This window comes from Corvus cornix, chromosome 28 (assembly GCF_000738735.6).
Source record: "Corvus cornix cornix isolate S_Up_H32 chromosome 28, ASM73873v5, whole genome shotgun sequence".
Lineage (NCBI taxonomy): Eukaryota > Metazoa > Chordata > Aves > Passeriformes > Corvidae > Corvus > Corvus cornix.
The window spans coordinates 308,397-583,806 of NC_046356.1; the positions used below are offsets into that span (position 1 = coordinate 308,397).

The window sequence follows — 275,410 nt, forward strand, 5'->3', positions numbered from 1 at the left end:
CCGCGATCCCAAGCCCACCTTCCCTGCCCCGCTGGGAGCTGGGCCGTGGCCGCCCTGCCCCTGCCGTTGTTTTGAGCCTTCGCTGCGTTGTAGCCCTGCTCACCCTGCCTGCCCAGACCTCCGGGGGGTTCCCACCGCAGTTTGGATACATCTCGTCTGCCACCCGGGATTTGTGCTCGTCCCTGCCGCTCCAGCCTGCTGTTCCCGAGGGTCCGGCCGGACACCGGGATCAGCTGCCCAGGGTTTGTGGAGCCTTTGTTCCATCCCTTCCCGGGATCCCGGGGCACCGGTGCCGCGTGCTCCCCGAGCTCGCTCCGGAGCGCCCCCTGCAGCCGCGGGGGAACCATCGCACCTGCCCTGCTCACCGGGAGCCGCCAGCGCCCCTGCCGGCTGCGAGCGGAACTGCACCCGAGGGGAAAGGGCCCGGCAGCCGAGAAGGCTGGGACTGGGTTTGTGATTGTTCGCTGTTACTGCCACAGTTATTGCTGTTTGTTCGACTGGTTATACACATAGAGATATATAATAGTAAAGAACTGTTATTCCTATTTCCCACATCTTTGCCTAAAGGCCCTTGATTTCAAAATCATAATAACTCGGAGGCAAAGGGGTTACATCTGCCACTTCAAGGGAGGCTTCTGCCTTCCTTAGCAGACACCTGTCTTTCAAACCAAGACAGGAGGCTGTGGCAGAGTGAATTGTTCTGCTGGCAGCAGCAGTTTTGTTCCTGAAGGTTGGCAAGAACATGTGGCAAGTACAGGTTGTATTGGTTATTTTGGCAACAGCACTGTTCTCCCGTGCATAACCTTTCATAGGTCAGCTCTGAAAGGGGTGAAGCTTAGAGTAAATTTCAGTTCAGTGAATCTGGCTTTTCCAGGAGGCTCTGAAACTAGGGACCAGGTGTCTTGTGTGATGTATTGCCTGTGTGAACTTGGATGCTTCTGGATTTTAATCTGGGGGCTCACAGAGCTGTCTATAAAGTAGTGCTCCTCACGATTTAGTTTTTTTCTAATGCTACAAAACTTGTTCATGCAACTGCACAATTCAAAAGAGAGTCCTTATTTAGAGTGTGAGGAGTAGAATTTGCTTGCCGTCAGCCTGAGCAGAGTCTTGAACTGTTCTTTAGGTGGGATAAAGATTGCTGGTGTTGATGCCAGTAACATGCTGCATTATCTTTGCACTCTGTAGCATCAGAAACAGCTCTCTGGGGTGGATTCTGGGCTCTCAGTGCAGGGAGATCTGCCTGAAGCCATGGGTCAAGTGTGTAAGCTCGAGAGAGGGGCGTGATCCCAGCATTTCCTGCTCAGCTGATTGGTTGCTTGGTCTTTACTGTGAGCTGCATGGCTCTCCTTTTCTGCAGTGCAGACTTCCGGGTTAGACTTGGGAGTCAAGTACCTGAAAAGAAGAATATGAAAACTATAGGGGGCAGACATTTTAGCAGGATGGGAACAAGGGGTTGTGATAGGACAAGGGATAATGGTTTAAGCTAAAAGAGCGGTGATCCAGACTAGGAATAAGGAAGAAAGTTTTTATGATGGGGGTGGTGAGGCACTGGCACAGTTTCTGTTTGCTGAGCTCTGCCAAGAACTGGGAGTGAGTCTTGCTGGTATGGGCTCTTTGGGTAAGGGGCTCTACTTCAAGGTCACTATGCAAATCTCTTCACTTAATAGGTCTGGAAAAATTCACTGTGGCATCAGTGAGCTGTTGCTTGTCCTACATCTGTATTTATTTAGTGCATTCAGATTGAGGGTGACTGAACACATAAAGCCATCTGGGTTTGAATGGGGGCTTACTCCTTCCTCTTCTCTCTTACTAAAGTATAAAGTTAGATACATAATAAAAACTGTAATCACTTTGGTATTTGATTAAATTTGAACTAATGAAAGATGAGGTAATGGTTGCTTTCTTCCAAATGGGTTCAATGTTTTCTACAACTTTTTGGTATTTACCCAGTGCTTAGGAAGCTTTGGTTGTTTCTCCTGTTTTTTCTTTCTACCCTAGGCTCTTTGCTTGGGCAACAGCTCCCCTAATTTGCTGTGGTCTTACCTAGTAAAAGTAGATACCAGTCAAATCTACATTTTTTTGGTTATACAGCAGTTCTGCTATTGCTGTTCAGAAAGCAACAGGAAAGACAGAAGAGCAAAGCAGGAGAGTAGAAAACATTCTATTTTTAGGACAAGATTGGCTTATCTCATATTTATCCTAGCTAGGGGGATAATGTTTCCAGAGATCTCACATGGGTAAGGGAAGCATAAGACTGAGTTAAAATTAACTGCCTGGCAGTCTACAAGCATGGAGCCTGCACAAGAGCCACAGGAGCTGGGACCTCACACAGAAATGATTGCAGACACAGTTCTTGAGGTTGGAGAGAGACTCTTCCAGGTCAGCCGTAGGGTGCTTTCAGTACACAGTCGATATTTTGAAGCCATGTTTTTTGGAGGAGCAAGAGAGAGCTCTGAACAGCACATAGTGATCAAAGGGATTGATGCAGTGCCTTTTCAGGCGCTACTTGAGTTCACTCGCACAGCCCAAGTGCTCATAGGTCAAGAAAATGTAACCAGCTTACTGGAAACAGCTGATTTTTTTCAGTTTGACAGGGTGAAACTGTTGTGTGAGAAGTTTCTGGAGAGAGAACTGCATATTTCCAACTGCCTGGGCCTGATGACCTACTCACAGCAATTTGCCTTTACAGAGTTGTATGTGTCTGCTATGAATGTGGCTCTCACTCACTGGGGAGATGTGATATGCCAGGAGGAATTTAAGGCACTACCCAAGGAAATGCTGATGCAGCTCCTGAAAAGTGATGACCTCTTCGTTTCAAGAGAGGATGTGGTTTTTGACAGTATTATGATTTGGATAATGGAGGACCCGGCAACAAGAGAGGAAGAATTTCTGGATTTGGTGGGCGAAGTCAGGGTCACTTTTCTGAGTTTGTCCTTCCTCGATATCTTGGTGAAACGCAGCAGGCGTGCTGGAGAGACAGATATCTTTTCCAGACTAATAAAGAAGTTAGACAGCTGTCCTCCACCCAGCTGGCAAAATCCGAAACTGTGTCCTTATGCTGGTCGGAGCTATGATACCTTATATGTCCTGGGAGGAAAGCATGACAAGGAACAGCAAGAATTATTTCTCTTTCAACCTAAAACAGGGACCTGGCAGGCTTGCTCTCCACTGCAGCGCAGGAACCTCACCCAGTACGCAGTGGCAGCAGTAGGTAACTTACAGATAAGGGAGACTGAGCAAATGCAAACAGAAGTTGAGAGTCCCAAATGCAGGGAGTCCAGCTGTTGCTGTAAAATTGTGCACAGCATTGCTAAAACTTCATTCATATTGGTGTTCATATCTGTTCAAAGAATGGTTTTGTTTTCCTTAGTCCTGGGAGAATGCTAGACAACACTATTTCTTCTCATGTAGCAGAAACTATGCAGTCTGTTGAGCTCCTTACAGTGGCTTTATCTGGAATTAGTCAAAGGGCTTGGCTTTAAGCAGTATATTTTTTTGGCCTTCTCTTTTGTAGTGGTTTAGACAGATGACAGGTGACTTCTGATTTATAGTTGCCATTACATTAAGCTTATCCATAGATGTTGGGAAATCTTCATGCTCGGAGACTTTCAAGCCAGCACAATACTATGGCTTCTTGTATTAGTGTTGGTAATAATCCCATTTCTGGTAGGAGTTTGGAAGTGAGATCCCTGAGGTTCTTTCCAACCAGTGTTTCCATGATTCTGTTCAAAAATGGGAGCAGGTTTGGAAAGACTGGCTGCATACTGTAGGCGCAGTGTATCTGTGTGGATGAGGAATTAAATACTGCAAACAATTGACAGAGCAGTGATTTTCTCTCCTCATCTTGCACCTTACCAGTACAGCCCAGGGAAAAAGGAGAATCCCAGCTATCAGTAGCAATTTTTAGCCTTCATGTGACTAATATTTCTTTGCTGTCTTTCCAGGGAGCTTCCTTTTTGTGACAGGAGGATATTTCCGGGATGAGTTTGTGTGGTACAGTGTGGATTGGGTGCTTATCTACAATTGCTTGGACAATTGCTGGCTGGAAGGGCCAGCCATGAAGAAGTCCCGCAATAGCCACTGTGCAGTAGGAGTAGGGCTCTACCTGTATGTTCTTGGAGGGAGCACAGATGAAGGGATAATCCCAGCAGTGGAGCGCATGGCTTTGATGGAGTCGGAGTGGGAAAGCATGAGTCCTATGGCTCAGCCTGTGGAGAGAGGTGACGCAGTCAGTGTGGGAGCCAGGATCTATGTGGTCTGTGGCCTGGATGAGAATGGACATGTGTATGATGGAGTGCAAAGGCTGAACACGGAGACAGACAGCTGGGATGTCATCTCATTCTCCCCTCTTCCAAGGTATGAAATAATATCCTGGGACCTGGCAGAAGATGAAAGGTTTTAGTGTTGGTCCTGCTCCAAGAAGATTTCTGTAGAAATGCAGAAGTCCTGTCCCTGCAACACTTCTGTGATTCTCTATTTAAACAGGACTTCTGATTTGAGGGCCAAGGTCACCCTGAATATTTCAGGGGCCAAATCTTCCTGTTGATTCTGATCAAGGGTTTCTTCCCTCTCAGGTATGACCTCTGCATCACGTCCTTGAATGGGGCTCTGTACACTGTAGGAGGGGGAGCTTTTCGATTTGATGTGGAGACAGATGAATGGACCCAGGTGAATGAGGAATGCTTGACCCAGAAGTTCTTCATGGGATGCAGCACTGTGAATGGACAAATTTATCTCCTTGGACAGAGGAAGGGAAACAGTGCCCTCCCCACTGTAGTCCTCTTTGATCCCTACCTTGACATGTGCCAGGTCATAGATAACAAACTCCCTTGCCCCCTTCCTATTCATGGCTGTGTCTCTGTGCGAAGATTCGATACATGGGCATGAGAGTGGAAGATCACGTGCTTTACAGCTGAAGGGAGTTAGATTGCATCAACTTTGGCCTGTGACATTTTAAAATTTTTGTTCCTTTGTAATTTTACTTTTTTTTTCTACTTGACAAATGAACTCGAAGCAAAAGCCAGTGAAAACTTTGTTTACACAAAGGCTGCAAGTAATTATTGAAAATGGTGATGGTATTGTTATGGTACATAAACTCCTTAGGGTTCATGCTCAATAAAGGGCTGTTCTGACCTTTAACCTCTGTGGCTCTCTGTCCTTTGAACAGCTGGAGCGAACAGGAAAATCACTGCACCAGTGTTAGAAAGTATTGTAGGATCTAAATAAATCAAATGTGTGTCAAGGGAATCTTCATCAGGATTATAAGCCCACAGTGCTGTAGGACAGAGCAAAAAAAAAAAAACAAAACCAAACACCCAAACAGCAACTGCTGTCAAGCTATACCCAATATCAGTATCATTTTAGCCTGAAATAAGTAATTTTCACAGGTTATGTAATTATAGCTAAAATTACTTTTATTCCAGGCTGGAGAGCACCACAGAAGGAGGAACACTATTCTGGATTTATGCATTCAGGTATATGATGACAAACATTTGCACACTGAGTCTTAAAAATCTGGCTTCAGTTTCCTTAGTCCTCTTTGGGTTCACAGCTGCAGAGACTCAGAATAAAAATACCCATCCCAAAGCACTGAAATGAGAGTGCAAGGAGCAGGGTCCTGCACACAGCTGTAATTAAAGACTGTGTATGAGGAAGAGCATTTCCCAGGCAGGTGTGCTGGTTTAACACAGCCTGGTTTTAGTGGGCGGGAGGAGGTGCTCGAAGCTTCTACTCTGTCTGGCACAGAGGTAATTGCTGAGGGCTCTGACGATGGGCAGGTTACCAGCCCAGTTAGAGAAGCTGGTAACACCTCTGTGATGACATATTTGAGAAAGGCAAAAAGCACGGGCAGTTCTCTTTCTTCTCCCGAGGGGTGGTGAGGCGGCCCCCGAGGGCCATCCTGGTGCAGCCGGGGCCCTCCCGAGGCCGGGGCCGCCCGTGCGGTGCCGCAGAGACGGCGTGGCCAGCAATGAAAGCATGGCCAACGTTCCCCGGTGCGGAGCCCGGGCAGGATCAACCTTTCAAGTGCAGCAAAGCTCTCTAAGAACTTTTCAACTGCTGGAACTTGAGAACAAACAAACCTACAGACACCAACCTTCTTCCAAGTCAGAGAAAAAGGAAAAGTGAGGACACGTGAGGAGAACCAACACGGTGACACCGAGGTCAGTGAAAACAAGGAGAGGGAAGAAGTGCTCCAAGTGCCGGAGCTGAAATTCTTCTGCAAGCTGTGGTGAGGACTGTAACACAACAAACTGTTTCCCTGTAATTCAGGAGGTGCTGGGGGGTGCAGATACCCACATGCAGCCCGTGAAGGAACAGTGCTCACGCTGGAACGTGTGGATACTGAAAAGCTGTAATCTAGTGAGGAACTCGAACAGAGAGAGAGGACCCTTGCTTCCACAGATAGAGAACCCTTGCTTCCAGACTAGAACAGCTCATCCTTAAAAGACTTAAACCCCATGAACTAAAATGACCCACGCTAGGCAGTTGTGGGAAGACTGCTTGGCCGTGGGAGGGACTCACATTACAGCACATCGGCCGGGCTGCTGCTTGTGAAAGTTAAAACCACACTAGAGAAATTCTTAGAGAACTGTCCCCTGGGCGAAGGACCCCACAGCACAGCAGAAGAAAGAACTCCTTTCTCTGAACGAACTGAAGAAAGATTCTTAGAAAGTAAAATACTTACCAAAACCCCATGTTTTTTGTCCTTGAGCTGTCAGTGGGAAAGAGAGAGGGGGCTGGGAAGAAAATAAGTGTTCTAAAGGTTTATTTTAGTTCTTATTACCCTTTTTACTTTTAAATCTGTTAATAATTTTCTTTACACTGTTTAAGTTTTGAACCTGTTTCATCTTAAAGTGTTTTTCCCCTAATCCTTATCTCAGTTCATGAAGTCTTTGTTTTAATTTCCCCTTCTCTGCTCAGCTGTAGCAGAGGAAAATACATGAGTAGGTTTTTGGGGGTACCTAGCACTTAGCCAGCGTCAAACCCCGACAGCAGGACTATGGACGCAGGGTGGTAGGGGATTGATCTCCAAGGGCACTCAGGCCTCCCAAGGGTGGAGAGAGAGTGAGTGACTACCCTGCTGCTGCAGCAGAAGCAAGCTGGGAAGCTGCACTGCAACTGCTGCTGTCATCTGTGTTGTCAGAGTCTGTACTCTGATGTGACACAGCAAGAGAGTTCCTGAGCTGAATGATTAACATCTCCAGAGAAGGGGAGAGGCTTTAAAAACTGAGAGGTGTTGGTTAAAATCAACCCTGCCACTCTGACAGCTCTGTCAGGATAGCAGGCCTGCAGACACGGAGCCCTCTAGGTCCAGTTTGGCTTCCCCTCCTTGCCAGCTCCCCCGCCAGAGCCGGGGTCCCATGATGGGGCTGCAGCAGCGAAGGCTGGGCCTGTTCTCTGGGCCCAGGGGCCAGTTGTGCCCTGCAGGCTGTATAAATCTTTTAAATGCTGAGATTCTCATGTATCATTTGGGGCTTTAAAAAAAAGCATCGTACTTGAAGGGACAAGGGACAATAATTCATGGGCAAACCCTTACACCAAGGATCCCAATGAAGGGTCTTGTACCCCCACCACAGTGCAGCTAGTGGGAGTGAGGTGACATCCTGCTCCAGGTTGGTGTTCCACAGAGAGAGGGTGGCTGCCTGCCTTCCCGCACTGCAGCCTGCAAACCCAGATTCCAGAGTCCTTCAAGGGAAAGCTGGTTCAGCCTTTGCGTTACATGATGTCAGGCTGCCAGCAAGTTTCAAAGATTTTCCCACTGACATATGATCTGATGTTCTAAAAAGATTTAATGCAAAATATACATAAAACAGACTTTTTTTGTTTGCATGTAATTAATTTTTTACATTTACTTTACTTTTTTTGTTACACTATAAATTCAGAAAATTAGATCTTATGCAAGAAATTATGAGGTGAAGCATCATCCAACCCCTAAACCATCCCATTAAGATGATAGTGTTGTAACACTCCTATTTTCCAATTTTAAAAATGAAATCTCAACAAAATTAATACATCCATATGGAAAGCTTCCATTTATTATGTATCATTTCTGGTGGAAAATTGTGCATTTGGAAGAATTCAGTTCCTTTCAGTTTTAGGAGACTTCTCCCGGAGTAGACATTCAGTAAGTGAAATCTTTTAGACATTAGAGCTATTTTGTAGAATTCATACAGCAAATACAGCTTGTATCATTTGGCCAGGCCTTAGCTGCAGAAGTGGTTTATCTCAGAGCCTGACCATTTTATACTACCAAAGTGAAAACTTATTTGCCATTTAAGCCAGTGCCTTTCACATGCAAGTCCTTTCATCAGGTGGCTGGCGATGACTGCTCCTGCCTTCTGAAACTGCAAATTGGTTAAATCTTCCACAGTTTAATTTATTGTCTCATGAACCTTTTGGGAAGGCTTTGAGATAATCACAGATGGGAGTCATAACTTTAGCAGCTTGTTCAACCCCTCTTCTCCTTATACAGTGGGACTTTGGCTGGTAGACCCTTTATTTCTGGATGAGTGATTATAGAGTAGTAGTAAAAGAATCCTAACAGAAGAATTATAGAAAAAACTCCTGAAGAGACTTAACTGCCTATAGATGTGATGAAATTCACCTCCACCTAGGCACTGGATGCTGATTCAGGCAGACTGCAGTGAAGCCCTGTCCAGCTTCTCCCCCAGCTCTTGTTCAGCCTTCCCACATTCAAAGACTGCCTGGATCTTGGTGTTTTGCAGCAAGCCCTGTGTTATTCTTTGTTCTTTGCCAGATCCTCTCCTTCGCTCCTGTCACTCTCTTCAGTGTCACTTCTGGCATCTTGTCTTTTCTGAAGAAAAGAAAATTTAAATGAGCTGCAAAACATATGTAATGGTATATATTAGAGAGGACTAGTCCTGTTTTCATTCATAGCCCTGGAGACTTAACCTGGCAGCTAAAATAGAAATAAGAGGTGTGATCATATCCTTAAAGCCAGTGCTGCAATTGTCCCAGCATAGGGAGATTGACTTAAGCTGACAGATGTTAACTCTGTTATGGTTTCACCTAACTTTTGAATGGGTTTTTTTTGTCACCCTAGTAACGCTCTTGTAATGTGACTTCCTGAAAATAAGTTAATATTTATTCTATGTATAGTCGTTCAGCACATTTTCCTATGTAATTTATTACTGTTGAAGCTGTGAAAGCCAACACAGATTCGTCCAGCAAGCATATGGACTGGGCTCCTTATTTTGCAATTGTCTACAGCCTCCATGAGCATATCCTCCATAATTTCCTCAGAAAAATGGCTTTTTCTTGTAATTTAGCTTTGATGAAGGGGTAACTCAAGAAAGTTGAAGGCATAGCACCAAAATTGTGGAGAGGTTTTTTTTTGGCCACAGGTCCTCAAAGCTTTCACAAATCTTCTCAGATGCTCCCACGATGCCATCTGCCTACATTAGCAAGGCAGGCTAGGGAGCTCCCCTCTCTGATGACAATGTTTCTCCCAGTGATCCCTATACAAACTCTGGCATGCATCAAGAGCCTGTGGAAGGTACCCAAAACTCAGAGATGCAAGTACACAGTGTGCTATCAACCAGGTTTACCTGGTTGCTCCTTCTTTACTCCCCTTCAGACATACCAACAGGTTCCAGTTCTCCAAAACTACATACTGAGAAGCGATTAGGCAGTGAGGAGACAGGTCTGTGGATGGCTCCCATGTCACTAGAACACAGCTGCAAGCTAGAAGTGAGCTCCTGCTCTGATCTTCGTTATCCATACAACTCCCAGCGTATGCCTTAAGAAGCTCCTGGGCTTTGTGGTGCAGTCCTGCTTCTCTCCTGCTTTCCTGCAGGCAGGTGGGAGTCACCCTGAACCTCATGCTCTCTCATGAGCAGTGGTGGCACAAAGGAGACAAAGACTTTTCATACCTCACCACGGAGGATGACATTGAAGATCATCTGGATGATCACATAGGACCAGAAAATGTGTAACAACTGCAGGATCATCAGGAAAGCACTTATGAGACAGCTTATGGGGAACAACGAAACTTTTGTCACAAAGTAATAATAAACGCTGTGGGAAAGAGGGAGAGGTAAATCAGAAGACACAAGACTAAAGCAGGTTAAGTATCTTCAGACTTACAAGGATCAGGTTTCTTTCTGGGCAATGGCTTGGCTGATGTGTTCCCAGGGCAGAGCTGGGCTGAGCCAGGATGGCACCACCAGGCTTCACGCTGTACCCAGCTCTCACAAAGCAAGTCCCAGAGGACCTGCAGATGCTCTGTATTAAAATCACCAACAATGCAATAGGCTTTGCAGACAGGTCAGTTATCAGAAATCTGCAATGCTCCCTAGAAGAGGCAGGAACTGGCAACATTTCTCCTAAAATAAGTCTTGAGAGGAACTATGGACAGAAGTGAGACCATAAGGGGACCTCTCCACTGCCACTTATATAAAAAGATAACACATGGGTTTTAAACTGAAGTTAGGGAAGAGTTAAGGGTGCAGATGATCAGCTGGGCATGGAATTACTTTTAGCAAAAGTCACAGAAAGTCTGTATCCTCCGTGACGAGAACAGAAAGGAGGAGACCACAGGTTTGGAAGTGGAAAGCAGACAGGACAGAGAGCAGTTCAGCACAGGAGAGAAATGACGAGTGCTAGTATGTGTCCTCCTCTACAAGTTACCTACGACATGAACATAGCATATATTGTATGCTGGGAAACCTTGTTGGACACAGTGTGTATTTGCTCTGCACTTGTTTTCCTACACCTCTGCTGCTTGCTGTTGGTGCTGAGAGGTGCTGATCTCAATGGACCTATCTGATCCAGGACACCTGTTACCTTTGTCCTTATATATGGGACAGCAGGTTGGGATACTGGGGCTTCGCACTTCGTAGCAGAGACAACTGAAGTTGCGCTTGTTCTCAGGGAAAGTTGCCTAAAGCTTCTATTGCTTTTCTCTCTAAGGCAGCAATTTGACCACCTGAATACGGGACTTGTCATGCAAAGTCAGCCTCATAGGCATCCAGACTAAATGGCAGCATCACCAAAGCTCAAAACTCAATATCTTCAGTGGTGGTATGCAGCAAGGGCAGGGACATAGGACAGCAACAGGGACTTCTCCCTATGTGTGTATAGCATGTCCTATTTTTAAAATTCTCCTTGGTGTAACAAATGAAATGTTTGGTTTGAAAGAAAACAGAAATCTTAGACTATAATGCAAGTGTTGTGGAATGAGTTTATGGGAAGTTAGCCACTATCAGCTTTTCTGGCAGTGGTAAGGAAAGAAGAACAACTTCAGCCCAGTTAAAGGCTGGAAGGGTCACCAGATGTGTGTACATAAAAGCCATTCTCCAAGGCTGGTACCTGTGTGTGACTTCTGAAGGAATCACTGCGAATGCCCTCCCAGGATGTTGAATATCCCATCTCCTGAATCCCTCATGATTTTCTTGTTTTATTTCAGATACGTGGTGGGTCACCTTAAATTTACTGTGCTGTTTTTTCTGTACTAATTTTATCTTAATAGACCTTTAAGCTTTAAGGTCTTTTTTAGTCTGCTAAGAATTTCTTGGGAAATTCTAACCAGTATGGTTTGCACCTTCTTTCTCTCATAGGAACCAGTGCTTATAACACAAGGAGTGGGAATATAGGGACAGAGGCTGTGGCTCTAGATTAATTAGTAGAATTAATTCATTAATATAGTAAAAACCCTGGTGGTGTTTTTTTGCTGTGGGTTCTTCTGTTCCAGTTGAATTGAACTTGTAGTGTTCTGTTCTCTGCCTTTCCTCCCCTCAGCATGGAGGGTCACCTCTCCAGAAGCTCAAACAGCCCATAATACCCACATTCAGAGGACAGCAAAATGTTACTCACGTTAATGGGAAAATGACAAGCCGGGAGATGATGAAAACCACAGCAAAAACATTGAATACTGTTTCACAGACCCGCTTCCATTTCAGGTAATGGAGTATCTTGGCAAGCTGTAGAGAAACAAATTTCCATATACCCCTTGTGCCTGTGTTCTCCTTCTAGGGGCTGAGGGATTTCCCGTGTCCTGCAAGGATGACCAGGCTTGTAGGGATGTATCCCAGTTCCTTTGCATCCAATTACTTTTCCACAAGAGCAGTAGAACCAGGACTTCCTATATTCACTGTCACTGACGTACATGTGTCCCACTCACGTGTCATGTGTAGCAATGTGCACAGGTGCCAGTGCTGCCCACAGGCATGAGCACAGGCCTGCAACTGGGAGAGTGACTTTTTTACACAGGCAACAGTTTTAAACTAGGAGAGACTTAGATTAGGTGTTAGGAAGAAATTATTTACTCAAATGGTGGTGAGGCCCTGGCACAGGCTGGCCAGAGAAGCTGTGGTTGCCCCATCCTTGGGATAGGTTGAATGGGTCTTGGAAAAATCCGATCTAGTGGAAAGTGTCCCTGCCCATGGCAGGGGGTTGGAATGAGACGGGCTTTAATGTCCTTTCCTGCCCAAACCATTCCATGATTTCCAGGTGGGGGTAACGCACCTCTAAAATATAATCAGAGGCATCATGGACCAGCATGACTATCATCCCAAACCGAATCATATTGGCACAGTAGGAGACAAAGATCAGAGTGATGGTGGCGATGTGGTGGATAATCTGTTCCTTAAAGTCCTGGCATGAGAAGAGAGATTGTCAGGCTTACCTTGCCCTGGCAGCATCTGTTCCTGAATGCTCCTGCCTCACTAGGATGTGTCAAACACGTCCGCAAAGCATCAGTGCTCCCCACCACACTACAGCTCTCTGAGGTCCTGCACAATCTCAAGAAGAAAATCTCCTCCTTTATGCCCAGTTAATGGAAACCCAGACAAATACCTGTGAGATATATGTAGGTGCAAACATGCTGAAAGACAGATTTTTATAAGTTTCCATGCATCAATCTGCCCTTCCAAAACTGCTCTCTTAATACCCCATATTTACTTCCAGATCCCTCCTCTGTGTATTGAAGAACCTTTTGTAAGGACAGTAGATTGCCCTTGGCCTGGGGCAGGTCCCATCCATGGGCTATAATGGAGGAGCTCTTCAACTGCCCATGCCTCTTCAATTGCCCATGCTGCAAAAGTCACACATACAGGACCCTCATCAGGGCAGGCCAGGTCCTTTCCATCAGGAGGACACAGCCCTCCAGTGCAGGCAACATCTGAGAGCTGGAAAGGCCATGATGCCATGTTCACCCAGTGCCTGTCCCTTGACCAGCCATGGGAACCCCTGTGTCAGCTCCCAGCAATTGCCCAGCCTAGCAGGCAGGAAGGCCATGCCACACACGAGCAGGGCCCAGTGCAAAGGGCAGTGGTGGGATACGAGAGCTGAAGGGGCCCATGTGCACAAGGGTCTTCACAGCAGCACTTGTGCCTTCTCCTTTGCACCCCCGGGGAGCTGACAGCGGGACGGGAGGCACAGCCTCACGGTGGGGGCTGACTGAGCCATCTGGCTGTGGTTGTGCTGCTGACACTTACCTTCCTCTTCACATCAAAGGGCAGGGTGGCCACCAGTGAGCAGTAGAAGGAGAGCTCCAGGAGGTAGAACGAGCCCAATACGGGTGATAGAGGCTGTAAGACAAGTGACAGGCAGTTTGACAGCCCTGCCTAGCCCTGGGTTCAGGAGAGGGGAGGAGTCTTCCTGGGCAAAGCCCCTTTATTCAACCCATGTTTGAGACAGCAGGTGTTGGTCATGCCTAAATTTTCCTGTTCCCACTGACTGAACCGTTTGCTGATGCACTGACAAGGTCAGTCCAAAGCCAGGACTAGCCCTGGCCTGTCTGCAAAGGGGCTGGGAGCAGCTGGGGTCTCCCCTCTCCAGGGGTTCAGATACTTCATCTCTGTCCCTTCTTTGAGAGGTCAGATGTCCTGACCACCTTTTGTGGCCACAGAGAGTCACTTCCAAACAGACTTGGGTGACAGAGAAACTCAGTGAGAAGAGGTGCCTGCTCTGAGCAGAGCTCTCCTTAGGCTGTCACATGGAGCACGTGTGAGGAGCTCATCAAGCAGATGTCAAACTGTTTGCCAAGATGCATAATGTGAGGTTGAGACCAGAGGGGTGTTTAAATAAGACAGGTGGATATACTGAGTTGTAAGTATAAAGCTTTTTGTCATAAGGTTGTGCTGTCTCCATGGTTGAAGGTTTTCAAAACTAAACTGGAAAAACCTTAGGTAACTTGGTCTGATCTCACAGCTAAGTGCTGCAAGCAGGAGGTTGGACAAGAATCTTCCTGATCTCTCTTCCAATATGAATTATCTTGTGATTCCATGTATTTGCTGCTCACCTGTTGTGGAAATTTCAACCAGCACACGGTGTGGTCCCAAAACCAGGGCTTCTGTGTATAGAGAAGGCAGCAGTAAGAATCCAGAGCCTTTTAATGACACATAAAGTCCATGGGAGGAGGTACTCCAAGAACTCAGTGTGCCCATGCTAGATCCAATCTGGCTTTGAGCTTCAGAGAAAGTGGTTGGCAAAATGCATTTATCATTAGTGAATGTACAGGATGTCATATGGAGAGACTTTGGAGCAGTGGGCAGCAGCCACAGTGAGGACAGGTCCTGCTCTTGTCTGAGATGCAAGAGCTGTGTGTGGGTACCTGTGGGGAAGCACTTACACAAGGATCTAAGACAAGAACAGCAGGGTAACATCACTGACACCTAGCCAGGTCCACCCAGGGAAAAAGGAACTGCTGAGTCAGGATTGAGGATGATTCTGCTCCATACCCCTGAATTTGTCCTTCTTTGGCTTTGCACCCATAGTCATGACCACACGTGGTCTTCCAATGGGTTCTTTAGAGTGGCCTGGGACTATCAGCCTCATTTGCAATGAATAAGAACCCTTGAAAGGTGTCACTTCACAGCATGACCCTGCTCACATACTTACGTCATACAGAAGAGCCAGTCCAGAGAAGAATGAGGTGAAATAGAAAGTAAATCTCCAACTAAAACAGAAAACAAGGAATTAAGACCACCTCCAGAGCTGAAACAGCTCCCCAGGCTGTGCCCAGGATGCCCACAGGAGAACCTACGCTTGTTTGGACAGAGATTTGCAGAATCTCAGCTCTGTTGGCACATGGAAGCATGTGCTGTAAGGCAACAGGGTACCCACTGCCCAGCCAGGCTCTGCTGAGGTCCACGCTTTGCCCAAATTCCTTGGGCATTCCATCAGTGTCAAAGAGGATGCAGTAAGATGCCTCTCCCCGTCTCCTTTTGTTGTGTGGATGTTTGTAGATCACCTATCAAATGCTTATACACCCCAGACAGTGGAAGGCACCCAATTTTTCTCAGTGATGGCACAGGAATACTGGGGGATTTATTACTTTCTTCAGAAATGCTGCAGTAGGAAGCACTGAACAAGATTTCAGGTGGAGAATATATTTTAAACATAATAACACGATTCAAGCACTGAATAATTTCTTTTTCAGAGGGGGAAGAAGAGTGGATCTCTTAACTGATGGGGGTCTTTATGTATATACAGCATTAAACCTCAAGGTGAGAACCAGAGATAGCTTAATTCTCTTGATCAAGACACTTGGTGACTCCTCTCTCCACCCTGACTCCACGTATTACTGAGATATGCAGGAAGATTTAATATAAGAGAGCAAACAACTTGGGGAAAGGGAAAGCTATGAAGATTTTGGTGCTTTCTTGTGTTTTTCAGTTTTAACCTCCCTCCTTCATGGCTTGCACTGCCTCCTAACTGCACTTCATGGATTCATTTTCTGCCCAATCATCCATGCTGACAATATCTTAAAATTTTAATTTTGTATCATGTTTGAAAAGAAGTTTAATACATTTTACAAGTGGCTTTGGTGTTCATAATCCCTCTGAGCTTTCGAGATCTAAACCTGTTCTCCAGTAAGGCCAGTAGACTCTGTTGAGGCAAATTTAACTTTTCAAAGGTAAAAAGGGGAAGGAAGGAGGGAGGGAGGGAGCTGGCAGTGCTGTGGGGGGCTCTGTTGTCAGTGTGTGCAGTAATGGCACCCAGCCTCATGGCACAGAGGCTCTGCTCGCAGCCACAGCAGCTCCCCTGGGAGCGTGTTTGGGGAAAGGACAGGGCAGAGCACAGTGATGATGTGCAGACCTGTTGGAGGTCTCCATCACCAAAAGCTGACCCAACTACCTGGCCTCACAGAACTTCTTCATCAGCCTGGGGTGGTCCTGGGCCCGCCGGTGTCTGAACCAGGTCTCCACATTTCTGACCGGCAGGTCACTTTTCTTGGCCAGTGAAACCAGCTCCTCCTGCAAAACAGAGCAGGGAGGAAGGACTGAGCCTTTTGGAGGCAGTCATTCCCTGTGAGGGAGGAAGAGCTCTGCTCCCAGGAGCTGCTCCTGCCTGTCCACCTTTCCTCAAAGAACACCTTTCTTTGGAAAAAATTGTATCAACTCTATTTGCATTTGTGAACCCCCAGATTGTTTTGGCCATTTAAAAACTCCAATTCAGACATATATAAATGCAAGTTCATAAGTAAACACAACTTCTCCCTGATTACATTTTGCCAGCTGTACACAATGGGATACAATATCTGGCTATAGAAGTCTAAATACATTTTTTTCCACCTCTAATACAATTTTGGCTTATAATTATCAGCTACAGATGGAAAACCTGAAGATAAAAGAAGTTTCATCTTGTAAAGAAACAGACACATGGTTCACTCCATAATGTCAATAAACCATTCAGCTGTTGAAGTGGCACAGTCACAGGCTCAAAGGCATCAATTCCATTATCCTCATTTTCTGCATGAACTCCAAATAACATGACAAGAGTTAAGGTTTATAAACTGTGATTAAAATTAATGTAAAGATGAGCTCATGAGCATTTTATAATTAATCTGACAAAGCTTCATACAGATTAAAGTAAATTATTTTTTTAATCCATGCATCAGTGTGTCATGATCCAGACCCAGAGATCATGATCTTGGTGGTGAATGGAGCTAAATCCAGCTGGAGACTGGTGACCAGTGGTTTTCCCCAGGGCTCAGTTTTGGAGCCAGTCGTATTTAGTATCTTCATCGATGATCTGGAAGAGGAGATCGAGGGAACCCTCAGTCATTTCACAGATGACACCAAGCTGGCTGCGATGTTGATCTGCTGGAGGGCAGGAATGCTCTGCAGAGGCAATTTGACCGGCCGGATCAATGGGCCAAGGCCAGTGGTGTGAGGTTCAACAAGGCCAAGTGCCAGGCCCTGCCCTTGGGTCACAAGAGCCCCATGGAACACTCCAGGTTTGGGGCAGAGTGGTTGGAAAGCTGCCAGCAGAGAAGGGCCTGGGGGTGCTGGTGAATAGTGGCTGAACATGAGCCCAGAAGTGTCCAGGTGGCCAAAAAGGCCAATGGCACCTGGCCTGTACCAGCCATAGTGTGGCCAGCAGGACCAGGGCAGTGACTGTCCCCCTGTGCTGGGCACTGGTGAGGCATTTCACATCCTGGGTTCAATTTTAGGCCCCTCATGACAAGTAAGTCATTGAAGGGCTGTAGCATGTCCAGTCAAGGGAACAGGCCTGGGGAAGGGTCTGGAGCACAAATCTGATGAGGAGCAGCTGAGGGAGCTGGCGGGGCTCAGCCTAGGGTGAAGAAGGCTCAGGGAAGACCTTCTTGCTCTCTGCAACTCCCTGACAGAATAAGATGAAATGGCCTCAAGTTGTGCCAGGGGAGGTTTAGATTGGAAAAACTTGAAGCCCTGGCACAGGCTGCCCAGGAGAGTGGTGGAGTCCCCATTCTTGAAGAGATTTAAAACATTTGTAGATGTGGTACGTGGGGACGTACTGATGGCCTTGGCAGTGCTGGGAGAATGGTTTGACTTGGTGATCTCAGAGAGCTTTTCCAACCTAAATGATTCTGTGATTCTGAAGGACTTGCAGTTCTGCCAAAAATAAGCAGCTGTAATAGACTCTACCCAAAGGGGTGGTGGCTGCCTTCTTGCCAGAGCCAGCAGCTCTCACAGCAGCTGCTGTGTTTGACATGCAGCAGGTCAGGAGGTGCTGCGATTGCAGCTGTTGAACATGTTGGAAGCTGCTCCAATATCTGCTTATACATCTTTCCCAGGAAAAGTGCTTAACAGTAACTGCCTTGCTTGTGAGGCCAGTTTGCCGGGCCTGGGGTAGAGACAGAAAGAGGTGTTGCTCGCCTGGGCTCTTGGGACAATGAGACACAGGGGACACTCACCTTCTTTGGGGTTTTGCCCAGCAGAATGTAGAAGCCTTCCAGCGTGACATTGGTCTGAACTTTGGGCCTCTGCTTGTCACTCACCCCCAATGCCCTTCCCAAGGGCAGAGCCACGGTCCTGTAAGAGGAAAGAGTTCTGGCAGGAGAGGACCTGTGTGCCCACACTGGCAGCCAGGGTCAGCCACCAGGAAGATGCTGCCAGTGCCGTGTTTTGTGCTGGATGTACTGCCCCAGCACTCCAGCACTGCCAGAGTGCACACCCAGCCCAAGGCACAGCCCAAGGCTCCCAGTACTGCTCCAGCACACGCTCAAGGCTTGGTGGCTCTGTCAGGCCAATGCCCTTTCTTCAGAAACACAACGGCACCAAGGCAAAGCTGAGGATGTACAGTGGAGACAACAGTAAGAATGGCTAAATAAGCAATAATTTTGCTGAGGCAACAGGACACAGAGCATGCCTCTGTGTTGGAGTGCATGCTGGTCCTCTTTCCAGTGCTCCTGAGCACTCCAGAGGATGCCACAAAACCAGTCTGTAAGCGTCTGAGTGTTCCATGGGCTCTGTGCCCAGGGTACCTGACCACTTGCTGCAGCAGGAGCCAAGGACAGAACATGTGGGGATATGCTGGCTCCTGCAGGAAACCCCAGCTAAGTTCTAGTGGGAGGCATTGTGTTCCAAATCATGTTGTTTCTAGGAAGCCAGGCAAGTGTTAAGTTGCCTTCCCGTCTTTGAGGGAAGACTGGATGACCCTGGAATTAACTCTGGCTCTTCCTACAGCCGTCATCTGCCACATCTTCTCACATGGCTGTGCACTGCAGGCAGGAGCCAGCACTCAGGGCAGATGGGCCAGTGCTCCCCCAGCTCCTCCAGGAGAGACCCCCTGTCCCAGCTTAGGGCAGGTTTGCTGACCACAGCTTTGCCACTTCACGTCCTTCCCTCTTCCCCCGCTGAAGTCCTGCTCTGCCTGGTGGGAAGCATGCTAGCAGCTCTGCCCACACCAGCACACGGCCTTGCTTTAACTGACCGGCTTCCGATTTCCCGTGCTGAGGGCTGGTCTGTACCTCCCCACGCGTCCTTGTTCCTGGAAAAGGGGCTCAAAGCCCTTTCTGAATCTCATGGGATAGGCAATGTGGATCTGCCTTGTGGTGATGCGAGGTTTTTACTGTATTTTCATATGTTTTCTGTACCCCAGTGGTTCATCCCTACCTTCCCCACTCCTATTCCCAGTTGATTTGCCCCAGACCCAAGCCTCTCCCCTGGTGCTCCCTACATGGTTGTTTTCCTCCCCTTGTTCTAGCTCTTTCCCTATCAATCACCCAAACCCCTCCTGTTGTTCCCGAAGGTTCGGTGTCCATCACCTGAGCCCTCCCTAATTACCCTTATATGGCCCCTGTCAGTCCCCCGAGGTCCTGCCCCCTCGGATACCTCCCCTCTTGGAAATCCCCTAAACCTCGACGCCCCATTGGGGCATGTGACCCCTCTCCCTCCATCCACCAAGACCCTTGGACCAGATGTGAGTCCATCCCTTCAGCGTCCCTCCCTCCTAATCCACTTATTGGTCCCCAGTTGGTGTACTCCCCCTGTTCACCCCCCCCATTGTAAGGCATGGGCGCGTTGCAGGCGGGGCTCGTCCTCGGTAGATTCCCTTCCATAAACTTGGATTATCCCCCGGGGCAACCCTCCTCGCTACTTTTTATCTCTCCCCTCATCGGGGGCTGCTGGCTGCTACAGTGCCTGGAGCCGGTGCCCCGCAGGGTAGAGCTGAGGCTTCAGAGGAGCAGCTTTAAAGCTCTAAAGCTCCGTGCCTGCGGCTGCTCCCCGCTGCTGCCGCACACCGCTGGAGCCAGCCCGGGCTGTAGAGAGCAGCGGTCCCTGTGACACTGCCTCACTTCCACACACAAGTTCTGGGGAGATGCCAGCCAGTCCTCAGGCTCCCCTGGGAGTGCATCATCACGCCTGACAGAACTGGGGTCCTCTGGTGTCAGGAGGAGAAAGCAGGGCAGAGCTGGGCAGAGAGTGGTGTGAGCAAAGTGGTCCCACAGCAGCCCTAAGAGCTCCAGGGTGGGGAGCTCACATGGCACCTTCAGGAGCATCCTCTAGGATCAGGCTGAACCCTGGCTCAGCTACGGGCTCCCAGCACTGACATACCCAGTAAATCCCTTATCTGTGTTGCAAGCTCCCTAATCTGTCTTGGCCTGTCTCCAGAGGGACCCTCCATGCACAGCTGAGATGTGACTGAGAGACGGACTTTTCACACCTACAGGTACAAGAGAGAGGGAGGGCAGAGGAAAGAGCTGCCACACAAATCCCATATGCTATGAAAAGCAGAAAGATTCATTATTCTTGGGGACAATCCCATGTACACTTTGTGGTGGTCAGGACGCAGGTAAGGATTATTCTGGAGCAGCCCTGGTGGCAACCAGCACAGGAGAAACCAGAGGTGCTGCACTCACCTTTCAAAGATGAATCGGACAAAGATCAATAGCAGGGCACCAGGGATGCAGAGCAGGAGGTGCTGAGGCTGTGGGTAGTGTACGTCTGCAGACTCCTTCAAATCTTCCCAGATAGCTCCAGGTGGCAGCCAGTATTCATGGTGCCAGAACCCCTCTGACACTCCCATTCTGGTCAAGATGGTGGGCACAGAAAGCAGAGGCTGCCTGCAGCAAGCAGGTATTACTAAGGCATAAAGCTCACTGCTAAATCAGGATTCCCAACTCAACAGCTCATCACTCACGGTCCCCACCTCTTGCTCAATCCCATGAGTATGTCAGACTAGTTGAAATAGCATCACTTGTTTTGACCTGCCTGTGAGCTTGGGGGTGGGGTAAAATGTCCTAGTACAAGAGAGTAATTTAGTGGGTGTTGAGGAGTTGGCTGATTTCAATTTCACTCTGCTTCACAGATGACTAAAGTTCCTACCTGGTGACACTATCAGCAGGGGCATCTCTCTTGCCCCCTCTTTCTATCAGGCTTTTCCTTCTCAGGCTGCAAAACCCTCATCTCTTAATCAACCCTGACACCTGGCTGAAGGTGGGGATGGAGGTCCCAGGGGAGACTGTCTACATCCATTAAAATCTTCTGGCATCTTCAGGGCCCCAGCAGTCTCAGTTTTGGTTCCTTCATCTTGGCCAGAAACATCCCATATCCTGTTTGCATTTTGAACCATCATGTACTGAGCACAAAGCTGAGGCACTGCTCCCCAGAGCGCTTCTGGAGTGCTCACACACAGCCCAGCACTTCAAGACACCTTTTCCCGTGCACCACCTTCCTCTGCTCCATTCAGCTTCAGCTGTGTTGTCAGTCTCTCAGTGCTGTGAACTGCAGCAGCCAATCTGCAACACCATCTTGAAGAACCTTCATTATCAGCTGATTTTGCCATCTGCCTTTCCCTCCCCCTTTTTGGGGGCACTTGCAACAACACACAGCTGAAAACAATCCATGTTGGTCTCTCACAGTCACCTCTGGTGGATTTCCTCAGGCTGGTGAGGGACATTTCTGAATGCCTCTGCAAAGCTGAGCAGGGTGCAGGTTCTCTCCGCTACATGTTGCTCACCAATTCTTTGGGGTAACTCCGGCAGAGACATAACTTCCCCACAGACCACCCCATGGGCACTCTCTCCTATTATGTTCATGTCTGTTTCCAAAAATTCTATCACATATAGTGCTTTCTACTGCTCTGACCAGTCTGCATGTCAGACTACAGAAGGCTGTAGCTTCTCACATTGGCTTGAAGTAGATCCTCTTGGAATGTGGCCTCAGTGAGATGTCAGGTATTGGACCCTCTCTCCCTCAGCTGGGGAGCCATACAGGGCAGCTCACTGCATTTCTTGTCTCTAGCCTGACCTGTCTCAGTGTTCCTGCTGTCTGCCACCATCATCTCTGAATCCAGCCGTCTTGCCAATGTTTCAGAGACTGGTATTGCCTTTCAAGTTGTTTCTCAGGATGTTTTTTGACCTGCTTTATCACATGCTTACATTCATCTGACAAAGTTGTAGGTCCTTCCCCTTGTTTAGACACGACTTCAGCTTTTTGAACAAGGCCTTGTCCTTATCTGCAGGCACTGTGTCTGCTGTACCTGTGAGAATGAGAAAAGCAATGTCGTTCCAAGTGCACCCATCCAAGAAAAGGTTCCCTTGGGCACACATTTCTGAATGAAATAATGTGATGTATGGAGATCTTTGAAATTCATTGTGTGCAGGAGGAAGGAAACAACTGTGCCAAACTATTTTTAGAACAAGCCAAAATGGTACCAGATGTCCACGTCTACTGGAGTCAGCAGATGCATGTCAGCCCTAATTTTGGGCTAGGACAGCCTGGGGGCCACACTGTGCCAGCCTTGACTCACCCACCTCACAGCAGCCTGGAAGCATTAGTATATGCTCTTTTACTCATGGCTCACCTGGAGCTCGATGCCTCATCTCCCACAGGTGCTCACTAACATTGTGTGATGCGCATCTCGTCTGTGCACATGGGGGATCAAGTACGAGGGAAAAGAGAGTCAGGCCCTGCTGTGATGCCCAGTGCTCCATCTGGACATGGAACTCTCCATTAGAGAGATGCTGAGGGAGATCAGGGTGGTCAGCCTGGAGAAAAGGAGGCTCAGGGCGATCTTCTCACTCTCCACAACTCCCTGACAGGAGGGTGCAGCCAGGTGGGGGTTGGGCTCTGCTCCCAGGGAACAGGGACAGGAACAGAGGAAAAGGACTCAAGCAATGCCAGGGGAGGTATGGGTTGGACACAAAGAAGATTTTTTTCATGGAAAGGGTTGGAATGGGCTGCCCAGGGAGGTGGTGGAGTCAACCATTCCTGAAGGTAATTAAGAAGTGACTGGACTCAGTGCTCTGCTCTGGTTGACAAAGTGGTGACTGGTCACAGATTGTACTTGATGATCTCAAAAGCCTTCCCCAACCTAATGGGTTTGGTGGTTCCATGATCTGCTCTGCTGGGTTTCTCAGCAGACAAGTGACAGACTTGCTGCAGGTTTTCTACAACAGCTGCTCTGTGGGGGGAGCTGTGATGCCCCATGTGTGAAGAGAGGAGGGGATGGATACATTAACTTCTTAAACACTATCACACTACTAAGAAGCTTCCCAGCCCTGGAGCAAACATAAAGAGAGAAGGTGGAGCAAGGAGGGAGCAGGGAGGAAGCTGAATGCTTCTTTGAGCTTTAGCAAGTTGATGGCAAGAAAACAAATTCAGCAGCTGATCGGCCTCGATGACTCATCACTGTCATGCTCAGTTCCTCAGCTAAAGGCAGCACTCAGTAGTTCTTGCTCAAATCCAACAGCTCTCCTGTATCCTTGATGTGTCCTTTAACAAGAACCAGATTTGCCTCCTAAGGAGCTTATCTCAGTCTTCAGGGACACAACAAAGTCCTGAGGATCAAATCCAGCAGGCATTAACATACACTGGCTCCACTGGCCATTGTGCAGACTCTGGGAAGCATTCTGCTCCTTGGAGGAGAGGTGGTGTGATTTTACAACAGGGATCTTCCCTAGCCTCCTAAAACCTCACAAAAAAAGAAGAATAGATAATATTTCTTCTCCTCCTACCCTCACAAGGCTGAAGCACCTCCCCAGTGTTGCCATCTTGGACTTGCCACTGTCCTGGCAGTACCAAATAACCTGGCCTGCCCCCAGGTCTAGTGTAGGGATGTCCCAAATTGTCCCTTGTTCCAGGGCCAAACACAGTATTACTAAGCAGAAGACAAACCTGGCAGCTGCAGTTCTTTACTGGCATGGCTCAGTGTGGCTGTGTGTCCTGTGTATGCAACGTCTTCCCCTTGGCAGTGGCACCCACATGGGTCTCCCTCATCACATGTAAGGTGCAGCCAGCCAGGTTTACCTCCTGGTGCTTAAAGAAGTAGAAAAGAGACCAGACAATCAAACCTTTAAAAGTAATTTATAAAGAACATTTACATTCAGTAGTACAAAATGATACATAACCATCTCTCCTGAGCACACTACCTGCAGAGAGGTGAAACCATACGCTCAGATCACAGCGTACAGAACATGTGCTTCCAACTTCCAATGAGCACAGAATGACAGAATATTCTGCATTGGAAGGGACCCAGAAGGAACATCGAGTCCAACTCTTAAATGAATGGCCCATACAGGGATCAAACCCATAACCCTAACACCATGCTCTCACCAGCTGAGCTAAGGCTCCAGAGGCAGACTATCTTCAGCAAATCAAGATTTAAATGACAATGCAGGAGCAGATGCTCTCCTCCCACAGCATGCTATTGCCCTGGAATCACACATGCTGGAACCATTTTTTCCTTTCTGAAATTATCCAATTCCTTTAGAAATCCAATTATCCAAATGTATTTTGACTGAAACTGAAGATGAGCATACACAAGCTCAGATCAAAGCTTCTCAGTCACAGGTGACCTGAGTGGATTGATGAAAATCCTCTTGTCTTCCTGTGCTGTCACTTGCTTTATAACTTAAACATGTGCACCACCTCCTCAAATAAGGCATTTGCTTGGTCCACGTCCCATCCCCGCCCAGTTAGCACTAGGTACATAAAGAGAGGTGTCTGCATGGCCTCGGCAGTCTAAGTCCCTGCACTCATTACAGTCAATCTGGTAATACTTCAGTTTCATAGATTAAGTGACCAATAAAACAGAAATTCACATAACGCTAATTTAAATGTTTTAAGAGATTGCACAATCCAAAAATCTAAGACTACTCATGATGCAAGATAAGGCAACTAAACAAACTGAATCAGCACTACATCATGACTTCATGGACCACTGCTTTATACTTGCTGTTCTTGATACACGTAGGCAAAGGCCCTAAAGTTAGAAGGCCATGCTAAAGCATTATTCCATAAGGTTCAGCAGATTTTCTCTGGACCCTTTTTCCTCTGAGGACAGGGGAAATGTATCGCCTTCTTGCCACAAGCTGACTCTGTAAACATTTCCCACTGTGCCAGTCACACTAAGTGAAAACATGAACACTTTAGTCAGTGCTGTCTTCTAGACTATATAATTCCTTGTCACCTCCCTTCTCCTGACTACTTCCTTCCAAGACAGGTTTAGAGGATTACCTGACAGTTGAGAAACAGCTGTCCGGAATTTCTAGCTCTGCCAATGTGATTTGTGTGGGTACTCCTCCAGCCTGGGCTTTGGAGTTCTCTCCTTAGGAGCAAGAAGTAGGCACTGAGATAACAGCATTACAAAAACTGGTCACTGGCACAAAGAGTACCTCCTTTGAGAAGAACATGTTTTATCTTATGCCTTTCCAAAGCTTTCATTTCACAATGCTCAGTTTTAATTTTGTAAGTGTGTACAGGGCACCTGTTTTCTCAGAAGAGGTATCCCAGTGATAAGATTTGTCACTTGTCAGCCATAATAATTACTGGCAATAGGCCAGGGCCTCCAGAGGCTGATCCAGGCTAAGCAGATTCCTATCAAACATTAGGTGGGTAAAACTTGACACTGCCAGAGTTTATCCACCTTTTTATTTCTGAAGTATTTTTCAAGATTAACACATTTGACAACAATTATGGTACAGTCTTAATACAAGTCAAACCACTTTGATCCCTTGCTATTTGTTTTGAGACTACAACCTATAGTAAGCTTTTACTGAAGGAAGACAAAAAACTTCCTTCAAATATCACTGACTAGAAACACTTCTGTTTATGGGAAGCAGGAATTCAGCTACAATACTGCAATTGCACTCCATTTTATCTACACAGTGAGCAAAACTGTATCTACAGATGGTGGCCTGGGTTCTCTGGAGGCCAGACCAGCAGCACATGGACAGCAGCTATCTTTCCTTGGTGTGGCCGTTGGCAAGGTGGGCTCTGTTGTTCAGGGGCTCAGACCCATTCCTCTGGATGTAACCATTGCTTGTGACGTTGCTGAAATACGTGATCCCATTTTTCTCCTTTTCCCTAATTTTATCTCTTTCTTCATCCTTGTCACTTTCTTCTGTATCACTTCTCATGTCCTTTTCCATCTACGAAAACAGGTAAGTGAGAAGCCAGACAAACACAGCAGTTGCACAAGCAGCAGTGCTGGCTGAGCCACAGGCTGACCATGCACCTGCTGCCTCAGCCACTCACCCTCAGCACAGTCCTGCTCTGTCCCCTCAGCTTTTACATTACCCTTGGGAACAGGTTCTCCCTGCCTCTTTGACTGAAGTCTCACTGGAATCTCACCTGTGACCCTGATACACATTAGCAATTAACAGGCTGAGAAGCAAAACAAAACCACACATGCCCAGGACTGAGGACAACTGTGTAAGCCTGAGTAAATCCACATTGCTGCCCTTGGTCATCAGCCTGTGGGAGAAGGATGGAGCCATTAATCAAGCTCTTTTACACCTTCCAAAAGGGACAAGGAGCTAACTTCTGTCTACACATGGCCTGGGTGGCTGCGGGCTGACAACACTGCTTGGGACAGGCTGGAAACGCACACTTCCAAACAAACCAAAGGCTCAACACAAAGCCACTCCACTCTGACTACATTCAGTTTTATGGTCAGGCTTTTCCTCTTGCTGTTTATTGACTGAGAGACCTATAATCCACTTCTGTAAATATTTAATTCATTGCCTTAAAAGGAAGGCAAAAAAGAAATAATGGGATAAAAATGACAGTTTAGAAAAAGCAGCTCAGCACTCCCTGGCTTCTCAGGCTGTCTCTACTCTGCCATATAAGATGTCAGAATTGGGGACAAATTCACAGTGTCACACTCCTTGTTTGAAAGAGGGAAAACTGCAAACACCTTCTGTGACCTGAGCTTTAGAAACTGCTCAGGGGCAAATCAGGTACTGCCCAGAAACTTAGTCTCCATTTATGGTCCATTGTTCTTGAGATCTCTCAGATCATATTGAGAACTCTATTTGGGTTTATGCTCTTTCCAGATATCATTACAACCAGATGCAGACAGGATTTGTAAAAATCTAAACTTGCACTGAATTCAATCTGCCTCCAAGGACGGTACGGGTGGGAGATGCTATCTGCTGTGAACAACCTGCACCTCACCCTGGAAGTGACAGTTCAGGAAATATGCAGGAGTCTGGATCTGCATCTTAAGGACAAATTATAGTCAATATTTCTACATTTATCCATTTATAGCCAGAGAATGTGGCTGAGGCCTTAAATCTGGCAAGATTCCCAAAGGAACAATAAAGCTGCTCCCTCTATGAGGGAGTAAAAGTCGTACTTCAGGATCTAGGCTGAGTTCTAATTACTGGGGATTAGGGAACATCATGTGAGAAGGTGGTAAGGATTATCCTGTAGCCAGAGAGGAAAACCATGGAGACCAGAAAGGCCTGCAAGAAGAACATGAACTGATTGTAGAATGAGTTTCATGGCTCTCAAAGAGAGAATGTCCTGTATTCCTGATGCTGCTCTGGGCTACTGAATATTGTCACTGAAACAGTTCTGTTTAGGACAAATTTTTTTGCTTTTTTTTTTTTTTGAGTATCTTGGACCAAACCACTACAACTGCTCAACACAGTGAAATATTTCAAATATATTTTTACATCAAATCTGGCAGATCGATTTAGATAAAATAGGAAAAATTCTGGACATACTCCAGGATCTTCCTCCCTGATGGTTCTTTTCTTTCTAATAAGACTATTTATTACCTCATCGTTTTACATTACAGTAACTGCAGTGGTAATTCAGCCCACACAAAAACTAGGAAAACAATAAAAGGCTGTCTTCAGTTGCATCTTCATTTCCAGCCCCATTTCCTGATTTGCAAGTAATTTGCTCTGTGCTACCTTAAGGGAAGGCAGATAAAGAAAATGGGGACAATACGGATAAAGAGGAGCCTTCCGTGCTTGCTCTCAGTTCCTGTAAGACAGAATTCCTCAGTTGGATACTAATAAAACAAATCATCCTGGGCTCTGAGGTCAGCTCCCACGAGGCACTGACTGTTCACCTCTGGACCGCGTCCTTGGCATGTGGCCAGTCATGGCTTTGATTTTGGGAAGAATGTCATGCTGAGCAGCAGTTTGGTCTCACAGCAAATACTACAGGCCAGAAAGAGTGGGATGTGGGATGCATTTCACTTCAGTTTACACAGCTGGAGCTCAGATACTCATCTCTGGTTGCTCTGTGCCTGTTGAGCAGCACTGCCAGGTACAGTATGGAATGGATCATGATTTGGGCATGCCTGTTGCCCTCCACTGTTGCAAGAAGAGCCCAGGCAGCTGATTTAGATAGAAATACCTACTGTGTAGAAATCTACAGTACCATAACACAACTGTAATTGAAAATCCTGTACAATAAGGGAAGCACTTTTGCACTGGCCTCACCAATCATGACAATTTTATCTGCCTTGATTTCTTATTCTTGTTACAAATGCAAATCACACTGCACAAAGTGTTGGGATTTTTACTCAGATGTCACTGGCTTTGTTCACAGACACCTCTCCTGGAGTCCAATCTGCATTTTTGTTGAATATAAGCATCAAAAGTGGACCCAATATTGTAGTGACTCATAAAAATTTTTTGAGTCAACTTTCCCTAATATTAATGAGCTTCCTTCCACCTCACTGTTGGTAATGTACATGTACAATTTCACTAGAACAATAAGGAATCCATGCCAGATGGACCCTTGTGTTCTCAAGCAGTCTAGGTGGACCCTCCCCCCACCGTGTGATGTAAAGGATACTACAAACTGATGCATACCGTGCCCTGGAGGATGAACTTGTAGACCATGTGAATAATTAGGCAGGACCAGAAGACATGGAGCAACTGCAGAATTATCAGGAGAACATTCACAAAGTAATATCCAAAGAAGGGTTGGAATATCTCCATGGAGTAATAGTAGGTGTTATAAAGCACTCTGCAAAACAGAGGGAATTGCAGTGGAGGGAAAGCATGTTGTTAGTAGGGCCACAATTAAGCCCCAGAAATTTGTAGTCACAGAGGAAGTTTCAGATCAGCCACTTCCATCTTTACATGTGAGCCAACTATCAGTTCCCCACCCCACAGGATAAAGCCACTAGCCCAGGGCTCCTCCTCTGCAACACCCTTCAGGGCTTCAAGACTGCTCTATAAACTCCAAGGCAGAGCACCCTTGTTTACCCCAAGGCAGCAGCCATGTGGCACTTCAGCCTGTGCAAAGGGCAGGAACACATGCCCCAGGACTGAAAAGCAAAGGCTGCAGCACCCAGCTAATCATCCTGTCCCTCAGAAGGCAGCTTTTCCATGTCCCCTCACTGCAGCAGACTCACGTGTAGGGGTAAATGACCAGGCGGCTGATCAGGAAAACAGCTGAGAAGATCATGAAGAGGCTGTCACAAGTTTTTTTCCACTTCATGTAATTGAATATCTTAGTTGGCTGCAAGGAGAAAGAACAATAGAACAGCAGCCAAGACAGCATCTGCACACACTCCAGGGGCTAATGAGACAGGTACAACACAACCTGCATTGCAGGTAACCCCAGCTCTGCCCAGCACCCTCAGCTGGGTCAGCAGAGCAGCACGAGGGATCTGTGGAACACCCCAGTGCCTGGCCTATGTTGTGTTAGAAGGGCACTCTGTGTCTGAAGAGCACCATTGCTAATTAGGCTGTGGCTGGCTCACCTCTAGGAAGCAATCAGAGGCATCATGAATCACCATCACCAGCGTCCCAATGCGGATGTAGTTGGCACAGTACGAAAAACTGATCAGGAAGATGGTTGCAGCATGATGGACTATCTGCTCCTTGAAATCCTGATGAGAAAGGGAACAGCAGAGAATAAAATACACAATGCACCTCCTGCCCCAGTCCAAGAGTGGTTCCTGCAGGTAGCAATGATATCTCTCTACCCAGTGACTAAGAAACCTCCCACTGCAATGTCTTACCCACGTAATTCTTTTACCAAACACATTCTAGAAATGTAGGCAACCAAGAGACCCAGGAAGGAAGAGCTTGTGGTATAAACTTAGGATCTCACAACAAAGAACATTCTCTCCCTCCACCAGCCATGATCTGATGCTGCACTCTGTCTATTGGGACACTGGCACCAGGAACACAAGCAGCTTTACTGGCAGAGAACCACCTCTTTTCCTGTCTCTGTGATCAGTGCACCCTAGAAGAGTTGCAGAAGAGCAATTTTTATGTTTGGCTTTTAAGTATGGATTGAGAACTCTGCAGTACTTTGCATCTTTCTATGTCAGGGTTGGTGTTCTCCACTTCCCAGAGAAGAGAAAGCCAGTGACCGAGTGGAAATTCCTGTGAATGGGCAAGGAGAGAGTCCCACAAAACCTTGACTAGCACTATACACATGCTCTAACAGACCACTCTCCTGAGTGTTCAGCTTGTGTCCTATTTGTACTTGATTCTTCCCTGAGACTGCCACTCACCTTCCTCTTCACATCGAAGGGCAAGGTGAAGACCAGTGACCAGTAGAAGGAGAGCTCCAGCATGTAGTACCAGAACAGGGAGGGTTGGAGAGGCTGTGAGAGGGAGAGATAGGGAAATACCCATCAGATACATTAGTACAAGGGCTGCAAGTCAAAACTCCTTTCAAGGCAAAATACAACTGTAGTGGGTTGATGCTGACTGGATGCCAGGCAGCCACCAAAGCCGCTCTCTCTGTGCAGCTGGACAGAGAAGAGAAAATATAACAAAGGGTTCATGAGTTGAGATAGGGACCATGAGAGATAGCTCATCAAATACAGTCATGGGAAAAAGAGACTCTAATTAGAGATATGAATTAAGTTCATTGCTAACAAAATCAGAGCACGATCATGAGAAGTGAAATAAACCCTTAAAAACACCTTTCCCCCTGCCCGTCCCTCCTTCCCAGCTCCACCTCCTACCCCAGTGGTGCAAGGAGATGGGAATGGGGGTTATGGTCAGTTCATCACCTGTGGCTTCTCCTGCTGCTCAGGGAGAGGAATTGTTCCCCTGCTGCACTGCGGGGTCCCTCCCACAGGACACAGTTCTTCATGAACTTCTCTGACATGAGCCCATCCCACAGGCAACAGCTCTCTGTGAGCTGCGACAGTGTGAGTCCACCCCACGGAAAACAGCCCTGCCCAAACTGCCGTGGCTTGGGTCGTTCTTCCACAGGGTGCAGTCCTTCAAGGACAGGCTGCTCCAACCTGGGAGCAGGGCTCCTCTCTCCACAGGTCTCCCACGGGGTCACAGCCTCTTCTCAGGCATCCACCCACTCCGGCGTGGGCACCTCCATGGGTTGTGGGTGGATCTCTGCATCCCCAGGGATCCCCAGGGCTGCGGGTGGATCTCTGCATCCCCAGGGGCTGCAGGGGCACAGCTGCTCCCCCACGGTCTCACCACGGCCTGCAGAGGAATCTCGGCTCTGGTGCCTGGAGCACCTCCTCCCCCTCCTCCTTCACTGATCTTGAAGAGTTGTTCCTCTCACATGTTCTCCCCCACTCTTCTCTGGCTGCAAATACAACTGTGCAATAACTTTCTTTTCTTTCTTTTTGAATCTGTTATCACAGAAGTGTTACCACTATTTCTAACTGGCCCAGCCTTGGCCAGCAGCATGTCCATCCTCGGAGCTGTCAGGGATTGGCTGTGCTGGACATGGAGGAAGATTCTGGCAGCTTCTTACAGAAGCCACCCCTGTAGCCTCCTGCTACCAAAACCAGGCCATGAAAACCCAAAACAGCAACCAAATCAACAAAGCTAGTTCCTGTAGCTACAGAGGGAAAGACTTCAACTGAACAACATGCTCACTTACTAAATGTTCTCTGTGCCACAACGAAATCAACCAGCAGGGGAAATTCCACTTTACCACACCATGTCAAACATTTAGGGAACCACCATGAAGATCATGAATATTTTTAGGATTTCTTCAGCACTGTTCAGATTCCTGAGCAGACAGTACAGAGCTTTAAAAACGACATAAACCAATTCATTATGGTGGAAAAGGAGTAGCTGAATAAATCATTCAGTTTTTAGACTTGAGGATGCTTCAGATACCCTGCACTCTGTCACAGATTTTCCAGTTTAATCAAAGTAATGGGGAGAAAACTCAATCCCAGCAGGAAATATAATTCACATTCTTCAGGGTAAATTATCTGGGCTTTTACAGCTGAGAACCTGAAAGCTTAGACCCACTCTGCAAGATCTTGTTATTTAACAGCAATTTTGCTGTTGTGGCACTATATGACCTCCTTAAACCTGAATCTATTTGATAAATAATTACTATTACTAAAGGGGCTTTGCAACCATTTCCAAAGGAACGTGGAGTACTGTGCTCCCAAATACCAACTGGTTATTTATGGCCTTGATAAATCTTAGTTTGTTTTCCTTTGTAGCACCAGCGATTGGCCACAAGAGGAAGCACAGCTGGATCCCCCTCCAGGGAGGATGTGAACATTTCCCTAGCTGGTATGTGCTGGTCACACTCCAGGTTATCCAAACAGGAGCTCTGGATCACCTCTAGGATCAGAAGCTACTTTTTTCCCCCCGAAGATCAGACTATTTGGGAGAATAGGTGTTTCTTTTGTCCTTGTCTGTAGCACAGGGCATGGTCTGTTTAGTAGAAATTGTCATTAATACATTTGTGTTGTATTTGTATTGTTCCTGCTAATACACAGGTTTGTCCTTGGCTTGCTCTTTGCCACTGGGACATGACCAGCCCTGGTTTCGGTCTTTTCTGTTTGTTACAAATGTTGGAAAATGGGTGTGTGTTGGATTTATGTGGAAAGGTTTTGGTAGCAGGGTTGGGGGCAGGGGTGGCTTCTCTGAGATGCCAGAAGCTGCCCCCTGTCCAACAGAGCCAGTTCCAGACACCTCCAAGACAGATCTGCCACTGGCTCCATGAACAACAGCGGCAGTGCCTTGAGGACAATGTATTTAAGAATGGAAAAAACTGCTGGGCAAGAGTGATGTGAAGAGAGGAGTGAGAATATGAGATACAACTCTGCAGACCCTCAGGTCAGCGCAGGAGGAAGAGGAGCAGAGATTCCCCAGCAGCCCATGGTGATACAGGCTGTGCCCCTGCAGCCCATGGAGGCCCACAGGGGCAGAAGTCCAGTTCCTGCAGTCCCTGGAGGACCCCTGACCAGAGCAGGGGGATGTGCCCTAAGGAAGCTCTGACCCTGTGGAGACCCTGTGCTGGGGCAGGCTCCTGGCAGCATTTGTGGACCTGTGGTGAACCATGATAGAGCCATCAGTTCCTAAGGGACTGCACCCTGTGGGAAGGACCCACAGTGGAGAGGTACATGGAGAGCTGTCTCCCACTGGAGGACCCTGCTGCTGGAGCAGGAGGAAGGAGCAGCAGAGACAAGGTGTGATGAACTGACCACAACCCCCATTCCACATCCCCGCTGCACCACTGCAGTGGGGGAGGTGGAGAATGTGGGAGTGAAGTTAAGCCCAGGAAGAAGGGAGGGGTGCAGGAAGGTGTTTTTAAGATTTGGGTTTATTTCTTATTAATCTACTCTTATTTGATTAATAGTAAATTAAAATAATTTTTCCCCAAGTCAGGCCTGTTTTGTCCGTGATGGTAACTGGGGACTGCTCTCTCCCTGCACTTATCTCAACCGATGAGCCTTTTGCTGTATTTTCTCCCCCTGTTCCATTTGAGAAGGGAGGAGAAAAATGGGCTTGGTGGGCACACTGGCCAGCCAGGGTCAGTCCATCACAGTGTGCCATTATGGAGGCTCTGAGTGTTTTTGACAAGACACATACTGCAAGTGTACAGAGCAAGAGACAGGGGGACCCGAGTGATCCTTTCAGTCTTACATTCCTATTCAAGCCCCACTTGTTTGCATGGTTTCATTTTTACACAGAACTACAGATCTGCCCGTAAAATTTCGGCCTTAGAGCAATACTGGATTTTTCAGAACTCGTCTTGAAAGGCTTTGCCTCACTCTTCAGTCATTTGTCCCATTACATTTCCTGCGGCTCACACTGTTAGAATTGGGCATTACTTTTCCCTTTATGGGTTTGCAACCTCCACACACAGTCAAGGGGTCTTGCTCTGGCTTTGACTGTCAGACAAAAAACCCTGGAATGTAAATCTTCACTTTCTCTTCGTAGTGACAAAGTCCTCTGCCAATTCATCTTTTCTTGTGTTTAGATGACACCAGGCACGAAGATGTTCTCCCTAGATGAGGGTCTGGCTTTGAATTCTTAGGTCTTCTGTGTCTGAATTTAATTCAGTGTCCTCTTTTTGTCACTAATATAATCCAATTTTCAAAAAATACAGAAACACAATAGAAGATTTGTAACAGCAATTTCCCCTCGTGTGACTCACCTGTTGTGGATATCCTGTCCAGCACTCTCTATGGTCCCAAAGCCAAGGCTTCTGCAACAAAAATGCAAGATGTATGTGAGAATATCAGAGCAGTTCTTTTCTTGTCAATTGTCTAATTCGTTTAGTTTGTTACTGCTATAGATTTTGTTGTGTTTTATTACAGGCAGAGCTGGTCGCGCTTTCTGGAATCCAGATGGCAAGAGATTTCCACTAGAACGACGTGCATCTGCTTGTGACATTTCCAAATTGTGGCTATTTGCCTGAAATCTCACACACTATTTAGCCTTCCAAATAAAATAGCTCAGAGAAGACTCCTCCCAGCTTTCTGCAGTCTCCTACAAGTTTGAGGTGGTGGTGGTGTTTTCAGCATTTAAAAATAATCTTACAAGTATTTCATTAGGAATATCTGTGATTTAGACATAACACTTAAATGTGGATAGAAAGCTGAAAACTGGTCTGTCAGGTTATGTGGTTTTTCCTCTAACAGTGAAGGTTCTGCTGAGGTTTGTTAAGTAATGAACTTCTGAAAAGATCCTGCTCTATTTAATAGAAAATTGGTAGTTTAGAACTTGGCAGTTCTGAAACTTTCATAGAAATGTTGCAACTAAAGGCCCCAAGAGTCCTCCCTGCATGGAGCATGCTCTGCCTGGTGCTGTGCCCAGACTGGATCTGAGCTCACAGAACAAAGCAATGCCTCACACCTATGAGGGTAATTTTCTCTAAGTTCTATAGGGCTCCAGGTATCAGAGCTGAGGCAAGAAGGCAGCATTTCTTCTTCTCACTGAGCACTGCTGGTGCGTGGGCAAGGCAGAGGGGGAACAGGAGGCAGTAGTTTTAGGTGCAGTGATAATTTGGAACAGACACAGTCCCCGCTGTCCAGGAGTGGGGTTGGGAGTAGAATTTACACCAAATACATGTACAGAACCAGGAGAGATGTGTGATATAGAACCAGAAAGGACAAAGCAAAAACTGTGAAACAACTACAGCATACTGCTTACCTAAGCTAAAAAGGAACTCCAGATCCCTGAATTTCATCATTCCTCTACTCTCAGCAAATACAGCTGATTTCTGGTGGCCTACTGGAAGATAACTTTCCTTTGTTACAGGCTGTTTCACTGACTCATGGGCAGAGGTTTTTGCTATCAGTCTAAAACTACTAATACAGAATTTAAAATTTGCTTTTCTCCTAAAGAAAGAAGGGTGCTTCACAAAAACATATGCACGTTAAAAAGCTACTCAGGTTACAAAGTAAACACGTGAAATTCAGGAAATCTCACATGCAGATATGCCCTGTCATGTTAGTTCTTTGTCCTTCTTTTTAATGTAGTCATTTTAGTACAATTTAGGTAACAGAATAACATATTTGCTACAGCATGTAGAGGTGCTGTCTGTAGGATGGATGTCTCCCTTTTTTGTGAAAATTGTAAGATGTGTGTTTAATAAAGACAGGAGCCACAAAAAGTGCGAATTATATTTCATCCATATAATGGACAGATAATGTACAGAAGAATATGATTTTGCCCCTTGTTGCCACAGGGCAACATTGTACAATGCTAAGCAGACCATCCAGACCAAATTTCAATAGCTGGTCTCAAAGAACAGCCTTCTGTTTCGACGTGCAGATCCACAAAACACTGCAGCTGGGATTCAGATACCTTACTCCTCAGCTAGCTCATCTTATAACCCTCATACTCTTGAGTACCTTAAAATCTGACTTGAAAGTCTGTGTAAGTTCAGAAGTCCTTCACTTGTTACAATAATGAGGAGTTACAAGGAGAGTTTGTGCCTGCTGCCTTGGGATGTGACCATTTTCCATCACTTAACCCATCAGACTGTACCAGAAGACTTTTGCAAAGCTCACCTAGGGAACCAGATGCAACAAAAGAGTCAGGGGAACCTTTAAAACACAGGCAGAGGATGGCCAGTGCCCCCAGTCCCAGCTCAGTGACCACAGCTCAGGGACTAGAGCATACCCATGGCTCTTGTTACCATTTCTGCCTGGTGAGGCAGCTCGATTTGTATCCAGAGGACTCACTTATTTATCAAATTGGAGAAAAGGCAGAGGCATGAGCCTGAACCAATCATATCCTGGGTAAGGAACAGAAAATTAACAGATAAAATTATGAAATTACAGTCTATGCTCCAAAGGAAGGCTGATCTCTTTACTTTAAAGAGGTATTGGATACAACACACAAACAGGCCCTGCAGCTTCCAGCTTAGGTAAGTGTTCTATCTCCTACCCTGCAGAAATGCACTTTTACACAATCCCAGCTGTCTTCTGCTTTGCCAGAAGAAGAGGGAACATCTTGGTCCTGGAGTCCTTCAAATAAGCATGATCCAGTATGTCTGTGGTCTCCTAAGTGTGCTATGCAGGGGACACACACCAACCTGTATGGAAAACCTCTAGAAGAGGGTCTGAAAAGACATGTTTGACAACAAATTCTGCCATTCTTGCAGGCACTGGCTGGGTAGAACAGCAGGTGACTGCTTGTGTACTCACATCGTACAGGACAGCGAGTCCGGTGAAGAAAGAAATGATGTAAAATGTAAATCTCCAGCTACAAACAAACAAAACAAAGGACATTAGAATCCCATTCGTTAATGCCTGAGCTGAAAGTCTGTGTATCCTCACACTAATTCAAAGAACAATACTATTAAGGCAAAGACACATGTTTGTATTTTCAAGGTTTGACCAAAACAGGAGCAGCTCTTTGCATGTTACCAGCACATTTCCCAGACTTCACAAAGAGCAATTCCTCTGCTATAGAGATGGCAGAAGACACAAGAATCTCACTGACTAAAATCACTCAGAGAATAATCCCAAAGCTACCCAGCAGTAGCAGCTGAATTTGTAAAAGTGAACCAATGCCAATCTCTCCCCATGGCCTTTGGAGATCCAGTGTGCTAAATTTGTTATCATGTACAGTAACTAATTACTGTCATGTTTGGCCCAGTCAGGAGCCAATAACGATTTACCAACATTAAACCCACACAGAAGTACATACAAACTGCCCAGTTCAGTGGACAGAGGCAGGTCACCTGAATATTCACACTCGTAGTAAGGAATGAGGGGAATTTTATCCCAACAGAATAAGCAAGTTATTAATGAATGAACCACAGGAAATATTCAAAGGAATAAAACTGTCTAAACCAGTCCTTTAATTTCCAAAAATCCCCGTAACAATTCAGACTTAACTGCATTTTGAGAGACTCCACCTGTCAATGAAATCCCCAGGAATTCCAAGACAAAAATAAACTCTACAAAGCTGCTACGTCACATCAGAGAGACATTCTGTCTACAGACTGCACATGGTGACAGAGAGCAGGTGGAAGGACACTATCCTCAGTGGGTTCAGAGGCAGGAAAGGATTTACTGTTTCCTATTTACTGTTCCTATTTACTACAAATCATCAGAGTGCAGGGAGAGCTGACATTTCATCTGGATGGAGGCAGAATAAACACTGTTGCTTTACAACTCCTTAGTCACTATTTCTGTAAATATTTGTAACTATCTGGAATATTATAAATAAGTAATACATATCCTTTTCTTCTTATTGAATTAGGGTTTTTAGGCAGGGGTTTTGAATTAGAGGCGAAGTGTTAAATGGAGCACAAGCTGATGAGCTCAAAGTTGATGCCTACCCTATGGATACACACTTTTAGATAGATGAATAGTACTCCAGGTATTTAATGATTTCTTTTAGTTTTGTGGCTTTCCTGGGAGAACTCAATTCCTTACACAAATAGCAGAGCAGCCTCTTGTAAATAAGGCATTCCAACCAAGTTGTGGAGAATCCTCCTTTTCTGTGAAAAGCTGAGCCAGGACTGACATTCAGATCTGGCTGACCTGATTATTTATTTTGTGCTTCCACATAACAAGGAGGATTTCCACACAGCTGTTTCCAAGGCAGTTTTTGTTCTTTGTTCACAAGTTTCCACCCCTGTGGAAGGGTGCCAGTTTGTGACTTTCAGGATGCTGAAGTCAAATGACAGCAGAACCCTGTGGCTGTTTGAAAGCAACAGTGTGCAAAATAGTTGCAGAAAAGGTGCAGCAGAAGGAATCTTGTTGCAGGAAGGCAAAGGGAAACTATAGGAAAGGCAACAGAAAGGATGCCTTTTTAGTAGGTACCAAAGCAGCAGCAAAGCAGTAAGATGTAAACAGCAGAGAGTTTTTCAGGTACAAATGTGTGTCAGAGCAGAATGCCAGTCTGACAAAGTCAGGAAAAGTCAGAAACAAGGGCCCAGTAAGGAATAAAGGTACAGCAGTAAAAGGAGACTTGGAATTGCAAATAAGGGGGGAAAAGCAAGAAATGTTTCTGTAACAGAGCAGCAGCAGAGAATTACAGCAGAGCCAAGTGGGTCAGGGAAGACCCAAAATGCTCTCTGCACAGGGATGGAGGGCACACAGGGAGCTGGGATCTCTCTGTGTAGGGATAGAGGGCAGGGGGAGGCAGTGAGCTGTCTGTGGAGCTCAGCTTCTTTGAAAACCTGACGTTCATGGCTTGTGCTCCTGCTCACCAGGCCTCGCTGAACTTCTTGGACAGGCTGGGCCGCTCCATGTTCCGCCGGCGCCGGAACCACTTCTCCACCTTCCTCACTGGCAGGTGACATTGCTTGGCTAAACTGAGCAGCTCACGCTGGAAAACAGGTGAGGCAGCACGTTCAGATCCAGGGCAATATCTCACATGACCCACCACAGAGCCCAGCTGGAGCCCCTGGCAAGCCCAAGTCTGTTCAGGCTAAGGCATCTTTCTGAAAGCTGTCCATTCCTAGTCAAGATCTTGGATAGCAGAAAATCTTTCAATTCCCCTCTAATCAGTTGGTTGTTAATGCTACTATTGAAACTTCTCATTTTTTATGTGAACTTCCTCAGTTTCAAACTGGTCTTGTCTCCTCTTGTGACTTGTCAAATCACTTTCTCACCCTGTCTTCAGGGACCAAATCCCTTAAATCTGTCACTCCAAGAAAGATCACTGCAGCTTAAATAGTATTTTATAGTTCTGCACTGAATCTTGTCATGCCTCTCAGCATTCTGATGCAGTATCATGATGAACGTCATGAGCAGAGGCAACATCATTTTCCTGCCAGATATTCTCCTGTTCTGGTAAACCTGTTAGGGGTAATTCTTCAATAGATTACTCACAGAAATCCTGCAATTACCTTCCTTCTTGTCCTTAGGCTGTTAAGAGTTTGGCATGTGACAAGAAAGAAGTCTGTCATGTTTTATATTCCTACTTGGAAGTGTCATCATGGATAGCCTTATTTTTTAAGTAAAGCAATAGTTTTTCATGGAGTGCATTTACCTTAATTGGTATCATGTGAGAGTGACTTACCTAGTTGGAGCATGCTGTACAAAAATAAGCTCATTACCAATTTTCAGATATGCTGCTTTCAGATATGCTGTTTTTTGAGTTCTGTTCTTGTGGTGGAGACAAACGGAGACACTAATTTATATTCTCCAATTGCTCCATCATGTGGAATTCCTCCCAAGAAAAGGCTGCCAAGAACTACAAACTCTCATACTGTATTGGACAAGTAAAAGCTGCCTCCAAGCAGCGGTTTGAGAGCTCATGGGAGAGGAAGGAAGCCAGAAGACTGGCTGAGGTGTAGCCGGGCAGTGGAGAGAGCCAGGTAGCAGCTCCTGCTCCACCTCATGCTGCTGTCTCATGGTGAGGATCTGTTCTGGAATCCCAGATCTGCTGGGATAAAATGTACCACTTCAGTGCAACGGGGGTGCAGGGAGAGCTGTGGGAAAAAACTGGTGTCAAAGCCAGGTCTTGAGTTAGATCTCTGCCACAGAAGCAATTATACTGAGAAATCTTTGGATTTTGGGGACAGAAAGGCAAGTGGAAGGTTAGGGACCACCACACTGGCAAGTGTCCCTGAGAACACTCCTTCCCACTGCTGCAGAGATGGGACCAATGCCTACACTTCAATTTTAGCCTCTTTTCGTTTATTTCTAACCTAGTACTGCATGTCCTGGAGCTCCTCATGCCCCACTGCAGCACAAACCATGCTGCAACACCTTTGTCGAAGCAATGTGTTTGCAGTAGAATTGTTCCTTGGGACCGGAACCCATGGTGAGCCCCCTGCTCACCCATCCTTGGTAAGAGTTCACAGCTAGTGCTTCGAGGCCAAGAGAAAGCCTACAAAAACAAGCTGAATGAAAATCAGACTCCTTTCCCTACCACAGAGTTCACACCCAGTGACTTCACTGACCAGATTAAATTCTAAAATCGCCTGACAATTCACAGTCCTGCCAGTGGTTTTTCCCATCAGCAGCAGCCATTATAACTCTGGGTCATCTTGCCAATTTCTTGAAAATCACTCTTCTTATCCCTCAGGGGAAAACTACCCACCAGCTGTGCTTGCAGGTTTCTGATGCCCCTCACAATCTCTGTGATGATGACCAAGAAAGACTCTGGCTTCTTGCAAGGCCAATCTCAAACTCATGGATTGCATGGCAACAGAATAACCCAGTCAAGGACTAGGAGATCAAGCAAGACACATTGGCTGAGCTGCAGGGACTAGCCACGTGCAGTCAACTCAAGGCAGCTGATGTGACTAATTTTTTACAGGATTTGCTAGTATGTGAAAAGAAGCCATCACAAAATGGCTGGGGTTGGAAGGGACCATGGAGGTCACCTCGTCCAATGGGCCCTGCTCAAATAGAGCCAGGTGTCAAGGACTATGTCCAGAGAGCTTTGAGTTTTCCCATGGATATAAACTCCACCACCTCTCTGGGCACCCTGGGCACCCTGACAGTAAGAAAGTGTCACTGACGTTCAGGCAGAGCCCCCTGTGCTGCATTTTGTGCTGTGTATAAGGTAAGCACTGCAGGGAACAGGAGTTGTCACTATTTCCTTCGAGAGCACTGTCTCCTCCCAGGAGTTCGGAAGCAGAACTGAGAGCTGATGGCATTGCAGGAGGACCCGTGCTGCAGTGTTTCCTTTGCTGAGCTTCCAAATATGAATGGCATTGCTAAACTTCAGGATCCCAGATGGGATTTTCTTTGGCTAAAGACACAAAATCTAAAGGAAAGCAAAGGAAGAAGGGACTCACCTCTCCAGGGTTCTTGCGGCGTGTACTATAGAATGTTTCTAGCACGGGGTTGGGCTGAGCTTTTGGTCTCTGCTTGTCTCTCACACCCAGTTTGGTACTGAGGGGCAGGGCTACGGCTCTGCAAAAGAAAACACAAAGGGTCAGCCGAAACCAGAGCAATGATTTCTGATTTTGCAGCACTGTTAAAACATGATGCAGTACCTAACAGCTGCCTCCCACATGTGAATCTAAACATGAGTATCTTGTTAACCAGGTAAAATCACAAACTTACAGTATGAACTGTTGGACTTGTACCCTACTGCTCTGAGTTCTGTGCTGTGATATTCAAATTTACACGAGGTTGGCAAATGCTGTATCCTGCTTTGTCAACTTCTGCATCACCAGTCACAGGTCTCTGGCTTGCTTGCAGCTGATGGGGAGTACCACACTGGTGATAAAGCCTAAATGCTGTTTCCTGCTTGATCTAGAACATGGAACATACATGGCATTCACCTGAACTAAGGCCTTGGCTCAGGATCAAGAGGGAGGCTCTGCCAGAGGTCTAGTATTAATGTAGAAGAAATGTCCTGCTGAAACAGAAAGCCACTTGGTCTTTCCTGGAGTAACTTACCTCCATGTTTCCAAATATAAATCAAACACAGTTGCAAAATAAGGACATGACAACTAGAAACCTTGTCACAAGGAATGGATGTTTGCACCAGCTGTGCATCTTCAGTCTTTCACAGTGAAATAAAGCAAAAGAAATCTGCATAAATAGAAGAAAGTTATCCAAGGAAAACTGTTCAGAGAATTCCCGTGCTCAACAATTCAACTCCTCCACTACTGACACTCCTCTCTACCTCAGCAGCAGGAAACATCCTCATCGAAGGCGTGAAGTGAGAGCCTGCATAAATATGGCACAAACAGGAAACTTGTCAAACAATATTAAAAAAAAAAGAGAGACCCAAATCAACTGAATTTTACTTGAATTTCTCTAGAATTAGCTGTTTTTATTAATTGCTCCCTTTTACACACTGCCACTGGATAAGTGTCTCTGTGTTACTGACTGCAAACTGGTGCTGAAGATGGTTTGAGCTGACAGAGGCAGCGAGTGCTGAACCCCACACCTGCTCTGCCTGGTCACTGCTGCTGTCCAGGCAGGTCCTCTGATCACTTCTCCCTAATGATTTGGATACAGAACAATTATTTTTTTTTTCCACTTCGCTTAAAAAAGCTGCAAAAGCTATTTCACAACATAGGTGTTTAAAGCTGTTCTACTTCAAAATAGGGATATAAATGGGATATATTTATGGCTGTGATTATCTGGTGTGGTTACCTGTGGTCTCTGCTAGTCATAGAGCTTATACTCCATATGCATGTCTTTAGGGACGATTTCAGGTCCATCATCCTTCAGAAGGGTCTTTTAGAAGTTTTCAAGAACTCATTTCTTAATTTAATTAACAAGTCTTAAAAGCAATTTTATAAAAAGACCCCCTACCTAAGGAATGCTGTAACTTCTGTTAAACCACAGAACGGGTACACATTTTGCTCACTCGTATAACAGCTCATTTCCACTTTTCTTTTGCACAGCCAACCCACGTGCCTGTGTATCAATTGTTCTTTGTCACCATCTCTAGGAAATTCCTTTGGCATCATTGGCTATAGGAACATTCAAAGATGTACCAAGACCAACAAAAATGATATGTTTCTACCATAAGAGAAGGGCCAGGGCTAAGTATGCTTGCTGGCAACAAGACACATAGTTGTCACAAAAACACAGGTAAGCATTGACTAGTCACAGGGAAATTTAGCAGCACCCTGGCACTGCTGTTAGATGGCAAAGGAATACAGCCATCACTGGGAATTCCAGGTTTTGGCTATGACTGCTCTCAAGAAATGTTTTAATTGCATTTAATGAATTTTTTAAGATGAAGTGATTGGTTTAGTAAGAGTGCTAATGGACCAGCAAGTCCTGTGCTAAGAACAATAACACAGTATCTCAATAATATCCATAACTCCACTGAAGTTGGGAAAACATCTACCTTAAGCTCTGCACCAGGTCTTGGTTCTTATATTAAACAGTTCCTTGAAGTAGGCCTGATCTTCCTCTTTCAAAGACCAGGCATCAATACAAGAACCTCTGAAGAGGGAGATGTAATAAATTCTATTGCTGAAAACAACCTCATTGCAACTTCTTATCAGGCCATATTCTGAAATTTTCCAGACACATTAAAGAAAAGAGTGTCAACACAGCTTGCCAACAGATTTATTTTACTGAAAAACTACTTAAAGTATCCTGATAAATTTCTTAATTTTGTTTAGTCCCTGATTTCTCTATATTTCCTGCGATTTCTTATGGTCATGGCATAAAATCTCGCTGTAACAAACAAGCCAGTCGCAGTGGATGAAGACAGGGTGTAACCAGTTACAGTTACTTAGTTGTTGAGATTTTGCATTTACCCATGATTTATGGAACCCATCCTACTTTTATGAACATCATTGGGAAATCAAGGCCTGAAATTCTTCCTAAGGGATGTTTGCACGCGTTGGCTGTATGCTCTGACTCAGTTCTCAGTTAAGTCCTGTTCCAAGCATAACCCTAAGAGGATGATGCTCATACTGATTTCAACATCACAGATATGTCATCTCAGTAGCAGGGACAGTCTCATCATGGCACTTTATCAGCTCTCTGAAAGACAAAAGGATAAATCTGAGGACTAAGCAATACCCCCCTCCAAGTCAGACACAGTCAGGGAGATGATTCTCATCACCAGTCTACTTCTCCATCAGTGAGCACCTCTCGCTCCATGGTTTACATGGCAGAGGTCTCACCAAGGCATTTTTTTCAGTAATCACAGAACAATCTGTCTTGTGCAAAACCTGCTGAAGTTGAAACTAAATGGATTTCTCATGAAGGGGCTTAAGCTGCTATTCCCCCACCTTTCAAAAGTGGGCTACACTCCTTCTGCAGAGGCTTTCAGAGTTAGTGCGAGATACAAGAAATAACTTTGTGGGGGGATTTTTTTATTATTTAGAAGGGTGCCACTTTGCAAATACCTTCAAGTACTAAGAAATGCAGAACCAGTGACAGCAGCAAGCAGAACTGCTATTTTTGAACTGCACAGTCTCTTTTAGCCTCCTGCTTTCCTTTGGCAGAGGGCTATTGCTGTGCTCCTGCAGTAGTCTCTGCCTTCTCCTGCTTGCAGAAGAATGTTCCTCACCACTGAAAGTGACTGTTCTGTTTGCTACAAGGTCTCGAGTCACTACAGTGCTGCTGTCCAAACTGAGTCATGTCCATTTTCAATCAAATGCTGCAACATGTCCCTCATCTTTGCACCAAGCCCTGCCTGTAAGACCTTAACAGGAAACCATTTCCAGATCCTTCCTGATTATGGATCAACAACAAAAGTCTCTGTGCAAAATAAACTTTAGAAATGTACATTTCTAAATAAAATACTCAGAATTGGTATCCTTTCTTTCTTCTGGTTTTGAGTTCAAGTATCTGTTCCTGGCAGATCAAGAGCATCCATTTCTTTCAATGTACAATATACAGCTCACATACTGTCACCACCCTCCCACAAAGAGACCTAGTATTTCTGACTAAAATCCTCTTCTAGTGAAATCTGGGAGCTATGTGGATTCAAATTCACTGACTTTTCCTTTCAATTGCCCTACATCCAAAAATCCCTGGACCAAAATCAGACAAATCAAAAATTGTATGTAAATTCTGTTTTTCAGTGGCTTCACTATCCCTCAAAGCACTTTAGTTGCCACATTTTCCTAACCATGCAGGCAAGAAACACTTCGCAATATTCCTTCAGAATCATAGCACTCCATGAATTTGATTTTCACAGAAACGGTCTTAAACATTACATAGCTAGAAGACAAGCCAACATCCTTGCAGGAGTAGGTCCAGGGAAAAGTTCTGCTAAGGTACGCAGGTGCTTAAGATCCAAGTTAGAGGTGCAGGACGTATCTCCTACTCTCAAGTGCACTCTGGAAACATTAAAGGAACATGGGAGGTTCCCAAGTTCCAGGTCCTCTCTTTTCTCAGGACATCATTAACTGCTTCCCCCAGTTCCTGCCTCAGTACTGTGGCATAGCCCAGCACTGCAGCAGTAATGGGCTTTCTACTCTCCACCACTGAATCCACTTTTCCCCACTTTCCTCAGCACAAACCAGCTCACAGGGGAGTTGCTTCACGACATATGAGCTGTTTCTTCTCCCCCGGGGCTGTACCCACAACCTCCTCAGTTCTCCCAGGCCACACCCAGACACCGCAGGTCCTCTTCCAACAGCCACCACCTAATCCCCAGCACAGAAGGATGTTGCTGTCTCAGTTTTCTCCAGTTCAGCCAGCCAGTGCAAAGGAGAGGAAAATCAACCCTTGAGGAAGCAGGTTCTTTCACAAGTTTAATGCCCAAAAAAAGCACAGTTGGCTGATGCAGACATTGCAGAAAAGCCTCTGGACTTCCCCTGCCTCTTATTATTTACGTGAAGTCCTGACAGTTAAATCACATGGACACATTATAACATTTCTGAAATCCCAAAGCAGGCACCACCAGGAACTAACTAGAGAGAGGAACACTTGGCACCCAAGGCACAGTTGCAAGTAATAAATAGCTGGTGGTGGTTGAGGGTAGAATAAATTGCCAGAGGCCAAGCTACAGCCACCAAACCCAAACTTGTCTACTAGTTACAGCCACTCATTTTGATCTGCAGAGCAGGTGTACAAAGATATACAGTCAGGGTTATCTACACAGAAAATGAGGAATAACACACACATCATTTCCTTCTGCAATTCTCAAATTTGGTGTAAATTCTTTTAAACAGGACCAGTGCCACTTTAGATAAGGCAATGGAGAAACTGAGGGCTGGATTCACATCTCACCTTTCCAGGGGAAGCTTTCTTCTCCAGTATGAACTGGATGTGAAACGGTAATGATTCAGAAGGAGAAAAAGTCATGCTGAAATAAATGACTGCAGAGTTAGGACAAACAAGAATACAGCTCAGAACACTGGCTTGTAATTTGCATAGGTAAAATAGTGCTATGATTATAGGTTTCCTGGACCTGTAAAATGGGCTTGTGATGTTATCTTTTTCAAGGGTGTGACATGCAGCTTTTATTTAATGAAGTTTGTGAATCAAAACAGCTTTAAAATTAATGAGTAGGACCAGGCCTGCAGAAACACTCCCAGCTGAGGCAGCACTTGCATGGGAAAGAAAAAATCTTTTTATTTGGCCATTGGCATCTAAGAGCAGATGAAAAAGATACTGAGATTGACTGGGAGTAGTGTGGCAGGAGGAAGGCAAATAAAGGGAGAGAGTCACAGAAGCACAGAATCAATGCTGAAAGGGCCTCTGGAGATCACCCAGCCCAACTCGGCTGCTCAAGCAGGGCCAGCTCCAGCAAGCTGAGTGGGCTACGTCCAGCTGGGTGTCGTGTATCTCTGCAGACACAGATTCCTTCCCCCTCTGGGGAAACTGTTCCAGTGTTCGACCGCCCTCCCAGTAAAGAAGAGAGTTTTTGTATGTGCAGATGGAGCATCATGTGTTTCTGTTTGTGCCCACTGCCTCGTGTCCTGTCATGGGAGGTGTTTGCCTCCTCCTTCTTCCTGGCCATGTCTTGCACTGGGGAGCCATAAACTGGCCAAGTGCCAGTCAATGTGGGACATGGGCCCGATTTCCAGCTCCACACCAGAAGTGCACCCGTGTCACTGACCAGCAGTGCCTACCTGAAGGAGTACGGAATCCAGCCAGGTCTTGCACATCAGCAGGGAAGAAATGTGAGTCGTGTTTTAATGGCTACCTAGAGTACCTTGGTTTCCACATGAGTAGAGGTAACCAAGATGCCTGTGTCCCCAGGAAAGAGCAGGATAAAAACTATGGAATTTATGGAATGCACACTAAACATGTTGTTTACAAAGAACAGATTTGAATTCCAACTTCGTATCATCCTAAAATGATTATTTCAGTAATTATTCACAGATTTAGTTTTAATAAAATACCACAAATTACAGTCAGTATTTTTACATAAAAACATTTTTACAGGAGAGCTCTGAATCATTTCAACTTCTATAAGCTTTTCCAAGCTACCCTTATGTCACAGAGAATCTGCAGAAGAAACATCTTTCTAGTCTACAGGAAAGTCCATTTCCATTTTGTTGTGCAGCCACTTTTCAAAAAAGAATGATAAAACATTTTTTAAATTGTCATCTTTTCCCTCTTTCTAAACTTAAAACCATTGTAGATTTCGAAAGATTACCTCTTCAGAGAGCTACTAAGAATACTGGTTTTGAATATACTGAAATTTAAAGTGTATTCAAAATCATGAAAGGGGACTTACTCTGCAGTCTTGACAATGGTTAATGCTGTAGTAAATCTCAGTTTTCCACCAGCAAATCATGTTGTGTCACCGACCACATTAACTACTAACCAAACTGCATAAAGCAATGGCACCAAGTTCAGGACTTTAATGAAACTCAGAGTCAATGATCCCTGCAGGATTTCTTGCTATACCTTTGTCATAATCCCCAAATTTTCTGCCCTGAAGTGTAATGTGTAAAACACTCAAATGGTTCTGGCCAGAAAGATCCTGGAGTCAGAGAAACTTCTTGTGCCAGCACTGGAGGATAGTATAATGGAGTTTGCAAAAACAGCAGAATGCAAAAGCAGGTCTGGTAGCAGAATGAGAGGAGCAGAAATCCTGGCAGCCCAGCACTGAAGGATGTGTAGCAACTTCAAGTCAGAGGAAGCAGCTACAAATGTCTCTCCACGGCAGTGGAGGGCAGTGGCACTGCCCAGCCTGAGTGGTGGTCAGTACCACACACACCCCTGTGCTAGGCAGGGCTGATGCTGAGGGCACAGGGCTCAGCCCAATCTGATGCATCTTATTCAGGCTTATCTGTCAGATGGAATACTCCAGACCCCCATCACCCAAGATAAAGGAGACTTAACTGTATGATGGAGCCTAAACATGATTTCTGCCACACTTGACCCAGAAACAGCAAGTAATACGCAACACACACGGACCAGCAGATCTGCCTTCAAAAACACACACATAAACCTCGTCTAGACTGACCTGTTTTATGTGTAGGAAATCACAATGCTTGCAATTAGACCATAGGGGTAGGGTTTGTGCTCTACGTTCAACACACTTCTTTAGCCAGTACACAGGGCTGAAAAGGAGCTGAAAAATGTATCTATCTCAGCAGACTTTGTGACATGGAGTCTCTGTGGACCTCTTCAGTCATGCACTGGCACGGACAATAAAGGCAGCTTTTGGACCCAAACTACTCCCACTGTACCTAAGAAACCCCAAACAGTATTAAATAACTTACCTTTCAAAGGCATATCGAATGACTACCAAGATTAAAGCAAAAGGGATACTGAGCAGGAGATCACGAGGCTGAGGGTAATGAGTGTCTTCAGATTCTTGCATGTCCTCCCAAGTGATTCCTGGGGGCAGCCAGAACTCATGCTGCCACAGCCACTCATACAGAGAGCGAGCCATCCTGGAAGGAGGAGAGACCAGAATAAAGTGAGCCCTGCACACAAGAAAACCTGTCAGCACAAGCCGGTGAAGCCAAGGAAGGATTACACCCTTGCTGAGGTTGCATCTGGCTGTTGAAGCAGAACAGCTGTGGGATGCAGCACTGCCCAAGGAACTGATAACCTGCTCACAGATTCTTATCGTGTGCTTGGTGAATGCTGACTCCTGGCACCGAACCAAAACAGGGGTAAAATGGAGAAAAGTGCCTCAGACTTCAACAGAACATTAGTGCCAAACTTCCCAGGTTCACAGATTCCTCTCTACAGCTTGGTATTATGGGGATGTGGCAAGTCTGCTCTACGTTTTTATGTATATATCCTTATTTTTCAGTTTTTGATCTTTTGTATTTATTTGTTTCTATTTACAGATTTTAGTTCCATCATCTCTGCGTGTGTGTATATATGCATTATATTTATTATTCTGAGACTTCACCTTCTAAAAGAAAAAAAAAAAAAATCAGCCCTTTGCTTTGAATTATTAAGGAAGATACTTCCAGGTAAGAATTTTTGTTCTACGTAGATTTTGTGCTGGATTCTTACTGTAATTTTAGAGACTGTGCTTGAATGTGGAATCTACATACACGATCAGCGAATTTAGAAACAAAAAGGACAGCAGAATGTTGTTATGAAGCATTCAACACACAAATACTGTTTCTAGATAACTCTACCTCATACACAAATATGAACTGCACCACCCTCCAATATAGGTTGCTTATTCTTAGCTGGTAACAACCAACTTCCCAAACACAAGCTCTGAAGTCAAACAGACTTTGTGCAGGCACAGAAGAAGGAAATGGGAAAGAAATGCCCATTGAGATAATCAGAACAGTACACAGGAAATGCCACCTTAGGAAACCAAGGGAAAAAGCATACAATTTAAGTGTCTGGCCCAAGTATTATAAAGCTTCTCTTCAAGCAAAGTCCCAAGACCTGGCCCATTTTCTGCAAGAGCTGCCTATCAAGTCAAAAATGAATCAGTCATTTTATTTTGAAGGTATCTTTAATTCAGATGCAAGTTCTCTGTTAAACTCATTCTAGAATTTTGGAGTCTGAGGGATATTTTCTAAATCACAGCTATGGAGCCATAGAATGGGTTGAGTTAGACAGGACCTTGAATCTTGTTCCACCTCCTGCCATGGGCAGGGACACCTTCACTATCCCAGGTTGCTCCAAGCCCTGTCCAACCTGGCCTTGGACAGTTCCAGGGATGCGGCAGCTACAGCTGCTCTGGGAAACCTGTGCCAGGGCCTCCCCACCCTCATGGGGAAGAATTTCTTCCTAACATCTAATCTAAATCTACTGTCTTTCAGTTTGAAGCCATTCCTCCATGTCCTGTCACACTAAGCCCTTGTAAAAATTCTCTCTCCATCTTTCTTGTAGGCTCACTTCAGGCACTGGAAGGAACTGTAAACATCTTTTCTTGATTTGGACTTTACTATTCACCTCAATGTGTCCTTTGATCTACAACGGGGAGTGGATGCTAGTCTTCAAATTTGACTCATTTCGCCTGGCACATGGACAGCCAATTCGGTTTGAGGACAAAACTGATTAAAAATATATGTGTAATTGATAGCAATAGATAGAAATTATATATCATATCTAGAAAGCAGGAAAACATTTCCCTTTTTCCCCAAGGAAAAAGGAAAACCATGTTATGAAAAATGCATTCTTCTCCTCCACTGTGCACTGCCTGATTTTCAGCTTTTTGTACTAAAACCCACAACATAAAAATACCTCCTAAAAATTAAGAGCTGGATATACTGAAGGCCTGCAACCAAAAGAAGTGGAAGTATGGCTTCACTAGCACTGAAAAGAACACCCAGGTCTTTTACCAGAGTTCAGTTTGACAGTATCAATAGTATTTTCTTTCTGGTGTAGCTTCTGGGCCTCTAGAAACTGCGGTTTTGATCCCACTTCCAGGCTGCTCTCCATGCCTTCTTCTAGCTCTCCTTCCAGACAATGCCTGGACAAAAAATATCACTGGCACACAAAATGGAGATAAACAGGGTTTAGAGACTCTTCAAATCCTGTTTTAAAAGCCTGACAAGCAGGATACAACAGTTTTTTAATTGCCTGCCAAATCTCGAGTCTCTACAGTTCTCTGGGGCCTGGAATATAACCTACCTGTCCCCACCAAGGCTGTTTGGAGGTGGGAACATCTGCTACCAACCACCTGTCCCCTGTTCCTCTGGCAGGGCTGTAGGATTCTTTAGCACCAGTTCCCTTCCTTCGCCTTTGGTGCTCCAGCAAAAACACAGGAAGCCAAGACCACAGAGGTTAGTGACGGCTCACTGGTGACAGAGCTAGCTGAAGCACACGTACATACCTGCCAGAAAAAGCTTTTCAGACTACTCAGTAAACATGCTGCTCACCAGCTCCATTTGGGTGACACAGCCCATGGGACAGGGTGGCTCTGCCAAACCCCCAAGCCTTGGTGAACCATTTTTTCAGGATGTCCCCAAACTTCCTATGGACTGTGTGAACCCAGGTTTCTCCATAAAAGTCTACACTCTTAGAGCAGAATGTGTCTGTGTAGAAGCAAACTGTATATGCGTTTAGCCTACGATGAATTCAACATCCTGTCACCATGAAGCATGGTGACACCACACCAAAACAGCTTGTGCACTTCAGACAGTACTGGACACCAGCTTAGAAGGGCCAGATAACCTAAGGAGGTGCCTGAATTACAAAGAACTCCACAGGCATTGAACCTACCAACCTCAAAATTGTTGGTAAACTTTCTTAGCTGTTAAAAATCTCAGCTCTAGTCGGGAAAAGCATTAGGAATACCTAGGAGAACTCCAGGGAGACATTACACTTCCTCCCTGCCTCAGCTCTTCCAAAAACATCTCTTCAGTGGGTTTTCCCACTGTGCAGACAGAAGGCATGCTGGGGAAAGCTGCCACCACAGCCAGCTTTGCAGCTACACAATCCCACATTCTCCCTCCAGAACTGTATATACCTGGCAACAATACAAAACCACACTTGGTAGAGAACAGCAGCTGAACTCCGCTGGGGAGTCTGTGGGAGAATACAAAACAGATTGTCCGATTTGCCTAGGGGGAATATATAGATTCCAAGTGCTAAGGAAGCAAACAGCCATTATCTAATCTAATCTCATGGGCAAAATATAGATAGTCAGGTTACCCTCATGGAATATTTCTTCATCTTTGCAGCTGTCTTTACACATTGCAAAAATATGGAACAGGGTACGACATGAAGCAACACATATATCTTTCGCAATTTATACAGGTCAAGTTCTCAAGTCGAGGCTGCTGGAAAGCTGAAGACAACGGTGTATCTAAAAGGCCCTTTGAGCACCCACAGAAAAGTGTAAGTGGGCCCATTTCTTTCTCAGAAGTTCTTTACACTTCACACAGCATCTATCCTGCACTGTAGCTTTGTAATGTGCAGAACCAAGCCCTTCAGCTCTGAATACAGGTCGAACAGAGAAGCCATCCCCAACACAGAGTTCTGCAAGAACAGAGATAAAAAACAACAGTGGGAAACACTGGACAGGTCAACATAAGGACTTCACAACAGCCAACAAAATAGTAAACACTGAAAGAACAGCTTTAAGTTGTTGTAGAAGGTACATGTAAGGATGAAATCAAAACCAGAGAAGTATCACAGCTATGCCATGGGGATAGGGAGGGCAAGGCTTCAGCGCTTCTCAAGCCCATAGTGCACCAAGAGGAGACAAGCAAAGTGCAATCCACAGAACTCCTTTGAGGTGACAACGCCAGAAGGTCTTGAAGCAAGTGGACTCTGCAGCCCAGTAGCCCCATCCACTGTATTTACTTTGTTGAATCTTGTCTTTCCTGGTGTTGCTTGTTTTTTGGTTTTTATGAGCATGGTGGTTTTATCTGAATCCTCAGCATTACAAAAGTCTCTGCTGTTGTGCTTGCTGAGCTGCTCCAAGGAGAGCAGGAATTGCTGCAACTGCAGCGCCTGCAGCAGAGCAGCACTGCAGGGCTCCCCACCCCGAGCCACAGAACACCACTGTACGTAACCCCTCGGGGCCAGGTTTATACTTGGTTTCTGCTTTCGAAGCAGAACTGTTTGAGAAGAAGCAGGGCATCCAGCTAAAGAGGTTACTCCTTGTCTCACAGGTAAAATGGCTAAGCAGGTTTACCCAGAAAATGTTAACTGTGCATACATCTTCAAAGAGTTACTCTGCTGCTTCACTTACAGACTCCATTCCCAAGTTAAACATTAATATATAGGTACACAAATATTCATGTAAATTTACATGTGTGAATATAGCAGATAAGGGTGGAGACAAACAGAGAGGAACAGCTTACACATCTTGGAAACAACTGGCTACAAAGGCCTTAGAGTGCTCAATTACAGCAGACATGGTCCATTGTCTGCAGGTGGATTATATAGATTTGTGGGTGAACCACGCCACAGGTACAAACATCCCTGCAGTGGCTCTGGGCCAAGCCATTTAGGTCAGCCAAGACTTATTAGCTTAAGTGTAGCATCATGTTAATGACCTGGCTGCCAGACCAGCGCAGGCATTCCTGCAGCAGCCTTCCTGGTACAGCCAGTTTTCCCAGGATGCAATCAGCCACCAGCAGCACAGCACTGCCACAGGGGAAATTACTAGTTAATGGGGAAGCACACACCACAAGGATGCAGTTACGCTGCTTCTCGAGTCAAATTACTTTATTTTTCCATGGGGTTATGCCTAAATAAAACCAAAAAAAGCCTCTTCAGTCTTGATATGCTGAAGACCAAAATGGAGAGGCTTGTCCTATCTTCCTGAGAAACTGCGGTCAAGAAACAAAGTCCTCCATATAGTTATAAAGGTTCCTGTTATTTCAAGCTGGAAGAGCCATTGTGTTCCTATCCTACTCTGGTCCATACTGCCTAAATTAAAATTTCCATTGCCTGTTATGCATTTGAACCTTTAGCTCATTTTGCTAAGAAATCAATTAGTCAAGTACTCCTGGGTAAATTCTCTCCTGGTAGCTTTTCTAGGCAGTTTCTTGTTTGATACTTCCCATAATCCTGATGTCTTCAAGTAAAACTACTTGTTAGAGCTACCCAAGAGAAGTTACTAGTTCAGACATGAAAATTACTGCATCTTTTAGGCAGAAATAAATAGTTTTAACAAATAAAGCTCTGACTAACACGGCACAGGCTATCTTTTGAACACCCATACTATATTTAATCTCTTAATCTCCAAGGTGTTTTTCTTTTTTTAAACCTTCACAGTAATGATCACAATACTGGTACCATAGGATTATAGTTGCTAGGATAATTTTTGCCTTTTTTTTTTTGGTAAAGTCTTTTGTATGTTTCTTCTAATATATATATATCAAGACTTGGTAAAATTTATAGATAAAAGTTCTTGCTCCAAAATTCTTAATTACATGTAGCATTATTTTCAGCATACCAAGACGGATATTAGTTAGTTAAGAGTCTCCTGCCTGAAGGGAATACATTAAGCTTTTCCAATTTCACTGCAGCTTTGATACATTAATTTCCATTTCCTCATCTCTGTTAGCCATCCTGGAGTCATAGCTGCTTTCACATATTGCCTTATTCATAACAACATTTCCCTTGCCTGAGATCCCTTTTTTAAACTGTGTTTCTCTCGGTTCTTCACCATTTTAAGGCTTTTCTTATAATGCAGATTTAACCATGGATGAACAGTGTCCAAGGGACTCAGCTGAAATTTATCAATTAAGAAAAATGCCTAAGAAGGTCCTCCCATGGTAATGAAAAAATACTTAAACCTTTCCATATAGTTCCAGTCCATGAACTACTTATTGACCTTAGTTCTCCTAGCATGCCTCCTCACCCTGTCAAAGTAACACTCCTACAAAACCCATCACCCTCTCCACCTCCATTTCTTTGAACTTCTTTTGCAGATTTTTACAAGCCTGCTTGCTCTGGACATAACTGATGCAGAATCTCCAATCACATGTACAGGTTTTGGTATTAATCTCTTTTTACCTGCAGCTAATTCTGCTTTATGTCTCCAGTTCCCCACCCTTCTCATCTCTTGTGACTCTACACATCCTTTTCCCTAAAACTACAGCTTCTGGCAGAACCTCCATTTGTTTTTGCATGAAATAAGATCTTTCAACTCTAACTAGTAGCAAGAGAAATGAAATCACAGTCTCCTTACCTTCGTATTCACCAACACTACGTTCTCCAGGGGCTCACCCTCCTCACCCAGACTCTGTTCTTCATATCCTCTTCTTTGGAAACTAATTGAAATTTTGAAATTATTTGTGCAGCCTTGTTTCTCCACCAACGTCCAGTTACCCTCAGCTTCCTAGCTTTCAGATGTTCTCCTCATTTAGATCTACCAGCTGACATTTCCTACCAAATTATTTCATGGCTGCTCTTCACACAAGAATAAATTCATTTTGCATGTCATGTGCTGCTCTGTTCAAAGGCTAAAATTTTCATGTACGCCATCTTTTGGGAGAGCTCTGTTCCAAAAAAACTACGAAATGCCCAAGCAAACATTTCAAACTGCACATAAAAGTTCCACAATAGACAAACTTGCTTACCTAGATCTGCAGAGAACATCTTCCTCACCCAGCATAAATTACATACTAACTCCCATACCTTGTGCTCCACTTGCCAGCTCCTTCCTTGCTGGGCTGCTCTGCCTGCAAGTGCCTGGCTCCTGAGCAGACTGCCAGGTATGACCAACAGCACAGGTTTCAGCTGATGCCAGTCACCATGTCAGAATGCAAATCAGACAGCTCTTCTCATTCAATCATTCCTCACTGAGGGGGATGAGTACAACTTCCTGGTTTTGCCCAGGGAAAAACAAGCATTAGTTTATTCAGCTAAAAACAAGGCCAGAACAGGCCTTGTTGTCTTGACACTTGGGAACAATGTTCTGCTATCGAATACTAACCATACAAACAAAAAAAAATTTAATGAAAAACCACTGGAGACTGCATGCTGATTGTTTGGGTAAGGCCACATCACTGTGCAGAAAGCTACAGACTGTACTACAGCTTAGTAAGAACATCAGACACCACTGGTGTCCAAGCAAAGCAACTGAAGCACTCACAGCACCAGCTACATCTCCACAAAACACAAAGACATGTAGTCCCAGACCTGTGTGTGTTTCTCAAGAGTGCAAGTGTAAAATATAAGAAGAAGGTACCTATAAACCCCAAATGAGCTACTCATCAATTTCTTTGCATTTTTTCCTTCATTCTTTCTCCTGACACCTACTATTTCCTCCAGTCTCACTGCAGAAACAGCAGTCACTGTCTGACATCACTTGATAGAACTGAGGAAGAAAATCAAGTTACTGGCCTCAGGCCACAGTGAGCTAAGAAGTCAGGTTGGAAGATCACTCAAAGAATCAAGAGGGAGATTACTTCTCCTGGAACTGCTCACCTGTTCTTTCTCTAAATTCATCAGTACCAAACGAAGAGTCAGTCTTAATGACACTGTGTCCTTCAATCTGAGTTAAGAGACAGTAAAAACTGGCAAAAAGCCTCTAAAGAGAAATGCTATTTATCCGCAAAGATTGTACCAACAAGCAGTTCATACACCAATAGAAGCCTTTTCACAGATTTTTGGAAGGAGAAAGGCACGAAAAGGAATCACATACTGTGAGAAAACACACTAAATAAGGCTCAAAACTTTGAGCCTGGGCAGCAGTAACTTTGAGAAACTCTTCCAAAGGCAAGTTCTGGCCTTACAACCGTGTTTATGTGCATGGATGTTCAGATGCTGGAGGAGAAAAAATACCTGCCCAGATCATTCATGACAATACGTACCCCTGACATTTTTTCTACTGCCAACTGAAATCACTCAACTGATTATCACTAACCCTGTTACTCAACAAACATGTATCAGGCCTCAAAAAGTTTCATTCTAACTTAAAAACTGGGAATAATAAAAAGCAGGTAGTAGGTTCAAGCTTCCAAGCCATAATCGAGTCATATTAAAATACCAACACAGCTCTCAAGAAAGCCTCTTACAAGCTCATGAGACAGCGCAATGCTTCTCCAATGCATTACCTGACTCTCCAGCCCTTTTGAAGCATAAACATTCCTAAACAGTCGTACTGTTGTGGTCTGATAGCTCTCTCCTAACCCTGCCTCTAAGAGGCAAGCCCTTCTGGTCCCTTCCAGGACAGCTCCTCCTCTTCTGTCCTTCTGCCTTCAGCCATACACTCGGTTCTGCAGTTTGTAGCAGCCTGTCTTGGTTTGAAAGACAGGTGTCTGCTAAGGAAGGCAGAAGTCTCCCTTGGAATGGCAGATGCGACCCCCCTTCCCTCTGAGTTATTATAATTTTTAAATCAAGGGGCTTTTAGGCAAAGATGTGGGAAATAGGAATAACAGTTCTTTACTATCATATATCTCTATGTATATAACCAGTCGAACAAACAGCAATAACTGTGGCAGTAACAGCGAACAATCACAAACCCAGTCCCAGCCTTCTCGGCTGCCGGGCCCTTTCCCCTCGGGTGCAGTTCCGCTCGCAGCCGGCAGGGGCGCTGGCGGCTCCCGGTGAGCAGGGCAGGTGCGATGGTTCCCCCGCGGCTGCAGGGGGCGCTCCGGAGCGAGCTCGGGGAGCACGCGGCACCGGTGCCCCGGGATCCCGGGGAGGGATGGAACAAAGGCTCCACAAACCCTGGGCAGCCGATCCCGGTGTCCGGCCGGACCCTCGGGAACAGCAGGCTGGAACGGCAGGGACGAGCACAAATCCCGGGTGGCAGACGAGATGTATCCAAACTGCGGTGGGAACCCCCCGGAGGTCTGGGCAGGCAGGGTGAGCAGGGCTACAACGCAGCGAAGGCTCAAAACAACGGCAGGGGCAGGGCGGCCACGGCCCAGCTCCCAGCGGGGCAGGGAAGGTGGGCTTGGGATCCCAGGGTTTCTCCAGTAGAGAGGAAAAGCAGACTCTCTCTCTCTCTCTCTCTCTCTCTCTCCCGCTGAGACCGAATGCCTACACACCCAGGTGAAACACAAAGAGCAGCCAGGTCTTTTGTTCTTCTTAAGCACCTGGCCATTTGTTCCCCTAGCAACATGTATGGGGGAAAATTTCTTTAACAGAAAAAAAAAACCAAAAAAACCCCCAGGGGAGCTCCTAAAACCCCAACACAGCCCTCGGAAGCTCTTCATCCTTAGTTTCACGAACAATTCCTACCTCCCTGCAGTCCAAAGCATCACCATTGCTCCTAATTCGTACAGTGAATCAAGCACTCTTATCCTTCTTTCTCCCACAGCCAGGCCATTTCCCCAAAGAAAAATTTTCTAATTCATCACACCAGCACCTCTGAGCATCCACCTCAGTGAAGTGCTGACCTCCTGGACAGCTGATCTTGGGTCAAAACGGAGAATCTGCTGTGTTAAATAAGGAGGCCTCAGGGACAGGTGCGTGCAACCTCTGCCACAGACCTCACAAAGATGAAACAGCAAAGTGGAATTGGGTCATCTTGAATGCCAACATAGATTAGAGAAGTGCTTACCTATCAGTTGGGATTAATCTGTTGCATGAAGTCGAGGGAGGCATCCTGTATTACAAGGCAGTACACCTACACATGCAGTGAATGACTTCACACAACTCTCACTCTCCTCCCTTATGCAGGAAACACAGGCTTTAATTACTTTCTATGAGTTGGCTTTAAATTTCAGTATCAACAGTTCCATCAGTTTCCCAGGCATTTGTTCCTGCAAACTCCCCAGCCTGCTCCAAAGCTTAGGAAAAAAAAATGAATTAATTAGTCTAAAATTAACATTCTTTTAAATTATACTCCTACCTGTAAAACTAGTACATGTTTTCATGATTTTTCATTTCAAAACACAAAACTTAAAACCTTATCTGAGAACATCTACATTCCCAACGTTACTGCAAAAGCAAAATGTGTTGAAAACATTGAGAGCAACTGATAGAAAGATTTCCTTTTCTCCAAGATTAAAAGCATTGAGACTCACTTTTCACAAGCATTACTGCTTAATGAGTAATGCAATCTATCACATGATGATGTTAATTTAAAAACAAATGTGAATACGAATTATTCTTCATTAGCACAGGTAAGTTAAAAGCTCTGTGATAGGGGCAGCTTATAAAGCAGAATGTGAAACTCTGGTTGTTTCCATAGGCACTGCCCTCTCTTCTTTGCTGGAGTAGTGCCTAAAAGGAGGAGAACCTGCCTCCAATGGAGCTTTACCTATTACATAAACAAATCACTATAGGATGGTGTATTCCTTGTCAAGATTTGAAGGCTGCAACCACACTGTGCTATTTATCCAGCAAGTCTGGCATTATGGGATGGCTTAACTACATATGCAATGGGACCCTTTTAATGAGCGATCCTGCCAGACACAGACAGGGCTTATTCGGATTGCTTAGCCCTGGTGGTCCTCTTGGGTCTTCTGACGAACACGGTCACTCCTTAAGCTGAACTCCTGCTCCTGCTCTGCTGCTGAGGAACCCTGCGTTTGCTGCAGGCACGAGTGGATCTGACAGACAACTCTGACACCACACTTATTCCTCCCTGGGCCAATTCCTCTGCAGAAGAGACACTAATTTACCTCACTGCAGCCAGCTGCTCTGCCCTGCCTGAGCCAACACCATCCTGCCTGCAGCAGCTGCAGAGGGGGAAGATCCCAGCCCCAAGCACAAGCCAGTGCCAGCCGCAGCCAGTTGGATCCCCCAGCACACCATCAGCACCTCTGGCTCCCACAGCACAGCCCTGATTCATGCTGGCTGAGCTCAGGGTTTATTTTTAAAATTCAGATACTGAGGGTCACTTTCTCCTTGCTTCAATTCACCACAAGTAACTTGACAAGAAAAGTCACACAGAAATGATTATTTGGGGATTTCTGCTTTCATGCTTTTAATTCAGTATCCTCTCTCAACAGAAAAATTCTTCTGATCTTTTCTTTGAAAACATTAAACACAAACTCTGATAATTCATCCTTCAAATCCTGCAGAAGGATCTTTCACATATGTATGAAGACAGACAGATGAACAATAGGGAAGCCATTGTCCCAAAAGCTCTTGTACTACCTCAGGGATAAAAATAACCCTGCTTATTACAAAGAAAATGATCTGAACACAGCCTGTAGTTTACCTCTTTCACAATTTATTTTTCCTTATCTGTTTTGATTCAAAGCCTTGGCACTTGTTGGGTTGGAAGGCATATGCCATACCTGTGGCTACCAGTGCAGCAACCTCACAAAGAAAAGTATTTGAAGAATTTATTTTTGGAACTGAGTTTTAAAACAAAGACACTAGTTGTTATCAAAACCAGTTTCGGTAAAAGGTGAATCAGTCTTGAAGTTTATGGAATTACTGCAGTCCTTTTTGAACATATTTCCTATTTTTCCAAATAAAACTCCAGAATTAATTAAAACTAAAGCATATTGGAAAAGGAGTGCGGAACATGCACTGGGTTCTTGACATTGCTATTTAATTCTGGACAAACATGCTGAGGTGTTCATCTTTTGTAGTGTAGTAAAGATGAAAACACTACAAAAATGACCCCCAACAGAACGGCCTTAAGTGGACTTTCAAAACTGGGAAAATGATGCCATGTTTCCTTTTTACTTAAGAAGAACCTGCCATAGAGTGCCAGTAGAATTAAATATGAAACCTTCAATACAGATATACTAAAGGTGAATACATGCATATAGCAAAGACCCACAATAAAATGCAAACCTTTATTTGAATGAGGAGGGTGGCTAAGGGCATGGAACATAGACTTGCAGGCACCTAGGTAAGGTGGAAAACACCCTACATCAGGTCAGTGTGTGAGGCCAGGAGCACTGAGTCACACCATGAGTGCACAGCAGGCCCAAGGAGAGGAGCTCTGCCTACACCTGTGGTGGCCAGGATGCATCCAGTGGAGAACAATGCTTTGCATGCCCAGCCCTTCATGGCAGCTTCACAGCAGACCCCAGTCTGGGCTGGGTAACAGCTCCAGGAACTGAGCCAGAACCAGAGCCTGCACTGGGCATGCCAAGGCCCTGCTGCTGGGCCGGGGGCAGTGCCCCAGCTCCTGGCAGAGTTTCCTGTACACCTCCTATCAGGTGTTCTCCAGGTCTAGGGACTCTGTAAGCTGCAACTTGTACAACAGAACCTGCAGTGTGTGGCACTGCAATGAAACGGTGCTGTAAATGTGTAAATTCTACACCTGTAACATATTCCACTGAAGTGTTCAAATAATTAATATTAACTAGAACGAGGATAATTAATTATACTAGTAAGAAATAATGACAAGATTTTGGCTTTCTGAAGAGCAATCTATTTTTAAGTAAGACTTTTGACTTCTCCTTTTACGTGAAAGCATGGCTTTTCTCCTACAGGGAAGAAATCTGGAACAGACATTAGAAATACAAGCGGGATATAAAACACAGAGCACAATAAACAATTTGGACTTCAGAAATCTCATGACACTTTTTTTCTTATCAACAGGCTCTAAATTCACAGCTGAAGTGGAGTCAGTTCAAAACTGCATGCCCTTCAGTTCATCTGCACCCCCACTAGATTTTAGTGTGTACTTGTTATGTCATAGTAATGGCTGGATACATCCAATAAGTCTAAATTTATTAAACAAATGTGGTTTTTCAGATAATGCTGTGAGATAATGACACAATTTTCAGCATTTCATAAAACAAGTACATGTTAATTACACCCTACAGTACAGAAAATCAAGATGGACTATTTGTTCTGATTTGTGCATGTTAGTTCTTTGACATTCTATAATCTCCTTTCTTCTAAGTTTGCTTTCACCTGAACAAAGCCTAAGACTGGAGGACCACAGTGAGAAAAGAAACAGATGTGTTTCCTTTAAGATTGTATCAGTGGGTGGAGAGATCCACTACAGTCCTTAAAATGAAACTGCTGCTCTTTCCAGTGTGAAGATTCCCCTGCTGAGACAGGTTCCTTACAACTGAGAGCCAGTGTAAACCAACAGTCATCAAAGACTGGACCCTGGCCTCCACCCGTTCCTGGCCAGCTCTCCCACTTCACTGCCACTGCCCCGCCATGCTCAATACAGGAATTTGTGAGGCTTCACAGAGAACCAGCTTGAGAAAAAGATTTGGGTTTAAACCAAGCTTTTTTTGTTTCTACTTGGGGGTGATTTTACCCCATGCCAGTTCCTCAGTGCAATTTACTTCCTGGCTTCAAAATCATTTGTGCAGGTTCAGTGCAAGGTGTATGAGGAAATGACAAGTGGCCTGAACCTGGCAAAGGTGGCACTTCTCTCTACAGAAATGCAGCTCAAGCTAATGAAACTGTACCTCCACTGAGCTCCAAATGCCCACCTGCTACATCATACCTGGAAATATCTGGATTCATGTCGTCAAGTCCTTACTGGCCTCTGCAAAAGGAACCTGAAAAAAAAACCAAAACAAAACAACCAGAAAATTAAGCAGGCCCAAGCAATTTCTGGGTGCACATACACAACTAATTTGCAGGGACCCTCTGCAAGGGTCATCGTATCACACCAAACACCATGCCTGTAATTCTCTCAGGAGTGGGTAGCAACCTCACAGAACTATCCCCTGCTCATCTTAGACCTGAAAAATTAGTGTACAATAACATTCTAGCTGCATTTTACCCTCTTGCAGAGAACTGGCTATGAATTAGGGTCTGAAGATTCCCTGAGGGATCTTTCATTTACAACTGCTTCCGAAGTCTGGACAAATCATGATGACCTTGGTAGGTGGCAACCCAGCCACTACAGCTCAGCTGTGAGGTCCTTCAATCTGCTGCAAGCACTGGTCACAAACCCAACTCGTGCACTAGTTCTGTGCACAGTGCTCTCCAAAAAGAGAAGTCCCATGGGCTTCTACCTTGGAAGAAAATGAAACAAGCTCAGGCGTGTGCCCAGATGGCTGGAGCCTTGTCACCTGTAGCTGTATTGACTAAACACTCCTTTACCATAATCACTTTTCACAAGCAGAATTAGCAGGTTTGCAGTTTGATTTTTGTATATTGAGCCCATATAAGCTGCTTCCTAGAATAATGCTAAAATAAGTGATCTACAGAGGCTTTCACTTCCTTCCCCACCCTGTATTGTTCTCTACCATAAACATGTCAGAAAACAAAAATTTGGACAGATCTCTGAACCTGAAAGCAATTTTCTCCCAAAAGCTCTGCAGGGAAGAGTCTAGGGTATTATAAAAGCTAGTTATAATACAGAATAAAAATTTAGAAAAACAGTATCAATTTTCTTGTTATATATCTCAAAGAACAGAATGCAGTTGGACTTTCCTGACACCTTTTTGCTTCTTGAGCCTTCTTGGGCTCATGAATATCATCAAAGATTCTCATTTCAGAAAAAATCTGAATTGCAGGAATGCCTGATTTCGTTATTTTTGTGTTTACTAGACACTGCCAGGTTTATAAAAGATGAGCTGTTGTCAAGATATTGATTTTCCAGAGCTCATGCTCTCCTTCAGATCAGACATAATTTAAGTTCTGCACTCAAAAGGACATCAGAAACTGTAAGTGGTGTTCAAAAACCCAATAAAAATGTGCTCCATCAATCTGGACCTCATGAAGTGAAGAAAAGGATTCCGTCATGAGGAGAAGTTTTAAAAAGAAACCTTCTTTAGCTCTATTTCACCAAAAAAGCATATACCAGGAAACTGAACTTTTAAGCCTGTGATGATGCCTGCATGAGTACACAACCTCGGGGCTTTGGAGTTCAGACAGGTCGGTGTCCCCAAACAGACTCGGGAGGCAAGAGCAGATAGTTTAGACATCCTCAAGCACCACCGGTCTCTCTTTTGGCAATGCAGGGTCTCTCCAGACACTGTCCAACAACATGGGAAAAAGACATCAACTCAGAAGAGTTTTTATTTTGATTGGAGCTGAAATACAGAATTAGTTCCTTAAGCACAACATGTAAGGTTGGCAGCAGGAATCCAATCTTTGCCACATGTGAACAGAGAAGCCAAGTCTCTCGTAGTTACTGGTGTGACAGACACCAAAAATAAAACCATTTCTGTGGATTTTGGTAGACTATAACAAAAGGACAGGGCAATAATAATTTTTCATTGCAGGTATTTACTCTCCTTCCTGCCTGGAAGCAGCTGTCAAGCTGCAAAGTCTCTACTCTCTGCTTTATCTCCTTAACATAACTCTGACATGAGATGGGAATTAGATTAAGAAAATTAATATTATACACGAATTTCAACTGATTTTAACAGCTAATAACCCTCAGCAGCTTTGATTCTCAGTCAAAAGCTCTTTTGGCTTAACATAAGATGCACTTTTCAATTTTGGCAGCTTCTTTGCTGCTCTGAACACAAGCATCTCACAAAGTCTGTTATCTTCCAGTGTACAACCCCAGGGTTAAAAAAAGCTTTGTCCTTTTTTTTTTTTTTTTTAAACAGAAATACAGAAAGAATTCCCCTGCATTTTCAAGCCTCATGGCTATCTTGATAAACCTGAGCTTGTAGATTCATCAATCACCAGCTGAGTCTCACGCTTCACCCCAGTTCCCATTGCTGGCTGACGGAGAGGTTGGTTCCTTCTGAGGACAAACTTCACCACGTGTGTTCTCTCACACACACCTTCCATCTGGCTTTGACAAAACCTATCTCACTAAACTCCGTATTACACTTTCAAAAAAGGAATTACCTTTAGATGATGATGAACTGATGTAGATAAAGATGCATTTTCCAATCTGGCGAGCTAAAATTCAGCTGTCGGACTGCAAATTAACACCGGTCTGTTCCAGAAACACTCACCTCAAGCCCTGACACCTGACTTTACTCTTATCCCACCGCCTTTACCTCCTAAAACCTACCAGCTGGTCTGGCTCTAAACGATTCCAGAAGTGGAATTTGCTGTCAAGTATCTGATTTGAGGTTTTCGGCAACTCCAGTCTAAAATTAGGGTTGGTTGGTTTGGTTGGTTGGTTTTTTGTCGTTATCCTACCTGAATTTTGATCGTTACACAAATCTTTCTAAAAACAATTCAAATCACAAACGAAATACCTCAGCCTCCTGCCCAGCTTTGCCGTCCTTTTCTGTGGGAACAGTTTTCATTGCCAGCAGGAAAATCTTCCCTCAATTCCATCGTTTTTCATGCCAAGCGGTAAAAGCGACACCTCCGTCCTCGGCCCGGGCGGAGCGGAGCCCGCCGCCCCCGGCCCGGCCCCGCCGCCCCGGCCCGGCCCCGCTGCCCCCGGCCCGGCCCCGCCGCCCCGGCCCGCTGCCCCCGGCCCCGCGCTGCCCCCGGCCCCGCGCTGCTCCCGGCCCGGCCCCGCCGCCCCCGGCCCGCTGCCCCCGGCCCGGCCCCGCGCCGCCGCCCGCTCACCTCCGGCCTCCCGGGCCCCGCCGAGCCCCCGAGCGGCCCCTGCGCCCCGGGCGGAGCGAGGCGGCGGCGACGGCCCCGAGCACTGCCCTGCCCCGAGCACTGCCCCGCTCCGCTCCGCTCCCCGCCGGCCGCGGCCCTGCTCCGCCCTGCCCTGCCCTGCCGCCCGGGCCCCGGCTCAGGGGAGATCTCGGCGTGCGGGACCCAGCGCTCCTTCAGCAAAATTGCAGCTGCTCTTTACACGGAAAAACAGTGGTTAAAGTACTACATAGTATTTCAGCCAAAACAAGGAGAAAGTGCTCCTTCCGTGGACCACGGCTTTGGAATTAGCACGGTACAGCTGTGTAGATTTTAAGGCCGGAAAAAAACACCCTTAAGATGATCTATTCTGTCCTGTGTTACGCAGGCCAAAAAAAATTCCACTCCGTCATTCTTGCTCTCAAGCCTTGGAAGCACAGATCCTGTTTGCTGTTCCTGTGCTGTAATGCGTTATTGGAGCACTTAAGGCTGTTCCCTTGTCTCACTGAAATGCTGTCCATCAGCTCTTTCTTGCCAGACTTTTCTAAAGCTGTAGTCAGCACGGTTATGATGAGCATGGTTATAAATACCGTTGCAGACAGAAATGTGAACAATTTTAAAACAAACACAGTGACTTGTTAATAGTTCTCTCGCTTACACATTTGAGTCCACCTGCTCCATTCCCACCAGGCAGTGCACAATCCAGCTCCTGCAAAGGGATGGCTTGTAAACTGTCTGTTACAGTAGCCAGGTTGCCACAGGGTATCAGAGAATATAGTTGCACGAAGTACTGGGGCCCTGGAGTTGCAATCTTGTCAGGAAACTCTGCCCATGTCAGCCTCACGGGACCCTGGTGCTCCTACAAGCAGGTGGTTGTCTAGTGTCTCCTTGTGTGGCATCACTGAAACCAACTTAAAACAGTGGTTGATCTGCAATGCCTGTACTTACAAAGCCAGTTTTTCTGGGGCTGATCCAAAGCCCACTGACATGAATGAAAACTCCCACTGACTTCCAAAGGATTGGGATTGGGCTTTCCATGAGCAAAAGTCTGCTTATTTCAGTGTGTGCAATAGGTGAAACAGAAACATCTAAGACCCCTAGAACAAAGGAAGGTGCTCAGGTGTTTTTTGCCTTTTATTTCCCTTGGGTTCACTGTGACTCTCTCAGTTACAGAGGTGTGACCCAAGACCTTCCACTCAGGAGGACCCATCTCTGTGTCCTCACCAGAGGGTCCCCAGCACACAGACCTGCAGCAGCACCACAACCCAGCACAAACCTGCCAGGCTCTCCACAGCAAAGCAGCTCAGAACACAGCCTTGGGGAGAAGTCCTAACCCTGCATGCCTCAGCAGTCCATAATCATAAATCATGGTGAGTTTAGAATTACAAGTGCTGAATACTGCTACTCAATCCCTCTGCAGAGTGCTGCCTTCAAGCCATAAAAGATACAAGTCTTTTTGGGAACTGTACCTTGAGACATCCAAAGGGGTCTGAGGGACAACTATCAGGTTTCTTCAATAACTTCATGAAACAATTAGGATATGAGGTACTTAAAAATCACATATCATTTTAGAATATGGACTGCTGAACCCCTGATGGGTTAGTATTTATATGACAATATATTTATGAGTATACACAGGTTTATAAAAATGTAATCATTTATCCAGCAGATGCCCACTGTGAACAGGATACTATTGTGTTCAGAGGTCAAACAAGTCCTCTAGTTATAGTCCATGAGAGCATTACCCTCTGAAATCCTGTTCAATGAGTCCAAATGAAGCTCTGAGCAAGCCTGATGGCCATTTTGTCTGTGAGCTCTGGGATGCGATGCTGGGCACTGGAAAAGCTGAAGGGTGGCCTTTGCCATTGAGAACAGCACCCTCGAGTGGGAAAACGTTGCTAACAGGACTATCCTTTTGAATATGCCTTTCTGATTATCACTTCATGGCTTTTTGTCAGAGCAGAGTAAGTTGGGAGTTTGGAAGGAGTCATCAGTAGCAGACAAACTCAGAAATTGACTTTCCTGTAGATCATGGTGAGGCATATATTTATGGTCAAGCAATGAGGGTGTCGGGGGTAGATACTATGGCTGACACATCACTGATGTTTCTCAAGAGGAGCCCAACCATGATTAAGTGCACCAAACCTCCTTTCTAGAAATGCTCATGTTCTGAATCAGTGACATTACTCATGCCAACACTCCTAACACCAACAGTCTGAGGAGTCTTAAAGTCTTCATGTCATCAGCTAAGCCAGGTCATTAAAATAAATCCTCACTGTCTTCACAGAAAGCAGGTGTCTCTGTTCCAAGTCTGCTGTCAATTCCTTCTGTAGAGGCTATGAATTCCAGCTCCACCTGGATGCCTCCACGTCTGCTTGCTCATGGCACCAGACGTGGCATCGTTTTGGCACTGGCTGTGGCCAATGGGGTATTGGACATTACATGACTAAGGCAGAAGAGTCCAGCAGTTCAAAAAACTGTACTGCAGTAATGTAATGGACTGTATGTGCCAGTGGTGCAGAGCCTGGGTTTGTGAGTTCCATCGAAGCCTGCACATTACAGCACCAAGAGCTTAGTTTTACTTACAGGACCTTTATAAATGACATGCTCTCCTAGAGAGTGTGCTCAGAGTGCTTTGAACAGGTCTCTGCCATCTTAGTTACCCTGAAATGCAGAGTAGCTGGTGGGATTTAAAGAACGTCTTTATTAGGAAAATTTGAAAATCTTCTAGGTCTCTTTCCATCCACCAATGGCTATTCCTGTAAAAGCAATGTCTTCCATGAATTTGCTGGAATAACAGCTCCTCTTTGAGGGTCAACACCATCTCAAGACATTCCTTTACTGCTGATCACACTATTCCCTAGGGAGATAATGTGAAGCTTCCTGTTAACACCATTGTATGGATGTTTTGGTTTATGTACTTTCCTTTTTCCCACTTAGATCCTCCTCAACTCTGTGCCATTCAGTTTCTTCATTTGTTTCAAACCTGATGTGGAATTTTTTGTCTGGGGACATTGGGTCCCCCTTATCTGTCTCTCAGTAGCTGTTTGCTACCTGGACTCTGCCCTAAATCCTGCAGTGTGGATGTGGGGGTGTCAGTCTTTCCCACTGACACCCCCACCCCCACCCCAATATTCTGACACTGGTGTCTGCTCTTAGTGTGGCATTTGGTTTCTGAACTCTAATGTTTAGGATCACAGAGGGACCTCAGGGTCTCTGTGCAGAGACAGCACATCCCACATCCCATACCCATCACTGCTTATTACAGTTCACTTACCTGCTCCCGCTGCTGGCATCTGCTGCACTGCCCTACTCGCACATTTTTCCTGCCATGTATCAGCCTGAATTGGTTGTCCTTGGGTATCCGTACAACCTTGGGTAAGCGGAGAAGGTGGCTTATTGCCTGGTGCCAAAGTTCAGTATCTTGAGTGAAAGGTACAGCTTAGTGAGTGTAGTAGAAAGAAGAGGGGTGCAGCCACCATGAACACTCTCAGATGCCATGTAAGCCCCTCCCCCTGGCTCTGTGGGGAGGCACATGGGAGCAGCTTTGTTCCTATTTTAAGTACAGACTGAAGTATCCAAGAGCCATTTGTCCTCTCTGTGCAGCCTGGCAGGATTTAGGTTACAAGCCTCAAAGACCTGCTATTGAGTGTGCTGCTCCAGGGGATTACAGGCAGGAAAGCTGTCCCAGGATCTCTGTCCTTCTTGAAAGGACTTCTAAAGTATATGACCTGTGGCTAATATTAGACACTGCAACTTCAGCAAGCAATGCAGTGCCCTTTCTGTACCGCTTGGCTCTGCCCATTCCTGCTGTGATTTCATCCCACAGCACCATTTTCAGGGTGAATGTCAGGACCTCAGGACTCACATCACTGGACACTTAAGGGTCCCTTGCTGATATTCTTGTTGAAGAGAGTGAAGTGTCCCAAGCAAGCCTGCTAGAGTGTCAGAACATCCTCCCCTTCCCTTGCACAGCCAGTGCAGCAAACCTCAGGATGATATACTGAATAGCTGATTTTATTAGAAACAAAACTGACTTAATTCCCATTCATTTGCTTTTGAATTTCATTCACAGGTTCTCTGACACTCATACAGAAGTACTGAGATGGATGTGTGCAAGTGGTTCAGTCAGGGTCACTTGAGGTGACACCAAGAACAGGCAACACTGGCTGCCGAGTCCTCATCACGTCTCTGAGCGCCTTATGAGTTGGTGGCCATGTGCTGTATTCTGTACACGCCTTTCACACCCATCCCGAGGCTCTTGCTCCAGAGAGTACCAGGGCTTCACCAAGCCTTGCCATGGCACAGGTGGGACCCTGCAGCCCTGCAGCCAGTCCTAGGAACTGAACAGACTAGAATATTTCAGTTGGATGGGACCTACAACAACCATCTCATCCAACTGCCTGACCCCTTCAGGGCTGACCAAAAGTTAAAGCTTGTTCTTAAGGCCATTGTCCAAATGCCTCTTTAACACTGACAGGCCTGGGGCATTGACTGCTTCTCAAGGAAGCCCATTCCAGGGTTTGACCACCCTGTTCATAAGGAAATGCTCCCTCACGTCCAATCTGAACCTTCCCTGGAATAGCTTTGAACCATTTCCAGGAGTGCTGTCCCTGGATCCCAGGGAGAAGAGCTCAGCACGTCCCTCTCCACATCCCTTCCTGAGGAAGCTGCAGAGAACAACGGTGTCATCCCTCACCCCCAAAGGAGACAAGACCAGAGCCCTCAACTGCTCCTCAAGGGCGTGCCATCCAGCCCTTCACCAGCTTGCTTCCCCTCCTCTGGGCGCATTTGAGGACCTTCATATCCTTTTTAAATTGTGGAGCCCAATTTATGGGATTGCATTCCCATTCTGTGGGGGGACACAGAACAGAAATGCAATTATTACAGCTATAGTCAATTGTTTCAGGATGTGCTATGCCAACATTCATTTGCAGCACTCAGCCCTTTGCAGAGAGGAAAGGCTGGTCTCAAAATGCACTGGTTGCCAGCTTATTTTCAAATGTAATTCAAAGCATAGGCTTTAGCTCATAAATCTCTTGTCATTTGCAATCCTTGCTGTTAAAGACTGGGGGCATTAAAGGAAAGGGAATTTGTCTCTAGCCTCTCTCTGCCTGCTGATGCCTGCTGATCTATCAGACCCATGTTTGGACATATGGGAGGGTCTGTGTTGTGACACTGAGCCTGTGTCATGGCTAAATCCCAGCTAGCAACCAAGTATCATGCAGATGCTCCTCACTCACGTCCATCCTGCCTCTGGTGGGAAGAATCAGAAAGAAAAGGCTCATGGGCTGAGAGAAGAACAGTTTAACAATCCAAAAACCCCACGAAAGAATCCCACCAATAATAATAAACCCGATACTAATAATTGTCATGAAAAGGATTCAGAGGGATAAAACACAAGAGGAACAAGTGATGCCCAATACGGTTGCTCACCACCCACTGACCAATGCCCAGCCCATTCTTGAGCAGCAGTCAGCCCCTCCCAGGCAGCTCCCCCAGTTTACACACTGGGCAGGATGTTCTGTGGCATGGAATATCCCTCTGGCCACTTTGGGTCAGCTGTTCCCCCAACTTCTTGTGCAGCTCCTCACTGGCAGAGCATGAGACACTGAAAAGTCCTTGACTTGGGGTGAGCACAACTGAGAAACAACAAAATCGTTATGTGATCAGCATTATTCTCTTCATGAATCAAAAAACCACAACAATGTACCAGCCACTGGGAAGAAAATTAACCCTGGGAGCCATTGTGCAGCTGCTATCACAGAGACATGGTGGGATAACTCGCGTGATGAGTGCTGCAATCAGTGGCTGTAGACTCAGAAGGGACAGGCAAGGAAGTAACCAAGTTGGGGTAACCCTGTGTGTGAGTGAGTGTTTTGACTGCCTCGAGCTTAATGATTGCAATGATAAGGTTCAATGCATAGGTTTATGGTTAAGGATCAGGGGAAGATCACTGACCGTCATAGACTGACCAACCAGGAAGAAGAGGCAGATAAAACATTCTATAAGCAGCTGGAAAAATCCCCACAATCACTGGTCCTTGTTCTTGTGTGGGACTTCAACTTACCAGATGTTTGCTGGAGATACAACACAGCAGAGAGAAAACAGTCTAGGAGGTTCCTGGAGTGCGCGGAAGAGAACTGCCTGACACAGCTGGAAAGTGAGACAGCCAGGGAAGCTGCCCTGCCGGACTTGCTGTTTGTGAGCAGAGAAGGACTGGTGGGGGATGTGACAGCTGAGGCTGTCTGGACACGGAGATAATGAGTTTTTGGTACTGGAGAAATAAGGAAAGGAGACAGCAGAACTGCCACCTTGGCCTTCCAGAGAGCAGACTTTGGTCTGTTTAGGAGACTGATTGAGAGTCCCTTGAGAAGCAGCCCTGAAGGGCCAAGGGGTCCAGGAAGGCTGGACATTCTTCAAGAAGGAAACCTTCAAGGCACAAGAACAGGCTGTCCCCATGTGCCAAAAGACGAGCCGGTGGGGAAGAGACTGGCCTGGCTGAACAGAGAAATTTGGCTGGAACTCAGGGAGGAAAAGAGCATTTATCACCTCTGGAAAAAGGGGCAGGGAACTCAGGAGGACTATGAGGATGTTGGGAGGTTATGCAGGGAGAAAGTTAGAGGGGCCAAAGCCCAGCTAGAAATTAACCTGGCCACTGCTGTAAGAAATAACAAAAAGTGTTTCTATAGACACATCACAACAGGAAGGCCAAGGAGAATCTCCATCCCTTATTGGATGCGGTGAGAAACATTGCCACAAAGGATGAGGAAGAGGCTAAAGTACTTAATGCTTTCTTTGGACCTGAGGGTGCTGATCGACAGCAACTGAGCATGAACTGGTGTGTGCCCAGATGGCCAAGAAGGTCAGTGGCACCTGGCCTGTATCAAAGATAGCACAGATTAAGTTATTTGCTACCCCCTTAATGGTATAGTTATGAGCTGAGTTTACACAGTTTTGTTGCAAATTTGATGCTTTCATCCACTTGGGTCTGGTTTCTTCCAGCAGCAAACTCACTTGTACAGAAGAGGTCAGTTGGTAGAGTTGTCTTAAGCATGTCTTGGAAACCATCTGTCTTTGACGTTATCTTATGTCAAATGCTGTACCCCTCCTTGGTGTGCAGAGGGATCACAACAAACCTTCTAAGGTCCTTCCATGAGGAGATAAACCCCAGAACATTCCATCTCAGGCCATACTGCCCCACCTGTCCATTAAGAGCTTGTGGCCAGAACATGCCTAGAAGGGCACATTCTCCCACCACAGCCCACAGTTCACACTGGTGAAAGGTGGCAATGTCTGCAGCAGGGTCAGGGGTCTGCACCCCTCACAGAGCTGGGGAACACAACTGTTGGTGGCCTTGGCACCAGCTTTGGTGGCTGACACCATGACATGGTGTGTTGGGGGCTGGGGGCCTCTTGCACGCAGTCACCCTTTGTCCTGCTGGGGCCTGGAGCAAGCCCTGAGCAGTCTTGTGCAGGAGGTGAGGAGGCGGGAGCTGGAAGCACTATGGCTTGAGTTGGAGGAGGAGCTGTCCTGGACCCAAAAGCAGCACCACTGTTCCACTGCCAAAACCCAGGAACTGAAGGCATCCTTGGAGAGGGAGCAACAGCTGCCAGCAGAGCAGCTCCAATCCCAGTGGGGACAGCAACAGGCTCAGGAGGTGCGGCAGCCGGGGCAGCGGCAGCGGGTGGCAGAGACCTGCCAGCTGCTGCGCAGGGAGCTGGCTGAGCTCCGTGTGGGGCAGGAGCTGCTGCAGCAGGATTGTCCTGTGGCCGTACACCAGATGTAGGACATGCAGAGGCAGCTGTTTGAGGAGATGAGGCCCAGCAGAAGAGGAAGGGAGGCCTGAAGCAAGCTGCACTGGGAGATGGCAGCTACGAGCTGTGTCCACCACCTCCAAACCAGCTAGCACCGGAGAGGAGGCTCTCCACAGCCAACCTGCAGCAGTTCAGGGGCGAGCTGCCTGCATCCCCAGACTTAGCCCAGCTCAAAGGGCTTCCTGGGCACCACAGCCGTTAGGAGATGTAGAGCTCTTGCTACTCTGGCAGAAATAGGCCCCAGGCACTGGGGGCACAACAGGAAAGATGGACAGAAAGCCACAGTGCTGGACAGCAAGCAACATGCCAGGCTGTGGCAGAAGCTCAGCTCCAGGTGCCAGAGGGGGAAGGCTTGGTGCTTCTTGGAAGAACATGCAGCTGGCTCCTGGAGCAGCACACCTGCCTACAGACTGCTTTAGAAGACCTGGACTAGAAAGAGAGTGCTCTTGAGATGGAGAGTCACCTTCTGAAAAAGCAGGACTCTCCAAAAGTGCGCAAGGAGGCAGAAAAGCCGCAGAAGATAAATGCTGCCCTCGCCTTGCAGCTGGAAGGGAAATCCACACAACTGCAGGTGAGCCTCCATCACCTGAGCAGTATTCAAGTGCCACTGCCCATCCAAAGCTCCCCTGAAGAACTGTTCATGGCAGCGTTCCCTCAGCAGAGGGATGGAGAAATGGGAGAGCCCACTAGAGCCAAGCTGGCACAGGACAAGCAGCGTGGTTTCTCACAGAAGGCAGCTGAGGAGCCTCAGGCCCATGTGGCTGCAGGTGAAGGGGGCTCCTGTTACACAAGAACCTGCAGTCCAAGTTGTGGGGAGTTCCAGGTGCTGCTCACAGCAACAACGAATGAAAACACCTGCCTGGCTGGAGACAACGCTCACCTCTGCAGGCAGCTGGGTTTGACAGAAGAGGTTCAAGCTGAAAATGCTGACCTGAAATGGCAAGTTGCAGAGGAGCAAGATTCTGCTATCCACAGGAATGTCTGTCTGCAAACCCAGCTGGAAGAGGCAGAGCATGCACTGAAAGCCATGAGAGAAATGGCAGAAAGGAATCAAGGGTTGGAGAAGCAACATAAGGAGCTGGAGTCAGAGGTCCATATGAAAGTCAAAGAAGGCAAGCGTTCATGGAGGACTCAGGCAGGAGTACAAAAGACAACCCTGCAACTAATTCAAGCCTGGCTGATTGAATTGAATGGTCAGTAGGAGAAGCTAAATGAAAGCAGTCAGCAGCTGTTTCAGAAACTGGAACGGCTGGAAAGAGAAAGATCCAACTCTGTAATTTCCAGGCTGCACCAGGCTAACCTGGAAGCAGACAAGGAATCTATCCTCCTGGAAGCTATGAGAAAGTGACCAGCAGAGCTTCGAGCATTCATAGCTCAATACAGCTATGATCCTTTTGATGGTCCCAGTGAGTGGCCTGAACTCTCATTTCTGGACAATATGTTTACATCTTTGGAGACATGGATGAAGATCATTGGTGTGAGACAGAACTGCATGATGTCCCGTCCAATCTTGTTGAAGAAGTTGCAGTGATGTGTTACAGCGGGGATACTGTAGCACAATGCACCAAACAAGGAGGCCATGGAAAAGAAATATATATATATGGACAGATTCTTGATAGATGTTTCAGAGATGTTTAATTTCCCAGCCGCATGGCCGGGATCTGCCGAGGAACTGCGGCAATCACGGGACCCGAGGGTCCCTGCCCATGCAGGGAAACACAAACCAACCAACGGGGAACGAGGCTGAGCAGGGCCAGGGAAACCTCGTGTCTGTCCCCTCAGGGCCCCTCTCCCAGGGCTACATAGCAGGGGGGGGGGAGACCCCAACAGTGATGGACATCCTGATGGCATCACATCTGATGGAGACCACCTGATGGTCCCTCCAGAGGCTAATGGTTACAGAATGCAGAGGATGTCCAGTCTTCTTATATCTTCCAGTTAAATGTTTTCTTAATGATCTGTGTCACCTCCCTGTCCTGTGTATATGTGAACGGAAAGGACAATGTGCCGGCTCCTGGGGGCTGGTGTGGGTGGGCTGGGTGCTGGCTACCGGAGTTAACCAGGGAGTGTAGGCACCCCTGGCTTGTGGTGCCAGCTACTGACATGGGTCCCAGTGCAGCCAGTGGAGGGGTGGGGGGTTTGGCTGTTTGACACTGGGGGGAGTATGGTGTGGGTCCTGAAAGCCACCTACTGGGGGGCCGGGCATGAGTGAGGTGTGTGAGAAGTTCTGTGGGTGTCTCTGTCTTCCCCAAACCTGATGTGCATTGATTGGCATGTGCATTCACCAGCAAACTTCAACCTGGACCAGCTGGTGACTTGGGGGCCCTCAGATCTGGGGGCAGAGGGGCTGTGCTGGGACCTGGGGAGATGTGCAAGTGTGGGGTGCCTGTGGGAGTGCTGCATGTTTGCAGGAAGCACCAAGATGGAGCAGTCAGTGAGCGGGGGAGCCATGGGGTGTGTCAGAGAGACAGGATCTGGGCAGGGGTACCAGGGCCAGAGAGCAGATTGTGTCAGTACTCGGGGAATCCATACACGTGTGTGCTTGTGACTGTAGAGTGTCAGATGTGTGCCTTTGCTAGTGACCTCCTCTCTCTGCCAGCCCGGGACAAGGCACCAGGCTGGCTTCTAGCAGCCAGGCAGAACTGTACTGCACTGAACTACAGCAGCACGGCAGGAGAGGTCCTGGGCTGGAGTGGCTGGAAGTTGTGGCTGGCCTTGACATCCCTCAGCACTGTGGGTCTCTGGGTTGCATGGGGGAAACTGAATCCTGCTTCATCCCCAGGGCTTCCAGCTGGGGATGAGATGCCTGCACTGCTTCAGCTGAGTCCCTGCCCTGCACAGGATTCAACCAACACCTCCCTGTCACTGCCTGTGTGTCTTTGTTTTGCTATGGGTCAAGAATACCAGAGACCAGAGGGAAATATTTACACCTTTTGCAGACATCCATCTCTGGTAGGACAAAGCTTCTTTTGGAATCAGTCTCTCTCCTCTCTTTAGAGAGGGATGGTTGGTGATTATTTCGGTCAGCTAAAAGGTGATTTCCTGAGTGATTCTGCTGCCCTTCAGGATCTGTCAAACCTGGAGTCCCGGGACATCTCCAGGGAGGCCAAAAGGGGCAGAGAATGTGGCACCTTGGGCTGGCAGGGTGTGAGGCTAGGTGGGTACCCAGGGCTGTCCTGAGCAGGGTCTGTGTGCCAGGGCAGGGACTCTGTTGCCTGCCAGGGTCAGCACTCAGCCAGCCTGGGGAGCTCCCCAGACTGCTTTGGGGAGAAGCTGGGGGTGGAAGGAGCAGCACCGGCAAGGGCAGGGTCCTGTTTCAGTTGAGAGGGTGCTACATGGGCCAGGGCTGTTCACAGCTCCACATCATCCTCAGGACATTTCTGATGGCAGTTTTGAAGAAGAATGTCAAAGCAGGGGTTGAATGAAAGGGAAGGAGTCTGTGTGTTGTGTTTTCTCCTCTTGGTTCCCTGAGCTGGCAGACTGCATTTTGGAGAAGGCACCAAGACCTCAGCTCTCATTAGGACTTGGTTGAGCTGCTCCTCCCTGCCATCCCCTGCAGAGCAGATGCCTTAGCCAGAGCAAGGTTACCTGACAGGAGAGATACCATGATCAGACGGGGGGTATTCTCAGGGCAAGCCTCATCTCCTGCACTAATCTTTCTTCACCAAAAGAGTTGAAAAGCACTGAGCACTGGCACAGGCTGCCCAGGACAGTGGTGAAGTGACCTAGGTTACAGTGTAAGATGTGCCCACAAGCATGTATTCTATCACCATCTTCAGGAGCTGTTAAAAGCAGGTGGGGCAGTGCTCCCTGCCTCCTCCCTCAAGACTGTGTCCTGTTAATGGCCCATCAGTGCCTTATCTCGTGACTCATCATTCCATTGTGAGATGCTCCACCCAGAGGGAGAAACCAAGCATCCCATCCTGGATAGAAACTGCGATTTTTGAAGACACAGGCAGTCTTTTCCCACTGGATTTTCTAGAGGACAAGAGCTACATACCTACCCCTGGACCTTCTGAGGAAGACCAGATCTTTCTACACAGGATCACTGCTTCAACAGAACCACATCCATTCACTTCAGGAGGACTGCAGCCACCACCTTATCGGACTGCTGCCGCTACCCTGACTAACAGGGTCAGGTCGTATCTGACTCTGTCAGTTTACATCAGATTTGTTCTTTTTTTTCCCCTACCTTGTTCATATATATATATATGTAAGTTCATATGTTCATATATATATATATAAGTAAAGAACTGTTATTCCTATTTCCCATATCTTTGCCTGAAAGCCCCTTGATTTCAAAATTATGATAATTCGGAGGGAAGGGGGGTTGCATCTTCCATTCCAAGGGAGGCTCCTGCCTTCCTTAGGCAGACACCTGTCTTTCAAACCAAGACATGAAGTCACCATCCCTGGAGGGATTTAAAAGACAAGTAGATGTGCCACTTGGGAACATGGTTTAGTGGTGGACTGGACAGTGGGGGGTTAACAGTTGGACTTGTGGACTTGGTCATCTTAAAGGTGTTTCCTAATTTAAAAAATTCTTTGCTTCTAAGCCCCTGGTCTGTTCCCCCACCCACCAAAGCCACTGCTGTTAAGGCCATGGGTACAAGGGTGAGGTACCTCCTCAGCAGTCCAGCCTCTGATGAGGAGATACTCCCTTGTGCTCATATGTCTTCCCAGTCCTGCCTCCATTGGCAGGAGCATTGGGGCATTTCTCCATGTTTCCCTTCTTTGTCACCATCTCATCTGGGGTCTCCTGGTGCTGCAGAAAGTGAGGCTGTAATGAGGTGAACCACCCTTCATGGAACCCAGAAGGTCCCCTGTAAGCCTCCTTTTCCCAGGCTGAGCCCCTCAAGATTCCTCAGCTGCTTCTCATCAGACTTGTGCTCTAGACCCTGCCCCAGCTCCATTCCCTTCTCTGGACTCGCTGCAGCCCCTCAATGTTTTTCCCATTGTGAGGGGCCCAAAACTGACCTCAGGATACAAGGTGAGGCCTCAGCAGTGCCCAGCACAGGGGGATGGTCACTGCCTGAGTCCTGTTGGCTGTGATAGCCAGTCCCTAAATGCTTACCCACAAGCTCTTGTCTCAGTCTTCATCCATCCCTGGGCACAGCTTGATCCATTGTAGTTGCTCTCTCATGTAAAGAGCAGCTCCACCACCTCGCCTGGCTGACCCATCTTTCTTGGTATGCAGTCATCCACACCAGCATTCCAGTCATGCAAAGTACCCCACCACATCTCTGTGACTGCAATGGGACCATGGCCCTGTGACCACACACAGTTCTCTAATCCTTCCTGTTTGTTGCCCATGCTGTGTGCATTGGTCTGCAGGCATTTGGAGGTAATGGGGCAGGCTGGGGCAGGCTTCCCAGGAGGGGTCCAAGAGGATGCACCACAGCCATACACACCCCTGAGGTGGTTGGCCTTCTGCTGTCATCTTGGGAGGCCACAAAGGTGATTTACCACTGCTCTGGGTTTCCTGGCTTATTCCTGGACATGATGTGGAAGCAGTGCGTTGCGCCCCCAAGCCCTTCAGTTTAAAGCTCAGCTGTCCAAGGTGTCCAGCCTGCTGCCAAAGGTTTCCTGACCTCTTCTAGACATGTGGATCCCATCCCTCCCTAACAGGTTGTAGTCATCAAAGAATGTCCTGTTACCATAAAGTCCAAACCCCCATGACAGCACCAGCCACAAAGCCAGAAATTGATTTGCATTATACATCTATTCCTGGCTATCCCCTTGCCTCTTATGGTAAACTGGAGGAAAAGATTACTTGGGCACCAATATTTTTCACTCGGACCCCAAGGGCTTTGTAATCTTTCTTGATTCTGCCTGGGTTCTGGCTTGTGTGTCATTTGTGCCACATGGAAGAGCAGCAGTGGAGAGCAGTCTGTGCTCTTGAGAGGTTGTGGCACCCTCTCAACAGTATCTCAGACTCAGCTGCCAGAAAGTGGGCTACCTCACATGACTCCCTGCCTCATAGTCCCTTAACAGAGCCGCCCACTGTGAGCACTCATCATTTCTTTTACAGTGTCCCCTGTGTGCTGCTGGTACAGTTTCTCCTTCCAGACCTTACTCATGGCTGTCTAGAGCTGTTAAAGTGCCGATTCTGGGTCTGGTGTGATGCTGGAGGGTGGAGACTGAGGCAGAGCCCTGCTTTTGTGGATCACCAGCTCTGTAGTGTCTCGTTCTCAGTGGTGCCGCCACTGGAACATGGTTCTGAAACCACCTGCCCGCATCCCTCTCATCTCCTCTAATACTGCACAGCCTTTTCACTGTTATCTGTTCCTGACATAACAGATCATCAACCTGTGCACACCTTATGAAGGTATTTACCTTTTCTCCAGGAGAAAGGTCTGGGCACTTGTTGCAACCCACCCCCTGTACTGAAGTCTCCTTCCTTACCAGTTCTGTCTGGGTGAAGCCTTCCCTTGGGAAGGTCCATGCCTGCTGGACACCAGTTTACTGGGGGATTTGGTGTGAAAGCATGTCTGAGAAAGAACACACTGCTCTCCTCCCCTTGCAGGGGGCAGCTTCCCCTACAGCAAAATAATCTGGAGTTGCCCATCTCACAGTGCTGGATATCGCCAGGTCACAGGTGAGCTCGTCCCCAGGGTTTGTGCTGTTGGCAGGTGTGGGGACAAGCACAGCCATGGACCTGTGTGACATATGAGGGCAAGAGACACAAGCTAGGTCCAAATGAATTTACTTTATTTGCAAAGCTCACCAAATTTATATCCTCAGCCCAAAAGCTATTTTTAACTGCAAGCTTAAAACTAATCACAGTTCTACAATGAATCTATCTTCTTGACATCTTCTATTATTCTTTCCAGAGTCACGAGCCAATAGAGCAGGAAAACCGTTCTGTTTCAGATTTCTTCATGTTCTGGTTGAAGTGGTTTCTTGTTCAAACACAGGATGTTGTGCTCAAGTGGTGCTTTCCAGGGTGATGTGACAAAGCAGAGTGGAACCCCCGTGTTCCCTGTGAGTGAGGATAAGGCCATTGTCCCTGGACACATGAACAGCCTGGAGAACAGAGAGGTGGGATGCAAAGCCCTGCACGTGTTGTCCCCCATTTACCAGTTGAGCAATGGAGGTGGCACATGCCCTGCAAACATTTCCACCATGAACCCATGGGCAGCAGGACAAAACTGGGCAAACAGCCAGGGCAGGAGCCAGACCTCCCCTTTTCACAGGATGCAGCTGGACACCCAGAGCATGGCCACTGCCCTGTGGTTGGTGTCCCCAGGCACCCTCCCTGGGGCTGGAGATGCCCGTGGTGCTGTGGCCCAGTAGGGCTCTGAGCATCCTGCACCAGGAGATACAGACTCCTCCAGCACGCAGGGGCTCTTATCACCCACCTGCAGCTGGGCCGAGGGAGGGGAGATGCAGCAGACCCTGTGATGTAAACAGGACTGGGCACTGCAGGAACAGGAGGAATTGCCAAATTCAAGTGTTGGATGAGGTCCCACGTGGGCTGGCAGCTTCAGGGCATGGGAGGTCATTGCCCAGAGGAGGGGAGAGGGAAGCTCTGTGGGGTGGTCCCCAGACAGACTCTCAGCTCTGCTCTCCAGGCCATCCAGCCCCTCTGGACTGTGCCCTGCTTGCTCAAACAAGCTGGAAGTGCTGGGCAAGCCCAGTCCAGCCATGAGCTGATGAGGAGATCAGAGGAGTAGGGAGCAGACTGAAGACCTTCCAAACCATCCCAAACCTACTTTTCTGGAGCCAACCTGCAGGCTGAGCAGGTGAGCACTGGCTGTCTAAAGAGTGCCTGAATGCTGTGACCTTTCCATCATTCCTTCTCTGCTTTACCATCTTCAGGCAGTCTTTGAGTCTTGCAATTCCCACTTTCAGCAGTGAATCCTGTCTCCCCTCCAGTTGATTGACTGTGGATATGTTGGCATCCAGGATGGAGAGAGTAGAGAGTGAGACCGTGGTGGAGGAGGTGGAGGAGATGAGTGGAATAGGTGAGTTTTCAGAAGAGAAGAGGAGGGGGAACTGTCCTCTGTTGAGGAGAAAATGCATCCTGCTTCTCTGTGGGAGAACTATTGGAGGTCAAAGCACTGGGGCTTGTCCCAGCCTGGGCTTTTCTTGGGTTGGGACCTGGTGGCTGCAGTACTCCCAGCTGAACTCTTGGTGCTTATCTGTAGACCCAGCTCTAGCACCAAAGGCTCCTGAGCTGACATTCTTGGCCCCCCACATTGCTCAGAGATGTGAATTTGGGGCTATGGGTCTTGAGGTAATGTCTACCACGGTCGGCACTGGTTTGTGCCCTGACCTGCCTGTTCTGCTCTCCCAGAGACACCCAAGCTCAGGTCCAGGTGTCTGCACTGCAGGTGTGCATCCACCCACTCAGGTACCTCCTCCTCCAGGAAACTGAGGTCCCCTTGGCCTGGACGTGTGCAAGCCCCTGGGGCAGGAACAGGACTGGGGCAGCATGGAGCCAGGGACAGTCCAGCTAGGGGGGTTTTCCCAGTGCAGGGAAAAGGAACTCACCCTGTCCCTTCTCTTGCTGGGGTGGATGCTGCCCTGGGGCTGCCTGTTCTGAGCAGCTTCTCTTCCTCTGTCCCCAGCCGACGTGACCCTGGACCCAGACACTGCCAACCCCTTCCTCATCCTGGCCAGTGACCAGCGAGGGGTGGGACGGGGGGACGAGTGGACCTTGCTGCCCGACAACCCCGAGCGGTTCGACACGGAGCCATGTGTGCTGGGCAGCCACGGCTTTGCTGCGGGGAGACACTGCTGGGAGGTGGAGGTGGCCGAGGCAGGGGAGTGGTGGGCTGTGGGAGTGGCCCAGGAGTCTGTCAGGAGGAAGGGGGTGCTCAACTTCACGCCCCAGGAGGGCATCTGGGCTGTGGGGCAGTGGTTTGGACAGTACCATGCTTTCACTGATCCTGACTGGACCCCCCTGCACCTTACCTGCCTCCCCAGGGCCATCCAGGTCTGCCTGGACTTCAGAGACCAGCAGGTAACTTTTGCTGATGCTGAGAATGAAGCCCCGATCTTTGCTTTCTGCCTGGCCTCGTGTCCTGGGGAGAGGCTGCACCTGTGGCTCTGGGTGGGGATGGGCTCGTGGCTCAAGCTGTGCCCCTGACAGGGAGGGAAATCGGGGGGCAGGGGAGAGACTGGAAAGGCAAACATCGTGGTTCTTGGTGCTGGGAACTGGGAGGGTCCCGCTTCCTGCTGGCTTCTCTGGCCACCAAGGGGTGGACTGGCAGGTCATGGAGGTGGATGCCACCACAGAGCCTCCTTCATCCCCCCACCCCTCAGCTGGGACTGCAGGGACAATGGGGAGCACAGAGACTCAGTGCAGGGAGGAGCTTGGTGCCTGGTGGTCCCATGGCAGGGACCACCACTGAGTGCCAAGGCACTGCAGAACTGCTCTGTACAAGGCCATGGAAAATATAGCAGGGCCCTGCTCCTCCAAGGGTGCTGGAGTAGTGCCTCTGGCTTTTTTCAATTAAGTTAAAAAACCCCAAACATACCTGGATACTCATGATAACACTTATCTTGCCCACACATCCAGAGCCTCTCCTTGCCTGACACGTTTCTTGCAGCAGAGCACTGCTAGCAGCTCTAGGGGCAGCCCAGGAAGGAAAGCATGAAACTGAGCATGAAATCCACAGGAGAGGCAATTCCCACATATCTGCCATTCTCTAATCTCACCCCATCGAAGTCCCACCTCACAGGATCCTGCTAAATCCTGTGCTTACGAGAGGAGAAGGGGGATGTAGGTGAAGGGGAACATTGCCTGGGTCCAGTCTAGATTTCTTCTCCAAACAGTTTTCTGGTTGGACCCTCTTCAGTGCCACCTCAGTTGTCATCGTTGTGGTGGCACCTGGACTCACGCCAACAGTATTGGTCTCCCTGCTCTACTCCAGGAGCTGCAAAGAGATGCAGCGCGGGGTCAGGCCCAGGTATCTGCCCCCAGAGCCCTGCCCTAAGCCTCTTCCACTGTGGTGGCACTAAGACTGGGGATACCCAGGGATCTCTGCTCCCAGTGAGGCACTTCCTAATCTCCATGGGCAGGAGCCTCTGAGACTGTCCTGGTTTTGGCTGGGATAGAGTTAGCTTTACTCTCAGTAGCCGGCACAGTGCTGGGTTTGGGATTTAGGGTGAGAATAATATTGATAGCAACAACCAAACCATCAGTCATGTGGTGTTCCCCAAGTCAAGGACTTTCCAGTCTCATGCTCTGCCAGCGAGGATCTGCACAAGAAGCCCGGGGGGAGCACAGCCAGGACAGCTGACCCAAAGTGGCCAGAGGGATATTCCATGCCACAGAACATCCTGCCCGGTGTGTAAGCTGGGGGAGCTGCCCGGGAGGGGCTGACTGCTGCTGGGAGACAGGCTGGGCACAGATCAGTGGGTGCTGAGCACCTGGGTATTGGGCATCACTTGTTCCACTTGGATTTTATATTTTTTTTTCATTAAAATTATTACTATCATTGGTATTATTACATATTACTTTGTTTCAATTATTAAACTGTTTTTATCTCAAATAAAAAGGTTTTTTTTTCTTTTTTTCCCCTATCCCCCTTGGAGGGGGGTATGTGACTGAGTGGCTGTGCAGTGTTAATTTGTCAGCTGGGGTTACACCATGACAGAGGTTCACAGCAGAATGTTGGTGGATGGAGATGGCAGAAGATTTGTTAGTTCTGTATTTTTGTCCTTTGTCATGCAAAACACCCCAAAAGAGTTGTGCTGTGCATTTAGGGACACCTACCTCAATCAAGAAGAAGGAATTCCCTTCTGAAAGCCAGCTCAGTTCCTTAGACTGGAGGAAAGTTGGGTTTTTCAACAGATTGGAGTCCAGGAACCTCTTCACTGCAATTTCGTGGTTTGGAGGGGGTAAATTTTGTGCTTTGGTTTCCTTTTTGATGTGCCCCCCAAAAATTAAATTAAAAAAAACCCAGCTCTTTGGGAGCTGAGTTGCATAATTGCAGCATTTGTGTGAGAAATACACAATTTCATGTAGAATTGCACTACAAAGACTCAGGGGAGTTTAAATTCAGCTATCATGTGCTAGAGGTCTCTGAATGCCGGTGCTACAATGTGTAGAAGGCTTAAGGAACGCTGTGGTCCTTGAGCAAGGCTGGACCCTCATGGGCTCTGAGTGGTTTTGGGGAGACAACTGCGGCCGGGAGGTTTGTCCCATGCCAAGCATGGGCACAGACAGCACATCATGGCAGTGGCCTGCTGCCTCCTCAGCTGGTGCCTGGACACAGAGGCCACAGGGCAACTCCCAAGCTCCCAAAGCCCTCAGTCCAGAGCAGGGTGTGATCAGGCCCCTGGGACCCTCCTGTTCCCAAGGAAAAAGGCTGCAGTGATGGGCAGTGGAGGCACCTCAACGAACATGCTCTCCTGAGCCCTGGTCTGTCAGACGTGCTCCAAACCAAAGCCTGCCTGGATTTGGCACGTCAGCCAAGCAGCTGTGACTGAACGCCCTTCCCATTAAACTGTGTTTCTTTTTCCCCCGTGAGCCCTTTCTCTGGGACTTCTGTTCCTTTTATGCTGCTCTTGCTGTTGCAGATGCCACTTTTTCTCTCCCCCCACCCTGTCAGATTGCTGTGTGGCATCACAGTTTTGTTTTAAAGGACTGGCTGAGCCAACCATGGCACTCTATTTTTCTAAACGTTTTTTTTTCTTTTAATATGAACAAGCCCAGAAAACCCTTGATTTGACAGCTTGGCCAGGAAACTCATCCAAGGTCTTGCTTGCTAAAGCCTTGTCCAGCACCTCAGAAATGCATCCAACATTGGTGTTGCAGTGCTTTGAGGGGCACTTTAAACGGGCAGTTTCACAATTTCCAACCCTCCGCTCCAAGAGTGGCCAGATTTGCAACACAGGGATTTGCCCCAGGGCCAGGGGCCAAGGCTGCAGGGGATGTTGGGGCTCCTCACTGCCCCACAGAACGGGGACTGATGGCTGTCCAAGTCCTTGCCCAAGAGGTTCCAGGCCCAGCTCTGGGCAGGCATCCTGCCCACACTGCCCTGCAGCCCCTGCCATGGTGCTGGCCCTGGATGGCTCTCGGAGCCAGCTGGTAGCGAGCACTCGGAGCAAGGCTCCTGCCCTGCAGCTGCCAGCAGCTCTTGCACACTTGGGCACAGCTCAGGCACAGCTCTGACACAGCCTGGACAGCACAAACACAGACACAACTTGGACCCAGCTGTGAAACAGCTCAGACACAGTCAGACACAACTTGGACACAGCTCAGACACAGTTGGACACACCTTGGACACTGTTGGACACATCTGGGACACAGTCGGGCACAGCCTGGACACAGCTTGGACACAGTTGGACACAGCTTGGACACACCCCACCATGACCCCACCAGGGCCACCAGGCGAGAGCATGGGCTCGCAGACGTGTCCAGTGTCTCCCACGGCCCCGGAGCGAGGGGCTGGGCTGGAGGGCTGTGGGCAGGCCCGGGTCAGGCAACTCACAGGGGCAGCACCAGGAGCCTCTGCAGGGCAGCATCATGGGCAGCACCAGGGTCGCTCTGTGCAGCCCTATACACACCCCTGGCCCAACCAGGGGCCAAAGGACTCAACTTGGCCCAAACATCACTGCCCTGCTTGGCCCACGCCAGGCAGGCTTCTATGCACTGACAAAGAAACTGCCCAGAAATGACAAAAGCCCTGAGTTTTGTCCAACTTTGAAACCTTCTGCTAGGGCTCTGGGGTCTGGTCAGGGCAGCTGCCCTGGGCAGGCAGTACCGGGGGTGCTCTCAGGTAGGCAGCCTGGGTTCTGCAGCCCTGGCCCCCTCCAGTAACAACACAACAGCCCAAAGTTTGTCTCACTTTTATTTACATCATTGCACAGCCCATTTCCCCAGAACACACTGGAACGTGGTGGGTCAGACACCGACTGCCCGCATCCACGAGCTGAACATCTCCTCTGGGAAGGAGGACAAGACTCAAAGAGTCACTCTTGGGTCTTGCAGGGGCACATGCAACAACTCCAATTATTGGCAATGACAATAAAGCCAAGGATGCTGAGTGTTGCTGTGGCCACACAGCAGCACAGAGCCGGGCCCCCACTGCCCCAGCCAGGGGCTTCTGGCTTTCACAGTTGCATATTTGGATTGACAGTGGGTTTCCTAACTGGAACACTGGCTCCATTGAGTCCTTACCCTGGGAACGTGCAGTGGGAGAGAGCATCCCTCATCACCTGCCAGAACTTGGTGCATTGTGGAGCCAAGCTCCTGGGAGGCAGCCAGGACTGGGAAGGTTAAACCACCCCCCCCCCCCCCCCATTTTTCTTCACTGGTGATGTCCTGGTGACAAGGGGGTTGTTGGGAAGGGGCTGAAGGAAGGGGCACCCAGGACAAGGCACAGAGCAGTGGTGCAGAGCCTGCTGCCACGGAAGGGGTGTGCAAAGCGGGGAGCACCTGCATGGGACTGAAGCAGGGACTGTGACTGGAGCTGGGCTGCAGCAGACTCTCCACCAAGAGTACCAGGGGCAGAGTAATCCCTGCATGACTGGGAAAAGGGCAGATACCCAGGGGTATGTGGCAGAAGGGACAGTCGGGGGGCTGGCTGAGAGGGGGAGCAGAGATGTGCAGCCTGGCTGTAGCAGAGGACATTCACCCCGTGGTCACACCAGCCCCTCATGCTTGGAAGAGAGAACAGTTCAGAGCAGCCCTCAGGGCACAGAGAGGCTGCTACAAGATGTGCCGGGGTATCCCCACGCTGCACCGGAACTCTGGGAGAGGAGGTGGAGGAGAGCAGACAGAGACCAGCAGACAGAGACCAGGGCCCAGGGCTGGAGCAATCCTGTTGGGCAAGATGGCACACTGGTCCCTGCTGCTCATGCCACCGGCAACTTCCAGCCCAGGGTGAGGGAACACATAAGGAAACACATCCTGCTTTGCAGCTGGAGATGAGGAGAAGGAAGAAGTGCACATGGTGCTTTGAATTCAGGAAATTACAGATCTCCATCTCGCAGGGCATTGCACTGATCCACTTGCTTTCAGCGAAGGGGCAGAGGGACATAGCGTATGACCACCACCACCACCACCCTTTGCAAGGACACAGGCCCCTCAGAGCCTGCCTCCTGCCTGCTCTCTACACTCACCACCATGAAGCCAGAGCCCAGGCTCCAGCTGAGCAGCTGCACACACCTCTGGAGCACCCAGCAGGGCACAGCCCGCGCCACTTGGGAGGCTCAGGAAAGCTCGGCACCAGGCACACACACCGTCTGGCAGGGTGAGGAGGTGGCAGAGGCAAGGACCAAAGCCAAACCAGGGAGACTCTTGGCAAAGGGGGCACGCCGAAACAGAGGGTTTTTTAGAGCTGCATGTGCTGGAAATGCAGGTGAAAGGAGGAGGAACACCAGCCCCACAGGACAAGGGACCCAGAGCCTGTTCTCTGGGAACCAGCAAACTGGGGGCTGGGTTCACTGGAGAATACAACAGGCAGGCAGCGCTACCAGGGATGAACCCAACCCCAGCAGCTCCTCTGGAATGTGCAAATAAAGCGCAGAGACAGCCAAGAGCACCTGTGTCCTGCCAGCGCCGCAGGGCATGGCCTGTCCCCTAAGGTACGTGTGGAACTGATGCTACAGGAGGTCCAGCCTCAAGGTGGTGAAAGGACATCAGCAAACAGAGACTCCAACTCCCACCTTCTGGGGTCAGGAAAGCTCCTTTCTCAATCTTTTCAAAGCAAAAGGCAATGGTGGGTTTAGCAAATATGGAGCCATCATTCCCCACCCTCGGATCCACCATCTACCTTTGCCAGACAGACCAAGGGCTGAGTGCATCCAAGTCCTGGGGATGAGCCAGGATCTCAGGAAAACATTTTGTGAGATCATGTGTGCACCGGAAAAGATTCTCTCATTCTGAAACTGATTTTGAAATTCTCAAAATTACAGTACTTTACAATACAAAATGTCTCCATTCCGTATTACGTCATTTTACTCCTTCTGGGATTATAATTATTAAAAACACTCAACTTTCTAGAAAGGACAGAACACCACAAAAGAGACCAAAGAGTAACGGGAAGGCTGTTGCAGTATATCAAAACCAATTTAGTGCAAAGGAGAAGGGGACTTTCAAGAATGGTTGATGAAAAGTGTTCTTCATATGGTCATTTGGAGAAAAGGCATTGATTTAACCTCTGAATGAGATCAGGCTGCCAGCTTCTATCCTGAAGCTTAGAACATCAACACAAAAGGACTGAAACACAATATGCATGGCCATTAAAAAATAATATTATATATAGATATATATATATAGAGAGAGAGGGAGATGTTTTCCACGTATGGTATTTAGTTATAGGAAAGTGTCCCTGCAGACAGGCATTTTCTGCCATCAGGCTCTTTTGGGCCATTTCACACACAGATATTGATTATGTGTCTCTTTGCCAAGGTCTAAAGCACGTGCTGAGCGCAGAGTCCCTTTGGGTGGGATGATTGTTTTCCAGTGCCCCCACAGCTGCCGTGTTTCCTGGGCCTGCGGGGACACTCGACCCTCCACCTCGGCCGGCCGCGGGACGGCTCAGACGGTGGTCTCATCTGCGGTCTTCTTCATGAGCTTGGCGGAGAGGAGGGAGTGGGGCACAGGGTGAGGGCTCCGCGAGGCTGGGATCATCAAGCGGACTTTCTGGTTGGTCCTTCGCCACTCCGAGTACAGCTGGCAGTGGTAGCGGAACGAGACCTGGCGGGCGAGAACGCAGCGCTCTGTCAGCGACCCCCGCCACTCGTGCCACAGGGACAGCCAGATGCCAGCACCCCTGCGCCTCGGGGGATCCCTTATCCTGAGGCAAGGGAGACAGCACTGACCCCGACACATGTCCCCAGCCTCTGACCAGCAATCAATCCCTTCCTGGTGACACCAGGATGAGCAGGGCACAGCCAAAGGGGCCTTCTGGGCAGCACCAGCAGAGTGGGACGGGGATTGCTAAGCTGGGTTTAGGTCGGGGCTGGTGAAGTGTGGTGAGGATGAGCTGCAACTCACCCTGTCATCCAGCCCCAGGCTGCAGCCAGCACTCTGGGGGGGCAAAACAAGGGTCTGAATCCAACCAGCCTCCTCCCATCTCACAGATCCCAGGGGAACTTCTTTGCCCTGTGCAAAAACCTTCCCTCCTTGGTCTGCAACAACAGGACAGCAGCTGGACTCATTTTTTTCTGACAACAACGTGGCCTGGGAGACTTGTTCACGCAGAGCGAGACAGGAGGATGCAAAGGCTGCAGGGACCTGGAGCAGCCCAGCAGAGGCAGGAGCTGGCCCCTGCAGTTTCAGAGCAGCCCTGCAAGGGGAGCTTCGAGCTCGGCTTAAACACCGAATCCAGTCAGCCACTGATCTAAACCAGGCTTTCTCACAGGAAGCATTTAGCTCACAACTAAGACATACCAGGAAGTGTATCTGACACGGAAAACTCAGTAAAACTATTACTTCTGGATGGGTCTATGACACATCTTATGAGAAATGAAGCTGTGCCACTGTGGCACTGAGGTAATTGAGCTTATTGATCTGTGCACACCCCTCCTTCCTGTTGCAGAGGGACTGTGGCAATAAGGTTGTTTGCTGACAAACACATCTCCCAGTCTTCAGAGAATGGGGAGCTAATGGTGGAACCCTCAAGGAAGGCTCCTGCTCCTCACGAAGCCTCCCTCACAACCCTCACACTTATTACCGCCATGAACCCCCTCCCACATATCAGCCCCTTGTACTGCACAGCCCAGGGTTGAATGAGCAGAATATGAATAAAGGGGCTTCACCTAATGTCCCCCTCTGCTCAAGGAAAAGTGAAGCACGGCAGAATTCGGGCCATTTTAGTCAGGGTTTGTTACTGCACAAACATTTTTCCATTTCCTCCAGTCCTGAGGTGGAGAAGATGGAAACACTTCCTCTTAAGGTTTCCAATTTTAGCTTGGCTTCCTACAGAAACAAGCTTCGTGCAGGAACATGCAGCATGGAGACTTTCCTCCATGGCTCTCATGCAAGGAGCGGCTCCAGTTTTGCCCCCAGGCACTCTTGCCCCCAGAGCAGGGGCTGCTGCAGCACCAGCTCATCCTGCCCTGGCTCCTGAGTCTGTGGGGGAGAGTTGTAAGGAGTTCCAGCCCCAGAGGAAGCGGTTACTCTGAGAAATTGGAACATGACACAGCAGGGAAATGGACTGGGGAATTTCTATTGCCCACAGAACTGCCAGCTTTTTGGGGTCCCACTATTTCTCCTGCATCAACTGCACTTCTTCTCTTCCCAAAATGGTGTTTCCCAGCAAGCAGTTGGAAAAGGGCATTGACAGGGCACGAGCACACACAGGGCTTGGAATAGGAGAGCCAAAATCAAGATCCAAACCTAGAAGTCCACCCAGCACACAAGGCAAAAAAAGTGAATGGAAAACAGAGGGGAGCCCCTGGAGAGAGCAGCCCCGGGGTCCCGGGGAGGGGCTGGGCAGCCCCACTGAGCCTCCGCCTGTGCCACACCCAAACCCGCATTCGCTCTCCTGCTCTTCTCAGCTCCCTGCAAGCTACAAGTTCTTCACCCCCTAATTCAGTACATCCAGATATGCCAAACAAGACATCTGCAGGAAGCTCCTTCCCAGCACAGATCAGGTTAATACCCAGATTGGCTCAAGTGCAGGTTCCTGGCAATCCCCAGTGCCCCCCATGCAGCAGTGGGCCAGGGCAGCCTGGCTACCAAGCCTTGACTCAGGGCCGATCACACAACCCAGCATCAGAGAAGCCACGGATTTCCCCACGGCCAGAGAGCTCCTTGCACACACCTGTGTTACCCACACCTTAAAAATACTGTGTAGGAATTTGCTTAGTTGTGGCCAGAGATCCCCAAGGCCAGTCTGCCCTGGCTGGGCAAGGCCAGTCTGTGCTGAGCAGCAAAAGCACAGGGGGACACAATGGTAAATTATTTAGGAGTCAAACGTGTTCCAGATTTTATTTTTCCCCTGCACTGCCCAGGTACCAAGTTTGTATTTCTTCTTGTACCACAGATGGGCCACTGCCTGACCCAGCCCCAAGCCCTTCCCACACAGCCCCAGCCCCATCCCAGCTCCAGCACCTAACACTTGGGGAACACTGTGACAGTCTGGAAAGCAGATGACCAGGAAGTGGTTTTCCATTCTCAGCAACAACTTTAGCAGCTCGCACATGAAGGTAACTAAATGGACATTCAAGTGGAAGAGCCCAAGGTGTTCTCACACAGAGAGGCAGAAATAGCAGGTGGCACCGACGAGGTGTGAGCCAGTGCTTCCAGCTCCTGTTTGAGCAGGAGCAGGGCCCCAGCAGCTGGCACTTACCAGCGTCCAAAGGACGTAGATGGTGAAAAGTGCTATAGTGAGTGCTATGAGTCCGATGGCCTCCAGCCGGCTGTTGAACTGCAAGTGGTCCTGGGCCCCGCGCAGACACAGCCAGCCCGAGATCGCCGCCAGAGGAGTGATGAACAGGAAACACACCATGTCACAGAACAGCGTCCTCTTCTCATTGCGGGGCCCGGGGTCCTTCAGCCACTGCGGGAAGGATGGGAGAAGGGGATCAGCCCGGGACAGGCAGCGTGCAGGGCGGGCAGGAGGAGCTGGGGAGCTCTCGCCTGCACTCTCACAGTCTGGGTGAACCTGCCTGACTCACATAAACCTTCTCCACAATGGAACCAGAGAGTGTCAAGTCTAGGTTTAACAACTAACAAGGGAAATGGAAGAAACAGCTAAAGAATGTGTAAAGGGGAAGGCTGTCATGAATACAGAAGCTCCTGGGCTCTCCTCTGGAGTAGTGAGGAGCAGGCACTGCAGGATGTCAGCTCAGTAAAGCCTGGCTTAATATTCATCTGACAGGTCTTGGACTGAGCTTCAACAGAAACAGACCCAGGACTCTGTAACTGGTGCCAGGGGCTGTAGGAAACAGGGACACTGGGGTCTGCAGCAAGGCCAAGCCATAAGAGCATCTGTCCCAAATCCAGCCCTCAGGTTCCTTTGGGAGAATCACAGCATTTTAGAGTTTCACAGGCAACCTCCAAATGTTTCCTTCTTTTGGGAGTCCTGACTTGCTTCCACTGTGGGTTAATTTTAGATACTTAACTTCAGCAACAGCAATTGTTCTATTTTCCTGGGATTATGCTATTTTCAGCCTTTCCTTTCCTTTTTTAGAATAGCAAGAAGCTGTGGTTCCTACAGATACCAAATTGTTACCACACATCTTTAGTGGGATCTTTGTGTGCTGGCCTGCAGATTCTTCCCTGCACAAAGATGACCGCCTCATTCAGGGTTTTTAAATTTTATTTTAAAATAAAACTTGGAGAATATTACTGAAAAGGCACAGGCAGAGCAGGGAAGAGACTATCAGGGTCTGGGCTGTCAGGCCAATCCCACTGCCAGACTTGGAGTATGGTACCTGCTTTGGAACAGACAGCTTGGGAAGGGACCCATCTGAGAACTCTGCACACAAAGCTCCGTTCCTACTCAGAAGCCACCATTTAAGCAGCAATACAGAAGTGGTGGTGGCAAGTATGCCAGAAATTAGTGAGACCTCAGGACATGGATGGCCAGAGGCACACAGAGAGAGCAGGCCCAGAGGGAAGCAGGGCAGGGGCCACACAGGTGAGTGCAGATTTAACTGCAGCAGGGATTTTCAGTGAGACAGAGCAGAAAGGTAAGAATGGGACTAGGAGCACAGCCAACTTTTGTGGGAAAGGGAAAGACAAGGGGGAGCTGGCAACCCTGGGCATGGAATAGGGGAGTAGCTGGGCTGGTTAGAGCCGCAGGAGCAGCAGGTTCTGCTGGGACAGGAAACTGAGTTAGCCACGAGTGAAGGAGAGGATGCTGCAGTGACAGCTATGAGCCTGGCCAGGAATTTCAGCTGGGAGGACTCATAACCACGATATTTTAGGGATGTGACCTGAATCATCTGAACACTTCTGTGTAACAGTCAAGGAACTTTCATTGATTCTGAAGCCCTTTGGAGCATGACTTGATGGGCAGACAGCCAGAAGAAAACCTCAAAGAATCACAGAATCACTAAGATTGGAACAGACTTCCAAGATCATCAAGTCCAACCATCAACCCCGCACCACCTCCAAACCATGTCCTTAAGTCATCCATACATTGTTTGAACACTTCAAGGGATGGTGCCTCCACCAGTGTCTTGGCAGCCTGTTCCAATGCCTGACAACATTTTCCATGAAGAAATTTTCCCAATATCCAGCCTAAACCTCTCCTGGCACACCTTGAGGCCATTTCATCTCGTCCTGTCCCTTGTTCCCTGGGAGCAGAGCCCAACCCCCACCTGGCTGCATCTTCCTGTCAGGGAGTTGTGGAGATCCAGAAGGTCCCCCCTGAACCTCTTTTTCTCCAGGCTGAGCCCCCCCAGCTGCTCCTGGTGCTCCAGACCTTTCCCCAGCTCTCCTGCCCCCTTCTCTGGACACAGTGCAGCACCTCACTGTCTTTTCTTGGAGTAAGGGGTCACTCCAGGATTTGAGGTGGGGCCTCAGCAGTGCCCAGCACACAGGGATGGTCACTGCCCTGGTCCTGCTAGCCACACTGTGGCTGGTACAGGCCAGGTGCCATTTGCCTTCTTGCCCACCTGACTCATATTCAGCCACTGCTGACCAGCATCACCAGGTCCTCCTTCACCAGGCAGCTTTCAGAGCAGGCAGAACTGTCTTTTGGACAGGAGCTGGGAGAAGGGAGGCAGACCTTGCGTGGTTCTGCGGAGGAGATCAGTGTGATGAGCTGCATGGGGATGATAAAGACCACACATGCAGTCTGAGCAGCCCTGGGAGGAAGTGAGGGTGGACAGCAACTCATTGGCATAGGAAAGCTGCTGCCACACAGAACACCTCCTGGGCAGCCCCAGCACTCAAACCCAGCCACATGCCAGGCTCTCCCCAGTCCAACCAGGACAGGGCTGCCTGGTGACACAGCACTCAGGTGAGTGCCAAATCACCCTGTCTGGACCAAGTTCCCTCTAGCAGCAAGCCCAGAGCACCCCATTCCCTGCAACAGGACATCTTGGGACACTTTTGACCCTTGTACAATAAGAAGCTCAGGCAGATAGGTATTTTACTGCATCTTAATTCTATTTCTATTCCTTGTGACTTTTGAAACTCCTTCCTCCTCCCCAACATGGGAACCAAACATATAAAGGCAGGAAGCAAATTAATTTCCTTTTGAAGTAGTTGATTTACTTTGCCAATATGCACTGACACAGTAAAAAATGGAACACAATAAGCCAACCTAAGGGCCCAGCATTTCTGGCACAGCAACATATTGGTGCATACGAGACTTTATTTAAACTTTGCAAACAATCCATAAAGTGGTCAGGCAGATTAAACAATTTTTGTAGGGAAAACTATCAAGTAAGCACGGGAAAGCAAAAAAAGCACAACTTGGTCTTCTTCCAGCAGCTTCCGCACTGCAATCATGTCTGAGACTGAAGGGAAAGAGGCAGAGGTGGCTGCTTGCTGCCCATTTGGGCTATGAGCTGAGTCCTAGGTCCTGCCTGAAACAACTTCTCTCTGCTTGTGTGACAGAATTCTGGGTACAACCACATTTCTTTGTCCTCTGGCATGATCCTGAGGCTTTCCCAGATACTGGGATCAGCAGGGTTGTGGAAGGGAACTCATTTCTTAGAGCCACAGCAGGGCTATGGGGTGATGAGAGCACCTTTGGGTGCTGCAGTGCCCATGAAGCTTGGGTGAGCCCAGGTCATGGGAAGCAGGAGAGGAGCAGGCAGTAAAAGGCACCAGAACAACATCAGCTCCTCTGGAAGCCAAGAGCAGAGCTCAAAGCATATCAGAGCAGTCTCCCAGGCTGTCCATCCCAGCACCTGCTGCTCCATGTATCTCAGGGCTGGGCTGCATTCTGCCCCTGGGGACCAAGGGGAGTGGACAGAAGAGAGACTCTCTCAGCAGCACTCAGCACCTTGCAATCTGTCTGGGGGCTTATAAATGGGTGTTTTAAAAATTAGCTTTCATTGATTTTTACAGCTGACTTACCTTGTGTGGCCAAATGTCCATGGCTGTGAGCTGTCAGCCCGTTTCACAGACACATCACATCAGCACTCAGTGAGCACAGCACCAGCACTGCAGCACCAGCACGCTCCAGCCAGCACGTGCTCCCATCTCTCCCAGCCTTGCAGCTGGACCACTCACTCTGGTGGGCATGAGTGAGGACCAGTGTGACTTGCCAACCTCACGGGCTGACCCTGCCAGAGTTCCCTACGTGCTTCACAGCCACAGCATGATGGCAAGCCACAGCACCACACAAGTATTTGGCTGCATTACAAAACAGCCCACCTGCTTTCTGCCCACCAAACAGTTACCCTGTGGCTTCTCAGGTGCCTGTTGATTTTCCTTCCACTGCTGACCTGCTGCCTGGCTACAAAAGCCAGAAAAAATCACATGACCTTAATCACAGCAGCACTATTAGCCCTGTCCCTGTCCTGAGAAACATGTTGAATCAAAAAATACAACTTCAGATGAGGGACTGTCACATCCCTCCTCTGGGCCTGCACCAAAACCTTCTTGCAGGCCATTGGGCTCCATGGGCAGCTCCAGCAGAATGGTCCTGTTTCTGCCACCAAGGTGGGAAGGGATGTTTTCTGACAGAGTACCCAGAGGTCAGGAAGCCAAGACCCAGAAATGCCCCTAGCCCCGCAAGCAAAGCAGCCAAATGCTGCAGCACAAAGCTGCCCCTCCTCATCCTCCTTTCCCTAACTACCTGCCACCGACACTCCACAAACTCCACAAACTAAATCTCTTGCTGTACGGGCATGAAAGCCTTCCCTGTGCCCTCGGCTGCTGGGCAGCACAGGGCTCTGGGCTGACCCAAGAGATTCAGGAGCACTAGAAATGGTGGACAGGAGAGGAACAGACCCAAGCAGTGCTGCAGGTCACTGGGACACTTTCCTCCAGGGCAGCACGTGCTTCCATGGGTGGGGTCACCATGGCAAATGCCACACCACGACACGTGCAAATACGGGATCACAGCACCGCCAGCAGCTGCACCTCAGAGAAAGCCCACTGATCTTCTGGATCATCACAGCACAGACAGGCATGGACAGAGTGGTGAAGACAGACACGTAAGAAGACACTAGTGCTGGTGAGTGCCAGGAATGCAGGGATGAAGTATTTCCTGGTTTGGCCCCAAACAGGCCACTGCAGTTTGCAGAGCAGTGCCTGGGACTGCACAGAGAAGTGCCAAGAGAATTTCATGTTGGATCTGCAAACAGCATCTCCAGACAGCAAAGGCAAGTAAAGAGAGAAAAAAAAAGATTAAAGGAGTGGGAACTCAGCTGGAACCAAGAGGGATTTGTTTTTCACTAGATCCAGGAGTCTAAAAGAGGTGTGCACTGAGCAAGGAGAGAGATGGGCTGGGGAAGGGTACAGTAACACAGATCAGACAACAGTGCAGTGAGTTCAGCAGAAGAGTTCGAGGAAAGCAAAAAGTCTGTCTGCAAGGAAGATAAGGCTGGAGGAAGGGTGGGGGAGAGCTTATATCACAGCTCAGTTCTCTGAACTGGAGGGGGGCAGTGAGCACTGCACTGGGCGCTGCGCCCAGAGGCAAAACTTCTTCCCCTAATAACATAAGCAGAAGTAACATCACAATTCCTGCCTGCAAACCTCCCTTTGCATGTTGCAGGGACATCTCTGCAGCACCTCCCACTGCCACAGAGGTGCAGGAGACTCAGGAGACAAAGCAGAAGGACTGCACGTGACAGACCCATGGGAGGTGTCCCCTACTCCAGCATGACCCACACAGTCAAGCAACACCTCAGAGAATTTCAAACACATTTCGTTGCATGTGACATTGTGTTTGAAAGTTTCAAGAGACAAAAAAACAATCCACTGACCTACATAAAATATCCAGTTTAAGTGAACCAAAAGTATTAGCAATCATTGAAAAGTAATCATCCTTAATCAAAACTGCACCATAAACTCCAAGAAAAACAGGAGAAGCAAAAAACTGTCAGGCTCTTGTACAGCACAGCACCCTTGGAAGGAGGAGCTGTTTTGAGAATCAAAAGACACAAGAATCACTAGAGCAGCCCATTTATAAATCAAGCTGTTGACGCACACATTGCTGGAAAACACCAGCACTGAAGACATGGAAGCAAAATTTTCTTGGGACTCCCTCCCGAGACTTGCTTGCAAGAACAGAAATTGGGAAACAGAAGGTGTGGCTGGACTGCTCCAATAGTGACTGGTTCACCAGAGAAATCTTTTCTGGAATTAGTGAGATGTCTTAAATGATGCCTCAGTGATGTCTTAAATGAGTTTTGCCTTAGCAAAGGTATTAAATGCTTGGAGAAGCATTATGAACAAGTCCTGCATTATACTTGGTAGCTTTCACCATGAGGGTATGTTGACTTTCAACCTCCCAGTAATTTTAGCAAAGCCAGAGCCTTGGTCTCTGCACCAGCAGTTTGTGTCCACTATCAGAGCAGAGACCTGAAACCTCCTGGCTCCTCTCCCTGGTATTTGCATGATGTGTGAGCAAAAATACACCCTTCCTCTGGAGTATAGAGTGATCTTTGCTGGGACTAAACAGCTGCTGCTCTGACACCTGCCTGACCTGCAGCCCTGGGACATTTCCGCAGAGACCTGGGCTGGGGCACAGACCTGACCCCCCACGCCAGGACTGCGCCCAGCCGATGGAGCTGGGAAACCAAAGCTGGCTCACAGCACGGGCAGATGGCCCCAAACAGGAGTCTTTGGGCTGCCGAGGTGGTGTTTCTCTTCAGCTCATCGAGAAACACTCAGAGGGGACAAAATTAACAATAGCTTGGGGCTAAAACACTTTACAAGTGGTAAATGAACTGAAGAGAACTGAGAGGGTCGGTGCCACAGCAAAACACACAGAACAAGTCGGCCATGGAAAAGAAATACTTTTGCTGGTAACCTGGGAAAGTAAAAATGGGCAGGAGCGGGCTCACGTACACCAATACAGACCAACTCACACACCCACCTCCCTCTGTGGGCAGTGGGCTGCAGCCAGGGAGAAGGCCAGGAGCTGTGCAGAAGGGCTCGTGGCTGTAGAAACACAGCCACACTGTCACCCTTAGTAACGCTTTCTGGAAATAGGCAACACATCCAACACAGTCCCAAATGCCTCCATCCATGCAGCTCTGCCTGAAATCCCAAAGGACAAAGTATCTCCAGCAGGAAGAGCACTTTGTAAGAGAAAATAGGTTTGTGATGGATTTTGCCCCAGACCAAAGAGAAGAGTTTATGTGAAAGGGAGAACACTAAGGACAGAAGCAGGGGGGGCAATGTTTTGACTCGTACACAAGTTGCCTGTAACACCACTTATCCTGGCTCTCCTACAGCCAGGAAGAGGCAAGCTCCTCCAGAAAAGTTGACACATCCTAACTTAGCCTTCTAAGGAGGCAGGAATTAATTGATGGCAAGAGGTATTCCCTTCTCTCCATATACTATATAGGACTTTAAAGAACAAGGTCTGGATGAGGCACATTTAAGGCATGAAACATTAGGACAAATAAACTCAATCATGCCCAGAGAACTGTACGACCACCTGTGGCCTGGAGAAAGAGCTGTCCAAGCCACAGCAATCCTTCAGGTCCACAGGTCTGTGCTCCTCCTTCTACCGTGCTCTGGACAGCAAAGGTACAGATACTCCCTGAAGAAGAATCCTGAGCAGTACCTCGGCATTTCCTGTGCATGGTATTATTAGAACAAAGAGGAAAGTACCTCCTCCAAGAGAGCTGTGTGTGCTGCAACTGACACTTCAAACACTTCATCTAAATATCAAATGCCGAAATCTTCCAGGAAACACAGAAAGGATTTTGCCTTTTTTGACTATGCCAGCCATGCTGGCCGGAGTGTCATGGGGTCAGATCACTTCCCTTCAAACACATGGAGGCCCACTAAATTAACAATCATATAGGAAAATCAAGTATTGGAAAACCATCCCTCTCCAACGTTTGGCCATTTTGTTCTCTGCTGGGGACATGCTCCTCACTCAAGAACCCTGGTCCACAACTGTCTTGTGCTGGACACCACTTCAGAGCTGAGCAGAAGCCATTCTGTCCTCTCACAGCATAGGCAGCAGCATCCTGCACCTCTGGCAACAGAACTCTCCACCCAGGGCTGCAGGTCAATTCTCCATCCCAACCTGCAGGGGTTCAAAACATGCCTCCCAAAAGCACTCAGCCCATTATCTCACAGCCTGACAGTTTACTAAAGCCTTTAATGTTTTTTTTTTAGCTTTTGACCAGCTTCCTAGTTAAAAAATAGCTCAACTAGGCTGAACTGCAGGAGATATTTCCCCCACACCTATGGGCCAGCCTGTGGCTGCCAGAGCTGGCTCTGGGCTCAGACAAGTTCCCCACTCTGGGTTCAGAGATCAGGCACACTGGCAGTCAACACTGTTACTGTTTTTCCATTGAACAGACCACAACATAAATCAATATCTGCTTAAAGAAAACAAAAATACAATTCTAATAACAAATTATCTTTAATCCATACTGGACAAAGTTGACACCTTTCCTCTGTAAAGGCGGCTGCAAAATTCAGTTAGTGTTTGTGAAGTGCTCGGATGTCACAGCAATAAGTACCCCAGAGAAGCTCCTGAGAAAATGAATAGTTTGGTCTTGGTGAGCAGGGACACGAGCACACAGCAGGATTAACAAAGTTAGCTAGTGAGCATCTTCCATCCATGCACTGCGTCTGGAAGACACAGCCTGTGACCATGAAGGCCACACTGTAACACAGATAAGAGGCCTGAAGTAAGAACTAAGGCAATTTTGGTCATGGTGTTTCCTGACTTCCAAGAAATCAGGAAGTTTACACAGAAGCATTTCAGCTTGACCGTGTAGCCTCCCCCCAGCACTCACCAAAATGTATCCTGAAGCTCACAGTCAGCCTCAGGCCCTCTCCTTCTGAAGGATCTTCAAAACCACAGGACAAAGCCAGTTCTTAATGAAGCTGATGGTCCCTTCCCAGAGATCAGCTGTGCTACCAGTGACCGCTGCAGCCACTATGACCAGCTCTGAGTTTCCCCAGGCTGGAAAGGCAGGACATGGCAGAGCCAACAGCAAGAGCTGCCTTCTCCTCAGAGGCCCAACAGCAGCAGGTAGCATGTTACTGAATTCTCTTGTGGCCAGGTGACAGCAAAAGAGAGCTAGAATGCTTGGACAGCCTTTCACACATGGAACAGACCCTTTCATCAACACCACTGCCATGCAGCATGCTCCTGCATCATTCCTAGTCCTAGTCTCCACCCATTTCTCCTCTGCTCTTAATTTCTATTTTGATTTCCCAGCTTTACTTGGTGAGCAGTGAATTTTTATCAGGGCTCCTCAACAGCACACTCACCACAAACATCACTTCCCCCAAAGTTTCAAAACACTCCCCACCCCTCCTCACAACCAAGGTGGCATAGAACTTCCTAGATAAGGTGGCTGGGGGAACAGTGACATTTTTAAATGACTAAGCAGCCTCTTTCCCCAGCCCTCTTCTCAGAAACAGATGAACAACTTGGGGATGACTCTTCCCAAAAGTATTTGGTGAAGAGCTGCAGCCTGGTCTGGTGTGGGGATGAGATTGCACCAGACTGCAGGCAGAGCATTAATGGAAAGTGCCAGCCAGTGGCCAAGGGGTTATCAGCTCCTTCCAAAGGGCTCTGCACTACGGGCAGAGCCTCTGCTACCAGTGGGTGCTTCCCAAAGCGGTCACACTCGGTCAGGTGACCTCTTAAGTGACCTCTAAGCCCCAGCAAACCTCACGGGGTGGAACATACTCACTGTCATTGCCTCTGCCCAGCACAGATTGCAGTGGTGCTCAGAGTGGCTGTAATAGCTCCCAAGGAAAATGAGAAACTGAACTCCAGGACACTTTCTCCCCAGGCTCTAGGCAGGGATCAGAGGGTTTACAGCATGATGGAAGTAATACAACAAAACCAGGTGGTCTTTCCAGCCAGGTGAGCCATTTTGCTCTAGCAGGAGCCCTCCAGCCATGGTGTGCCAGGCACAGAGCACACGTGCTGATCAGCTGAATGGCGCTGTGCAGGGCCCGGCACACGCTGCTGGTACCGCACCCACAGCACTCCACGCCTGGGGGGACGTGCTGCTGGCCCCTGCTACCATGAGATGTGTTCAACCAGGCTATATGCTGCTTTCCAAGCTATGGAAAACCTTACTGCCCCTGAGCTGCTGGCCAGGGAACTGCTCTGGGGCTGTACCATGAAGGCTCGGCCCTGCTCTGCAGCGCGGATCACTCTCGCCAGCTACCTGGAGACTTTTCATCAGGTGCTTATCAGCCTCCAGGCTCACAAGGCACTTCGGGCAAGCTGTTCCCCAGCAGACACCACAACAGGGTAGATCATCCCCTTCACTGTGCTCACAGACAGGCCCAAAATACCAGAAGTAACAAATCACTGGAATCCCAAAGCCTTTGCCAGCTGGCAGTAATGGCTCAAGGAATCTACTCCTCTCTGAAAACACAGTGGCCGTTCTCTTGTGTTTGAGTTCATTAAATGCTGCCCGCCCAACACCTCTCAGCACTCACAGCTTCTTTGCTGATCACCATACCCTTACAGGCTCTAGTCCAAAGGGGCTTTTCACAAATTTCAACAGGAATTAAAACTGATTGTCCTGGAGCACTTATTCACCCACACTGGAGTACAGACAGGACTTTTCTGTCCTACTCTCCCAGCAAGCTCCTCATGCCAGATGGAGGCAGAGAGTTGGTGTCACAGGAGAAACTCCTCCATTACACACTGGCCTTTGAGCTTTTATTTGGGTGTGCAGTTTTCCAAGCCTATACTTGTTACGAGGTGCCACAGCATTGTGAAAGATGGCTAAACGCACTCCTACGTGTTTGTTTCTGGACATGAATCCTCTACCAGCTCTTAAGCTAAAACATCTGCGACTTGCACTCACAACTTGGCCCACAAAAGCCCTAGCAAACTCACTGTCCCTGGGCTTGCCTGCACTGTGTCCTCAAAGCCAAGATACAGCCCTTCCTAAACGTTTTAAAGCATTGTTTTGCAACCTCTGAAACAACCATTTGAGAGATACTGGCCAAAGCTCCGTTTTATATGTTGTAGCAGCTAGGAGAGAAGCAGTAAGACTGCAACAGCAGTAACCACTGAGGTAATGCTCACCACTGGGCTAAATACATGGTTTGGGTTAGCACTGTAGGCTAAAGCCTCCCCCTGTCTGGGGCTGTCAAGTCCATGACAGTCAGTTGTAAGTTAAACAGTCATTAAAACTTAATATCCATTGCTTCCCCAGTGGTGGAGTCTTTTCCACTCCAAGGTTCACTGGGAGGAGATGGGAGTGTGAGAAATAGAGCTGGGGACTGTGGAAAGGAGGAGGGGACAAATATTGTTTCTGGAGGGAGGTGGGAAGAAAAAAAAAGCAACTTCTGGAATTGATGCGAATGGAAACAGAGATGTGAAAAGCAACTTAGAATTCCAGTTGTGACTCAGTTTTGACCTAACTGACGGGGCAAGGGGAAGGAGAGAGTGGACAAGAGCAGTCAACACTACAAACCCAAAACAACCCTGCCTCCACAACACACACTCTGTTGGCAGGCAGTGACAAACCTCCGACAGCCAGCAGGTAACAGGAGCCTATTGCTAAGAATCAGCTCCCCGACCTCCCAATCCTCCCACTGCTGATGGCTGCAGGAATGTGGGGCTCCCAAAATTGTTAAGTGCAAATGCCCACCTGCAGACTGATGCTTCTCTGCAGTTGCACAGTGTGTTGAAGGAATCCCCAAGCCAAGCCAGCAGCACATTGACACGGGGAGAGCTCACACAATTGCAGACATATTAAACCATCTTTTAAAATCCTTGAGTCTTTTGTATTGTACCTCACATATTCCTGTTTTGGGGATGTACACTTGAACTCTGAGGTCAGACAATGGCCTGGTCCATGCTGCCTCTGTTCCCAAAACAAAAACACCCAACCCACCAGCCAGAGCCTGGGTTGTATGTTCCAACTCTGGGGGGCTGACAGCCTGATTCCCCTATGATCAGTACAGAGAGGAACATAAGGACCAGCTGAGCCCTGTCCTGTTTTCTCCTTCAACTGGGAGGAGCACAGAGCAGCAGGAAGGAGCAAGGCCCAAAGGCTTTGAAGCACACATCAATATTAGTCATGGGAAGACAGGTCTTTTACAAACAGTATCAGCAATCAGCACATCTCACTCTTCAGAACAGAGCATGACAAGGAAGGCACATACAAGAGAGCTGCACTAATGCAACACTGCGAGATAAGATTAAAACCAGAAGCAAAAAAGAGTATTTATGGGAACTTCATATTTCAGTCAGTGATGTTGCGACATTTGCATTTTGATGCCCAGGCATTAAAGCACAGCCACAAGCACAGTGCTTGCTGCTGGCAGGTGGCACGTGGGCAGGTCACAGGTAGGAGCTGCCCCAAACACTACTACTGTGTGTTTGCAAATACATCACTTGGTCCGATAAGAGACTTGATCTCTCCAAATAGATTCTTCCTCATGAGTACAAAGTAATACAAAGGTACTGTGAGGAGGAGGAGACAGCAAGAACTACAAGAACAGCAGGGCAATCATTTTCTCTCAAATGATATGGAAATAAAAATGAAGCAGGAAGAAAATGGTACCTCTGTCAAGGGTCTTGGTCTTCTCTCTACAACAAATTCTGTGTGGCAGAGCTCACAGTAACTTGTGTTGGAGGAGGATAACCATTTTTCCAGGCAGCTCTTGTGCACGGTGCCCAGTGTTCCTGTGCAGTCACATGGGGAAAGCAGTCCCTCCCCATTTCCACCTTCATGACAGATTCGACAGATGGGACCATCACTAAAGATGCAGAACAAGAGACAAACAGAATGAAATCACAGTCAGAGCAGGCAGAACAACACAGCCACAGGGTCTGGTCCCACCAGGCCCCAGAAAGGCACACGAACAGCAGGCAGTGTGTGGCACAGCATGCCAGGAGCCTGCTGCAGCAAGAAACCAGTCTGAGGGGACCATGGAGGTGCTCAGGACATTTTAGATCATTTAAAATCTGGAAGACCTGTAACAAGAGAAGATGGCACATCTGCCTGGCCAACTTAGCTGGCCCCAGAAGTGACTGCAGTCCCACAGTCTTCAGCTCTGCTCACACTGGGCAGGGGCTGATACTGGACTCAACACCAAGCCTGAAGCACTCATGCAAAGCCCAAAGTGAAGCCAAATGACCCACGGTAGTCACAGCATGCCCCAGCCACCTGCAGCCACTCAAGAGGTTGGCAATCAGAGTCACATTTACCAGATCACCTAACCCACTCTCAGCCCACCTCAGCTCTGCAGCCTGGGCTGAGCAGGAACTGCACAAGGAACAGCAATATCTCAAGATGTAACTGCACTGACCCTGGAAGCTCACCTCTCCAAGAACACAACATATTTCAGAGGCACCCAGACCAAGGTCTCCAGCATACAAACCCTCTGCCCATCACTGCACAGTAACTCTCTGGCATCCCATGGGCACACCCTCCCCAGAGCAACAACTGCTCTGCAGCATTTGGCCTCTCGGTGGCTGCAGAAATGCTTTGGTGCTTCAGCAACACCACCTCCTTGGCCATGAGTCTCAACTACAGAATCACACAGAACCTCACAGACCTCACAGAACCACAGGTACCCACCAAAGCAAGTAACAAACACTTTCAGAGACACTTGCAACCTTCCCCGCAGGAGGCCTGTGTTGCTCATCCCACTGAAACCATCCATCTGTTCCCAAGATATTCCTGACACCTTCAGCTGGCACCACTGACTGTGAACAATTAGTGCTACACCTTTCACTACACCAGCTTGCTCAAAGCCACAGCCACTCTGGCCTGGAACACTTACAGGGATGGGGCATCCCAGCTGGCATCCCAAGGCACAGGTTTGTTAGCAGCCCTGTGCCACATATGCCAGCCCCATGATGAGGATGTTTTGGGCTCCCGGGGAAGGCCCAAATGGCTCTAGACACCAAAGTTTGCTGTTCTCAGCAGTTCAGTACATACATCTCTTCTGCATTCACTGATCACTGAGATCATTTAGGAACAAAATGCTGGACAGCAGAGGCCTAGGACAGGATTGTCTTCCCTGGACCATGGACACCAGGCCCTCACTAGCATCTCTCTTTCCACCTTCCAACCAGCTGTTTCTTTCACACCATTTTCCTCTTCCATCCAAAGCTGCCCAGATTTAGGGGTGTGAGAGGGAGAGAAAGGAACATCTTTGTTTCAAAGACCCTATTGTATGTCCTCTTGAAATCCAGGTGAGTGATATCAGATAGCATTTTTTTTTACGTATTGCTGACAGAACAAAAGCCACACAGAACCCGTACCATTAGGTCCCACTCCACTGCTGTTCTGACTTCAAAAAACCCCACTTGACTGCAGAAGTTCGTGGGATTGCAACACAACAGTCAGAGCAAGCACCTGGTAATCTTCAAAAGCAGCAGGACCACTTCCATTAGTTTGCACAGAAAGCAAGAGTGAGACATGGAAGCACAGTTCAAGGAAAAGGAGCACACTGGGGAAAAAGGTTGGTGGGACAGGAAGGAAAGAGAAGAGCCAGCAAGGAAGTGCATGTCAGCTTGCTAAAGGAGAAGCAAGATTCCTCTCTGTGTGCCACAGGAGATCTCTACCACTTTCAACATTTAGCTGGTTTCATCCCAATTGGACTTTTATTTATATTTAAGTCTGTGAAGCAAATTACACCCAATGTACACCATCCCCTTCTCTCTGCCAAACATCACTGTCCCTGTTCTCACCTCCTTTTTACATGCCTTTATATTTAGGGGACTTCCTCAGCCAAGACAATCCCTGCAAAAGGTACAACAGGAGTCTGGGGAGGTGGTGGAAACGTCATCCTCAGAGATCCTGGAAACTACATCAGACAAGGCTCTGAGCAGGCCTGCTCTAAAAGGAGGCTGGACCAGACATCCTACGGAATTCCCTTCCAATTTGAATTATTTGATGATTCTGTAACACTTATTGCCATAAAATGCTGTACCAGTACAGCAGAAGTACAGCCTGCACACAGAGCCCTAGTGACATGGACAGACAATCCCCTAGAGCCTCCAGTGCTCTCATGCATTTGTCATTTCCTAAGAAAAGCATCTGCAAGATATTTCATTCGTTCTCTTCCTGTTGGGAAGTTTCATATTTCCAGCACATTACTATAACCTTGGCTACCAACAAAAAATCCAAAATGAAAAAATCTGCTGACAGTGTGTGAAAAAAAAATTCTTATCAGACTTCATTTTCCTTCCTTCCTTCCCCCCCTGCCCTGGGTGGGGGCCCGGTCACACTCCCACATGATACACACTCAGACACAGTTTTCCAGCAGGCTGTAGACACCATATCAGTAATTCAACATTCCAGTGCAGTCACGCTGCTCCTGGCTTTTGTGCTAAGTGCTGGTGACAAGGAAACCCACCACCAAAAGAAACAAACTGGTGTCCATGTCATAAAGAATCCTGTTGGGGTTTTTTAACGTGTTTCCAGGTAGTTTTCCCACATGATTATTACACCCCCAAAAGTTCTTAAGGGTTAAACAACTTCTCACCCAGCCTATCTGTTGCCAGAGAGCAAGCCCAGTTCCTTTCACATTTTTATTGGCCTGCTCCAGGTTTGCTGGACGCAGCAATTATGTTTGCCTCTATTCTCATCCAGGTTCCCTGCATTCCTTCCCCATGTCTGCAACCACTGCTTTCACATCCCATAAATATTTGACCAAATTCATTGAAAAAAATTAACAGCTGTTCAGACAGGATTTCTGAACACAAAATGTGACACAAATGCTCTCGGTAGCTGGGCTGAACAATGCTGCCAAACGTCCTCTTCTCTGGAAGCTATTCAAAATACATGACAAGAAGTCACATCAGGAGGAGTCTGAGCCAGTGAAGCTGCCACGTGTTCCCTCCAGCAATAGCTGGATGCTGTAGTTCCTGCAACACAAACACCCTCCCCTCCCTGTGGCGGAAGATCAACGCCATGCCTTTACTCCATGGACATTCCCAGAACAGGGGCTGTGCTCCCCTTCCAGCCCTTCAAATGTCTCCATGAACAGCACGGCCCCGGCTTTGCTGCCGCCCCCGAGGCCGTGACAGCAGCGTGCAGGAGAGACACCTGTGCCACCTCATCCTGAGCGGCCGCAGGTCTGCGGCTTCCACGAGCACGCCGGCTCCAGGCCACCAGCACACGGGACAGCGGGAGCCCCGCGGAGGGCACAGGCCGGGCAAGCAGCTGGCTCACGAGGATTCACACTCAGTATTAGCACCCTGGCAAACTCCTTCACTAAACAAGACTTTGTCGCCTCCCCGTACCCCTGAGCCACCCAAAAAGGGGAAGAGCCCAGCTGCAGCCCTGAGCCCTGTTCCTGCAGCAGCCTCACCTCTGGGCGCCCAGAGCCTTGATCACCGTGGAGAGGAGGCGCCCGTCCTTGGCGGTGACCTGTGTGATGTACTGCGGGCGGCCGATGTCCGAGTCCTCCACCGACTTGGAGAGGGCAGCGCTTCCCGGGCAGTCGCAGAGGGAGCCGGGGAGGTGGCAGCAGTCGCCCGTCGTCATGGCAGCTCCGGGCCCCGCTGTCCCGGGCCTGGCACCCGGGAGACCTGCACAACAGCAGCACAGTCACACCTCAGAACCCTGGAGTGCCCAACCCCTCACCCTCCTTCAGCCCTGCTCGCGCTGGCAGCGCCCCAGGGCCCCAACAGACACGCGTTTTGTGAGTCTTCTGTCCCCTTTAATAGGCTTTGTGAGGCTGCCTTACCATAAAATTAAGGCTCCAAGTGTTCTACTTACATAACTTACCATCAGAATTGCAAATCTGCCTTTCCCAGAGAGAATTCCTGGTAACCACCCTTTAACCTCATGAAGCCTTTCAAACTGAATGTGCCAACACAGAGATGGGGAACCAAACAAGAAGCCCCACGGGCCTGTGCTGTTCTGGCTAGAGCCATCCCGAAAACCTATACACTCCATCAACACAGCAAAGTTTCACCTGAACAGGGCACCTAAACCTGTTTATGTGGCTGGGTTCAGAAGGCCCTTCTCAGCTGCCTTCAGGAGCTTTCTGAGCACTTGAAAGACTGTCCAAGCCCAAAAGGCTCCCCCACCCCATCTTTGATCTTCTTTCCCTTTATTTCTTTAATGAAATGCACATGCTTCCATTTCTATATCCCCTGTAGTACGCCCCAACAGTGAATGTGTGGATATGAACCTCCCAAAAGCACCAAAAATCCTCCCTGGGAAGGGCAGCAGGCCAGCCTACCTCCTTTCTCTTTTAACTGTTCAGACCAATCATGACTTTTACAAGAGCCACGTGCAAACAGCAAAGCACACCAGCACATTTCCAACATTTACCCAGCAAAGAGAACACATGGAACAAACAGCAAATACAAGAACTGGAGAGAAGATGCAGAGAAAAGCCCAACATGGCCAACCAGGAGCTGGCTCTGATGAGCCATGTGTGGACAGCAGAGCTCTCTGCCTTTGAGGGAAAGCAGCAGCTCACCCAAGCTGCCAGAAACAGCCAAGTTCCTCCCTGGCAGGGGATATCTCATCCCCAAAATCAGGTATGCTCTGCAGGCTCCAAAAAATCCTGTTTTTGCCAATCGCCTTTAACCTGGTCCCCAAGAGGCAGCAGAAATAAAGAGCTGGGGTTACAGTGAGTCATGCTGAACACAATCCAACAACATCGTACTGCTGGTAAAACCAAAATCCCTGTGTCTGTAAACAGGGCTGCCTTATGTAAGGCACGCACAGTAATCCCTGTGCGCCAGCACTGCTGGGAGCAGAGATGGAATGCTGCCTCATCCTGGCGGCTGGATTCAAGATGAAATAAATCCATAAAAGAAGTTCAAATGAAAGCAATGAAAAGGAAAAAAGGAGAGGAATAAAAGGAGATAAAATAACCACAACCCCAAAGAAGATACATGAAAATAATTAGGTTTGTTAAATTTCAGGGGAATGGGGTGAATCTGCAATCTTTGCCTCCTGGAGGTAGGAGCAGGCAAACAAATCTTCACCATCCCGTCCAAGGAAAGGCTTTTTTGTTTTGCGATCTCTGTGCACAACACAGAGTCAAACATTCCCATGAAACTGCAGTTCTGTCAGATTCAACTAAGCCAAAATCTAACTAAAATAACTAAAGAAAATAAGGGCTCGTTCCTGGTTGGAGGCTTGGCCACACTACAGAGGACCAAAGAGCCAGTACAAGAACGTGATCCTTGAAGCCCTGAAAACACTGATTTGGGTAAGCACAAGTGCTTTTCCATGTCTTGGAAATTAAGCAACTCACACAACCAAGGGCTTCATCTGTCAAGACAGTTTCCTTCATGTACATGCGTTCAAGAGGGAGAGAGCTCTTCACTGGTGCCTCAGCACCAGATGCCAACTTTGGTTGCATTCCCTCACTTTACAGAATAGTTTCCAGTTTCTAATAGAAGACTTTCTGATCTCTTTATTAAAGCTGCTCTTGATAAGTATCTGTAATCCTTCCTTTGCATCTGAGCAGGAACAAACTTGAGCTTGTGGGCAGGTCAGTCATCTTCAAAACAAATGTGAATCTTTTCATCAACTTAAAAATTAACTTCATAGACTCAGCCTCTCTCTCCACCTGTGCAAAGAACACACAGAGTTAGAGCTACTGTTCTTATTTCTCCTCGTCAAAAAAAAGACTACAAATTCTCCAACTCCAAGGAGCAAAAGGTAAAATGATAAATGCTATTGGAATTACTTAAGTCAGCTGTTCTGCAAGTTAAGGAGTTCTTTCAATTTTAACAACCTCTTACTGAAACAAGCATGAGAAGATAACATGCTTTTAACAAAAAGGTCAGCTCCATTTGTTCGGCCAAAATGTTGCTTAAAGTCCAGAGGAAAAAGGTCCATTCTGTGTACTGGAATAAAACTGCCCTCACTGACTGTGTCCTGGGAGTATTTATACTGAGGCTCTTTGTGCTCCCCATCTGACAGACACAGGCAGCCCCATGGCCTTGCCCTGGAAGGGAATGGCCACCCTGCCGCTCTTCAGGCAACGCGCGGGTTTCTGGTACAACTTATTTGGCGTTTCCTTGTCGGGGTCCAGCCCAGGGCGGAACCTGAAGTCACTGCTTTAATATCTGACTCATGCCATTCAGCAAATATGAAGGAAAAGCAGCAAGGTTTTCATGGTTAGTAAAGAAGTAACTGAAATCCAAAGATAACATCTGCAGTGCACTCGGGTCCCAGTTCCATACCCAGTGGAACATGAACCATGGTGTACAGCCAAGTCAGTCCCTTTCCTGATCCCTGAAGGATCAGCTCATCAACACACAGCCTTCTCTCACAATTGTCAACAGCTCATCCAGCCCAAACCCAGTGCTCACAGAATTGTTCAGGTTGGAAAGGGCCTTTGAGATCATCTATTCCAACTGTTGCCCCAGCACTGCCAAGCCCACCACTAACCCATGTCCCCAAGTGCCACATCCACACAGCTTTTAAATCCCTGTAGGGATGGGGACTCCACCACTGTCCTGGACAGCTGTGCCAGTGCCTGACCACCCTTTCCATGAAGGAATTTTTTCAGCCTAAACCTCCCCAGTATGACTTGAGGTTGTTTCCTCTCATCCTGTCACTTGTTACCTGGGAGAAGTGACTGACTCCCACCTGGCTGAACTCTCAGGGAGTTTTAGTGAGCAAGAAGGTTCCCCCTGTACCTCCTTTTCTGAACACCCAGCTCCCTTAGCCACTCATCATCAGATTTGTGCTCTAACCCCTTCCCCAGCTCCATTTGCAGCAGAAACATCAAAATCCCGGGGTGAGAAACAAGATCCAAACAGCTGGTTTGAACCACACACTGATTTTTTTTCTAAGCACCTGTGATTTCTGAGCCCACTTCTTGTCCACATTTTTAAAAAAAGTCTTGCAGACACTAGGTTTATTATCCACATCCCCTCTGCTGCCACAGTTAGACATAAGCAAATAAACCAGAAGCCCCTTCTCAGCAACACTTTGCATCCTCAGCTTCTGAGCAGATCCAGAACATAAAGGGCTGAGCTTGTAGATATTACTCAAATTGAAAAAAACAAACCCTGTTTATGGAAAGTTGGCTCAGAAGAGCAAGCTCTGCACTAGAATTCCAAAACTCAAACATGTGCAGCAAAACAAGGCAGTTCCTCGAAGAGCAGCTTGTGCTCTGTCAGCGCTCCAAGGCAGAGACGGGGCGCTGGTGCAGGATCCCGCTCCACGGCTTAAGCGAAACACGCCTGCAAGATACTCCCCCTTGTCAGTCCTCACGCATTGCAATGAGATTTGTAATCCAGTTTATGTCATCCAAAGGGCAATGAGGCAGGCAAAACTTCCTCAAAAGACTGCAGAGGTCAGGTTGGACCAGTGTTCTCCATCCAGGAGATGTGCCCAGCAGAAGTAAGCACAAGTCAAGGAGCTAAAGCGTCCCCCAGCTCTGCTCTCCATATCTGGACTTTGAAGATGGACAAAACAGTTATTTCTCCTAGACAGGGAAACCACAGCAGGCCAGATGAACACCTGGATCAAAGCCACAAAGTGAAAAGCACAAGATGAGAAAGACAATAGGAAAAGCTTCAGCCAAATGATGGCAGTAATGGGGACTGTCAGGTGCAAGTCATGGCTCTGCCGTGCTGCTCACAGCCTGCCCACTAATGAATATCCCAACCAGTCTAAAGCCTTGGAGCAATCCTGCAGCTTTGACAGGATCCAGAGCAAACTGGAGCTAGAACCAGCTCCACCTTCTTCGAGTGCAGCGCATATGCTCCAGCTCCTGAACAGACCGGCTTCCCTGGGACATGTCCACCAAGGAAAAACCCAACACTGATGCTGCCAGCAGCCCAGTCTGTTCCTCTCACTGAGCAACCCATTTCCCTGATTACTGTGACTGAGACCTGGCACCTCACCCATGGTGCCACCTGAGATAACCAAGCTGTGTAGCCAACATAACCCACTCATCTGTACACAGGGAGTTTTTTTCAGTTTTTAGCAGGTAACCCACTCACTGATGGCAGATCAGAGCTCTGACCACTGCTCACATGAGCTGAAGTTTGACCCCGGGTGCAAGGCTTCCCAGCCTGCTTTCCAAAGCCCTTTTAGCCACTTTGGGCACGCAGACACTGAGTTTTCTAATCATACAATCCTGCAAATGTCACCAGTGAACAGATTTCCAGTTGCTAAAGGACATTTCCAAACATCAATGCTTTCCTTTTCACCACTAAAACTGGATTTCCCAAATCCTGGGCCCTACAACCATCTGAACATCTCTCTCCACCTTGAGAGACACCGTACAAAGAATTGCTTCCTTCTAAGCACCTGCTCCCACACACCCTATCTCACACAGCTAACACACATCTTCCCACAGCCCAGGCTCAATCCCAGCTGTGCAGCACGTCCTGCAGCACCGGTTCTGCCTACTGAGGCACCGGCCTCAGGTGTACCTGCAGCCCCCGTGCTCCGGGTGACTGGCAGAGTACCCCCTCTTCTACCTCTGGCCTCTAGGCCCTCACACCCAAGTGATCACACACCTAAGACACTGCCACCAGAGATACACGTGGATGGGATGCAATGAGTGGCCTGAAGTGCTCCCTGCTACTGTTGAAAGGTTGCCTAAGTGGATTAATCGAAAGAAAAAAAAAATACAAAATCAACAAAAAACCCCAAGAACCTGTCCCGAACTGTGCAGGGCTTTGTTTTCAGTTTTGTTTGTTTAAACATACTCTCTGCTGAGGGTTGGAAACCACAGTATTATTTTGTTCTTTATTAAAAACACATTATTTTATACCTCAACTGACTCCCCAAAGTTACCCTGCAGGTCTGCTATGTAACACCTTAAAAGTACCGAAAAAGCCAGCAGAGGATCTGCCCACGCTTGACCCATCAGCAACTCTCCCATCACTCAGGGCCTGGGAAGAAATCTCATTAGTCCTGTGCTCAGAAGTCACCTGAACACAACAGCCCTAAAGTCAGAGTGCAAGGAGCCCTGTCCAGTGAGAAAAGTGACACAGCATTTTATGGCATATACCTCAACATTCAAAATAAGATCTGATGCCATGCAACAGCTTCTAAAACATTTTAAAGTTTGGTAAGTAAAACACAGAAAAGCATTTCACTCTCCAGGAGCTTCTCTTTTTCCTGCCCTGCCTGCAACATTTGGTTGGCAGTTGCAGCTAAAGGAGATGCTGTAAAAACTTCAGCCACAGCTTGCTCTTCAGAGGATGCCAGTGGAGCAATGCTGTGGATCAGAGCCAGGGGACAGCCCTGACCCTGGGCTAAAACAAACCCCAAAAAGCAAGGGAAAAAAATAATCAAGGCACAACATTCTGGGAGCTTGTGAACCTTCTGATAAAGCTCCACACCAGGGAACTCCTCCTACACTTTTAACAGCAAAAGCTTCAGGCTGACTCCAGAGGCTCACCTGCCTCATCCCTGGGGCTGAGTTTAAAAACACATGCTCCAAGTTTAACCCTGTAGCACCCAGGAGGAGGTCAGAAGCTTAGAGGACACAGCCTTTCTGGACCCCTTTGTTTGTCACATTTGTACATGACCACAGCCAGACTTGGCTGGGCTGCCTCTCCACTATTCTAAAAGCACAGCTCAGCAGCAGTCAAGGGTAACTCAAGCCTTCACTCACTGGCTGCTGCTGGGGACAAATGATCATAACTTCTCTATACCAAGAAACTCTTTTGACATATTCTAGAAGCTCTCTGAAGTCTCGATTGTTTAGATTATGGCAAAAGGCTTTGCAGAGACAGATGAAAAGACAGTCTTCCACTTCCATTTTTTCCAAAGAGACACATTGCCAGGGTCTGACTTCTACTCCCCATTGGTAAAAAAAATACTGCAGCAAGGCTTGGTAATCAATAACTGCTGTTTCCCAAACCCAACATCCAAACACATCCCTCCTCTCCAAAACTTCAGCGTATTGGATCAACATCTGCAGTAGTTTCACTTCATCTCCATGTCTTGAAGCAATGGAAAACTATTGTCTGGCAAAGATGAAGCCCCTGTGGGGCTCAGGGGGGCTCCCAGCAGGTGAGAACCCCAACTTTCAAACAAGCCAAAGGCATGGGTCTCATGTGGACACAGCAGAGCTGTGACACAGCAGGGCTCCCTGGATTTCAGGGTACCTATCATGTTGTTCACCCACTGTTTCTCAAACAAGTTTTCTTCATTGCCTAATAGGGTTACTCAATATTCAAAAAGAAGCAAAAGGTTCAAGCTTAGATGTTGAGAAAAAAATCAGTACAAAAAGAAGCAGCCTAAAGGATGATTTTTTTCTTGCTGTGCTTGGGAAAGATTAGGCTGTATGTTACAGCTGGAATGCCAAAATGAACAAAGTTATCTGAGTTCTTTCATGACTTGCTGTCTGCCACAAGGCCGTATGAAAGGAAAGTTTACTGCACTTTAATTACCGACATCTGGAAAAACGAATTGCAACATTAGACGAAAATTCTTTGCAAAGGGTCTCTCCAATCAAAATTCAGCCATTTTAATAACAAGTTTCATAAGGGAACAACTGAAAACCAGCTGGGGCACGAGGAACACCTGCGACTCCACTGAGGATTCAAAAGACATCAGCTTTCAGAGGTGAACAGCAGCACAACTCACTACATAACACAACTACACAGACTCTGCACCCACCTCCCTCTGCGTTTCATCACTCTCTTTCTCCACGGAAAGAAAGATGCATTAGTAAGACTTGAAACTGAAACCATGAACCAGGGTGAAAAAAAACGTATTATCATGCCTACAAAGCAATGCTTGCAGAGTGCCACCCACCACTGGGGACAACAGCCAGCCCATCAGACACAACAGCCCTGCCCTGCTGAAGGGACCAGAGCCGTGTGGCCCCTCACATCTCTCTGCACCCCCGTACTTTACAAAACACCAGCAGCAGACACATCAGCTTCCCAGCTCTATTGCTTCAGCGAGCTCCTCTTTAAAGAGAGGCAGCCTCTGCAGCAAGGCCAAAGCTCGAGTGCTCCCCAGTCCTGCAGAGTCACTTGCCAGGCAGTTGCCCTTTGTTCAGAACAAATGGATTTTCCAGCTGTGGGTAACACCTCAGGAAACAGAATTTCAGCGTAGCAGTAACACATGCACCAAATCAAGACTGCAGCACCCACGCACTATGGAACTGCTCAGTCCCTCGAAGGGCACAACTCAGGAGGATGCAACACATTATTTCAGGATTGGGAAGCCCAGGTCAGAAAGAACTTGCATGCTCCCCAGTGCTTTCCTTCTTGGTTTATAGAGCACCATTTACACTGCTATACAAATAACAACGCTCTGCTTGGAGATGACCTGGAGCTGGAGCAAACCACCAGCACAGCACGCGGCAGCCCTGCTCACCCCGACTGCCCAGAGCGGCGCGGCCCGTGCGCAACCACTGCACGAAACCAGGCAGCACACTCAGCTCCCAGGAGACATTTGATCTGGAATTTAACTTGACTATTAATATTTTTCAACCTAGCTGTATCACAAATCTCCTCAGAACATTCAGCTTTCAAAGAGCTTTCCAGCAAAGGTGCCACCAAAGGCAGCCTGTGACTCACCACCCCACTCTAGAGAGCTCCAGAGCAGACACCAGCTGAGAGCATCCCCATGGTCAGCCAGAGAGAAGGGTCCACTGATCCCAGCCAACTGCATCAGTGTCTCCCTTCTGCCCACTCCTTACTGCTACAGATTCCCTCCTCAATCCTCAAGTGAAACTTCACAATTGGTATCTGTGCTGCAAAACTCTCTCAGTTTCAGCTTGCAATGTTTTGCTTAGGCTGCATTTCTAGTTCTTCTGGACACAGGCCTTGTCTGATTTGTCTGCAGGGAAGTACAAGAAAAAGCGGGAGGAAATAAATTGGAAACAGTCCAGAACTGAAGTTCACCTTTCCCCTCCCACCATTCTCAAATCTAACCCCAAAAAGCTTTCAGCTGAAACAGGACTAAAGCTCTCAAAACTTCTAACAAAGGAATTGCTGTTCAAGCCAAGACTACACAAGCTTGGTGCATTCTCCTTTTTGCAGAAAAGTGTTTTAGAAGGTACGTTTGATTTGTTTGTACTCTTATTTCCTGAGCCAGTCCTGCTCCTTGCCCCTTGTCCCCTCTTTTTAGGAACTGGAAGAGAATGTTTCCTTCAGTCTATCACTAATTTCATGACAACTGATAAAAACTGCAACAACAGTTACAGCATGTCTGTCCTTGAGGTTAACCACACATAATCATCTTGAGTTCTATCAGGAATTGGAAAGTTTAGTTAGAATTGCTACATAAAACCTGGAAGAAAAACCTGGAAGAAAACTTACAGATGCCTATTTATTTGAAATGGGGGCAAATGACAGATTCCAAACTGTAACACTGATCTAGAGAGGACTGGGGCAGGAAAGGCATTTGCAAGGCTGATGGGTAGGAAGAGCTGCAGGTCAGTACAGCTCCTGTTGGGCTGCTCCCTTCACTGGAGGATGCACGGGGTTCAGTGCCTGCCTCAGGACATGCCAGCAGTCCCTGCTTTCAGGATTTTGTCCTTCTGCACTTTACCTTCAGTGCTTAGAGCTCTCACAGGCTGTAACTGCACAGCAGGAGAGGCACATTCCACTCCCAGGAAAGGTGCACAAGACCCTAAGACACCCAGTAGTGACTTCCCTGATTTCACCCAGCAAGATGACCAGCCAAGAGCTCTCCCAAACCAGCTGCAGTGGGAAATCCCCTCTCCCAGCTAAGCTGCAATGCTGCTGCAATCAGCTACAGCTGAGCTGGTCTACTTACAACAAACACGGCACAAAGACAAAAGTTCCCAGGGAACACCTGCTACAGTCGGAGCTGGAGAGAGAACAAGACCAGGACTGGAGAGGGGGAGATCCTGCTGTTCATGTGCATGACATGAACTGTGGTGGTAAGCCACAAACGCAATAAGCCACAAACGTGATAAGCCACAAACGCGATAAGCCACAAATGTGATAAGCCACAAACGTGATAAGCCTCAGCACAGATTAATGCGTCATTTTACCACCAGAGAAACCTAACGTACACAGACTTCATGGAGACCACTTGCCCACCCTGCTTTAGTGCTGTGCTCATTTCCTTCACAGAAAAGTGCCCCGGGCTTAGTTTTCCACGTGGCTTGTCCTGGACATCACAGATACCCGTGTGCTCAGGTGTCACTCACTGAGATGTGCCCAGAGTGCCTCCAGGGGGACAAGAGTCAGTAACTGAGACCATTTCCCTCTTGTGGGAAAGGCTGGAGCTAAGAGCAGGCAGAAGCATAAGTTAATCAGAGTAAATTAGACTGGGAGGGAAAAGAGACACACCAGCTCAAACTTCAGTCTGGAGGGGGAAAAAAAAAGTTTGGAAACGGAAACTCTGAAATCTCCAAATATCCAAAGCTGAGTCAAAGTCAAGTGGAGAAAAAAAAAAAAAAATCATCCTGTAGTTTATAGTTCAGGATGCCTGATTCCTCCCTTCATTTTCTAAGAAAAGCTTCCATGTTCCTAGTGTGAAAAACCAAGATTTTTTAAATAATAGTGAAAAAAGTCCCCAAATGCCTATTTTGCTTTGTGCCTCTACTTGCAGAACTACTGAGGACTTGCAGCAGTCCCTCAGACTCGCAGAGTCTCAGAGTCCATACCCAGCCTCAGCTTGCCATGGATGCATTTTGACTTGATCTTGGTCATGCTGTTTCAAGAAAACAGTACTTCCTCCCAGGGAAACATCGTGTCCTACACTTGCTTGATGCGGGCCAGCATCATTCACCTAGAAGAGGAAAGGCCCTCTCCCAGCATCCACGAAGGCAAGAACCCTGTCGGAAGCTGCTCACAGTCAGTGCATTGTAGTTCTGCTCATCTGCATGGTCCCCTTGGCGTCCAGCACAGGGTGACCTCACCCTGCAGCCTCTGTGCACTCCACAGCAAAAAAGAGCAGCCAAACACACCCAAACAAGGAACATTAGTTCCAATGCCATTTTCTGTTTCCACTTAGGCAGCGGTGCTGATCAGCTAACCACACACAGACACCCCCAGCTTCACAGCTGGTATAGAATGTCTGTGAAATACACATTAGGCTCACACTTGGCCGTTCCCTGTGCCACCCGGCCTGCTCTCGGCAAAGCTAAGACTTCCCCACTGATGCAGGCTGCCTGCAACACTCCCCAGCACGTGCTTGGGGGTAGCTAGACCTTCTGTCCTCAACTGGAATTATTAAATTCACTGTCACCATGCATGTGACAAAGAGATCTTACAGTCCCAGCTCCCTTCCCTTCGAGCCTCTGTTTCGGAAAGGTGACACACCATCACAGCTTCAAATACACCTGAAAAACTAGGGCACTTCCAGCCTCCAAACACTCCCCTGCATAATCTTTTGGAGATGCACAAAAGTATTCCAATACTTTAGCCTTGGAAAGCCAAGACTAATGTCCAGCTGTTCAGAGGATTATACTGTGCACGTTTGAGTGGCAGCCAAGCAGGGTTTTATGTCCCCACAAGCAGGGCGACAAAGAGGACAGGCCACAGCCAATGCAGCCGGCTGACCACAGTGACATCACAGGCACTCTCAACAAGAACCTGGAAAAAGGTCAAGAAAGTGCTCGAAACTGCATCAGAAGGGAAAGACAGAGGGAAAGTTAAAGAGAGGGACAGAAACAGTCCCTTAGGGATATGCAAATAAAGGGCACAGGGTGGGATGAGATCCCCACTGACAGATCTTCATCACACACATCAGGGCAGCGACAGTGCACTGAATACAAACAAGCAGGATAAAAAGCCAGAGCTGCTTTGGATAACCCTGACACTTCCAGTTCACCATCATCACCCCCAACGTGAGCAACACCCCACCTGCCTGCCTGCAAAATTCGAGCTCTGCACAGCTTCCTCCAAGAGAACAACAGCCTAAACTCTCCCTGGTTCCGCAGCACCATGTGGTGCAGATGTGTCACCATTTCTGTGGGCACTAAGTGCAAGCAATTGCATACTCCAGAGGCCTCCAAGGCCTCTGCACAGCTTTTCAGTTGGTAATCTTGGTCCCCCCACCATATCTAGAACATATAACAAGTGTTTGAGACTGCAACAAAAACACCTCCCATGTCACAATCACCTTCCTGTACACGAGCCACAGGCTTGTCCCTTGGATCAATCCCACAAACCAGAAGTTCTGGCCTCTGTCACAGACAACTGGCTCAAGAAACCTGAGTTTAAATGAGATAGAGAGACTTAAAGATTGCCAGTTTGTGAAAAGTCCATTACAAACTCTAAGCTTACACCACGGAGGAAGGCAGCTGCTGCTCCAACACAGGACTGCAGCAACCTCTTCAGCTGTTTTGTGACACCGAGCTCATTCTCTTGGGAAATCTCTGCACCAACCTCTACCAGGCAGCGTGTCCGTGCACACAAGGCTTGGGGGGGCACAAACAGGCATCAGAACGCTCCCAAACACCTGAAAAAAACAGGCACGGGAGCCCACAGGCAAAGGAAACTTTTCCTAATAACTGCTTATACTCAGGGAAGAAGAATCTAATGAACAAACAAACGCCGCTTCTCAAACCCCCGGCACTTCTGTCCCCGGTGTGTCTGTACGCGACAGCCCCGGCGCTCCCGGGGGACGGTGCCGGCCCAGCCCAGCCCAGCCCGGCCCGGCCCGGCTCAGCCCAGCCCAGCCCGGCCCAGCCCAGCCCAGCCCAGCCCGGCTCGGCTCAGCCCAGCCCAGGCCCGCCCAGCCCGGAAGGGCCGCGGCTCAGGCGCCGGGGCCCCGCACAGCGAACGCAGCGCAGCCCGTACCGACGGCAGCGTCTCGCACGGGGCCCGTGGGGGCAGCGGGGCCGGCGGCAGCGGAGCGCCCCCGAGACCTGCAGCGCGGCGCCACGCAACGGGGACACACCTCGGCGGGGATACCGGCAGGGCTGTCAGGGCTCCCGGGCCCCCGGCCCGCCCGCCTCGGCCCGGCTCCCGCCGCCGCAGCCCCGCGCCGGAGCGCTGCCCGGCCCGGTGAGCGCGGAGCGGGGCGCGGCCCGGCCCGGCCGCTCCCCCCGTCCGGTACCTGCGCTCCCGGCGCCCGCGGCCCGTCCGCGCGGCGCGCGCCGCCCCAGCGCCGGCTGCGGCGGCCGCCGGGCCCCGCCCCCAGCGCTCGCCCGCCAATCCCCGCCCGCGCCGCGCTGACGCAGCCCCCGAGCGCCCAATGCACTGCGGGCAACCCGCCGGCGTAGCAACGCGACCCCGCTGGCAACAGCCGGCGGCCAATAGCGGCCCCGCGGCCAAGCCCCGCCCCGCCGCTCGGACCCCGCCCCTCTCTCATTGCCACGCCCCCTCCCGGGCCCCGCCCCCATCGGCGGCAGGCCTCGGCACCGCGCCCAGCCCAGAGCCGGCCCCCACCGGGACACCGGGGACGCCCGGGACACCCGGGACACTCGGGACACCCTGGACACCGGGGACACCCGGGACACCGGGGACACTCGGGACACCGGGACACTCGGGACACCTGGGACACCGGGGACACCGGGACACTCGGGACACCGGGGGCACCCCAGACACCGGGGACACCCGGGACACCGGGACACCGGGGACACGCTCCCCCACCCAACGCGGCACCCTGGGGCGGTGGAACAGCCTCGGGGGCAGCGGGTACCCGGTCCTGCCGCTCCCCGGGGCGCTGGCAGGGGCACGCACCCCCGGCCCACCCTGCGCTCGGGCTCGGGAGCTGTCCCCACCTTCTTCTACAGTTGTGTCTGGAACAGAACTTGACACACACAGTATGATTTGGCAATCTTTATATCCACAATACATCATAACCATGCACAAAAATCGAGTGATGTGTTTATTTACAAAGTGAATTGCACTTAGCACAGGAACCAGGAATAAAAGTAAATGAAAGGAACCTCTCTTCTGGGTTGCATAAAAGCCCAGTACTATTTATAGCCTACAAAGCCTGATAGTCAACACTACCATGCATTATCTGACCAGTGTAAAATAAGAATTGCCGTTATTTATTGAAACAGTGCAGCCCTGGAGATACTCATTCCATGGAAACATTCCATAAATCACCATCCCAACTACATTTAAGAATCTGGAAGTCAAGAGAGTCCACCCTTCAGCCCCCACTTACTGTGTTTTACTTGAAGGACAGTTAAGTCTTCACTTCCAATTGTCTGATTTTCCTTAGCTGAAATTCAGGCCCCTACCTCTAACACAGTTTGTTCTACTCTTTTATGGAGGAAAACATCTTCCCTAAGTGACTGAACCGCTTCACTGGGATCTTCTTTCCTTCTACAGAGTCCAGAACCTCTAAGCAAGTTCTTCCTTCATGCTTGGAAGGGAAACGATCACCAAGCCTTGGTAAGACTGAGCCAGAAAAAGATCCCACCCACACCTTCTGAAGCAGCACAGCATGCAGGGATCAAAGCACCACGAAGCAAAAATATCTCCTGTACATTTTTCCAACAGCTTTTGTTGAGTGACTGATTCAAATAAAGGCACAGCCCAACCCTTACCACACCCAGCCAAGAGCTCTGTGCTCACACAAGAGCCCTTGGTCACCACAGGTCACAGAACAGCACCCAAATGGGGGCATCTCTGGGATCCATCATCTTTCTACTGCCTCTAAACCTGCCACAGGGCCAAGAAGGCACCAAACTGCCTTTCTTCTACCAAATCTTGACGACCTCCACAGCACACACTGAAATCGTTTTAACAAAGTAGCAAGCGGTCACCCATCAACTGGATTTTTACATTTATACAAGTATGGAGCTTTAAAACTTTCCTACAAACCAAACTTCCTTGTTCTGTGCAGGCTCCAGTGAAGATCCCAGACTAACTCACCTGCCTGTAAGCACTAACTCTGCAGGAAGAGATTGGATTGATCTGGTGGACCCCAGGAATTTATTTTACCAATTAGCTGTTGGTGTGCTCAGGACCAAGTTACTTTTATGTATGAATTTTGGTCTTCACCCTCCCCATCAGTTAAGAGGAGAGGCAGCACAACAGACTCCTGCCTAATTCTGCATGAAAGGGCCTGTTCTAGACATCAGCAGGAGCCTCTGACTGACGGGTGCATTACTGACAGAGGTGGCAGCACTCAGGGCTTTGTAGTGTTTTCAATAGTTAAAGGAAAGTCAACCTCAACATCCGAGTAAAGCAAGCAGAGCATACATTCCTTCTTTCACAGCCAGCTTTCCTGTTATCAGGAGTTTTACAAAAGCAAAATTCAGCCCTCAAATCCCTTGGGACAGATGGAAGAGAGCTGGAACCTTTTCTTTTTTCCTGACAGTAATACTGAGAGACACACAGCCAGCAAAGCCGTGGGATGAAGCAGTCCAGTTGAGGTTACATGTAGTCTGTAATTTCCACATCAGGAAAGCAAGCTTAAGGAGTCTGGGTTACTGGAGAGCTTCTCTGAATGTCAGACAGCTCTTCAGCATTTCCAGCTTCCTCAGGATTTCTCCAAGTCTTCCCCTCAGCAATTCCAGCACAATAGTGGGCTGGGTTGTGGATGCAGTTTGTAAGGAGTGCACAATGCTTCATCAGGACACCAGGAACCCCAAACCAGAAGCATTTTCCTTGGTCTGCGCACAGGAAGATGGCTTAATCTGGCAGAACTGGTCCCTGTCCTTTTTCTGTTGTCACAAAGAGCCCTGTGCTTAGTCTGGGCAGGAGCACCTCAGACCCACAGAAGGGCTGTGGCTCCGCCTGAGGAAGAGCCTCGTCTCATACTGAGGGATCACGGCAGATAAACCCCCCTCAGTTCCCAGTGCTCAAAGGAGCTACATGGGTGCACATGTGCACACATGCAACTCCCACATCCTGGGTGCCCCCAGCAAAGGGCAGGAGGCCTTTCCCTGTCACACAACAGATCTCAAACACAATAGAATGGTCCAAGGTCCACCAGCGCTGAGAGGGCTTTGGACAATGGAGTTGTTCAAGAGCTCTTCAACACCCATAAATTTAACAGCAGTTAAGCCCTAGACACTGACCTTTCACTGGGACTCTGAGGCAAAGTTTAGAGCCTTCCAGAAAGTCAAAGACTAAAGAAAATCTCTTAAGAGACAAGCAAGTGACTAAACTGCTTCTTGGCTTCTTACACCAGGCCAGACTGATTCTAGAAACTTCATGTTAAGAACAGGACTTGCAGAGTAAGCATGTTAATACATCACCCTGAACTAATGAGTCCTCTTAACAGTACAATTCCTCCTCATGCTATCCAACTGATTTCTTTATATAAAGTTTGTTCAAAAATTAAGGAGCCCAGCTCCACTAGTGTCCACTTGTTCTCAAATGAAATATTTTCAATATTTCAAAACTTTCCATTCTCTCACTGCCAGCTGTCTAAACACTGACCGCATGTTACTGTCTAAACACTGACTGCATGTTACATTCTGGTCTTGGACCACCAAAAAGGAGACATCCCAGTTCCCACCTTCTCTCAAGAGAATGCTAGTGAAGTAAATACCAAGTGTTGAAAGTGCTTCCTGAACTGGAACACCCTTAGGACAGAGCCCTGTGATGCCTGAAGAGGAATTCATACCCTCATTCAATGGCATCAGCCTGCAAGCATGCACCCATTCACCTTGAATATATCCTCTAAACAAAGCTGAAGAGTGGAAGTGCCAGGCACCGCGTGCATCCTGCGCTGTGAGCTGGAGCCCTCTCAGTGCATACAGTACAAAATTAAAGGCATTGGTCTGGAAATCTTATAAAAGAAAAGCCATCAGAGTTAACTGCCCTTAATTTTATTACGTAACCAGACAGAACAGTTGAGACTGGAATGTCAGATTTCCCCTTCAAACACAATTCACAGTTTCATATTTGCTTTGTATCAGTAAAGAAAAATCAACTCATTAATATGCAGCTGGGATTCATCCAGTGAGGTACAGGCTCAGAATACAGAGCAAAAACTCACTGCAAATGGCTCCACAAGCCTTCAGGGAGCAGCAGATGGTCTCCAGCTCTTCCTTTAGACCGTTTCACCCAGTATTGGCCATCAGAACATTCAGTGGATACCCGAGGGGATACAAGTGTGCAAGAGCTAGTGAGTGATGAAAAGCCATCAGAGATTTGCACAAGCAACCAAGAGACTGACTACACAAAGTTGTGGTAACATTCTTCGCATTCAGCACAACAAAGAATTAGAGTAGTTAGCCCTGCTGATCACAAATCTGTTACATCAGTGAAGTACAATCATTTAAGAATTACAGTCTGCAGTTCAGTAAAACGGTAAGAGGAAAACAATGTTAGTAGTTATTATGTGGAATCCTAATATTATGCATTTTAGTAGAGGTCAATAGTGAAAGATCATGAAGAGAAAGTTCCAGATGCTATGGATCTGCAGAAGTTTTACAAAATGTATAAAGTATTGTGTTTCTCTACAACAACCAAAACCCTTACAAGTGCAAGTATATATGTGACATGAAAATATTGCTTCACTCACTCAGACAGGGGCAGGAGAGATCTAGAGAAAAAGCAGCATGCAAAAAAAACCCAACCCTGGAACTAGAGCAGATCCTGCTTTCAGACACTGACCTACAGTACAAAAGAAGCCTACTTGTACAGGTTGCAAAAGGTTTCTGAAATCAATACGCTGGCACTTACTGTACAATAATGTTAACTGATTAACATAAGCTATGAATAAATATTAAGCCACTTCATAAAGCCTGCACAGGCATTCATGGTGGCAGAAAAAGCAATGCAGACATATTTCATTGTTCCCAAATAAAACAAGAACAGAGAAAGATTTCCCAAGCAGGAAACAGTAAACTACACAGCCAGACTAACTGTATTAGGGGTAATTACAGAATAAGTAATGTTATTTTCAACAGCTTTCTTATGTGTGTGCAGCCACTAAAATCCTCGCTGTGAGACTTCATCAGGACAGAAAACAGAGCATTTGGCAGGATAGCTAGTTTAATTTCTCCCCCATGTTTACAGAAACACAAGAAAAAGAGATATCTGACTATGGGAGGAAAAAACCTTGTCACCTAAATGTAGTTATTTCTTCAACTGGTAGAGTCAAGTCCCATTGTTCCCCTCCCAGAAAACAAAAACAACAACAAAAGCAAACTAAAAAAAAACCTAACAAAACCAAAACAAACCCATTTGAGAAGAGTGTTTCATGGGATAATATCCAGCAGCAGATGTTCCAACACAAACATGTCTATCAGATCAGTGACTACATTTCAAGCCCAGAAGTCACCACATGGAAGGGGTTTCAGAGGCAGGGGGATGTTAGCCCTACAATTAAAGCTCTAATATGAGAGGGGAGATTTGGGAATGGAGTAAAGGAGGGGGGAGGGAGTCACTGAATCACAGGAGATAGGAAGTGCACACAAGTTTCTAAATGAAGCACAGACGAAGTGGAGGGCACAAGAGTCATCTAGAGAAGGTCACAGGTTCTGACAGCACTGGAGTTTGTTGGATTTCTGTCCATCGGTGGTTGGTGGGACGCTGATGTCGACGACGTTGTTGCCAGGAGACTCATCGTGCGCAGACCGGTCGGCGATTTGCTTCTGCGACACGATGCGGTAGATCTCTGCAAGGAGAGCACACGGGTCAGAGCCCCGGGGGCACGGCCTCCCACGGGGCACAGCGCCGAGCAAACTGCCCAAGAACATGCCAGAACCCAGGAGTGAGAAGATTTAACTTGAGGGCTCTGAAAGGGAATCTAGGCTAAGCAGATGTGGCATGTAACATCTGGCTGGCGTTCCAGTTCCGGAATGAATACGCCAGCTCTGTCTGGAAAAGTTATTAAGACAAGAGTCCTCACTGTTGTTCTGCAACAGCACTTCCTATCCCATTCTTTTTCAATGACTCCACGAAAATGGGGATTATTAAAAGGGTTTTTAAATGGGAACGGAGCAGGAATGCTCATTTCTAAAACAGGGAATCATCTTCTTTGTGATTAAAAAAAAGTGGGCAGCATACTCCAGAAACACCAACCACCAGGATGCTGGGAAACGTCCTCCACAGCAGCAAATTGCCTGATCCCCACCTCTGCTCCTGGCAACCTGCTACCGCCAAGTAACAGCAATGCTCCTCTCTGCAACACATCAGTTTTCCTACCTATGACAGTAAAAAGCCACACAGATCCATAAAGCCCCATCCTTCTCCAAATGAATTGATTTGACTCTAACTTATGCTTGAAAGCACACAGATCCACAAAGCTGTAACCACTGAAGAGAGACTGGCAGCTTAAAAGCCATCAGGAACAAACTGTTTCAACTGCATAGTTAGTAGAAGTATCATAAGTGGAAAGGCTTTTGAGTTACTTATTTCACTGACTATAAGCCCTTGTTCCAACTTCCCTCCATTGTGAAACAGGAAAAGGGCAAGTACTTCCCTGGAAGTCTGTGGTAAATATTATGGTCACATTCATACAGCCACAACCCCAAACCAGCAACACCCAAAGCCTTTAGTAAGAATTAAAAATCATAGGGCACTGTGCAGGGCTTGTTTACGGGGGGTTTTGTTAGGCTTTTTTTTTTTTTTTAAGAATCTGCACATATTTATATTGTTTAAAATGGAAACCTTTAACTCAAGGCCAATCTTGTTGCCACTGGTTACCTACAGATCTTTGCTGAAAGGGACAAAGAGGGTTGTTCAGAGGCTGTCACATCCTCTTTCTTTCCTGCTCAGTACTATATTTGAATTTGAGCTGTTCAGAGTCATTGCCAAGCCCCCTTTGCTTTGGGGTAGCATCTCTTTGGGGTGTTTTGTGGGTTTTTTTTCTTCCAGTCTTTAGTGATCCCTCAAACAAGTGGCCAGTAAGGAAACTCCTGTCCTGCTGTTCCCACTCTCTTCCCTCCACCAAGTCCCCTGTGGTGGTTTCCAACTCACTACTCTACACAGCACATTTTCCTAGGTTCCTTCTCCTCTCTTAGAAGGATGATTCTCCCCCAGGTGTAATCCCTTTGGGAATAGCCTTTTCAGGACTAATCAGTCTTATTACCCATATGCCTATGTTACAGTGGGGATTACTGTAACACGATGTATCAAACAAGGAGGCCTGTGGAAAAGAAATATATATGGACTGATTCTTGATAGATGTTTCAGAGATGTTTAATTTCCCAGCCGCATGGCCGGGGCTCTGCCGAGGAACTGCAGCAATCACGGGACCCGAGGGTCCCTGCCCATGCAGGGAAACACAAACCAACCAACGGGGAACGAGGCTGAGCAGGGCCAGGGACCCCGACACTTCACCCGTTTATTTTTTAAAACAACTGGATAAACATAACAAGAACAGTTTTAAAACAAAACAAGCCTTTAAATGTCCAAACAGATTCTCTGGAACATCTTAAGGCTGACAGAAGGGAGACAGGACTCTCCGAGCATGGGTTGTGGGGAAACTGATGCAGGAGAGAGTTTAATTTCTTCCCTCCCCCTTTTCATCCCCCCTTCGGCATCAGAGAGGAGTTGTAGGGAAATCCTTCAATTGTATAGGGAAGCCATGGGGTGAAAAAAGGATTAGGAATAAACTGGGGATGGGGTAAACTTAGGAAGGGGTTCATATTGGGTATAGGGTAAAAGGGGGAAGTAGGCTGTGGGTAGGGAAGTTGCTGGGATGGATATTGTTTATAATTTTGTGCGTAACGGCTGCCTTTGACTGGAATACCCCCAGGCCCAGTAACATTCGCTGCTTGTAAACCCCTCTTTCCTTGTACTATATCAAATTGTACAACTTCCCCATCTCCTACACTTTGCAGGTAATTTTTAGGGTTATTCCTTTTTGCCTATGCTATCTGAACTGGACAATCTCAACACTTTTGGGAGCTCAGGATGCTGCTGAGAGAGAGGGGTTTGAGTTCCGTTTGCCCAGGCCTGACCTCAGCTTGAGTTGTTACCACACTGTGGCTCTCCTAGGGAGGCCTCAGGCCAGCGTCTCTAACCAGGGTCAGTCTCAGGGACCTGAGAGGGAACACTGCAAGGGAAGACAGGATGGATGGTGACTGTTGAGCTACACTCAGAGCACTAAAACCACAAATACTGTCTCAAAGTGCCAGGGAAGTTTCAGATCCAGCCAAGTGTCCCAGATCAGCCGTGAATCTGCTACAGGGTGCGAGACCGGCCCAGCTCCAGCTCTGGGCAATCGGCTCTGCCTCACCCTCCAGCTGCTTCACCAGTAGCTCTAATAACACAAATCTGCTGGGCAGCAAATACACCCCATTCCTCATCTGTTAGGCTTTTTAGCTATAGAGGCAGCTTGGCTGCCCTTTTTCTCCTGCCTGCTTCTTCTTGGGCACCTTGGAGTCAGAGTTGGGGTTGCTCAGTCTGGAGAAGAAAAGGCTCCTGGGAGACCTTACTGCAGACTTCCAACATCGACAGTCCCCCAAGAGAGCTGGAGAGGGACTTTGGACAAGGGCCTAGAGGGACAGGACAAGGGGGAGTGGCTTCCTACTGCCAGAGAGCAGGGTTAGATGGGATACTGGGAAGAAATTCTTGGCTGTGAGGGTAGTGAGGCTCTGGTACAGGTTGCCCAGAGCAGCTGTGGCTGCCCCATCCCTGGAAGTGTCCAAGGCCAGGTTGGACGGGGCTTGGAGCAACCTGGTCTGGCGGAAGGTTGGTAGGGGGGCAAGGTGTATAACGAGATGATCTTTAAGGTCCCTTCCAACCCAAGTGGTTCTGGGATTCTGTGATCTTCCTCTAAATGCATTGCATTTCTGTTACCAACAGAGTTGGCCAGCATCTGACTTAGTGATCCCAAGGCTCTGTAGTCCTTCCCTGCACACCACTGCAAAAGGAACCCAAAAGAGCCTGCCTTGACAATTAACCCTATTAATGCTCAGCTTCTTTCCCAGTAAGAGACACACACTGATACATAATCAACCTACAACCCTTGCTATCAGCTGAGAACAAGAGTTCAGTAGTCTGAAAATGGTACCAGTCTGCTTTGGTGCAAGAGAAAATACTGGAACATTTAACTTCCCAGCACAGAAGTACAATTACTAGTTCCTTTACAACAGTACTATTGCAATAGCTTGAATGTGTGGAACATCAGGAGATAGGAACCTCCAGGAGACAGAAACCCTCTTCTGGGACAAAAAAGGGTGTATGGGGTGGGAGGCAGAACACAAAGGCGAGATTAGAAAGCTTGCAAACTAACCATCATTCCCAACACTCATTTCCAAAACACTCCAGATAACTGAAAAATGTGCCCATGAAGAAAATCTACCACCTCAGCAGCTGCTCTGAATCCATAAAAACCATACCTGTAAGGATGTTCTTGAAGGCTTCTTCTACATTTGTTGAATCCAGAGCAGATGTTTCAATAAAAGATAAGTTATTTTTTTCTGTAATAAATAAGAAGTGGTTCAGTTAAAAACTTTAATAACACTTTATTTCACTTTTACTTTAAGGTTTTTATCTTTTATTTTAGGCCAAACCAGCCAGGGCACAGTCATTTTTTTTCTTTTCCCCGTTACACAAGGAACACGTTGGTGCTGCAGTTCAGCAACATCTCCTTTGCCCAAAGTGCAAGAGCATTTTCCCCACTGCAGCCCTTGCTCAGTCCAACACAAAATATCATTCTCTTCTGGCTACAGATCATACCCGGAGGTGCCTTAAGCAAGAGCCCCAGCAAAAGCACGTCAGCTGCTACAGAGACACAATTCTCCTCTGGAACCCCAAAAAGATCAACAGACCTATACTTTCCTAATCAGACCCCACTTCCAAATAACAATGACCCCCTGGAACACAGTCTATTTTCTTCTTTCCTCTTACAATGCAAAAGAATTTTTTTTATTAAAAAAGGAAGTGATTAACACTTAAATATCATACCTAAAATGGTTCTGTATCACATACCCAGGAACAGGTAAATTTCAGTCATGGAGCTTAAACACCAACAATTAGACATTTAAAACAGCCTTAGCAGGAAGTCAGGGTCAAAAAGTAAGAAGCTGAACCAAGTGACCAAAGTAATAGACTATCTGGGGCACCCACCAACTTGTTTTGCTTCTCCTAGAGAAATGTCACTTCTCATTCATCTGAAAATTTTAAGTGGCTTTATTACCCTCAGGGTACTCGCTTACCAGCAAACTTCAGAAAGCATGTTTAAGCCTTGGTAATATTTCTAGAGGTACTTTAAAGGTTGTACATTTACATTCCACCTCCAAGCTTGACAGCCACACAAAAGCTGAATGTCCCCAGGACTTTAAGGGCAAAAGAGTATCTGACCAGTGCTCTGCCAGGTAAGGAAGAGAAAAGGAATGCAGTAGCAGCGTCTTACATAACCCATTGACTTCTCCCAACAAATGATCATTTTCAAGTCTGATGATCGCTGCATTTCAGTGAGACCAGATGACACTACTGCATGCATCAGCGCTCTAGAGCAGCAATGACCCCATCGAAGAGAAGGTTCAGTATTCCTTTGTAGCTGTCCACATCAATATCTACTCAGCAGAATCGGGTCTCCAGGAAGGAAGGACGGACATTTTGTGATTTTTATTGTGACATTTTCTCTCCTAAATGTTGCTTACTGTTTCTAGCCTTGTTAGAGGAAATGTTTAATCTTCAGCTATCAGGCAGCTCAAGGACAGTGTTTCAAAAACATGTACTACCACTAGATTTAAAAACCAACAGAAAACCACAAACTAAAAATGACCAAAAAATTCTCCAAAAAAAACCCCAAGCCAACCACACATGCTAGTTAATAAGCCAAGATACTTTAATTTTTAAAAAACCCAACAAAACATCTTAAATGTCTTTTTTAGGGTCCAAACTAAAACTTGAGGTGAGAGTTCAGCCCTGGACCAAGCAGTGTGATCAGAGCAGGCACCATCCCCCAGGCCCCTGAAGCCCCAGCCCAGCCAGGCCGAGCACTAACCTGCGAAGGCCCTGGCCTCGTCGGTGGGCACGGCCCGGAGGTGGCGCAGGTCGCTCTTGTTACCCACCAGCATGATCACGATGTTGTTGTCGGCGTGGTCTCGCAGCTCCTTCAGCCAGCGCTCCACGTTCTCGTAGGTGAGGTGTTTGGCAATGTCATAGACAAGCAGAGCCCCAACAGCACCGCGGTAATATCTGAAACCATGAGGCACAGCCCTTCAGCGAGAGCTCTGTCCCAGCCACACCAACAAACGGGCCATCTAGCTCTTCTATAATGCTTTACACGTCAGAAAAAGTTGTGCTGATGCAAATACTGTTGTTGGAGGGGTTTTGAAGCCTAAAACCAAGTTCCAATTGCAGGGGTTTTTTTGTAATGGCATTTCTAAAAAAATCCTGTGTGTGTACCAAAATGCTAGAGAGCCTGCTGAAACCAGGACTAAAAATGTCCTGTCCACTCCCACCGTGTGCAGGAAAACTCACCGTTCCAGAATCAGTACAGCTGGGCGGTTTTCGTGAACTTACAACCTAACTTTCTACTAGGAAAATAGCCCTTAATAAAATGTCAGTATTTGTCCCTGATCCTTCAAATATCCCCTGGCCCTCCCACAAATTAAAGAGGGGACTCTGGGCTATATTGTCACGATCCACAAACCTCTAATCCAGGAACAGAGTTTGCCCCCTCAGGGCAGGTTTGGGCCCATTTCAACACAAGCCAAGGGCTCAGCTCAGCACAAGTCAAGCTGTATCAGCAATCCTGTAACATCCATATCTCTCTTCCACACAATACTACCATTTCTCCTCACTTGTACCAGCACCTGTCTGACATGTTGTTGAACTGAGTCAGGGCACCAAGTCAGCAGAAAACATTCCCTTTTCCCTGATGTTTGGCATTCCGCTGGCCAAGCAGGCTGAACTGGCTGAGTGACGTGTCAAGCAGGAGTTAGTGCCAGCACAAAGGAGAGCAGGATCACAGGACTGCAGCTGCCCTAGTTCCCAGCAGTAAAACCTGTGGTTGACCCAGACTGGACTAGCAGTTTTTACAGCAAGAACAAGGGTCACAAAAGAATTCCTGAAAGTCACACTAACAGTTCCAGAAACAATGCAATTTGAAATTGTCACTTACATCTGCTTCTGCATCCCTTTCCCTACAGACTGCTTCCTTTGGGTTCCAGGCTCTCCTGACAAAATTCCCCTTACCTTGAGTTTAATGGCTCAATCTGTGCATGACTCAGAGACATGTTTTTACCTTTAAAAACTGATACACATCTGCAACGTAATAAAAAAATCAACTCACTGATCAGAAAATGCTCTGGAGAACCAGGCCTGACAAAAGGGTTTGCTTTTTGTCCTCTGCCAGATACTTTTGTCTGCATAGAAACAGGTACACCTCAAGCCACTCTGTGAATTAACAGGGTGCCATAGGTGAAAAAGCTTCTCACCTTCAGGGATTGTGCCCTAATGCTGCACAGTCAGCACTATCATAGTTGCCTTCCTATGTCCTGGCTATTCAATGTGTGTGCTCATGGACCTAATTTTCAGGGCTGTGACTAATTCAAAGTCATTGAGATTTCAAGGGACTTTTTGGCTGCAGATTTTCCTAAAAATACCCTCAGTCTCAAGACTAAGGGAGCAATGGAGACCAGAAGCCATGGGTGTTACAGTAAGCCTCCATGCCTAGACCAAAACTTGATACCAACAGTACCCAGTTTCTATCTGAAATGACACTCACTCCGTGTAACGAACACAGCACATTCAGCACAGACAAAAAACCAAATCACAAAACTCAAACAGAATTTCCCCCAGTTTTGATTTAAGCTGTCATTTGCTTCTATAATAGTAACATGAGAATCTAAAAATTACTTTCATTATATTAATCAAGGGAACACAAAGTATTTCCTATCTTATGACTTGGATCCACATTGAAGTTTGTCATAACGACTTTGTCACGTGTCCAAAATATGTTTCATTCTCTACCCATAGATTTATCTGCAGCATCTCTGCTAGAATTCTGCTGAGCAAAGACACAGTACTCACGCTGAGGTAATGGCGCGGTATCGCTCCTGGCCTGCAGTATCCCAGATCTGTGCTTTTATCGTCTTCCCATCCACCTGGATGCTCCTGGTGGCAAATTCCACCCCAATGGTGCTCTTACTCTCCAGATTGAACTCATTGCGTGTGAAACGTGACAGAAGATTACTTTTCCCAACTCCAGAGTCTCCAATCAACACAACTGAAAGGAGAGACATTATTTGCACAATTAATTCCTTGTACCAGCACTGACCCCACGCAGCAGTGCGGCCTGGCAGGCAACACCCACCAGAAATGCACAGCCAGGTAACACAGGAGAGACTTACACGGACAGCACCTCAGACTTTACTATGCACAGCTTACTTCAACCCCAGAAGAGCCCCAAGCTGTTTTGTGGTGAGTAGCTGCCCAGTCCGAGGTGAAAATGAGAAATTGCTACAGCGACTGTCAAAGTCAAACAGTGCTTTGGAGGCCCCAACCACTGCAGCAGGCAGAGGTAAGAGATGCCCCTCACACACTCAACCTTTGGCACAGGAAGGCTGCAACCCACATCTTAAGAAACACTACAGGCAAGAACATGGCAACAGGCCACCTGTCTGCCCAACAAAAGCCGTCGTACAGTGTAAGTGTACTCTATTTTTATTAAAAGACCAAAAACATGGTAAATAAACAATTATTTGCAGTCCCTGATGGAGTCTTATGAGGTGTTTTATTTCAATAATTTAATTCATAAATATGTTCACCACAGAAAGAGTAGAAGACATTTGATACTAGAAAAAAGATACAAAGCAAAGCAGAACTTCATCCAGAAAAAAAGTTGTAGTAAACTGCACAAGAAGTAAGAGATGAGCTAGAAACCTCTGCCTCCACACGTGGTGTTGCCACGATAACAGAAAAATGTGAGTGCAGAGAGATCTTCAGCACACAAAGCCCAGCTTTCCTGAAAGGAATTGTGAAAACAAAGGTACATCTTGTGGCAGGAGGTTCCCTCTACTTTTTGGCTTATGGATGAGAGCAAGAAATAACTGAGAGAAACAAAAGCTGAAACAGCTGAGCCATTCTCCCTTCCTCTCCCAAACACTGTATCACATACCCTTTCGGAATTCAAATGTCCTGGCTCAAGCAAAAGGAAGAAAGGCAGCCAGCCTCTGTGAGCTTCTTTAACCCTGGGAGTATTTCCTACTCCAGTTCTAAGTAGAGATCTGCTGATCTTCCTCATTCATATGGTCTGTTTTTCCTACGGAAAAGCAAACATGGGCAAAAAACATTCCCAATTTCCCCCCAACAACTACAGAAGAATCTTCTCATTGCACACTTCCAGAATGAGCTCACCAGTGTCCCCCCAGGGCCAAGGATCATACTTGTCTCTTAGTGCTACTACAGCTTTCCTCTGCTCAGGCCATTGTTTGAGGATGCAGCTCTGGCAGCGCCCTGCTCCAGCTGGCTGCCACCCCACCCCTGGAGCACATTCCCAGGCTGCTGCTGGACCCTGGCTCTCTGCTGCGACAGCTCCAGAGAGCTGCACAGGGGGATTGTTGAAACGCTCTGGACAGTGCCCCCAGCATCTCATCTGCCTGACAGCACAGACAGACAATTGTGCTAGCACAGCTGAACAGGCAAAACATAAAAGAGGCAGGAACGGGCAGCCAGCACATCGTGGCAAGGCACCACAACTCCCTACCCGGGAGAGCTTAAACCTCCTCACAGCACTCTGCCTTCCCTGGCAAACTGCCTAAACCATTTTTTAGGGTATGAGAACAGACAGATAAAAAAAGATTTTATTACAAGTTCTAACTCTAGGGTTTTGTTAGCTTTATTTTCCAGACAAACAGTTTTTCACCACTAATTCCATGGGACCTTCCAACAACAGGCCGAGGTCACCCATCTCGCACAGGGATCTGCTGGCTGGACTAGGCTCTATCCTACAGCAAAGCCCTGACCATAACCAAAAGTAAGAACATCCACCACACAAGCTAGACCAGATTGGAAAAGCCCTGAGGCTTCCAACTGTTTCTGAAGGGAGTTATCTTCCCATGACTTTGCAGCTGGAGAAAGCACAGCCTTTCCAGGTTCTAGCCATCTCCTCTGCTCTGGCATTTTAAAAGTATCAGTTTTGGGCATAAACCATGCAAACGGCTCTCAGGTCATTAACTCCACCTGCCACTGGAAGAAAATTCCAGGGGTCCCACACTCCTTTGGCTGGCTACTCACAGGCTCCCTTCACCAGGCTGCCCCACATTGCAGCAGAGCTTCTAAAACAGAATTTTTCAGAAGTTAAAGGAAGGCAACCAGATCCCAATTCAATAAAGGGCATTCTAGCCTTGAGTATTAATAAGAAGTACTTGGAAACTCTATCTTGAGCACTAAATGAGCATTTTTACTTTCAGAAGAAAGATGCCAAGACTGGGGGTCCCACGTGCAGACAGAAGCCACAAGCTTTTATTTTCTATGGGAGTTGAGCAAGAAGGTACCTTCAACATCCTGGACTAAGTGATTAGATCTTGGGAAAGTTTCTAAATTTGGTAACAGGCCACCACACAGCATCGCCTGTTCAGATTCAGAAGTCATGACAGAGTAGAAAAAAGTTCCAAACGACAGTTTAAGAGCCTGAATACTCCCTAAACACGTCTCACCAGAACTGATGAAGTCACTCTCCAAATGCCTCTAAGGGCCACACTGGTGATAGAAAGATGTACTGGTTTCATCTTGGAAGTGACATGAACCAATAACCAGCACCAGCCGTCTTCAGATGGCTCGAAGCACACAGACAAGCCTCGCACAGTACCCTGTTTATATCCTGAATCCTGCTCCTTCAGTCTTTCCTGATTTTCTGTCTCGTCCAGCCACTGTGTCAGTTATCCATCACCACATTACCCATCCATCAACTTAGCCACCACCCTCACTCTGCTTCCCATGTCTACAACATACAGAACTACAGCACAATCCCACCCCCCAACACCTGCCCTATATGTTGAGATCTTGTACAAAACAAGCCAAAGTAAGAATTAAAATTCCAGTGCCATACATCATTGGTAAGAAAGGGAAAATAAATAGATCAAGTTTATGATAGAACTGTAAATACACTCATTTATTAATCTGGAGAAAAGAATATATACTTTTGAGCAATTAAGAAGATTAAGACTCCCTCTAGCACAGACCATCTAACCAGAGTTTGTGATAAATCTGAAGTACATAAGGTTGCCAGATATTGGTGACTAATAGGATACGCATTTGTTTTTAATAACCACAGCCTTTGTTAAGCTGAGACTAATCAGAGCAGTCTAAATTCCCACAAAGGTAAAGGAAAGCTCTTTTTCCTATGCTGCTTTTTCCTGCCTTTTTCATGAGCCAGCACACATCTGCAGAACCTCAGATTTAATTCTTAAAATAAACACTGATAATAGCTAATCTTCTTGAGAGCAAAATTAATGCGCAGATCACATTTTAATAGGTACAAGACTTCCAACATTTTTAACGGCTCTTCAAAGGTCACAAATTCAATTCCAGATCAACGCATTCAAAACTCAGGCTGCAAAGTCCCTGCTTTTTCACCATCCCCGCTACAAAACTAACTGGGAACAGGGGCCTGTACTGCTGGCTTCGCTTGGGTCACATCACTGAACACAGCCACAAGCTCTTCACAGCCTCACTACCCCACACAGCCCTGCACACACGGTTTGGCTCCTTCCCCCAAAGGCTGGCTTGAGTAACAAATAATATTTTGTTCTGATCAATAAAATAAGCAGTTTTGTTGGGATGCACACAAAAGAAAGGGAAATTGGGAACAAAGAAGCACTAGTTCGGCAGAGCAGCTTTGACCGTAATCACTCACATCCCCAGAGTGCTCCCAAACCTTAAGTTAGTCATTGCCTGCCACGTGCTGTCCTTTGGAAATGGGTGGCAGGGGAGACAGTCAAGCCTTAAATTTAATAAACTTTCCCAGACTGAGATCCTCCTACGTCATTATTTCTACCTCTGACTACTACACAGACTGACAGAAGAGAGTTCAAAAGCCATCTGTGTAGCTAAGAAGGGGCTAAACCACAAGCCAACCAAAGTCCTGGGCATTATTATAGCAATTGTCCTTGATGCTTAATTCCACTGCTGGAGGAGGCAGGAAGAAGAGGAAGGGGAGTTGGTCCCACAGCAGAGCCCTCATCCCACTTGGTCCCATTTATTTCTTGTCTAGTCCCAAAAAGCCTCAAAGGAAGGAAAAGATAAATAATCAAACCCTCAAAGAAACCCTTCTCTTCTACTCATTTTTTAAAAAAACATCCACACAACTCCTCCCAAAAGATGCACAGAAAAGGACAATCCTCTCACCTGTTTTTTATTAAGTGCTACAAAGTGTGCCAGCATCACCACAGCACAGATCTTGACCAAATGACTTCAGGTTGAGTCTTACTCCAGATAACGTTAAAAACACATTTCAAAGCAAGTATTTTTAAAAGACAAATGCTGTTTCCCTACCTAATTGACTATTCAGAGAAAGAAAAAAGTAAGTACAATTTTTAGGCTTTCAAGTTCCTGGCTATTAAACCACCTGGGAAACAGACGGTGGAATGACTTCAGAAGGAAACTACTTTAGACTCAGACAGTTTAGCATATTTTTACAGGCTGGTCTTCTGCTTTATAGGCAGAGAAGAAATAAGGGCTTTTTCCCCCCATTGTCCTCAAGATTCAACCCACTGTAAAATAAATAAAGCAAACAGGCAAATATATCTATAAAATACTACCCACAGATGAGTAATTGTTCTTTCCTTTGGTCCACAAGTTCGGAATCACTGCTGCCCTTGTGAGTGTCCAGGTACAAACACCGTGTCCCTAAATCAAACGCTTGGGAAATCATCACAGCAGCAAGTGACCCCCAGAGCCCTCACAGACCACCAACGGCGCCCTTAGCACTGCCCTTCCCAAGAGTGAACTCTCGGGATGGTAACTGGGTTTCAGCCGCTCTACCAACAGGAGATCCGGTGCAAAACAGGCTGGGAAACCAAAGATGATAGTGCTACACCCACCTGCACTGCTCCTCGGGCCTCACAGGCAGAGCTGTGGGCTGCTCCGGGAAATCGGTCGGGTTGAGCCTCTGAACAGGCAGGAGCCCGGCCTGCGGAGACATCCCACGGGACAGAAACCCCGAAGACATCCCACGGGACAGAAACCCTGAAAACATCCCACGGGAGGACACCCACGGCGACGATTCCCCCGGAGCCGGCGCAGGAGGAGCAGCACTGAGCCCTCACATAGCCCTGGACAACCCGACATGTCACAGGCAGGGGCAGGCGCGGCAAAACACCCATCAGCACAATCAAATGAACACCATTACGGTCCCAGGCTCCCGGTACCGGCGCTCAGCGGGGACCTGCGAAGGAGCCTTCACCAGCTTATGGTTTTTCAGCTCCGGCTCGACACCGGGCGATCTCCAGAAAACCACCGGCACCGCCGGGCACAGCCCCGGCCCGCCCGCTCCCCGCCGCGGCTCCGGCCGCCCCTGGGGATCGCAGCCGCCCAGCTGCCGGCGCGCGGCCTACGCGGGCCGGGCCGGGCGGGGCGAGGAAAGCCCGTGCGGCTCTCCCGCCGCTCCCCCGGGGCCAGACCAGGCCGGGGGCCCACAAGGCCGCCCCGCGCACCAAGGCCGCAGCGGCCGTCCCGGGCCCGCGCGGCCCGCTGATCCCGGCCGAACCCGGCGCGGTGCGGCGGCCGTGGCCCCGCTGAGCACGCACCTTTGAACAGATAGTCGTACTCGTCGTCGCGGGTGCCCATGGCGATGGCGGCGCCGACCCTCTGCCTGCCCGGCACCGACCGCGGCCCAGCCGGGGAGGGGCGCTCCCGCACGGGCCAACCAGCGCCCGCCAGAGCCCGCAGGAGGCGGACGGTGCGCCAGAGCCATCAACGACAGCCAATAAACGACGGAAGTTCCGCTGACTGGCAGGGAACGGTGCCCAATGAAAGGAGGGCAGCTGGGGAGGGGCGGTGCTTGGGTGCCTGAGCTGGGAGCCTGAGAGACGGAGCGGGGCCGGGCCGGGGCGGGGCCGGGCGGGAGGGGGCGGGGTTTGGGTGAGGGCCGGGGCGGGGCTGTGGAGGCGGGGTTGGAGCGGGCGCGGGCGGGGCGCGGGGGAGGGGGGACTCTTTTCGGGGGAGGGGGTCACACCGGAGGGGGACGTGGCCCTCAGGGGGATGGGACCCCCCCGGTTTGAGCGGGATCGCTGGGAGAGGGGTTTCGCCCCGTTTGAGAGTGACTCCCCATCGCTGGGGCGTGGTGTCATCTCTGGGTGGGGAGAGAACCGGCCCGGCCCGGCCCGGGGGTCAGCGCAGCACCGGAGCCGGGGAGCACGGCGGGGGGAGCCCCAGCAGCGCCTCAGGACACCCGGCTGCGCCCAGCGCCCCCGCCGCCTCGCTTCCCCCTCGGCTGCTCCCTGCCCCGCTCCGCGCTCCCGGCCCCACCTTCCTGCTAAACGCCAGCTGAAAAGGCAGCAAAAACATGCCCTCACGGTGACACAATTGTCCAAGGAAAACATATCCCCTTTTTTTTTCCTGGCACGGCTCTAGGCAGTTTCCTGAGCGGAGCAGTGACCACAGCCAGAGGCCTCGTGGCCACTCGGGCAGTGGCTGTGGGACACCGTTCGCCTCGGCTTTATGGGCTCCAAGTGGGATATCCTTCACCTTCCCGACAGCAGAATTGCAAAAACTCATCCTGGGAACGCCGTCCAGGCTGCAGGACCAGTCTCAGGGAGCCACTCGGGAGCATAAGGGTGTCCTTGCTGCCCTGGTGGCCCCCTCCTCGTGCTCCCTCACGACCTGTGCACACTCGTGTCCCATCACTGGTCTGACACCTTTCGTTGTGGTTGGGCAAACCCCGGCAGGGAAGTGGCCGACTCCTTCCTTCCCTCTGTGATGTGCGGGGAAGTGGCTCTGTTCATCACGCATTTCTCTCTTTCTGGGCTGTGCTCATCACGAGAGGTCTGCCCTACTTCCTCCCTGGAGGAGTGTTTATCCAGCTAAAGGATTAGTGGGTCTGCAGTATCACAGAGGGAGCCACAGCAAGACTGAGACAATGGTGAGGAAAAAGTTGGCTTTGGTCTTATTTTTGTTGGCCTTGGGAGATGCTCAGAGTGGGAGCAATGTCGGGATGGGGAGAGACTCAGACCCTCCAGGCTCCGTGGCACTGAGGTGCTCTCAGCTTCCCCCAGACATGTGAACACCTTGGACAGACGGGATCATGGCGTCCAACAGGTCCCATTTACAAAAATAAGTGCTAATAAATGAGTAGGGGTTGAGGAAGAGGCAGTAGCCAGTCTGACAGCTTGGCAGGGTGTCCAGCTCCATGACAGCCAGGCTGTTAATGACCCAGGCTCTGAGAATGGGTGAGAACCAACCTGCTGCATGCACACTGCAATCCCACTGGCGAGGTATCTAGGTATCCCTGTTGCATATCAGGCGATAGAAGCAGCAGGGAAGGAAAGCCAAAACTTCGTGAAACCTGTGGTCTAGGGAAGGTGCAGCTCCAGCCTAGCAATGGGTCAGGCCAGTTGTTTCTCTGCAACAGGCAGTGATTGCTGAAGGGCTGGGGGGGAAATCTTTTCTTAGAGGTTTTGGTGCTCACATGCAGCATAGAGCATCAGACTTTTAATCCTTCCCATGCCAAAGGGAGTTTTAACACCAGGATCTGCAGGAAGGAGAAAGGTACCACTTTCTCCTGTTGATGCTGTTCCTGTTCCTGCAGGGCCCCAGTGAAATGCCCTGGTGGGTGATGATTAGAGCACACACAGGAGTGTTGAGCATCCCATGATGAACACTTCAATAGCATCAGGAGGAGCAAAGCTGGAACATGCTGGATGCAGAATCTCCTAGGAAGGGCAACTCTACCATGCTGAGTTTCCCACAGCTGATAATGCTGCAACCAGTGAGTGGCTGTGTGACAGGAGGGAGAGGAGGGTGGCTCCTTGCTGGTCTGCAAAGGAGGCCTTTGCTTGCCTTGGTTTGCTCTGCACAGTAGAACATCTTATTTTCATTATTACAAGTAACTTTATTGGTTCTGAACTGAACACTAATGGAGGAAGGTCTAAAAACCCACCAAAGCTATTTTTTATCAGTTTGGATGGAAATCACTTCCTTCTTTTCTTCTTCTAATGCCTGGGAGTTCTTGCCATAAGTTTTAAAGAGCGATACATGAAGGTGGCACCATTGTGAGTGCCATCAGCTCCAAAATCCCCTGGGACAGGGTTTTAACATGGGCTGCAGGGAATGGAGATGATGACTTGGTGTTAGAAGAAGGATGCTGCCCTGGGGCAATGTGGTGTGAAGTGTGAGCCCATAGTCCCCACGTTCTTCACATCCAGGAGTCCCCCCAGCTCGTGGTATGTTTTGCATTGGAGAATCAGTGCCGTGTCACCAAAACCAGATGTGTGTCACTGATGAGGGAATGCATTTGCAGAACCTTTCTGTAAATTCCACATGTCCTCAAATCGGCCACAGGCCATCAAGCTTCCAGGGAAGTGGCCTGAGGTCCCACCTGGGTCAGCAAACTGGTAAGGAAACTCGCCAGTCAGACCATTCAGATCCTGCTCTGGGGGTCCCACTGGCAGTGCTGGGACCAAAGCCCCTTCACAGTGGTGCCTCCAGTGACCCCACAGGCCCCGTGGGACTCCCCGCACACCCCACACTCCCCCAGTCAGACCAGCTCCTCTCACCGGCTCGGTCCCAGCTTCCCATAGCACAGTCCCAGCCTCCGGTTCCTTTGTGCTGCAGTGACACAGAACAGCTCGAGCTGGTGCTGGGGAGGGACCCCGGCCAAAGCCTCCCTGGGCTGTGCCCCCTCCCAGTCTGTGCCCATCCTGATGCTGGTGTTTAGCCCAGCTCCTTTTCCTGACTCCTGCAGAGTCTCGGAGTTAAGTGGCCACCCCCCTTCTGGTTCCCTAGGGCCCTGAGCCCTTGGTCAGGCAAAGGGTCAGTGCTAGGTCCTGGCCCCTTGCCAGGGACTCTGGCCATTCCCCCCACTCTGAGCACAACCTGCAGCTTGTGCTGCAGCTCCCTGAGCTGGGCACTGGACCATTCCACAACAGCCCTCCCTTTGTTTTAGTGGAGCACACCTGCTAATATATTGAAAGGAAGAAGAAAAATCTTCCAAGGCATTTGAGTACTGCCCTTATATGCAATGTTATCACAAGTAAAAAACATAACAGAATTAAGGCCAACAGGGTGAAGTACAACACAGACTCCTGTGCACAAATACTTAAAAGATTACCAACACAAAATCACAAAGGATTCTCAGAAGTCAGTTATTTATCAACCAGTTGATCGCAGAATCACAGAATCATTAAGGTTGAAAAAGACCTCTCAGACCATCAAGTTCAAGCTATGATCGAGCATCACCTTGTCCACTAGACCAGAGCACTGAGCACCACATCAAGTCTTAAACACCTTCAGGAACAGTTACTCTAACACCTCCCTGGACAGTCCATTCCAGAATCTAATCATCCCTTCTGTGAAGAAATTCTTCCTAAAGTCCAACGTAAACTTCCCCTAGTGCAGCTTGACACTATGTCCTCTTGTCCTGTCACTGGCTGCCAGGGAGAAAAGCCCGATTCCCACCTGTTGGGGAAAATGAAACAGGAAAGTCTTATAAATATGATTGCCTGACAAAAGATTTTGGGAATATGAAAACTATAAGTGACATCAAAATGAAGGCCACCTTTGAGACACCAAGTCTTAGTTACTGAACAACTGGAAAACAATGGTATGGCCGACTGAAGGTAATCCCCCCTCTGCTTGCAGGCAGGTCCAAGGGTCAGAGCAGACCCTACTAGCTCAGCAGAAGGGGTCCAAAGAGTAGTTTTTAGGAGTTAAGATGTAACACTCTATGGTAATATAAGAACTCTTATAGGCTGTATGTAAATGCTATAGGATTTGTATCTTGTACTAGATTGGCTAGTGAAAATTAGAATATTCAGTACAGAAGATGATTTATTGTATTGTAACGAGGACTTCTGCCCTTACTCTCTTACTTACCTCCTCTCCGCTCACTCTTACTCCGCTCTTACCCACTTGCTCTTACTTTTACACTCTTGCTCTCTTGGGCCTGCTCCGAGCTGCGGCTGGCAGCTCTAAGCAGTGCCCCTGTACCCACGCCCTTTGCAATAAACCGCATGTTCCAAGATCTGACTTCAGAGATCTCTCGTCTCCGTCCGTCCCGACTGTCCGACCCACCCAAGCTCCGACACCCACCTGGTTCCACCCTCTTGTCAGGGAGTTGTGGAGAGCGAGAAGGTCCCCTCTGAGCCTCCTTTTGCCCAGGCTGAGCCCCCCCAGGAATTCAGCTGCTCCTCATCAGACTCCTGCTCCAGACCCTTCACCAGTATTGTTGCTCTTCTCTGGACTCAGCCAGCACCAAAATGTCCGTCCTGAATTGAGTGGCCCAGAACTGCACACAGGACTCAGAATGCTGCCTCACCAGTGCTAAGTTCAGGAGAAGAATCACCTCTCAAGCCCTGCTGGCCATGCTATGGCTGGTACAGGCCAGGTGCCATTGGCCTTCTTGGCCTGAACACTCCTGGGCTCATGTTCAGCCATTGTTGACCAGCATCCCCAGGCCCTTCTCTGCTGGGAGCTTTCCAGCCACCCTACCCCAAACCTGCATTGCTGCAGGGGATTATTGTGACCGAAGTGTTGGACCTGGTAATTGGTCTTTTTGAGCCTCATGCTCTTGGTCTCAGCTCATCAATCCAGCCTGTGCAGATCCCTCTGCAAAGCCTTCTTACCCTGCAGCAGATCAACACTCCCACCCATCTTGGTGTCATCTGTGAATTTACTCAGGGTGGACTCAATCCCCTTATCCAGATCATCAATACAGATACTGAACAGGACTGGGCCCAACACTGATCCCTGGTCACCAGTGAAAGTGATTGAACAGATCATCCATTGTTTGTTTGATGTGAGAATAGTGTATCCAATTTTTCTCACCTAAAACTTTAACAGCAAAGTAGGAACACAGTGAAACAGCATGTGCCCCCTCCTATCTAGGTCCTAATTTGGATTTTCTACAAAATACCTTATTTAAAATTCCATCTCTGGGCTGTATATCATGTACCTGTATTTCAGGGGGTTGAGTTGATAACACTGAGGATACTTTGTTCTTTGAACTCTTATCTGCATATATATGACACACTGGGTCAATCTCCATCCAGTAAGCTGGTCATAGCTGGGATATAAGATCCTGGCACAGCTAAGTGCCTTCCAAAGATAATTTCTGCTCGTGTCAGCCCTACAGCTTATCACAGAGTATTCTGGACATCCCACAGAGCCAAATTTAAGGTTTCTGGCCATTTCCAATTAGTGTACATGCATATTTTCACTATCTTTTCTTTTAATGGTCTATTAATTCTCTCTACTTCTCCTGAAGGCTATGATCGATATGGTATATGTAATTTCCTCTCTCTCCCTAAAAACTTGAACAGCTGATGGATTATATTTGCTGTAAAATGAGCACATTTGTCTGTTTCAATAAGCTCTGGAACCCTGAGTATCAGGTATAACTTCCTTTAACCAGGCATTTACTGCTCCTCCTGAGTCAGCCCTTTGTGTTGGAAAGGCTCCTGCCCAGCCTGGCAGCTGATCTACCATCACCAGCAAACGCTTGTCCCTAGCTGGAGGTGACGTGTCTGTAGTCTCTGTGCACTGGAAAGGGAAGCAGGCCCATGGCCACTGTCCAAACTCTGAGCTTGGTCTGTTACATGAGGACTTTGGGCAAACTGGGCAGCTATTAGTAATTCATTTTGCAGCGGCATAAATTCCTGGAGCTGCCCACACTTTTTGTCCCTCCATGGGCTTTACCCTGAAACCATTTCTCCACAGTGACTAAACATTTTTTTGGCAGACCAGTTTTTCCCCACTTCACCATATTCCATCATAATTTTGAGTTGCCTCCCACTTTTCCCATCATCTCTTTCCTTCTGTTGAGCCGTCCTTCTCACACATAGTTTGAAATTCTGTCAAATTGGGCCTTTCACTCTGGACACCCATTAGCTAGAGTCACAGTGGCACAATAATCCCAGGGGCTGCCTGGCTGTGCCTTCACAGCTGCGTCAGCTGAGGCATTGCCTCTGCCAAGCCCTGTAATGCCTCTAGTGCAGGCTGGACAAGGTACTACAGAAATTTCTGCAGGGAATTGTACTGCTTCTAGCAAACTGTGTATTTCCTCTCCATTGGATACTCTCTGTCCTGCTGATGTGAAAAATCCCTGCTCTTTCCATAACATTCCTGCTACATGACAAACACCGAAAGCATATCAAGTATCAAATGTATAGCTCTTAACTCATTTCCCTCTTCCCAAATGTGCAGCATGAGCCAAAGCTGCTCCCTGTGTGCTCCTCCGTGCTGGGAGCAGTTCTGCTTCTGTTACCTGTCCCTGGCACCCCCATGGATGGTCTACGCAGACCATGACTGTCCTTGCAGGTAGCAGGATGAGCTGAGAACCAGATCTGGGTTATGTGAGGGAACATCAGTTAATGGAAATGTGCATTAGATTGGAGATGTGCTTCTCCATCGTCAGGTAAGGCATTCGGCTCACTGGATTCAAGGTGTTGCATCTTTTTAAGGGTATCTGCTGTTAGGAGGATTTGTTGTTTTGATAGAGCTGGGGTTGGACACTGTTCCAGCAGTATCTCCACCTCGTGTGGGACATGGACTGTTGCAGGATGTCCCAGGGTAATGTTACTGCTGCTGCTGCCACTGATTTATGACGGGCTGGTGCTCCCACTGCAACTGGATACAAATGAACTGAGTAATGTGTGACCAGCCTCTGGTGGGGTCCCACTTTCTGTGTTACCACTCCAGTGGCCATTCCTTTATGCCCAAGCACACACACACACAGGCACGCACACGTATATGCATATATAACTTTTTTTCAGTAGCAAAAGTCTTTTCCTTTCCTTTTCACTAAAGAGGCAATACAAAGCATTAGGAAATTGAACCAGTTTCCTGCTCAGGCAGGACTTTTTGCCTGTCATCCTCCTGGAAGAAAATGAAAGTTTTCCCCAAGTTAATAGAAATAATATTAGTGTAAGAAGGTTTCCTGCTGCTTTGCACATGCCACTAGTCCCAGCCACGGGTGATGCCCTCCCTTCATGAATAGAACATAGAAGATCTTCAAGAACAGCTACAAGAGTTCTCCTTATTCTGGGGGAAGTCTTCAAATATTATTTGTATATTTGCCGTCCCTTCACCTAATATAAATGTACATGCAGAAACATGTGCCTTTATAAGTGTCCTTTTAGAAATACACACAAAAATAGCAACATTATAAGCAAGTGCATGTCCACAGGGAACCTCATATGCATACAAAGATTCAGCGGTGTTTGAGCTGACACACGCCTGGAGAACATGCGCCATGGTATTTCTAGTTTACACCCCAACAATCCATTCAAATAGTTACAACCAAGTCTGAATTCACAAAAAATACAAGTTTCCCAGGAAAATGGACACAAGCAGCACACATTTGGAAGCTGAGGTGCCTCTGTATGCAGATCTCCCCGAATCCCCCTTTTTGATGAGGCTCCACGTGCACAGTGACCCCGAGGGACCAGCTCCCTCTGCGGGTGTTTGAGCTCCAGAGACACGGCCCTTCTGGGAGCTGGAACAAAAGCTTTTCAGAAGCCCACAAAAAAATTTTAAATCAACTCTTAGATTAAAATGTCTTGAAGGAATCACCAAACGTCAAAGACTGTCTCTAGCACACGATTTTTAATAGGTTCCCATTGTATCTTCTAAAATGCTTCAACCGCTCTTCCTCAGCCTTTTTCCTCCGAGCCCAGCTCAGCCCAGCCCCCCGAGCACCCGCAGTCCCCGCAGGGCCACGGCCGGGCCGGGCTGTGCCCTCGGACCCCCCGGCGGACACGGTGCCGGCCCCACACGCGCTGCTCCCACTGCCCGGTGCTCGCCGGGCCCGTGGGGACCGGGAACCGCTGCACCCGCAGCTCCCGCGGGCACCGCTGCAGGCACAGCGCAGGATTGTCCTGCACAGCCTCGGCCAAGGGCGGCTTCTTTTCCGTGCTGGGGCTTATTCCTGCCTTTTCAAGCACTAAGAGGGACTTGAACCACCTTTTTACGTGCTAATAAAAATATACCCCCTTCTGCGTGTGCCTCCCGAGGGGCTCCAGCCCCTGCAGGAGTGTCACCAAATCTGAACGAAATGATGCTCCATTAGAGGGGCCCAGGTCCACCCTTAGCATTTATATTGAATGTGCTCGGGGAATTTGAACAGCCACGCTCAGGCTGCTCCCTGCTCCAAAGATGCAGGTGAACTCACCTGGTAGCAGCATTTGGGTGCTTGGAGAAGGGAGACTACAAAGGTGGTGGCCTGTGGGTCCCACCTGGCTCAACAAACTATTAAGGAGACTTTCCTGTCCGACCAGTCTGATGCCGCTCTGGGCCCACTGGCCCCAGACTGTCACTGTTGGGACTGAAGCCCCTTCACAGCAGCAGCTCCAGTGACCCCAGAAGGGCCTCACGCAACTCTCCACACACCCCGAGCACACCCTGCAGCTCTCACTGCAGCCGCACAGAGCCTCCTGCACTGCCTGTGCTCCTCAACAGCCAGCGGGGATCCTGCTAGCCCCAATACTTTGCTAAACTCTGCTGGGGCCCACACCCTGGAGAGCTGTCAGGTCTATGCCATCTGCTTCTTTTTGTAACATGACAAAAACTTGCTCAAAATGGTCACCTAAGATGCTGAAGCTTGTCCTGAGAGCCTCAACCCTTGCAGTGTCCCAGAAGCACAGCCGCCTGCCTGGGATGCTCAAGCCAGGATTTCCCCTTCCCACCCTCTTAGTGGGATCTGAATCCCTGGGAGTCCATGAGCACCCTCAAGGGGCCACCCCAGAACACTCTGCTTGGGAAGTGTCCCTGGTAAAGGTGCAGATGCAAAGCTGTGCCAGGCACATCCACAAGAAACTCAATTTGTGCTCGGTGCTGCTGAGATCCAGCAGAAGAGCTGAAGCTACTGGAAGGACTGGGAGAGTTCTGGCACCCCTGTGTCTGCCAGGGACCCTGAGGCATTGGGAACCAGAGATGACTTCGAAAGCTGCTGAGGCCGAGTGCTGGACTGGGGGTGCCTGGAGAGTGTTGGTGTTGGTGGGTGGAGAACTTTTCTCTTGCTTTCAGTTTGCTGTTCCTTGGCTGTGTAGCAGGTTTCTGTTCTCAGCGGGGCTTTGCCAATTTGCCTTTTTTGGTTTTGTACTGCTGCTGTGGTGCTACGGTGGTGGGGGGCTCAGGTGATGCCTCTGGCTTACTCACTGCAGCACCTTGGTGCCACGTATGCAGGGGTTCAGCCTGTCCATCCAAGCTAGTGCAGCTCTGTGTACACACAAACACCTTCCCCTTTTGCCAAAGAGCGATTTGGATTCCACTGTTGAACAAAAAAGAGCTTGAGGCCCTGCTGTCCTGTCTCCCGATGGTTGTTGCTACTGTTCAGAGAGAGCTCTGTGCAGCAGGCTGGGCCTATCCTCACTTTTTGGGGCCACAAACACAACTGGGTTGGGATGCTGGTGCCTGATACACAACTTCGTCTTGATCTAATGATGTTCTGTGAGAATCCCAGATCGCTCTGCTTCTCCTGACAGCTTCACGCTCATCACTGAGGGGTGTGCCAGCTCCGTGCCACCCTGAGCATGGCCCCAGCCTATCCCACAGTGCTGCTTGCCCCAAAAACCCCATCCCGCCTGTCCAGACCCTGCAGCCTTTGGTTTTACTCCATCCCCACCTTCAGAAGCAGCCCGTACATCAGCCATCGCTGGGTTTTGCAGTCCCGGGTGGCTCATCCCACCAGGAGCTGCTGGCACGGCAGGTCCCGGCCCCTGCAGGAACCACGCTGGTTTGGGAGCAGCAGCAGGCGGTACCTGGAGGATGCCCGTGCTCCGGCCGTGCTGGGGCTGTCGCCGTCGCTGGAGGGAGCCCCGTGGCAGCTCCCGCGAGCTGCAGTTGAAGGGGTTGTTAAAAGTGAAAGAGGTGGAGGATTTCAGATGAAAACAGAGACTTAGAACTGGCTTCTTCTGCAGAGGGACCTTGAAAGGGCCCCAGGATGCCGCATGCTCCAGTGTGGCACCAGCGGCCCTGGGGCATGGGTGGCACTGAAGGAACGTGCAGACTTGTGCAGCAGAACAGACACGACTGAGACGCACAGGAAAGCAGAAGCTGTGAGCCCTAGGAGAGGCAAGATCTAGGACATGTAGCAGTTGCCCGTTTGGCATTTACCAAACCCGGGATGGTGTCTGGTACTATCTGGCACCATCGACCAGGCAGCTCGTGTAGATCAAATGCACCACAGGGGAGCAAACCCCAGGTGTGCCAAAAAAAACCTGACACTGAGTAAATGGGGAAGAGCTCCTTCCCCAGCTTCTATTTGATGCATATCCCACGTCAGTCTCATTACTTTGGCATCCAGACTAAAACATGCACTCCAGTATCTGCTGCTGCACTAGGGGACTAAGCAAGTTTTGAATTAAGCAAAGGGAATATTAAAAATGCATTTGTGAATGCAGGAGTGAGCACAGAGCTGGGTATAATGGGCTGTTTGCACAGTTGTGCTTGGGGCTATCATTAACCCTGGGATTTCCCCCCCGGGAAGCAGGACAGATGCAGGAGCTGGGGCCATATTTAGGTACATCAGGTATTTATAGAGCTGCTCAGGGGACTAGAGCAGACTCATCTCTTCTTCCTGCAACAAAGAGTTTTTCTCTTCCTTCCCTGACCAGCCAGAGAAGCACCTAATGCTTTTCTCCAGCTCTAGTACATTGGAGCTGGAGAAAAAAAAAATATGGTATTGGGAGCACTGCTGGAATTTACCCCCATCACCTTAAAGGCCCCTGCTCCATTCCTGGCTCCTTTCATTCCTACATCTATAATCACACCCCAGAAGTTACAATAAATGCTTTTGGAGATGACTACACACATGTGGTATAAGCAGGCAAAAGGCTGCTAATTTGGTGGGGCTTGTCCTGATCAGCTCTGACTTTGATGAGCCTGGAGCACCCAGACCTTCAGCCTCTGCTCATTTTTGAAGAGTTGGCACAGGCTTTTGCAGCCACCTCCACAGAATATCCCCTTCATGCAAAGGTCTGCCATCAGGGAATAAGAAAACCCAACACATCAGCACTTATAAACTTGCTGCCCCACAGCCTAATTTCCACAAAGAAAAGAAATTTAGGAGCCCATAAACTTCAAGCAGCAATTTATCTCTCAGAGCTCCATAAGGCTACAGCTGAAAATGGAGGCCAGAAGGGAGCAGAGTGCTCAGGTCACACTTCCAACAAGGGAAGTTTTCAAATGCAGAGTCCTCACAATGCTCCCACACACCTGCCACAGGTAAACCATCAGGAAAATAATCCAGGCAGGACACTTAAAGGCTTGTTTTTATTAAAAGACATCTTCAGAAAAGATATTTTAGTACAAAAAAAAGTTTAAAATACACAAACTACACTTGCTTTCATTTCCAGCATCAACACTTATAAATTACACCACATTGTTATTAACACTGCATTTAAATATGAAAACAAATCGAAACACAGAATTCATCAAAAAGGTCCAACATCCTACAAACAACTATGTACAGTATTTAGCAGCTAGGAGCTCTAGCACAGTAGTCAATATGACTTCAATAGGGCAGGATGCTTGGGAAGCCCCAAGACTGCAGCTTGGCCTGTAAGTTTTCAGGGACCTGTTTTGGCCACCTCTCCCCAGACACCCACCCCAAAGGCAGAGGTGATGCCACACATCATGGTACACACCTGATGAGTTGTGGCTCTTGCAGAGAAACCCTGCCGTCCCCTGGCCTTGCAGTGCTGGGACACACATGTGGGGACAGGTCCAGTCACTCTGCAAAGCATGAGGGGTCTAGTGGAAGAAGGCAGCCCCTATTCCTGGGGGGCTGACAGTGACAGCAGGGCTGGTCCCACCAAGGGACAGTCACTGCTCTGTATCTGTGCTGTCCCACTGCTCGTCCTACCCACCCCCAGCAGCACTGGCAGGCTCCAGGCAGAGCTCCAGACAAAGCTCCCCAGGACCTTGCCCCCTCAGGCAACCAGCTGCAGGATCTCACCCATCAACCTTAGAGCTGGAAGCAGTTTTCCCAGCTCCCAGGAAATTCCAGCACAGCCAGAAATACAGGTCTTCAAAGGGAAGGCAAGTGAGCCTGAGGTCCCCTTCTGCACAGGTCACCCTCAGCCCTCCCACCAAGCCCTGTACCTCAGGAGGACAGGGGCTGCACAGATGGAGCTGCCTGAGGCTCACTGGCCCCAGACCCAGCAAGGGAAGGAGGCTCCAGGGGCTCTCACAGGAGGGTATGTGGGACATCATTTGGGAACAACAGTGAAAGACTGGACACAGCAAGACTCCATACCCAATGCTGTGGTCCAGAGCAGCGAGACACTTCACGTGCCCCACCTGCCCCAGGCCCAGCTCATCAACACAGTACAGAAATGTTAAGACAGGATAGAAAGCACCAGACAATTTGAACTTCTCACAGCAGCACACGGCAGGTCAGAAGACCCTCGTGCATGCTCTGGAGGTGGATCTCCCTCCTGGTGGCTCCTCTTCAGGTTTGGGAGCTCCCATCCAGGGGTTTTGGCAACACAGAGCTGTTTTACTTTTAGCGAGGAGCAATGTTGTGCCTCTAGAGGGCTTCTAACCAAGGAAGGGGGGATTGTTTTCTGTAAACACCAAGTGATGGAGCTCAGGTCCATGCTCCACAGAGAAAGTCTCAAGTAGGAATTTTAGGGCTCTGCTTCCAGTGCTGCAGGTTGGATTTTCATGATAGTTGACTTCAGGGGGTAGTACCTGCCCTTCCACGTCTTCCAGAAGATGCCCTGCTTGCGCTCGTGCCTCTGCCGGGGGATGGAGCGGAAGTACTTCCCATTGAGGTTGGCATGGCCACAGGTGCTGAACCACCAGCCACCTGCAAAGGCAATGAAGAGAATTTTAACTCACAGAAATTCCAGACAGAAAAACCCAGGTTCAAGGCAGCTGATGCCCCCATTTCCCCAACTTTTCTAGGGCTTTGGGATCTTACAAGACACCTCATGCACACTCAAGGAGTCCCATGCACCAGGGGAACCTTCCACAGATCCTATATGACTTCAGGCTGCATCTACAAATCCAGGCTGCTCCTTCTTCTGCGAAAAACCCCCTCCAACCCTTCAGCAGCCAGGGCAGGGGAGGCCTCTGCTCTGCTTGTAAAGGTTCCAAGCAAAGTGGCAGACAACAAAGCTCTTATAAGGACAGATGCTTGGGCCAAGACCTGAACCATGAACCCTCCCCCAACTTCAGCTTCCCTCCTGGCTCCCTGCACAGCTCCTCCCAAAGAAACAGCTGTCCCAGGGAAGTAGGGGACAAGACAGGCTCCTTCAGCAGAGGGGTCTAATGCCACAGGGTCTGCGTCCCACTGGACCACCACCAGACAGTGGAGGGCTGAAAGGGAAGTGCACATACTGGGATAGAAGACCTCAGACTGACCTGAGAGGTGTTTGGCACAGTTTGTGTCAGTTTTAAGGTCATGGTCACGATCCCGAGTGGAGAAGGGCAGCTGCCTGAATTCCCCAATGGCGTTTTCCAGCTCTCCAGACAGAGGGCCCAGCAGGTTGAGTGTGTAGGCTGTGCTCTCACCACCAAGACTGAAGACAAACTGAACCACCTGGGAATTCCCCTCCCAGTCTTCCAGCTCGATCAGGAGATTGTATTTTCCCTCTTGGACAAGGTGATGTATCTTCTCCAGGCCCAGCCAGAAGTCACCTGAAATAAGACTCATGACATTGGCTGCAGGGACACACACATGCCATGAAAAGCAGAGAAGTGAGCAAGCTCCAAAGACAAACAGAGACAACCTAGGATGCTGCAGTGTTTGAATCATTGTCTGGCACCTGCAGGACACATCAGGAAGATCAAGGACCCCTCCCCCTGAAGCAGTGTCGCCCCCTCTTCAGCCCATGCCTGTGCTCCAGCACAATGAGCTCCAGGGGCCAGCAAGGGGAATAGCTTTTCCTAAGCTTCCCTTATCCCGCAGTGAGAACACAGACACCATCATCCACCTACCACGAAGGTCTCCAAAGCCATTTTTGTAGGCATCCCACAGCTGGTCAAAGTCCACAGAGCCATCCATGCGCCTCTGGATCACTGTCCAGCCACCCTCTGTGGGAAGGGAAAACACGGTCCCTTGGGGTTACCATTTACAAGAGCACCCTGCCCAGCCCTGCGGGACACCGCACGGCCTTACCTGCGGTCATGTCGCAGTAGACTTTGAAGGGCTGGGATCCTGCGGGCTGCACCTGGAAAATGCCGCTGCTTTGCTGCCCAGCCAGGAAGAGCTGGTGGCAACCCTCTGGGAGCTCTGCAGGGGAAGGAAACAGCAACTGAGGAGATGGCCACAAACCCCACTTCCTCAGCAGGTTGCTCCTACCATGGCCCTGGCACTTGCAGCCCTGGCCACAAGCCCGGCCAGCCGTGCACAGCAGTGGCTGCGGCTCTGGACACAGCCCCCGACTTCAGCATCTTTAAATGCTGTGATCCCACATCTTCCCTTTTATTCAAACAGAGCTCCTTGGGCTTTCATCCAAGGCAGAAGCCAGGCTTTGGGCCAGGCTGGAGTGACCTCGGCTGGAGAGCAAGGTTCCCCATCGAGGAGGGATGGAGGAGCTTCCCAGTTCCCGCTACACCCACAGGGAGGAGCAGCTTGCCAGGGCCAAGCATCCCCATCCCACATGAGGCTGAAACAGGGTCAAGGGGTCTCAGGAGCAGAAAGAAAGACAGGGTCCTGACAGCAGGAACGTGCCTGAGCATCCAGCACACGACCTCTTTCTCCCAGCAACTGTGGTGGCCCCACCCAGACGTCCTGCTGGGCAATCTGCCACCAGCAGGCACAGCGCCAGGCTGGGGTGACCCTTTTTCCAAGATACAGTGACCGAGGCAAGGAGGGGGGGGGGGGGTAGACTCTGGGAGCCCCAGCTCCTCACAGGAGTGGATTGCCCAGGGTGAAGCCGCCCCCAGCTTGTCCCCCTCTGTCCCCAGGGACTCCCACTGCTCCTTCTGCCCTGCAAGGACTTTGCCCAGAGCTGCCAGCAAAGCACCATTTCAACAGCACTGATAAAAGTCCATCCAGGAACCACCACCCACAGCACTTGGGAGAGATGAGGCATGGGGAACCTGTTACAACACCCGAGTCAGAAGGCCACAGGAGGATGTGCAGGGACTTCATCCCCAGGCTGCCCTGCAGTCAAGGGGCTCTTTGTCAGCAGGGACAGGTGCCCCAGTCACCCCCAGACAAAGGGGGCCTGTTCTCCCCAGGCCAGAGCGGATGGGTTGTAGCTCTGGCTACCCTGGCTCACAGCTGCTGCCAGCATGACCCTGAGACAGACGAGTAAAGAAACCTCAAGACAAGCCCTGGGCTGTGCTGGGGCGCTGGCTGTGGGGGTCCCCTTGCAGTAGCTGCCCCAGGGTCAGAGCTGACACCATGATGCAGAGGAGCAGCAGCAGGGAGAAGGGCTTCCTCCAACAGCCAGGGCCTTCCGGGGGGCAGATGCAGGGGGGAAAAAAAGGTGCTTTGAGCAAAAGCAGCCCCTGCGCAGCATCACCCCATTCCACCCTCACTGAGTGCTGGGGAGCCCTGACACTGCACTGGAGTGAAGAGCAGAGCCCCAACTGGAAGAAAGGTCAGGGGGGACCCAGGAGACAGAAATACGACACCTGCCATCACCTTTCACCCATTTCCAACATATCCCTCCCTTTGCCTCCCCCTCCCCCCACAAAATCTCCCTTCCTCGGCAGGGGCAGCCCCTCTCCCACAGCCAGCGCAGCTCGTGGCACATCCCTCACACCCCCAGGGCAATGCCAGTGCAGGACTGGTGCCACCAGCAGTGCACCACAGGACAAGCTGTGCCTCAGCCCTACCCTGAACCCATGACACAGGGATTGAGTGCCCTGTGCATCGAGGATCGAAACCACCCAGAGCCCCCAGCAATGCAGGGGCCGAGTGCATCCCGAATAGCCCCACTTTCTGGGCCAATGCAGGCAGAGAAGCAAACCAGGCTCAGAGGAAGGAACCCCCCAGCCAGAGGCCCCTGCTCATACTGCCACGGCAGGAAGGTGCTGGGCTTGCCAAGCTCCTCACCTCCTCTCCCACTGCATCTTCCAGCATCAGTGGGATGGTGCCAGGCAGATGTTCAGTAGTCCCAGCATGCACAAGTCAACTCCATCCCTGCCTGTTTCTCATTTCTGGGCCCTGGCTGCGCTCCCTGCACTCGATCCCTGTTCCCCTGGTGCCACAGGGACTCTCCAGCAGCTGAACGAGATGCAGCTGCTTGAACAGTCCCTGTTCAATCTTTTTGTTTGAGGAACATGCTTGTTAGTTCCAGTTCATGTTGCACATCCGAACAGCACCAGCAGAACAAGCCCTCCTGACTGCTCCTGTGTTTTCTTTTCCCTCCCCCTTTATTTAGCCAAGCAAGACAACAAGACTGGAGCTGCCTTAGGCTCTATGTTCACCCAACAGGATTTCCAGCCATGACACAGGGGAGGTCACTAACCTGGTATTAAACACCCATCTGCAGGGAGGGCAGGGCATGCCTAGAGCTGCCTGCATTGCCTCCCCCTCTCCTGCCCCAACCCAACCCCATTATTTTGGAGTCTCAGTGCCATGGGGAGAACGTGAGCAGGGCTCTACCTTTCCCCTACTCGGCTGGCTGCCAGCAAGCACAGGCCCTGCCCAAAGACGTGATCCTCTTTCTGCAAGCTATTAAACCTCTCACTCTCCAGGCAGCTTTGAGCCTTCAACTTTCACATGCTTGGCCCCACGCCAGCCCAGCCCTGAAAAACTTGTGTTTGCTGGATGCAAATAAAAGGGTCTTTCTGCAAGCGCTGCTGGTGGAGTTCATCGCCGCTCCCCAGGGCCACGCCGGCACCGGGCTCTGCCTGACAATAGCCCGGGAGCCGCCAGCACAAGCCTCCCCAGCACTCCCCTGCTCTGAAGGCAGCCACAAGCCTCCCCAGGCAGAGGGCACAGGGCCAGCCTGTGTGCTTTAAGGTTTGCCAGACAACTCTCTCGACTTGCTAATGAAAGGAAGCCAATTTGTTTTCTGTCAGTGATACCAACATCAGGGATTAGGAAAGGAAAGGGGAAGCTCACAGCTGGGCAGGACAGAATCGGCATGCCCAGGGTCTCTCCATCAGGGACAGTGCAGCACTGGAAGGTGCTGAGCTCGCACAGCATCCGTGGGGGCTGGCTGTAGCTCTTGCTGCCTTCCACTGTGCATCACAAACATTTCTGTAGCCAGCATTAGCCAGCACAGCCTACATCTGCACTAGCAAGTAGGAAAGGTCCCAACCCATCTCCCTGCACCCCATATTCAGCATACCCCAAGAGTAGAATTGGGGGTTAGATTAGATAACCTCTAAAGGTCCCTTCCCACCCAAACAATTCTATGGCACACACTACTGCAGGCAAGTCACAAAGCAGAGCTTGGAAAAAAACAGGGGAGAGAAGTTCTGAGAGAGTTTCCTGGCTCAGAAGTGCTGCTCTGAGTAAGGCTGACCCTGCACAGCCCCACTGAGCTGAGCACCAGGAGGAGTTCAAAGCCCCATACCCCACCTCTCTTTTTGTCCATGTGGACAAGCCCTTTGTTCTGCCCACGCAGCTTTAAGACACACCAGTGACAGCTCCCAGCTCCACAGATGAATTACCATGTGTTTTCCTATAACCATCCCTGCATCAGGCCCTGAGCAGGAATTCCCCATGCCTCCTCATCCTGCCTGGCTTCTCTTTGGCTCCTGCTGAAGATCCCCAGACAGCTGCACAGGCAGAGCCAGCACTGTGATCTAGCTGACACAACACGACAGCAGCTGCTCCTGGCCCACAAACCCTGTGGGGACACCACTTCCCGTCTGGAGGGAGGCTGCAGGACTTGGCGCAGCTGGGGACACCCGCTCTGCTGCCCTTTGCTCTGCAGGAGCCCCTCCAGCCCTGCTGCCAGAGAAGATGCTCCAGGCAGAGCCAGGAGTTGCAGATGCAGCATCCACTTGCCTGCTCCAGTGCACATTTCCCAGGGCTGTGAGCAGCCACTGCAACTCAGCACCTTCTGCTAAGGATAGTGCAAGCTGAGACACTTGCGTTTCATGCATGAGCTCTTAAATACGAGCCAAGGGAGAGGGATACAAAAGTACACAGCTCTGCTCTCAGGCCAGGACTCCCTAACCCTCCCCTCCTCCCACAGAAAGGAAAACAGATCCTGCCTGGTGAAGTGTGAGCAGATGAATAAGAGCTAACTTAGAAGAGCTGAGACCCTCCTCTCCTCACCCCCCACCTGCCAATTCTTCTTGACAAATACCTGCTCTCAGGCTTTGTCTGCTCCCCACTGCATTCCTAACACCAGGCAGGAAAAAAGCCTCTTTAATCCTAAATTCCTGCTGGACTAACACTGTCCCAGAAGGCTTCTGCCTGTGCAGAAGCCCTCACTCTGGCCATACTCCCAAGCTCCAGTTTTTCAAGCAAATCTCACATCCTGGCTCAGGACAAATGAACCTTTTGTTTCCAAAAAGCTACAACTGCTGCAGGTTTGCTCTGGCATGGACAAGCAGGACAGCACCAGCAGATACTCACTCTGTGTCTGCACGGGCTCCCCACTGCTATTCTGACTCTGGTTGGTGAGGTTGAGGCTCTTTTTCAGGCTTATCTTCCATTTTGGGGACTGTGTTTTGTTGTGGTGTAGGGGAATTAGTAGATTGACCTAAAAAAAAAAAAAAAATGCACAAGTCAGAACAGTTTCATCTGCGCTTGTTTTCCACCCCATTACTTAGGGGAGCTGGCCAGCCACTCCCCGTGACCAGAGATGGGGCTGAACTTGCCTAGAAACCTCGAGGAATAGGAAATACCCAGTCCTGGCAAAGCCAGAAATGATTGTGGTTTTTCACACCCGTTCTAGTTACTTTATTCTGCAGATGAATGCAAAGGCAGAGTCCAGGGAGGCTGTACCCACCCACCAGTTCCTCCTATTGCTCCACACAAACTCTCTGGAAGCTTGCAGGTTGCTACCCTCACATCACTGCAGCACAGGGACCAGAGCTGTGGCCCCTTTGGGGTCCCCAAAGCCAGGGAGCAGCAGCACAGCCACCAGAGCTGGGACAGCAGGGGTGTTCACACCAGGGTGCCCACAGCATGCAGGGCCAGGCTGGGGGCTGCAGCACAGGACAGGGACTCACCTTGCTCTGCAGGCTTTTAATCTGTAGGTTCTGCTTGTCCAGCTTGTACTGCTGCTGCTTGATTTTCTGCAGAAGTTCCTCGATCCGCAGGTTCTGAGCATCCATCAGGGACTGCGGGGGAAGAGCCAGGTGAGCCCCACAGCTCCGGGAAGCTCTGCCCATGCGACACTCCCGGGAGGGTGCTCCCGGTGTCCCCAGGACCGCTCCGCTCCCCTGGAGCTGATCCCCACCCGCTGCTCCCGATGTCCCGGGGCAGTCGGCTCCCCCATCGCTCTCGGTGTCCCCTTGCGGGTGGGCTCTGGGGAGTGTCCCCCCACCAATGCTCCCCGCGTCGGTGCCAGTGGCAGGGGCGTGTCGGGTGCTCTCTATCCCGCTGCCCCCGGCCGGTGCCGGTCTGCTCCTCCCAGCCCACTCCCCCGTGGATGCCGGTGCCCCCCGCGCTCACCTGCAGCGCCCCCAAGTCCCGAACGCTCTGGTTCCCAGCCGGCCGCGCCTGCAGCGCCAGACGGACCCGGCCCTCCAGCCGCTCCAGCCGGCCCTGGATCGCGTCCTTGTCAGCCGCCACCTCCTCCAGCCGCTGCCGCAGCGCCTCGGAGAGGTTGAGCAGCTGCCGGCCGCGGCCCTCCAGCTCCCGCACGCTGCCCCGCAGCCGCTCGCCGCGCTCCTGCGCCTCCCGCGCCTGCCGCAGCAGCCGCCCCAGGGAGCTGTTGTGGGCGCTCAGCCGCCCGCCCAGCTCCCGCAGCTGTCCCTTGGTGCGCTCCACGTGCTCCTTCAGGCCGTGCCCCAGCTGCAGCAGCCCGTGGGCCAGCACGTTCACCTCGTCCCAGGAGGCGAACTGCGCCCGCCGCTCCCGCCCGGCTCCCGCCGCCGCCGCCCGCCGCTCGGCCCCCGGTGCCGGCGCTGGGGCCACGGCCAGCCCCGCCGCGCACAGCAGCAGCGCCGCGCCGCCGAGCCGCATCGTGCCCGCTCCGCTCCGCTCCCCGCGCCACCGCGGCCGCCCTGCTTTTATGCCCCCGTGGCGGGGAGGGCCCCGCACCGGCCCCTCCCCGCCCACCCGGCCCCGCCGCTTTGTTCGCCCTCCCCGTCGGCCGCGGCTCGGGCCCCGCATCCGCCGCCGGCTCCGGGTCCTGTCCGCCCCCGCCCGGGGCAGCCTTGGTCCCTGCCGCTGAGCCCTGCCTATGCCAGTCCTCATCATCCCTGTCCCAGTCCTCATCATCCCTGTCCCCATCCTTGCCCCCATCTCCATCACCGCCCCCATTACCGCCCCCATTCCCCTCCTCATCCCATTCCCATTCCTGTCCCCATTCCCATCTGCTTTCCTGTCCCTATCCCCATTCCAATCCCTACCCTACGCCCATCCCCGTTCCCATCCCTATCCCAGCCCTGCTGACTGTCCTGCCCCTCATCCTGCACTGGGGACCCTGATCTGCACCACGCCCTGATGCTTGGTTCCCCACCCCTGTGGATGCACCCGTGTCACCTTCAGAGGCCGTGCCCCTCTGGGACCTGCTGGCCCCGGGGCGGGAGGACCCTGTGGCGCAGGGCTCCCAGGCCTTGCCCAAGCGGGTGCTGGGGCCCCAGGGCAGGTGCCCACTGTGGGCACAGGGCTCTGCTGGGGGATCCTGGCCTGGCACAGGTGGGTGCTGCCAACCCTGGGGAGGGGGCATTCTTGGGGTCAGCTCCTTTGTACACCTGAGGGAAGCAGAATGTTCACTCCTCTAAACATTCCTGGTCTCCACGAGCAACAAGGATGAATATATCCATCCCTCACTACCCTCCCCCCACAGATTTCAATCACTCCCTGTGAAAAATGTGCATCTTATTTTATTTGCCAGCGTCTTGGACCCTGGTTTCTGGCTCTTCCTTCTTGTTCTGTCTTTTTCCGTTGCCTTAAAGGGATTTTCGAGTGTCTGTGTTTTCTCTCCATGAAGGAATTCACACACCGTGATGGAGCTGCTGTCGGCTCTGTTCCGATTGGAGCAGATGGAGCCCTTCTGCTCCCTCCCCACGGGGCGCTTCCTCCTGCTGCCCCAGCGCTCTGTCCCTGCTCTGCACCGCGCAGCCTCGAGCAGGGAGCTGCCTCTCCTCCTACTCTGGATTTTGGAGCCAAGTCCCCGCTTCCCACTGCTCACTGGGTCTGCCCGACGTGAGCCCCCTGGGACCAAGGCTGCAGTGGGTTCCGGGGCCGAGCTTCTCCACTCAAGCCCCCAGCAGTTCTGCCTGCATCCCACTGCTGTTGCTTGGAGCCCTGCAGCTCAGGCACGGCCCCAGGAAAAGGCTTTTCATCTTGTCCGAAAATGCCTGGCAGGAGGATTTCTCTTTCGAGGAGTCCCCATGCCATCTCCGAACATTTCCCAGGCTGCTGCTGTCCGAACGGTGAGAGGCCTCAGAGAATGCACCCAGCAGCAACAGCTCAGGGTGGAGTCGTGGAGGTTAAAGAGGAATTTTGGAAATTCCAGCAGGCACACACTCCAGAAAGTCCCAAGCCCCCTCTGCCAGCCACTGTTTTCATATTTATTTCATGGTCAGAAGGAATTTTTCAAGTGAGGAAAGAGGAAAAAAAGCCCTGGTAGGAAATACTGCAGGAGAAAAAGAAACAATAAAATTGTGAACTTCATTTTCCACATCTTTGTGGTTTTGGGGGGTCCCTCTGTGCTTCCCCCTGACACTATTGCTAGAGAGGAGCTGGGGACATAGAGGGGTGGTAGTGATGGGGAGGGGGTTCCACTGCCTCCGCCCCCCTCCCCCCCACCTTCTCTGCTGGGCCTGGGGTCCCTGCAAGGCTCTTTGGGGTGCCCCTGGCTGGCCTGTGCCCCCTCACAGGTCACGGCCCCTCTGCCAAGGACAGATCTGCCACCATACCCCCCCACCTCTGAGTAGGGCTGTAGAGGCAGCCAAAGCTCTGCCAAAAATTCCCCGGTGGAATCTGAAAAATGAAAATTCTGCTTTTCAGCTTGCATTGCTGGTTTTTGGCATCCCAGGAGGGAGTGAGCTGGCAGGAGTCATGCCCATGGAGCCCAAGGCTGGAGCACTTGGCACCCCAAGAGCCCTCTGGACTGGAAAACACCAACCCCCGAGTCACTGGGACAAACAGGGAAGCACAGTTTCATGTGCTGGCTATTGCTGTGGGTGAATGATGTCAGGCAAAATGAATCCTGTGTGAGCTCTGCTCCCTGCCCACCGTTACCCAACACTGGAGCTTGTCCTGGGAAATGACAGGGTTACTCCGGGTGCCGCAGCAGACGTGTTCCCACTGGTTATTTTCTGCAGTGGCAGGAGAGAGGGAATGTGAGAAGCCAAGGCCTGTTGAGAAGCCACGTGATTTATGCGTTTTCCTTTGGCTGCGTTTTCCTATTGCGACTTCTCAAATTTGCCCTGAGAAATAAAAATTTCTGAAGTACACAAATGCAAAGCCCTCAGAGGCCATGAGCTGCCTCAGGCTGGGAATGACCACAGGCTGATGGGAAGGTGTTCTCCACAGAGCTGGGTGCTCTCGAGTTAAAATGGAGCTTAAAACGGCCTGGCCAGCAGGGTGTGAGCTCCTGGGGTGTTTCTCCATGCCCTGCTCTGTCCTGTGTGGAAAAGAGCTATGGTCATAATCTCTGTGGGGCTCCAGCTGCCCAGCTTGGCTTGGGGCCAGGGCAGGATCAAGGTTTGGTCCCAGGGGATGAAGGAGCCTTTCCCCTGTGCAGGTCCCCAGGAGGGACCCCATGAAGACACTGCCCCAGCCCAGTGGCCTTGGGACCCAGAGCAGCACAGGGAGCAGCAGGGCACAACAATGGCTCTCGGGGCTCTCTGTGGGTGTCTGGGGTGAGCCCTTGGGCAGGGAAGAGCAGACTCCAGAGGAAGTTATTTTCTGTGGAGGTTCTCTCAGGAACCAAGGGATGCTCCCACCCCCATCCTTCAATCCCTGCCCTTATTCCTCTCACTATATCCATCCCTATCCCTTCTTCCATGCAAGCCAGACACTTGCTCAGACAACCCCACCAGCTCAGACACCCAGGAAAGGCAGCATCACCAGTACACATCAAAAGTAGCTCCTTCAAACAGCCCCACATTCATGGCAGCACATCCCTGTCCTCATCCCTGTTCCTGTTCCGTGCACGTCAGGCTGTGAGCGGGTGGACTCTGGTGAGTGTTTTTGTTCTCTGCCTTTTTGGCAGAGAACATCCCACTCCTTCCCAGGCTGACCTGGCAGGTCACTGTGTGAAAGTTCAGCCTGGTCTGAACTCGCACGAATTCCTGCAGCTGCTCAGCCCCGGGCTCGCATCACCGGGAGGGATGGTTGGATGATTTATAGGAAGGATGCTCACAGTGTTGCTTTGTTGTTAGAAATTGCAAACATAAGGGAGACTCCAGTAAAAGGGACTAGGACATGTGAAATACATCGTCACGGCTTCAAGGATAAATTTAGGTTTTCCAGAGGAGCAGCTACTCTGATTTGGCAGAGGTCAGGAAACATCCAACACGGATTTCCTGTTGGCCCCCATCTGGGCACAGCAGCATGTCTCGCCCAGACAGGCACTGGCAGCATTCCTGGACAGAGTGGGTGCCCCATCCAGTCTCTGCTCACACCTGGTCCTCCAAGGATTCATCCATCGCACACCGTGGTCTGGTCCTGCAGCCAAACAGCTTGCTAAACCCCCACCCCTGAGGTCACCTATTCCCTCTCTTCCCAAGCAAGTTTGCTGGCTCAGACTTTGTCACTCCCCACTCTGGAGAGCAGCCATGCAGCTCCTGCCACCTGCCCAGGTTGGTTGTACCCCAACCCTCACTGCCCCGAGGGGACAGCAGGGTGGCACAGGTTGCCAGAGCACAGCCTCATCCTTTCCCAGGGCTGGGGACATCCTCTCACCCCTGTCACAGGATACCCAAAACTTCTGCTCTCAGCTGCTTCTTGAGCAGAGATTAATTTCCAAGCAGGGTCAGTCAGAAGATGGAAAATTGGCCATAGCCGTCCACCCCAGTGAGAAGCAGCTCCATTGGGAGCTCAGCCATGTCCCTGGATTCCATTCCCACCCTCTCTCCTCTGGCTTTCCCTGCCAGCACGGGGCAGCCCTGGGTAAACCACTGGCAGCCCAAGTGAGGCAAGATGCAATTACCCAGGTTGCCGTATCTTCTGAGGGCTCCAGAGAATGGGTGAGGGTTGCAGCCACCCTGGGGTCCCTCTCACCTGGGGAAGGTCCTGGGCCCATTAGCCCAGAGCAGGGAGGCCCGTTTTCATGTTTGAAAAGCCGACATAAAAGGCCAGCAATGCTCTTGGTCCAAGCAGCCTCCGCATTTTCCTGGCGAGCCTGGATGAACGTTATGCAAGTCTTCACTCCCCTTTATTCTTCCTGCCATCCCGGGCTCTGTGGGGAGCACCGGGGTTACTGTGCAGAAGGTCACACATGCCAGAAGGCAGGAAACCAGAGGGCTTGGGGTAACGTGGGAGGCTTCGCAGCCAGAGAAATCCGACCCTTATTTTTTACAGTCATCTCTCAGTTTAACCAACATGCGTTTCACATTAGGGACTCCAGCTGGCTGAGCTTGCAGCTAAGGGCTCAGGGAGCTCCATGTTCCTGGGGATGAGGCTACCCCTTGGCACACTCAGTCTGCTCATAGGCCCATGTGGGAAGGGCCAGACCACAGGGACCAGGACTGGTCTCTGCTCTCTTTGTGAGACAATGGTGGCTTCTATTTTATCAGCAGCCTTTGGCTAGTGGCACACAATGGATTTGGTAGAGCCTTTGGTGGGCATGAGGGTGACAAGGGATTTCTCCAGTACTTTCTGGACATCCTTTCATTTCATTCATAGTTTCTGAAAGGAGATGCCCAGAGGCACTGGAAGGAGAGAGCCGCTGTGGCAAGTACAAGCAAAGCCCACAGAGTTCATCCACAGCCCTGTTGTCACTCCAGGCCAACCATCTCCTCCTCTGTGATGGGACAGAGCCAGCTCTGGCACTGCTTGGCATTTATCAGTCAGCATCTGCTGGCGGCCGTGACCCCTCTGTCCTGCTGGCACAGCCCCTCACAGGCTGACGCAACACGAACAGCTTTTTTTGGCTGCGTTGTGTGAAAAACTGCCAGGTCACTTCTGCTGCCCAGGAAGGTTTTTAGCTGTTCCAGGACATTCAGGATGGGTGTCCACAAGAACCCCTGGGGATGTGCCCTCCTGTCCAGCACCCTGCTGGGCGAGTGCTGGGTAAGAGCTCTGTGGGCTCCTCACCCACAGCCAGCAGCAGCCACATCCACAAGGGCTCTGCTAGATCTCTGCCTGTCCCCATGGGTCCACAGCTGCTTTTCCTCCTGGGAAGAGACTTCCAGGAAGCAGAGCTTTATACGGGAGAATGACAGGGGACATATTCCTCATGCAGCAGCAAAGAGCAAAGCGTGCAAATTTTGAGGCACCATCCTAAAAACCCCAGCTGGGGATCAAACCTCTTCCCACACATCTCCCTGCTTGGTTCGTGACTAAGACAACGTGATGCTCGGGTTCCTTGTCTGGCTCTGCTGGCCGAAGCTCAGGGCCAGGCAGGGCTGTGCCTGCAGGGACCAGGCGAGGTGGCGGTGACGTCTCTCTGCCCCCCTCTCCAGACCGTGCGCTCAGCTGCGTAACGGAGTGTCCGGGAACGCTGCCTGGGCTGCGTCTGGGAAGTGGGGATATTTCCTGCTGTAAAGGGAAGGGTCCTTTGGTTGCAGACCAAAAATAAAGTGATGAAAACAAGGCTTTGTCTGTTGCATGCATTTTCCAATGGGAAATATATCTTAATCTTTAGTCAAGATTTTTCTGCATTTTCATGCTCGGCTTCTGGATTTTTCCAGATTTTTACACCCCGCCTCACAGGACATACAGGCACTGGGAGATGAAAAAAACTGTGAAAACCTGAAAAGAAACAGATGAAAATGCCCCAAAGCATCAAGAATCCCAGCAGCCCCTTTCCCATCCCCCTCGCTGGCAAAACAGCAGCAGTGGCTGAGGAAGCTCCAGATCCCCAGAAGGGCTGGGAGAGAAGAGCTGGCCCCATTTCCAGCCATGGCTCTTTCCTTGCTCTGACAGGGACTTTGGCTGATTCTTGGTTTCCTAAACCGAGTGTTTTGCTGCCCATGGGGTGGATCTGAGCTCTCCCCAGAACAGCAGCACTGTCCCTGCTGCTGGGCTCGGCTTCCCAAGTGGGGGCTGCCCAGCACCCAGTACTCACAGGTACTTCCCCCGAGGCATCCCACACCCAGAATCCATCACTCAGCACTGAGATACATCCCCTGGGGCATCCTGCACCCAGAACCTTCCACCCCAGTGCACAGCACCCATGGAATACCTCGCCTGGGGCATCCCACACCTGGAACCCAGTACCCAGCACTCACAAGTACCTCTGCAGGAGCATCCTACATCCAGCTTTCCTCATCCTCAGGTCAGAGAGGAGCATGTGCCATGCAGTGGTTCTGCTAGGACAGGACAGAGCAGCATCTGATTAGTTTGAATTTCTTAAAAAAACAAAGGCTGTGGGGTTTTTACCTGGCAGACGGGTGTTTCTGCTCCCAGGGCTTTGCTTGGCACTGTAAGAAACTTGATGTGGGTCCAAGTCTGCACCTGAGCTTTGAGCTTGGATGCTGCTGTTGGACCACCTCACTCACCTGGAGCTGAGCATGTGCCCTCGGGAGGTGCCCACGTTTGACATCTGGTGATCCCCCACACAAGGAAATTCAAATACCTAGACAAGAATGCAGCTACACACTCAGGGGACCTGGAAATTGTTTACCCACTGCAAAGCACAGAGAAAAGGCAAATTCTGAGTCCAAGAAAACCCTTCCATCCCCAAAAAAGAGTCCAAAATGGGGAGTTTCCTGTCAATCAAAGTGGCCGACGTTTCCATGATCAGGAGCTGGCAGTGATCACCTGAGACCATAGAGCATTGTGGCTCCTCCATTCCAGCTGAAAAGTAGGGTTTGTGCTGGGAAGTGTCACTTTTAACAGTGGTTTTGTGGTTCCCACCTGCTAAGTGGCCATTTCCAAACCCACTCAGATCAGTGCCCTTGACTGGGCAGGGTCTTCCTTTGGGAGAAACTCTCTGGGGAGAGAAAGGTCAGGGGTTGGTCCCAGCCATCTCAGTTCCCTTGCCCATGAGGTAGGAGTGGCCCCAGGCAAGTCCCCCTGGATGACTTTCCATGCATTCCTTGATGGGGACCTGACTTTCATCAGGAGTTCCCCTGGACCCACCAGAGAAAGCCCACCAGCATTTCTGGTGCATGTTCCCTCTCTCGGTGCGAGGCTACCCAGGAACTCCCTGTCACCAGCCTCTCCCGGGACTCCGCAGAAAATGGGAATTTCATCGGGAGAGCACTATCGCAGCAGGGCTGGACCTTCCAGTGGCTCAGGGCTGCCTTCAGCACCATCCAGTTGGGGCAGTTTATGGGTTGTGGCATCACCAGCACCAGGCTCAGGCCTCGTGGCTGTTCCCCCACCTGTGCCTGTTCCCAGGTGCTCCCAGCCACTGGTGACACACGGCAACCTCACAGGGCTGGGAGCCGCTGGCACTCGCTGCTCTCCATTCGCTGCTGAGTCTTGCTGAGGTGCTGATGACTTTCTGGGGAAGAGCCTCACCACAGCCTCAGGGCTTTGGTGAAACCCAGCTGTGCAGCCAGTTCAGGCAATGCTCGTTTGCACAACCACATCCTGTAAATGTTTGCAAACCCCACTCAGCTCCTTGGGATGATTTTGTGGGACATCAGCAGGACCAGGTAGGAGGGACACTGTCCTCCTGGCTTCTTCCCCAGGATGGTTCCTTCCTCTCTCCCAAATCTTTCTAACACCCTGAGCTAGTGTGAGGGGTGGAGCTCTGCCTGGCTCTGCATCTCCTTTATCCTTGGACTTCAGGACATGTAGCAAAAATAGCTGTCAGAAAGGGGAAAGTGACCTTTGCCATTTGAGTAACTGTTTGCTGTGTCAGCACAGGACTAACGTGTTTGGGGATTTTGTGCAAAGTTCCAGCGGCTCTGAGCCAGGGCCAGATTTTCACCTCCCTGTTGGTAGCCATGAATAACACCAGGAATGTGGCCTCATAATCCCTGCTCAGGGAGGCACTTGGGAGAGGAGGTGCCTTCCAGGGAATGTGAGTGCTGACTGTAGGATTCCCTGTGTGTCTCCATGCCAGAAATGCTCCCCTGACTGGTTGACCAACCATGGAATGGGAAGGGGAAGGCCACAGCAATGGGATGGAATAGAATGGGATGGAAGGAATGGAAGGGGTATGCTTCAGGGATGCGATGGGAAGACAAAGGCTGCAGGCATGGAATGGGAAAGGCTGCAGGAATGGGCTCAGGAATGCCACAAGGTGTTTGGGATTTAATACCAAATCCTCACCCCATGATAGTCTTGAACACACAAACCCAAAAGCTGAAAATCTGTTCCACTGCCTTCTTGGTTCAGTCAAGGGGCTCATGTTGGCCATGGGGGCAATAAATGGGTCTCTTGGGGAGCTGAGAGCCTGTCTGGCAGCCCAGAGGGCCAGGGACAAGGCAGCTGAGCTGGACCCCCGGGTCTGGGGGCCCTGAGTACCCTCAGAGTGCTGCGGCTGAGGGCTCCAGACCAGGGAGAGCAGAGCGCTGCCCGCAGGTGACCGGGCCCACACCTGCCCCTGTGGCCTTTCTGCCCAGCTTGGCAAACCCAGCCCAGAGAGTGAAATTAGAAGCAATTAAAAATTAAGCTTGGCTGAGGCTCAGATCAAACTTTCTACCAATTTTAGCTGCTTGTTACTTTGGAGACAACATGCACTGGAGTTCAACTGGTGACGCAACGCAGAGGGGATTTCTGCTCCCGTGGGGCTCTGAGCCAGGGATAGACATGAGGGCTGCCAGTGGCTGGAGCAGAACAAGCTGAGGTTGGAACCAAAGTACAGAGAGGGCAGGACCTGCAGCACCTGATGTCTCATTTGAAAATTTGCATCTTTCTGCTTTCTGATTAATTCTTGCTCAATTAATTCCTATCCTCTTCCAGAGGAAAAAAGGAGCTTTAAAGCCAAGGAGAGAAACAAGACACTGATTAAAATTTCCAGCAAAGACCCCCATGACCCTCCAGTGAAGGAGGAATGCCCGGGGTCCCTACAGAACCTCTGATGCAGTGTGGGGGTGGGCTGGGGGCTGGTGTGGTGGGCTGGGTTCGATGGCCAGGGTGTCACCCTGGCATTGCCTGGAGAGCTTCCACTGCCACCTTGGCCACCTCGGCCACCTCGAACACTGACTGATGGGCAGCACAGCTTGGTCCAAAGCAAACAGGGCTGAGGTCAGGAGCAAGGACAGTGGATGGCAGTGATGCTGGGCGGTGGCACCACCCACAACCGCCCCTGAGAGGGTGATCCAGTGGGGACAGGCCCCTCGGCAGCACCAATGGGCGCCGGCTGGCAGCAGCCCCGCAGCGAACCCGTCACCACCTTCACAGTGCCGTGGAAAAGAAGGAAACCTCCCCTCTAAAGGCATTTCCCAGCTGTGGGGTGTATGCAGGACGAGACCAGGTGATGTCACAGGGGATCTCTCACCATCCTGCAAACTGTCCCAGCTGATCTCAGGGTAACCCAGTCCTGCCGGCAGGCTCAGAGAGACCCTGTCCCAGTGCCATGCTGTGGCACTAACCCCTGCTGGGTGGGCAGGTGAGCAAGTGAGCCACCAGGCTATCTGTCACCTGAGGGATACCACAGCCAAAAAGAAATTAAGCCCCCAGCCACCCACTGCAGCACCTCTTCGTTGCAGAGAAGTGGGAGATTTCAGGCTCTGCAGAGCCCATGGATAGTGTTACTGTCCTCTCTGATTTCACTTGGAAGGGACTTGGAGAAGGCAAGATGCCATCATGATGGGCAGTCATCTAAGAGCCAGGGACAGCTGGGTGGCTCGGGGCAGATGGCCCAGCTGGGGCACAGCCCCTCGCCCCAAAGTGCACCTTTGAGTGCCTGTGGTGGGGATGGACACGAGCAACTGTGGGGCTCCTTGGGCCAAACGTCTGTGTGGGACTGAGCCATGTCCTTGCCTGTGGCATCAACTGGGTCACCCTGATGTGCAGCGAGTGCCTCGGGTCTCAGACATGGCTCCAGCACTCCAGACGGCTGCTGGAGAGGCGACTGCCACCCCTCATTTGCGTTACCCTGACAATATTCCCCATAACTGACTGAACGAATCATGCAGGGCTGTAAGAGCTCCCTAATTAACACAGTTATTATTAGCAATGTCAGGACAGGTTTGAAAAAGGCAAGTTCAGAGTCCCTGTGTCTGACAGCAAGTGGTGAGTGGGATGATGGGACCATTCCACATGACCATGATGTCCTCTCTGTCACTTGGGAATCCTGACCGCATCCGGACTGTGGGAGCAGGGGCATCCCTAGGTGCCAGATGGGTTGGATGGGCTTCACAGGCACTGGTGGTCCAGGCATGGGAGCCTTTGCACAGGATGAGTGGGGTCATGTTGTTGCCAGTCTTTCCCACCAGCCAAGACACTGCTGTTGGCTCATACCCAGGCACATCCCAAGGGAATCGGGACCTTCATTACTCAGGCCAAGACTCCTGGTGATGCCAACAGCTGGATGTGCAGGGGGAGCAAGGTGAGAGGGTTCTGCTGGGTGCAGGGAAGTGTGCTGGCCATCCTGCAGTGCTGCCTCTTCCCCAGCCCCCAGATCCCCCCGGCTCCTGCCTGCGAGCTGGTGCCTCCGGGGCTCTTTGCCGTATGTAGGGCAGCCCCAGGGTGCCTGCAGCAGCTTGTGCTCTGCCAGAGCTCCTGCCACTGCTGCTCCCCATTGAGCGCTTGGAGAGGCACCTAATTCATCCTTTCAGAGCAGAGATAAGATGGATTAAGGCCTGCTGAACGGTTGCCAAAAGAATCGCCATTAGGCCCTGGAGAGCTTAATCTCCACCAGACTAAAAGCAGACAGGCTGCACCCACAGTTAGTCCTGTCTGCCAGGGGCTAAACACCCCGTGCAGGATTTCAAGGAAGCCTTTGGAGGCTGTGAAATGCATCCCAAAGTGTACATGCTCTCCGGAGTGCCCAAGGCTGGGTGTCAGATCCCTCGCTTCCCCCGGCTCCCAGGGGGAAGTCGCTGAGTGTAATGCAAAGAACTGTGTTGGCCACTGGAGTCTCAGACACCTCTGTGCCTTGACTCTTCCTTTCCATGAGCTCCAAGGCTCCTCCATCCTGGCAGCGTTATCTCCTGCAGATTAGCTCCCCAAAGCTGTCCTTGCCCATGTACTTCTCAGCTGACTCACATTTGTTATTTCCTGTCCCTATCTCTGATTTCCTTTGCTGTCCTCACACTACCACTTCCCAAGGTCCAGCTCCTCTCCAGGTATCCCTGGCCTTGCTGCTGCTCAGGGTCTGACACATTTCCCAGCCTCCAGGCTGACTTCAGAGGATGATGATGCCCTTTTTCCATGGAGCCAGAGCATGGAGGGGACAGACTTCCCTCTCCCCTGCAGTGGTGACAGACAACCTTAATTTGCCCCCATGCAGCCTGCCTGGGACACCTCCACAGCCACGTGTGGTCAGTGTTGTGCCCAGCGTGACCACCACAGCTTGGGTAAGGCGGTGCCAGTCTGGTGTCTCTTCCTTGCCTGGGAAGAAGTGGTGAGACTGGCCAGGGATGTTGGACCTCTCTGGAAAGCCAGACCAAGCAGGCCAGTGTTTGCATTTTAGTCACGTCTTGGTGGTAAGGACACACTGCCAGGTGCCAACCACCGCCAGGGATCTGACTCCACTGGCTTTACACCATCACCACCTCTCAAGACTCGAGATAGGGAGAATGGGCCCCATCAACCACACCCTGTTAGAGATCTCTGGCTATCTGGCCATCCCACAAAGAGGGATTTTATTTTTCTGTCAGACCCTGGAAAGAGGCAGGGCACTGGCAGCATGCCAGGGTAGTGCTTGTGATAGGGGCTTTGGGGCTCATCATACCTCTGCCCTGAAAAACCCTGACATCCCCAATGTCATTGTCTCTGTACTTATGTTGACAGAAGAGGTCTCACAGGCATCCCTCTCCCACCAGCGCTGTGTGGGTAAGTCAGGCTGCATTAAAGCACAGCCACTAAAACGCCCAGCCCCAGCCCTGAGCCCTTCCCTCCTGTGCCTCAGGGTTCCCCTAACCCCCAGCTGCTTTCACGCAGGTAACAAACCCTCCAACTTCACTGCTGTCCCCCCTGCCCTTCTGCTGCCATCCTCTCCCCTTCCTTGCCTGTCCCCCACCCTTGCCTTCCCCCACGATGGCAGCTGCCTCTGGCCATGGAGCAGAGGGAGGCTGGGCACTACTCTTCCCTCTCTGCTGGCATGATGCAACCTGGGCTCCGTGGCGGTGCCCCACTGTCCCAGCCAAACAAACCCTGCCCGGGCCTCGTGTTCCATTGCAACAGCAGCGCAGCCCCGGCCCTGCCAGCCAGGGACAGCGCAGCCACCCCTGGCAGAGCCCGGGGCTGGCAGGGGCAGCTGTTCTGCTGCAGGCACCATCCCAGCACCCCTCGGGGATGATTTTTGACTGGGCTGTGGCTGCCAAGACCAAGGGAAGCCTGAGGTCTCCAGGGTGCAAGGGACCCACATCCTGAACGGTCCCCACTCCCGACGGTGTGATGAGCTCAGTGGGGTCCTGTGGTGTCCCTGCCTGTCTCTGCACCTGCTCTGCCCTGTGTCTTCTCTGCCCCGATGGCAGAGCAGAGCTGTTGGGGAGATGGAGGCTGTCAGCTGATTCCCTAGGGGCTTTTTGGTGCTGTCCCTAAACTCCCTGTGGGCACAGCAGGCACGTGAGAAGGGCCTGAGGCCAGTGTGAAGCTGTGGGATCCATGTGGCACCTGGCACCGGGACTCTTCCAAGTCGTGGGATGAGCTGAGGCACCAGCACGATTCGGAGCAGGAGCTGGGGACACCGGCTGTCGCAGAGGGTGACGCAGGGACTGGCACTGCCAGAGGCAGCATGGTGGAGCCAGGATGGAGACAGCAGCGGCACGGCAGGGGTGCGATGTCAGGGTGCCAGAGGTGAGCAGTGATGGGCAGATGTAGGTGAGAGTTAAGCCATGCTGGGGACGCTGAGCCTTGCCCACGCTCCCTTGATGTAATATTTGTGGGAGCAGTGTGTTCCAGCAGTGCCATAAACACAGAGAAGCAATAAGCTTGCCTTTATCTGCCTGTGGAGCCTTGGGACCATCTAAATTAGGAAACAAAGGAAGAAACAACAACTCCAAAGGGTTTTTTTCCAGCTGAGCTGAAAATAGAGCAGAAGCCGGGAGGGGGAAGTTCAGCCCAGACAGGGCTGGGACACCTCAGCTGGCCCCGGTGCCACCCCCACATCTGGCCTAGAGCCAGTCTGTGCCTGGGAACACACCCAGGGCAGTGTCCCCGGGCACAGTGGGTGATAGTGGCCCCGGCATCACTCTCCTCCCAGGAGTGGCAGAGGATGTGCAGCCAGGCTGTAGGGCTCTGGCGTGGAAGTGGTGGTGTTGTCTGTATGACAACACACCTCTGCCCTGCCTTTTGGGCAACCTGCCTGGAGCTGTATCTCCTCTCCTTGGCCCCTCGAAGCCCTTTCCTGTCCTGACCCTCCAGCAAGGGAGTGCCATTGCTGCAGGAGCCACACTTGTGTTACAGTCCCATCTGTCAGTCGCTGACCTCGCCCTAGCTTGGCTCAGTGCTGTCCTCGCATGGGCAGAAGCTGATCCCCAACCCTCTGAACATTGGCCCAGCACTTGGTATCTCCTGGGCATGGACTGTGTCAGCTCACTCAAAATTAACTATTCTGGGTCATCTTCCTCACAGAAGACAATGACATTGCAGCAACTGAGGTTCTCACCCAGTGATGATTGTGAAGACCGGTTTTCATTCAGATTTACCCAGTCCCCAGCAGGTTATTACCCCTCTTCTTACCCCTACAGTCCCCAAACTGTAAAGTTTTATGGGACTGTCAACAACCATAACCAACCTATTGCCACCCATGACCAACCCCTCACCATCTGTTGCCACCTGTCCCTAACCCATCCCCACCCATCCCCACCAACCCATCACCATCCATCACCCACCACCCCTAACCCATCCCCTCCCCTCAGCAACGAGTCCCCACCCCTCACTGACCCATCACCAGCCATCACCAACCCATCACCGGCCCATGCCCCGCGTTCCCAGTCGGTGCCATCCACCCTCACTGGGGAACAGACCCAGCCCCCTGTGCCAATGGCAAGGTGTGGCCCGACCCCGTGTGGCACTGCGTGGGGGGCTGTGGGGACAGTGCCTGTCTGTGCAGGTGAAGCACTGGTGGGGTAAGCCCTGCCAGCCCCCAGGGCTTTTTGGGCTCTCAGATCACAGCTCTTGTTATGAAAACCATAAATTATTAATTGCAGCTAAGATGGGAAGGGCTGTGAGCTGCCGCCTGCGCAGACCCACTGTTCATCTCCGGGCTCTGCCCTCCTAAAGCAGGTCTCACATTTATATTTCATGAGCGTGTCCCTCAGAAGCAGTTTTACAGGGAAAAGAAGGAGTAACGCATGCTCTGCACAGAGCCCAGGCAGGCAGCGTGCAGCCCCAGCAGCCTCCTCCATCCCAGCCAGAACCCTGCACTGCTGCACAAGAAAACCCTCCCCAGGCACTAAATCCTGTTTTCTCATAACATTTAGGACAATCCGTTAGGGCTTGTCCTATACTCTGGAGGTAGGCGTGCCAACAGGCAGGTTGGCACAAGCCACCTCTGTTGAGGTGGGTGCTGGGAGCACACAGAAAGCTGAGCTCCATGGAGGTTGTCTCGGCCTAGAAGGCTTGTCTGGTCCTGAGCCCCAGCTGCTGGCCCGTCAGAGTAAATTCACATCATACCTCATTAAAAATCTGGGGCTCAATCCAGGCGCCCACCCCAGACATATGCAGTGGAGGTGGGGTGCACTTACACAGCCCCCAGCATTTGGGGAACATCCTGGAAAGACCTCTTGTGAAGAAACACCTGCCTGGCTCAGTGTTTTGGGCACCTGCCAGGTCCTGGGCTGACCTGGGACCTTTCTCTGCTTGCTGCCAGGTGGTTTGGGGTCGTGGGGTGATGACCTGGGTACCCACATAGGACAAGTTGGGTTTGTGCCCCGTGCAGCTTCAAGCAGGAGCGTTCCCCCCCAACACCCCCGGACTGGCCGTCTCCCATGGGCGGCTGTCAGCTCGGGTTCAGCTCTTCCATCATCTGCTCTGAGGAGCCTGCCTGCTTGTTTATTCTTGCCTGAATCCATTAATTAACCTGAATTAAAGCGTCATTCGAGCTGACAGTGCTGGGCTTCCTTGCGGCAAGGATGTTCGTTACGATTACCACCTGGGCAAGGAAATTACAGCAAAATTCCTATGCTGCCAAGGTCTGGGAATGATCCACCAGCAGGACCCACAGTCCTGGGACAGGGCTGGGATAACGGCAAAGAGCCTGTTCCCATGCAGCTTGCTAGAAACAGGAGCAGAAGCAAAAGCCCTTGAGCCTCTGGGAGCAAGGGGCTGTGCTGGGGGGATTTAATCCAGCCTAGGGATGATGAGGAAAAACTCCTGTCTGTGATGCAGCAGCTGCTGCTCACGGGATTTGGGTGGGACCCACCAAAAAGCTCCTTCCCTGGAGGAGACACAGCCCTGGGATGGGCTGCAGAGCCACGGGCTATCTCCATCCCTGCCTGGGATTTCCAAACCTGGTTGCACAATGCTGTGGCCACCCTGACCTGGTGCTGGGGCTGGTGCTGTCTGACCAGCAGGGAGATCCCATGGCCACTGGGCTCATGGGGTTGTGATGGACCCTTCCTTCTCTGAGCACCCACTGCCTCCTGCCCAAGATGTGTTTTTACTCAGAGGTGAGTGGAAATACAGAGAAATCCTTTGGAGGGAGAGAGGAGCATGGCCAGGCCAAGGAGCTTTGCTTTGAGCCTTTTGCCCCGTTAGTGGCCAAATGGTGGAGAGTCCCTCATTATGTGAAGGTCATGCAGCTCCATCCTCCTCCAAGCAAGAATCCCTGCAATGCTCCTACACCAGGAGTCGGTGGGAGTCCCTGTGCCCTGTGTCAGGGATTTCTACTGGAAGTGAAAGGAGAGAAAGGTGAAGCACGAGCAGAATCCAGCCCGTGTGTCCCAGCACTCTGAGCCTGCAGCGGGTCCTCCCGTCCCCACAGCCGTGCAGCACCTTCCTGTGGCTGTGGTCAGACGGAACACTGCTGCCAAAGGGCAGGAAATGCCAGGGAAAGGCCAGCTGAGCCAGATTTTAAAACTAAATTACATCTTGACTTTTTCACCAGCTTTAGCACAAGATGTGATTCCTGTCAGCAAGCTTCAGCGGGTTTGGATATGTTCATGTTTGCACTTTTCCATGCCTCTCTGTAGACCCTTTCCAATGCCTTGGGTATCCAATGCAGTTTCTGTGCTGCATGTTCTCACTCGTTCAATAATCAAGTTAACTGCCATATGCACTGCTCATCGAGAAAGAAACTGCTTCTTGTTAAAGGTGTGAAAGTAAGTCATGTGTAAAATTAGCTTAGCCCTCAGATGGGAATTGATTTCAAAGCAATAGAACCTGCCTGGGTTCCCAGGAGCTGGACCATTCTCCAAACCAGCTACTGTTTTGCAGAAGAGGGGAAATATTTTCCCGAAATATGGGAGGAGGGTTCTGGGGACTCACTAATGGCTAGGTGGCGGAGGGAAGATCAGTCACCAGGATGAGAGCCCGAGCTGCGTTCCCAGGCTTTGAAACAGCCAGAGAGGAAGAAAATGTCCCAGTCCCCAGAGGGAGCTGAGGGCAGCTGAGCCCAAACAGCGCCTGGCTGTGGGTGGCCTGGGGCTGTGGGTGACCCTGGCCAGCCCCGCTCCTGGGCCGCTGGTCCTACAAGCTACAGATTGTGTTTCTTTTTGTTTTGAAGAGAAATGAACTTCTGGGGTGGGATTTTCCCCCACTTCAGGGATTTGGACATTAATTTGTAATGGGGATTAAGAGTTCAAATCCCTTAAGCAGCTTTTGCAGCCCCATCCCTCATTCCCCTCACGGCCGAGACCCCCGGCCAGCCCTGCTCAAGCATGGACAGTGTCTGTGAAACCCCCACATCAGCAGGGCCTGGGCATGGTGGCATTGGCATCACATCATCAAGGTTCCCCTTGCCCTGCCGAGACATGGCTCTACCCAGCCCCTGGAGAGAAGGCCCAAAGCAGCCTGGCCGGAGGTTTCACTGCCAGCTCCATCCCCACTCTGGGCACAGAGCAGCTGCTGGGGCTGTGGCCAGGGCAGCATGAAGGGCTTTTACCATCCAAGACTAACACGGGCTTTGGTAAAGGCTCTGACATCCCCTGGAACATCTCAAGTTCAGCTGTGCCCCTGGAGTCACCCTTCCTGAAACAACAGGGCTCAGCCTCTGCCCTGCTCTGGTGTAGGAGGCCTGCTGGGAATTGGGGTTTAAGGCTGATCCCCCCAGCATCAGACACTCCCCAGGGCTGAGGAGAAAGTGCAGTGTTTCCACTGCAAGACACTTCTATAAATAGACTGACACCATTTCTCTGCTTCATTACCATGGACTTTTAGGCTATTTCCACTGTATTTCAGTTTGGCATGTTGATTTCCTTACAACTTGCTCCTGGGAACATCTGTCATGGTTTAAAGAGCAGAGCTCACTGGAAGGCAGGGGACATCTCCAACAGCCCAAGTCCAGGACAACAAACCCAGGGAGAAGGATTGGCCTCCTGGTTTGAATGGAGGGAAAGACTGGGGATGAGCTGTTTCCAGCTGAAGACTGCTGGCAGCACATGGGATGCCCGGAGTGCCATGGCAGGTATCAGAAATCTGCAGGAGGTGGCTGGCAGGGCTCCCTCACTGGCAGGACCCTCAGCCCCAGGGCTTGGCCTCGGCACAGGGTTGAGGGTGAGCATGGCCCCCAGGTGTGGGGCACTGGATCCCTGGGATCCTCACCCCCTGCCTGGAAAAAGGGCTGCACACCACAGATGTATGTGAACCCCTTCCTGGATTCCTCCACAAGGTCCTGTCCCCAGCTGGGAGATCTGGGGGAGGAAAGTGCGAATTTGGGGGGTCCACCTTGGCTGTGCCCTGGTGATGTGGCAGCTCGAGCACAGCGCAAGGGTGCACTGTCCCTCTGTCCCCTGGTGTGATGCTCCTTGAGCCATTGGCATCACTCCCTCCCTTGCTGAGGGCACAGAGGACGATCCCAGTCTACCCTCAGGGCATCCTGGGGCACTGGGGACTCCTCTTCCCCAGGGCTTTGGGACATGGGGTGAGGCAGGGCAGCCCCGAGCCTGCTGCCAGACACAGCACGGCCCCTCCACTGAGTCACGGCAGGAGGGGGTGCCCAAGTGCCTGGGGACCCCATCAGCAGCTGAGCCCCTTTAGTACCCATCTCCGTGGGGATGTTGCTCAGTCACACCGTGGGCAGTCACACAGTTTGGGGAAAACCAGGGCTGACCCTATGCCACAGCCCTTCTGCCTCTCCAGTGTCACTGATCCCACTGCCAGGGTGGCGGTTGCTTTGCTCTCCCCTCCTCCTTCTCTTCTCATTCCCAGTCAGTCTCAGCAGAGATCCCCCTTTAGCTCAGAGTTTGCTGCTGGTCCCTGAAAACTAATGCAAGACCCTGGCAGCCTGGTCCTGCTCACACATCCTTGTGTCATCCTGGGCCAGCAGCTCCCACTGCCCCGGCTGCCTCCACCCCTCACAGCATTCCATCACCTTCTGTGAGGGAGGTCACTGCTGCCCTGCAGCACCCACAGCCAGCCAAGAAGCAAAGCTTGGCTTGGGAAGGGAGAGGAGAATGCTGCACCCCACACGGGCAGGCTGCTGGCTGCTGCACCCCCCTCCCCGCTGACAGCCAGGCTGCAGGCTCTGCCGAGCCTCTGCAGAAGCTCCGCGGGGTTCTGTGATGGCAGCAGCCACTAAATAATCTGTCAGGTCTTTCAGATGAAGTGGGGTGGCCAATGGCCAACAGGCTGGTGTGGATCAGAGCCTGGTGAGTGCAGAGTGAATGTCCACCCACCAGGGAGATTTTCTGAGCCAGTGGCCACTGTGAAATGTGCCAAACTTTGCATTAACACAGTGATAGATGTCTACAGGCACATCAAACCAGCAGAAACCATCCTTGGCCCACTGGGAAGCAAAGGCAGCAGCTGATTTGGATTTCCTCTGAAATAATGCAACTCCAGACAAGGATGCATTTGAAAAGCATGCAGTTCTCAAGGGCGTTTATCATAAAACCAAGGAATCATTAAGGTTGGAAAAGACCTCTAAGATCATTGAGTCCTACCATTAAACCAGGCCTGCAAGGTTCACCACTAAACCATGTCCCCAGACGCCACATTGAGCATTTAGGGCTAAAGACAGTGCAGTTAAAACCATGCCTGGCCACCAGCCATCTGGAAAGCAGCTCTCACTGGTGTCACATCCAGCGTGTGTCAACGCACTGCAAGGTGGGAGCAGATGTGGTGCACTCCAGTCTGACCCAGGGCCATGTGGACGGGATGGTCAGCACAGAGAAAAGTGGCAACTCCAGCGTTCATTTGTGGGTGAAATACCCCATGGCAATGCTGGAAATGGAAATCCCTCAAGAGCCAAACCCTGGGCTCACCAGTGAGTTAGCAGCCAAACAAGCCAGGCACATTAGGTTCTTCCATCTAAGAAATGTTCCAGATGTTCATATCTCTGCTTTGTGTTGTGCTCTGCCAACCCTCCCTCCCCGGGGAATGCACAGGGAGGAGAAATGCAGGGGAGAGCAGCTCTTTTGTGTTTGCATAAGCTTCCATCCCTCTGTCTGAACAGGAAATCAGTGAATTTCGGGAGTTAGGTCAATGCTGCCCAGGGAAATTCTGAGTTTGGCTAGGGGCAGTGAGAACCCGCAAAGCTGTCCTCAGCTGGGCTGGCAGCAATGGGCTGTGCTCAAGGAGGCATCCGTGAGCTTCCCAAAACCTTCCAGGGAGCATCCCCACCTCCTGCCCCAGCCCCCAGGAAAGAGTCAGCATCCTTCACCCTCCTTCTTTTTGCTGTTTGCTGATGAATAGCTCCTGGATCCTTAAGACACTTCCATGAGTCCTGGACTGAGGGCTGGAATTTCTGCAGCACTTCCCCACTGCTATGGAGAATCCACATCAGAAAGCTCATGTTGGGGTCAGTTCCTTTGGTCTTGGGAGACACTCTTCCCTTGGGGGTGTCAGAAAGGGGGGATCCACAGGAGCAGGGCTGAAGACCCCTTTTCCCACTTGGGATGGGACAAGCAGCTCACACCAGGGATGCACCTGGTTCTTGGCAATACATTATTGGAAAGTCCAAGGTGGACAATGCTAAAATGAAGTGTCATCTCCCACAGAAAATCCCTGACTGCCCAGGACTCACAGCTGCCTGTGGAGGACCCCGGATTTTGGGGGCTGCATGGAGGGACAGTGCTCCCCACACAGTGCAGTCATGTCTGGCCAACAGGAGAGTAGGATGCTGCCGAGGGCTTTGAAAGCACAAGGCATCAGAGCAACTACCAACACCCACGACCAGCACTTCACACCTGGGACCGCCACCAAATGCTCGTCCCTAGTACCAGGACCAGGATTTAGGATCAGTACCCAGGGCCACTCCCAGTACCAGCCCTCAGTACAAGCCCCAGCACCCAGTGCTGACTCCCAGCATGAAAGTGCTGATGTTCAACACCATCCCCAGCACAAAGACCCTGTACCTGCACCAGTGCACGAGGCACTGCTGTCCCAGATTTTGGTCCAACGAAACCAGTTTAGGGTTTGACCCTTTTGTGCACAGACTTTCCCAGTTTCTTATCCCTGACAAAGGAGAAGGAATGAACAAAATCCGTAAGGAAGGGGAAGGGGCTGCGGGTGGGCAGGAGGCCCTCAGTTGCCTGGGGCTGGGCGGGGCTGAGGTATCTCCTGCACGTGGCACAAAGAGCCACAAGAGCTGTTCCCCCTGAACATACCAAGCACATCCTCCCACGCCTGCGCCGGCTGCCCGGACAGGGTCTCCGGAGGAGACGAGCTCACTCAACAACCCTTCTTCCAGGCACTCGTGCTGCTGCCTTCAAAGCTTTATGAATATTGTAGCAAGGCCGTTCCTTTCATCTCTGCTTCTTTCCAGGGAGCCCCAAACCTTCTGCACATTCATTTCCACCTCACTATTCCTCTTAATTATTTAAACTTGCCTTCCCAAAAGCGGAGCCCTTCCATTATCACTCCTTCTTCTGAAGCACATGTGGAATTTGGGGACTTGCAAATCCACTCGACTTTTTCACATTCGTGCAGAGCAGCAGGTTTCCTCAGGCTCCCCTCCCTGCTCCCTTCCAGCCTGGCCCCAGGCCACATTCACAGAGGCCTCAGCCACAGAAACCTCAGAGCCAAGGCAGAGCACAGCAGCTTTTTACTGGGGTCCCGAGTGCTGAGGATGACTTTGATCATTTCCATGGCTCTTCTTGGTGGTCCTCCCCCAGAGATGTGTGTGGGGCCAGGTGTCCCTGAACTGCAGCTGTACCGACATGGTTCATCCTAGAAAATTCCCTCGCTGCTCCGTGTCCAACCTCAGCAAAGCTGAAAGTACCTGTGAGAGCTCCCTGCAGGGCAGATCTCCTCCCTGCCCCTCTAATGAGACATCCTCAATTAATTGCCTTTTAACGTAGGAATGCCAAGCCCAGCTCCCCAAATACATAAAGGAAAAACCTGGCAGCTCAAACGCTGTTGGAGAAATGCAGTTTTCAATAAAACAGACCTATATTAACACCTTCTCTGTCTACTTCTGAGAGGTGGCAGCTGCATTTGGGCACCACCACGTGTCTCCTCCTGCTGGCCCAGCTCCCAGCTCCCCATGCTGCTGGGATCCAGCCACAGCTGAAAAAGGAGGGTCTGCTGGAGCTCTGGGGATGCTGGCAGGACACAGGAGCAGCTTTGACACATCTCAATCTCCTGTCATGCCTGAACCTGCCGGCTGCTCAACAGCCAGGGCTTTGTGGCTGCACCAGCCCTGCCCGCGCTGCGCCGTGCTTGGGTGTGAGCAGTGTGGCCAGAACGTTTGCTGGAGCAAGAGACCCCTGGCCACTGCTCTTTCTCCCCATCCTGCTATTGGTGTGCCATTTTCTGCTTATCTCATACCCTAAGGGTCTCTTGGTTTGGCTCGTCCTCCCTGAGGCCACGGTGGGAGGATTGGGGTTTTCTCACCCCACTGAAGGGGACAAGGGTGATGAGGAGGTGCAGTGTGTCCTTCATGGACACCTGGTGGGTCACTTCCACCAGCTGTGCACTATTCCTGTTTTACTGTTATTTGTTTATGCATTTATTGGTACTCAGCTGCAGGCTGGAAATGGGGTGGGGGCTCCCAGGGGGACACTGGTGTGGAGGGGCTGCCAGAGCCCCCAGCCTCCAACACCACCAGCAGCATCAGCCGAGCAGGGAGACCCCACTCAGAGCGGCTCCTTGCTTCACAACCCCCCAAAATACTCCAACAGAGGTGCATGCAACTCCTCTAGGGCTGTGTCAGCCATGTCCTGGGTGGACATTGGGAATTGTCGCTGTGGCATCACTGACTGATGACCCTGTGGCCCCAGCCCTTAGGGGGTCCATCTCTTCCCCACCACCCTGACTTGGTTGGTGGCCGGTCCCCAGCAGTGGGACCCCTCGCCCGTTGTGGCCAGGCCAGCACTCGCCTCCATGTGTCACTCCCTGAATTAATCATCAGCCTCACTCTGCGCTCGACTCCTCACTTAAAGAGATTTTTACACATTAAAAATTCACAGCACTAAATGATTGATGGCTAAGGCCCCCTGCACTCCAAGGAAGAGCTCAGGCTGCTCCAGCTTCACTTCCCACCAGGACTCCAGCGTGTCCTTGTCCCCAGCCATCCCCTGTACTGCACTGGGCATCATCTGGGGGAGAAAAACAGCACGGCAGTGACCCCCCCTCCCCCCCCCAAAAAAAGGCACCATTAGCTCTCTAGAGCTGCTGTTGGTCTGATGAAGGTATTTTAGGTGGTGGAGCATCTCCAGGGCCCTGGAATGTGCCTGTTGTGGCCATCACCAGTGAGAACGGGACGCTCTACTCCTGTGTGGGGTCTTGGGAGGGCCTCAGGGGGGCTGTTTGCCAGCCTGAACAGCACAGAAGAGGGCTGCAGGCTTGAGTGAGAGCTGCAATGGAGGCCTTCTGTTCTCTCCTCCCATGACTCCATCTTTCTGTGTAATCCCAAGCCGTGGCTGGTGTTTGGGAGCAGCAATTGAGGGGCTGCATTGGTCGGGGGGGGAGAATAAACCTTTGTGCTGACCTGGGCCATGTGGGCTCTTGTCCGTCCTGTCACTGTCCCGAGCAGTAACAAGCTCTTGCCCCCATCTCCCCCAGGGCCCTGCTGCTTCCTGTCCCCAGCCAGCACCCACCCCATGCCCCCACCTGAGGCACCTGCCCCCGACACCCTCCAGCATGGACCCCCAGAACCCACCCCCTAAAGCCATCCCCTAAACTCATCCCCTAAAGCCACCTCCAAAACTCATCCCCTAACCTCACCCCCAGCACTCACCCCCTAAAGCCATCTCCTAAATCCATCCCCAGTACCCATCCCCTGAATCCATCCCCAGTACCCATCCCCTGAATCCATCCCCTGAATCCATCCCCAGTACCCATCCCCTGAATCCACCCCCAGTACCCATCCCCTGAATCCATCCCCTGAATCCATCCCCAGTACCCATCCCCAGTACCCATCCCCTAAATCCATCCCCTAAATCCATCCCCAGTACCCATCCCCTAAATCCATCCCCAGTACCCATCCCCAGTACCCATCCCCTAAATCCATCCCCTAAATCCATCCCCAGTACCCATCCCCAGTACCCATCCCCTAAATCCATCCCCTAAATCCATCCCCAGTACCCATCCCCTAAATCCATCCCCTGAATCCATCCCCGGCCCCGCCCGGTTCCCGGGACGGCAGCGCCCCCTGCCGGCCGTAGCGGGGCTGGGACGGAACTTTGGGAGTGCAGCGCCGGAGCTGCGAGCTCGGGGTCACCGCCGCCCTGCCGCCCCCTCACCCTGCCACCCCTCACCCTGCCGCCCCCTCACCCTGCCACCCTCACCCTGCCACCCCTCACCCTGCCGCCCTGCCGCCCCCTCACCCTGCCACCCCTCACCCTGCCGCCCCCTCACCCTGCCACCCCTCACCCTGCCACCCCTCACCCTGCCGCCCTGCCGCCCCCTCACCCTGCCACCCCTCACCCTGCCACCCCCTCACCCTGCCACCCCTCACCCTGCCGCCCCCTCACCCTGCCGCCCCTCACCCCTGCCGCCCTGCCGCCCCCTCACCCTGCCGCCCCTCACCCTGCCACCCCTCACCCTGCCGCCCCTCACCCTGCCGCCCCTCACCCTGCCGCCCTGCCGCCCCTCACCCTGCCGCCCCTCACCCTCACCCTGCCACCCCTCCCCCTGCCGCCCCCTCACCCTGCCTCACCCTCACCCTGCCTCACCCTCACCCTGCCACCCCTCACCCTCACCCTGCCTCACCCTCACCCTGCCTCACCCTCCCCCTGCCACCCCCTCACCCTGCCGCCCCCTCACCCTGCCTCCCTGCCATCCCCTCCCCCTGCCACCCCCTCATCCCCTCACCCTGCCACTCCCTCCCCCTGCCACCCCCTCACCCCATCACTCTATCGTCCCGTCACCCTGCCAGTGCGTCCCCTTGCCACCCCATCACCTTGTCAACCTGTCACCCCACCCCGGCTGCTCCCGCAGGCTGATGTAACTTGCTCCCAAAGTTCCCCCGGACGCAGCCCCAGAGTTCACGCTGGGCAGACCCCGACATGCTGCTCCCCTCACCAGCGAGCTCGGCACCTCTGCAGTCCCCCAGCCCCAGCTGTGCCGTGATGCCCTACTCCCCACCCCAGCCACCACTGCCTCCATTCCACTCTGCCCGGTGGGTCCTGGGGTCCTTTGGCCACCCTGCGGCATCTCCCTCCTGTTCAGAGCTCGATGGGCTGCACCAGCCACCGCCCATGTGTTTGGCCGGGCTTTGGCTCCCCATCTCCTGGAATCCTCCTCTGTCCGGAGGGACGCTTCCTTTCGCGCTCCCCCCACACCCTGCTCGACCTCGACACCCAGGGCCCGTGTTGCACCCCTCAAACACACAGATAACACACTGAATCATTAACAACTGTCCCTCATTTCAGGTGTCTGTCCTTCTCTCAGAGGAGACGTGTTTGGAGCAGTGCCAGGGGGCCGGAGCATCACTCCTGCCACCCAGAGAGCCCCAGATGCCCCCAGGTGCCAGTAGCACTGCAGGTGCTCCCTGCCCCCGTGGCTGGGGGACCGAATCGCTCTGTTCTTCTTTTCTTCCTCGAGGGAGAAGGCGCAGGTCCCACATGCCTGGCTGTTCCCTGTCCCCGGAGTTTAGGTGGGCTCAGACCAGCAAGTTCAGAGGCACCACCTACATTGTGCAGCATCTGCAGGAAAAACTCCCGTAGATCAGACACTTTCCAGCTTCCCTGCTCGCTAGCAAAAAACGAACCAGCTGGATGCTGGCACCGGGGCAGTGCGGACACGCTGGGGCTCCCGGACAGAGGCTGGCGGGAGGGAGTTCCTGAAGTGGTGGCGATGGATCCACGCTTGGGGAATGTGTTCCTGTCTTGCAGATGGAGTGAGAAGTTCCCGGTGGAGATCCGAGAGCAGAGAGCAATGCCAGAAGTGCTGCTCGGAGGAGGATTCAGGCTCCGACCCGCCCCCGGAGGGGGGGAGCGGGAAAGCCCCTCTGCTTGGCCCCGCTCCACCTCTGCCAGCTCAAAGGCACGATTGTCTGCCCGCACCAGCTGTGCCGCTTCGGGCGGCGGCACAGAGGGGCTTTTCTGCTCCTCTCAATGACAGATCTGTGCCATTCCCGTCGGGAAGGTCCCGCTGCGTCGCCCCGGCCCCCGGCCGGAGAAGGGCGCTCTGTGTGCCGGACACAAGTGGCCTCACCCGATTCCGCTGGAAATGTCAAAAGGGAGCCGGATGCCGTCAGCCCGAGGGCTCTGCGGCGGAGGGAGTGAAGCTGGGGCAGGGAGAGTGGACACCTGAAAAAAGCTGGAAATAACTCCCCGGGGAAACACTGGGTGGCTTGCTCCTGGCTGTGCAGGGCAGAGAGGCATCTGCTGGGCAGGAAATTCCCTCTTTGTCCTAAGGACTCAGCTGGAGTCTTTGCTGGATGCTAGAGGGCAGAGAGTACAGAAGCAGAAGGGATTGGGGGCTAGTTTGTGCTCCCGGTGTACAGCCAGCCCCATCCTGCTCTGCAGGATGAAGGGATGAGCTGGAAACCAGTGGGTGAAGCTGAGACACATCACTCACCAGGTGATGGGGACATCCTTGTCCCCACGCAGGCCAGTGTCCCTGCTTACCACCAAGGGCTGGGGATCTCAGGGCTGCTGCCCCTGAGCAAGGGCATTTCCCACAGAGGACAGGGCTGCAGCTGGGACCCCACCCTACTGTAGGACTGAAGTCGCAGGAATTCACAGAGGCAGATGTCCCCCTCTCCAGGAGTCACCCCTTTTGGGGACAATCAGTGTGGGCACCTATTTTTAAAACCCATTTTACAGCCTGCTGGCTACAGGTGGACATGAGGGCCCAGAGCCCCTAAAGGAATGGCCATTTTGAAGGAGTGAAGTGTTTCAGCCAAGAACACAGATTTTCAAGGCAACCCAGGCTGCAAATCCTCCATGCGCAGCATGGTCCCAGTACCGGAATGTCCCAGACACGGGAGCATCCCGCTGATGGGTCTCACTGACCGTTGGGGTGTGTTAGGGCCACATAAGAGCAGGGCATGCCGGCCGTTGGGGCAGGTGCCCCGGTGCTGCCAGCGGGGCTGGCCCGCGGCCAAAGCAAACCCCAGCTGCGGAAAGCCCGCACGGCATTTCCCTCAGCACTGATAAGGCTGAGCTGCAATTGCAGCCACGAAAAAGCTGTCCTGGCCTTCCCCAGGCTAGCCGAGGGCTGTGCCAAGCACATCAAGGATTGCCCGAGATAAAAGCCCATGCCCACTGTGCCGCACAGGCACGAAATGTCACCTGCGGCCGGCTAGATCAGAGGGGACATGGGTGGGGGGACAGGGGACGAGGGCATCCTGCACCTGGACTAGGGCTGGTCTTGCAGGGCCGTGCTGGAGACAAGAGGACACACTGGGTCACATACCTTAGTGGAACGTAGCGGGAGGTGGCATGGGGCAGGAGGTCCCCAGGGAGAGGGTATCATTGCAGGTGCCAGAGCATAGCCCTAGACTGGGTTCAGGGAGGAGGTGATGGGTGGTGGGAAATGGCAAGGCAGAAGGCACTTGGCAAGGGGTCTGTGTGGTGGCTGTCCCGCTGTTGGGGTTTGGCTTCCCCCAATGGCTTCAGCCTCCATGCAAGCCCCTTCCCTGCCAGCTCAGCTGGGTCTCAGCACCATGTGTGCACCCACAGCTCCTCGGGGACCCTTCCCCAGGTCCTGCCAGGTCCTCCCCAGCTGGGGAAGTGGCTGCAGCTCCACTCTTGGGCTCTTTGTTTTGCTGCAGCAACCCAGAGAGGAAGGATCTGAGCAGAGAGGCGACGAGAGGAAACGAGCTTTCTGTTCACTCCCAAACCTGCAGGCAGAAAACAAGGACATCCTGCTGGGGTGGCTGAGCTGGGACGCTGTGCCTGTAGGAGCACAGCATGCTGGGCTGGGATATTGCTGGCATTGACACCCTTTCCTACAGGGACTGGGCCAGACAGAGCCTCACAGGTTTTGCCTCTGGTCCCACGCCATGCCTGGCCTGGCCAGCTCATTCATGGGGCCATGGAGGGGGTGGTGGAGCCAGGAGCCAAGCTCAGGCAGGCTTGGTGGAGCTGGAGCAAGCAGAGATGAACTCAGGCAGCCAGGAGATGGCTGGAACACATCTGATCATCTGTTTCCCAGGCGTACCCTGAGCACTCTCAGCTCCTCCCTGCCATGGGCCACCACTGGCCAGTCTGGACACCCAGGACTTCGGAGCCCACTGCCTCAGAAAGGACCGAGATGCTCAGGGCTGTAAGATCCTGCTGTGCATGGAGGTGTGCCCCCAGGGTGCCCAGGGAACAAATGGAGTCATCCAGAGCTGCAGCAAGCGGAATGGCTCGTGATGCAGCATGTGGGGCTGCAGCCCTTTCCCACCAGCATCTACAGCAGCATTTCTCCGGGTCTCTCCATCCAAGAGCCGTCTGAATGACACAGAATGACACAGCCAATGCCTGCTTGTAGCCTGCCAAAAGCCTGGCCAAGCTTTGTGTGTTTTCTCATGTGCCAACACCACCCAGTTCCTGTGCTGTGTGCAGAGGGACAGGGATGCAGCCTGTTCTGTCAGCCTGCAGTCACCTCCAGCTCTCCGGGCTCTGTTCCCAGCACGCTGTGGAGAAGCACCCTGTGCTGGTGTGAGTCACAACCCATGCACACAGGCACACACATTTCCTACTGCCCTGATGGGAAAAGAGGCATGATCACATTCACAGTCCCAGTAGGGACTGACAGAGAGAAAAGGATTGGGATTCACAGAGAAAGTAATTTTTTGAGACCTTCTTCTGGACCAAAAAAGCTTTTAAATGTATCTGATTCTATCAAACACATCAGCTCCTGGAGCTTTTTGTTCAGATGGACACTCTTAGGAGGGTCAGGGCTGGTTTTGATGGGCGTCATGAAGGAACAGCTGTGCCAGACCCAAAAATGTTGCCATGAAAGTCAGCAAAGCCCCAGACAGCTGAATGACAACACTCCAGAACCAGGAAACCACTGAGATTTTTCGGCAGAGCTCCCCCTACAAGAGGAACAGAAGCCTGGCTAGCCCTCCCCACCCCTCCATGCAGAGTTATGGGAGAGATGCTGAACACAAGAGTTTGGTCCCATACTGTGGAAGTCCCTGGTCCTCACCTGTAGCCTTTCCCAGACTGAGCATCTGTGCATCTTTCACCCACACAGGCACCAGTCCTAACACCCACAGCCACACAGCTACACCCTGGTTAACCCAGACCTTGGCACAGGTGTGGGCGCAGCCACTGCCATTTGCCTCCAAGCCTGGGTTCAGCTACACCTGCTGGGCTCTGCTGGCCCGGATGGGCAGGTGCCACAGCTCAGACCGGTCCTGGCTTGGCATCCCTGGTGCGAGGTGAAGCCACCACGCCAGTCGCCAGCCAAGGCTTCAGAAGCAATTTGCTTCGTGTGATCTGCTCCTGGATGCAGATGGGATTTACACGGAGTGTGAATACCAACCAGCCCAGGTGAGCTCTCTGGCCATGGCCTCATATTTGAGTCCCACATAGTTTCTGCAGAAAACAATGAATACTAGAAACAAGGGCTGTCCCTTGGGTTTGACTCTTGTCAGTGACCAGAACTTAAAGCCAGAGGAGTCTGATCCCTGCAGGGAACAATGCCATCCCCCTTGTTCAAAGGCTGCTGGTGAGTCTCAGCCTGGAAATATCTCTGAGCTGCCAGTTTTGTGATGCAGCACCACATTCAGGCGGCCCCAGGGCTGTATTTCTTTGGTGGTACTGGGTGGTTCGAAGTCTCCCCACTCTTCCACAGCTCAGCCCCCGTGCCGGGGTGGCAGCAGTCACGTGGGGGTCTGGCACCCACAGAGCTGCAGTGACATCACTTTCCCAAGCTCATGTTTCCTCAACTCCTCCTTTGTTGTTTTTTTCCCTTTGCAGGGAGGAAACTAGAATTGATGCCTGGAGGTGGGTGACATTTTTGTCAGATGTCCAAGAGCAGGAGTGAGGGACCTGGACGTGGGCCCATCATGGAGCTCTGAGCCAGGATGTGGGGCATGAGCTCCACATCACAGCTGGGCACTGGTGGGACTTGGCTCATGACACCAGATTTCACCTCCCCGACCTGGACAGAGAAGGTAAAGCCGCACAGTGCAGAGGAGGCAACCGATTTCTTCTGCAAGCAGTCAGTGAATCGGCAAGAGCAGTGCTATTCCAGACCTGCTCTGGAGACCGATTGAGGGCGTGAAATCACCAAGTTCATTACCACAGGATGCTGGGGAGGCCAAGTATGTAAATGGATTGGAGAGGGACGAGGTCTGTCCATGGAGGTAGATTCATTAGAGCTATTAAGGTACTTCCGTCCGGATGCAAACCCTTTCCCAGGAAGTCCCCAAACTGCCAGCCAGCAGCTGGGAGGGACGTCGGGAAGCACATCTTGTTTCTCCTGCTCTTCCCGTGAGTAGTGTTACAGAAGAGCCAGACATGGAAAAATACCCCTGAGGTTCAGAGCTGAAAAGGAAAGAAAAAGAAGCAAAAATCCTTGCTGAGGGTTTCAGCACTGAAAGAGTCTGGAGCAGTCAGTGAGGGCAAGCTCAAAGGTGGGGAATGGCCGGGGTCCTTACGGGATGGGGGAGAGCCCAGAGCTCGCGGCTGAGCTACAAACACGGGAAGCAGGCGCGGAAGAAAGCTGGCAAGAAAAGGAGACAAACAGCCGCTGCTGGGACGGGGAGGGCTGCCAGGAACCCGGCGGGGCCAGGCCCGGGGAGCCCAGCCAGGGCCAGAGGCACACGGCTCCCGGCCATGCGTGGGACGAGGGCAAGATGTGCGGGGGGCGGCTGTGCTGGGGGGAGCACGATGGTGCACAGAGCTGGACCCCAGCCACCCGCGGGGCCCCGGGCAGCAGCGGGGTTGAGCTCAGGGCAGAGGATACCCCAGCAACGGGGTGATGTGGGCAGGGGATCCCCCTTTCTGCAGGGTCACCATTCCCGAGGTGGACAGGTTGGGGAGAATCCCGTCCCCAGGGTGACTGGAGTAGGCGCACCCCATCCCCAGGGTAATCAGGACAGGGGACGTGGGGGTGACGAGGGTAGGGGACACCCCTCCCCCCAGGTGACCAGGACGGGGCACATTCCACCCTGGCCGGCCACGGGGACAGCGATATCCCCTCCCCAGGCGGAGAGGGGGCTAGCGGGGATGCCGCGGGGCGAGCGGCCGGGGGCGGTCTCCGTCCCGTCGGGCCCGGGGCCGGTCCCCGCCGCCCCGCCCCGCCCGGCCGCTCCCGCTCCGCTCCCGCCCGCCCTCGGCCCGGGGCTGCGGCGGGCAGCGCTGCCGGCCGCGCGCGCAGCAGCCCGAGAGTCCCGGGCCCGGGCTGTGGCCCGGCTGTAGCCCAGGAGCCCGGCGGCCGGTGAGGGGCGGCGGGGACCGGGCGGGACGGGACGGGCGGGTCCGGCGGCGGCGGGGCGGGGGCTCGTCCCGGTGGCGGCCCCCGCAGGCCCCGCAGCCGCCGCCGCCCGGGGCCCCCGAGGGGCCGCGCTGGAGCCCCGCGGACGCGGCGGGATGGGGGCGGGATGGGCCGGCCCCGGCGTCCGCCGCCCGGGGGCTCCGCCCGAGCGGCCCCGGCGGCGGGAGCGGGAGGGGAGCGGGGCGGAGCCGGGGCTGGGACTCCCCCTCTCCGGCTGGCCGGCGGCGGGGGGCCCCCGGGGGTCTCCTGGGCTGGGGACGGGCTGTCGCCCCGACCGTGCGGGTGCCTGGAATGTGGCTGCTGGCACCCCGGGGTGCTGGAGGTCGCCCAGGGGCGCCGGGAACCCGTAAGGTTGGGGATGCTGGTGGACTCCCAGGGAGCTGGGGAACTGCAGGGCTGGGGATTCTGGAGACTCCCTGGGGTCCTGGGGACCTGTTCGGGCTGGGTGTGCTGTGCGTTCCCCGGGTGGTGGAACCTGCAGGGCTGAGGCTGTGACTTGGCACCCCAGGCTGCTGCAGGCCCCTCTGGGGTGCTGAAGGGCACAGGGGTGCTGCGGGGTTTGGGGTGCTCGTGTGTGCACATGTAGAACCCGCCATGGGGTTGTGCACGGTGCTCTGTGTGTACCCCAGCTGTACCTGGGCACCCTGGGTGTAAATTTAAACATTTCATCTCCGAGCCCCTCCTGACAGCAGGATGAGCCCAGGCCATTGCTGCTGATCCCATGTGTTGTCAGCAGGACCGAGGGAATCGGGAGGTGTTGGTGGAAGGTGCTGGTGGGCAGCTGTGGTGAGGATTCGAGGAAAGGGGTTGATGTTCTCTAGTGAAGCTGTAGGGAGCCTATAGCGCTATAGGTGTGAGGGGGCTGGTAGAGCTGATCCCCACGGGCGTGAGTCTGTGTGTGGACTGTACACCTGTTGTCCAGGTCGTGTGTGAGCTCAGGGAGGTCCTTGAGGGGCTGGAGCGGGTGCAGAGTGTGGGCAGCCCCTTTGGCCTCCTAGCCAACTGGGCCATCAATGACAACAACTCCAGAAATAACAGTCCAACCCTGAAATTAGGCTGTTGAGATGATCGAAGCATTTCCCTTTCTCTCCCTGGGTCGGTGTTGTGCACCCACCCACCTGGATCCGACTCCTCCAGGAGAAGCTCCAGCATAGACAGCGTGGCCAAGGTGGCCTGGGCAAATAGACACAGGCCCTCCCATACAGCCCCTGCAGCAGGGGACAGGGACAGGAAGGTGTCATGAGCCCTGGGTACCTCCTGCTGCACCCAGCCACAGTGCTGGCAGGTGACGCTGCAGGTGACAGGCACGTGTGACAGCTGGCTGTGTGCGAGAAGCCTGAATCCTGGCAGGTTGCTGGCAGTGGAGGAAGCCGTGTGCTTGCTCGGTGATTTCCCTTTAACTTTGGAACAGCCTCAGTTCCAAGCTTCAGGGCTTATCGCCTGCACAGAGCTACGAGGGAAGCGTGCCTGGATGAGAGAAATCAAGTTGCGCTGGCCAGGGCTGCTCTGGACTCTGTTCTTCTCACATTCCTCATGACCTCAGTATTTTGGCTCAGGAGGAGAGCTGGGGAGAACCCTCCCTGTGTCCAGCCCCGGCCGCGCCGGTGGAGCAGCTCGCGCTGCACTGCAGCAGGTGGTTGAACCGGGCCAAGGGCTGCTACAGCTGTGCCCCTGGAGAGGGAAAGGGCCCAAAGGTCACAAGCTTTGGGAGCAGCTCCCCCAGACCTCTCCTCTGCCAGTCCAGGAGCTTGGGAACCCCAAGGGGAAATTGCCCCATGAGGCCAGAGGTCCCAGAGTGCTGCCTGCAGCTGGGGCTGGGGCATGAGGACCAGGTGGTACCTGGGCTGTGCCAGGGTGCCCAGCCTCCTTCACCCCTGGCATGGCTTCTTATTGTAACCGAGCGGAGCAGCTCCAGTTTTTGGCTCCAAGTTTCTCATGTTGGCATTGGTACAACAGCACGAGGGGAAAATACAGGTTTGAGCCCAGGGCAAAGCATAGCCCTGCCTCCACGGGGGTGGTTGGGTCCCTGCGCATCCTCCACCTCTTCCCCTCGCTGCCAAGCCTCCCTGCCAGTCCTTTGCTTGTACCATCCTGCTTTTCTGTCAAAACACCAGGGCTAGAAACAACACTCATTGCTTCCAAAGGGAGCTGGGATCATGTAAGGGCCCCCCTCAGGGGTCCATGTGCCCAGCCCCTTCAGCAACCTGCACCAGTGCCCAAGGGAGCAGCTGAAGCTGCTGAAAATCAGCCTTTGGCACCAAAGTGGCTGGTACAATTAGCCCCACCAAGACTTCAGCCCACGTGGAGGGCGGCTGCCTGAGTGGTGCCATGGTCGTGGCAGCCAGGTCTGGCTGGTGCTGACAGTGGCTGGGCCCCAGGTGCGGGGACTCAACCTGCTGCACACTGGGACCATCCGCCCCCACTGCTCCAGTCCAGCCCCACGCCTCTTCCGCAGCCCAGGGACAGTGTGCACGGCCCAGAGAGCTTGGGGGGTGTTTGCACCTCGCAGGAGGGTTTGAACATCATGGGGTCTCTGGGGCCATTTGGACGTGGTTGGGAGCTGGCAGGTCCCATCACCTTTTTTGGAGCTGGATGAAGACAGAAACTCCTGCCCTGGGTCCAGCCCGTCCTGTCAGACCAAAAGAAGTGGGGTCTGGAAGCAGTGGGAGGATGTCCCCCACAGTCAGGATGCAGCTGCTGACGCCAGCTGAAGGGCCATAGGAGGTGGCAGGTGATGAGCAGCCTGTCCCCAGCTCAGTGGAGGGGACACCAGAGCAGTGCTGGTGCAAAGGGTACCTTTGCTGCTGCAGTGGTGTGGGAGGCTTCCAGGCCTCAGCAGAGGAGGTTTTTCCTGTCCCCAGGCAGGACAATACCCGGCCAGGCGGCGGAAGGGAGCTGCCGGCCACTTCCCCCCGAGGAAACGCACCCGCTGGCTCTGGCTCCTGTTGCTCTCTCTTCCTCTTGTTTGATTTACAACGTGTGTGGAGCCCGGTGGGAAGTTTGTCCTGGCCCCAGCACTGTTTAATTACCTGCAGCAAGGGCCATGCAGAGGAGGAAGCCAAACACTTCCCAGGGTGGGAGGGATTAGACGAGGTGGGGGATGTGTGGACCCTCTTGGGCATGAAGCCAGCAGCTAGGAACGGTGGATGCCAGCATGGAGCCAGGATGTTCCCAGAAGAGGTGGAATGGGTGCCAGCTTGAAGCTGGGATGATCCTGAGGGAGGTGGAATTTGGGATGTGCATCGGCTGTGGATGGGTTGGCAGAGGAGTGGGAGAGCCCCAGAATCCATCCTGGTGACTAGTGGGAAGTGTTTTATCTCTGCCCAGTTGGACTCAGCCCCCAACCCTGTGCACTGGGCCGGGGGTGGGAGGCTGCCGCGGTGCCCGGCCTGAGCCTGGCCTGGCGCTGCCACAGCTGCTCTGCTGGCTCCACGGGGTCAGGGCGAGCCGAGGGCTGGAGGCTGCAGCGCCGGGGCCAGGGAGTGGCTGCGACATCGGCGTGAGCAGCGGGGGCGAGGGGCGGATGTGGGTGTTTCTGTGCAGCCAAGGCCAGATCCTGCACTGTTCCCTGGGCAGCGCCGAGCCTCAGCTTGCCTGAGGGCTGAGCCCAAGCCACCATTCCTTCGTGGCATTCCTCCTCCCCTGCTTTCTTCTCAAAATAGTCCAGTGCCAAATGTTCTGCCCACCAACAGCTGCTCAGCCACCTGTGCCCCATGGGCAGAGCTACCGAGACCCTGATGCCATGCACAGCAGCCATGGGTGCTCCCAAGGTGCTGTTGTCCCATCCTGCTCCAGGAGCACTTCACACCTGGGCCCCAGCATCCAGATTCTGCCAGATGTTGCAGCAGGTCCCAGCTCAGTGCTTACAGATGGTGGCATCCCCAGCCATGAGCTCACCTCTGGACCACAGCTGTATCCTGTTTGCTCTCCTCCAGCGTGTCCATGCCTGGCTCCTGGGAAAACCAGGCTCCCATTTCATTCCCCTCTGCCTTATCCCATGTTATTGACAGGGAAAAGCAGTCAGGTCTCTCCTGGAGGTCATTGGCCCCTCAGGACACCCCTGAGGCCTTGTGGTGCACCCTGGGCAGCAAGAATGGACATCACACGCAGCACTGATGGGTGCTGGCAGCTCCCTGCAGTCGCGTGGCTTTGCCAAAGCATCGGTTCCCTTTATCCAAAGCAAACTTCGCACTGAGTATTGCACCTATACAGGTTTCAGCCTCCTTTTTTTCCTGGCCTGCTCCCACTGTATGGCCAAGCTCCAACTCGTGACCCTCGGAGCTGGCAGCATGGCCATCCCAGCCGAGCTGCGGAGCATTCCTTAAATGTACAAACAATCCCGGCCCCACAGGCAGCACTGTGAGCGCCCGGCCACCGGCTCCAGTGTCAGCCCTGGGCTGGGGGAGGCCAGGGGACCTGGCAGATGACGGGGGGCAGCCAGAGGGCTCTCCCCGGGCGGGCAGCAGGGCTGTGTGTCTGCCTGGGGCTCGCCAGCCCTGGGGTCACAGGGTTTGGTCTCGTTGTTGCAGGTTGATGGTCCCCTGGTCAGCAGCACTCTGGGGAGAAGATGGCTCAGCCGGCACCCCTGAACCAGAACCTCCCAGGTAAAGAGACCAGGGCTGTCACCAGGTAGTGACAGTGGAAGGAGTGCGAGGGGGGTGGCAGGGCTGAGCTGTCCCCTCCCAGCCCCGTGGAGTTCCTCACTGCAGCACCAGCCCTGACATGGAGTGGGTACCCTGTGACACCCTATGGCACCGAGGGTGCTGGAGACAGACACATCACACATCATGGAGGGGAGGGGCCTGCAGGCTGCAAATTCTGCAGTTATAACCCAGTTGGAAAAGCCGTCCTGTCTCCACCAGGTCCCTGCCTTACTGTCCCTGCTCCTCTTGCAGATCTTGGGGGCCCGTTCTTGTACCGGGACCAGGACGATGGAGAGAAGAGCTCGTATTCCGTGGAAACCCCCTACGGCTTCCTGCTGGACCTTGATTTCCTGAAATATGTTGATGATATTGAAAGTGGCCAAACACTCAAGAAAGTGCCACTGCCTCGCAGGGCAAAAGGGTCCCGTGCACCATCCAGCACCCTGCGCAGCCCCAGCAGCCACGCCAGCGCCTGGACCTCCACCGAGTCCCTCACCTCCACGGCCAGCGAGGAGGGCAGGACTGCGCTGCTGCTGTCCCCGCACGGCCGAGCACCCCTGGAGCCTGCGAGCAAGCCAGCCTCCCACCCCATCTCACCACCACCAGTACGGCTGCTTCCACCTCCCACCCGCAAGTGCCTTGTGCGAAACCCGCGGGTGGAGAAGACCTTGCTGGAGACGAGCAGGAGGCTGGAGCAGGAGCAGGGCCATTTGCAGGATACTGGCGGTCCCTCCCACAGTGGCCTGCCGGGCGCCCTGAGCCAGCCACCCCACTGGGTGCCGGTGGGCTCCGAAGGCCAGGCGGGCTGGGGCCGGGTGAGCCCTGGCAGCTCGGGGCGCAGCACTCCGGCTGCGGGGCTCAGCACGGCCCCGCTGCAGCACGTGCGGGAGCAGATGGCTGCAGCCCTGCGGCAGCTCCGGGACCTGGAGGAGCAGGTGAAAACCATCCCCCTCCTGGAGATGCAGATCTATGAGTTGAAGAGGGAGAAGGCAAAGTTGCTGGAGAAGCTGTCAGCAGAGCCTGGCGAGGCACTGTATCACGCCTCTGGCTCTGAGGCAGGGACAGGGGCTGAGGAGCCGCCCCGCACGGGGCCAGAGAGTGAAGCAGAGCCAGCGAAGGGGCGAACGAGCAAAATTGTAGAGCTGAGGAAGCTGACAGAGAAGCTGGCTGTGCCGGAGCGGGGCATCAGGGCTTGGCCAGGCAGGAGCCCCAGGGTGGCTGAGAGGCCGTGCCGCTCTGTGGCAGTGGGTGAGGACCGGGCCATGACAGATGCCGTCTTCTACTACCGGTCGCAGCAGGAGAGCGGGGATGCACCAGACGGCGGCACACGGGGACGTAGGGATGTGGCCGTCTGGGTGCTGGAGTCCTCGCTGGGGCTGGCCACTGAGGCGGAGCGGGAGCTGGAGCTGCTGCAGCAGACGGTGGGGCACCAGAAGGACGTGATCACCCTGATGGAGGGGCACCTGCAGGAGGCCACGCGGGAGCTGGAGGAGCTGCGGCTGGAGGTGTGCGCCCGCCGGCCCCGCGGGCAGGCGGACAAGGAGGTGATGGCCAAGCCGCAGGTGGCCGAGGCGCTGGTGGAGGCTGCGGTGGTGACACAAAGCCGGGCAGCTGGCGACCCCCCAGAGACGGCAGAGGCAGGCGTGGAGTGCTGCCCCCCGACCTCCTGCGTCGCCGTGGGCTGCTCCCCCAACGGGCGGGACGTGGCAGTCGGACCCGATTCAGCTGCCAGCTGCGATGACAAGGGCAGCCAGACAGATGTGGGCGGCATTGTCCTGGCAGGAGAGGAGAAGGAGCCTGGTGCGGGCAGTGTGATGCAGCCTGGCCTGGGTGACAGCCTGAGCAGCCCCTCAGTGCCGGCTGCAGGAGCAACAGGGGGGATGTGCCCAGACAGCCAAGCCCCTGGGCCAGCTGTGCTGGAGACGACACACAGCAACTGGGACCCATCCCCAGCGCAGGACAGTGGAGCTGCCCCAAGCCCTGTGGCCGGTGAGTGTCACCAGCAATGATGCCAGGGTCTGGATTGGAATGTTCCTGCAGGAAGAGAGAGGCTGGCCCTGTCGGGGACAATGCCTGCAGGGCCAACTCTACTCATGCCCCAGCAGTTGCCCATGTCCCTTTCATGCCTGCCCGGGGGTCTAGGGGGTTTGGGGTGCTTGGCTAGCCCCAGGGAGAGACTGTTTACAAGAGCATGTAGTGACAGGACAAGGGGGAATGGTTTCAAAACGACAGCAGGTTTAGGTTAGATATTACGCAAAATTCTTTATTGTGAAGTGGTGAGGCCCTGGCACAGGTTACCTAGATAAGTTCTGGATGCCCCATCCCTGGAAGTGTTTAAGGCCAGGTTGGATGGAGCTCTGAGCAACCTGGTCTAGTGGAAGGTGTCCCTGACTATGGCAGTGGAGTTGGAATGAGACGATCTTTAAGGTCTCCTTTAACCCAGACCATTCTGTGATTCTGAAATTCTATGATTCTTGCTCACTGGCCCTTGACATCCATCTCTTTCCCTGTAGGAGCCCTGAAGTCGATCATGAAGAAGCGGGATGGTGCTCCCCGGAGTGAGGCGGAGGGCAGCAAGAAGAGCCTGCAGTTTGTGGGCGTGCTGAATGGGGAGTACGTGCTCAGGGGCTCCTGCCACCCCCATGAGCCAATCCTGGTCCCCTGCATCCCTGTCCTGGGCTGGGGCCAGTGGCAGGGCCTGAAGGGGGCCAGGCTGGTGCTGTGTTGCCACTGAGCATCCTCCTTCTGTGCAGGTATGAAAGCACATCCAGTGAGGAGGAGGAAGAAGGCAACAGCTCCTCTGAGAAGGCTTCGGCCAACAGCTCCAACAGTTCGGAGCAGGGAGACACCGAAACGTCAGAGGAGGAGGCCGGAGAAGGCACGTGTGAGCCCAGGCTGGAGTGCAAGGGGACTGATGTGACCCTGCTGGAGCCCCCCGAGGTGAAGGAAAAGTAAGTGCCAGTGGGGAAGGCTCCCTGCTCCCGGGCCCTGTGCAGCTGGGAGCCATGGCACTGGCCCTGCCAGCTCGGGGCATCTGCCCCAGCTTCAGTGCCATTGGTGGGAAAAACCCATTCAGCTCCTGCAGAGACCATTCAGCAGAAAACAATCCTTCCAGTTTCTTGGGTCTCCTAAGGAAAGAATGAGAGGCCCCAGATGCCCCTTTGCTGCAGAAGATAGTTTAGAGGGGGACAAAAAAACCCAACAGCCTTCAATAGCATTTTTCAACAAAAGGAAAAAAATGTGGCCTAAGAATGGGTGAATTGTGCCCAAGCACATCCATATAAGGCTCCTTTCTATGGAGGTTTGCAGAGGCTGAAGCAGCAATGGTGCAGCCACCAGGCTGGAGGTTGCACTCTGGGGACCTCGTGGAGTTACAGGCACTAGGGAGCTCTGCAGGGGAAGTCAGGGTGCTCCACAGGTTTGGTGGGGTGATGCAGCCCCACACTGCAGACATCCTCATGCTCTCCACAGGTTCGAGCTGAGCCCCAGGATGAGGGAGGCCTGCCTCATCGTCAAGACCCACCTGGGCCACCCCGGTGCTGCCAAGAGCAAAGAGGTGGTGAGTGGAGCACTGGGGTGGGATGGCTTGCCCAGCCCCTGCCAACATCCCCCAGGGCTGGCCCTACCCAGAGAGGGACCAGCAAAGCCTGGCTCAGCACCTTCCCCCAAAATACAGCCCTTTGCTCCAGGGTTTGTCCCAGATACCGCAAAGCCCATGTGGACTCAGTTCAGGCCATGCCCAGCATGGGTTTGGGCAGTTCAGGGTCCTGCCTTCACCCACCCCCTCTGGAGCAGGGATTCTGCTCCCCGCCCCGGGCTGGCAGCAGGGGTGCGTGCCAGGGTGCGAGGCCCTGCAGAGGCTTAGCGGGAGCTCAGCCCCTCTCTGCCCACAGCTCGCCAGCAGCAGCCTGGTCCTTCAGGAGTGGTTCCGTCTGTCCAGCCAAAAGTCGTCCGTCCCTGACACAGTTGCCAACCACCTCCTGGCCTTTGCCGAGGTCTCACCAGCTCTCCTGACCCACGTGGTGAACCTGGCAGACGGGAATGGCAACACGGCCCTGCACTACAGTGTCTCCCACTCCAACTTCCACATCGTGCGGCTGCTGCTGGATACGGGTCAGTGCCCCCCACCCCCAGAAACATCCCCTGGCCACCATCCCACTGTACCCCAGGTCATGGCCTGGCCATGTCAGCACAGGGGGAAGGCACTGGCAGTAGAGGGGCAAGAAGAGCTGCCCCAGGCTGTGTCTGTTCATAGGTGTGGGGATAAGCAGTCACCCCAGTCCGTTTGGGAGCCCAGATTTGATGGGGGAGATCCATCAGCAGTTCTGTGCCTGTGGGATGGCTCACAGCACCCTGGGCAGGACTGTGAGGGGGAGCTAGGCACGTGGCTTGGTCCATGTCTCCCACCAGCCCTGCAGCATCCTGAGCCCCTCTCCCCACCCCCACAGGGATCTGTAACGTGGACCACCAGAACAAAGCTGGGTACACCGCCCTCATGCTGGCAGCACTGGCAGCTGTTGAGCAGGAGGAGGACATGAATGTGGTCAGGAGGCTCTTCAGCATGGGCAACGTCAACGCCAAGGCCAGCCAGGTTGGTGCAGGCTGAGGGCCACCACATCCTGATCCTCAACTCCCACCCCCAAGCAGATGCCAGAGCCACACTCGGCTTTTCCAAGGGCAGGCCAATGGCTCCAAAACCCAGAGGTGTCGGCACATAGGGAGGGAGCGGGGCTGTCTCAGCAGTGGTCCTGTGGTGCGGGGAGCACAGTGGGGGCAGAGGTGGCCTGGCAGTGTCCCTTCCTCGCAGGCTGGCCAGACGGCGCTGATGTTGGCCGTCAGCCATGGCCGGCAGGAGATGGTGGAAGCCCTGCTCGCCTGCGGGGCCGACGTGAACCTGCAGGATGAGGAGGGCTCGACTGCGCTGATGTGCGCCTGCGAGCACGGCCGCGTGGAGACCGTGAAGCTGCTGCTGGCTCAGCCCACCTGCAACATCTCCATCGTGGACAGTGTAAGGCTCTGCCACTGGGCCTGGGCAGCCCACACTACGTCCTGTCCCTAAACCCCTTTCTACATGCTCTCCCTTACTTTCTAGGATGGTAACAATGCTGTTGCCATCGCGCTGGAGGCTGGTCACAGTGACATCGCCACGCTCCTCTACGCCCACCTCAATGGCATGAAGGCGCAGGCACCTGTGAGTACCACACCACTCCCCACGGGAGGGGAAAGGGCTGTGACACAGATGAGTGTCTCCAGGAAAAGGCTGCAGGAGCAAGAGCAGAGCATTTTGGGTGCTACATGCTCAGAACAGCCCTGCTGGCCCTGACCTGGAGTCACTGGAGGGGTCTCTGGTGACTCTACTCTCTCTGCAGCAGGGGATGTCACCGACAGCCACAAAGAGCCCTGGGAGTCCAAAGAAACCAAATTAGAGTGACCTTGGGATCCAGCCAGGGGCCACCATCAGCACTGGGCTGTGATTCACATCCCCTCACCTGCCACCCCCTCTGTGCCAACCCGCTCCCTGCAGCTTCAGTCCCATCACAAGCGCCATCCCTGGGCCTCCCTTGCCCGTCTCTTCCGCTGGATGCAGCCCATGTGCAGCCACCTCACTGCACCAAGTGACAGGAGCCAAGTGACCTCGGGGTGGGACACACGGGGAGCAGAAGCCACCCCATCCCCTCTGCTCCCTGCCGTGACCACCGGAGCTGCACCACCTCTGAGCCCTCTGCAAGGAGGAACAGCAGAGAAACAACCCAGCAGAAACAGCACTTGGTTTGTGCTCTCCGGCAGCTCTGAGACAGCAGCCAGTGCCAGTGACATGGAGCCAGGAGGGCCAAGTGACGGCTCCTGGCCCCAGCAGGGACGTGGTGCTCTGCAGGCACGTCCTGTGCAGCAATGGGAGAGGGAATACTGCCTTGGATAGGGGCTGGGAGCATTTCCAGACTCAAATACTTGCCCATCTTTTCTGGCATTTCCTTTCCTAGCTGAAATCAGATTTTTTTTCTTTTCTAGCACATGCACACAAAGCAAAAAAATTGTATTGCTTGGCCAAAGGATGAAGTTCAACATGAAATCACTTGGGATTTGATTGGCTCAATGGGAGCAAAACCTCTGAGCAGTTGGGGTTGGTTGCAGCCAAGTGACAAAAGGGGCTGAGGGCCAAGGATGCATTTGGCAACTAAGCCTGCCTAGCTGATAACCCACATGGGGAGCAGGTCCTTCTCCCAAGGGAGAGAGACCAATTACCTCCTAAACATTTCCCCAATTAACCAGTCCCACAGGCTGTGCAGACAGCCAGAGCCCACAGCCAAGTCCCTCTCTGCCCACTTCCCATCCCAAAAGGGAGGAGAGCAGCTGACAGCAGCACCAGGAAAAACACATGGGCTGGAAGAGCTCAGAGCACACAGGTAGAGCCTGCAAAGGGGAACATGTACGTCAGAGAACACGTGTCTGTGCAAGTGTGTGAGTGCCGTGCAGGGTGGGAACAGGGTAAGGACGAGGACCGGGAGAAACAAGGGTTTTGCATGGGAAGGCAGCTGTGCTCTGAGCCCTTCACAAAGGTAATGTGTCACAGGCCCCATTCCTGCTCCTTGGCCCAGCCTCACCACTTCTGCCCCTGCCTGATCTGGTCTGAGCTGGGGAACCCCTCAGCTCTCCCCAGAAACTTGCTCTTAGCTTTGCACTGGAGTTAATATACAGCGCTCACTGCCACTCCCTAATACACTACTCTGTTTACTGGTATTTCAATATTGGTATTTTTAAGATATAAATAAAATTTAAAGTTATTTTGAAATATTACAGTGACATCAGCAGTCTCCTACCTCCTTGTCTGGCTCACAACAAACCCTGCAAGAGCTACAGCAGAGGCACAGCCTGGCACAGCCCCTGACCTGAGCAGGGGACCCCACATTCCAAGTCATTCACTGCAAGTTTATGCAGTGGCTACATCCCTCCGTCTGTTTTCTTCCTGCTGAGGTGTCCCAGGCAGGTGCAGTGGTGTCTCTGCCCACTTCGTTCTGCAGGACCAAGATGGACGCAGGGCCAGCTGCAGCCCTGTACCACCCCTGGTTCTCTGCGGTGCTCATATTACACTGCATCATTAAAGGGCAATCACCAGACCAAGTGTGAGGATGCAAATTGCCTCCCTCCTCATGTGGACAGAGACCCGGCTGACCCCACATGGATATTCCAGAAGGGATACAGCTCTCTAAGCCACTCTATCCCAGTCACCCAGCACTCAGGGCTGGCAGGGGCCAGAGCAAACACTCTTGGGTCACTGCTGAAGCTGTGAGGAAATAAACAGCAGCCACAGAACTGAACTCTGAGAGGAATTCTGGCACACACAACCAGTTCTGAGCTCTGCGTCACGCGAGCCAGGGATCGCAGCCTTGTGCTAATGCTCTGAAACACCCCCCAAAGAATCGTAAATGACATCAAGCAACAGCACAAACACAAGGGCTTTCTCCATGGCACAAATTCCACGCCTCATGCTGCCCATGAGCTGCCCAGGGCACAACTAGAACTGGCAGAAAGGACAAATCCCACACTCTTAACATCAGCCCTACAACAATCGTCAGTGCCTGCTCCAGTTCAGCATTTTACCCATCTGTCCCAGCAGTGCTCTGCTCAGCTTTAGGACACCCAAATCCTCAGTTACAGCTGCCGCTGAACTGCCTCAGTCAAGCTCAGGACACTGCAGACAAAAACCACTCCCCATCAGAGACCTTACATGAGAGGCTGCAGATCTGACTCTGCTCACACACACCACAAAACCTGCACCACTCTATAAGCAGATAAAAAACACCAGTCCTTAAACACCTGCCCTTGAACCAGCAGTTTTCAGGCTCATTCTAAACTTTTCAGCCTTACTTTTGACTTATGTAATATCCTAAAACAACACATCTTGCTAACTAATTTTGTGGTGGAAGGGAAAGCCAAAGAGAGATGGAGGAGTCAATAAATCAAAGAGGAATGACAAGCACTTGCTCTCTGCATGTGACTGCCAGGAAGGACAGCAAGCAGGTGTATTTATGCCAGCATTCACTGAGCAGTTTACTCAGGACAGACACAGAGAAGTAGCAGGCTGTTGCTTTGCAAGCCGGTACCAAGCTTGACTTTCAACCTGTGATTAGCGGGAGCTAATCCAGGGTCCAGTAAGTTTCCAGTACCACTTCATCACATACAGAAAATCGCTTACCAGGAAGGTCAGGATTAAGGCTACTGTAATCAAAACAAAATTATTTTTGTTATGCCAGGTCAGTAAAGATGCAATAACGAAGTGATATTACAATGAAGACTTTATGTGTAACCCCACTAACAAGCAGGGCATGCTGCTACTGAACCCGAGAAAAGCAGCAGGTGCTCAGGTGTGAGACAAACAGAGGTGTCAGGCGCTCACTGAGTGAAACCCGGGCAAGGCGCTACTGGAAAAACCCTTTATTGCAGTGACGCGGCCGCCACGCTCCTCCGCACCCCCGACCCACGGCCGAACGAGCTGCGCCAGGCTCCATCCCCGACGGGCGATCCGGCGATGGGCGCCAGGCTCCCTCCGCCGACGGACGATCCGGAGCAGGAGAGGCCCCGGGCCCCGCTCAGCGCAGCCGCCGGGCCTCGCGCTCCGACTCCAGCAGGGTGAGGACGTCGCCCTCGCGCACCGGCCCCTTCACGTTGCGGATGATGGAGCGGCTCGTGTCGTCCATGAACTCCACGCGCACCTGCGGGGGGAACCGCGTCAGCCTGGACGAGCCCGGCCCGCGGCACCGCGCCCGCCCGGCCCGCTCACCTGAGTGCACTGCCCTTGAGAGCCGGTTCGGCCCAGCACCTTGGTGACCTACGGGGACAGAGTGGAGGGTCAGCGCGGTGGTGCGACCCGGCGCGGTGCGACCCGGCGCAGCCCAGCCCGGTCCCCCCAGCCCCCGTACCCACCCGGGCCAGCTTGATGGGCTGCACGCGGCTCGTGTCCATGGCGGCTCCGGGGCGCGGAAAGGGGCGGCGCCCTCCCGCGCCGCCTTATATAGCGCCAAGGCTCGCGAGACCCAGCGTTCCGCGCGCGCGCTCCCGGCGTCCCCCGCGCCCCTGCCCTTCACCGCAGCCAAGATGGCGACGGCGACTCGTCTGGTCCAGCGGCTCCGCAACTTCCTGGCGGGGGTAAGAACATCCCCGGGCTCGGGGCTCCTCTGCCCCGCGGGACGCTGCGCTGCGCCCCCGGCTCCGCAGAGCCTCCGGTGCAGGGCGGCAGCCCCGCCTGAGCTGCTGTGGCCTTGCCTTGCAGCGGGACCTCCAGGCGAAGCTGCAGCTGCGCTACGAGGAGATCGCTAAGAGGTGCCGGGGCCGGGCCGGGCCGGGCGGCGGGCGGGGCGCTGAGCCGGGCGCTGAGCCGCCCCCACCCCGGCCCCGCCGCTGACGCTCGCGTCGTTCTCTGCCTAGGACCCAGCCGCCGCCGCGGCTCCCGGTGGGCCCCAGCCACAAATTCGCAGATAACTATTACTGCAGCCGGGACGGGCGCCGGGAGTCGCTGCCGCCCGTGGTGGTGGCGGCGGCGCAGAGAACCCTGCCAGCGGGGGCACCGGCCGGCAGGTAGGTCTGATGCGGGTGGTGCCGCACGGCTACCGCCGCGGAGCGGGCTCAGCCCTGATTTACACCAGGAGCACAGAATGTGCCCAGCAGCAGTGGGGAGTTACCCAGATTGGCAGAAGAATGTGGAACTAATTATTTGGGTCTATATTTCCTTGCAATTAAGTGGGGTGGGAGGAAGTTTACTTGCTCTGCTTTGGTGAGACCCCACCTGGAGCATTTGTCCAGCTCTGGGGCCACCAAGAAAGGAGCTGTTGCAATGAGTCCAAAGGAGGCCACGGAGGGGCTCCGAGGGCTGGAGCCCCGCTGCTCTGGACCCAGGCTGGGAGAGCTGGGGGTGCTCACCTGGAGAGGAGAAGGCTCCAGGGAGAGCTCCGAGCCCCTTGCAGGGCCTAAAGGGGCTCCAGGGGAGCTGCAGAGGGACTGGGGACAAGGCATGGAGGGCCAGAACAAGAGGGAATGGCTTCCCACATCCAGAGGGCAGGGTTAGATGGGATATTGGGAAGGAATTGTTCCCTGGGAGGGTTGGGAGGTCCTGGCACAGGTTGCCCAGAGAAACTGTATCTGCCCCATCCCTGGAAGTGTTCCAGGCCAGGTTGGATGGGGCTTGGAGCAACCTGGAAGGTGTCCCTGCCCATGGCAGGGGCTAGAACGAGATGGGCTTTAAAGTCCCACCCAATCCAAACCATTCTGGGACTCTGATTAACAAACACCTCCAGCACTACCTTGCAACCTGGGCTTCTGATTAAATCCAACTGTAATTCCGGAGTGTTACTAAGGCCTCTTCTCTCTCCTCTTTTCTCTCCCCCAGTTCAGACACTGCAGCGACAACAGCGGGGAAGAAACCAGTGACACCAGGACCACCACTTAGGAAGTGGGAAATTTCCAAGGACGAGCCCTACTTGTGAGCTGGGGGGGGTCTGCATGATGGGCACAGGTGGTTCCAGAGCAGCTCTGATGGGGTGGCTGTGCTGGTTGTGGCTCCAGGGCTGCTGCAGGGAGCTGATGTCTGACTAATAAATGTATATAAAGCTGTGATTTCCACCTCCCATTTTGTCTATTTTATTTGATTTATTCAAGTTACTGATCTTTAAATACCAGTGTACTTGGTTGGTTGGAATAGCGACACAGCACTGGGGCATTTGTGACCTGTAGTCAGTGAAGAGCAGAGCTGAGTAAAGCACAGCCTCGCTCACAGGGCTCCCCCCGTGCCCAGGTTCAGCAGCCTGGGGCACTTCCCCCCGCCCCGTCCCCCACCTGTCAGTGCCAGTGTCCTTTCTGTGACCGCGCGCTGCTCGGTCCAGCCGGGCACTGTCCAGCCCCTGCCCTGCACGTCACTGCCGACTGCGGTGCTGATGGATTTCCAGGGAACTGCGGGAGAGGGTGGCCGTTCCTGGAGCCGGGAAGGGGCTCAGCCGGGCAGTAGCAGCTCCGTCCGCTGCCTCGCAGGGAGCCCGGAGCCGGCACGGCCCGGAGGCCCCGCCGCGAAAAGTGCGGGGGTGGGCGGGGCGTGGGCGCGCGCCCTTGAGGGGGCCCCGCCCCCTCGGGCACCCCATTGGTGGAGGTCGGGCTTGAGCGCACGCGCTCTGCTTGCGCCCTCTGCATTTGTAGCGGCGCGTCCGTCCGGTGCGGGCCCGCGGCATGGCCGGGCCGCGGCTGCTGCCGCCGGGGCTCCCGGTGCTGCTGCTGCTGGTGCTGCCGGTGCTGCCGGTACCGGTGCCGGTGCTGCCGCTCCCGCCAGGCAACGGTGAGCCGGGGGAGGGCCCGGGCGGGTGCCGCTCATTGGTTCACCGCACACGCCCTTCGCTCTCATTGGCTGGAGCCCTCGTGCCCCCTGCGCGCGGGGTCTCCCCGTGGGGGGGCGCGGGGGCTCCCCTCACGCCTCCCCTCACGCGCCCGTCCCCCGCAGCCGCCCCGTCCCCCTGCCGCCCGGACGAGTTCCGCTGCGCGCCCGACGCCCCCTGCTTCCACCGCGACTGGCGCTGCGACGACCACCCCGACTGTGACGACGGCGGGGACGAGTGGGGCTGCGGGACCGCGACCGCGGCGGAGCCGAGTCCCGGCGGCCCCGCGGTGACCCCGCCGAGGAGCTCGGCGGTGCCGCCCACCGGCAGCGCAGGTACGGGGGCGCGGGCAGCGGGGGGCCGGGAGTGGGGGCGGCAAGCCGGACCGAAGCCTTTGTTCCCCGCCGTCTGTGGCCGGTCCGGGGCAGCTGCGGTCACCGCGGGTCACTGTGAGTGGAGGAAGCGCTATGGGGGCCCCCACCTTCAGCTTCTCCTGGTGGGGACGGCGATGACGCCCCCCAGGGCTCCCTCGGGAAGCGCCTTTGAAGTACTTTATTCCTTCTTCCAGGACATGCAATTCCCAGTTGCAACTTCAAACGAGAAAACACTGGAATCTGTCCACCTCCTGAGCTCTTCTGATGTCTGAGGAATGGGCGGGTTGAAGGGAAGAGGATGAGGAGGAAGTTCAGGGCCATCCAGGCTGGCCAGGAGCTGCAGACACAGTGTCTGGGCTTGTGTCCAGCTGTGTCCGCACCCCAGCACTGTCGGTAGCAGAGCTACTTGGCTCTGGAGCATCCTTTGTCAGACCCATTGGCTGTCTGGGGTGCTTGGAGGGGCTGTTCTGGCTTCCCTCACCCGGGGGCTTGCCGAGGGTGTGGAGAGGAGGGGGATTACTTGCAGGTGTGAGAGACTGGGTTTGGGTTTGATGCCTGCACCAATTCAATTGGCAGGCGAGGTAAAGAGCTGTGTTTTGGTTGTACCTGTGGCTTCTCAGTGCCACGACGACAGGCTAGGATGCTGCAGTTCCAGCTCCAGCTGGGCAATTTCCCACCTTTTCCTGGTATGCGTTTCCAGTAGGACGTTTTTTCCTCCAGTGTGGGTTAATCACAGTAGCGGCAGATAAGGTTTTGCTTAAATTGGTAAAGGCCTCTTGGTGCTCTTGAGGTGAGCTAGTAACTCAGCCGGGTGTGGACTGAAGATTGCTTTGAGTGCTGACCATAAGGTGAGTTGGAAGCCTCATGGACTTGTTACTCTTTCCTCACAGAGGCTTCAGCTACGCCTGAGCCTGAGGTCTCTGTGCCATCGAGGAGTCAAGGTTACACATGGATCTTGATTGCTGCAGGTATGTGAGACTCAACGAATGCTGCACATGGTCTTGGACCTACCTACCTTGGGCTATAAATTGAGTATCCTGATGGGGTCAATTCCAGACCTGTATCAGTAGCCGCTTTTGCTGGGCTGGGAGGCTAAGAGAGGCCTGACACCACAGCTTAATTATTGCTCTGCCTTGGATGTGCTGCATCTTCGGAAAGGCCATTCTGCGCCGTCTGGCACTAACTCGCTTCCTCTCTGTCCGTCCTTTGCTCTCCAGGGTCACTGCTCATCTCTGGCTGTTGGCTCATGGTGTTGAGCAGCAGAGCCCAGTCCCAATGCCCAGACCAGGGCAGTGAGTGGGTCTCTGCTTGTGCACTCTCCTCTCCAGGGCTCCTGAGCATCCTGGTAGCTGCAGGTTCTGTTGCTGTGTGGCGTCTGTCCAAAGTAAAACACCGATCTGACATCTTCAGTCTTGAAAAAGCAGCCAGGGAACAGCTGATGCCTGACCAGAGTCAAAAAGGCTCCTCGCCCTGAAAGTTAAGTATTTTGCATCCCATGTGCTCCATGTGCCTGAGGGAGAAATTCCTTCTTGCCCTGTGTTTCTGGCTTCTAGAGCTTTCCCCTTTGGGGTTAGGTTTTCCCAGTGCTGGGGTTTGACACTGGCTAAGTGCCAGGCACCCACAAAAAACTATCTATAGCAGAGGAGGGGGAATTGAAAACTTCATGAGTTAAGGATAAGGGGAAAAACACTTTAAGGCAAAGCAGGTTTAAAACTTAAACAGTATAAAGAAAATTTATTAACAGAGTTAAAAGTAAAAAGGGTAATGAGAACTAAAACCTTTAGAACACCTTTTCTTCCCAGTCCCTTTCTCTTTCCCACTGACCACGCAAGGAGACAAAACACAGGATTTTGGTCAGTCTTTCACTTCTTAAAAATCTTTCTTCAGTACACTTAAGGAAAAAAGTTTCTTTCTTCTGCTGTGCCGTGGGATCCTTCCCACAGGAGACAGTTCTCTGCAAACTTTTCCAGTGTGGTTTTAACTTTCACAAGCAGCAGTCCGGCCGATGTGCTGTAATGTGAGTCCCTCCCACGGCCAAGCAGTCTTCCCACAACTGCCTAGGGTGGGTCATTTTAGTTCATGGGGTTTAAGTCTTTTAAGGATGAGCTGTTCTAGTCTGGAAGCAAGGGTTCTCTATCTGTGGAAGCAAGGGTCCTCTCTCTCTGTTAGAGTTCCTCACTAGATTACAGCTTTTCAGTATCCACACGTTCCAGCGTGAGCACTGTTCCTTCACGGGCTGCATGTGGGTATCTGCATCCCCCAGCACCTCCTGAATTACAGGGAAACAGTTTGTTGTGTTACAGTCCTCACCACAGCTTGCAGAAGAATTTCAGCTCCGGCACTTGGAGCACTTCTTCCCTCTCCTTGTTTTCACTGACCTCGGTGTCACCGTGTTGGTTCTCCTCACGTGTCCTCACTTTTCCTTTTTCTCTGACTTGGAAGAAGGTTGGTGTCTGTAGGTTTGTTTGTTCTCAAGTTCCAGCAGTTGAAAAGTTCTTAGAGAGCTTTGCTGCACTTGAAAGGTTGATCCTGCCCGGGCTCCGCACCGGGGAACGTTGGCCATGCTTTCATTGCTGGCCACGCCGTCTCTGCGGCACCGCACGGGCGGCCCCGGCCTCGGGAGGGCCCCGGCTGCACCAGGATGGCCCTCGGGGGCCGCCTCACCACCCCTCGGGAGAAGAAAGAGAACTGCCCGTGCTTTTTGCCTTTCTCAAATATGTCATCACAGAGGTGTTACCAGCTTCTCTAACTGGGCTGGTAACCTGCCCATCGTCAGAGCCCTCAGCAATTACCTCTGTGCCAGACAGAGTAGAAGCTTCGAGCAACTCCTCCCGCCCACTAAAACCAGGCTGTGTTAAACCAAAAAACCCAGGTTCCCTGATGCTTGCCAACTGGGTGCATGGGGTTTCAGTCTGCCCTGAAGCAGCAGAACTCTCCCCTTTCCTCCCTGCTGCCAAGGACATGGAGCAGTCCTGCTAAGATACTGATCTTCTGGTGTGGGATTTTTTCCTCCACTTTGTGTAAACTGAAGTCAAACCAGGTTTCTTCCCAAAGGACTGTCAATAACCAGGTGTTTTTCTGGCTTTGTAACAGGGGTCCTTATGCCAAGGTGATAACGTGGGACTAGCCTGATCTGTCTCCTCCTCACCACAGAGCCTGACTGAATTGGACATCAGCTCTCAAATCTGACTTGCTACACTGGAATACTGACAGGATGCTCCCTTTGTAAATGGGTCTTAGATTGTGGAACTACCTTGGCTCCAGAAATAGCACAGAACCTTCCCTGGCCCTGTGATAACAGCCTCCCAAAGGTGGCAGAAATGGCTTCATTGTTCTGCCTGACAGTCGTTAAAGCTGATGCCCACCAGTGTGGCCTTGGACCTGAAGATGTTTTTGTCCTTTAAATGCCAGGTGCTGTTGAACCGTCTCCTTCTACTTCCAGCCAGGAGCCTTTTTTCACCTGCTTCATTCTTCCCCCTGGATTTTGTCAGGGAACAGGAGCTTTCTCACCCATTTCTGTAGGCACTCACACTGGCTTCACAGATCAGATAGATACTCCATGTTTGCACTACTGTTTGATGCTGCTCAGTCCCGTGCACGGGAGGCTTTTACTGACAGTGCCACCATGGGGGTGACGGTTGCTCTGGCTTTGCTGTGCTGTCTTCCAAGCCCACATAGGGCAAGGAGCTCCTTGGCCCTGGGCAAGCAGCTCCTCTCACACTCCTTTCCACAAACATCTCCACCCTTGGCAGACCTGCTCTGCCCACCCCAGTGCCGAATGCTGCATGGGACTCCTCTTAACACTCTTAATGGTGTCTTCCTTAAAACTCTTCTGACATGAGTGGTGTCCCTCGAGGGTCCATACTGGGACCAGTGCTATCCCATGTTTTCGTCCATGGTGTGTAGAGTGGGAACAAGTGGACCCTCAGCCAGTCTGAGGATGAGACCAGGCTGAGGTGTGCAGTTGGGGAGGGGGATGTCATCCAGAGGGACCTTCAGACCCATGGGAACCTCATGAACTTCAATAAGGTTAAGTGCAAGGTCCTGCACCTTTATAAGGGCAAACCCTGGAGAAGAGATGGCTCCAGGGAGCCTTGTTGTGTCTTGTCCATGTCTAAAGGGGGATTGAAAGAAAGATGGAGAGGGGCTTTTCACCAAGGCCTGTAAGGCAAGAGGCAACAGTTACAAACTAGCAGAGGGTGGGCTTAGGTGGGACATGAAGGAGGGTTTTATGGTGAGAGTGGTGAGGCCCTGGCACAGCCTGCCCAGAGCAGCTGTGACTGCTCCATCCCTGGGACCCAGCTGGACAGGGCTCCGAGCATCTTGGTCTAGTGGAGGTGTCCCTGGAAATAAGTCATGTCTTGGGTCAGACACTGTGTGGCACGTGGAGCCCCAGCCAGAGGACTCAGTGCTGTGCACCTCTCAGAGCTGCCTGTGCAGGGGCAGATTAGTGCCCAGTGCCTCTGGTTTGCCACGTGTACCTTGCACAAGTGTTCACTAAGTGCACCAAGCTGCTGCCTTGGCTGCTGACCTCTGTGCCTTGAAGGTGGGAACTTGGCTTGCCAAGCAGACACCAGTCATTAGCCTTGGAGTAGGAGTCTTCCGCTCCTGGACAGTGTGTGAGTGCTGCCATACCCCACAGGAGAAACTTCTATATGTGGTCTGGAGTCCTGAGTTATTCCAGGGCTGCTATTTTTAGTATCAAGGAGCCATTTGCAAAGACACACAGAGTCTTCTGTTTCCACAGGGACAGGCAGAGATAGCTGTGGTGACTGACACAGGAGAATAAAGAATGTGAAATTAACAAGTTCTGGAGTTTTTATTTTTCCTGGATTTGTGCGTTTGCATGGATTCTGTATTTGGGAGGCCAGGGGCTGCATCACCTTTGGATTGTCACATCCTGGAAAGAGGATTTGGGGTGGGTGGGCTGGCGTGGGGCACTATGTGGAAGCCAGAGCTGCTGTGCCTGCCTGGGACAGATGCGACTCCAGCACGCACCAGCTGTAGCAGAGAAAATGAATACAGGAGCAAAGCAAACAGAGATGATGGGGACGGGAGAACAGATGCCACAGTAACACCAGAGGTGCTACTACTGAACCAGGGACAAGTGGGAAGCTCAGCCAAAAGCAAGGTGAAAAAACTGCCTGATCTTGTCCCTTCTTTGTCAGAGCAGAGCACGAAGCGCTGCAGGGCAGGAAGGGCTCCAGGAGTCCAGCAGGACAGGGCTGAGCTGAGGCCAGTTGAAGCACTGGTGCTGGCAGGGCCATGTGGCCAAGGTCAGCTGTCACCCGCTGGTCCTAGATTATCTTCTGAGCTGCAGCTGCCAAGCTGAGCCCGGCTGGTCTGTGGCACAGGGCAGAGCCCCTGCTCCATGCGATGGGGAGTGAGGCCCTGGGGCAGACTCACAAGACACTGCAGGTTTTGCTTACTGCTCCCTGAGCAGAGTGCTTTGGAGCTGAAATAAATACATTTTATGGATCTTGTGCCAAAACTTGGGGCTGTGTTTCTGACAGCAATTTCCCTTCCTCTCTCTGGTGCTAGAAGTGCTTTTGTTGTTCTAATCCCCAGGCTCAGAGACTTAATTGTAGTGGAGCCCAAGCTGCTTTTCAGGCCAGCAGCATCTTTGTGCTACAAGTCTCTGTATTTAATTAGACCAGTTCATGGAGATCAATGTGGTGTTTTACATGTTGAAGTAGGATCGTATTCCAGGGTAAGACCTCAAAGATCAGCCTCTTTAATTTTGGTTCCCCTTTTACTTGCAAATCCAAAGGATTATTTCCTCCTTTTCAGTTCCAGCAGCTCAGAGGAACTTTTACTGCCTACTTGCATTTCCAGTGTCCTGTTCCCTGTTCCTGCCCCTGCCTGGGTGAGTTGTGGGGCTGAAGGCTGATGTGATGGCCCAGGGCAGGGGCACAGGAGCAGCCTGTCTCACAGGGAATCTGCTCGGGCACTGTGTGGAGGCACAGGCGGTTCCTTCACCTCATCCCCTCTAAATCTGCACTGTAGGACTTGAGGGATGAGCTGGGAGGTCATGACCATCTCCCTTCCCTGGCTGTGACAGCTGACAGAGCCGGGGCAGCTGCATTAGCATTTAACAAAGGGCTGGTGCCAAGAGCAGCATCTGGTGTGGGGGTACAAAGCCAGTACAAATCCTGCATGTCTGCACCTTCCTGTCCCATCAACAGAGGGTAAATCGAGGCAAGTTTGTGCTGCTTTGTTTGCTGTCATGGATGTCCTTCCAGGAAAGAGCATGTGGCAAATGCAAACAGCTAATAAGAACAGAATAAGGGAAAAGAGAAGTGCAGAGATGGAAATAGTTCCTTACATAAAGGACTAGTGCCTCAATCTCATTAGTGTCTTAAGGAGCGGGCGCTTTGCCGCCTCTGACTGCCGCGGTGCAAACCCCAATCTGATCAGCAATCGGCTTTGGGACCCCGGCAGGTGCCACGTGGCACCAGCGCGCGGCTGTGCCCCTTGGGCAGCCACTCCACTGCCCCGAGCTCACAGCACTCATCCCAGTCAGTGTGTGCCCAGTGGGAGCATTCCCATGAAGCCAGAGCTGCTGTCCCACAGACCGTAACAGGAGTCACCGCTTCAGAAAGCCAGGCACCATGAGGCAACAGTGGACCAGGCGTGCGAGTCTCTCGGCCAGCATGAAGATAGGGAATCACCAGGGCCGCTGCCGGACCCTGGAGGAAGAGGAATCCCACATCCCATTTGCACAGGACAGCCTGGTAAGGAAATGGAGCTCCATGCAGAATGTGGCAGACGGAAACCAAGAGAAGAGCCAGACTCCCATCCAAAGGAACAAATACCTGCTCAACATTAACGTAGGTGGCAAATCGTTCCAGATAGCTTACAAGGTACTGGCCAAGTATCCCATCACCCGGCTTGGGAAGCTGGCCCTCTATACAGACCCTGTGAAGAAGCTGCAGCTCTGTGATGACTACTTGGTGCAGAAGAATGAGTATTTCTTTGATAGAGATCCCTCAATTTTCCACTACATCTTCCACTTCTACCGCAGTGGGGTCCTGTGGATGATGGATGAGATGTGCCCCAGTAACTTTGTGGAGGAAATCGAGTACTGGGGAATCCATCTGAAATACTCCCAACGCTGCTGCCGGATCCTGTTTGAGGAAAAGCAAGATGAACTCAGTGAGTACCTGAAAACAGAGAAGGAGCTAGAGGCAGAACTGGAGCCCCTGGAGTCAGGGGCACAGTTTGATGGCAAATTTCTGGGTCAGTTTCGGAAGATGGTCTGGAACCTCATTGAGAACCCGTTCTCTTCTGTGCCAGCCAAGATCATTGCTGTCATGTCGAGCTTCTTTGTGCTTATCTCCATTGTGGGCATGACACTGAGCACAGTGGAGGAGATGAAAAACAAGACGGGGAAATTGTGGATGGAGCATATGGAGATGATCTGTGCCATCTTCTTCACCTCCGAATACCTCATGCGGCTCATCTCCTCCTCCAGCTTCAAGAAATTTCTGCGGGCAGCGTTTAATGCTGTAGACCTGGTGGCCATCCTGCCCTTTTACATCCAGATCCTCTTTGAAAATCTGGAGGATGGAGACATACAATACCATGAAGAGCTGCACAAGATGGAGAACGTGAGCAAGCTGGGCAAAGTCCTCAAGCTCATCAAGCTCATGAGGATCTTCCGCATCCTCAAGCTGGCGCGTCACTCCACCGGCCTCCGGGCCTTCAGCTTCACCATGCGCCAGTGCTACCAGCAGGTTTGCTGCCTCCTCCTCTTCATTGCCATGGGGGTCTTCACCTTCTCTGCTCTCATACACTCAGTGGAACATGATGTCCCCGGCACTGACTTCACCAGTATCCCCTACGCGTGGTGGTGGGCAGCGGTAAGGTGTGAGCAGCTTCTTCCGGAGAGGGGTGGGGGAGGCTCCGTGGGTAGGGGCTGCCCCAGTGCTCGGGGGGATTCACCACTGCTGCTGGCCAGGAGACAGGAAGGGCCCAGCCTTCCCACCAGCTCGGTAATGGTGGGAAACCCAGAGGCCTGCACGCTCTGAGAAGAGAAATCAGAGGTTTGAACTAAGCTCAGAGGCTCAAAACCTGGTGCTGGGGTGGGATGGTGGGACAGGTGGTGGCCTGGGAGCCTCTAGGTCTGAGCTGAACAAGTGGGATGGGACTCAGCCCAGACTTTATCTGTCACAGGACCCAAGTGTTGGGTGGATGCAGCCTGTGGGCATGGGGACAGCCACCCTGGGCAGTATTGCAGCCCTGCTGAGTTTGAGAGGCACAAGAGCTTCTGGGTCTGAGATGGGGAACCCAGGGCTGTATGTGGGACCCACAGTCACACTATGCCTCAGCCTGTGTCATGAGAGTGGACACAGACTGGGGTGTGCTGCCCTTTTGCTGCCCTGCTCACTCCAGGAGCCGGCAGCTCTGCAGAGCTGAGCATTATAATAAAGCTGGCATTACCTCCAAGATGGGGAGCAGCTAAAGCACTTGACAGCCAGGGGTTATGAGGGCATTTTGATTTACAGATGAAATGATCCCACAGATCATTTCTGCTCTTATAATCCCCCTTGGCCACAAAGGCTATCTGCTTCAAATTCATCCCTCCTCAAGGAAGGGCAAAATTACTCAGCAATATCACCAACTTCAAGCATTTCAACATCCCAGGCTGAGCCTGTCCCTGCGAGTACACCTCCCTGCCAAGCCCAAACCTCTCTGCCTCAGCTCTCACCCTGTCCCCATAGCCCTGCTCCCCCTTTACTAAGCATGGTTCATTTCCAGGCAATGCCTCTGTTTCCCCTGGAGGGAGGCTCCAGGAAGCTTTGTTTCTTTGGGACCAGGCAACTCATGGCCAGGAAGCTCTGGAGCCACAGCTCTGAGGGGGAAGGAAGCTCCAGCAGACACCGGCTGCTGGGGAAGGCTCAGCTCAGGGGTGTCCAGCTGCCTTTGAAGAGGCACACACAAAGCAGTGAGGGAGAAGGGTCTGGCCTCTGATCGCTGCTTCTGGGGCTCAGGCAGCCCTTTCCTTCAGCTCTCCAGCCTGCTGGGCACAGCCCGGACAGTGGGGCCCTGGCCAGGCAGGCTCTGGAGAGGGGACACTTCTGCTGGCTGCCGTCACGGTCTGGCACTGGTCACAGGGGACACGTGGCTCCACAGAGGGGCGGGAGGGAGTGAGTTCCAGCACCAGCCAGCGGGGTCTGCTGGGTTTGTTTCCATGGGATTTTATCCTTTCCTGTCCCTGCACAGGTCAGTCTCTCCACCGTGGGCTACGGAGACACCGTGCCTGACACAATACTCGGCAGGATAGTGGCATTTTTCTGCATCTCCTTCGGGATCATCCTCAATGGAATGCCCATCTCCATCCTCTACAACAAGTTTTCTGACTACTATGCCAGGCTGAAGGCCCATGAGATAAGCCAGTCACATCAGCTTTCCAGGAGGATCCGCTTGAAGGAGCGAGTCCTGCGGAAGTTCTCAGAGTGCTGGAGAGCTGAGCCCCGCTATTACCGCTGACCACAGGCTCCCCACCCCCAGACATTGCCTGTCCTGGCCATCCTCCCAGCAGGTCCTGTCCCCCAGGGAGGCTCCGAGCTATGGGCAGAGTCACAACAGTGCCGGGGCTCTGCTGTTGCACAGGGGCTGCTGCCAGCTGGGTCTTCCCTCACTGCTGCATGCCAGACACTGCTGTCCCGCAGAGCTGTCAGTCAGAGGCGGCTTGGAGCTGTACGGCCAGGGCAGGGTGTTTGTCTGCCATGGGCTGAGGCAAGGGGCACCCTGACATCACGGGGAGTGAGTGGTGGGACTGAACTGTCACCTGTCTGAGGCAGGTAGCCCAGTGTGACACCTGTGCAGGTGCTGCTCTGTTCCCCATGGAGTGGGACACACACAGGCTCCCCCTGCCCAGGGCCCCGTGACTCCTTCCCAGCCAAGCAGCCCAGGCCTAGTCCAGTGTGGGGATTTGAGTGAAGGCCCAGAGGAAAGGCTACAGCCATGCATCATTCCAGCCAAACCTGCTCTTCTTCCCACTGCCCTGGAGTCTGGGGCACAGTCCTGACTTGGGATGCTGCTGTGATGGGACCCACAGGCACTACAGGCATACAGAGCTTGTAGCCAGAGCACCCCCAGGAATAGGCATTTAATAAACCAGGCCCAAACCCTTCCTTGTCATGGATTCTTGTCCAGCCACTGTGTGTGATTCAGTAAACTGCTCATCATTTGGGGTGAGGAGGGGACATCTTCCCAGCGCTCGCAAGTCCATCAGTACAAGGACAGGGCTCTCAGGAATGCAGATGAGCCTGTCCATGCTTTAGTTTCGGAATGAGGTGCCTGGGCCTGGGTGCATTGGAACTGGAGCTGGGACGTGCATGTGATCAGGACACACCAGTTGGCTCTGCCCTGTGTTCACATCATGGGAGGCAGCGGGGGACACATCTGGGGGGCACAGGGGAAGGATTCGCCCTCTGGTGTGGGACCATGTCTAGTCATTGGGCCTCCTGAAGGGATACACCCTTCCCTTGGGTGGGATGGAGAGAGGGACCTCAGGCTGCAGAGAGGGTTAACCTGGGGAAGAGCCAACAGCTGCTGGTGCTGCTTCCAGGTGAGCAAAGAAACTGGTGCCAGCCAGGCAAGGGTGGGATTCACTCACTTGTAAGCTGGGCTTGGAGACGCAGAGGTGCCAGGGGACTCCTGGTACCAGCCTGGCACTGTGGCGAAGCTGCCGATGTTGCAAACTTGGAAAGAGACTTGGAGGGGCCGAGCGCTCTGGCAGGGACAGCCACACTCCCACTGAGAGCTGGACTGCAGGGGACAAGGGGGCTGTGCCAGCAGGTGTGAGGGGACCCCTGCCCTGACCACCTACACCTACACCCACTCCCCAGTACCCACGCTGACACCCACCCTCTGTACACCTCCCAAGCGCTGACCTGACCCCACAGCACTGGGCAGCTCTGGTTTCCACCCCATTTCTCTTCCATGAGGAACCTTCTCTCCGGGCACAGCAGTTTCCTCTGACCATCTTCCCCCAGAGCCATCCCGCCCCACTGTCCTGGTTTCAGCTGCAATAGAGTTCATTTTCTTCCCAGTGCTGGTACAACACTGTGTTTTGGATGCAGGATGAGAATAATCTTGATCACACACTGATATTTTGGTTGTGGCTCAGCTGGGCTCACCCCAAGTCAAGGACTTTTCAGTCTCATGCTCTGCCAGCGAGGATCTGCACAAGAAGCCCGGGGGGAGCACAGCCAGGACAGCTGACCCAAAGTGGCCAGAGGGATATTCCATGCCACAGAACATCCTGCCTGGTGTGTAAGCTGGGGGAGCTGCCCGGGAGGGGCTGACTGCTGCTGGGAGACAGGCTGGGCACAGATCAGTGGGTGCTGAGCACCTGGGTATTGGGCATCACTTGTCTGTCTCGGGGTTTATGACTCTCTCCTTTTGGTGTCTCCCTTTCCATTACAAGTATTATTAAATATGATCATATTTTATTTTATTTCCATTATTGAACTTCCCTTATCTCAACCCACAGCTTTTACACCTTTTCTTCTGATTCTCCCCCCCATCCCACCGGGGTAGAGGGTGAGGCCAGTGGCTGCGTGGTGCTTGGTTGCCATCTGGGGTTAAACCACGACAGCCACCCCTCACCCGCCCCAAAAGCATCAGCTCTGGGCTCCTCTACACACACCCCTGTCCCACCCCTGACCCTGTCACCACATTCCCCCAAGCACCCCCATCACCTGCTCATCTCCCTGCACCCCCAGCTGCAGGCTGCTGAATCCTGAGATCATTTAGCTTTCAAGGAGTGAGGCACACCAACCTCCCCTTGCCCCTGGAGACTGCTGCAGCTGGATCTTCATCCCTCCATGTGCACCCCTTCCCTGTGCCTGCGAGAAGTCTGCTTGCCCTGTTCCTGAGAGCAGTTCAGAGTCCACAGGCAGCCTTCAGAGAATGGCATTTTTAAATAGTTGCTCTGAATTCACTTTACAAGTCACAGCAATGCAGGAATGTACAGACATTTACAGGACACTGTACAGGCGATTTCTGTCATATATTAGTGCTCTTGCTATATACATATAGTACAGCCTGCAGGAGCCTCTGCATGGGCAGGGACACCCATGCCCCCACACAGGGCACCCCAAAATGGAGCTGCTGCCCCGGGGCTGCTGGGTCACACAGGCTCGTTTGGGTTGATTTAATCAGAGCTTGGCCCTGAGCCTTCCTGGGCTGCCACTGTTAGGGGGTGACACCATCCAGGGCAGAGCCAGCACCCCCTTGCTTTGCTCGTCCCAGTCTCTTTGAGAGGGTTTGTGGGACCCCACCGATGCCTGGAGGGAGCGGGTGCAGCCTCCAGTGCGGCGCCGTTTCCAGCCCCCTGCTCCTCCCGCCTCAGTGGCAGCCGCAGCTGCCGGCCACCATGTCATCGTACTGCTTGAGGACCACGTTCTCATCGTCATCGAAGTAGAGGAGGTTGATGGAGTAGAGCTTGTCGGGCACACAGCAGGGGCTGCTGACGCCCTCGCTCAGCTTCAGGGCGTTGATGATGGACTGCACCGTGGCGTGGTTCGTTGGCCGCATGTTCTCGCCCAGAGGGAAGGGGCAGGAGCCTTTGCAGTGGAAGGCGTTGTACCCCCGTGGTGAGATGATCCAGCCGGACCAGCCGATCTCCTCGAAGTCCACAGACAAGGGATGCCTCTGGCAGGGCTGGAGCCGATCCAGAGACCGTGTACTGCGTGACCTGCCCAGCTTGGGCACCGGCATCTTGGCAGGGAGATTGGTAGCCTGAGGTTTTAAATCTGTCAGAAAGGAGCATCAAATGCCATTAGCCACTGCATGAGCCTGGGGGGAGGGAGAAAGTACTGCAACCCCCCCGGCCATCCCTCCCCACAGGTTTTGTCTGCAGCCCTCTGGTCACAGCTTGTCACCAGCCCAGGCAGAGCCACCAGGAGGTGACACCCTCAGTCTCATGGCCACCCTCAAATCCAGCTTCACATCTGCAAGCAGGCAACACTCCGAGCAGGCTACACCAGAAAGGAGAGAGCCTCTCCCTCCAGCCAGGGAAGGAGGTTTGGATTTGAGGAGCCCACATGTGGGGAGCACCCCCTGGGAAAGGGATGTTGGCACTGAGGGAGCCGTGCCAGGCGTGTGGACCCACCTGGGAAGCCGGCTGTGGGCAGCGACGCTCCCCGGCGCCCGTCGTCCGTGAACAGGACCAACATGGGCTTCTTGCTCTCATGGTGGCTCCGGCCAGATGCAAACTGCAGTGGTGGGGGCTCAGGCGGGCTCCCCTCCAGGCCCTGGACTGTCACCAGCAAACCCTGGTTGCTGCTTTCATCTTCAGTCCAGTCACGAACCTGGGGAACCAAACCAGTGTCACCATGGACTGGGACAGGCACTGCCCTGGTGTCCCCACAGGCAGGTCCCAGGCCAGCAGCAGGACATTGTGAACTGGGAGGCCACACTCCGTGTTCCACGGGAAGAGGTTGCTCTGGGGCTGCAGCACAGGGGACATTGTGGCAGGAGCCAGCACCAGCGCTCCCTGCAGAGCAGTGAGACAAGTTCCAGGAAGGATGAAGCAGCCCCCGGGGCTCTTGGCAGGACTTTTTCCCCCCCATCCCAGGATAAGATGTATTCCCCCATGTCACTGCAGAGACTGCACACAGGAAACTGCACTGAAGCCTGAAAGGCTGCTGTGGGTGAAATGGGTTAAAAAACCTCCTGCATGTGAACCTCCAGGATTCCCTCTGTGCTGCCCAAAACAGAGGAAAAGTGACTCACAGCCGGTGTGATGGCAAAGACCTCCCAGCCCGAGGTCTGCAGCGAGACACGCCGGGCTGCCAGCAGCTTCTTCCCTCCGGGGGTGTCCAGCTTGTCCTTCTCCAGCACCTGGTAGACACTGACCTGGGGAAGGCAAAAGGTGGTCACCCCGGCATAGCCTGCCCAAGGGGCTGATCCTGGACAGAGGGGTGGGGGGAGATGGGGAATTGTCAGCATGGATCTGTAACAACCTTGGTGTGCCTTTGCTGATGTTTGCACAAGCCAGAAGGGTAGATATTTAAGAACCTGCCACAGTTAAATCATCGTGATTTTCTGTGAAACATTTTTTTATATGATCCCAGAGCCAGGCAACATTCCCACTGCAGGCAAGTGACCACAGTGTGCCAGTGGCATCCCTGGGCACAGGCTGGGGGACAGCCCCATCCCCCCCATCCCATCCTCACCTGGCAGAAGTGGTGCCTTTTGGGCCCATCTGTGACCCTCGGCCAGAGGCGGAAGAGGTGCAGCTCTGCCGTCAGGATCTTCTCATTCTTGGCCACGCTGGAGAGGACAAACAGGAACCGCATCTCCTCGCTGTGAGCTGGAGAGAAGGATGGGTTGAGAAGAGCAAAACCAGGGGCAGCACCTCCACCGGCCACGCTCAGCCCCTCCCCACATCCCCCATCTCCTCTGCCACAGGGACCACCCCCCACGCCCCCCTTACTTTTATCCAGGAAGCTGCGAACAGTGTTGCCCTCCAGGATGTCAGGGTTCTTGGTGACACCATCCGCATTGGCGACAGTGTTGAATAGATCCACCATGTACTGGGGCGGCTGCTTAAAGTGAGCTGGGGGGGCCGGAGGGTCTTCCATGCCAAAGACTTCCAGGAGTTTCTTCAGCGCCTCAGCCCGCCGGCTCGCCACGCTGTCTGGGCTCGGGCATGTCGTCTTGGCCAGGGCCAGCAGCAGCAGAACAGTCCCCAGCATGGCTCTGTGCTCCCTGTCCCAGCACAACTCCCCCCGCCTCCCCGGTGCTGCATTTATAACTCACTGGAAAGCTGGATTGGAGTGAAATATGCACAGGAGCAATCAGGAGGGTAAAGAGAGCTAATTGCCATGCTAACAAGGTGAGAAGCCCGGCTCCCGGGCCCCCTGCACCAATTAGCCCCAGTACACAAGCGGGAGGCAGGACGGCTCACCAGGCACTCCCGGGGCTGGCAGGGGACACGGGGGTCTGGGGCCACCAGCGCCTTGCCAGGGTCTTGGCTGGGCTGCATTTGCTCTCCGTAGGAGACTAACTGGATTTTAATGATGGCACTAATGGGACAAATCGGAGGACCTTTGTGTAGAGGAATGCAGCCCATTAAGATGAGCATCCCCTTCCCACCCCGGTCCTGCCGCAGCAGCTCGTGCTGAGAGCGAGGATGATGGCGGAGGCTCAGTGCCACACTGGTGTCCCCATCCCATGTCCCTGTCAGGTGTGCAGGGTGGGGTGCCCGGGGTCCCCTCTCTCAGTGGGGGCAGCCCAGGTTGTGTGTCCCACCGGGGAGCGAGGCCACGGGGCAGAGCAGGGTCCAGCAGAGGACCCGGCGGTGCTGCGGCCCCGGGCTGTGGGGTCACACCGCAGCAGCAGCAGAACCACCAGAATCCAGCTGCCTTTTTTTTTTTTTTTTTTTTTTTTTTTTTTTTTTTTTTTTTTTTTTTTTTTTTTTTTTAGGGCAATTGGCTTCCTGGGAATTAAAAAGCATTTGCTCCTAATTCCTGAATGCTTGAGCTTAATGAAATATCCGGGTGGTGGAATAAAAGCCAATTCTACAGGTCTTGTTCCCCAATCACAGAGAAACCAGGCTGGTGCAGGTGGACACGACACACTGTACAGCTGCCATGGGATTGAATGGAAAAAATTAGCATTAATTAACTAATTCAGCAACCGGCTGAAGCCCTGCCAGGACCACCTGATGGGAGACAAGGTGAAGGCTAATGTCCAGTGGTGCCTACAGTTTATTCCACCCTAAAGGGCTGTTAATTATGCAGAACAGGCACGGCGGTACCGACAGACTGGAGTTAATGGAGAGAGAAAACTATCAGTATCCCCGGAATCCTTTCCCTTCTCTGCCCGGCTCACCAGCAGCATGTCCCACAGGATATCTGGGGGTGCCTGCAGAGGAGACAGTTCTGCCCCAACATGCCCAGCTCCTGCTCCCCTCTCCCGACTCCGGCTCCAAAGTTTGTTAGCGGGAGCAGCCAACCCGTGCACACCCCAGCCCGTGCCAGACGGCTGCATCCTCCTGGGATGCTGGATGCAGAGGGGCTGTGGAGCTGCACAGCGGAGCCCCAAGGACCTGCAAATTGCCCATGATGTTTATTTTACAAGCTACAACACATTTTGTAGAGGGTTCATTTATACCCGCTGGTTAAAGTAGCTTTTATTCAAAAAATAGCCTTCTCTCATTTACATATCCCACAGACAGTCTGGCGGGGTCTCCAGGAGCCCCACCCGCAGCTCCCAGCCCCGATACCCCCGGCAGTGGCACTCCCGGATGGCAGCGACGGTGCAGACGTGGCCCCGGCGGCTCCGGAGCCCGTGAGGGGCACAGCGTCTCGGGGCAGCTTCTGCCCGGGCCAGGCATTCCTCCCCGTCTTGTGACTCCCTGCAGTTAGAGAAAAAACAGCACATCCCCAGTACACCAGCGTGTACACAGTACACCACCGGCCCCCCATATCCTGGGCCTTCTGTTCCCCCTCGGGAAAAGGGCAGATGCTCTGGAGCAGGATGGGGGAGAAGGGAGGCAGCTTCCTTCCTGCAGCATCTATTCCTTACTCGTGGAGTAACTCATGAGCTGTCACCTCCTCTGCCTGAGCAGAGCAGGTCTTTCTTCCTGCATGGTTTGATTTGCTTCCCTTTGCATGCAAAGAATCCCAGAATGGTTTGGGTTGGAAGGGATCTTAAAGCTCAGCTCATCCCAACTCCTGCCATGGGCAGGGACACCTTCCACTATCCCAGGCTGCTCCAAGCCCCAGTGTCCAGCCTGGCCTTGGGCACTGCCAGGGATCCAGGGGCAGCCCCAGCTGCTCTGGGCACCCTGTGCCAGGGCCTGCCCACCCTCCCAGGGAACAATTCCTTCCCAAGATCCCATCCAGCCCTGCCCTCTGGCACTGGGAAGCCATTCCCTGGGTCCTGGCCCTCCATGCCTTGTCCCCAGTCCCTCTGCAGCTCTCCTGGAGCCCCTTTAGGCCCTGCAAGGGGCTCTGAGCTCTCCCTGGAGCCTTCTCCTCTCCAGGTGAGCACCCCCAGCTCTCCCAGCCTGGCTCCAGAGCAGAGGGGCTCCAGCCATGAGAGCATCTCCATGGCCTCCTCTGGACTTGCTCCAACTTTCCATGTCCTTCCTGTGCTGGGGACCCATGTTTTTATGTCTACAATCAACACACAGTCCTGCCCTGAGACAACTGTCTGGACCCACCCTGCCCCAGCCACCCCCGACTCTTCCTGTCCCACAGCATTGCCAGCAGGTGAGGGACAGGAGTGGCACATCGCAGGCTGCAGAAGCCACTGTCAGGATCTGTGTCTGCTGTCCTGGGACACCACAGGCTCTGTAACCACCCACCCAATCCGGCCCCATCCCGGCAGGTCCGGCTCTCCCCCCCGGCACAGCACAGCGTGGTGGGTGAGCTGGGGGTGCTGCCCAAACCCTGCTCCGTGTCCCCCCCACCCCGGCAGCCGCAGATGCGCTGGGCGAGAGGAGCAGGGGCAGCTCCCACCTGGCCCGGAGTGCGGATGTGCGGGAGGGAGAGCGGATGGAGCCTGGCAGCTGTGCTTACCTAAGCAAGCAGGGATCCCCCGAGGAGCAGCTGCCCAAGCACCTTCCCACATCGATTTCCTGCAAAGATTTGCAAAACAAAGGCACGAAAATCCCCTGCAGCACCTCAGCAGGGACACCCCAGCACCCTCCACCCTCCCTCCAGCCTCAGGCTCAGCATCCATCCCCAGAGAAGAGCAGCAGCAAGGCACAGCTGGTAAGAAGTATTTTGGGGGCATAGCAGTGTTTTAGAGTCAGAAGTGCCTGTGCACAAAGGTATGCTCAGCGGGACAGCAGGGTCTCTGTTGAACTGAGGACATACTTAACAACTAAATATTTAAAAATATATATATAATTGTTGCTTAATTACTTTTTTAAAGAAATCCTCAGTCCAAAGAAAAAGCCCTTTGTTCCTTTATGGCCCTGATGTATGCACGAATTAGTGGCAGCAAAATACATTTTATAGCACGAGAGAACACAAATGTGAGATTTTTACCTCTCTAGTTTGATGCCAGTGTGAAGCTGCCGATGTTAGAGCATCCACCCAGCAGTTCAAAGCCCGCATGAGGGCCCAGGTGAGCCCACCAGAGAGGAGCCAAACCCCTGGAAACCTGCCTTGACCTGTTCCTCCCCATGTCCTGCAGAGCTCTGGACAATTTCATAGTAACATTCCACCTGGGAGACAGGATAGCATTTTTCCTTCATTTCTCAGTTCTCCAGTGTCCGAAACACCTCCCCACCATGTGGGTTTTTGACCAGAGCAGTGCTGAACTTTGTGGGCACACAGAAAAGTCCATCTGCAAGGAAACAATAAGGAAAATTAACCTGGAGCTGCACCCAAGGCTCCTGTGGCAGCAGCACAGACCATCCAGCTTTTGGCATCCAGCACCCGCTGGAAAAGGCTGTTCTCTGTGTCAGGGTCCCAGCTGGGAGTTTGGGGCTCATTCCTTCACCAGCTCAGGCCTTCAGTGGTAGGTTTTGTTCCTCCATCCCAGTTTCAGACCACGAGGAAAGGGAGGTTATTGTGGGTGCAAGTTGTGAATGCTGTCCCTGACCCTGCAAAAGCTCCAGTTCTGGGGAGCGAGCACAAGCCGCTCCGTGTTATCTCTGGGAAAACTGTATTTGAACGCAAAATACCGATGGCAGTGCTTTTCCCAGAGCCACATTCTTACACCAGGGAATGGGGGAAAATAACTTAGCACTTACTCATTCAGCATTTCCCTCTGGATTTGCCAGGGACTGTGCCCTGAATGGGCTTCTCGGATGCTGGAGCCAGTGTTACGGGCTCTCCTGGAGATACATTCCCCAGGCACCTCCAAAGGGTGTGCTCTGTGCTGGGCTCTCCACAGGAGCACCAACTGTGGCATCTGCCACCGTGGGATGGGGGATAGAGAGGGAAGGGAAGGGAAGGGAAGGGAAGGGAAGGGAAGGGAAGGGAAGGGAAGGGAAGGGAAGGGAAGGGAAGGGAAGGGAAGGGAAGGGAAGGGAAGGGAAGGGAAGGGAAGGGAAGGGAAGGGAAGGGAAGGGAAGGGAAGGGAAGGGAAGGGAAGGGAAGGGAAGGGAAGGGAAGGGAAGGGAAGGGAAGGGAATGCCCCAGTTCTGGGGTGTGGGATGAAGTAAGGCTGGTAGCAGAGGGGTGGAAGGGGGAGTTGGGCAATGGCCCCAATTTTGGGAGTGCAGAACAAAGTCCTGCTTTGCCTTTTCTTTCCCTATTCCAGCTTTAACTCAATGAAAAATTCCCAGGACACAAAGCAGTTCTGTCTGGATTTGACAATCCCGGTTTGGTTGCAGAGAGCGGGGTGGGGGCCTCTGGGTGGGCACACCAACAGCCACATCCCTGCTGCTGTGTCACCACCACACCAGGACATGCCACCGAGGCAGGTCCTGATGGCCCAGGCAGGGGCTCAGCAACTGGAGAGAAGGAACAAGGGTCCTCCAGCTGCACCTACATCCACTTGGAAGGGCAGAGGCACAGACTGTCCTGCCTGGCTCAGTCTCAGCTGATGAGAACATCAGAAAGAAACAACCTTGTTTCTGTGCTTTTCTCCCCTCACCAAATAAATTAGGGTTAAAAATCTCCATTTCATGAGCTAGAGGAAGGGGAGAAGGATGGCTGAGCTGATGGCCAAGTGGGTTTGGGCTCTATCTAGGACCTGGTCCTGCCCTGCCCCAGTCCTCGGTTGTGGGTCCTTCATGGGTCTGTGTCTGGCTCCTGGCTTTGAACGGTTTCCTGCCCCCTCCCAACCACTTCAGCAGCTGCTGGAGGAGATTTCGTTGTTCCATGACGGAGCTGTTTTCAGGGGAGGAAAAAGTGATTTCTGAAAGCAAGTATCTCTGAGATGCCTTAAGAGTGGGACACAAAATGACAACGGATTCCTGGAAGTCAGTATTTCTGGGTAAGATTTTAACTCCCTTCTCCAGCCCCGCGCCTCCCTGCGTTCCGCTGATGTTTCCAAGTTTTTACCATGTCACTGAAAGTATCAGCCCGACTTTGCAGGGGAAGATCCAGAAGGAAAGTGCAGAGGCCTGCCCCAGGGCAGAGGCAAAGCTGGCGGCGACTCCGCATTTGCCAGCCCTGACTGAGATTCTCCCTCCCCACTCCGTGAGTTTCCTCCCCGGGGCAACAGAATCGTCCAGCACCTTCCACTAACATGTCTGGGAAGTAAATGCTGATTCTCCCAGCTCTGGAAGAAAGCACTTCACGCTGCCTAATTGCCTTTTCCACTTGCAGCTGGATAACCAGCTGCTGCCGCCGCCCCTGCAGGCCCTCCTGGCGCTGCCCCAGGAGGGGACCCGGCCCCAGGCAGAGCCCTCGGGGGGCTCCGCCGCCCACTCCCAGCCCCTCCAGCGGCCCTCTCTAGTGGCCGTGCCACAGCAGCTGCCGGGAGGTTTGAGGCTTGGGTTTTAGAAATGCCAAAAAAAACTACATCAGCAAATTCCAGGACAATGGATGTGAAAAACAGGGCCACAATCTTGATCATTTAATGAATTTATTAAACACGGAATCCATTCACTGGAACACAGACGATTGGAAACCACAGCGGCGGCCTGCGTGGCTGGACACACAGCACAGAACAGCTGTGCCCAGGGACACCCCCACAGCCCCTGGGCGATCATTTTATACCCCAAACCCCGCCCTTGCACCGCCCATTCCTCCTCCCACCAAGGTCTGGGATTGGCTCGTTGATGTCTTGGGTATCTTGACCGGCTCCTTTCTGTTGGATCGTTGTCTAGGGTCCTCCTGTTGGTCCATCCAATGCTGCTCCTTGTCCTACCCGTTATGGTAATTCCTCATCGAGCCCGCCCCTTACCTTACTTCATTTGGGTTCTGGAAAGTTCTACGTTCGATCCTATGAGGTAAACTCAGCAACTCCTTTTAGTAATAAAACATTTTCAACACTGAATCCCTGAACTTATTTATGAGCAAACAGTTAAGGTTAACTATAACAACCAAGCCCACTAATAACTTTAAACAAACCATCCTAATTATAATCAACTCTTTCCCTCTCACCGATTAATTCTTTATTGAATACGAAAACCACATCCCAAAATTCATTTATAACAATGGACTTCATCAAACAGTTGTGGTAAATCATTTCAACACGACTTTCCATTCTGATCAGTTCATCTCCACTGACGTGTCTTGGGTTATTTTATGAGTGAACTCACAAGACGGCTTACCAGTTCACAGTGAACCAGTTCAGCTTTGTCCCAGTGGGAGGTTTTGACCCATCTGGAATGATTTCGTTTGGAGTTTCCATTTCCAAGCGATTTTTGAACCATCAGTGTAGTTCACTGGTACTAAAAGGGCATTTCAGGCTGTCAGTAAGGAAATTACGTTTTCCAGGCTCTGTTTCCAGCAGAGCTTTTATCATCAGGTTGGTTTCCTTGCTTTGACTGGGAGGGTTGGAGCAGAGATCCCCGAGGTCCCTCCCAGCCTGGGTTACTCTGATTCCATGCTCTCTGGCTAGAGGACATTTCCCTGTACAAAAGGTGGTTGTATCTCCATCCTCACCCATGCACAGGGCAGAGAATTATCACTGTGCCTGCAGACCTGTGCTGTAAAGGCCCAGCAACAGGAAACCCAACCCCAAAACACAATCCCAATACCTGCAAAGGCAGAGGCTCTGCTCAGCACACTGGGTGCCCTGAGCTTGGACACTGGTGCTGGTCACACAAGAGGGCTCCTTCCCATATTCCCAGAGGGAGGGAGAGGAGCTCTCCCTCCTTCATACCTGCACTGTAGGTTGGGTCAGAGCATTTCCCCACATCGATCACGACCTCCCAGGGAGAGTCCGGAAAGATTTTCAGGGCCGGGAGCCGAAGACATTCCTCGGGACAGGTGCTGCAGTGGCCGCCCTCGACCACCTCCACCTCCCCAAGGCCTTCGAGGAGCAGCAGCCGCTCCAGGTGCAGCCGGGCCGGCTCCCAGCAGGACCCCCGGGGCAGGAACGTGGGGCTCTCACCTGCAGCGGCACAGGACAGGGCCAGGGGCGTGCCCGGGTGAAAACACAGCACAGGGAACAGCCTCCAGCATCAGCTCCTGACACAAACCTGCCCTGACCTGGAACTGGCTCAGCTTTTACTCCTCTCTCTCCCTGCCTGCCTGGAGGATGCTGCACCAGCAGTGCCACGGTGCCGGTAACAATGGGACAAATGGTAACATGATTTGTCTTAGCTACGGGTGATCCCTCACAGGATACACAAGTGCAGCACCCAGAGAGCTTGTTTCCACCCCTCAACAGAGTCTTTTTGGGTAGAGATAGGACTTTAGGCAATGTCACCTCTCCTGGGATGAGGAGAGCACCACAGCCGTGTCTCCAAATGCACAGGCTCCTTCGAGTCCCTCCTAAGAGTGACACATAGCACATTGTTTGGGAATGACATCCTGCCATTCTTGCTCAAAGAGGCAGAAACAGGCCTCCAAGCTCTCTGCACGTGGGAGAGCAGCTCTCAGGTACAGCAGAGGTGGCTGAAAGCTGCTGGGCTGGGAGCGGCCAGAACCATGCTCAGATGCTGCCACAGCCCCTTCCTTGGCTGAGCTCTGGCCTTTCCTCTGCCCCGAGGTATTGAGCACTGCTGGAGAGTTTCCATCTGTGTCACCTGCACAAGCCACTGCTCGGGCCAGGGGAGGACAAGAGATTCAGAGATGGGTTTTCTCAGAATCCAAAACCAGGTCTTTTAAAACACGTATAAAACCACAGCTCCAGTAACCAGCACATGACCCTCCCCCTGCCCCAAGCACTCACCTTCCTTCTCCTTAGGAAATCGAGCATAGAGGACTGTCTGGAGAGCCCTGGGAGGCCGAGGTGGAGGGAGCTGATCTGCTGGGATGGGCAGCTGGAGCAGCACTTCCCAACGTCCACGCTGATGGGACTGCCAGAGATGTCTGCGAAACACCGGATCCACCAAGGGTTCCCACTCATGTTTTGGATGATGCTAGGGAGGCCCGAGCCCAAACCAGGGCTGAGTACCACACATTGACAAAAAAGACATGGCCCACCCCTGGGAAGTCTGCCTGGGAGAGAGATTCCTTCAGTCTGAGGAGGAAATTCCTAAGGACAGTCTGGCAGTAGCAGTGCAGTGACATTGAACTGGTGTTTGCAGACCAGGAGTAAAACACTTCATATTAGACTGGTCAGTGCACACAGACTAAAAAAGAATGCAATTAAAATTTCACAAGGAGACCACAGGCTTTTTCTTTAGTGAGCACGTGAGGGATGGGGTGAGAACAGGTGAATGCCCTGATTAGCAAAGGGAAAAGGGGATGCTCAAGCATGGCTGAACCACAGACCTTGCACATACTGAGCAAGCCTCAGCCCAGCAGGTGCAGGGCAGAGGGCTTTGTCTGTCCTGGAGCCCCATGAAGCTGCTCGAGCTGGAAACAAACCTGTGCCCCCCAGCCAAACCCCAATTTTGCAGCTCTTCACACCTCCTGCATTGGCACATCAGCTCTGCATCAGAGGATGGGAAGTTGGGATCAGGTGTGGGAGCAGGGGAAACACAGGACCACAGCATCTAGCTTTGGATTGGTTTGCTCTGCTGTATTTTGAGTTTACAAATTACCAGCCTTACTTAGCTAAAGGCTGTTTCTTCTGGAAATCCTTTTGAAATGAGCTATTTTTCCTTAATAGCAGTGGCCGTACTCCAAGATTTATTGATTAAGTCCTTATTTCATTAGATAATAGGGAAGAAAACTTGCACAAAAAGTACCCATGGCATCATCCAACACCACTGTAATCTGTTTGCTTTGACCTGCTGAAGTCACAGACCCAGTGTGTGCTGCAAAAATGTAAATTTTGCATTGACTTAAAAACGGATTTTCAGTGTCCCCAGCGCCGGCTGTGAGGGATCAGGAAACATGAAGGGACATTTGAAACTCACACTTGGGGTACAGCTGCTGCTGGCTGCCTGAGGGTCCCTTTGCTCAGGCAAGGAGTGAGCAGGAAGCCAGGCAGCAATTCCCAGCTTTTCAGCCATTCCAGTGGTGACTCCTGTGGATGCTCCTCACCCACAGCAGGGTGCAGACAGCTGGCACTTGGCAAAGGACACCGTGCCAGCTGAAGACACCCCTGTTCTCCCAGCTCTGCTGCCATACAAGCTGTGATTTTTATTTTTAGGCAAATATTTTATATATATCTCCTGATGACTTTTGAGCACTCTTGGAACTCCAAAGAGGTTGCAGCTGACTGAAAGCTGGTGAACATTGTGCTGATTTTCAAGAGCAAGGAGGATCCCAAAAACTGCTGCCTGTCAGTGTCACTTCAGTGCTTGGTAAACTTAAACTCTCCCAGGATCCTTCTGGACAAACTGTCCATCCCACAGCTGGATAAACACATCATGGGATGGGTGACAACTGGCTCATGGGTCAGGCACAAAGGGTGACAGGGACTAGGGTGACATCAGGGCGGCACTAGTCACCAGTTCTGCAAGGCTCCATCCTCGGCCCTGTGCTCTTCAACATCTTTATTAATGTCTTGGACGCAGGACTGGAAGGGAGACTGAGCATGTTCACAGACAATACAAAAGTGGGAGGAGCTGTTGACTCCCTCAAAGGCAGGGAGGCCCTGCAGAGAGACCTCAGAAAATCAGAGGGCTACGTCATCACCAACCAAAAGAAGTTCAACAAGGGCAAGTGCTGGATCCTGCCCTGGGATGGGGCAGCCCTGGATGCAGGGACAGACTGGGAATCAGAGGCTGGAGAGCAGCGCTGTGGGAAGGGACCTGGGGGTCCTGGTTGGTCCAAGTTGGATCTGAGTCCCCGGTGTGTCCTGGCAGCCCAAAGGGCCACCGTGTCCTGGGGGGCACCAGGCCAGGGAGGGATTGTCCCGCTCTGCTCTGCACTGGGGCAGCCTCACCTCCAGTGCTGGGGGCACTCTGGGCACCACAAGATCAGAAGGGTCCAAAGCTGTTGGAGAGTGTCCAAAGGAGGGACACGGAGCTGGGGAAGGTCTGAGGGGAAGCCATTCTGAGGAGCAGCTGAGGGCACTTGGTGTGTTCAGCCTGCAGGAGACTGAGGAGAGACCTCACTGCAGTTACACCTTCCTTGTGAGGGGAAGGGGAGGGGCACACACTGATCTCTCCTCTGTGGTGACAGTGACAGGATCCAAGGGAATGGGCTGAAGTCATGTCAGGGAGGTTGAGGCTGGGTATTAGATAAAGGTTTTTCCCCCAGACAGCGTGCAGGCACTGGAACAGGCACCCCAGAGAATGATCACAGCCCCAAACCTGACAGAGCTCAAGGAGCATTTGGACAATGCTCTGGGGCACATGATGTGACTCTTGGGATAGCTCTGTGCAGGGCAGGGAGTTGGACTTGATGATCTTTGTGGGTCCCTTCCAACTCAGCACATTCTGTGGTTCTACTTTCATCATTATTCTTCTAAAGTTGTTGTCTCTGGAGCTGACAAGCTGTCACTGCTTGTAACAGCTCTTAATTTGGATATGATAATTTTATCATTCCTATGATACACAAGAAGCTGGTATTTGGCAAACACTAAAGGCTGAATTTGTACAAGTGCTGCTCTCGTGCACTGAAAAATCCTAAGAAACTCAGAGCATGAAGTTGTTGTGTCCTTACAGCCACTGCAGAGGGGATGTGGGCCCACAGGCTGCTCCTGAAGGCCACAGACATTTTTCTGATGAACAAATGGAGCTACTGTCTACTTCCTCTGCTTTCTCTAATTTGTCAGGGCAGCTTGTTGTCCTGCTGATAGCACTTACAACATCAATCCTGGGAAGCAAAAGTCTGCAGTTGTCCTGAACTTATGCAGCAATAAACAGGGAATTCAAACACAGAATCAACCATGGTGCAGCTCATGTCCAGGGAACTGAGCTCCTCTGTGCAAAGGAACAGACCCAGGGGTCAGGCTACTCATCAGTTCCTGTGCTACACAAGAAGTTTAAGTGTTGGATTATCTGGGCAACTGGTCCCCAGCACATTTCTGTCCTAAATCCCCCAAGGGAAAAGTCACTTGGAAAACTTCAACATAAAAAACCCAGCCATGGGATGCACAGGATGTGAGTGTGGAAGCATCAAGGATCTTCGTTTCTGGAGAGTGAAGGGAAACTCAGAGGAGCTGTGGCTGTCCCATCCCTGGCAGTGCCCAAGGCCAGGCTGGATGGGGCTTGGAGCAACCTGGTCTAGTGGAAGGTGTCCCTGCCCATGGCAGGGGGTGGAACAAGATGAGCTTTAAGGCCCCTTCCAATCCAAACAACTCCATGATTCTATGAACTCACCGTGCCCAATGTGGAGGAAATGGCTCTGCCTCCTGCAGCAGCCCCTCTCTGCAAACAGATTCCCTTGCTCCTCCACTCTGCCGACAGCTCCCGCACCTGCGGCCACAAACCACCGAGCCCAGCATTACCCCAGTTACAACTCCCCACCTTTTCTGCCTGAGCTGGGATGAGGCACTGAGTGCCCAGCACAGCTCCAGCCACCCCCAACCCTGAACTAAATGGCTCCAGCACAAAGAAGAGAATTTGTTATAGATGGACATGGCGCATCTGACCCTGGCCAGGTGGGCTGAACACCCTGTTTAGTTACTTCAGGAAAACACTCTGGCACTGTTTATCTGTTTGTCTGCTCTATTCCACCTTACTGCAGAGCTGGGTAAGAGGAGTCCCCTCCCACAGCACAAAGGAGCTCATGGGCACGAACCCCCCCCAGATTCCTGTGCAGCAACTTCCCCTGACACAAAGCCCACACTGTTTGCCAAATGCAGGCACTCCTCTCAGCTGTTCACTGAGGAAAGCACACGCCAAGCCCTGCAGCAGCATCGCACGCGAGCGGAGCGCGCCACAGCCCCACACCACACCTCCTCTGCTCTGCCATGCCAGAGGCCGAAGCAGTGGCAAGGACAAGAAGGAAAAATGAACTTACTGGCAAAGATGGGAGCCTACAAGAGCCCCAGCTTGTGGGTCCTGCATGCTGCAGCTTGGGAAGCACAGGAAAATCTCCAGTACCTCTGACACTTATAGCTGCCCTCCCTGGCAGATGAGAAGGTGAACAGCTCCAAGCCAAATGGGTTTGCATATCCCAGCAAATGTCCCCAGACTGTGATCTGAACAAACACCTCGGCAGCCTGGGCCATGAGCACCTCTCCCACATGATCAGGATTGTGCATGACGAGGCTTGCATCAGGCTCCCAGCAAACTTCAAAGTGTTTCTTGAGAGCCACTGGATTTGCTGACAGCCTGGGGAAGCTCCCTTGGGGGTCTTTGTTCTTACCACCACTTCCAAACTAATTTAAGTTTGTGGTGACTGCGAGCCACTCTCAAACACCCTCATTTGAAAGAAACATGCATCCTTCATCCTCCTTCATCCCATTCAATGGTTTTATCTGGGGACAACCCAGACCAAATGGAGTCAGAGCTGGCACTTGGACAATGCTGGTAACACAGCAGGATGTGTCACAGCAGCGATGGCAGCGTGTTCCCCACAGCCACACAGTTCTGCTGTTACATCCACACAGGAAAGCACTAGTTAAAGTAGGAAAGCTCTAGTCACCAGAGTCCTGGAAGCAGCAGAGGCAGCTGGTGCCCGTGTGCTGTCAGGGGCTCTCGGGCACGGCCAATGGCAGCAGTGTTCCTGAACACAGGATGCACACAGCTCCTCATCACAGAACTTGAGATCTCTGCACCCACCCCTCCAGGGGCACAGGGCAGGGAACAGATCCAGCTCCCACAGAAAATGTTTTTGCCAGATTCAGGAGTGAGAGCACACAAGGGAACAGTGACAGCAGCATGGACACTCCTCTGGCATCCAAATGCGGACTGGGGGGTTGGGTTGGGATGTTTTTTGCTACAATTACTTACAAGTGCAACAATCACAGACACTTATGGAAGCTGCACAGCCCTCGGAACAAGCCGAGTTCCCCTGGAGCTCATCCCAGTTCCTGGAGGACAGCCGGGTTTCTCTGGGATGGATTCCTTGAGAAAACAATTAGAAAAACTAAAATGCTAGAGAAGGCATCCTATCAAAACCACACCATTTAGCACCAGGCTACAGGAACCCCAGCCCAGAGCAGAAATCAGCACAGCTGCTCAAAAACAACAACAACAACAACAATTTAATTGTGTTAAGAGACAAACATATATAACAAAACCCACACATCCATTAAAAAAATTCCTTGTGCCTGGGCACCTGAGCCAAGCCACTCTCTGTTCACAGCTCTGTGGTGCTGCAGAGTACCCAGAGAGGCTGGGACTGCTACTGGGAGTAACTGCTGTGTAACCTGGCCAGAGCAGAGAGCTGCACTGAAGCCACATGGGAAGTGACATACAAAATAGTTATGAAAAAATATGCATTTTAAATAAAGAACTTACAACAACTTCAACTTCATACAAAATATCATGGTTGCCATGTCTCAATTTCAGTGTCTCAATTCTAGGAATTATTTCTGAACTCTCAGCATCCTGTTTTCCATCTCACACCACCTCTGCAGTCTCCTTCTCCAGAGAGCTCTGTCTCTGTCCAGCTCAGTCCAAAGTACCTGAAAATGAAAGCACACATTATAGTCTCAGGAATCAGAAGTGCAGTTCTGTGAACAAATAAAACTTGTTTACAAGCTGGCAAAAGAAAGTGCAGTAACTTTAAAGTTCAAGCAAATCACAGATGAGTAAAACCAAATCTAGCCAAAAAAGTACTGCACATGCCTCAGGGTCCAGCTGAGCCATTCCAGTGCTCAGAGGGGCACAGCAAGCCACACCAGGAATTACTGAAAATGTGGGAACAGAGAGCTTTGCAAATGATTCAGTTCTTTCTCTCCCAAGTCGGTGATTACACAAAACACTGAAATCAAGTAGAAACTCACCTTCCAGAAAAGCAAATTCATCAATAGCTTCAATGGCATTATCTGAAAAGCAAATTGAGAACAACATAGATAAACTGACTCCATATTTGTATGTTTCAAACAGCAGCATTTGAAATAGCATCACAGCACAGTGACCAACTTCAAAGAGATTTACTTGTTTTGGAGATGGTGTGTGACATTATCAGTGTAGTCTTTGGTAGAAGTTTTTCTCTCCCATCTTCAGGGAAAGAAAGAGAAGAATCCATAATTGCTTCAGCACCTCCAGACAGGTGGAAAAATCCCCCACCCCAGCAACCCTTTGCTAAGGCCAGCACAGAACATGTTCCCATACCCAGGTCTTTTCTTTGCAGGGTTTTCCTTTTTCCTTGCTGGGCATACACATAAGCATCTTTGGCTATGGTTTCAACAAACAGCTCCTGCAAGGCAAAACAGGACAAGTTCACATAGGAGATGAGAGAGAATATCCTAAGGAAAAAGAAAAGTCCTACAAGACTTCAGGATTAAATCGGAATCTTCACGCTAACATTACCCTTTCCTCTAAACAGCTCTGAAAATACTGAAGGAAATGGTTGGACAGTGATGCACAGGACAAGCAATGAGGAGAAAGCTGGGAATGTGGGTTCCTTGAAACCCACATTCTCTGGGAGACCTGCTCCACACCAGGGGCTCCCAGGGCACCTTCTGTAGGGGGAAAGATGTCCTGTGCTCAGGAGATGAATGACGGAATCCTTTAGGTGGAGAAATACCTCTAAGATCATTGCGTCCAACCATCAGCCCAACACCACCTCCATGTTCACCACTACCCCATGGTCCCAAGTGCCACAGCCACATGTTTTTTGAACAGTTCCAGGGATGGTGACTCCCAGAGCTGGACAACTCTCTCCATGAAGGAATTTTCCCAATATCCTAAACCTCCCCTGGTGCAGCTTGAGGCCGTTTCCTCTTGTCCTGTCCCTTGTTGCTTGGGAGAAGCGACCGACTCCAACCTGGCTGCCCCCTCCTGTCAGGAAATTGTAGAGAGCCAGAAGGGTCCCCCTGAGCCTCCTTTCTCCAGGCTGAGCCCCCTCCCCCCCAGCTCCCTGAGCCGCTCCTGGGGCTCCAGCCCCTTCCCCAGCTCGGGCCGGCCGCAACCGCTCCGCGGGTCCCTCGCTGTGAGCGCCGTGAGCAGCCGCCGCCCGGGAGAGAAGGGAAAACCTCCTGGGAAAGGCCGAGCAGCATCCCCGCACCCCGCAGCGTTTCGGTCCCCAGGACCCCCGGGGGCCGCCCCTCACCGTGGCCCGCGCCAGCACGAACACGGCCTCCTGGCTGGCCAGGGTGACGTCCGGGTCCGCCTTCACCAGCGCCTTCACCCGCGCCAGCGGCAGCCGGGCCAGGCGGGCCGGACCCGGGCCCTGCGGCCCCGCTCCCGCCGCCTCCTCCCCGGGCGCCGCCCCCTCCGCGGGCCCCGGCCCCGGCCCCGGCCCCGGTCCCGGTCCCGGCCCCGGTCCCGGTCCCGGTCCCGGCACGGCCGCCGCCGCTGCCATCCCGCCCGAGCGCTGCGCCTGCGCGGGGCCGCGGGGCCGGGCCGAGCGCGGCGGGGCCTGGCTGCGCCCTCAGCGGGGTCCCGGGGCGCCGGCGGCCCCGAGCCGGGCTCCTCGTCGTCCCCTTCACCCCATCGCCAAACACGGCCCCTCATCCTCCCCCTTCACCATGTCCCCCAACAGAGCCCCTACACCCCCATCCCTGCCCTTCAGTGCCTCCCTGCCACCCCTCGTGCCCCAGCACGGCTCTTGGGCCTCCCTCCCCCCACAGACAGGGACGTGCCCTCCCAGGAGCAGTGGGGCAGCTGGGAGGTGGCTGTCGCTGCTGTTTGCCCGTCCTGTGCCCCAGCGTCAGCTCTCCGTGGGTCCAGTGTGGGACCTCCCAGCACCCTCTCTCCATCCCACCCCCAGCTGGTGGGATCAAGCCCTCCAGTGCCCACCTTGGGCACCCACCACCCTCCACAGGACCCCCAGGACCACCACCCTTGGCCAACAGGTGCCTGCCCCAGCCTTCTCCCCATCCTCGAACTCTGTCTTATCCTTAAAATCATCTGCAGGCACCGAGGGCACTGCTGGTGGGACACCTTGCCAAAGGGCTGCAGGGACACACCATCCTGGAGCAGGGACACCAGCACCAACCAGCAGGCCAGAGCACCCCTGCCAGGGCTTGATTCAACCTCTCAGACCATTTGTGCCTCAGAGGCAGTAAACAGTGACACCAGGACAGTTAGACACTGCAATGGCCCAACACGGCACCCTGCCGTGCAGAGCTTCCCCTTGCTTCCCAGAGGAATTAGGCTCTTCAGTGGAGCACATGCCCCGCAGTTTGGGATACTCCAGGAAGCCGTAGTCCTCACCCAGCTCTCCTGTGCTCCCACAGAGCTCAGCTGTGCAGGGCTGTGCTGGTTTTGCCATGAGACCTCCAAGAATCACCTCCACCTTCTGCAAGTCATGTGCAGCTCTGAGACCTGAACTGCAGAGGAATCCTGGGCCACCATTGGACAAGGACATTGCCCACCCTCCTGGTCCCATCCCCTTGCATCCTGCAGTCACTTCCCAAAACTGGGGCTTTTCTCTGGATATGACTCTTAGGCCAGCAGGACTTGGTGGGCCGCGAGTGTCCAACAGCAGCAGGGCCAAACTTGTGGTACACCAGGAGCTCCTCCTCCTCTTTCTCCTCCTCCTTGTGCTGTCTCACCATCAGGCAACAGCAACTTCCTGGCGTTGCACACAGCTCCTCACCAGCCGTTAGGAAAGAGCTTCTGGTTTCAAGGGAGGGTGACCTCAGAGAGGCTTGTCCCGAATGCTTCAGGTGGTCTTTAGCAAGGAGACGAGCATACAGGAAAGCATCCACTGATGGAAGATGGTGAGTAAGAGCCAGACCTGGGCTGTATTGGACATGGGGATGGGACACTGGGAGCCATACGTCCTGGCTGGAAGGGTTTTGGGGATGTCCTTGTGAGGGGCTGGATCTGGCCAACACCCTCGCTCCTCCTAAAAGGCAAAGTCCTCCTGTACATCTGAGCTGGATGGAGCTTCAAAGGTCTCTGACCAGTTCCCTGGGCTCAGAGGAAAGTTTGCAGGGTGAACTTGGGCTGAATATAAACATCTAAAAGGAGGAGGCCACACTCCCACTGAATCCAGGAGAGCCCCCACCAGCACAAAATGGATTGGAAAACCTGGAACTGATCACATTGATGGCAGTGCTGTACACCCAAGGGTTCTTAGCATGTCCCAGCTCATGGAACAGGCCCAAAACTGATCGTTACAAACCACCAAATCATTGAGGTGTCAAAAATCCCAATGGCGTTTTTGGGAATCTGGAGAATATCGCTCTTTTCACCAGTTTGAGTGAAAGCCCCACTGCTGGTATACAGGAAATGGCACATTTGTGCTGCTTCACCACTGCTATGCCAAGTGCTACATTTGAGGGTTTACCGGGAAAACTGGGGTGTCTGTTTGGGGAACTTGCACTTTTGTAAGTATGTGTATATACATTTGATCAGTTATGTCTAAAAACATTGCATCAGCTTCTCTCCGTATCAGCCCTTCCCCTGTGAAAATAAAAATTATGCAGTCACAAACCCAAACTGAAATCCCAGAAGGAGAACTCCAGAATCAGAGCATACAGCTCCAGCAAAGCAGCCAGCTCTGGTGCAAAGGGACACTGTGGTCTGGGGACAAGGGGGTTGGAGAAAGATGGCGAGGGTAAGGTGATCCCTCCCCTCTCACAAGGTCCGTCTGAGAAGCTTAGGAAAAATGTAGCCCCGTCCTGTAGCTTTGTGCCATACCTCCAACCTGGCAGTGCTCTTTCAAGACCTGTTCAGCCTCCTCCTGGCAGCTTTTCTCTGGATGCTCTAGCGAAAGGGGAATTTTGGCCACTGAGGAAGCTAAAGGCAGCTCTGTGCTGGAGCAGATGTGTCCTGGTTCGTGTGTGCACCGTGTGAACCACACAGGAAAGACACATGTCAGAAAAGTAGGGCAGTCTGCTGCCTCTTGGCCTTGTTTTTTCTGCCCATAGGTTTTGGTGGGATGAGTCTCAGCAGTGCCATCCCAGCTTTTCCTTCAGGGAGGGATCCAATGGCCCTGTGTGGTCTCCCCCACCAACTCGTCATGGAAAACAAGACGAGGGCAAGGAGGTTGAGCCAATCTGAGCCCTGGGCAATCTCTGGATCTCAGATTCTGCCTTCAGGAGCTTTGCTACTACCACCCAACCCATCTGATTTGATGGTCCCTGGTAGTGGACAAAGGGTGGGTCAGACCAAAAGATGCTATGAAATGTCTCCTGGATGCCCTCGAGATGGGGTAACCTGGTTCCAGTTTGGTGCAGCCCAGTGGTGTTTTCTCAGACATGTTTCAGGACCTTTTTGAGCAAAGACCTTGTTTTGTGAAGAAGACTTAGTGTTGAGACCATGTTGAAGGAATACCACATTCCCCAGGGGGAATTTTGACTCATTTTCCTCCACGGTGTTTTAACTGGAACTGTTTTTTCTTAATGGTTGCAGACGCATGTGGAGGAGAGAGACACTGTGGTGAGGCACCTTCGGGCAAAGTTCCAAGAGAACAGGAAAGAACCTCCCAAAGTGGGTGGCTGGCCAGAGAGTCGCCCTGCAGGCTCCCATGGACCAGAACCAGGACAGATGCCTGCCATGGCCTCCAAGGGTGATCCTCCTCCAGAGCCCCCCTGGAGCAGGAGGGTGGGCTGCAGCAGGGCCTCTCCATCTCACAGTACAGGTCAGAGTCTGGGACAGCCTTCACCACAGCCTGCCTGTGAGACCCCGGCACAAACGGTGCGCCAGAGGAAGGGGATGGCTCAAGATGCCAACTTCCACCCAGTGCCTGCAAAGCCAGGAGGAAATGTGTTCAACAAGAAGGTGGGACCTGGCTCTGCTCCTCCCCACAGGAAGGCAGCCCAGCAGACACGGCCACCCGCCAAAGACAAGGGGGCTCCAGCGGTTCTTGCCAAAGACGCGGCTGTTGCAGCCCCCCTGTTCTCTGTGGGAGGCCCCCAAAGGGCAGAGCACCCAGTTCTGCCCCGGAGGAAGCCTTTGCCACACGTCAGGGCCCTGGGAGTGAAGCCAGCCAAGCCCCAGCGCCCTCCTGTTGTGGATTTGGCAAAGTTCAGAGCAGCTGTACATCCTGGGACATCTGTCCGTCCTGCCACAGAACCACCAAGGAGTGCTCAGCTGGGTATGGCCAGGCACCTGGAAGTCCCTCAGGGAAGGGCGCTGCTCATTCAGGAAGGAAAATCTCACCAGTTAGAGCCTGCAGCTCCTGGGAGATGGAAATACTGGGAGGGCTGATGGAGAGGTGGGGGCTTTTATAGGCAATAGCATGAGGATGAGAATGAGAGAAAAGGAGAGCAGGTGAAGAAACAAAGTGCCCCGGCCCTGGCTGGGCACAAGTTTCAGGCTCTGGAGTGTTTGTAGGAAGTAAGGTTGGAGTAAGTAACACGGGAGATGTTGCCAAACTGGAGTGAGCCCAAGATGGTTGGGGACTGGAGCACATGGAGAAAGAAAGGCTGAGACCCAGGCTTGTCCAGCTGGGAGGAGAGCGAGGAAGGGGAGATCTCTCTGCCCACAGCTACCTAACAGGGAGAAAATGGGAGCCAGACTCTTCCCAGAGGTGCCTAGGGACAGGCCTGGATGTGATGGGCATGAGCAGTAGGGGAGGTGAGTTAGACACTGCCCTGCCACGCTCCACAGTGGCCTTCCAGATCTAGGCTACTGTGGTGGTTTCTCACAGTTGCTGTTCTGCTAATCCACGCTCCAGGTGATGAAACCAATTTCAAATCTTGCTCAATTTCTCTAACCATGAGAATAGACTTCCCTTCCTTTCCTTAAGAGAACTGAAAAATCAAGCTGGTCTGTGTTATAATTAAAAGGTGTTATCAGGTGTTATCTCCCAGCTGTTGTGCTGGGAGATTCTTACATGACTGGCCCTGACCCAGGGCTGAGCAGCTCTGGTAAAGGAGGGAAGGATCTGCTCCCCCCGTGTCCTACAAACCAGCAGTTTTTCAAGTATTTATTTGTCTCATGGGTCCTGAGGCAAGTTGCAACATCTAGAATTACACCTTGCCTTGATTTGATCATTTTTGTTATTTTTTAGGGCAATCTTACAATTTTTAGGACCAGGTATCTTTGTATTACTTGGTACCATAAACCAGCAGAGATTTGATGTTGTACTCAGGTCTTCGTGCCCATTTTTGGTTGGTCTGGTTGATCAGGCTGGAGACAAGGCTCATGATACAATAATGGCATGTTAGCAGAGGTGTGGTCATGCTGGCAATCCTAAAGGGTGCAGCAGCATGTTCTGGCTGATGATAATCCGGAGCACGTGGAGATATTCAGGACTTGCCCTGACTCTGGTACATATCTGAAATTTAGGGGTTTTGCCACATTCATGATACCTGTTTTGGCCTCTTTCCCTCTCCTTCCCTCATTTGTCCAGGAAGAAAGTAACATAGAACTATACAAATGGGCTATGGAGTAAAAAACTCCTTGCTCTATCAAGATGTGCAGTCACTTTTATCTCCCCACCTCCCCCCGCACTAAATCTAGCCCAGAGTGGCTCTGACCTCAGGGTGGCTGATAGAGCTGAGGAGAAAATATGAAATAATCCCTCCCTGATCCCTCCTGTTCTGCTGTTTGCCACAGGTGACCTGAAGCCAGGCTGTGTTGCATCAGTGCCCACACAGTTCCCACTGCAGGATGCTCCGAGTGGCACGGGGTAAGGACTGAGGCAACACTGCTATTCCAGGTGGCTTCCAGGCTGTGCCAAGCCACTGAGAAGGACATGAGAGGGGACAGCAAGAGGATATTTGGGTTTTCCTGCCTGCTGCTGGAGCCCAGGGTGTGCAAGCAGCTCCCACAGTGTGAAGCGTGGCCATCTCCTGGAGCTATGTTACCTCACTGGGGCCGTTGCACCCCGCTGCCCGTCCACATCCAGCTGTGGGAGGAGCTGCTGGCACAGGGCACGGGGCTGCTGTCCAGCTCTGCCCCAGAGCCAGGGCCAGTCCATGGCCAGCCCACCTGCTTGTTGCCCACCCTCCTCCTGGCAGCCCTGATTCTGCCCTTGGCCCCCAATGCCATCATTGCAGCAGCACTTCCTAACCATGCTCTGCCTTGCTGCAGGGATGGAGATGAGATATACGACGACGTCGAGCCTGTTGGGTTGGCCAGAAGCCCAGGCCTTCTGCTATCTTCTGTGTCCCAGCTGCCAGTGCATCCCCGCCCCAGAGGAGGTGGGTACAGCAGAAGCTTGGGTGCTGTTTGGGGTGAGACCTGCAGCTCTGAGAGCTGTGAGGCCCCGACGAGCCATGGGCAGCGGCAGGGCCTGTGCTAAGCCTACTGCTCCCCCACACATGACGGCAGTGGGTTCCTCTTGTAAATGGGCACAGGAAACCCTAATGCCCCCACACTTGGGGGCAAACTCAGGGTTTGGTCCCAGGAGGAGAAAGCTCTTGCTGCTCTTTGTATCCTGTTTTGGCAGGTACTTACACCTCACAGCAGCCTCATGGCAGCACCTCTCCCGGGGTTTGGTTTTACAGGTGGAGATGCTGGCCGAGCCTCGAACAGGGTTACCTTGCTGGCAGCTGCACAGAGGTAACAGGGTTTTTTTACTCTTTCTAAGGGTCCCAAAATGGCCAGGGCTCCTTGCTGTTGTGACAAAGCTGCTGCTTTAATGGTCTCTGCTGGGCTTGCAGTAGGAAGAGCACAAGCTGCAGGCTGTACACCTGGCCAAGAGCCCCCACAGCCTCAGAGCTGGCACAGGGAAATGCAATGGGGAGCAGCCAGCAGGGAGAAGGGGACAGGAGGGAGCAGAGCATGGGGTCATCTGAAACTTCCCATGGCTTTCAATGACTGCAGAGAATCCCAGGTCTCCCAGAAGATGAAGACCAGGACACTCAAGGAATGCAAGAAGGAAGAGAAGATGGACAGGGAGTTTCAGAAGAAATTCAAGGTGAGCAGCAGCGAGTGATCACTTTTCCCTCTGAGCTCCTTCTCCCCTCCTGGGAAGGGCACAATGCAATGGCAGAAAGGAGCTGTGCTCCCCAGGGACCAGTGATACCCAGATCACATCTTGCCTTGTTCCCCCAGGTCACACCTGCCCCATTGCCCCAGATCAGACCAGTCCCACAGACCATTTGGCTAGAGAGCAATCTGCTTTTTTTCAAGGAGGGAGAGCAGTCAGACCTGTCTGACTCAGCTCCCCTGGGGCACTGCTGTCTGTGTTTCAGTTTGAAGGCAGCATCAACGTCCTGACTCAGATGATGGTCGACCCTGCAGCAACAGAGAGGAGGGGTGGAGGGAAGAACCTGCCACTGAGACGGGGAGAAATCCTTGATGTCATTCAGTTTACAAATCAGGAGCAAATCCTCTGCCGGAACAGCCAGAGGAGGTGTAAGTCTGGAGGGGGATGGGGTTTGCCCACAGCAGGGAGCACAGCACAGTTTTGGGAAAAAGTTTCTTCATGCAAACACCCCATGACAGGCCTCCTGACAGACCTCCTCCACCTGTTGGATCTGACAGGTACCCTGCTACCCTGAGAAGGTTCCCACTTTCCTCTGTACAAATGTCCTGCTCTTCTTTCCACTCAGCAGCGGCATTTCTGCTGTGAGCTGGGCTTGTCCTTTCCCTCTGCTAAAAGCCTTTGCAGTCCTCAAAGCCTCCAGGCCACCAGCCCAGCACACCACCCTTTGCCATGGACTCGAACTCTACAAGCTGTGTCTGCACTGAGGGGTGCTTGGGTGGAATGGGCGGCAGATCCCTCAGGCAGAGAGGAAGGGATCAGGCTCTTCCCTGCCAGCTGCCATTCAGCCTGGAGGGCTCCTTCCTGACACTGCCCAGAGCAGGTTCCTCCTGAGGGTCCCACTCGGCTTCCTAGAGCTGGGTTCTTCCTTGTCCCAGCTCTTTCTGGGAACATGAGGTGTTGCTAAACCCTGGGCAGGGACAGGTGCTGGGGTGATTCCCACTGATGCCCTGGTTCCCAGCACAACCTGACATGTTTTTCCTCACTCTCTTGCAGATGGCTACGTGCCCCGGGCTGTGATGCTGCCTCTGTGAGTACCCTTTCCCAGCCCCTTCCTCTCCACTCCATGAGCTGCAACGACTGCTCCATGAGTGGCCAGTACCAAACTAGTCCTGGCTGACAACTCAAAACTACCCAGCTCAGGCTGTGACCATAAGCCTAACACCAGCTGGTTACCCTGGGGTGGAATCTGCCATTTCTGGTGTCAGGAGAGATTGTCACTGGGGCACTGGGAGCACTCCCCAGGCTGTGGTCCCTCATGTGGGACCTGCCCAGACACTGCTTAGAGGCTGCTGCTGGCACAGGATCAGGGTGCAGCCCCTCTGCATGGCCGGGTCTGCAGCTCCCGGCGGCCTGGGACAAAGCCACCATCCTGAGAGGGGCCAAGAAGCATGTTAACCCCACTCCAGATGGTCCCAGCTCTGCAGGGAGAGCACAGCTCTGGGAGGGGGAAACAGGGCTGCAAGTGGACACCAGAGCCCACAGACATGCCAGGAGAAATGAGACAGATATGGCAGCAGGAGCTGGCCCTTGCCTCGGGGTTGGAGGTGGTGGGGACATGGGAGACCACACTGCCCACAGCACCCCATCTTTGTCCTTGCAGGGACACTGACATCTATGATGACGTTGAGATTTATGGTAGGTGCACAGAACTGCTGCCATACCCCTTCACTGGCCACGGTGACCCCCACACCAGCACCAGGATTCCCCTCCTCCTGACCCCTTGCCGTTTTGCTGCCTTCCCTTTCTCTCTTCCCTCTGTGCAATTCCTCTTCCTCTCCCTGAGGTATCCTTTACTTACTCCCAGTTCCCTAAAGGTCTTCATGTTCCTCTGTTCCCAATTATTTGGACTTCTCTGCACCCTGTTCTCAGCTTGCTCCTTCCACTTGCTGCCAGCCCCAGGGCCCCTTCAATGTCCTTTGAGGTATCCCTGATCCCCCAGACACCTCAGGCTCCCCTTTCCCAAGCACTTTCTCTCTCCTGACATGCAAACTCCATCCCTGGCTGGCAGTTGGCTCTGAAGATGGAGCTGAGTAGAGACAACTGCATTTCAGCTCTACTCACAAGCACACACTTCATCTAATTCTGGCAGGCTGAGCCAACCACACTAGGGCCAAAGGCACAAGACAGCACCACAGAGACCTCCCCAAGGGCTGCAACATGAACAGCATTAGACACCAGGCTGCTTTTGTGAAGGAGCTCTGCTTCCTGTGAGACAGACTGCAAACCCACCGCGTCGCTGCCACGGACAGGCATGGCTGCTCAGCACATGGGGCTGCCCAGATCCCATCCCATGGGGCAGGTGGCCACAGATCCTCAAGTCACACCTTCACTGTAGCTCTGTTTTGTCTGTGTAAAATATGGCAATGTTTCAAGAGGGTTCCATGGCCTTATTTTTTGGGGGGTGGGGAAAGAGGGGTAAAATCAGGCACATAAAGGTTTTAATGTTTTCCCATTCCCAGAGCATCTTCAGCCTGGGACCCTCCTGCCCTTTCATTCTGTACCCCACTCTGGCCCCAGTGACACTCCTGGCCTGAATCAGAGGCAAACTGGACGTAGAAATACTCTAAAATATCACGAATTATGGACCAGATGCTCCAGAAGCACCTCATGGCCTTGGGGCAGCTTCCCTGGAGAGCTGGCAGGAGGTCAGATCTGTTGGGGCAGGTATTTGTGTGGGAACACTCAGCACCATCCGTTGGTGCCTTGGGCTGGTGTCTGCAACTGCTATGGGAAATCCTCTCATTAACTGGGAAAGCTTCCCTTTGCAAACCCTGCCCTCATGAAGCCCTCACAGATGGGGGCAGGATTGGGGTGCACTTGCAGCCGGTGGGGAGCACAAATCTGGTGCAGGACCCAGATCTGGTGGCAGGACCCAACTCCTTCTGGATCAGGAGCAGTGAGAAGAAGGGAGTTCTGGAGCTGGATCCCTGCCCTCAGTCTGCACACTGGCCCCCATCCCTGGGGCTGGAGGGTTAAAGTGGGAGGGTTCGGCACCTCACGGCAGGATGCCAAGCCCAGATTAACCAGTTGAAGACGTCACTTTCCATTATGGGAAAGGCTCCCAAATATCCCTGAAGCTTTTGGTTCTGGGGATTAGCCACCAGCACACTCAGCTCCTGGCACAGAGCAGGGGTCCATCGGCGCTGCGGGGCCTGTGGCCATGAGTGGGGCTGGGAGCCGCTCCCAGGGGCATCATCTGGGTGGCTGAGGACCATGTGGGAGTGGGTCAGGAGAGCTGTGCTGCACTCACTGTCCACCGCCCTCCTGCGCCTCTGGAGGTGGCTGCGGGCTTTCTGGTACAAAAATGGCCTCTTGACTCTCTCGATGCTCTCGGTTGTCACTGGATGCCTCCTGGGGTTCCTGCTGCGGGCGCTGGAGCTGACAGACCTGGTAAGCCTGGCTCAGATGGTGATGGGAGTGAGTGGGATGGAGTGGGGCAGGGGGGCAAGCCCTGGTGCCAGTAAGGGTCCCAGATGGGCACAGCCCCAAAAGCAAAGGCTCCTGCTCAAGCAAACCACCTCAGGGCAGGTTTCTGCCCATGGCTTTTTTTTTCTTTTTTTCTTTTCTTTTTTTTCTTTTGACCAAAAAGGTGCCAACAAATGCCCAAGGTGTAGGACAAATCCTGCCTCCCTCCAGTGGGAGTGGGGAGGTCTGAGTTGGACTCCATAAGGCTGCAGGAGCCTTGAGGTGGGATGAAGATGGGAAAGGGGGGAATGTTTACTCAGGTGCTAGATGCTCAGTAACAGGCTCCCCCCAACACCACCAGCAGCATCAGGGTCTGAGGGAGGGGGTCCAGGAGATGGGGTTCGAGGGATGGGGTCCTCCCATTACTCTCCCCAGCTATGTGCAATCAAAGCACATTTCCGTGCTCTGGAGAGGACCCAGCAAATAAATATAGGGTTGGTGGGGAGCCTAGAGGGCTTCGAAGAGTCTCCTTCCTTTGAGGAGCCTTGGAGACAAATGCATTGGAGAAAATGCACCGAAAAGGCACGTTGGCTCAGCACGTTCCAGGAGCATCGTGCTGCAAAACGGCCCCGAGCTGAGCTCCACTGACACTGGGCAGCTGGGCCACGGCTCAGCCCTGATCCAGGCGGGGGAATGCTGCTCCGGGAGAGCTCGGCTGGGGCTGGAACATCCCTGTGTTGCCCACTAGGATTTAGAAAAGTCTTGTCATTTCAATTAGGCCCTTCAGCATCAGCACAACAGGGATGATCTCATTACTTAATTGAAGCTGGGTGTAATCTCTCTGCATCCCAGTGCGCACACCCGTGAGAGCCCAGCAGCCACCCACGCTGGCCATGAGGCTGGCAGTCTTGGGGCTCTGGCCCCTTGTCATCAAGTTTATCCGTCCTCTGCTCCAGCCCCATCCTGCTCTGTTGCCACAGCTCTGCTGTGGGCCTGGCAGCCACTAGAGACTGTCCCCACTAAGACTTTTGTCACAAAATCTGGAGGAGAGCTGGAGAGGTGGCCAGTCCCTGCTTTCCTCCCTGCAGTGGGGAAGTGTCACACAGCTGAGAGACCCACTGGCAAAGAGATGCTGTTCGGATCTGGCATTACCCCTTGCACCCAGCTGGGCCCATCGCAGCTCCGCTCTGCCTGAGCTCCCTGGGGACATCAGCCATGCCCAGGCCACACACTGGGACAGTGCAGGGACAGCACAGGGGAGCGATTGAACAGCTGCCTTGGCACCCCTCAAAGCCCCAGCATGGGGTGGTGGCTACTTTGGAGTAACCAAAAACACCTGCTTGTCTTGGGGCCAACTCAGATCCCTCCCTGACACCACTACAGTGGCACAGTGAAATAGGGGGGTCAGGGATGGAGGGAGGGAAGATGATGGATGGAGGGATGGATGGATGGAGGGATGGATGGAGGGATGGATGGATGGAGGGATGGAGGGATGGATGGATGGATGGAGGGTAGAAATAGGGATGGAGGGAAGGAGGGAGGGATGGAGGGAGGGAGGGATGGATGGATGGAGGCATGGATGGATGGATGGAGGAATGGATGGAGGCATGGAGGGATGGAGGCATGGAGGAATGGATGGAGGTAGGGATGGATGGATGGAGGGAGGGATGGATGGATGCATGGATGCATGGATGGAGGCATGGATGGAGGGATGGAGGCATGGATGGAGGGATGGAGGCATGGAGGAATGGAGGCGTGGAGGGATGGATGGAGGTAGGGATGGATGGATGGAGGAATGGATGGTGGGTAGAGATAGGGATGGAGGGAAGGAGGGATGCTGGCCAGGCTGCTGATCCCACAGACCCCTCATTCTCCCCTTGGTCATGGCTGTGGGATCCAGACTTTGGGGGATGTCTCTGCAGCCCTTCCCCATGTCCTTGTGAGGGGTGTAGGGGGTGGAGAGATGCCACGGCACCAAGATTGTCCCATGGATGGGCCAGACACCCGGGCTCTCCCTGAGCTCGGCTTTGCCACCTGCAGCCATGAGATATTCCCACCTTTCGTTGCTGCCAGCAGCTTTGGGACACTTTTGCAGATGCAGCCAAGTCTCTGCTCCCTGATAATGAGTGCAATGACTTTTGGGAGGAGCCAGTGCTGGGGCCATGTGGACTATTCCCTAGATGGCAACAGAACCAAGGATGGTTTTGGGAGGGGACCAACCCCACATGCCCCTGCCTTGTGTACAGCCAGGTTTGCCATGTGGCCAGTATTTCCCATCTGTGAGCCCCCAGTTAAGGGACAGCAGGGAAATGGCATCATGGAGTGCCTCAAGGAGCAGCTGCCAGCTCAGAACGAAGCTCAGAGCTCAGACTGGCTGGGGAAAAGGCAGATTTATCAAGTTTGAGCCCTTAATCCATCATCATTTACCTGACACACGCTCTGCTCTATGTGCAGGAGAAGCAGTATTTTTCCTTTCCTGGAGAGCTCCTCATGAGGATGCTGAAGATGCTGATCCTGCCCTTGATCACCTCCAGGTAAGACATCACCTTCTGCTCTAAAGCACCATCTTTCCCTCACATTGAAAAGATCTCCATTGAGGAGAGAACCCCAAAGCTGCATGGGGTGAGAATAACCCTGGCTCCAAACAGCTGGCAAGTCAAGCAGCATCCCCTGGCTTGGTGTCCATCAAACCCTGAGATTTCCCAGCAACAGTCTGGGACAAATCCTCACCTGGATTTGATAGGCACTTGTGCCCAGGTCAGACACCTGCACTGGCTGGGGTGTTTCCCTTCTTTTGGGCAGCTGGTGATGCCAGGACCATCCATGGGCAGTTGTGACGGGCTGTTTAACCTCAAAGCAGATTCCCTTAGAGGGATTTGAGAAAGTTCAGGTAAAAAACATAAGCATCCCTCAGTACTGTGTCTGTGTTTGCAAATCCCAATTTTATTGGCCCATACAGACCTAGAAATAAGGAACAGAGCCAGCAGTCATATTGGGGTCTAATCAAGGTCTTGAAAAGCTTATATGGATTGACATATTGCAAACAATATGTTGTCATGTGCTCATTAGACACACAAAAATTACCAGGTGCTTGTTCCCTCGAGGATGTGTCATTTCTCTGTTGTTAGTCAGAGTTTGCTTGTTGTCCCATTTGCCTCTGGTTTATTTTTGAGAGCAGTGTGGTCTCTATCCTGGCCACACTTGGCCTGTTCAGTACCATCCCTTATAGAGATGTCTGTACCTCACATCCCTCCCCAAGGTGCCTGAGGGTTTCCCTTCGCTCTCAGCCCTCCTGGCAGCTCAGTTGCTGGGTGGTTGTCTCTGATCACTCTCCTGTCTGTGGGTGCAGGTTCTGCAGAGGCCTCCTGGGAGTTTTCTTTCATGTTGGATTGAACCAGGGATTTTTCTACAATTACTGAATGATGGTAAAGTGGTGTCTTCTCTCTATGCACCATCCCAGAGGGGACTGGGCGAGCTCTGGAGATGGAGCTCTGGAGATCCAAGCCCCAAGTTGGAAAGCACCACCTATGTCAGTGTTGCTTTTGTGGACTCTCTTGAGTTTCCAAGGCCCTTCTCCTCCTGGATATGTGGCTGCTGAAGGGGATCCATAGGCTGGCCACCACGTCAGCCACCCTCTGTGTCCCCAAGGTTGGCACTGACCCTCACAGCCCCTCTATTATATCCTGACTGAAGGTCAGGGCTTGGCTGGGTCTGCATGCATGTGGGGCACACTGCAGCCCCCAAATGCTCACATTTCATAGAATCCTGGAATATCCTGAGCTGGAAGGGACCCTCAGGGATCATCAGTGCAGCCCCTGGCCCTGCACAGACACCCCAACAACCCCAGCCTGGGCATCCCTGAGAGCGCTGTCCAAACGCTCCTGCAGCTCTGGCAGCCTCGGGGCCGGGCCCATTCCCTGGGGAGCCTGGGCAGGGCCCAGCAGCCTCGGGGGGAAGAACCTTTCCCTGAGCTCCATGCCCAGCCCTGACCCAGCTCCAGCCGTTCCCTGGGCTCCTGTCCCTGTCCCAGAGCAGAGCTCAGCCCCTGCCCCTCCGCCTCCCCTCGGAGGAGCTGCAGCCCCCAGGAGCCTCCCCTCAGTCTCCTCTGCTGCAGCTGAACGAGCCAAGTGCCCTCAAGCCGCTCCTCAGAGCCTTCCCCAGCTCCGTGTCCCTCCTTTGGACACTCTCCAACAGCTTTGGACCCTTCTGATCTTGTGGTGCCCAGAGTGCCCCCAGCACTGGAGGTGAGGCTGCCCCAGTGCAGAGCAGAGCGGGACAATCCCTCCCTGGCCTGGTGCCCCCCAGGACACGGTGGCCCTTTGGGCTGCCAGGACACACCGGGGACTCAGATCCAACTTGGACCAACCAGGACCCCCAGGTCCCTTCCCACGGCGCTGCTCTCCAGCCTCTGATTCCCAGTCTGTCCCTGCATCCAGGGCTGCCCCATCCCAGGGTAGGATCCAGCACTTGCCCTGTTAAACATCACATGGTGGGGGACTTCCCAATCCTCACATTTGTCAGGGTCTCTCTGTGGGGCCTCTCTGTCCTTGAGGGTGGCAGCAGTTCCTCCCAAGTGAGTAACCTCAGCAAACCCACTCAGGACCTTCCAGTCCTGCACCCAACTTGTCCCCACCGCCAGCACTGCTCTCCCTGCTGGGGCAGCCTGTAATGCCCTCTCTATTTTTAGCCCAGTGTTGCTGAGAAGTAGCTTATGGGTTACTTCTTAGGAAAGCTTCCATGTGCATGAAATCTGAACCTGCAGCTCTCTCCAGGGGGTGTGGGGTCCATCCCCACCAGGATTTTATGAACCTTGCTGGTACCTTCCTTTGCTGCTCACAGTGACACACAGCAGTGGCACGAGGTGATGGAGATATAAGAGAGCAGTATCTCACAAAAAAGGAGCAGCATCATTTATTCAACATAAAAATACACTAAGAATATAAACTTCTTAACCCTCATAGAAAACAGAAAACACAGCTAGACCTTGAAAAGGGGCTTGGAGGTGTCTCCTGCCCTTCACAACTCAGCTTGGGTTGTCACAAGCCCATCCTGGGTCTGAGATCCTGTGGGCGCTGGCACAGGAATGTGCAAGAGGTCAGTGATGCCCTTAGGCTTTGGTTTAAAAAAACCTATGGAAATCCCTCCCGCCTTGGAGATTTTGCCCATCAGATGTATCTTGTGCAGTTTGGGGAGCAGACACTGACCACTCTGTTCTGTGCTGCAGCCTCATGTCCGGGCTGGCCACCATGGACTCCAAAGCCTGTGGGAAGATGGGAGTGATCACCATCACCTACTACCTTTGGACGACCTTTATGGCAGTGACCGTGGGGATCATCCTCGTGGTCAGCATCCATCCTGGTGCAGCTGCCCAGAAGGACAACTACTCTGTGCAGAAAGTGGTGCTCAGCTCCGCCGACGCGTTACTGGATTTGATCAGGTGTGTCACAGGATTTCAGGAGCCAGGGCTGTGATAACAAGATCTTCCCAGAAGGTTCTGAGTTCCCAGAAGACACTGAGAACGCGAGGGAAACAGGAGAACCACTGGCCAGGTGCTGGTACCTCCAAGCCCAGCAATGTGGGGTTCGTTTCCCCCCATCCATGTCCCTCTGGCCACTCTGTCACTGCCACTGCTCTCCCAAAGCCATCAGCAAAGAGATGCACTGCAGCAGAGATCAGACAGAGTTGTGTTGCCTGCAAGGCTCGGATTCTCCTCTGCGGCCCCAGCTGGAACATGCCAAGCCTGGAGCTGGCCCAGGGCTGGGTTAAAGCAGCAGATGGGGTTACCTGGGGAGGGGCTGCAGCACAGACCCAGGGGCTGGGGGAGAATCTCAATTTCTGGAGGTACTGGATTGACTAGACCAGGCTCTGAGCAGGGGCCTGCAGATGGCAGATGTCCATCCCAGGCTCAGGCCTTCCACCAATCCCATTTACACATGGTTCTGAGTCCTGCTTTGAGTTCACCTTCCAGCTTTGCTTTGCTTTCAGCTTGCACAGCTGTCATAAGCTGTTGTTGGCTCTCTTCTCCTCTGGACATTGTGCCCACCAGAAGTGCTTCCCAGGATGCTCCCTATGCTCTCACAACACACTCTAACCCTGTGTCATTGGTCTCTTACAGAAACATGTTTCCTTCTAACCTGGTTGAAGCTTCATTCCAGCAGGTGAGTTCATCCCTCTGCGTGCAGCCAGGATGGTGCTCAGCTCCACACGGGGCTGCCTCTTTGCCCACCCACAGCCTGGACAGGAGCCCTTCTCTTCCCCTCCCTTCCCTCCCCTCTCTTCCCCTTCCCCTCTGTTCCCTTCCCTGAACTTCCCCTTCCCCTTCATCCCCCCACACTCACCCCAGGGTGGGCACCCGAAGGCAGGACGGTGCTGGGGGGGCACAGGCTCACAGGAACCCCCGTGCCTGCCCTCTGCCTGCGAGGCTCCTGTACAGAAGCAGCACACATCCCTTCCCTCATCCCGCTCCTGTGCAGAGGCTTCTTAGTCCCCGGGGAGGGGCGGCAGCGGGGTGGGCAGGCAGCAGGCAGGGGAAGGGACACAAAGAAGGGACGCTTGAGGGAAGGTAGAGTGGTCAAAGGGGACAGACTGAGTGGCCAGGCAGGGTGGAGGGACAGGGAAAACAAGAGAACCCACGGCATTGGGAAAGCATCGGTAAAGCTCGCAGGAGGAGGGACGGAGGGACCAGAGCGCTACCCCAGGGCTGCGCTGGCGTCCCGCAGGGGACCCGACTCACCAACAGCGCCAGTCTGCTCTGCAGCCTTGGCTGAGGACGGGCTGCAGCCAACAGCCACAGCTCCCCTTGCCTGTCTCTCATTGCTTGTTTCCACCAGGCTTTTACTGCCTGGAAACCAAACCTTTAACTTCCAGGAGCACCCAGCCTAGGGCTGGGGCTGGCTTTGCCTCCGTGTTCAGAGCAGGATGAAGCTCATGCCAGCATAACCTCCCTCCTTTGCTTCTGTTCCAGTATCGAACTGTTCTTGTCCCAGTGGTGAAGTCTCCTGGTTTTCAAAAGATCCCAGGAAAACCTGTCAATTTTATTTACTTTGCACCTGATGACAAAAACCCTGAAATCCATCGGCCTGTGTTCCTTGAGCTGACACCATCACCCGAGATGACCTACAGGACCCTGGCTGGGACCAGCAATGAGATGAATGTCCTGGGGATTGTCATCTTCTCAGCAACCATAGGTACCTGCTCCTCCATAGGCCCAGAGGCAGCCCAGGGTGGCCACAGCTGTGGTCACTGAGCTAAAGATGTGGGACAAGATTCTTTTAGCTTTAATTGCCCCAGTCCCTGGGAACCAGAGGACAGCTCCAGGCCCAGCACAGAGCTCGTACCAAGGCCCCTGTCAGCACCACCTGAGGTGGAGCTCACTGCAGCTGTAGGCACTGGGAAGGCTGTTTCCACCCCCTATTTCCCACATGAGCCTTCACAGCCCTGCAGGTCCTGAGGGTTTTCAAACCATTACATAAGCTGGGGAGTCCTTCTAATGAGGTCTGAAGTGAGGTATAATTTTGCCTGGGACACAGCTCGCCACAATGACCCAAACCCTTCACACTGAGTGTTCAGCCCCTGAGCAGGCAGGATGTGACAGTGGGGTCAGACTTGGTGCTGTTACAAATATATGGGAATTCCCAACAGGACTTTCTGAAGGAGGTAGGGAAGCATCCTGCATGAACAGCTTGCAATCCTGTGTGGACAAGGTGCTCGGCAGCAATTTCGGGAAGGAAGAAGGAGCAGAAGTCATGAAGAGACACGTGCAAGAGAGGAGGTTTAAAGGGGAGAAAGTCATTGAAAGGAGGAACTTGGAGCTGGCTCAAAGTGTAAGAAGAGGACATGGGGTGCAAGGCTGAGGGAGAAAGGGAGGAGGGAGGGATCAGGAAGGAAAAAGAGTAGGAGGCAGTAAGATGAGCATGGTGGCAGGATTATGTGTAGGTTAAGAGGTGAGGGCAAGGAGCTTGAACTTTGTGTATAAGGAACCAGAAAGCCAATTAGAGGATTTGAGATGCAGAGGCAGCGCAGCCAGCACAGCACTGGAGTGCGCTGGACTGTGGTCAGAGACACGGAGAGCGGCCAGTTCTAAATGTGAGACCTCAGAGGAGTTGGTCACAGCGAGACTGGGCAGAGCCAGACCCACTGACAGATCCTTACAGCCGAAGATGTCTCTGGCAGTCTCCTGTCCTAGCAACCAACACCCTCTGCAGACCTTGGACACCCAGGAAAGGTGCTGAGCTCCTGCCCACAGGACACGTGCCCTTCTCCAGCCCTGCCAAACCTGCAAGGAGAAGCTGCTTTTCTCTTCTAAGATTACACTTCACCACCCCTCCAGCGTGGGAGTGGGATCAGCCTGAGTTAGGAGGCAGTGGGAGATCACCTGAGCCAGCCTCAGCCACCTGCACTCCCCATGTTTTGCCCAGGACAGATTAGAGCTCCACAAAGCCACAGACTGGCAGAGCATCACCTGCACCAGACACGGGCAGCTTGATAAAGGGCATTTGTACACCCACAGGATGCTTTCCCTATGAGGAGAGGCTGAATTAATGGGGTTTGCCTGGCAGGAAAGAGGAGAGGGATAGGCAGGGCACCACAGCTCTATACCTTGGGAAATGGGGATCACCTCCTCCGTGCAGCAAGGTGGGGGGGCCAGGTGGAAGCTGGTCAAGCTCTCAGTAAAGTGTATTTGTGTTCAACACCAAAACTAGGCAGGCTGTGGGCTGTGGGTGTCCATGCAGCACCCACTGGGTACCCAGAGTGACTTTGCTTTGAGGGGTGACCCCACACAGCTACTCCAGCTCTGACAGTTCTTCACTGTCCCTGAGGGCCTCTCTGTTGCTTTTGAAACCCATCAGAGGGCAGAGCTTTCAAGACCCTTGCAGGAATCTCTCCATTTGCTTGGGCCATGTCTCCCAAACCAGCTCTGTCGGACCTGAAGAGAAATGACTTTCTTCCAAAGCAGCTGTTGTGTCCACCCAATACTGATGAATATCCAGAGAGCTGGTATTTAAACACGCCAAGCCTTGTCTCATTTCTGAAAGTTCTGGCAAATGTGAACCCACCTCATCTCTCTTTTGAGCAAGGTAGGAGATCCAACCACCAACCAAGGGCTTCTTGGAGTCCTCAACCCTGAAGAGTGAAGAGGGATGAGCAGGACAAGATCCTGTCTATATTCTTCTTTCCCAAGATAAAACAGACACCTGCACAGTGCTTCAAAATTAATTTTAGCCAACACAGGAAGAAGGCCTTGCACCAAGCTGGAAACAAGATGGCCAAATGCTCAAAGGTTCCTTTTCCCTTTACTTGATGGGTTCTTGGAAAACCTCCAGTGAAAGCAATGGGGTTTAGCACTGGAAGACAGGACAGCACCATACCCATTCCTGTATTTCTGCTCTAGTATTCCTTGAACAGAAAATTAGGCTGGTTTAGGTTAATGCAACAACATCAAAAGAAAAAAACAGACTTGTCGCAGCGGGGATTACTGCAACAAGTATATTTCAAACCAGGAGTCCCATGGAAAGCGAAGTATATATGGACAGATTGGTGGTAGATGTTTCAGAGATGTTTATTTCTCCAGCCGCATGGCCGGGGCTCAGCTCAGGAGCTCCGCAGTCACGGGACCCGAGGGTCCTTGGCCACCCCGGGGAACACAAACCAACCACTGGGGAACGAGGCTGAGCAGGGGCAGGGAAACCCCGTGTCTCTCGCCCAGGGCCCCTCTCCCAGGGCTCCATGGCAGGGGAGGGACCCCAACACAGACTTAGGAGAGAAGGCTTAATGCCTGTATCTAAGCAACTCACTCAGATCCTTCCTGACACATCACTGTACAGCCACACGTGTTGTCACCACCACGGCACAGCCTGTGAGCCACCAGCACTGCACAGCCCAGCCCACAAGGGAACCGGGCACGGGACCAGGGGCCCGAGCACTGCTCAGTCACTGTGTGGCAGCCAGGACCCCTTTCACTCCAGAGCAGGGCAGGGATGCAGCAAAGCATCACATCCTCAGCTAGAGAGAGCCCTACCACACCTGGTCCTTAAAAGAATTCCATTTTTATTTCCAGAATTCATTATTCTTGTATTACCAAAGCAATCCAGCAATTATAGCAATCCAGATATCCACTTAATCCAGCTAATCCACAGTTCATCCATCCCAGGAAATGACTCTTCCAGCATTGAGCAGCAGTGAAGTTCATCTGTTTTCTGTGCAAGGAAGAGTCCAAATCCCAGATTTGGGTCTGGTGGGGCTTTGTGAGAAAATGCCAGGAACACAAGCCAGGTGCTTGTATTTGCTTGGAGCAAAGAACGGCCGTGACTCCTAAGAGCACATGGCAACCTGTACGAAATCAGGTTTTGCCCGGTGAGCCCCATTCTGTGGCCACCAGACCCTCAAGACACTCGGCTTGACAGGTGCTGCTCCCGTGGTGCTCCCAAGTAATGCAACCTGCTGTGCTTGGTTGCAGGACTTCTCCTGGGAAAAATGGGCGAGCGAGGAGCCCCGCTGGTTAACGTGTGCCAGTGTCTGAACGAAGCAGTGATGAAAATTGTCTCGATGGCCGTTTGGTAAATCTGGTTTTGATTGATTCATTGATTGATTGATTTTCTTTCCTGCTATCTGATGGCAATGCCGGTTGCACGTCTGCAAGTGTGTGTTGTGAGGACTGAATTTGCTTTCGTACGACTGTACCACACAGTACCAAACACTGCAATGTCTGTCCTGCAGTGCTCCAGTGATTGCTGCATCCTCATAATTTTTTATGCTTATTCTTTGCAGGTACTTCCCCTTTGGCATTGTATTTCTCATAGCTGGAAAGATCTTGGAGATGGAAGATCCATCCATTATAGGACAGAAGCTGGGACTGTATGTCATTACAGTAGTGTCAGGGCTTGCCTTCCACGGAATCATCCTCTTACCTCTGCTTTTTGTGCTCATCACCAAGAAAAACCCCTTTGCTTTCATTCAGGGAATACTGCAAGCCTTGCTGATCGCCTTAGCTACATCCTCCAGGTAGGAAAACGTAGCTGGAACCTGCAGATACCACAGAGCAGGGATCTGGTTTAGCAAGAGAGACATGGCTGTGTCCGGCCAGGTGAGCTCTGGGAGGACAGGTGTGACTCAAAGGAAAATTACACTCCAGCACTATTTGAAATGAGAATGCTCCTGGTTTAGGAGGAAGCAGACGCTTGGCCCTGCCCTGGGTGACAGACCTGGGCAGCTCGTGGTGCTCTTCCACTCACCCTCTCCCAGGGTTTTCCCAGAGCAAACCAGCAATGTTTTTGTGTGTGCATGCACACTTCATTAAATTGCTGCAGTTTTCTTTCCATGAATTCAAACTAGGGACTGTAGGTGCTTTATAAACTGCATGGGGTTAAAGGTCTTCTGAACACTTTACTGACAATCTAACATCAACTACAGTGTATCCCAAGTTCATCCACAGAAAAATCTTGCCTATTTTGAAAAGACTTTAATCAATTTAGATTATATTTATCTATTCTATTTTCATTGAAATACTTTCCTTATAACAATGAAAAAAACCTTCACACTATAAACTACCACCCCTTCCAGAAGACACACAAATTCAAACATTTTCCTGGAGAACATTTTACCAGGCAAAGGGTTTTTCTGGCCTGCCTGTTGCTCCTCCCCATAATCCCAATAAAACCACCTAGACTGTGCCTCCCTTCCCCAGTACCCACCACTGCAACTCTTGCTTCTGCAACTCTTCATGACCTGGACCTGGGTCTCCAGCTCTGTTTCTGTCAGGCTTCTCCTCCCTCTGCTCTGCAGCCAGCTAAGGGAGAGAGAGCTGCCTCAGGGAGAACACCCTGCTCCTTGTCCCAGCCCCACGGTCTGTGCCCAGGGCTGGGGCCACCGTGCTGCATCCAGAGCCTGTCCCAAATGCAGTCCCTGCCTCCCAGAGTCTGTCACAAGCCCATCGACTTCCTTTCCGTGGTTTCCTTTCTTCAGCCTGTTCTTCTTCCTCCATTCCTCATCCCAGTTCCTGTGGGACAGTTGTCTTCATGCTAGACAGAAACGAGAGAGAAAGGTCAGGGGTGGAGAAGCTGAGGCAGGCATCCCTCATGGAGGAGACAGGTGAGGACAACAGGGGTCTCGCTGGACCTCAGCACAGCCAGTGCTGGCACACACCATACCACACTCCAGGAGGTGCTGCAGGATTCATCTGGGCACCAGGGATGTTCAACAGAGCTGCAGCCATGGCACACAGCTCCTTAAAGTGGCGCCTTCAGCCACTGAAAGGACATTCTGACATTTTCTCTCTCAGCCTGCAGCTCACTTGGCTAATGATGTCTATTCCCCAGATGGTGAGAACCGAAGAGACTTTTCACTGCTACCGCAATTTGTGTAACATTGCGGTATCCACCCTTGGGAGGGCTGGTATTTCTGTCCCATCACACTGACTCCAGCTTAGAAAGCTCAACACAAATGACAAGCAATTACTGCTCATTTCTTGTCCTGCAGCTCAGCCACCCTGCCCATCACCCTCAAGTGTCTCCTGGAGAACAACGGCATCGACAGGCGCGTGGCGCGGTTCGTGCTCCCCGTCGGGGCCACCATCAACATGGACGGCACCGCGCTCTACGAGGCAGTCGCTGCCATCTTCATTGCCCAGGTCAATGAGTATGAACTGGATTTGGGACAAATTATAACTATAAGGTAAAAGTTTCTTTGTAGCAGCCAGATTATTTCTCTCTATTCCTATTTATAGATATTAGGACAACCTCTTGCATTTTTGCCATTTGCAGAGATCTTGTTAATGCACAGTGACATTTGCTGGGAAGCTGAGGAGGAGGGGAGGGTGCAGCATGTCCCAGTCCCTGTGCTGTGTACCAGGGAAAGCTGGACTGGCTCTGCACCCCAGAATCCACTGCAAGTCAAGGACTTTGCCTGTAGGGAAAAGCCCAGCTGCCCAGACGTGTGGCTGGAGCAGGTCAGCGCTGCAGGGCTGAGCACAGAAGGATTTGTGCAGGTGCCATTTACTTCCCTTCAGGAATGGGATAGCCTCATTTTATAAACAGGGAAATAAAGCATGGAACTAAATAATAATTAAATACATCTGCAAATATTTAATAATTTTAAGGAGGGACTCCCTACCCTGAAGGCAAGAGGAGAGCACAGAGCCAGGGCACCCGCTGCCAGCCCCTGCTCTGCACAGGGGAATTAGTGATAACACCTGGGAGCAGGAAGGTGGAGGAAGTCAGATCCAATCCAATCCTTCCACACAGGAATAACTCACTTTGCCATGCAAACACGCTGGTCTGAATTGCACAGCTGCCTTCTCTTTGCAGCATCACGGCCTCGGCAGCCAGCATTGGGGCCGCTGGGATCCCGCAGTCCGGGCTCGTCACCATGGTCATTGTGCTCACCTCCGTGGGGCTGCCCACCGAGGACATCACCCTCATCATCGCCGTCGACTGGGCTCTGTAAGTGCTCTCCAGGCCACTGCCACAGGCAGTGACCAGTGTCAGTTCATGGTGATGGATCTTCCTCTTGATGGATGAAACCAGATTGCTCTCGAGACAGAAACTGATGCTGGATTACACTTGTCACAGACAAATAAACACACAGCTTGTGAAATGTGCCATTCTAAAGTACTAAGATAAAAACAAAGCAAGTCATTAGGTGAGAAACCACAAAGAGCAGATGCTGAGTTACAGAACCAACACGTGGGTGGCTGGTTTGTACTTCACAGGGCCCCAGGGAGAAGAGGGAACAGTGCCAAGTATCATGGCTGCTTTTCTCTTTCCCTCATATAAAGGAAGGTTAACACACCACCAATTCAACCTTTCAGCATCACAGGGTACCCAGCACCACTGGCACCTTCTACTGATGTGAGAGGTAGACAAGAGAGGAGCAGTGGCTGGATCTACAGGATTTCTCCTCAAGAGGCATCTCAAGGAGTTTTATGACTTGCTGAGGCGCTCTCCCTGCACTGAGCACAACAGTGGCTGTCCCAGTTTGGGAGGCGGCACTGGCAGGTCCCTGCACTGCTCACACAGGCAGGGTGAGACAGATGCTGCCCCAGCACAGGGCTCACATAGGGACTGTTTTCTCTCTGTATCTGCAAAACCAACACAGCCTTTGCCAACACCAGTGGGAGGGACATTCAGGACGGGGGCTGACATGTTCCAAAGCCATCAACACCCCGGGCACGCTGGCTGTGGCCACCCCCTGCATCCCGGCACTGTCTCTCCGCAGGGACCGACTACGAACAATGACCAACGTCCTTGGTGACGCCCTGGCTGCTGGCATCATAGCACACGTCTGCGAGAAGGACTTTGCCCCAAAGCCCGTCCCAGTATGTAGGGCATGGTGGAGGGCAGGGGGTCGTGGGACATGGCAGAACAGGCACAAGGCACCTGCTCACTCCAGAAATTAAAACTGTGTTCTTTCTTTTTGCAGCAAGACCCAGTGAGCAACACGGACAAGTTTCCTTCTGCAGAGACCTCACACCTGCATCCCAAAGACAATGTGATTGAAATGATTGACGAAACCTTGTTGGACCAGACAGGAGTTCACTATAACATCTGCCAGGTGTAGATAACAGCATTCCTGCTCCTGGGAATGACATCTTGGTGCTAAACACTGACACTGTGAGTGTCACATATGGATGCTCTGCAAGATAAAGGCCTTACTTGGCACAAAAGTGGGAAAAGCCTCTCTTATCCTTTGAAGACTGTGGGACTCCCAGCAGGCACTCAAAGACCATGGCTCTGCCACTGATGGGTAGGCAACCAGCTCCTCCCTGCGCCTGAGGACACAGCTGGGAGCTCACTGCCCTGTCTTAAATGGCTGGGTTTGAAGGATTTATTAACTCCCGTTTTTCCAAGCTCAGCTATTTTTGAAAGTTAGGGAGGTGAGCAGGTGTTAGCAGACTGGATTTGGTGAGAATGCAGTAGGGATGGGGCATAACTCCGAACCCTCTGGCCAGCAGCTCTTCCCTGGAAGCCAGGCTGTGCTCCAGAAGCTTTTGTTTTCCTTATTATAGAGATTTTTTTTTTTAATCCTTGCTTTTTATTTTACTATTGGGTTCTCATCTAAAAACTAAGATTACGTGAATTTTTGTCCAGAGCTCAAAATCTAAGTTGGACATAACTGGATTTCCCATCTGGCAGGTAACAGACAGGATGGCTGAGCTGTTCCACTCTCTCAGGGACAGTGGGATCCACTGGCTGGAGGGAAGGAAGGACCAGCTGTACACCTGTTTCTACAGCTGTTTTATTACAGACAACTAATTAACCAGGCCCAACTGCAACTGCATTGATTTTCCCAGCTAAGGATCTGTCCCCAAGCTCAAATTCCAATTACAGCCTTAAAATCCAGGCTTCCCAGGGCAGCCTTCTACACAAAAGCCTTTTATACCAAGGATTCATCTCACTGAATTAATTTGTCTCTCAAAATGTCACCTCATCCCTTTTCCCCCTCTTGATCTTTCCTGCCACAGCATTAGGACTCGTAACACAGCTCAGACCCATACTCACATCACTGAACTGTTCTCCAATTGCACATAAAGAAAACATTTTCTGTGCAGAATTCTTTCATGCTGAAGTCAGAGGCTATAAAATTTTTTTTAAGTTAGAAGAAATATTCATTCCAGTTTTGCCAAATGAAAAGCAGAAACTATTAAATATCATAAACCAGCTTTTGCACAAGAACTACTCATCTTCTATTAACTTACAAAAGCCTTCACAGAGTTAGAATCCTGGGCAATGTAAGCTTGAGACACTGCTGCTAACTTTGGCCTTTCTCACCCTCTCTCCTTGGTGAGGTTAATTAATACCTTCTTAAACATTACAGCCCAACTGCTCTTCAATAGCAGCAGTCACATCATTTGCAAGCCCAAAAAAATCACATTTCAAATCAATCTCTGCAGCTTCCCCAGACATCCCTCCCTCCTTCCCATATCATTTATGATCACCTTGATACACGCTGGTTCAGCATCACTGGCTCCGAAGGGTTTTTCAGTTGTTCCTCTGTATCAGGAGTGAGCTCAGCCACCCAAAATGCCCTGGGAGATGCTGGTGAACACTGGGGAGGCCCCAGGCAGCCCCAGCTCTGGGACAAGGATCCAAGTATCCTGTCTGTCTGCAACAGTTACCCACATCCCCCAAACACAGCTGGACAGACACCTCCAATGCACCTGCTCCAAGGCAGTAATTAAACCAGGCAAGATTTATGAGACCTTTCTGGTGCAGTCTCTGGTGCATGGGAGCGCCCGCATCCCTCACTGGATGCCCCGGGTGAGTCCAGGCCGACCAGCACAGGCAGCAGAGACGAGCCCCACTTTCACATCCCCTCTCCTCTCACTAATGAGCTCTGGATATTACAGCACACAATTAACCCTGCAAGAAAAGGCAGGACAGAATGTCCATGGCAGAGGTCCTTGAGTAAGTGCTGGGGCTGCAGGATGAGCCTCTGGGCAGTCACTCCCATCACTGGGCTCTGGCTGCTGCAGACCAGACCACCTTATGCCCTGCCCTGGAAGCTGCAAGTCATACTAAAACAACTTAAGAGCACATTCTCGAGCTCACTGCAACAAAGAACAAATAATTACTGAAAAAACTGAATATTGTATCTCAGTAATAAATCTAGAGGAGGTGAAGCTAACCCCACTCTGTACAACTTGCCCCAGGAGCTGCAAGTCCGGTGCTTTATCAATCCCAGAATGGTTTGGATTGGAAAGGAGCTTAAAGCTCATCTTCCATTCCCTGCCATGGGCAGGAACACCTTCCACTAGACCAGGTTGCTCCAAGCCCTGTTCAACCTGGCCTTGAAAGCGTTGGTAACATCTCTAAGTATCTGGCGGGATACACATTAGCAGAGAAGTTTTGATTTTGGAAATCAGCAGGGAGTATGTTGGTGCTAGTAAGGTTAAAATAAAGTGTCATGCCAGAGCCCACACAGCCTTGGGCCTTGTGACAAATACAGCAAGGGAGACCTTTTGAGCCCAGCAGCCTCAAAACTGGGCTGTCATCACTGTGCCCCTCTAACAGGATAAAAAAAGGGGAAAAAATAATTCAAGTGCTTCTGAAAGTCTCTCTGTGATCTGGTATAGAGGGAAGGCATCGTTATTGATGGGGAAAAGCTAAAGGCAGCAAGGACAATCCATCTTCAGCACTGCACAGGAGAGGCACCTGAACACCTTTAACTGGGTGGAAATTGTGGAAAAGTAAACAAAGCAGATTTACAAGATGGCCCAGCTGGTGAGGGGCCCACTGTCCCAGCCTTTGCCCTTGGGATGGCACCATCCCAACCCCACCTGTGTTTTCAATAATCTGCTGCTGAGGGAACACTGACACCAGTGCTCAGGGGGGAACAGCAGCCTCCCTGTGCCAGCCCTGAGAGCCAGTGGCACCCACAGAACCCCAGAATGTCAGCAGGGCTTTTGTAGAGAGCAACACAAGCTCATCAGGGGGGAGGAACAAGAGATTTCTAGAAGACAAGAAAGTAGCAGTCTGGACACTGTCACTGGGCATCACCCGGAGGAGTTTTATTCTGTCCCAACTGTATTCAGGAGACCAGGATGGGAGGAAGGTGAAGTTCCACATGTCCCACATCAGGAAAATTGAGGGGTCTTGCTTGGCAAACTGAAACCCGTTTATTCAGCCTCAAAAAAGGTAAAAACAAGGGGAATTGAACAGGCTCCCCAGGGAATGGCCCCGGCCCCGAGGCTGCCAGAGCTGCAGGAGCGTTTGGACAGCGCTCTCAGGGATGCCCAGGGCGGGGTTGTTGGGGTGTCTGTGCAGGGCCAGGGGCTGCACTGGATGATCCCTTCGAGCTCAGGATATTCTGTGGTATTAAATTCTGTTATTAAATTCCACTGACTGATACACTGCACCTTCAAAGTTTTTGAAACTTTCCTTTTTTAAGAAAAAGAGGTGCCTCTCTCTGTTCTAGCACTGAAAATCTAATTCTTATTTCCATGCAACTGGAGAAGTACAGGCAGCGCAAGGCACACACCCTACAACAGAGAAATCTGCAGTACAGAAAGCACACAAGCTCAAACCTGTACTCCTTCCTTGGAAATCCTTGTTTTCCTTACAAACACCAAAAATCTCAGCTGCTATGGTAATATAGGTGATCCCTGGGTTATGGCTGCTGTGTATAATACTGGAATAAAGTTGGAGCGCAACTGGGTGAAGGAATTTGGCTGTTACACAAGTGTTATTTTACTGAGAAAAAACTCAAGGAAAGCTACTTTGGTGAACTAAAATCCATGTGAAAGGTATTTATGGAGTCTGAGGTTATTAAGTGAAAGGAAAAGCTGAAGCAGCCCTTGGCTTTGGGGCACCTCCCAGACATGGGCAGAAAACCCACCCAATGGCCACGTGAGGCTTGACTGGGGAATACATTTCCACAATGGTATTCGGGAATTTGAGGATGTGACTGACCATGAACACTCAGCTTAAAAGAATTTTCATTGACCTGAATGACTTGAGTGTATACTTTACTCAAAAGACATTGGCTTGTTTCTACAGCCCATGGACAAATTGCCTCAATCCTACAGATTGGTTCTTTTCTGTGCATCAGTTGTCTTCCAGAGCACAAATTATTTTTACATATCTGAATTTATAAAAATGATGAGTTTTGATCAGGGACTCTCACTTTTATACTATTTTCACACCTTTTTAGGATGTATAAATGGAGTTGGAAGGGAACAGTCTGCAGAGCACTGCTGCCATCCTTCCTTTGGATCACCATGTGCCTCAGTTTGTGTTTTACTAAAACTGAAAAAACCAACAAAATAATTCAATGCTGTAGCATGTGGCAAAATACAATCCAAACAACAGCTGTGAAAACCAGCCCAAAGCTCCCTCTTCATTTAAAATACTACCCACTTCAAAATTAGTCTGTGCAAGTTTTCTAGAATCATTTTGAAAATTCCATTCTACATGAAGTTTTGAAGGTAATTAATTAAATCTGTTAAAACCCCAGGTTTCTCTGTAAAACCAGATTTCTAAAGCAGCTCTGAATAACACATATGACTCAAATAACTTTTTATTTGACAATCACAGCATGTAACCTCCACTAAATGCTCCTCTAAGGAGTGAATGCCTCCCTAGGGATGTTTTCTCCCCCTCCCTTTCCAATTCACTGTACATATTTCTTTCCTTGAGGAATTCCTCATTTTGTCTGATGTGATAACAAAACTTTCTAGAAAATCTGAATGAATTACTTCAGTCCTTGTGCAGGCAGGTGCAGCTCAGTCCATCATCCAGGGGTTACACACACCACAGCCCAGGCTCAGGGCAGATCCTGCTCAGAACGCAGCGCTACGAGAGCACAGCCAGACACATCAGAGCCTGTGTTCATGGGACCATCTGCACACTGTTCAACAGTTAACAGTTCAGATCTAGCTCATACATTGTCATTCAGTGTTCAAATGCAGAGAATCTCATCCCACCCCCTGCCATGGGCAGGGATACCTTCCACTGTCCCAGGCTGCTCCCAGCCCCAATGTCCAGCCTGGCCTTGGGCACTGCCAGGGATCCAGGGGCAGCCCCAGCTGCTCTGGGCACCCTGGGCCAGGGCCTGCCCACCCTCACAGCCAGGAATTCCTTCCCAATACTCCCTCTGTCCCTGCCCTCTGGCACTGGGAAGCCATTCCCTGTGTCCTGTCCCTCCAGGCCCTTGTTCAAAGTCCCTCTCCGGGTCTCTTGCAGGCTCCCTAAAGTCGCATCTTTGCTGGGCCCTCAGGGCTGGTGTTTAGACCCCCCCTCACCGCCCCACAGATCCCATCAGCCCCCAGCCATGCACAGCACAGGGTGCAGAGGTGCCCCATGGACTCATTACCTTGGGCCTCCACCAGCCTGGGCAATTCTGCAGCGTGTTCCACCTCACTGTGCTGGACATTCTCCAGATGCAAACTTCCCAGGATTCAGTGTGGGGAGGAAGCCGCAGCATCCCTGTGTAAGATGCTCCAAAATCCGTGTCAGGAGTAGCCAGACTTGTGCAGGTGCCGAGGTCCTGGCACCCAAGTGTGCAATGTGCACTTACCTTTGTTTTGTAGAAGCTTCGTGTCTCATTTAACTACACAGATGAAGTGTCTGTAGCCAACAGTGAGAGCCAGGCACCTTTCTGAGCAGTACATCCCAGGCTTTAGGAGCAGACAGCTCTTACTGATGGGTTTGGACTGGGTGCTAAGATTTTAATAGCTTGAGTCAGTAGGGTGAATCTCACACTAAATTACATGTCTGATCAAGAGAGCTATTTTTAGAATCCTGAGCCTTCAAACTCTGAAAGGCCAGATTTTAGCTTTCACTCTGAGCCATGGACTTCTGCAAACCACAGCTCAACACAGACAGGAAAGAACAGTAAAGCTGAAACATTACACCTAACCCAAAACTTGCTGCTCCACTTACCTGGCCATTTCACCTCAGAGATCTTCTACTCACTGTCCTTCCTTGAAACACAACAAATGGGTATTTGGCCATTCTCCTCTTTCTTTCCCCTTCAATATTCCTGGAGTCTTCAACCATCTGCAAAGCAGGATTTTAAACCAGATTCTGGTGCTAAAACATTGAGAAGAGCAGCATCATGATCCCAACTTCGGAACACTGTGTTGTCTCTAGACATCTCACTCCATTTCTCTGTCTTGCTGTCTCTACCCCAAGCAGTTACTTACTTTGACAGGCTGCAATCACTAGAGACAGACAAAGCACATGCTCTTTGCACTTACAGCCTGGCAGACATCTGCTGGTGGTGTCACAGCTCAAGCCAGGCTAAATTCCTCACAATTCTCCTCCTAATGCCAACAAAATGCCAACCCTGACCTTTAATTGTTGGTTTTTACTGCTTGTGTATCAAAGGATTCTTCCCCTCAGGACGCTGCATCCACCCAGTTGTTATTCAAAGTTATGAGTTGCTCTTCACGACCACACTTCCCTCTGACCTGAGCACCAATCTGCATTTCCTAGACATGAAGCCTGAAGTAGGAAATAAAACATTCACACATATCCTTCCCAAGCAGCAATTACCCACTCTAATTCACCCCCTCACTTTTCCAACCAGGTGCAAACCAAACACACAGGGAACTGCTCAGGCTCTGGATTCACCTATGGACCTGAATTATTTCACCTGAACCCACAATCATAAAACCTGCCTCTCCCCTCATGATCCAGCAAAGGCAGGAGCTCAGTGAGCAGGAGCCAAGGTAAGTCTCAGCAGTGACACAGCCGAGCAGCAGAGAAGAGAAACAACCTGGTGAGTCCCACTGCTCAGGGTGAACACCACACATCCCCCAGCAGCTCTACTGGGGCATTAATCCCCCAAAACTGGCAGATATAAAACAACCAGAGACACAAGAACCCTGCAAATGGGCAGATATCAACAACCAGGACTCCTCTTCCGTTGTCCATCGTACCCTCAAAGCAACCACAGATGAAAAAAGAGCACCCACCAGGAACATCTGCTGCTGCTGCCAGCGCCAACAGCCACACGATTCCACCTACTCTGAACTGGGCTGGGGACAAGGACCACCACATCCTGGTCCCCAAAGCAAATGGCCCTGTAACAACACCCTGTTTTGTAAGGAAGAACCCAGGGCTGGGTGCCTGTACCGACACAGCTGTGGCAGTGAGTCCTGGGCGGAGAGAAACCCCTCCTGTGGGCACAGCTCACGGGGCTGCCCCAGCTGTACAGCCCTGATGCTCCCAGCAGCCACACACAGCAGGTAAGCTCTGCCTTCCTCACCAAACCACCCTCCAGCTGGATTTCACCTGCAACCATCAGGAACACATTGCTTTAACCCAGGATTACAGAGATAGCTCTGAGGAGGAGATCGATTCAGTGACAACCCCCACAACTCCTTGGCTGGCTCTGGACAGCAAACAGCCATGCCCATCATCACTGCAGTGCCAGCACTGACTTCACCTGAGAGGTGTGTTGAGCTGTCAACAGCAGATTTCTGATGCGCACAATTCATTCTCATCACTACATCCTTACCCTACACGACACTCTCGCTTCCTTCATCTCCCACCCCCATGAGGAAAACCACCAAATTGCTCAGCTGGTTCCCTGTCAGAATAAGCAAGGCAGGATGGTTCAGATCAGCACAAACCCGTGTCGCAGGGCTTGGGCCTCTCCATCTATTCCCTTGTAAGCAGAAAGAGCTCAACAGCAGTGCCACACGCTGCACCTGGGAATGGAACACCCAAAAAGCTTCTCTACTCCAGCTTCTTTGGGAGAAAGAAATCACTATCTGCCCATTCTGAGCCTCCTATGTCACCTGTGTGACCAACCCCTGAACAACAGATGCATCGAGATTTTGAACTTCTCATCAACAGCCTTCCACTGCATTTTCATAAACAAACATGTGACAATATTGACAGCAGATTGCCAAATCCTGTCCTGGAAGGATTTCCCCACTCCCAGCATTGTGCACCCCCCAGCCAAAGGATACAGACTGGTGGCACACACAGAAATAAATGGACCCCCCCCAGCAAGAAGCTCTTCTGAAGAGCTTCAGTCCCGTGTCACAAGATACTACAAAGCACATGACTGAGCCTACAGGACTCACATGGACTCTCCTACTCCCACAGGCCCCGAACAATTTGCACCCAAAGCTCCCTCTCACAGCTGTGTCATAGCTCCACACACCTGGCTCCTGAATGTGTCTGTGTCTGTGCACTCCTCTGCATCACGCTCGACCTGTGCCCTGGGCAAGAGCATTTACACTCCTCCTGCCTCTCCAAAACCTCCCCTCAAACAGGAGTGCAGGAACAGGGAAGCCAGGGAACAGCTACAGCATCTCTCCACTATTTCCAGCAGAGGATGCCATAGCACATATGTAATACTTCAACATAGGCAGATGCCAAACATATGTCCCAAAGATCTGGGAAATCAGTCATATCCCACCAGCTGAAAACCTCCTGCTTACCCTTCCATGCTGCCTTCCTTCTTTAAAGCAACTGCCACCCTAAATTTCCTGTATCTGTAACTACCAAAGTTTATTTAGTGGTATCCAACACCCTATCAAATGCTTTACAGAAGTCCAGGTAAATGGGATTACTAAATTTTAAAAATCTATTTACTTATTATTCTTAAAGAAAGCCACCAAATTTATTATTCTGTGACAGAATGTATTTGAACATTTTCACTTAGCTCTGTACCTTCAAATTCTGTTATTCAGAATTTGAAGCATATGGCTTTAGAGTAGCTTTTTAGGCCATGGTGGGATGGAGCCTCCTCAGTTCAGAGCCCCTTGGAAGAAGGTGCCACAGCCTTCATTCCCTGCTTCATCACTCTGCAGGGGTAAGTGTCCTGTCTATGGAAACACATGGTGCAGCACAGAGATCAGTTTAACAGGGTTGTACCAGCCCATGCCATACACCCCCAACACACATTTCTCTGTGATGAGCCATTTTCCACACAAGTCACTGCCAGGAGGGACAAGTTAATGTACCTCCTACCAGAACTGTCGTGCTAATGATGCACTTACGTTCAAGATCACATCTCTCCTGGCTTTAGCACAGCCATTCCCTTGCAGGTCCTTGCACTTCCATTGCCCTTCTGTCACCAACATGTCATCTTCTCCCTTCAGCTGAACACGGAGCTGCTTCCTTCCCCACTTCACAGCTTACAGATAGCTCCTCTCCTTCCTGACCTTTGACAAGTACCTTTGGTTGCTCACCAGTCCTCCACTACTCCGTTTACTCTGATTTTAATACCTTGGGTTGGATTTTTGCCAGTGCAGGCTTTTTGGCTTTTGCCAGGAACATGGACTGACGATTGTACCAGCAGTTTTGACTAAGAAGTGACTCCAACTGTCCCTCAGATCCATAGTACACTCTCTAGTCTAGCTGGCTTCCCAGAATAATTAATTCCTCCAGTTTCCTTGAGCATCCAACTGACCCCAAGAACAACCCAGTCCACTTTTTGATGAAAGTGCCATATTACACAGCCCCAGCTCAGCTGCCTGATCCCACCCTTTAACTGCCCCTTTAGCGTGCCTGCAATGTGCATCCCTGTGGGACTACAGGGGAACCAGATCCAAGAACTGATCCAGATTTAAAGGAACTACTGGTAAGACTTATCTTTCTTTTAATTAAAGTAAGTCCTAACAACAGCTTTATCAGCACAAATAAGATGATGGTGGAGGGTTGGTGTAAGATGCTGGAGACTGGAGCAACACCAGCACCTAAAACATAACCAGAGCTCACTTCTGGAGCCTCATTTACATCTACAAAGACATTTGATGATGATTATTATTATCATTATGGGTGGTTTTTTAGGACCTCAATATCTAAAAATCTTCTAATACAAAAACATTTATGAAGCTGTACCGTAACATTATTTTACCATGTAACATTATTTTAATAACCTATTAAGCTTCCATACAGGATGAAAATGCAGCCATTGCAAGGAATTCCTCCTCCGTCTCCAAAAAGGAACAGCAGATGGACAGTGCTTGGCTGACACCTCAGTCAGCAGCACTGCCCCACAGGCCCTACTGCCTCCCAGCTGCAGCACATAAACTACAAAACACCAAAGTATTTCTGAGCAAAACCACTTCATCCCTGTCCACGTTAGGACATCACACCTCTTTTCCTCTTGTTTGTGCAGCAAACTAAGCAAACCTTTTGTTAGGACTAGGTGCTGCTCACCGCCCTCACTGAACAAAGGGCTGACACAGCTCCTATCAACCAATTCCCTACCCCGTGCTGACCCCAACGCTCCCACAGGGATCCTTCCTGTCACGTTTCACAAATTATGTCAAGCTGCCTTAATCTCACCAATTCAACGAGTCTGTCCCGTTCTTATTTTATTCCTTCTTGGATACAACCAGCTCTCATTATTCCCTCACCCAAACCCAGAGTGGATAACGACAAAGAAGCTGGACATCGGATTCCACAGAGTGGACACTAGAGATGTTCTTCTGTAACGTCAGGATTCGTCATATGAATGCAGAAAGACCAAAATCAGGGCAAATATTCCATTGCAAACATTCATTCTTCGAGGCCCCCAGCAATCCAACAGGACATGAGGCTCACACGTGCCCAGCTGAGCACAGAGCACCAAGATCAGGAGGGAAGCACAAAGCTTCTCAACCAGTTTCCACTTTACAGCTCTTGCTCTGCCTTTGAGCATCACTGTGTTTAAGTAAGATAAGATGCAAATCAGGGCAGCCAGGATGTTCTCCAGGAACTATTAGTGTTGGAGGCACCACTGCCCTGGAATTAAACACCTCGTGCAAGTCCTCATGAGCTACCTGAGGTGACTGAACAAGGCACAGACATCACAGTGAGTCAAACCTCAAACCTGAACTTTGTGCTGTTCAGAAAAGCAGCTCTGAACACACTGGGACAAGGCTTTGCTGTGCTTTATCTAAAAAAGCATGAGCAGCCCCGATGTCCCTCCAGGAATCCAGTGGTGGGGGTAGAGGGGCCCAGCCATGCACCCTGGGCTATCATGCCGTGTGCCGTGGCATGCGCAGTCAGTCACTGCCATCTCTCTAGAACCACAGTCCTTCTTGCAGCTGAATTGTCTTCCTTCCTCCAGTCCTGCAGTAAGAAAGGATTAAAACATTAAGGCCCATGAAATACAGTAAAAACAGAACGGGGAAAATACCGAGTAAAGGTGGCTTAAAACAAAATCACTGATTTCCGAAGTCACTGACTCCCATGGAGTGACAGCACTGCATCTCACAGGGAGAAGGGAACGGGAGGTGTCCCCTGAGCAGCAGTGATATGGTACAGTACAGGACCACTGCTGAAAAATATTAAGACACAATATACAGATATGGCTGTTTTCTAGAGTTAGAAAAATGTGCATGTGAAATACTTTCCGAGACGGACATTAATTTTCTTAAACCCTCCACAGCACACTCCTCAGATCACTGTACAGTTGTGACCAATGCCTTAGAAAGCTTCATATAATCTTAAGGACATACATTCCTGCATGAATTACCTCTGCACTGTGCAGGATGTGGGACAGTGCAGATGTGCCATTCCCCATGTGCTATATATAGCATCTACACAGCAGAGACACAGCAGGAACACGCACAACTGACAGGTCTGTGTATGTAAACAATGCATAAATACAGCCTACATGTGCTTCACTACACACAGGTATTACAGGTGTGTGTGCACACGCACAAACATATATGCACCCTGCCTCCTGAAAGATGTAAGGCAGAAGGAACCACCTGGGACAGAAAGGTAAAGCAGGATACATGCTCACAAAAGTGTTTCATCACAAATTCTGCAAGTCTGGTTAGACCAAGACCAAAGCCCTCCATGCCAGGACTGAGAAGCACACGAGCTACTTACCACAGCTGTTCATGGGGTGCAGGACAGCCCTGGAGTCCTGCCAGTGCCAGTGCCTGCTCCTCCTGTGACAGCAGAGCTGGAGCCCATGGCAGCAAACAGCTCAGCACAGCTGACACTGCCCCAACTCTGCTCCCAAGTCAGACCACTCCTGCTCTGCTCTCCTCTAAGAGCCTTCTCTTTAGGGCAGAATCTGTTCCAACACATTCCAACAGTAGGTTTACAGGTTTGTTAAAGTAGGTTTAACAGCTCCTCTGATCCCTACTCTGAGAACACAGGAAGCTTCAAACTTACTTGTATTAAACTCAGTTCTTTGTAAGCTTTAGTTTGAGCACATGCTCTTTTATAAGCATGGAGCTCCAGCCCTGCAGGGAGAAGTCAATCCATTCTGGAAAGTTCAACATTTAGAACATTATAAACCACACTTACAATTCAAATAAAGAAAGTCTGCATTTTAACTGTGCCAAATTTGGTTTAAATTAATTTTGTTGCAATTAAGTATTATTTGCCAATGAGATGTTAGTACAAGTTATGTTCTGACGAACTAGATTTGGAGTCCCATTTTGCTCATCACTGTTTCTACACATAAACACTTTAAAAAAAAAGACAAAAAAAGAAAGTGTGTCACAGTGCAAAGAGCAAAACATCATGATTTATTCACCTTCATTAAGCTGCACAGGTAACACACACACACATAAAACCAGTCCCAAACGTTCCACTTCCCCTTCCTGCTGTCAGTACAGGATGGAAGGAGAGGACACTTTAGGGAAAAGAAAGTCAGTTTCAAAAATCAGGACTCTAAAGATGAGGAGATATTTGGGGAACAGGCAGGGTCCCTCTGACACTGAGCTACTGCTGAGCTGGGGAAGCATGAGGGGAATGACGGGAGCGGGGATGGCAGCCAGGCTTTCCTTAAATAGCTGCTCACTGCCACTGCTGGGACAGAATCCAGAGCACCGTTAGCATGACCTTGCACATTTCTTATGGTCATATTCGTCTTTTTTTTTTTTTAAAGGATAGGAAATACAGAGAAAACGATTCAGACATCCTTCTCTGACGTGTCAGTTTAACACCTTTTTTCTCCCCCCCTCCCTCTTTCACTGTTCTGGAAATGAAGAGGGTGAAATTTGGAAGCAGGATACCAAAACAGCAGAGCAAGGAGGGGGAACAGTCAAAAGCCAGGGAGTCTGTCAGGAATTCTGCAAAACCAGAGTCTCTGCCTGGGGGTTAATGGGTCTACACTAAGTTTTTTGGTTTGCTTTTTTAAAAAGAGCCATTTCTGAGGGGCTCAAACTTCACATGGCCATGTCTGTTATTAAGCTTTTTGGAATTAAACACATTTTTTCCCCTCATGATTTTTCACAGAAGAAAAACATGGAAAATACAACAGTGGTCAAAATTAAACACGAGCAAAGCAAACTACATGGGATGAACTCTGGTGGGAGCAAGAATGGAGAAGGTGTTCCAGCTCCAAGCAAAGGGAAACCCAGGAAAGGTCTAAATCCTGATGAAGCATTCCTCAGTGCACCAGATGCTGAACATTCAACAGTCCACTGATATACTGGTAGGACAGAAAATTCTCACTTCTGCTCTTTACCAATTTAGCACAATGAATAATTCCATATGGTGAACAGTGCTGAACTGAGAAATTCCCATCACAGAAAAAATAACTGCAAATCAAAAACTCCTGAGTTGAAAGAGATCCTGAGCTGAGGCAGCATTGCCACACATTCTATGACATCATACATGAAACACTATTTATATTTCTTGTTCCACATCTTATTTTTCACAGTAAGCCATTAAGAGAAAAATCAGAGGCAACATCTCAAAGATACAACAATTAGCCCAGCTCTGAGAGGGATTATTTCTGTGACTAAAGGACAGGAGGCACCTGCTGAAACGCAGCAGAACAGACTTCAGCTTACCAAAACTAAAAGTTTGTGTTGGTGAAGAAGGGACTAAGACTGGAACACAGTCTGTGCAGAGCCAGCAGGGTTTTATGTGCTCCTTCAACCAAAAGGATGCAGTTTCAGAAGCATTTTCTGAAAAAGCCCCTTACAGAACCACCCCCAGGGTGTTACCTGGGGGTGTCTGTCCTGCCCCAGCCTCACCCGAGGAACCAGGGAGCCTGACCTGCACTGATGGTCCCTTCTCATGGAATTACAGCTGTTAGGTTGGAAAAGCCCTCTAAGGTAGGTAATGAAGTCCAACCATCAACCTGGCACCACCAGCAGCCCGTGACCCCAAGTGCCACACCCACACGTTGTTTGAACACTTCCAGGGACGGTGACTCCACCACTGCCCTGGGCAGCCGCTGCCAGGGCTGGACAACCCTGGCACAACTTGC

The 275,410-nt window shown here is 51.4% G+C and overlaps 17 protein-coding genes and 1 long non-coding RNA gene across 43 annotated transcripts; 8 read left to right on the top strand and 10 right to left on the bottom strand.

Annotated features, from left to right (window-relative positions):
- Positions 1–610: 610 nt before the first annotated feature.
- On the top strand, positions 611–5,139 carry LOC104696925 (kelch-like protein 24). The gene is made up of 3 exons (XM_010411453.4): positions 611–3,211; positions 3,945–4,356; positions 4,575–5,139. The coding sequence occupies exons 1-3, from the start codon at positions 2,290–2,292 to the stop codon at positions 4,885–4,887; spliced, it is 1,647 nt and encodes a 548-aa protein (XP_010409755.3). The 5' UTR covers positions 611–2,289; the 3' UTR covers positions 4,888–5,139.
- A 2,871-nt stretch (positions 5,140–8,010) lies between these two features.
- LOC104696921 (ceramide synthase 4-like) lies at positions 8,011–23,972 on the bottom strand. Of its 6 annotated transcripts, none has more exons than XM_019293094.1 (13): positions 23,850–23,970; positions 22,112–22,212; positions 20,591–20,794; positions 18,143–18,260; positions 16,102–16,220; positions 14,863–14,920; positions 14,264–14,350; positions 13,458–13,550; positions 12,487–12,615; positions 11,836–11,942; positions 9,894–10,038; positions 9,636–9,811; positions 8,011–8,815 (listed from the first exon to the last, which is right to left on the bottom strand). In XM_019293094.1, coding segments are annotated over exons 2-13 (1,359 nt in total). In that variant the 5' UTR covers positions 22,114–22,212; positions 23,850–23,970; the 3' UTR covers positions 8,011–8,694. The 6 variants fall into 6 exon arrangements, with proteins under 6 accessions (XP_019148639.1, XP_019148640.1, XP_019148642.1 ...); XM_019293095.2 differs by having other exon boundaries at positions 14,264–14,314; positions 23,850–23,967; XM_019293097.2 differs by lacking the exon at positions 22,112–22,212 and having other exon boundaries at positions 23,850–23,972.
- A 50-nt stretch (positions 23,973–24,022) lies between these two features.
- LOC104696922 (ceramide synthase 4-like) lies at positions 24,023–68,677 on the bottom strand. Of its 7 annotated transcripts, none has more exons than XM_019293100.3 (12): positions 68,489–68,677; positions 62,204–62,258; positions 48,708–48,881; positions 41,388–41,505; positions 38,844–38,962; positions 36,826–36,883; positions 34,326–34,376; positions 30,451–30,543; positions 29,689–29,817; positions 29,338–29,444; positions 28,790–28,946; positions 24,023–26,104 (listed from the first exon to the last, which is right to left on the bottom strand). In XM_019293100.3, the coding sequence occupies exons 2-12, from the start codon at positions 62,221–62,223 to the stop codon at positions 25,913–25,915; spliced, it is 1,218 nt and encodes a 405-aa protein (XP_019148645.1). In that variant the 5' UTR covers positions 62,224–62,258; positions 68,489–68,677; the 3' UTR covers positions 24,023–25,912. The 7 variants fall into 7 exon arrangements, with proteins under 7 accessions (XP_019148645.1, XP_039422377.1, XP_010409746.1 ...); XM_039566443.1 differs by lacking the exon at positions 68,489–68,677 and adding an exon at positions 65,197–65,234; XM_010411444.4 differs by lacking the exon at positions 68,489–68,677 and adding an exon at positions 64,875–64,965.
- Positions 68,678–80,492: 11,815 nt separating this feature from the next.
- On the top strand, positions 80,493–83,530 carry LOC104696923 (E3 ubiquitin-protein ligase TRIM7-like). Of its 2 annotated transcripts, none has more exons than XM_010411450.4 (3): positions 80,493–80,773; positions 80,883–80,995; positions 81,602–83,530. In XM_010411450.4, exons 2-3 carry the CDS (start codon positions 80,923–80,925, stop codon positions 82,120–82,122), a joined length of 594 nt encoding a protein of 197 aa, XP_010409752.1. In that variant the 5' UTR covers positions 80,493–80,773; positions 80,883–80,922; the 3' UTR covers positions 82,123–83,530. The 2 variants fall into 2 exon arrangements, with proteins under 2 accessions (XP_010409752.1, XP_010409753.1); XM_010411451.4 differs by having other exon boundaries at positions 80,907–80,995.
- A 2,286-nt stretch (positions 83,531–85,816) lies between these two features.
- On the bottom strand, positions 85,817–120,019 carry MARCHF2 (membrane associated ring-CH-type finger 2). Of its 5 annotated transcripts, none has more exons than XM_039566169.1 (5): positions 119,982–120,019; positions 107,353–107,572; positions 103,590–103,785; positions 91,286–91,495; positions 85,817–88,686 (listed from the first exon to the last, which is right to left on the bottom strand). In XM_039566169.1, exons 2-5 carry the CDS (start codon positions 107,526–107,528, stop codon positions 88,528–88,530), a joined length of 741 nt encoding a protein of 246 aa, XP_039422103.1. In that variant the 5' UTR covers positions 107,529–107,572; positions 119,982–120,019; the 3' UTR covers positions 85,817–88,527. The 5 variants fall into 5 exon arrangements, with proteins under 5 accessions (XP_039422103.1, XP_039422104.1, XP_039422105.1 ...); XM_039566170.1 differs by lacking the exon at positions 119,982–120,019 and adding an exon at positions 119,823–119,894; XM_039566171.1 differs by lacking the exon at positions 119,982–120,019 and adding an exon at positions 119,723–119,789.
- Positions 120,020–120,691: 672 nt separating this feature from the next.
- RAB11B (RAB11B, member RAS oncogene family) lies at positions 120,692–138,614 on the bottom strand. The gene is made up of 5 exons (XM_039566136.1): positions 138,496–138,614; positions 132,779–132,974; positions 130,746–130,939; positions 129,133–129,213; positions 120,692–125,459 (listed from the first exon to the last, which is right to left on the bottom strand). The coding sequence occupies exons 1-5, from the start codon at positions 138,533–138,535 to the stop codon at positions 125,314–125,316; spliced, it is 657 nt and encodes a 218-aa protein (XP_039422070.1). The 5' UTR covers positions 138,536–138,614; the 3' UTR covers positions 120,692–125,313.
- An 11,533-nt stretch (positions 138,615–150,147) lies between these two features.
- Positions 150,148–158,976, bottom strand: ANGPTL4 (angiopoietin like 4). Its single transcript, XM_039566321.1, has 7 exons — positions 158,448–158,976; positions 158,003–158,113; positions 157,404–157,530; positions 153,030–153,143; positions 152,849–152,944; positions 152,273–152,548; positions 150,148–151,715 (listed from the first exon to the last, which is right to left on the bottom strand). Exons 1-7 carry the CDS (start codon positions 158,958–158,960, stop codon positions 151,534–151,536), a joined length of 1,419 nt encoding a protein of 472 aa, XP_039422255.1. The 5' UTR covers positions 158,961–158,976; the 3' UTR covers positions 150,148–151,533.
- A 30,071-nt stretch (positions 158,977–189,047) lies between these two features.
- Positions 189,048–201,559, top strand: KANK3 (KN motif and ankyrin repeat domains 3). 4 transcript variants are annotated; one of them, XM_039566075.1, is made up of 11 exons: positions 189,136–189,252; positions 194,645–194,719; positions 195,011–196,747; positions 197,272–197,371; positions 197,512–197,709; positions 198,230–198,317; positions 198,652–198,871; positions 199,207–199,349; positions 199,566–199,766; positions 199,851–199,949; positions 200,131–201,559. In XM_039566075.1, the coding sequence occupies exons 2-11, from the start codon at positions 194,683–194,685 to the stop codon at positions 200,182–200,184; spliced, it is 2,877 nt and encodes a 958-aa protein (XP_039422009.1). In that variant the 5' UTR covers positions 189,136–189,252; positions 194,645–194,682; the 3' UTR covers positions 200,185–201,559. The 4 variants fall into 4 exon arrangements, with proteins under 4 accessions (XP_039422007.1, XP_039422006.1, XP_039422009.1 ...); XM_039566074.1 differs by having other exon boundaries at positions 189,137–189,252; positions 200,128–201,559; XM_039566073.1 differs by lacking the exons at positions 189,136–189,252; positions 200,131–201,559 and adding an exon at positions 189,048–189,109 and having other exon boundaries at positions 199,851–200,096.
- Positions 201,560–203,176: 1,617 nt separating this feature from the next.
- On the bottom strand, positions 203,177–203,784 carry RPS28 (ribosomal protein S28). The gene is made up of 3 exons (XM_039566078.1): positions 203,681–203,784; positions 203,538–203,585; positions 203,177–203,469 (listed from the first exon to the last, which is right to left on the bottom strand). The coding sequence occupies exons 1-3, from the start codon at positions 203,717–203,719 to the stop codon at positions 203,347–203,349; spliced, it is 210 nt and encodes a 69-aa protein (XP_039422012.1). The 5' UTR covers positions 203,720–203,784; the 3' UTR covers positions 203,177–203,346.
- A 34-nt stretch (positions 203,785–203,818) lies between these two features.
- Positions 203,819–205,379, top strand: NDUFA7 (NADH:ubiquinone oxidoreductase subunit A7). The gene is made up of 4 exons (XM_039566077.1): positions 203,819–203,902; positions 204,027–204,076; positions 204,182–204,331; positions 205,140–205,379. The coding sequence occupies exons 1-4, from the start codon at positions 203,852–203,854 to the stop codon at positions 205,234–205,236; spliced, it is 348 nt and encodes a 115-aa protein (XP_039422011.1). The 5' UTR covers positions 203,819–203,851; the 3' UTR covers positions 205,237–205,379.
- A 550-nt stretch (positions 205,380–205,929) lies between these two features.
- On the top strand, positions 205,930–211,290 carry CD320 (CD320 molecule). Its single transcript, XM_039566076.1, has 5 exons — positions 205,930–206,075; positions 206,238–206,447; positions 207,377–207,454; positions 207,815–207,963; positions 209,580–211,290. Exons 1-4 carry the CDS (start codon positions 205,970–205,972, stop codon positions 207,958–207,960), a joined length of 540 nt encoding a protein of 179 aa, XP_039422010.1. The 5' UTR covers positions 205,930–205,969; the 3' UTR covers positions 207,961–207,963; positions 209,580–211,290.
- A 1,601-nt stretch (positions 211,291–212,891) lies between these two features.
- LOC104696966 (potassium voltage-gated channel subfamily V member 2-like) lies at positions 212,892–216,636 on the top strand. 2 transcript variants are annotated; one of them, XM_019293065.3, is made up of 2 exons: positions 212,892–214,353; positions 215,712–215,856. In XM_019293065.3, the coding sequence occupies exons 1-2, from the start codon at positions 213,098–213,100 to the stop codon at positions 215,770–215,772; spliced, it is 1,317 nt and encodes a 438-aa protein (XP_019148610.3). In that variant the 5' UTR covers positions 212,892–213,097; the 3' UTR covers positions 215,773–215,856. The 2 variants fall into 2 exon arrangements, with proteins under 2 accessions (XP_019148610.3, XP_010409803.3); XM_010411501.4 differs by having other exon boundaries at positions 212,893–214,348; positions 215,712–216,636.
- Positions 216,637–218,846: 2,210 nt separating this feature from the next.
- On the bottom strand, positions 218,847–221,200 carry LOC104696917 (bone morphogenetic protein 2-like). Its single transcript, XM_010411440.3, has 5 exons — positions 220,939–221,200; positions 220,679–220,815; positions 220,236–220,358; positions 219,613–219,811; positions 218,847–219,253 (listed from the first exon to the last, which is right to left on the bottom strand). Exons 1-5 carry the CDS (start codon positions 221,198–221,200, stop codon positions 218,847–218,849), a joined length of 1,128 nt encoding a protein of 375 aa, XP_010409742.1.
- A 5,781-nt stretch (positions 221,201–226,981) lies between these two features.
- Positions 226,982–234,925, bottom strand: LOC104696965. 2 transcript variants are annotated; one of them, XM_039566323.1, is made up of 5 exons: positions 234,838–234,925; positions 232,750–234,441; positions 229,260–229,399; positions 228,246–228,476; positions 226,982–227,383 (listed from the first exon to the last, which is right to left on the bottom strand). In XM_039566323.1, the coding sequence occupies exons 2-5, from the start codon at positions 233,007–233,009 to the stop codon at positions 227,361–227,363; spliced, it is 654 nt and encodes a 217-aa protein (XP_039422257.1). In that variant the 5' UTR covers positions 233,010–234,441; positions 234,838–234,925; the 3' UTR covers positions 226,982–227,360. The 2 variants fall into 2 exon arrangements, with proteins under 2 accessions (XP_039422257.1, XP_010409802.3); XM_010411500.4 differs by having other exon boundaries at positions 226,982–228,476.
- LOC120411443 (DNA polymerase epsilon subunit 4-like) lies at positions 234,556–236,951 on the bottom strand. The gene is made up of 4 exons (XM_039566324.1): positions 236,597–236,951; positions 235,657–235,741; positions 235,326–235,367; positions 234,556–235,004 (listed from the first exon to the last, which is right to left on the bottom strand). The coding sequence occupies exons 1-4, from the start codon at positions 236,846–236,848 to the stop codon at positions 234,991–234,993; spliced, it is 393 nt and encodes a 130-aa protein (XP_039422258.1). The 5' UTR covers positions 236,849–236,951; the 3' UTR covers positions 234,556–234,990.
- Positions 236,952–237,661: 710 nt separating this feature from the next.
- Positions 237,662–245,751, top strand: PRAM1 (PML-RARA regulated adaptor molecule 1). 3 transcript variants are annotated; one of them, XM_019293066.3, is made up of 10 exons: positions 237,662–238,211; positions 239,851–240,535; positions 242,002–242,074; positions 242,479–242,588; positions 242,895–242,949; positions 243,214–243,307; positions 243,585–243,747; positions 244,373–244,406; positions 244,980–245,014; positions 245,469–245,751. In XM_019293066.3, the coding sequence occupies exons 1-10, from the start codon at positions 238,209–238,211 to the stop codon at positions 245,471–245,473; spliced, it is 1,257 nt and encodes a 418-aa protein (XP_019148611.3). In that variant the 5' UTR covers positions 237,662–238,208; the 3' UTR covers positions 245,474–245,751. The 3 variants fall into 3 exon arrangements, with proteins under 3 accessions (XP_019148611.3, XP_019148612.2, XP_019148613.2); XM_019293067.3 differs by having other exon boundaries at positions 237,665–238,211; positions 239,851–240,079; XM_019293068.3 differs by lacking the exon at positions 239,851–240,535 and having other exon boundaries at positions 237,665–238,211.
- Positions 245,752–246,456: 705 nt separating this feature from the next.
- LOC104696916 (excitatory amino acid transporter 5-like) lies at positions 246,457–262,439 on the top strand. 3 transcript variants are annotated; one of them, XM_019293118.3, is made up of 11 exons: positions 246,457–246,769; positions 249,239–249,318; positions 252,009–252,221; positions 252,900–252,942; positions 253,749–253,971; positions 257,241–257,340; positions 257,552–257,785; positions 259,259–259,453; positions 260,086–260,220; positions 260,996–261,089; positions 261,170–262,439. In XM_019293118.3, exons 1-11 carry the CDS (start codon positions 246,593–246,595, stop codon positions 261,335–261,337), a joined length of 1,662 nt encoding a protein of 553 aa, XP_019148663.1. In that variant the 5' UTR covers positions 246,457–246,592; the 3' UTR covers positions 261,338–262,439. The 3 variants fall into 3 exon arrangements, with proteins under 3 accessions (XP_019148663.1, XP_010409741.2, XP_019148662.1); XM_010411439.4 differs by having other exon boundaries at positions 246,458–246,769; positions 260,996–261,095; positions 261,200–262,439; XM_019293117.3 differs by lacking the exon at positions 252,009–252,221 and having other exon boundaries at positions 246,458–246,769; positions 260,996–261,095; positions 261,200–262,439.
- On the bottom strand, positions 256,811–260,122 carry LOC109146251. Its single transcript, XR_002048168.2, has 2 exons — positions 260,034–260,122; positions 256,811–258,801 (listed from the first exon to the last, which is right to left on the bottom strand). It is a non-coding gene; the product is annotated as an uncharacterized LOC109146251 (long non-coding RNA).
- Positions 262,440–275,410: the final 12,971 nt, after the last annotated feature.

Bases quoted from the DNA above. Each gene is read 5' to 3' on its own strand.
- LOC104696925 (XM_010411453.4), top strand. From the start codon at position 2,290: ATGGAGCCTGCACAAGAGCCACAGGAGCTGGGACCTCACACAGAAATG. The intron at 3,212-3,944 runs GTAACTTACAGA...CTGTCTTTCCAG, and splicing joins GTACGCAGTGGCAGCAGTAG to GGAGCTTCCTTTTTGTGACA. The intron at 4,357-4,574 runs GTATGAAATAAT...CTTCCCTCTCAG, and splicing joins TCATTCTCCCCTCTTCCAAG to GTATGACCTCTGCATCACGT.
- LOC104696921 (XM_019293094.1), bottom strand. The intron at 16,221-18,142 runs GTGAGTGTCCCC...TCTGTTTTGCAG, and splicing joins TGGGCAAAACCCCAAAGAAG to GAGGAGCTGGTTTCACTGGC. The intron at 14,351-14,862 runs GTAAGTATGTGA...TGTCATTAAAAG, and splicing joins GACTGGCTCTTCTGTATGAC to GCTCTGGATTCTTACTGCTG.
- LOC104696922 (XM_010411443.4), bottom strand. From the start codon at position 58,428: ATGCCTCCCTCGACTTCATGCAACAGATTAATCCCAACTGATAG. The intron at 34,377-36,825 runs GTGAGTACACAA...TTTTTGTTGCAG, and splicing joins GACTCGCTGTCCTGTACGAT to AAGCCTTGGCTTTGGGACCA. The intron at 28,947-29,337 runs GTGAGTCTGCTG...TCTGTTTTGCAG, and splicing joins CTGGTCATTTACCCCTACAC to AGTGCTTTATAACACCTACT.
- LOC104696923 (XM_010411450.4), top strand. From the start codon at position 80,923: ATGTTGGCATCCAGGATGGAGAGAGTAGAGAGTGAGACCGTGGTGGAG. The intron at 80,996-81,601 runs GTGAGTTTTCAG...CTCTGTCCCCAG, and splicing joins GGAGGAGATGAGTGGAATAG to CCGACGTGACCCTGGACCCA.
- MARCHF2 (XM_039566169.1), bottom strand. From the start codon at position 107,528: ATGACGACGGGCGACTGCTGCCACCTCCCCGGCTCCCTCTGCGACTGC. The intron at 103,786-107,352 runs GTGAGGCTGCTG...CTGCATCTTTAG, and splicing joins AAGGCTCTGGGCGCCCAGAG to TGATGGTCCCATCTGTCGAA. The intron at 91,496-103,589 runs GTACCATTTTCT...TCCTTCCCGCAG, and splicing joins GACCAAGACCCTTGACAGAG to TGGCTGAAGGACCCCGGGCC.
- RAB11B (XM_039566136.1), bottom strand. From the start codon at position 138,535: ATGGGCACCCGCGACGACGAGTACGACTATCTGTTCAAAG. The intron at 130,940-132,778 runs GTGAGTACTGTG...TCATGGTTTCAG, and splicing joins TACCGCGCCATTACCTCAGC to ATATTACCGCGGTGCTGTTG. The intron at 129,214-130,745 runs GTTAGTGCTCGG...TATTTATTACAG, and splicing joins CGAGGCCAGGGCCTTCGCAG to AAAAAAATAACTTATCTTTT.
- ANGPTL4 (XM_039566321.1), bottom strand. From the start codon at position 158,960: ATGCGGCTCGGCGGCGCGGCGCTGCTGCTGTGCGCGGCGGGGCTGGCC. The intron at 153,144-157,403 runs GTGAGTATCTGC...CTTCCCCTGCAG, and splicing joins GGAGCCCGTGCAGACACAGA to AGCTCCCAGAGGGTTGCCAC. The intron at 152,945-153,029 runs GTAAGGCCGTGC...CCCTTCCCACAG, and splicing joins CTACTGCGACATGACCGCAG to AGGGTGGCTGGACAGTGATC.
- KANK3 (XM_039566073.1), top strand. From the start codon at position 194,683: ATGGCTCAGCCGGCACCCCTGAACCAGAACCTCCCAG. The intron at 197,372-197,511 runs GTACGTGCTCAG...CCTTCTGTGCAG, and splicing joins GTGGGCGTGCTGAATGGGGA to GTATGAAAGCACATCCAGTG. The intron at 198,318-198,651 runs GTGAGTGGAGCA...CTCTGCCCACAG, and splicing joins CTGCCAAGAGCAAAGAGGTG to CTCGCCAGCAGCAGCCTGGT.
- RPS28 (XM_039566078.1), bottom strand. From the start codon at position 203,719: ATGGACACGAGCCGCGTGCAGCCCATCAAGCTGGCCCGG. The intron at 203,586-203,680 runs GTGGGTACGGGG...CTGTCCCCGTAG, and splicing joins AGCCCATCAAGCTGGCCCGG to GTCACCAAGGTGCTGGGCCG. The intron at 203,470-203,537 runs GTGAGCGGGCCG...TTCCCCCCGCAG, and splicing joins CTCAAGGGCAGTGCACTCAG to GTGCGCGTGGAGTTCATGGA.
- NDUFA7 (XM_039566077.1), top strand. From the start codon at position 203,852: ATGGCGACGGCGACTCGTCTGGTCCAGCGGCTCCGCAACTTCCTGGCG. The intron at 203,903-204,026 runs GTAAGAACATCC...CTTGCCTTGCAG, and splicing joins TCCGCAACTTCCTGGCGGGG to CGGGACCTCCAGGCGAAGCT. The intron at 204,077-204,181 runs GTGCCGGGGCCG...TTCTCTGCCTAG, and splicing joins TACGAGGAGATCGCTAAGAG to GACCCAGCCGCCGCCGCGGC.
- CD320 (XM_039566076.1), top strand. From the start codon at position 205,970: ATGGCCGGGCCGCGGCTGCTGCCGCCGGGGCTCCCGGTGCTGCTGCTG. The intron at 206,448-207,376 runs GTACGGGGGCGC...CTTTCCTCACAG, and splicing joins GCCGCCCACCGGCAGCGCAG to AGGCTTCAGCTACGCCTGAG. The intron at 207,455-207,814 runs GTATGTGAGACT...TCTCCTCTCCAG, and splicing joins ATGGATCTTGATTGCTGCAG to GGCTCCTGAGCATCCTGGTA.
- LOC104696966 (XM_010411501.4), top strand. From the start codon at position 213,098: ATGAGGCAACAGTGGACCAGGCGTGCGAGTCTCTCGGCCAGCATGAAG. The intron at 214,349-215,711 runs GTAAGGTGTGAG...GTCCCTGCACAG, and splicing joins ACGCGTGGTGGTGGGCAGCG to GTCAGTCTCTCCACCGTGGG.
- LOC104696917 (XM_010411440.3), bottom strand. From the start codon at position 221,200: ATGCTGGGGACTGTTCTGCTGCTGCTGGCCCTGGCCAAGACGACATGC. The intron at 220,359-220,678 runs GTGAGGATGGGA...TGCCTTCCCCAG, and splicing joins AAAGGCACCACTTCTGCCAG to GTCAGTGTCTACCAGGTGCT. The intron at 219,812-220,235 runs GTGAGTCACTTT...TTGGTTCCCCAG, and splicing joins TCTTTGCCATCACACCGGCT to GTTCGTGACTGGACTGAAGA.
- LOC104696965 (XM_010411500.4), bottom strand. From the start codon at position 233,009: ATGTCCATCTATAACAAATTCTCTTCTTTGTGCTGGAGCCATTTAGTT. The intron at 229,400-232,749 runs GTGAGTTCATAG...GGTGTTTCGCAG, and splicing joins TTTCCTCCACATTGGGCACG to ACATCTCTGGCAGTCCCATC. The intron at 228,477-229,259 runs GTGAGTGCTTGG...GTGCCGCTGCAG, and splicing joins ATTTCCTAAGGAGAAGGAAG to GTGAGAGCCCCACGTTCCTG.
- LOC120411443 (XM_039566324.1), bottom strand. From the start codon at position 236,848: ATGGCAGCGGCGGCGGCCGTGCCGGGACCGGGACCGGGACCGGGGCCG. The intron at 235,742-236,596 runs GTGAGGGGCGGC...TTTGCCTTGCAG, and splicing joins TCGTGCTGGCGCGGGCCACG to GAGCTGTTTGTTGAAACCAT. The intron at 235,368-235,656 runs GTATGGGAACAT...TTTGCTTTTCAG, and splicing joins CCTGCAAAGAAAAGACCTGG to ATAATGCCATTGAAGCTATT.
- PRAM1 (XM_019293066.3), top strand. The intron at 242,075-242,478 runs GTAAGGACTGAG...GCCTTGCTGCAG, and splicing joins GATGCTCCGAGTGGCACGGG to GGATGGAGATGAGATATACG. The intron at 243,308-243,584 runs GTGAGCAGCAGC...TCTGTGTTTCAG, and splicing joins AGTTTCAGAAGAAATTCAAG to TTTGAAGGCAGCATCAACGT.
- LOC104696916 (XM_019293118.3), top strand. From the start codon at position 246,593: ATGTGGGAGTGGGTCAGGAGAGCTGTGCTGCACTCACTGTCCACCGCC. The intron at 252,222-252,899 runs GTGTGTCACAGG...GGTCTCTTACAG, and splicing joins GCGTTACTGGATTTGATCAG to AAACATGTTTCCTTCTAACC. The intron at 257,341-257,551 runs GTAAATCTGGTT...TATTCTTTGCAG, and splicing joins ATTGTCTCGATGGCCGTTTG to GTACTTCCCCTTTGGCATTG.